Here is a 288,358-nt window from a genome sequence, read left to right on the forward strand (position 1 = left end):
TTCTAGAGTTACACCAAGAAATGGTTTTATTTATGGAGTAACATATTTTGATGCTAACTTTTGAGTCATATAGCTCTTTCCAGAGTTAAGACAAACAATAATCAAAAGTGGTACATTAGAATCCCATCTGAAAAATAATACACTCCAAACTGAAAATAACTGATCCTTTTCCCCCTTTGTAACATGTTTGTAGAACTTAGATAATAGCTATCAGTTCCATTTTTCTAAAACTTTGGCCAGGTGACTAAATATACTTTATTCTTGACACTATATTTGTTTAAAAATGAATTCCAGTTACCTCACAATGAAGGCACAGTTAGTTACAGGTCATGATTTAATTGCGTCAATCTAAGATTATTGCCAAATTATCCTGTTAGCATCCAGAACCTTTAGGCCACTGAGAGTCTAAACAAAACATGCTGTCATAAATCTTTCCTGAGAAAGGGCAGGCAGGGGTATTAAAAACCCATAAAAATTTAAAAAAGGAAAAAAGAAAAGAAAGAAAGAGAAAGGAAGGAAGGAACTACTATGCATTTGACTTTTTCTTCTTAAGAAATGCCCAATATTGGTAGTGGTTGAAAGGCAAGGCATCATATCCTGGCATCATATAAGAATTATAGTGAGACCTTTTTATTCCCCTCCCTTTTCTTAAAAAAATTTTTTATTATGTTCAATTAGCCAACATATAGTACATCACTAGTTTTTGATGTAATGTTTAATGATTTTTTTTTTTAAAGATTATTTTAATTTATTCATTTGAGAGACAGAGAGAGTACAAGCAGGGGGAGAGGCAGAGAGAGAGGGTGAAGCAAACTCCCCCCTGAGCTGGAGCCTGATGTGGGGCTTGATCCCAGGACCTGGAGATCATGACCTGAGCTAAAGTCAGACACTTAACCATCTGAGCCAACCAGGTGCCCCTGTAATGAAACCCTTTTACTTGGGTTCTACCTGACAATGATTAAGTCAGGAGCTCAGGAAGTAGGTCCCAGATGTTGACATATTTAAAACTTTCCCAGTTAATTCTTTTTTCTTTCCTTTTCTTTTCTTTTCCTTTTTTCTTCTCTTTTCTTTTGAGACAGAGAAAGGCAGGTCTGTGAGCAGGGAGGGTGGGGGGTGGGGGTGGACAGAGTGAGAGGGAGAGAGAGAATCTTAGGCAGGCTGCATGCCCAGTCAGAGCCCCACATGGGGCTCAATCTCCTAACCCTTGAGGTCATGACCTGAGCAGAAATCAAGAGTCAGACACTTAACTCATGAGCCACCCAGACCTACCCTTCCCTTGTTAATGCTAATGTGCAGCAAACTTGAGAACACAGATTTAGGCCAAGGGCTGGCAAAGTGTGGCTGCTGGCCTGGCCGGTTTGTAAATACAGTTTTACTGAACACAGCTGCACCCATCCATATACATACTGTCTATGACTGCTTTGGGCTACAAGGGCAGAGATGAGTAGTTGAGACAGACTATAAACCCTTAAAAGCCCAAAATACTTACTATTTGGCTTTTTAAGAAAAATGTTGCCAACCCGTGCTGTATACTAATGAAATAGCACAGTATTTGTGAGATCCATTACAAAATAAAAATGTAAAACCCCTGATTCAAAAGGCAGGGACAATAGTGCCACTAAATTTAATGAAATGTAAAAATTTTTTCCTTTATCCTGTGCACTTTCATCTTGTCAAGATGTGTTTATTTGCTATTTAACTTAAGATTTTATTTTTAAGTAATCTCTACACCCAATGAGAGGCTCAAACGCACAACCCCAAGATCGAGCGTCACATGCTCTGTTGGCTGAGCCAGCCAGGTGCCCCCACTATTTAATGTTCTAAATTAAAAAAAAAAAAAAAAAAGCCTAAATCACAAATTAGTAGAGAAAATTTAGTTGTTCATGTTTCTATACTGCCATATACAGTTTTAAATGTAAAAATAAGAGTGTCAAACTCAAATGGAGAATCATCAAAATTACACAATTTGTATTTTATTGCTTTCTTGCATCTAGAGAAATGCTGCATAGAATCAACTCAACTGTTTGTATTTCCCTTCTTGACTCCTTTACCTCCCTTACCTTCAGTCTTGGCAAGATGTTCATCCAAACTCCATAGAGCACAATCCTCATAGCACCTGTCACACAAGGCTCTGGATGTTAACATGCCTTGTTTCTCCTTGGGGCTACACTGTGAGTTCTTCCAGGTCAATGATCCTGTTCCATACTTTGCCTCACTTGTACCTAGCAAAGAGTAAATATTCAGTTCCTATTTCTTGAGCGAATATGTAAATGACTGAAATTAATGAACAAACTGCATTTCTCAGTGGTAAATTCCCAAATTTGTCAGACAGAATTATCAGTTATGTTTTTTGAAGATTCTCAAGGAGGAACACTCTACAGCCATCTTCTGTAAATCCATTTCCTGTGCTCCACCAACTTGACAGTTTTCTCTTGCTGTCCTATGGTAAGGTATTTTTAAGTTGCCTATGACTCTTCCGCAAGCACTGAGCAGGACTTGTGTTGGCCGTGGTGTAGGGCAAAGATTCAGACAGACTTGGGGTCAAGCTTGTCTCTAGCAGTTACTTTACTAAGAATTTTCTGGTGAGTGACTTATTTGTGGATGAGCTGCCTTCCTCAAAGAGTTATGCCAAGGATTATATCAAACACAAAATAACTAGGACAGTAGACATTCAAAAAATGGTAGTCCACTCCTCTACCCTCTCCATTTAAGTATCTTCTACATATTCAGTATAGCAATTGCCTTGTCTCCGAGAGAAATAACTTTGTCACTATATCTTAACTCAAGAAAAGACCATTAATGGTCCAATTTAATTTGAACTATATCCATGTTCTTTTTTTCACTTTGTGAGTGTTGGTTACATGGTTTAATGTATTCCCCCACAACACCTAAATTATACACTTTAACATGTTGAATTGTATTTAACATAAATTTTACCTCAATGTTCCTGACAATATAAAATAATAAAGATATTCTAAAGTCATGTCTGTTTCACTTCTGATATCTATATTTTTCTTCCTTCAGAGTCCCACACCTCTCTTCCCTCCTGGATTGCTTCACGTCAATCTCTGAAACTCATATTCTCTGTATTAGTGTGCTAGGGTCGCCATCACAAAATACCACAGACTGGTGGTTTAAACCACAGAAATTTGTTTTCTCACAGTTCTGGCATCTGGAAGTGCAAGATAAAGGCTTGGTTCCTCCCAAGGCCCTTCTCTTTGGCTTGCATATGGCCTCCTCGCTGTGTCCTCTACGGCCTTTTCTCTGTTCGGGCATCCCTGGTGGCTCTCCTCTTATAAGAACATCAGTCATATTGGATGAGGGCTGCACCTTCCTGTCTTCTATCTAACTTAATCACCTCTGTGAACATGTTATCCCCAACGACAGTCACATGGATGAGGGTCTACCCATATGACCTTGTTTAAACTTATTACCTCTTTAAAGACAGTATCTCCAAATATCTTCACATTCTGAGATACTGGGGATTGAGACTTCAACATATGCATCTTTGGGGAAAACATAAGACAGCCCATAATATTCTCCTCTTCACCAAGTTGCCTAGTTAAAACCTCCTTGTTTTAACTGGAACCTGACTCACCCCAGCAAAATATTTAGCATATTCTTTTCTTCCAAATGGGAAATATTTTATCATTTTCATAATAATAAATGTTATTTATTTTCCCTAGGGAGGCTACTCCTTAAACTCAGGTTAGGTCCCCTCTTTCACGTTCACAATAGCATCTTATAATTTCTTTTTTTTTTTTTTAAGATTTTATTTATTTATTTGACAGAGAGAGAGATCACAAGTAGGCAGAGAGGCAGGCAGAGAGAGGGGGAATCAGGCTCCCCACTGAGCAGAAAGCCTGATGCGGGACTCAATACCAGGACCCTGAGATCATGACCTGAGCCAAAGGCAGAGGCTTAACCCACTGAGCCACCCAGGCACCCATTAGTTTATTCCTTTTTATTGATGAGTAGAATTCTATTATATGGACATGCCACAATTGGTTTAATTCATTAAAGAGTTGTTGAAGAGTTGGATTGTTTCCAGGTTTGGGCTATTATAAATAGCTACTATGAACATTCTCATACAAGTCTTTATGTTGACATGTTTTCATTTCCTTGGATAATTACAGCTGAGACCAAGCTCATTCTGCTTGTCACATGATGGGCCATTAAATTGAGAGGCAAGATGTTGGGGTAAAGAAAGCCACTTCATTTGGAAAGCCAGCAGACAATTGGAAGACTATTGTCCCAAGGAAACATCTCACCTCAGCATGAAATTCAAGCGTCTTTGATATTAGCAAAAGGGGGAAGTTAGTGGGTGTTGGAATCAGAAGGTGACCAATGTCTATAGACACCCAAGAAAGGTTATGTAACTCTTTTGCTCTCAGTCGGTTGGCCTTTGCATATAGGAAGTGGTCATGTTGTTCCTGTAAACCTCAAACATAGCAGTTATTTCTGCATACGCTTCCTTCTCTCCTTGGGTGAGGCAAGTTTCAGGTAAAGAGCAGTCTTTTGCAAATCTTGGCTATGACACAATACATGCAGGGCTAAGCAAAGGCTTCCAAGGGGGTCACAGCAACAAGGGCAATAGGAGCAATATGGAGTCAGACATGCTAAGTTTCTTTGCCTGTTTCCCCACTGTCAAAGGTTCATCCCACAATCTTGTGAGATCAGGGACAATGGGACATCATCTGTCATCGGACCACTTTCTGCTGGATGGAGTCATTATGGGGCAACTGTGGAATGAAACCATTTGACTTATGAAATATTCCTTAGTGCCTCTTTTTGGCATTGGGGTCTTAGCAGTAACCATAGGCATTTCTATGGAAGCAAAAGAAAAACACAGATTAATGGTTGGAGCAAATTAAAAATCCAGTGTCTGAGTCTCAAGTGCTGTCAATGAGAGGACTTTAAGATGTCAGGCTCAAAGTATCTTCAGAAGGAGTGGGGACCTGCAGTGACAAGCTAACAGATTTCTCTGGTTTGTAGTTCAGGTGTCTCTGGGGATTCTTCTGAGTGGTGCACAGCGCAACAGGCATAGAGACCATCTCTATATGAGCTTTTGGAGCAATTTCTCTAAAGTTTATCTCAAGCTGTCTAGCTTCAGTTTTCAGAGCTTTAGGTAGGAGGGCGGTTGTGGTTCTCAATGTTTTCAATTTAAGAGAATGAGAGAACATTGGAAACCTTAATTTGGAGAGTTATAGCCAGGTATTTGAGGAAACCACAAGAATTTAGGATTCAGCCAGTTTTATGGGTACACAACAAACACTGAAAGACACTTAATCAGAATTAGAATCTAACATCCAGAAGTGTGTGTGATTTTTTTAAGTTACTTGAGAGAGAGAAAAAAAAACACGAGTGGGGGGAGGGGCAGAAAGAGAAGCAGATTCCCCAATAAGCAGGGAGCCTCATGTGGGGCTTGATCTGGAGACTCCAGGATCATGACCTAAGCCAAAGGCAGACACTTAACCAAAGTGAGCCATGCAGACACCCCATGGGTGTGTTTCTGAAACATAATTTTTCTGTCTAAAATCATCCTCATTTTTATAAAACATAGCCAAATTAAGACTAATTATAAAGTAAGTCCCATTTTAACAAACTTGGCCTAATTATTTACATAAGCACAACAAGAATGGTGATTGACAATATAGGTTCTTTAAAATCTGCTTTGCTAGAACTTTTTTTTTTTTTAAGATTTTATTTATTCATTTGACAGAGAGAGAGAGAAAGTTCACAAGTAGGCAGAGCAGCAGGCAGAGAGAGAAGGGGGAATGCAGGTTCCCTGTTGAGCAGAAAGCCCGGTGTAGGGCTTGATCCCAGGACCCTGAGATCATGACCTGAGCTGAAGGCAGAAGCTTAACCCACTGAGTCGCTCAGGTGCCCCTGCTAGAACTTTTTATAAGGAATTTTAGATTGAACGTTTAATAGCCTCTCAAGGCAAAAGCAAAGCCAAATACTTGCTGTCAGATTTGTCTGCAATATTTGTAGATTTGGGTGAATTCCTCCCATCTCAAGGTCCCCAAAATAACCTGAGGTTCCTGCACCTGGCAGAAAGTGACATTCTTGACTGACCTGGTAAGGCTACTGGGAATTCTGTAAGCAAGGTATCAGGGCAGCATTTCCAAGGTGTTCTACTGGCTCCAGCAAGTCAACCTGAGTTCCTTAAAGTTGTCTGGTTATATCTGAGTCTATGCATGTATCTCTCAAATACGACACTCCAGTCAAAGCCTTGATAATATAATCAATGTCTCCAATGGTGTTCTGTTACAAGGAGAACAGATTTTCATTGAACTTATGCAAATAACTATAATTGTCATGAAAGAAAGAATGTTCACGGAAAGCGTCTGAGTTCTGGAGGTTTCATGTAGAGAGAAAAGATCAGTGTTTCAAATTGCTTACAAAGGAATGTTTTACCAAATCTCTGTAGTTCATAAATAAAATCTTAAAAAAAAGATATTTATTTATTTGAGAGCGAGAGAGTGCACAATTATGGGGAGGAGCAGAGGGAGAGAGAGAATCCCAAGCAGACTCTGCACTGAACCTGACATGAAGCTTCATCTCATGACCCCGAGATCGTGACTTGAGCCAAAAATCAAGAGTTGGACCTTTAACTGACTGAGCCACTCAGCTACCCCTGTATGTCACAGATATGCTAAGAAAGAATGTTTCCTTAAACCTGGAAGAGCAAACATAGAGAACCAGCCATGTTTCAAAAAAGTCATAAAAACTATAACCATCTTTCTCAGTTCATTTAGTCCCATGTTACTAATTTTTATCCTGTTTGAATGTACTTTTTCCATTTGTTATGGAAATTCTTAGTTTAGTTTTATGATTTTAAAGATATCAGAAACCTATAATTGTTAAAGCCTATAAATTGTCAAAATTCCTTTTCATGAATCTCCTTGAAGCCAAAACACATTTATTTTTTTAAAAAATACGTTTATTTATATATTTGACAGAGAGCACAAGAGGGAATATAAGCAGGGGGAGTGGGAGAGGGAGAAGCAGGCTTTGAGCAGGGAGCCGGATGTGGGGCTGGATCCCAGGATCTTGAGTTCATGACCTGAGCAGAAGGCAGAGGCTTGCTGCTTAATGACTGAGCCACCCCGATGGCCCACCAAAACACATTTACAGGAGCATCACAATGAAACAAGAAGTGTAAATGACAAAAGACTCAAAAGTGGCCATGGTCAAAATCTGATGAGAGTTCACCATCAGGCAGTTGTCAAGGAAATGTGTTTATTTTTGTGACACACAAAATTCCAATGATTAGAATCACACATGATGACATTCTACCATTGGAAACATGAAAACTTTAGGAATTTTCATGGCTTCTGGAACAATTAAAGCATTTACTCAGACAGTACTACCTAAGAAGGTTTATCATCATCTGTTCGGCAAGGATTCCATGTAACTTAACATACCAAATAAGCCTAATTCATCAAAAAAACTTCATTTAGAATTTGCATTTTGGGGAAGTTTCTAAAAACCTCAGAAGGTTCTAAAGCACATGCCTAACTAGGATTACAATTATTATAAAACTGAATGCGCAATTATCTATTTAACCAAGGTGGCAATAAGGGTTCTACAAAAGGTTTTACAGTTGTTAGCAAAACTTAGCTCCTCTAATATTGAGAAGATTTAACTTTCTTAAGTAATCAAAGACCTAACAAAGACAAAACATAGAAACTTTGTTTATCTGGACAGATAAAGGAAAAAAAACGCTTTGTTTACAACTTCTTATCAAGAGCAAAACAATCCAAGAAAACCTTGTCTTTTTAACAAAAAGAAAATCCAAATTCCAATCTTATACCAGTGTTCTTTTTTTTAAAACTCAGTCATTTCAGTCTTGGTCCTGACCACACATAAAATTCATTTTTAAAGATCCCTCTTCACAAAGCTTCTACAACTTTCTTTTTCACTCATATTTTGTCCTAAGTTTTCCCTCTCTAAACTATCAGTGTCATTTCAGGACAAAAGTATTTCTTTCTCCCCTCAACAAAAATGTATTCTCATTCTTTATACTTTTTTTACACATCTACTTTCCTTATAGAGCCACTTTCCTTATTTCCAGCAGCCTCAACTGTATTTACCAGAACTGTAACTTTTAGAAAACACATCTCTAGTGAAAACTAAGTGAACTATTATGCCAGAATTCTTTAGCTTGACCAATTTGTGAACTATTTCATAATTTCTAGAAACACATTTTTTTCACAGCACACCATGCAATAAATCATAAAACATGTTTACTAGCAGGCTCAAATTTATCTTTAGTTTCTCTATAATTGGAAGCCCAAAGCAGATAAACCTATGTTTAGTAATTTATGTCTCAGTATCTCATCTTACTTGGAAAAGACTTAGATCTCCAACAAATTCAACCCAATTTATCATTTAACCTAGTAAAACTTGAGTTTTACTAAAGATTTTGAAAGCTATGTAAAATTTACCTATAAACTTTTTTATTAAACGACTTGCTCTTAATGGCTATCCATGATAACTTCATGAGACAGACAAAATTAGTTACCATTTTACTCATCTTTGCTGACAAATTGCAATAAAGATAACGTGAGCTTACCTGACCTTCAGCAAACCTTGGTAGTATGAAAGTGTTATATGCAATGCTGACAACTTAATAAGATACGTCTACTTTAATTAAAACAACAACCTTGAATTAGCTTTAATATCGAATATTTTTCAAATCACGTTGGCTTGAAAAACATCTGGCTTAGTTTTTACCTTTCTGAGTTTCAGAATCCCCAGTTTTTACAAGTTCTTGCCTTTAAACCAATTAAATAGATGTGTCTTTCCTTTGAGAACTATTTGCATGCTCAAGGTTAGTTTCAGTGGGACCCTACTGTTCAATTGTCCTGGTGAAAAAGTCACTTGAGCATTTAATTTACAAAGGCGATCTTGGCTCAAAAGAGAAATGAACATTCTGGCATATACAGAAAGCTATGTTTTAGCATGAGGTCCCCCAAGTGACATTCTGAAGGCTGCAGGAATTATTACTGCTTTTCCAGATACCCTGGTGACAGAGGTAGCCTGAGAAGTTTTATTTTTTATTTTATTTTTCTAAACTTTTTTTTTTTTTTTTTTTGAGAGAGAGAGAGAGGGAGAGAGAGAAAGAGAGAGCACATGAACAGAGGCAGGGAGAGAGGGAGAGAGAAAATCCTAGGCAGGCTCCATGCTCAGTATGGAGCCCCATGCACAGCTCGATCTCATGACCTGAGCCGAAGTCAAGGGTCAGACACTTAAGCCCCTGAGCCATCCAGGTGCCTTGCCTGAGGAGTCGATATGCCAGCTCAGCGTTTCCTACCAAATATGCTGTACCTGTGTCCACTAACAAGTCAATCTATCTGTTCCACTCCGTTAATTTTACCTGGGGCTCCTGTGGGAATCCGAAGTGGGCAGTTAACATTCAGTGGAGGCCCTGGGCCCCTTGATAGTGAGGGTAGGAGGAGCAGGAGCCCATGGCCTTGGAGGCACTGAGGATGGAAGGGCCCAGGCCGTGGTGGTGCAGGACCAGGAGCAGGAGGGGCAGGGAGGGGCAGGGAGGGCCAGGGGCAGATGCAAAATCTGGACTGACATTCCTTTCTCGCCTCCAATCTCTCCCTCCTGCAAAACGCGTTTTCCCTGGTTGCCTTTCAGCCTTCTGCACCTTGTGTTCAAATAGGTCCTAACGGACTTTCTTTGGGAACAGAAGGAGTGTTCACCATCTGCGAGGCAACAATTCAGAAAGAACATAGACGAAACGAAACGATAAGGAAATGAAGTCCCGTGTTCCTCCCCAAAAGTCAGAGATTCACCAACTAAACCAAATAGCTTCCTAGACAAGCTGAGAGAACTAAACCCAACCCCCCCATCTGGAGTCAACTGAATGGGAGGCAGAAAGCTGAGTCACTAATATTTGTGGAGACAACGTTAAAGGCTTATGTCCAGTGATCCCTTGTTGTCATAAAACAAATCAAACATGACCAGTTTTGCCCAAAAGTTGACTGAAAGCTGCCGCAACAAACCAAATGCAAACGAACCAGTTCACAAACAAATTGGGGGAAAGTCCAACCCGTATTCCCCTCTCCAACAGGCCAAGGCAGACAAATACAAGCCAAGCGGCTTCCCCTCCACCCCAAGGAAAAGCCCGAAAGGTGGGGAGTGGAAGGGAGTCCCGGCTGCGCATGCCAGAGTGCCTTACCCTACTTCAGAGTCCACAGATGGCAGAAGTTTGTCCACGACTTGTCCCAACAGCCAGGGAAGCCCACGGAACGCAGGTCCCAGCAACTGCCAGGGACTCACCCCCAGAATCCTACGGGCAAGGCGGTGGTGGGCCATGAACCCTTTCTCCCAAGCTCCTCTGCTCCTGGAACAACAGGCCAATGATTCAAGAGGCGGCATGTTAGAGGAAAGCAAGCCACTTTATCTAGAAAGTCAACAAACTGAGGGCATGGTAGGCTATCGTCCCAAAGAAACATCTCCCCTCGCATGAAATTCAAGCTTCTGTGATGTTAGCAGAAGGGGGAAACAGGAGCGGGGGAGGTGAAAAGGTGACTGACCTCTGCAGACTTCTGAGGAAGGTCATTCCACTTCTTTGTCCTCTGTCAGTAGGCCTTTGCGTACAGGAGGGTGGTCATGTCTTGTCTGTAAATCTGAAACAGCATAGACCTTTCTATACATGCTTCCTTATCTCCTCAGGTGAGGGAGGTTTGGGGTAAAGAACACTTTTTGCAAATCTTAGCTGTAACTTGGCTACATGTGGGGCTAAGCTATAGTTTCTAAGCTGTAGGTCACAGCAGCAAAGATTATAGAAGCAATATGGGGTCAGGAGTTCTAAATTTTCTTCCTTGTTACATAATTACCTAAGGATGGCATTCTGGAGCATGCAGAAGGTGTATATCGAATTTCTTAATCAACAGCCGAATGATTTTCCGAAGTGTCCGGTTTCTCAATTCTACCTGAGGTGTTTAAGAGTTAATATTTGTTGCCTATTCTCACCAACATGTAGTGTTTTCAGGTGTTAGCTTTAGCCATTCTTGTGGGTATTTAGTGGCATGCATGTGATTTTTTTTCTTAATGACTAATAATATTGAGTTTAATTCTTCATAATTTGAGTACTTGCAGAGTGTCTCTCGTCCCCCTCTGCTAGACTGTCAGCCCCCTGACAACAGAAATGATATAGATTTTCTTTTGTCTTATTTTCGGAATTTAATGTTCTTTATTCTTTAAAAGGGTTTTAATGGAACATTTAGAAAAAATATAGAAAAACGACGACAACCTCTTGTCAACCTCTTGTGGATTCACCACCCATGTATAAGAACCTTCAAGGCAAGCTGCTTGTGTGTCATCTTTTAACAACACTTGTATCAGGGCGCCTGGGTGGCTTCGTTGGTTAAGCGACTGCCTTTGGCTCAGGTCATGATCCTGGAGTCCCAGGATGGAGTCCTGCATTGGGCTCCCTGCTCAGCAGGGAGGCTATTTCTCCCTCTGACCCTCTCTCCCCTCTCATGCTCTCTCTTTCAAGTAAATAAATAAAATCTTAAGAAAAAAAAAAGCAAAAAACACTTGTATCCCCACATCTCACATAGGCAGATGTATTTTATTTAATTTTTTTAGGATTTTATTTATTTTCTTGACACAGAGGGAGAGCGCGAGAGCAGGAACACAAGCAGGGGAAGCGGGAGAGGGAGAAGCAGGTTTCCTGCGGAACAGAGAATCCGATGTGGAGCTCGATCCTAGGGCCCTGGGATCATGACCTGAGCCAAAGGCAGACGCTTAACGACTGAGCCACCCAGGCGCCCCATGAGGATGTATTTTCCCTTCAGCTATCTTTCTTGTTCACAGATGTATCCCTGGTGTTTAGAACAATGCTCAAACATGGAAGGGGCTCAGTATTTATCAGATCTTATTTTTTATACTTGGCTTATTTTATCTCACGGTCTTACCTCAATGACCGATCTTGCCTTTGAGTCAGCTAATGACTGGAGTTCAGCTTTCTTGGTGAATTTAAACAGAAGCCTCATAAGCCTCTTTTGAAAACCACATCTATTCTCTGACTATTGTCAGAGGCATGGTGGAAGCTCAGAAATATTAACATTTTCTTTAAGCTCATCAACATCACTTGATCACTTGCCAAGATTTTTTTGGGTGGAACTGCAGTGTCTCTGGCTAAATCAGCCATGAAAATGAGCTGCAGCGATGGGAGCTTTCTAGCCGTTTACTGAAGTCTGTGTTTGGTTGAACACTGAATAGTTCATCATACCAATAATGGGGCTAGAAGAGAATTGCTTGACTCTGGTTCAATGCTGCTTTAATACATACATCGTAAAACTGGCTGTCAGGATGGAATAAACAATCAGAATAGCCTGTAGCAGAAAAACATCCCTGGGCTGATGATTGGGCCAAAGTAAAACAGACGTAAGTCAAATTTCTGGAGCCCACCTCTTTCGAAAGCGTAATTCACAAGGCGAAAGTCCTCCAGGAAACCTGGTTAAGAGATAGATAGGACTGCCTGAGAGGTAAGACAGATAAATACATTTCCCATATTCCTCACTGCGTCCGACAATTAATCCTGAACTAAAATGCTTCCAAGTCCTCTAGTAGGTTTTGAGAAAAGCAGATGCCTAAAAGGAAGGATGGACTTTCAAAACCATGAGTTATATGTGATTGCCACAGCTTTGTTTTCCCAGAGAATAGCAATTGGATGACTCAAAAAGCTTAATTAAGAGGCGCTATGGCTTCGTGACTTCAGTTTGTGTCTGCGTTTCCCTCTCTGCGGTGACTCAGACAAGGTATGGCGTGTGCATTCGTTGAAACAATCCTTTTCCACAGTTGGCTTTTCAAGCCACGGGCTGTGGAGTATGTGACACAAAAATATCACATTTTTAAAGCAGCAGTTTAACAATTTCTGTTAATCCTCATGTTGTGGTTAGATGCCAATAGCTCCATGAAGGCTACAGTTGAAAATAGCAATTATTTTAAAGTATGTCTCTTTTGTACACCACTAGTAAATTGGATTATGTTTTCTGAGCCTCCCGAGGGCATTAGCCAAAGCATATCTAAAGCTTTTCCAGTATTATAAATCATCTTTATAGGCTCACAGATATTTTATAATAAAGGTTGGGATTTCCCTAATCTTTTAAATGTGAAATTCATGTTTCCTTCTCTCCATTAATCCTTATCCCATTTCTGTGACTCTACTCACACATTACATTTATCTAGGCTATCAGCCAAAGTGGAGAGCTTGTTTACTTTCTTCTTAAAGCCGATCTTCTCATCCAAATTACCCACGGTAGATTAGAACTCTATTCTGACCTTGCCACAAGAAAGCAGGTAACTCGGCTCTTCCGAATTATGAGTAGGGGACAGGCTTATAAATTACCCACTTGTTTTGTCGGTATTAATGTAAAAGAGGCAGCTTTTCTTTTGAGAAGCACGTTAAAGGTTGTGAGAAGAGTAGAAGACTTCCTTTTGTGTACTCAAAAGGAACTAAGCTATAACATTATGGCACATTTTAAAAACTGCTTATCATTGGCGATTTTTAGTTGGCATTTGGATGTGTGTCTACACAATTACATGATACTTTAATTTAAAAAAGAAATTCCTAGCTGTCAGTCTATTTTAATTCTGAGCTTTACTTGCCTCTGTAGAGGCTATCCTCCAACCCCATCCTGAAGTTAAAAACAGAATCAAAATCAAACAAGAATAAATAAAAGTCACTTGACAAAGAGCTCCAGCCTAATGATCAATAACATATTTAAGGGGTGAAATGCCACTAGAATCTGAAACTATTTAGGTGTGGTTTTTAGTACAAAATCAGACAAGGAATTGTTACTGGAGAGCTTTGCTTTAGCTTCAGGAAGAGGATGTAGTAGATACCTCTTAAATCAATGTGATTCAGAATTTTAGGTAAATATTTCATATAGACATAGCTCTGCACTGCATAATAGAAATAAAATTTCCTATCAGTTAATGTGTGTGTGTGTGTGTGTGTGTGTGTGTGTGTGTGTGTTTGTATTCTTTTGACTTCAAGTAATAGAATATCCACCATGTATTACAAGGCTTAGCAAAAGTAATGTAATTATCTCATCAAAAAAGAAGTCCAAAGGCTAGGGGCTTTCAGGATTGGTTCAACAGCTTAATGACATATGATGGAGTCAGGTCTTTCTGTATTTGGTTTCTCTATCCTCGGAGTTTTATTTTGGAGCTTAGGTGTACTTAAACCTCTTGGATGTAAGAATGTAGCTAAGTTTAGGTATCACATATGGAGATGACAAGATCTTCCCATAAAAAAAAAAAAGTAGTTTCTTTCCACATATCTTTTTGTAAAAGGAAAGAGAACATTTTCCAAAGTTTCTGAGCAAACTTCCTTTTGGATCTATTCTTCTAGGACTGGGTCTCATACCCATGACCTAGCTGCAAGGAAATTTAAGAAAACTACGTGTGACATTTTGAGACTCTGTAGTTAAATGTCATCTGGACCACTGAGGAAGAAATGGGGAGGGGGAAATCTGCCAGTTGTCTACCAACAGTTTATATCACATTTATCACTGTTTTTAGTAAAATAAAGTTACTAAGAATTAAGTGTAATTTATTTAAAATAAATTTTTGTTTGCTTTTGCTAAGGAGTTTGTATCAATACATTACAGGTATTTTTAGAGAGATTCACAGGTTAATTGTAATTAAGCTTCTTGAGTTTCTTTCAAGTAAATTTTAGAAATCCCTCTTAAATATACTCAGAAAAGGAAAAGAAACTTTATTATGATATTTCTGTTTCAAGAAATAAAAAACAATAGGATGTGATTAGCTAAACCAAATCACGCACTTTCAATGGAAAGGGCAAAGACCAACTGACTAGTAAAATAATCAGGAAACAGGCCCTCAACATGGACAAAGGCACAAGGAAAATCAATCAGATTAAATAGACATCAATGCTATAATTATATTCTGCAGCTGATGTAGAACCGAAAACACCAGGACACCTGTTTTGTTCAAAGAAAAGCTAGATTTTGTAGACACAGTGTGAGAGGCAGAGGGCAACATTAAATCATCTCTCTTCATTTGGCTTGATTCACTGGGGCGACATCTAGATTTTCCAGGGGTAGGACAATTCTATTTGGGGGAAAAACAGACAACTAAAAAGAATCAAACAACAAAACAAAGATGTTACCTTCTTCTGAATGTGCCAGAATAGGAATATTTTGAAAGCATATTTCTCTTTTCATAGTTTTCTACTTTAATCTAAAATGAATACAGGTCCTCTCCAGAAAACAAACAAGACTTAATGCAAAATATTGCTCAACAACACTGTGTAAGCAGAGATTTAGAAATTCTCACAATAACTTCCTTTATTGTCTCCTTCTTTTGGTAGACAAGGAAACACCTTTGAGAGTCGCAAAGGGGACTTAAGATGGCTGGTTTAGTAGGTCCTCAACTAAAGGAGCAGAGCCTAAGGCCTGCTATATTTCAGCCAAAGACAAAGAAGACCTTCCAAGTTTCCACAAAGCACCAAAATAAATGCAATACTGGCTGCATTTAATTGAGGATTAATAAAGAATACAGACCTGACAGCACATGATTAAGGAGTCATTCCACCCCCTGAAAGATAAGGTGCTTTTCTGACAAAAACGAAAACAAAAAAATGAAATTTTTTTTAAAAAAAAAAAAAAAAAAAAGGAAGGAATAAAAAAACACTATGAAAAAACCTCATCCTAATGAAAATAGGGAAATACCATTTTATTAATTTATTAATTTTTCAGGAATAAAGACTTCTTATGTTCTTCATTATCCTAAAAGTCAAAATCTCCATTTCAATAGAGTGTTTTTAAGAGGAGGTGGAGGAAAATTCTAATGAATATGTCTAATTCTATCTGGATTTGCTTGGTGACAGGACACAGAACCTTTTCATATGCGTTTAAAAATGTGTATGGAAGCTAACATGAAAAACAAGATCGGCATCACATTCAAATTGTGAGAGTTGGAGTTACTGCAACAGGCCATCGCAAAGGTCTTAACATGATCATTATTTTGCATGGTAACAGAAGGCTTTCCCTCCAAGACACAATACAGCAAAACCAGTAGCCATTTCATTGAAGCCTAATTGAGCTAAACATTAGATTTAAGCCTGTGGAATATTTCAACCAGCAGCAGTCATTAAGAACGAGCATCTGATTATTTCTATTAGTTCATTAAGTCAGTAAATATTTATTGAACACCTAATATTCACTCTGGTGGATTCTGGGGACACGTCAACGAATAAATCATGGGTTCTGCCCTCAACTTGAATCTTCTTTCTCATTATTTGTTTTTTTTTTCCTTCAGGGCCTAAGAAAGAATTCTGAAGCCTGTTTTTGAGAGATTCTATTGGCCCCCGAAACAGACACTCATGTGGATGATACACATACCCTCCAGAAACTAGTTTAAGTATAGCTTTATAAAGAGACTTTTTCCCAACCCTCCTGCCTCCAAATAACACGTATCTTAATCTGTTAAGTTGGACTTTTATCAACACTATTATGTTAAAAAAATTTACTTCCATATTTAGTTGAATTTAAATCAGAGGAGAGACAATGACTGCAAAATTAATATAGTTGGAAATATACCTACAGTTGTGCATGATAAAATCTCTGAATGATCTTAATTAATCAGCATGTTAATGAACATTGGTATAGTGCCCATTGTTCTTACATCCCCACAGCCAAGTGCCTAGATACCACCAGACCCAAGACTCTGTTGGCATTTTTATTTCTTAGAATCTACCTCCTTATCTCAGGACCTTAAGAGAATGGCATAGGTATTGAGAAATATTTATCTGCTCTAAGAGAAACAGCAATGCCGGCATGATGATAAATGTGTTCACGTATCTGACAAATACTTACTGGGTGTCTGAAATCTGTCAGTCAGTGTTCGGGCAACTGAGGATACTGTGTTCTCCGCTAGGTTAAAGCTTCAATTCAAGAGTGAAGATGGGGACACATGGGGCGTCTGGGTGGCTTAGTCGGTTAAATGTCTGCCTTCCGCTCAGGTCATGATCTCAGGGTCTTGGGATGGAGCCCCACATTGGGTTCTCTATTCAGCGGCAAGTCTGCTTCTCCCTCTTCCTCTGCCCTCCCTTCGGACTGTGCTAACACTCTTTTTCAAATGAATAAATAAAATCTTAAAAAAAAAAGATGGAGACACAGATAAGAAAATAGGCAAGTGGGCAAGTAAAATTACAGCTGACCCATGAACAACATGGGTTTGATCTGCGAAGGTCCACTTAGATGAGGATTTTTCCCATAAATACAGTTTTCTCTTCTTTATGATGTCCTTAATAACATTTTTCTCTAGCTTACTTTAAGAATACAGTATATAATACATATGGTACGCAAAATGTGTTAATTGGCTCTTTATATTATCAGTAAGGCTTCAAGTCAATAGTTGGCTATTAGTAGCTAAGTTTTATGGGAAGTCAGAAATTAGGCGCAGATTTTTGATCAGATGGGGTCAGCACCCCTAATCTTCACATTGTTCCAGGGTCAGCTGTGTTTTGGAAAATGGTAAGTATAATCAAAAATAAAAGAGAAAAAGAGGGTAGAGAGTCACCAGGTTTAGTTCTTCAATGGCCAGAAAAGGCTTCTTGAAGGTATGGAACACTAGCCTCAGGGTTAGAAGAGACTCCACTGTGACAACCTGGAGGGATGCTGGTCTCCCCTGAAACTAGCAGCGCCATTAAATTTCTGTAGATGATTTACACTTGGTGATAGGGGTCTGGGGCAGGTAGGGGAGACCATGGTGTGAGACATGGCTTTTCAGCAGAAATTTAGATTTCCAAAGGAAATTGCCTTTTTAACTGTTGGCAAATAATTGGAACTTAAAATACTTTGCCTCCCAACACTATGCCATTGGGAACTAAGTATGTGGGAGGGCTGGGTCAGGGTAGAGGACTGCCAGTGCTCTGAATCTCTACTCTAGGTCTTTCTTCTGTTCTAGATGATCTAGGGCTAATCTAATAAAATAATCTGGCCTAAAATGTTAATGGCAGATGTGTGACTTAATATGTTTATCTCCTAGAGATGATATTTAAAATTTAACAGAACTTTCCAAGAAATGTTAATGATAATGCATTTTTTTTTTAAAGATTTTATTTATTCGACAGACAGAAATCACAAGTGGGCAGAGAGGCAGGCAGAGAGAGAGGAGAAAGCAGGCTCCCCGCTGAGCAGAGAGCCAGATGCAGGGCTCGATCCCAGGACCCTGGGATCATGACCTGAGCCGAAGGCAGAGGCCTAACCACTGAGCCACCCAGGTACCCCAATGATAATGCATCTTGAAAGGAGGGACTGCTCAGCCATAGTAATCTGGCTCACTCTCCCTCAAGTCACAGCTACAGGTTTCCACCTGGTCTCCCCCGACTCGTGGACACAAAAACAATGAGAGCTAAACTGATGGTAATTGGCATAATGATTAAGATCATTCAGAGATTTTATTATGGACCACTGTGGGTATATTTCTAACTGTATGAATTTCCCAGTCATTTCCTCTCACCTGGTAAATTAAAATAAATGGAAGGAAAGAAAATGAAAATTGGACACATAGGTTCTTTCATTTAATAAGGGAATAGCATGCAGATATTGTCAGTAATGCTTTATAAAATTAAAATAAAACATATGCTTTACAGTTCGAAGTGAATCCTATTTCACTATTGCATTTTAAGTTTTGCTTATTTTTAGGTTTACTTGGAATTATTTTCCATTGCCTCTTTATCTAACTCCTTCATCACATCTCAGCAAAAATGTCAAAACTTGGCTATGATTCCTGGAAAAATCATGCCACATACTGTTAATGCTTCACCATTTCTAGGTAGAGCCTTTATTCTTCCCACCTCGAGGCACAGAAAGTATTGTAAGCAATTCTTTATTAGTTTTTTTTTTTTTTTACTTTATCTTTTTAGAGCAAAAAGGCTTTTTAGGCTTACAACAAATAGAGAGGAATGTACAGAGATTTCTTATATACTTACCTTGCCACATGCATAGCCTCCCTTCTTATCAATATCACTCATTACAGTGGTGTATTTTTTTTACCCAGGATGAACCTATACTGACAAATCATAATCACCCAAAGTCCATACTTTACCTTAGGGTTCACTGTTGGTGTTGTATATTCTATGGGTTTAGACAAAAGTATAATGACGTGTCCATCATTATAATATTGTACCACATATTTTCCCTGCCTAAAAATCCTCCGTGCTCTGCCTGTTCATCTCTCCTCCTCCTGACCCCTAACAACCACCGATCTTTGCACCATTTTCATACTTTTACCTTTTCCAGAATGTCGTATAAGCTGGAATCATACAGTATGCAACCGTTTCAGATTAGCTTCTTTCATATAATAATTGTATCTTTTCATGGCTTGATAACTCATTTCATTTTAGTGCTAATATTCCATTGTCTGGCTATACCATGGTTTATTTATCCATTCACCTACAGAAGAACATCTTGGTTAGCTTGTATGTTTTGGCAATTTTGAATAAAATGGCTAGAAATATTCATGTGCTTTTTGTGAGGACATAAGTTTTTGTGTGGCTTTTGTGTGGACATAAGTTTTTGACTCGTTTGGGTAAATACCAGGGAATGTATGAGGGGGGCGCTGGGTGGCTCAATTGGTTAATCGTCAGCCTTCAATTCAGGTCCTGATCCCAGGGTCCTGGGATAGAGTCCCCATCTCATCAGGCTCCCTGCTCAGCGGGAAGCCTGCTTCTCCTTCTGCCTGCCACTCCCCTGCTTGTGCTCTCTCTCTCTGTCAGATAAATAAATAAAATCTTAAAAAAAAAAATACCAAGGAGTATGACTACTGGATCTTATGATAAGAGTATGTTTAGTTTTGTGTTTGTTAGTTCTGTAAAGAAAACAATACCACAGTTCTCCATCTGTTTATAGAATTAAGTGCAGATTTTCTTCCATCAGGCCTATTTCACAGTTAGATGATGATTTCTGAGACACTTGACCAAGTTTTGTTTTTCTTTTAATTCTGAAACATTTCACACCTGCAAAAATGGATGAAAATTGAACCCTAGAATATGTTAAATAATGAAATCTTTCTTTGAAAAGAATTATTAAACGAGTAAAAACTGTCCAGAATAAACTCTTTTGGAAAACAAAGTATTCACATTAGAAATGTATTTTAAAATTGAAACAACTACTCTATTTAGATTTTATCGTGAAGAAGAAGGAGGAGGAGGAGGAGACGGAGGAGGAAGATGAAGAGGAGGAAGAAGAAGGAGAAAATTAAATGAAATACAATATTAAGGTAAACCATTTTTTGAAGAAATCTTTCTTTACTTTTCACCAACGACAGATGGTATCAGGAAGGGGCGGTGAGATCTTCTATCATGCTAATGACAGCAACAATTTTATGAGACTGACGCGCTACCTACTGCGCTAACGAGGCACCTGACAGCAACAATTTTAAAGATAAAGATAAGGATAAAAATCTCCCACATTGTTAGGAAGTTAACATTGGAACCAATTCATTTTGAATTAAAAGCTAGAACCATCTACTGTGAGACAAACACCATCATGAAAATCACACCTGACTCAAAGGCCTTGATTGTTTTTAGGGTTTTTTTCTTTCTTTATAGTTCATTGTTTTCTATTTTTCTGTATTTTCCTGGTCATTCTTATGACTAGGGGAGGAGCACACTGCTTCAGTTAGCAAATTCACACCTGCTGCAACCACTGAGAAATTACCTGCAGTATATTTCTTTGTCTTTTGAAAGTCTTAGTGAATGTTATGTACTTTGAAGAGGATAAAACACATAATATCGATCCAGAGGGAAAGTATCCTCTGCATAGACTTTCTTTTCCAAGAAAATGAAGAAAACTGTTCTTAAAGAATGCCATTTGACCTCTCAGTTATGTTGTCTATTTGGGGATATAATGGGCTACAAGCTGTTCTTTCTGCAAAATGAGCTTGTTTTGAAGCTGGATGGTGGTTCAAAAAGTGATTTTTTTTTTTAACCTACATTAATACAGTGTATTAGTGTAATTACACACAACAAATTATAACATACATACCAAGTTGCATTTTGGTGTCAATTTTAAATTCTACTTTGCTAAGGAACTGGGGAGGGGGGAGGGGGATTCTCAGTTAAGGGCAAATAGGATAAAAGAACCCATTACTTTTTTTGCATAAAAAGGATGCAACACCCCAGGGCTCATATTGATTCATTTGTGGTTGTTCCTCTAATATTAGAAGCAGCATAGAGTCTACCTTCCAGTTTCATTCAAATTTCATCACTAATTTGCCATGTAAATTTTTGCTTTACTCATCTTAAAATTTTGTAATATAATAATAACAGGACTAATTGTACCTTACACCTGAATAATTAAGAATTTACACTTAAAATATCTCATAAGATATCATAAAAGGAGAGTGAGATATTGGTTTAAAATTTATTAATAACTACATCTATTGAACTGTGACCAGAAAATATGGCCTTTAATTATACTCAAAAAGGAATTTAGTGCAGACTCTTCAGCTGGAATCTGGATGGGGAGCTGTGGGTGTGGGACTTGGCTATGAGATGGACTTGCAAGGCAGCTTTGGATCTTGATCTGTTCTCTTCAGTTTGGCTGCTGAGGATGTAGTTTGATTATTGTTAAGTCACTTAAAGAAAGTAAGCGAATAGCTGGGTGAATAGTTTTACTTAACCCCCAGTTCCTATGAGCTTTCAGAACCCTCTGTTTGAATCACCATCTTCAAGCTACTTATCATTCCATCAGCAAAGAACTACTTATTCTATCTCCAAAATACATCCTTCATTGTAAAATAAAACCTGCTCTATAACCACAGCTGATGAGAAGCACTCAATGATTAAAACACCCCATGGAAGGAACTCCTATTTCCTCCTTAATCCATACATTCTAGTGTTAATAATCTTTTTTTCTAAAAGCAAGTTCTTTATTTACAAACCTCAAGCCTCCCACCTTGTCATTATCAAAGGAAGTAAACAATGATGCAACCCTGAGCACAAAACCAACAGTCCTCAGCTACTGGGAAGTATATAATTTCTGAAAATATTTTGTTCAACCAAAATTAAGATGCATTTGATGAATGGTTTTTGACAGAATTAATATTTAAATTATGATATTTTATTGCCCTCTAAATCGTGTAACCATTTTTAAAATGTTTGATATAATTGATTTAATATGTAATATTGTCCTCCCAATAAATGACCGAGCTTATAACAACACTTTTGAGCAGGGAAGGGAGGATTATGGGTATCTAAGTTTGGTCTACAGCTGTAAAGCTAGACTGCTCTCTGTAAACAGGGTTCATGTTCTCCCTACCTCTAATCAAGTTCTCAAGCTAAAGGAGAGTTAAGGTTCTTCAGCCAAGCAGGCAACTTTCTCCCATTTATATTTAGAGTTCATATTTGCAAGCAAATGAAACCATCAATTCCCCTTTCCTGTAAATAGGGAAACCTTGTCCAAATTTTCAACCTCAGTAACTTCTCCAGGGTGCATATAACTATATACTACACCAGTCCTCTACCAAAACTGGGGGACAATGTAGCAAGAATTTCTTGTTCTATTCTCTCAGCCACTCTTTCCACTGTCTGAAAGTAAATCATTACATATTTGTTTTCTGTCCCATGTTCCTCCCCAACCACCATGTAAGCTCCGTGGGGATAAATACTTTGTCTTGTTTATTGCTGTATCTCCACTGCCCAGAACATAGTAGGTGCTCAACAAATGTTTGTCAAACGAATGAATGAATGAATGAATGAAGGTTCATGTCCAGTGAGCATTATTTGGTTAAAAACTAAAATGAAGCTGGCAGGAGGAGGGTAAACTTGGTGGGGAAGTTTTGTAGGGCCTCTTAGGGTAGGTATAGAATGCAATGAACACAGCCAGAGGGAATCCTTACTTCTTGATTGTGGGAGGGGTGGGCATCCTGCTCCACCAAAACCCCTATCTCTAGCCAGTTGCTGTCATTACAAAGTGGAGGGTCCCGTAATGTCAGATCTGGTAATTTTTCAAGACTAGATGCTTGGATTTCAAACCCAAACCTAGAATGTAACATGTTGGCTCTTTCTTCTTTTCCATAACATTGTGTAGAGTTTAAGTAAAATACATCTCTACACAGGATTTGGTTTTTGGATGGCCCATTTGTGACCTCTAGTCCAATCTACTTCGCCATTTGGAAATGAATTATGATGAATCAACTCTTCTTTTTCTAATATAAATAATACTGAGAGTATTAACCATCTCTCTCATTCTCAATTTCAAAACCGTGTTTTTGTTACATCAAGACCTCTGTAGCCATCAGTTTCAGAAAGTGGGAGATTTCACTGTGGGTGATTGGTGCTTGTCTAGCATATTTGACTTTGAGGATGGACTTTTCCTTTTAACAGCTCCCTCCTCTATCTGACAAAATTATTTTTAATAATTATCATGAAATAAAACTAATAGTCACCAGAAAAGTAGAAAAGTAATTAAAACAGTGATGGTTTCTTTTGTTCACATATAGTAATGCCATTAAAAAAAATTTAGGAATAAAATAAATATTATGTTCAAAAAAGGAAAAATATGAGGAATTGATTTTTTAAAAGATTTTATTTATTTATTTGATAGACAGAGGTCACAAGTAGTCAGAGAGGCAGGCAGGTAGAGAGGAAGAAGCAGGCTTCCCGCTGAGCAGAGAGCCCGATGAGGGGCTCCATCCCAGGACCCTGAGACCATGACCTGAGCAGAAGGCAGAGGCCTTAACCCACTGAGCCACCCAGGCACCCCTGAGTTGATATTTTTTAATGATCTTAATTTTTTTTGTTATACAAAGGGGAAAATAACGTATCTACATGGTGATCTGTTGCTAAATGAATAATAATAACATTATGGTTTCTCGTTCAAGCCTCACCTCCTACAAATTTGTCAGTGATTCCAGTAGAATACACTTTTGACTACTTAAGTTCATTAACAAGTGTGGCCAGATTGTTTATTCTATCTGTGGTTATCAATCCAACAATGTCTTTTATTAATTTTAATTTTGAATATTACTCTCAAACCAACATTACACAAATAGGGTAAGTCTTAGAAATAAGGAAAAGCTTGTCAAAAATTTATAAAAATCTCATTTCACAATAAATTCCAGCAATCCCAATACTCACCACATCTTTCTTTCTTTGGAATTGATTCTAGCAGCTTTCAAATGCCTGTGCAGTCAAAAATGTTTGAACATAAATAAAACTCAAAGTGGCTACATAAAAAAGCAGAATGCAAGTAACAAGTGCTGTTTCACCATTTTTACAATCACAGTACTATCATTATTTATTTAAAACCTGTTTACATGCAGGAATACAAAGTTCTAGAGGCCTTGGGGGCGGAAATTATATCCGCACAAGCTCGAAGAATTCTGAATTGTCCTGGACTTATAACCAAGAATTCTCCAAATTTTTCTCCATAAAAAATACAATGGTTACCAAAGTATAAATAATTCCCCCCCCCTTCAAGGATTTTATTTATTTATTTGAGAGTGAGAGAGAGTGCAAGTACAGAGGGAGAGGAAGAAACAGATTTCCTGCTGAGCAGAGAATCCAACTCAGGGCTCAATCCCAGGACCCTGAGATCATGACCTGAGTGAAAGGCAGTTGCTTAACCAACTGAGACACCCAAGTGCCCAGGATAAAATCTGAAGCTTACATATATTTATTATTAAAACTCAGTAGTAACCCCCTCAATTTTTTTTTTTTAAAGATTTTATTTATTTATTTGACAGAGAGAAATCACAAGTAGGCAGAGAGGCAGGCAGAGAGAGAGGAGGAAGCAGGCTCCCTGCTGAGCAGAAAGCCCGATGTGGGGCTCGAACCCAGGACCTGGGATCATGACCTGAGCCAAAGGCAGCGGCTTAACCCACTGAGCCACCCAGGTGCCCCAACCCCCTCAATTTTTAGCATTTATATCAAAAGAAGATGTTTTCGGGTAGGAGTATTTTATTACTGACCTTGTTTGGAATTACGGAAGCTAAATGAAAATACAAAACAGTGCCTTATAGTTGGTTCTATTATTATTTTTAAATTTTCTACACACATCATAGCCCAATTTTGTCTGCACTGGTGTGTACAGATCCCACAGCCATCCTTGAAAGGTTGTAGGAAAACAGTAGTAAATAGATGGAGGCAAAGAAATTAATGAGGAAACCTGTAACAGATGCACGTGACCCTATTCCACTTTCATGAAGATTTTTGCAAACTGTCTTATGTTTACCCTCTGGATCTGATTTTTCTACATATGCTAAGGTAATTCATTGTTCATCTTTGAAGAAGAAGGATTCACTGAGGTTGCTTAAGTAACTGAGCTATAGTATTCCTCAGTTCACCTGGGGTAACATTAGCCCTTTTGCTCCCCAGGAGCGGAATGTGGGGCCATGATGACTGCCTGCTTTTGGCTCTTATTTCAGCTGTTTCTGGTCCATGGGCTGTTTATTGTATTGTTGAGTCCAGTTATGGTTTTATTTTACCTATTACATTTCATCTACAATTATTCTGTTTTTACAGTAAAGATGGGTCCAGCAGAGCTTGGACTTAGAGCCAGCATCTCTATTTTCTATTGGCATGTACATATGCAACCTCATTTATAAGTTTATTTAAAATTCTACTAAGTTCAGGGGTGAAACACAGTGGTGATTATCTCTGGGGAGATAAAGATGGAGCTTAAATTAGGAATAGTGTCAAAAAATAACTTTAATCTTGTCTGTAATATTTTAAGTTTTGGGGGAGACTGTAGAAATACATTAAGTAATTTAAAATTCACATAAACATCTTAATGAAACAAAATAATGAAAACAAGGAAAGAGAGTATTTTACAAATGCCTACTGGTTTTTTTTTTTTTTTAGTTTTTAACTGAGAAGCAACATTTTAGCTCTATTAAATTTTAATCTATTTATGTGATGTTATTTAATGGAACTTAAAAAATATATATTATATTGTTGCACTTCCTGCTTTTATTAAAAGACATTTAAATTTTAAAAATTGACAAATTATTCACAATGTATAAAAAATATAAACTGAAGTATTGTAATGAATTGTAATGAACCCTTTACTTCTCTAGCCTAAAATCTACAGAGATAGAAATATACTTCTGTCACCATTTTTGTGATAGTAATCAATTTACTAAGAAAACTCAATTTTCTGTGGTAGTTCTTACTCACTGATACATAATATAATGCTTAAATACCTTAATTGGATTGTTAGGTAAGATTTAAATGATTCATATATGATACCGAGACAAAGCCTCTCTTTAAGAGCAGCTCAACATGATTCATATCCTGCACTATATTTTAAGAAAATGAGAAAGAATAGAGCAACAATTATAAGAGCAGATGGGACAAATACTTTAGAAGCTGTTTTGGTACCTATAAGGGCTGTAGAACCACCTGGCTAAAAAAGCAAAAGAATGCTCATCATGATAATCTTATATAGCATAGTTGTTGGGAAGAGCTTTTGGGGCAGGGTGAGGAGGCGGAATAATGACCCCAAAGACATTCAGCTGTGTCTTTCTCTTGCATGTGGCAGTTGGCATATATCCATTTTTTAAAAAGCCATATTAGTTTTTAAATATAAGTTTAAGAGAAAAAAGGCTAGGACATAAATTAATTTTCACATTTATTTTCTTTTATTTTTAAAATATTTTTTTAAAAAGATTTTATTTATTTGGGGGGTGTGTGAGCAGGAGGAGGGGCAGAGGGAGAGACAGAGAATCTCTAGCCGACTCTACACTGAGTGCAAAGCCCAATAGGGGCCTGATCCCATGACCCCGACCGAGATCATGACCCGAGCTGAAATCAAGAGTTGGCCGCTCAACCAACCAAGCCACCAGGGCACCCCTTCTCATTTTTATTTTTAGGTGATTTCTACACCCAGCGTGGGACTCAAACTCGTGACCCTGAGATCAAGAGTCTCATGCTCTTCCAACTGAGGCAGCCAGGCACCCCCACATCATTTTAAACCATTATTTGATGTATCAAAAGACTCTTCTTGCCAATTCTGATTTTAATGGCATGACTATAATGCAAGTTTTCAAGGGACATTAGTACCTGGGATTTATATTGAGGCAATACAATGTATAATTCTATCTGTGGAACCAAAGACTAATATACATTTGATAGGATTGTAAGGAGTTATACGTTGTTTTTGAACTTTTTCAGTGAGATATCAATTATCCATAGAAGATAGAACCATTGATCTCAACCATGACTGTACATTAGAAACACTTGGAGACATTTTAAGACTCCCACTAGCCACACCACATCCTGATCAGTTATATCAGATTTTCCAGGGAAAGTGGAACTCTGGAATCAGTGTAATTTTCCCATGTAATTTTGATGGGCAGCTCAAATTGAGCATCACTGAGTTAGAAGTTACCATAATAAAGTATGCCAAAAGTAATTTTCTTTTAAAATATTATATCGTGAAGCTCACTCTTAGATTTTGTTGAGAGAGAAGTTGAAATAGGATTTTTAGGATTTATCACATTTATTCTTTCACTTATCCATCCATGCATCCATTTATTCAAAGGGCACTTACTGAGTTCCAACATGTGCCAAACTGAGCTGAGTTTATCATCTTAAATTAGAGAAATTATCCTTTCTTGTGAAAATTTAACCCAAAAAAATGAAGCAAAGGAATAGTTTCATAACAACTGCAATTCAGACTAACATGGAAATGATTTTGTCAACTAGAGGTCTTCTGTTGTAACTCTTTTCTGCTTGAAAAGATATCTTAAGGGGAATGGGCTTAATGATACTCAGTTAAGGGGATTCCTGGTATCAACAAATTGCATAGAGGTCATTATAAAACTGTTAGGTTTAAGTAAAGGGTCACCACATCATCCATAGAAAATTTTGCTTTTATGACTTTTTCCTTTAGAAGACACACTGTGAACAAAAATTCCTTTAAAGTTGCTTCATTACTGGTCTTGATAGCTGAAAACAAGCCATGGATCCAAGATACTAATGAAAGTTATCATTTATGCAGAACTTACCATAAGGCCTCTTCTAAGCACCTTTGACATCCATGCATTCCTCATAACTATCCTGTGAAGTAGATATTAGCATTATCTCTACTTTTAAAACAAGGAAACGGAGTTCCAGAAGGGTAAAGTAAAATGTCCAAGGTCACCCAGCTATGGAAACTTGAAGTGAACCTCAAAACTGGGTGATGAACTTCAAAACCAGGAGTTGAACCAAGACAATTGGTTCCAATGTCAACTTCCAATCTCAAAGTGTGTCTGAGGAGCAGCACCAGTGGCATCCCTATGATGCAGAATCCTAGGCTTCACACCTGACCTGCTCATCAACACCTGCATTTTAGTAAGATTCCTGGGTAATTCATATGTATACTAAAGTTTAGGAAGTAATCTATAATCCTTGTTTTATGTCGTCTCGTAGATCTGATATGGTCAATTTTATGAGCTGCTTATGAAAGCGTAGATACATATATGTGGTGTTGGTATAGGCTGGCATAATGAGGAGTCCAGTCTAGAACACAGAAATAAGGTACATCATATTGTCTTCTAAAACAATGGTTCTCCAGTTTCCCTGTAGAGAGAAATCACACTGGTGCTTGTTAATAATACAAACTGTTCCCTAATCACTGACCAATTGAATCAGAATCTCCAGGGGAAGGCCTGAAAACACACACACACACATACATGTAAAGATTTTATTTATTTATTTGACAGAGAGAATGTGCACAAGCAGGGGAAGTGGAGGCAGAGGGAGAGGGAGAAGCAGGCTCCCTGCTGAGCAGAGAGCCTGATGAGGGGCTTGATCCCAGACCCTGGGACCATGACCTGAGCCAAAGGCAGATGCTTAACTGACTGAGCCAACAAGGTGCTCCATTGTAAACAAATCGGAAGATAATAAATCAAGAAGGGTCCTAAGTGATTCTAATTATGAGGGAAGTTTGGGCACATTGTTCTGAGTTAAGCCTTAAAATCAATAAATAATGAAGACACAAAATCACTACATTTGAAAAACTGTATCTTGATTGAACGTACTGTATTATCATGTCTAGAGAAGTAAGTGTTCATCAAAAAGGAAGCTTGTTGGCCATAGAAGCATTGAAAAGAGCTTCTCAGAGACAAAAGATGATAGGGCTCAGGGCATACTCAGCTCTGACGAGGGAAGAAATTTTCCAGAATGAAGGATGGATCTTTTGAAGGTGTATCACACTATGGGGATGGATGCTCCAGGCTTGAGGCCTGATGACATTAAATGCTGGAATCATATAATTAACTCAACTTGCCCTGAGTCTATTCTCAGCAAGCAACCTTCTGATGAAAGCTTGACTTCCTAGGCAGTGTGCTTGCAGGGAGAGAAAATGCATTGGCTGAGGGATAGGAATGTTCAGTTCAAGTTCTCATTGTGAATCAATAATCTGGCACTTATGTTTTATCCATCAGTGTTCTGGACTTTAATGTGAGTCCACCCATGGGAGCTATGTCCCCTTTATGCTGTAAAGGTATGATTCTGAGCCTGCAGAGCTGAGGTGTATTGAAAGATAACACAGCCAGTCTGTGTGGGAAGATCTTTCTGGATAGACCTGCTGTAGCCCTTTCGTTCAGAGATTTTTCTCATTTGTCTTTCTGACCATCATGCCAATCCCATGTAGCCCAAGGCATGTACTGCTAGGGGGAGGGAGGATTATAGGGAAGGAAATTAGGGAATGGAAAAGTTCTGGAAAAAAAAATGTGGAGGAAAAAGCCAAGGACTCTTCAGTTTATAACAAACACAACAGGCATGTGCGGCAGGACAGTAACTCTGAAGGACATATTTTAAGAATGGATTTGCTGTTTTCTTTGACTTTTCCTCCCTCTGACCCATTTAAATTAATAAGCTAGCCTGGAAAACTAGAGAATGATTTTAAGATCACAGGGTTTTCTTACGATGAAAAGAAAATATGTTTTCTGTCTTAGGATTTGCTGTTCATTGTAAAAGGGGGATCAGAGGTAGAGAAAGCTGGCGGGCTTTCTGTTTTGGGGAATTAAGTTCAGGCAAAGGAAGAATGAGAAAGTAAGAGAAGAGTGAACATAGTAATTTTCTACTCTCTGGGCCTTGACATGGGAGCGTGTCCTTGGGGGTTAAATATTCATTAAATGAACTTAATGTGGCAAGTGAGCTACTTGTCTATTGCTCCGAGGCGGGCCATGTCAAAGTGAACTAGACTGTGCGATATGGTATGATAAAGGAGCATTGAGTCTCAATGTAGCCACCTTCAGCTGAGCGTGGCATGGTCCCTGCCTTGAGAGCAGCGTCCCTATCACACTGTCCACCCTGGGAGGACCAGGTGACCTCTGAGCTGAGGGTGAACTGCTCTGCCCAGGAGGAGGAAGGAATCAGCCAAGAAGCACCACCAGACTCTGACCAAACCAAGAAAGATCAGAGTACACGTTATGTCAGCCCAGGCTTTACTAATCAGTCCTACAGGGAAAATAGTACCCAAGAAGCAGGGGGCATTGCCCTCTCCAAAGACTTTCAGAGGCAGAGGGCGTTAGCACTGACAAACTTGACCCTTTCCTGCCACAATAAGGACATGTGAGATCCCTCTCTGATATAACTGGTGATTTCCCTCCCACTATCGCCAATTTCTCTGCTTCCCTTTCCTTTACTCTCTTGAAAAAGTTAACTATATACTTCATGTCCACTTTACCTCCTATCTTTTATTGCACTCATTCCTGAGACTTTCTTACCTATCATGGAACAGAAACTTGTTCTGTCAAGGTCACACATGAATATGTCAAATCAAATGGCCAATTTTCAGTTCTTATTTTAATCTATTCAACAGCTGCCTTGACAACGTTAGTCCCTGCCTTTTTTTTTTTTTTTTAAGATTTTGTTTATTTATTTATTTATTTGAGAGAGAGGGAATCTCAAGCAGATTCCATGCTGAGCCCTGAGCCCAAAGCAGGGCTTGATCTCGTGACCCTGAGATCATGACCTGAGCCAAAATCAAGAGTCGGATGCTTAATAGACTGAGCCACCCAGCTGCCCCAGTCACTCCTTACTTTAAGAAACAATTTCTTGGGGCACCTGGGTGGCTCAGTAGGTTAAAGCCTCTGCCTTTGGCTCAGGTCATGATCCCAGGGTCCTGGAATCGAGTCCCACATCAGGCTCTCTGCTCAGTGAGGAGCCTGCTTCCTCCCACCCCATTCTCTCTCTCTCTCTCTGCCTGCCTCTCTGCCTACTTGTGATCTCTGTCTGTCAAATAAAATTAAAAACAAAAAAAGAAACACTTTAACTTGCATATTACAAATTATTTCTGGATGTTCCTTCTCTCCCTCAAAAATAGTGTTATGCCTCAGAATGCTCTCTTCAGATTGTTTTTCTCTTTAGGCACACTCATCTCTCTGAATCATCCCATCCAGAATTATAGCTTGAATTTACATCGATACACCAATGACTTACCCCCTTCTGTCCAGTATGGACTTTTACGTGAGCTGCAGATAGATAGATCTATCAGCTCACTCGACATTTCCTCTAGAATGTTAAGCATATCAAACTTAATGTACCTTAACTCCGTTCTTGATTTTCCCTCCTAAACCTGCATTTGTCTCTCCAGCTTCCCCATTCTCCAACAAATAACAACTCCATTTACACCGTTGTTCAGGTCGAAACCCTTGAATTCAAACTTGACTCTCTTATTTTTTACACATTCCTCACTAACTTTACAGGAAGATATTAACTTTGCCTTCAAGATACATCCAGAATCTGACCATTTCTTACCATCTCTGCAACTACTGCCTAATTTTGCTGCACTAGTTTCCTAGATTGGCCTGACTTCGGCTTCACCTCCCTACAGCATGTCCTCCACGGCTGCCAGAGTCGTCCTTCAGGCTTGGCTGGATTCTGTGGCTAAATAAATGTCACCAGGACTTGGTCCATTATTCCATTTGTCAGTTCTGCTTGTCTCTGCTTGACTTCATTAAGGATGCAAGCTCTTTTTATGTTATGGATAAAATGGGAACTGGGAGCCCTAGACTCATCTTCACCCAATTTAGCAATCCCAGGAAAAGGAAGTTATCTCTCCCTCCAAAATTTAACTATTAATCCGAGAATGATTGACTAACTTCACTGGGTCACATGTTAATCTCTGAACTAATCAAAGCAGTCAAAAGAAATCAGGTACTCTGGATGGTCATGTGTCCACCCCAACTGCTGGGATGGTACGGGGCCACCATCATTGGCAGCCTCATGGAGATAACCTTGAATAAGAGTAAGAAAACCACAGAAATCAGAAAAGAGAGACTGGGAAAAAATTTAAGGCAGACACAAAACAGTACTAGATGCTATAATTTAATACATGTATTTGTTGCTTTAAGTGAGTTATTTAATTGCTTCGATCCTATTTCCTCATCTGAGTTAAAACACTTTGTGGGAATGCTGTGAGTGCAGGTGATTTTATACATATAAGGTTGCATTATAAAAAAATGAAATTATATACCTTGTAATAGAACTGTAACTATTATTAAACTGAGATTAGTCCATCAGTGGCTGATAAAATATGGATGGGTTCAAAGGATGACCTTCTGTAACATGTAACATGGTTTAGGTATGGACAAAAGTTAGGCAAGGAGTTAGTATCTTCAGCAGAGAAACAGGAAGAAAAATCATCCTGAAGACCAGGGTGAATAGGATCATTAATAGCATACTTAATGAGTAGTGAGTAACTTTGGGAAGGATTATTTGAAGGAAGAATGTTATCAACAAGGCTTCAATTCAAGTGCTGGCCAGGGCTGTTTTGGCTGTTTTTCATCTGCATGCTTAATTGGAAAAGAACCGCTCTCCAGGGGCGCCTGGGTGGCTCAGTGGGTTGGGCCGCTGCCTTCGGCTCGGGTCGTGATCTCAGGGTCCTGGGATCGAGCCCCGCATCGGGCTCTCTGCTCGGCGGGGAGCCTGCTTCCTCCTCTCTCTCTGCCTGCCTCTCTGTCTACTTGTGATCTCTCTGTCAAATGAATAAATAGAATCTTTAAAAAAAAAAACAAAAACAAAAAACCGCTCTCCAAACTCAGGTGATTGTTAGCAGCCTTCTCATCCTTGCATCTGGTGGGACTGACAGTCTCATTTTCTTGCTAGCTGGAGTCTGCCTTCAGCTCCTTGTCAGTTGTTGGCCAGAGGCTGCCAGAAATGCCCCAAGATGGCCTCAGTCTGGCCTCTTACTTCATCAAAGCCAGCAAGAGAGAGAGAGGCTCCTGTTATAGTGTCGTGCAACATAATCACCTTTGCCATACTCTGTTGGTCAGAAGCAGGTCACAGGTCCTAGGCACACTCAAGTAAGAACGATGGCTCATGAACATGAGAACAGGTGAGGATAAATGGGGGCCATCTTACAAGGTCCACTATACTATGACAGTCTATTTTCTCTCAGATTTGCAAAAGACTACTAGTATTAATTAAAAAATGCTTAACTCTCTGTACTCAACAGTAATATACTTCATACATGTAGGTCGTATTATAGATCCTCTATTCAAGGAGGAATCTTGATATGCTAGACAAGTCATACTTGTTAAGATCATTTATAAGCTTCCTTTTTAATAAAGATACATTATTTAATAAGATGTGCCATACTTTGGTTTCATTATCAAGGAAGGGTTTTGGGAAGACCTCTGTAATGGGAGAATACTTCTGAAGCTTAACCTAAAAAGGGATCAGATTAGTTCTTAAAGAAGGTTAGTGTAGAAAGGAAAATTTTTAGCTTAGTTAATGTGTGTTTTTAGCTGACTTTAGTGTTCTCACTAAAGAATCTGACAGAAATTTATAGTATTTAAATCTGGAGTTATATCTGAGGTTTTCCTTTGCTAGGACATTCCATTTATCTCATTCTTGAACTGCCATGTGCATTGGTTGGGGTGTCTGGCTTCCAATTTTTTAGTCCAATAATATTTAATTAACTAATATCTTCACTTACTGGCTGAATTGTTTCAGACAAAGGAAAAGAAAACCTCAGTGTACTGAGTATTTCTTTTGGGCTGGTTATTGGAGCTTTTGTCTTTGAGGATTCTGAGTTGTCAAGAGCAGTAGTTTGAGAGGCTTTCTTTTCCTAGAGACTTCTCAATGGGTCCCAGGTAACAAGAATTGAAAATCTGTTTTGCTGTCAAAAGAGCCACTTTGGACATGAATTGTTTAAGGCATATACCATTTCATAGTGCTGGCTACCTTACACTGCGAGATTCTTTTTCCCTTTGAATGGAATAATAAAACATAAAAATGAAAAACAGACATAAGATGGGGAAATAAATCAAATAAATCAAATACCAAAATTATCTGCTATATTGAAAACAACAGCAAAATCCCATTAAGTACCAAGCAAACTCTTAAGTTAAAATAAATGTCAACAATTAGTAAATCTTTGTATGTCTAGTTGACATGGTTGGATTTCTTTGTGAGGAATTTCGGAGGAGGCAGAATTGAAGGCTAGGGTTTTCCTGGAGGGTTCCTGGGGGGAAAAGGATAGTCAGGGACAGAGTCTTTTCATTCATGCTGGAGATCTGTGTTGCAGTAGTCAAAGGAGCTGTAATTACGGCCCCCAGGGCCAGTTCACTTTCCAGGTCAACAAAGACATAAATATAGCATACATAAATGATTGGTGTACTTATGTATCTAAGTCAGCATAGTCAATCTTTTCTTTTTTCTTTTTTCTTTTTCTTTCCCCTTCCTTCCTTCCTTCCTCTCTCCCTCCCTTCCTTCTTTCCTTTTCTTTTTTTCCCTTCCTTTTCTTTTTCTTTTCCTCTTTCTTTCTCTTCCTTTCTTTTCTGTCAGAATATAAATCCCTGGAGTCAAATTTTCTTTGTTGCTGTATCATTCCAGTATAGATAATGACCTTCCTAATCTCCAGTGTCCTTGTCAATGGAAAGGGGACAGTTGAAAGTATGCTGTCAGAATTAAATAATAATAATAAATATGGCACACCTGACCCAGTGTTTCACACATAACAATTGTCCGTAAGTGGTAGCTGCTGTTATTTTAACTATATAACTTAGTTTGGTTTTTCCACTTTGTAATGAGGGTTATTAAAACATCACTCTATCTGGGTAGAATTATTTGATTTTAAAAAGTAGTTTTATTTTAATATCATTGGGCAAATGATGTATTAGGCAATACTGCTAATAAAATAAGAGTATGTCCAATGCTTGGCATTTTATTGAGGTATACTTTATGTGGGATCAACATTTTAAAACATTGGCCATCTGCATATTTTCCCCCAGCAGTTAACTTTAAATTTTCATGGCTACTCTTCTAAAATTAAAAACAAACATAATTACAAAAAAATTAGAACAAAAACTATGAAAATATTTCTAAATTGACATGGACTTTGGTCTTTCAGAGAGTTACTGAGCAACAATATGTGGATACTGTTCTGGATGTGGGTGATACAAGGATGAAGGAAAGGAGTTCACCACTCTAAGGAACTTAGAGTATAGTGGGAAGAGGAAGGCAACCCAGAATAGCTTCCTGCAGAGCCCTGCGCAAAATGCTTTTGTAGCAGAGATAGAACAATTAACTCAGCCTGAGGCTTTCTGGGCAGGTTTCCTTGAAAAGAAAATACAGGAGAAGAGTGGTAACTAAGATGAAGAGAAGTTTCTAGATAAAAGTTAAATGGGGACAGGGCAGAGGTCTTCCAAGAACAAAGTAGTGTGAGCAAAGTGCCATAGTACCGAGAAAGGTTCTAACTTAATAGAAAACAGCAAGAAACGCGTTGAAGTGGGAGCACGGTCTACATGCAGACGTGGAAGCGTTAGGAGCTGGATCATGAAATACTCTGAGGATTGGTTAAAGAGTCTGCATTTCATTTTACAGATGACAGAAAACCAGTCTGGGTTTATAAGCAAGGGAGGAATGGGATTAATTTCCTAGCAAATGATGTCAAAGGAAATAGTATCCTTCACTTTTAGCTTGCCTTATTATATTTAAAAACTTCATGAGAAGCTTACATTAATGAAGCAAGCAGGCTCCCAAAGTCCTGTGGGGGTAAGAGAACACAAACCTGCTGTCACCCCCACCCTCGCCCAGGAAACCTGCTATTGGAGTTCTGGATTATCTCTGAGGTGAATGGATCCATCATTCAGACAGAGAGCATTGTTGGAGAAAGTAGTTGTACATACCATTTTTCTATTCTTTGGATTTTGTACCAACTATTTTAATATTATAAGAATCAGGTTTTATACGTGAATTGAAGGCGGCCACAATCCTCAGAAGTAATTCACATAATGCATATAAAAAAGCAGATTCTGTTCATGTTATCCAGAGTGGAGGAGGTCCTCCGAGAACTGGGAATTCTCAAAATATTTTCTCTACTGCAAAGAAATCCAAAGGAATGTGGATTCAAACACTTTTTCATGTATATACCTTATTTATATGGAAAAATGTCATGAAACTCTTATGCCGTAAAGCATCAGAATTCTGATTCTTAGATCTTCCCATGTCAGTGGATTCACTGTAGTATCTAGTCCGGAATAAAGCATCATATTTCCTTTTTCTTTTCCATGAATAAATTACCCCATGGGAAACTTCATTGCATTTCAGAGATTTATACTGAAAAGGGATGCTTGTTTTTCATACCAATCATGCCAGCTTTGTTTTTTCTCATTCATTTATGCATTTAACCAACAAATATTTGTTGAGTGCCACAAATACTCATTGTGTGTGGGGGTGGGAAAATTAGGAAGCTCAAAATAGATTTTCTGTCCTCACAGAGCTTCATGTCTAGCGAGGGAAACACTAAAGAAACATTCAAATAAAGTGCAATGACTATAGTATAGAGGGTGGTTGAGGCTTTCCTGCCTATGGAGGGTAGATAATATTGACTGGGACCCCCCCACCCCCGCCAGATCCATCACCTGTGGGGTCAGAAGCTCCACTCTGCATATTCAAGCTGTCACCATTTTGCACATTTAAAAAAAAATTTTAATTCCAATATAGTTAACATGCAGTGTTTTATTAGTTTCAGGTGCACAGTTTAGCGATTCAACACTTCCATACATCACCTGGCGCTCATCACAACACGTGTGCTCCTTAATCCCCACCACCTATTTCACCCATCCCTCCACTCGGCTTCTGTCTGGTAACGAGCAGTTTGTTCTCTGTAACTCAAGATTCTATTTCTTGGTTTGTCTTGCTCTTTTCTTTGCCCGTTTGTTTCTTAAATTCCACATATAATTGAAATCATATAGTATTTTTCTTTCTCTGACTTTGTTCACTTAACATTATACTCTCTAGGTCTATCCACGTTGTTGCAAATGTCAAGATTTTATTCTTTTTTATGGCTGAGTAATAGTCCATTGCACATATATACCATAATTCCTTTATCTATTCATCTGTTGATGGACATGGGCTGCTTCCATAATTTGGCCATTCTAAATAATGCTGCTATAAACATAAGGGTATGAGTATCCCTTCAAATTAGTGTTTTAGTATTTTTTTGGTAAATACCCAGTAGTTTGTTTCCTGGATTGTAGGGTAGTTCCATTTTGAATATTTTGAGGAACCTCCATACTGTTTTCCACAGTGGCTGCACCAGTTTGCATTCCCACCAACAGTGTATGAGGGATTCTCCACATCCTCGTCAACATTCATTGTTTCTTGAGCTTTTGACTTTAGACATTGTCAGGTGTGAGGTGATAGTTTATTGTGGTTTTGATTTGCATTTCCCTGATGATCAGTGATGCTGAACATCATTTCATGTGTCTGTTGGCCACCTGGATGTCTTTTTTGGAGAACTGTCTGTTCATGTCTTCAGCCCATTTTTAAATTGGATTTTTAAAATTTTTTTATTTTTTTTTTTTTGGTGTTGAGTTATAGAAGTTCTTTATATATTTTGGATACTAACCTTTTATTTGATACATCATTTGCTAATCCTTTGCCCATTTAGGAGGCTGCCTTTTAATTTTGTTGATTGTTTCCTTTGCTGTGTAGAAGCTTTTTATTTTGATGTAGTCCCAATAATTTATTTTTGCTTTTATTTCCCTTGCCTCAGGAGACGTATTTAGAAAAATATCGCTATGGCAAATGTCTGAGATATTACTGCCTCTGCTCTCTTTTAGGATTTTTATGCTTTCAGGTCTCACATTTAGGTCTTTACTCCATTTTGAGTTTATTTTTGTGTATGGTGTAAGAAAGTGGTCCAGTTTCACTCTTTTGCATATAGCTGTCCAGTTTTCCCAGCAACATTTGTTTAAGAGACTATCTTTTTTCCATTGGATATTCTTTCCTGCTCTGTCAAAGATTAATTGACATGTAATTATGGGTTTATTTCTGGGTTTTCAATTCTATTCTATTGATCTATGTGTTTTTGTGACAGGACATTTTTGTGTCTGTTTTTGTGATTGTTTTGGTTACTACAACTTGGTAGTATAACTTGAAGTCTGAAATTATAATCCCTCCAGCTTCACTTTTTTTTTTTTTTTAGATTTTTATTTATTTGACAGAGAGAGAGATCACAAGGAGGCAGAGAGACAGGCGGGGTGGGGGGGGGAAGCAGGCTCCCTGCTGAGCAGAGGGCCTGATATAGGGCTCGATCCCAGGACCTTGAGATCATGACCTGAGCTGAAGGCAGAGGCTTTAACCCACTGAGCCACCCAGGCGTCCCTTCACTTTTCTTTTTCAAAATTGCTTTAGCTATCTAGAGTCTTTTGTGGTTCCATATAAATTTTAGGATTGTTTGTTCCAGTTCTGTGAAAAATGCTGTTGGCATTTTGATAGGGATTGCACTAAATGTGTAAATTGCTTTAGGTGGTACAGACATTTTAACAGTATTTGTTCTTCTAATCCATGAGCATGGAATGTCTTTCCATTTGTTTGTTTCACCTTCATTTTCTTTCATCAGTGTTTTATAGTTTTTAAAATACATGTCTTTCACCTCTTTTATTCCTAGGTATATATTATTTTTGGTGCAACTGTAAATGGGATTGTTTTCTTAATTTCTCTTTCTGCTGCTTCATTATTAGTGTATAGAAATGCAACAGATTTCTACGCATTGATTTTGTATCCTATGACTTTACTGAATTCATTTATCAGTTCTAGTAGTTTTTTGGTGGAGTCTTCAGGTTTCCTATATATATACTATCATGTCTACAAATAGTGAGAGATTTACTTCTTCCTTATCAATTTGGGTGCCTTTTATTTCTTTTGCTGTCTGATTGCTGAGGCTAGGACTTCCAGTACTATGTTGAATAAAAGAGGTGAGAGTGGACATCCTTGACTTGTTCTTGACCTTCAGGCGAAAGCACTCAGTTTTTCCCCATTGAGTATAATGTTCACTGTGAGTTTTTCATATATGACCTCTATTATGTTGAGATATATTACCTCTAAATCCACCTTGTTGAGGGCTTTTATCATGAAGGGATGTTGTACTTTTTCAAATGCTTTTTCAGAATCTATTGAAATGATCATATGGTTTTTATCCTTTCTCTTACTGATATGATAGATCATGTTAACTGATTTCTGACTATTGAACCACGCTTGCATCCCAGGAATAAATCTCATTTGACTGTGATGAATGATTTTTTTAATATATTGTAGGATTTTATTCTTCACTTCTTTCAAAGAAGATATCCACCCATCCCTTCCTCAAATTTTACTTGACACTCATTTGCAAGTGTGGCTGACTTTAATGAAGATTTAGAAATCATGAGACAGCTCATAGCACAGTTGCATAGTGAATGACTGTGAAAATATATCTGGATATTCAGGGTTTTAAAAGTCCACTCAACCACTCCACCTTCTCACTGGACTTTCATCTCTCTTTAATACTCATCCTTCCCTGTTTTCTCCTTCCTCCACTTCTCTCCTTGCCCTTTCCTTCCCACCATTGCTCAGAAACAAGCAGGCAATCGACCAACCACCCACCCTCACCACAATTAACAACACAACATACAATAAACAAATTCTTTTATTTTTTATGGAGCCTGACCACCTTTTTTGTCATTTGGGCTCCTGAAGACAACCATGCTCTCAGAGTTACAACTTCTACTCCAAAAGCCTTATCTACGTATTATACTCAATACAGGCTTTTTCTATCCTAAGAGAAATTCTGTTGCCATCTGTTAAGACGTGTATTTTTAGTCTGGATATATTATAAATTAGGATGCATGTTTGACAGAAAAGTAGGAGGTACAATAAAGCACAGTATTAAAACAGAGGGACTGGACTGAAACTGAGGAGGTAGAAAAGGAAAGCTTCTGTGAGAGAGAATAACATTTCCAAAGACTGTTAGCATAGATCAGTGACAAACAGGAGGGAAGAACGTTTCAAGTAGTGGGTCTGGAGATGGGAAGTGGTTTGGTGCACTGGAAAAGCTGAAAAGAGGCCAGCATGGCTATACCCTAAAGAGGAAGAAGAGAAAGAGGGATGAAGGTAGAGTGGTGAGCAAGGACCTGATCACGTGGGACCTTGTAGGTCACATGACTGCGATTTTTAGGTTCCTGAATCTTCTTTAACAAATGAAATGACTCCATGAATTATTTTTTTTCTAAACTTTGCGTTTATTTGTTTTTGAAACTGATGCAATCCTGCCACACCTGGCAAATGTGTATACACGTGTATACACACACGCGCACACACACACACACACACACACACACACAAAACACCTTCCCTGAGGGCCATATAATTTGGCATTATTATGAAGTCTATCCTATAGCCATATGCATGATTCTGGGTCAGCCGGGTCATTAGTTGAAATTTACCTCCATATTCATTTTCTCTCCACAGTAATATTTCCTGCAGAGAGACCCACAAGATGAGGGTTTCTGTACAAGATTAAAAAAATGTTGCCTGCCAGCAGCACATGAATTTTCTATCAGTTTTTAGGATTTGGATCTGTTCAGCCAACACATCCATTTCCTGTGAAGAACAAGAAGATTCTTGCTCTGCTCAGTGCCTTACTAGTAGTGTTAAGGCCTGGCAGGAATACATCTAAGTTCTGTTTACCACCAGGGTAAACTGCCTTCCTATGGCATTCTTGTGGAAAGGCACTTTTTTGGGATTCAGCATATTCTCACATATTTATAGACACTGAAAATGATACACCACGTACATTGCAGACATCGTGCCCACTGCTTACTGCCATTGTTACTCTGTGATGATGCTCGTTTTGCTGTTTTCTGGAAATAAATTATTTTGTTTATTCTCCCAATTCTATCTACCCCAAACTATCTTACTTTTCTTCTCCATTCTTACTTTTCAACTACTAATAACCATGCCTTTTAAGCTTTTTATTAAAAGTAATAAATTAAGACATTTATCTTCAAGTGGTTTCACCTTTGCCTTGTAACCACCAACATGTGCATGAGCACTCCCAGAGTACTGAGTTTAGCAAAATTCATTTCAGTAGCAACAACATTCACTGGCTTTAGGGAAAGAACTCTCCACTTACAGTTAGATACTTGTTAGTCTTACACAACTGTACCTTCCATACAGGGTAATACTTTAAAAGTAAGATAGTTTGAGGAAGCAGTATCTTCTGTGGTTCTTCCTTACAATGAAGCCATTGGCCATTTGCTGAGCTTGACTCTGCTGGCTGTACTACGACTCCAGCTGGTCATCCTGTGAGTCAACACTTATGGTGGAACCTTGGCTACTGGTGTCAGCAGTCTCATAGGACTTTTGGTCTTTGGCAAAGTTGATGAAAACCTGAATTTTTCCAAGGAAAATAAAGTCATTAGTGCTTGGTAAGCCAAAGGAAGAAATAAGGTTAATTCTCACACATCACACACCACACACACACACACACACACACACACAGTGAAAGAGAAAAAAAAAAGAAGAAAACTAGATATTATAGGCATATATCCATATAGAAATATATATTCTCACCAGTATTCTTTCAGATATTTAAATTTAACTGGGGTGGGAGGTGCTTCCTGGATGGGTCAGTTGGTTAAATGTCCCACTCTTGATTTCAGCTCAGGTTGTGATCTCAGGGTCTTGGGGTCAAGTCTCATATCGGACTCTGTGCTTGGTGCAGAGTCTGCTTGTCCCTCCCCCTTCTGCCCTTCCCCCTTCTCATGCTTTCTCCCTCTCAAAATTAAATAAATAAAGCCTTAAAAAAATTGGGGCACCTGGCTGGCTCACTGGGTTAACCCTCTGCCTTCAACTCAGGTCATGATCTCAGGGTTCTGGGATCGAGCTCCACATCTGGCTCTCTGCTCAGCAGGGAGCCTACTTCCCTCTCTCTCTGCCTGCCTCTCTGCCTACTTGTGATCTCTCTCTCTGTGTCAAATAAATGAATAAAATCTTTTAAAAAAAATTTAACTGGGTTTTGAAAATAAAACCTATATCTACAATTATAAGCATAATATAAATCTAAAGCTATAATTAAATATCTATAACCACATATCTGTATTTGTAAGATTTATATTAATATCTCTATCAAGTATAATCCAGGAGCCCAAGCCAAGCCATTATCAAATGTTCATATGATAACATTGAGAGAAATTTCACTAGTTTCAAGAGTTAATGCACTAAAATAAAATTTGTATAGAGAGCCCACATTATGCTCAGTAAACCAATTATTTAACAGACAGAACTTTATTACTTGGTTTAAAATCACTAAGTCTATCATAGATTGCTTTAGAAACTGAGAGTCTACTTTTTGTCAGACATGTCCCGGTAGTTGATTATAAGTCAAAGGCTAAATTTTCTGGGTCAGTAAAGCCATAATTGCCCAAAGCCCCCATAAAAAATTGTCCATAAAATGCAGCTCTTAGATGTCCCGGAGGCCTAATGTTTAGACCCGTCATGACGATAGATGCTATTAAATGTTCTATATACCAGGTTGGTTGAGATGTACAAAATTAACACACTGTGAAGATGATGAAAGACGACCTGTAAAGCCTCTAGTTATTGAATACAAAGTAATTAAGACAGAGGATGTGAGTGAAACAAAAAAATTCTGCATTTACCACTTCGGTTGCCTGAATCTAGCAGATCTACAGGTCTGGCACTGAACTCCCTCTAGAAACCCCCATCCTATGCTAACCCAGGAAGCCAATCAATAATATTTAAGAAACCTACCAAGGGGTGGGGGCAGAAAAGAAACTTAACAAGGAGAAAGTGAGGAAAGTGTTCATATCTACTTGTTTTACAGGTTTGTTGCTTTACATGTTCATATAACCTAATCGATATAAATGTCTTGTAGAAGGGAAAAATCTTCTTTTCTCCATTAAAAAATAGTTAATGCTTTTCACACTTTTTTTGAACATCCCAAAATGCAGTTAAAAATAAATTAAGGTAAGTTTTTCAGGTGCAAGTTTAGATACTGTTTCAATTACAAACAAAATGAATGTTATTAAAAAGAAATAACCAGAACGTGTAATAATTAATAAATGACATTATGCGTATGGATCATGGTATCCCACTCACCTCTTCCAGGGTAGTCTGACTTACTAAGAAATTTGTGATATTTAAAGCAGTCTTGTTGGTTTCCAGCAGATCAAAAATGTTCGCTACTCCTCCTGCCGTGACTGGCACATGATACTCTAGCATGCTGAGGTGCTGATCCTGTGGGGACAAAAGGGAAACATTTATTCTGCAATGTCTGATAATACTGAGGTGACCACACATAACTTGACCAAGAGCTAACACTGAAATTCATTCCACTGACAGTGATGAGACAGTGTAAAGGATGGCTATGTTTTGCAACTAACAACCTGCAAAGACGAGATAAAAAGTTTTTACAAATGTCAAGAAGAAAACAAATTAAAAACCTAGTGACAATTTCAAAGTATTCTATATTCCTATGCACTTATAAAGTCCTTATAGTCTTCCCTAGGAAAAATATTGCAAAATGGTATTTTAGATGTCCGATTATGCTCAGCTCACACAAGGTTTTTTTCAGAGATCTCATTTAGAAAAAAATTTTTTTGTTGTTTTAATGTAGAACTTTCTAAAAGGCTAGGGATTAACTGTTCAATTTATACTGGCTAAAAAGCTAGATTTCAAAAGCACTGTGTAGGAAAAGTCTCATTAAAATACGCCACATTGAGGGTGCTTGGGTGGCTCAGTCATTTAACTGTCTGGTTCTGGCTCAGGTCATGATTTCGGGGTGCTGGGATGGAGCCCCACATTGGACTGCCTGCTCAGTGGGGAGTCTGTTCCCCTTTTCCCTCTGCCCCTTCCCCCACCTGCTCATGCCCACTTGTGCCAGCTTTCTCTCTCTCAAATGAATAAAATCTCTAAAAAATATATACCACATTCTTTCTTAACTCACCCTCAAATTCTTCCCAATGTCTTTATTTAGACCATAGTATCACCATCTACTTAGTAACCTATTCTTGCTTCCTTGGAGCATATTTAACATCCTGCTTTTCTACATATTTACTCAGTTACCATATCCTATTTGCTTTTCCTCTAAAACGAGTCTCACATTTAAACCATTCCTCTCTATTTGTACCATCAGTGTTAATCCCATTCTCACCCCTCCGTATCTGAGCAACTGCCACAGCATCCTCCGTGGCCTAGAGCCCGCGTACTGTCACACGTTCTGGCACACAGCAGCTAGGATATCTTTCTGGGGCACTCTTTGATCGAGATATGTTCTTACTCCAGCATCTACCCCTGCAACCTATATGGGTCAGATCAAGACCGTGAATTTCACCTGGTATTCAAGACTTCTGTGGCTGGAAACCTCTCCTTTTCTCATTCCTTTGCTCTCTGCCTAACCCCTCTTATTGACCCGTGGGTGCATCACACCTGTCACCACATTCGGACTTTCTTACTTATTTGATCCCCAACTGCTGCTCTTGCTACTTCTCTTCTAGAGATCTACTAGAAACCTCCACCCACTTGCAGAGCATGGTCTGTCAAGAGAGACATGAGACTTTTATGATCACTGCATTTGCTTTGTGTAGCCCTGGTCCCAGAACACACGGAGGTGAATGGAATCTCATCACTCAGTGAGCAAACAATGGTTTCGACCTGGAAACTAACCAAAAGAAAAAGCACTACTGTGATTTGTGTAAGGCGAAGTATCCTTTAATTTTTAAATTTAATTTTAATTTATATGGTAGAAAATGGACTTTGATAAGAATCATAAAAGCTATTATTTCCTGGAGAAGTTAGACGAGGTTTGGGAGGTCGAGGCAAAGGTATTCCATAGAGGTAAAAGAATGGTTTTAAAATATGCACTCTCTTTTGCTCTCTACAATCATGACACATTAATAAGGTGTCTTGTAGTTTACGAAGTAGCTTTGTGGGCATTTTATCATCCGTTCCTCACACCAATCTTGTGAGGCAGATGTTATTATTCCTATTTCACAAAGGAGAAAGAGGAAGTTCAGAGACTAAATGTCTTGCTGGAAAACACACAGGCAGAGCTGGATCGCTGCCCAAGCCTTTAAATTTCTTTCCACCATTCCTCACCTGATGTCTTTTATTTTTATTTTATTTAATATTTTACTTATTTATTTGAGAAAGAGAGAAAACACAAGTGGGGGGGGCAGAGGAAGAAGCAGGCTCCCTGCTGAACAGGAGCCCAACATGGAGCGGCTAGACCCCAGGACCCTGAGATCATGACCTGAGCCAAAGTCTCACACTTAACCGACTGAGCTCCCAGGTGCCCCCACACCTGATTTCTTTTGAAAATATTCACTTGCTATAATCATCTTGTACAAACTATCTGTACATGAAAGATATTATAAAGACAGCTTTTTTTGTCCCATGCATTTAAGTATGTGCTATGTGAGATATATACACATATCTGTGCCTGTCCATCCTATGAAAATATATATATATATATATATATAATGAAATTAAGTGAACATTTCAGCTAGTGTGGGAATGAAGAACTTGATTTCCAAGCAGTTCTGTTCAAACCATTGTGGGCTTGTCTTCCAAATGAGAGGAACAAGAATATAATATTCTCTAGCTATGACATTCTGGAATTTTACATTTTTTTTAAATAAGAAATGTCCTTGATCATATAATATCTGTCATCCCTCAGTTCCTTAACATGTATAATCCATAAACTAGTTATATATACAACTCTAAAACTAACAATATGGTCATAAAGTCTTTGTGAGGAAGAAATAAAGATATATAAAAGGACTACATTTCATTTATGTATATATGTTATGTAGGTACATATATATGTATATATGTATTTTAATGTAAGCCCTACACCCAACGTGGGGCTTGAACTCACAAACCCTGAGATCAAGAGTCACACATTCTACAGACAGAGCCAGCCAGGTACCCCAGGAGTTCATTATTTTTTAAATAGCTATAAAATTATATAATTAACTTAAAGATTCTATTTGTTCATACTGTGTTTCAGAGTATCTTACATATCTTGAACTAATAAATATGTTACAATTAATAATAAAGCTACACTCAACTTGAAAATAGCCAAGTATCCATATTAGATTATGACTATCAAAACCAATCAAGACCTAAAGGCAGGACAATTTCCTACTTACTTTTAAGTATGTTTTTGGAAAGTGCAGTTGCATAAACCTTGTGAGGGCCTCCGTGCTCACTTTGGTATTCTTCAAGTGAACCTTGACAGTAAATCCTCGTCCAAACCTAGAAAGAAAAAGTGCAAAATGTGGTATGAGTTACATTTTGTTGAAATAACTCCCCTGGAATTCTAGGTAATGAAACAGGACCCAAGCTGACCATTATAGCCCCTTTCTTAAATAAAGACTGCCATTTTGACGTTAAAGTTCAAGGTGTGTTGCAACTGGCAATAGTGCACTGCCGTGATTTTTTATTTAGTTCTACCACTATACAAAGTCACACTCCTTGGACAAAAGCTGCATTAGAAAGAAAACATAAAAACTTGGCTTTCATTGACATCAATGAACTGGCATCTGATGTCAGTATCTGGGGTTAAATACTTTCTAATTTAAAACTAACAAGGTCTTAAAAAGGCAAGTCATTGGAGATTTGGTGTCCAAAGTGAAGATTAAAGTCACTGGGGTTTTAAAAATGAATGATGATTTATTATGTTAGCTAACTGTTTGCCCAAGTAAAGAGTTTGTAAACAAGTCACAGCAGACTCTGTGAGAACAACGTATAATGTCTCTTTCATCCTTTTTTCTTACTTATCTTGGCTAATACTATTTCATAAGAAGCTGAGTTGTACAGATAAAGGTGTAAAGTAACACCCTGAAGTTTGGAAATTAACATAGACACATGTAAGTCCATATGTACTCTGGCAAATATAAAATACTAATTTAATTTTAATTTGGTAATATGATATTTGTATACATTTCCCCAAAGTATTATTGATTAAAAGGTTCTGAATGCAGTAAAAATGTTAAACAGCTTACTAAAAGCCTGTGCACATGGTACATGAACACGCAAGATAAAAATCTATGCCTTTCTGTACTTGTCAAGGTCTAACTTGTTATCAAGTAAATTCTTAGAAAACTACTTTCTGAGAGTGTTTGTGTTGTAGTTTTTTTTTTTTTTAAGACCTTTTAATAAGATAATTTAACTTTCAGGTGAGTTGGAGATCAACCTTTTCTTCCCATTTTGTTTCTCGTCACAGACAAGCTGTGAAGCAATCCTCAAAGGTTAGTACAGTACTGGTAGAGTGACTTCCCAACACTGTATGTTCAACAAACAACACAATAGTTCTTCACTTGCTTTTTTTTTTTTTTTTAAAGACTTAAATTGTTTATTTTAGAGCAAGAGAGAGAGCAAGCACTGTGGGAAGGGGCAGAGGGAGAGGGAGAAAGCCACTCCACCAGACGCCCCGCTGAGTACGGAGCCTGGTGTCGGGCTCCATCTCGGGACCCTGAGATCACAACCAGAGCTGAAACCAAGACTCAGAAGCTTAACAGACCGAGCCGCCCAGGCGCCTCTCACCGGCTCTTTATATGCTGCAAAGACCCAATACACTGGAACCTTCCATTCACCATAATGGCCAACCTGGTGCAGAGAGCTTCACATTCTTCCATGCTGAAAGACAGAACCACATCAGAATGCCGGGTATAGAAAAGTGCTCATAAGCGTAAGTTCAAATGTTTCATTACGGCACCTCAGAAATACTATTTTAGTTCCTTAAAATGTCCTTTCCCTTGAAGGACACAAAAAATACATTTTAAAATATAAATTAAATGTCTTCACCTAGGGTTTATTACTCTTTATTCTCCAGCTTGTAGCCATCTCGCTCACCTGGAATGCCCTCTCATCAAACACGGTATTTCTTTCAACCTCTTTCAAGCTTAGGCTCAAGACCTACATTCCCTGAGAAATGATTCCAAAATAATCCTGAGCTTTTTTTCATGACACTTCATACTCCATATTCAGTTGGCTTTTATGCTTTCTTATTTATAACTAGTTAACCCGTACTTGATTATATAATCCCTCATTTCAAGAACTATGACAACTGGTACAAATCCACTCCACTTCATACAAAAATGAATGGAAATTAAACGATTGGCTTCAGAACATATAGTGTGCTGGGCAAAGCTAGGATATGAATGTGACTCTTAATTATAAAAAAAATCTAGAACTTTTTCTACTATATGATAACTGAAGTGAAAGGATGACTTTAATACAAGGCTAACCTTATAAGAAAGACACATAAAATGCTTCAGTATCTTTTTTACTGAATCGATTGGAAGGATCCACTTCATGGAGGAGGTCTGGGAGATCAGAACTCAGATTTTGTCAAATAACCATTTCAGGAAAAAAACAAACATACAAACAAACAAAAAAAAAAAAAACCAAAAAAACATTTCAGGTAGAAAGCTAGGCAGGGACAGGGTGTGGTGATAGGGAAGGGTAGTAAGTGTCTGTGGAACCACTAAGTCATTTAGATTGACTGAATGGGGGGATGGGATGTCACAGGAAAAAAAAAGATGGGAAATTTAGATGAGGCCAGACAATAAAAGGCCTTCCATACTAAGGCTGAGGATGATGAACTTTATGTAACAGGGAGTAATAGTTTAAGTTCCTCTTAAGAGAAATTTATTTTTACTTTTTATTTTTAAATTTCTTTTTAAAGATTTATTCATTTGTTTTAGAGAGAGCGTGCATGCGTGCCCGCGGGGGCGCACACGTGACGGGAGGAGCAGACGAAGAGAATCCTCAAGCAGACTCTGACTCTGCTAAGGAGGGGCTTGATCTCAAGACCCGTGAGATTGTAACCAGAGCCCAAACCAAGAATGGGATGGTCACCAGACTGAGCCACCAGGCACCCTAAGAGAAACTGTTTGTACACAGATCGCTTAGGCCCTATCCCCCCTACCACAGGAGCTGGATTCTCACCTGAAACCTGCCTGAGTTGCTCCCATGACGACAACATAAATTACTTTAACCCAACTGAGGCTTCGTTACCCATGCACGCTCTACAGGATTATCTCTTCCCATCTCTCCTCCTAGAATCCTGTCACTGGCCCTCGGGTTCCCACCCTCAGTTTACCTGTGAGATGTGAGGATGACGGAACACTTATTCTGCACTTCTTCTGAAATGATCTTCCAGAGATGCCGTTTCGACTTAGGATCCATCCCAGAGCTTGGCTCGTCCTTAATAGAAAGTTACAAGAAAAATTTATCAAATTAATTAATTTTTGATGAGGTTCTTTACATGAATCACTGCATCTCACTTGCCTAGAACAGAAATCACTTTGCGAAGTCCTGTGACAAACTTGTTTTACACTTAATAGGCTTCTTTTTGCTGCTGTCAAAAAGCTCAAAATTAATCATTTAGAATTGTCAATCTGTTTTAAAAAAGTGTCTCGGTGAAGTTGACACCCTGTTACCTTACACTTGTCTCGTATTTCTTTGGGAAAAAAATCTGCATCAATTACTGACAAAGTGGGGTTTCTGCATTTAATACTACATTGTCACAGATATATCTGAAGCTACATCAACAAGATTGCTACCTTGCTCCTGAGAACAGAATTGTGGCTTTGCGTGATAATAGAGCACATGCCGCTCACAGAACACAATTTGATTTTTCAGTTAGTATGTTTGAGGTATATCTTATTTTATTTTATTTCTTTTTGAACTTTAAAAAAAATTTTACTTAATTTTTTATTTTTATCAACATATAATGTATTATTTGGAGGTATATTTTAAATTCTATGTTATTAATTGAAATTGAATCCTCTTCAGAGGAATAAAAATAATATTTGCAGAAATTTCCACGTAGAAAATGCAAATTACATTTTAAGATAAATGATGTTTTGGAAAATTGTTCAGACACAAAATTCAAAATAGATGACAAATGATTGCTAAACAAGCAATAATAGATTATAAGAGATGATTAAATTAACAAATTAGAGGACAAGATTAGGTCATAATTAAGAGGTCTGTTTTCTCAGTGGAGAGTATGTACGTAGGATTATCTGAGGCTTGTCTTTATAGTAAGAGGCTAAAGGAATGAGTGTTGATTTGGGGAAACAGGAAAGGATATCCTGTCACTGCTCCTATTCTTGAAGATGAGAGCATATAGGGTAAATGCGTATGACAGAAAATATGACAGCTTTCTTTCATAGCCTGTATTTCAGTTCAGCTCATTAATACGTAACATTTGCCTAGCAATCTTAAATATTTTAAATACTTTACATCTATTCTTTCACAGAAGTGCCTAAGGATTGTTTTGTTCAAGTTAAGGGACACTTACACAATAAAATTCCACCATAAGCATTGATGGGCAGGGATGTAATGCATTATAAGCTTCTGGTACTACGGAAAGATAGGTTGTGCATTACTTAGCTGGGCGGTTTAAATGATCGGGTCCTCTGTAGGACTTAATCCCTGAAATAATGTGGTGATTTATAATTGAATTTGTATTGCATACAGTCAAAACTCTCCTGAAGTTCAGAGTTCCTTAAATGAAGTGCATCTTCCAAAATAAGCGCAGGTTCTTTTCTCAGAAATAGGCCCCTTCCCAGCGTCTGGACTGAAGAGCAGGACGCCCTATTGATCACCTCTATGGGTAATTTGTATTCCAGGTGATGAATTAAATTTTCCTACTCTTAACCAAAATATAAATGTGGAATGCATTTCTTGCATCAAAGAATTCAAATAAATTACAAAGGCATATTGTCAATCCCAAACTAGGTAACGCATATTTTTAAGTAACAGGGAAATGAAATTTTAGCACAACACATTGCCCTAAACTCTGTCTTTCTGTTTTAGAAGTTGGAAAATATGTTGGTTCACCTGATGAGTTACTAACAACAGATTTCTTCAATAATGGGCAATCAAACTGTTCTGTATTCCATAACAATACTTATTAGAATATCCTGAATTTGTCCTGGCTACTTCCTGTTCCCATAACAAGTGTTTCTTCTGAAATGGACTAGCCATAGCTCTTTGCTGATATAGATTCCCTTAATAAGGGCACCTGGGTGGCTCAGTCGGCTAAGCGTCTGCCTTCACCTCAAGTCATGGTCCCAGGGTCCTGGGATCGAGTCCTGTTTTGGGCTCCCTGCTCAGTGGGGAGCCTGCTTCTCCCTGCCTGCTGCCCCCCGCCCCCGGCTTGTGCACATTCTCTCTCTCTCTGACATAAGAAATAAATAAAATCCTTAAAAACAATAAATTCCCTTAATGAGGTGGTATATGTAAGATGTTTTACAAAATAACCAGCACAAAGGGAGACCTCAATAAAGATTTATGGCAACAATGACAATAAAATGTTACACACACTATTGGGTATGTGGGTCTAATCATGCAGTCCCCTTTTCCACAATGATCCTCTTACCAGCAGGAGAATGGAAGGTTTCCCTATCAAAGCCAGTGCGGTGGATAATTTTCTTTTTGTGCCGTAACTGCACAAAGAGGTAGCTCTGTCCTTGTAGGGCATCAGGTGAAGTCTCCTCAGGAGTTTATGAACAGTCTGTGGGAGGAAAACAGGAGTTAGGTTGTTGACCTTCTTGCTGCCAAAACCCTAACAGCACTACAGGGAAAAAAGATAATTGTGAAAGAAAGTTCTATAATGAAGAAATATATATTGAAAACAATTCAAACATTTAAACCCAACTTATTTTATTTTTACTTTTAAAGGTCCACCTGAAAATTAATAATGTCTTAAAGAGATAAAAACAATTCTGTGGAGGCTCATTTTTAAATGGGATTTCCCCCCCACCCAAATGTGTGTTGTGTATTTACAATTGGACTGGACTTTCTGCAGGATTTCTATATACAACTTAAAAGAGCTGAAACAGAATTCTACCCCTCACAAGCCAGGTTTCTCATGGATTGTCCTCTTTGTTTCATCTTTCTTCTTACAGAGGGGGCAAATTGTCACAAAGACTTTACGTCTATTTAAAACTGACCCAGTATCAAAACTGCAGCACGTTAACTTAGGAGTCATGGGCTCGTGAGGCTATTTCTGTAGCTAAACAGCTCTGGCAAAGAATGGAATCCTAGGAGGACTTCAACAGATCCTCAGGGTGGCAGAAATAGATTAAACTGTCCCAAGAGTCAGCCATTCCAGTAAAAAGGCAAATGACGGCACTGAAGTACAAAATCACATTTAAAAAAATCAAAATGGAAGCTATTCGCTTTTACGTGGGCAGTTTTTGGGGAATCCCGTTTCAGAACTTATCTAAACACAGGAGGGTGTGCAGACATCACCAACCACAGCTCAGCCCTGAGCCTCTGGCAAGGGTGATCCTTTACTGGATAGTTCTGAGCAAATACAGGTCAGGAGCTTCTGCAACTGGGTTCACAGGCTTCTTGTCTGATATTCACAATTAAGGGAAGACTGCCTCAGTGGTCCCTGACAGCAAGAAAATGCCACAGTTTTCCAGGTCTCACTCAGTTGTGAGAGTGGGGGGTGGGGAGCAAAAACAGTAATGGTTTTCAAAGCAACTAGTTTTCAAACTTCTACTCACTTCTTTAATGTCTTTTTCTGGAATTCCGTGTATCCTGGCATAGAAATACAGGTGTTCTTCCACAGATACCAGGTCGTCTAAGGCATCCTCCTGAGGGCAGTATCCAACAAGGGAGCTGTGTGAGTCAACATGACCCAGGGATCTGAGTTGAGAGAAGACAAGACACAGAGAGTTTCAAAAGGCATGTCCCTGCTTGTCCCCAAATATGGGGAAGGCAGTTCTTTTTTGTTCACGGGGATTGGTGATTCTAATAAAAAAAGGTAAAATATCCCACGACCATATCACACTTAAGATTTATAAATTCCCACCTCCTAGAATAGCTATTATTCCCCCTAAGGATTTAATAATGCGACTACAAAAATAACAAAGAGTTCATTTAATTATTTTTTTCATGTCATTATGTTGTGCTCAGTAAGTTGAAGCCATGGTTTTTCATACCCAGTTTTATTTCTTATCAGAATATTTCCACTTGAAGGAATTATGTCTCCTGTCAGCATCTTGAAAATAGTTGTCTTTCCTGCTCCATTCACCCCAAGAAGGCCAAAGCACTAGTTTGGGAGAGCAAAGAAAAAAACATATATAAAACCTAATCCAAACCAAAGACATGTTATTATTATATCCTTTCCTCTTTCTCCCTGGGTGAAATAAATTACAAAGAAAAATACATAATTGGAATTATTCACGGATATTGTAGTGTTCTGCTGGTATTTGATAAAACTTTTTCTCTTTTAAAACAAATGGTTACTTAAATATATTTTTTTCCTTTAACCATCTGAATGTTTGTATATATACTTACGACTTATTTTACACATTATCTTATATTATATTATCTGGGTGACATGACAAAACATCCCACAAGTAAGATATGCTAACTTGACAAAGTAATTATATTTATAGATTTCACATTATTCACACAAAATCACAACTTTACTGAATAAGCCGCTGAAGGAATAATTTTATGCTGTTGAATAGATTTGATGCATTTGGTTTGCAGCTCTGCTCCAAAAACTAAGGGGGATGCTCACATTCTCTTTCTCCTTTCAAAGCTGCCTTAGTATTTCTTTTTTTTTCTTTTTTCTTTTCTTTTTTTTTGGCCTTTAAATATTTAGTTATTTATAAGAGATTGAACAAGACGGGAGGGGCAGAGGGAGAGGGGCTAGAGAGAATCTCAAGCAGACTCCACACTGACGTTGAGTCTCATGTGGGGCTCAATCCTGTGACCCTGAGATCATGATCTGAGCCAAAATCAAGAGTCTGATACTTAACTAACTGAGCCACCCAGGTGCCCCAATATTTTCTCTATTAAAAACAGCAAGAATAGGGCGCCTGGGTGGCTCAGTGGGAAAAGCCTCTGCCTTCAGCTTGGGTCATGATCCCAGGGTCCTGGGATTGAGCCCCACATCGGGCTCTCTGCTCTGCGGGGAGCCTGCTTCCTCCTCTCTCTGACTCCTCTCTGCCTACTTGTGATCTCTGTCAAATAAATAAATAAAATCTTTAAAAAAAAAAACAGCAAGAATAAATATGGACGCAGTTCTAGGACCTTGCTTCTGGACACTGGTCTCTCAATGCTGTTTTTCACAAATGGCTGAAAACTACAAGTTGAAGACAGCACCCCACACAGGCATCGTGACTGGAAACCCACCCCAGGGAGGACAGCAGCTTGGGATGGGGCTTAGGACTTGGGGTGTGGTGACTCCTTTCTGTTAAGAGGGAAGATTTAGAGGGCAAGTAACACATGGATGTGTGTAAATTTTATATACAGAATCCATCAAAATACTCAGGGGGTAACTTCCATATTTCCAGAAAAAATAATTTCCAGAAAAGAAGATTTTTGTCACTTAATGTGCCAATAAAAAGGACCGTTCAGAACGAAGCAGTGCTCCTCACCTCCCCAGCGGGTATCCCGATGCTGATGTTGTTTACAGCTATGATCTTTTTGTGGATAAGCTGGTAGGTCTTTGTGAGACGATGGAGCTGGACCAGGTCAAAGTCACCTGCACCATTCTCTACTCGGAATCTCTCAGCCCGCACATCTTCATCTTCATCTATTGTCTCCATTACGGGTGAAGAACTAAATTTTCTAAAGAAGAGTCTAAAAAATGGACCCAGTGATTCTGCGTCAGTGATTCTAAATGGCATCACTCAATTCTCACGTATTTTAATGGGTTCTCGATTCACTAAAAGTGTGCAATCACACACTAGGTTTGTTTTAAATTTGTTATGCATTATGCTACTTAAATAAGTTAAAATTAGCATGGATGCCATTCACCATATCCAATATGGTATTCGGAAAACAGCTTCTGCTTTCCATGCCTTAAATGCTTTCAGATCCACTGTTACAATTCAGAATCTAATTTTAGTAACAAGGGGATCAGTTTGGGTTTGAAAGTTACCTCTTAAAAGAGAGAACCAGAGTCATTAATAAGACCCAACACTTACAAGTCCATGATCAATTATCACCTTCTTAAAAGAAAATCCTTTTTATTTCTTCTTTTATCATCAGTGACATGAATGTTCCTCTATGTTCTGTTTCCTGTGGAAGTCTTACCTAGGATCTAGTTAAGGTTATCGGCCCTGAAAACTAATTAAGTCTCAAACCCACATCAACATCTTGCCTAATATATACTGAAGCAAACCAAATCAAACAAAAGTTAAAAATCCAACAAATCAATCAGATCTTCCCCGCAATGTACCTGCTTCTTTTAATGATATCCCCAGAGATTCCAACTGTGATGTTTTCTTTGAATCTTCCCCATTCTAAAAGCCACTCATGTCAGTCTCCTAACACTGGAAATGCCTCTAACACCCAGTCATCAATCATGTTCTGTCTATTTCTATTACCATCAGAGGCTTTCACTCTTTCTCACCTAAATTCTTCAGGAATCTCAAACTGCTCCAATATCTCTGACTCTTCCTTTCTAATCTGCAGGACATCCACAGAATCACATCTCCTAAACCACCATTTGATCAGGTTGCTTTCTGGTCAAAACCTTTATTGGACAACTATTTGTTTGTTGAACAAAGTCCAAATCATCTCTTTAGCCGAGTATCTAATAGATTCCATAGTCTTCTGGCCACATGCTTAAGTTCCTACTATTTCATTACATTTATTCTATGTTCTAATCACACTGTATTACTCATTTCTCAAATACAAGCCAAGATTTTTTTGCTTTATCTTTGCTCTTGTCATTCTTTTTATTATTTTTAACTTAAGTTTTATTTTTCCATTTGTGATACATGCATATCAATGCATTAAAAAGGTACTGAAGAATATATAGTGAGAATATATAGTGAGAAGTAAGTTTTCCTGTACAGTTCTCCTCAGCAAGGCACCCATAATTAGAGAGGGTCAGTGCATATGTACGTATAACTTATAGTTCTTTTCTAACCCACGTGGTAATAAACAATTCACAAAGTTCTGAAACTAGGTTTTTCACTTAATAATATCAGCAGTGACCCAAATATTACATACAGAACTGTATCAGTCTGATGACTGCACAGTGTTTCACGTATGAAAAAAACATATAATTTCTCAGACCAGTCCTTACATGGAGGACATTTAGTTTGTTTTCATTCTTTTGCTATTAAGAATGGCTGCTATGATGGATGATTTTATACATACATAATTCTGCATGTGTGTGAGCGTATTTGTAGGAAAAGAATTCTAGAAATGGAGTAGCTGGGTCAATGGTATATATATTTCTTTTTTTTTTAATTTATGATTCTGTTTTTCTCTTTACCCAATCTTCTCTGAAACCCACTGCTAATATGCTACTCAGTACTCTTCTCATTTCTACTTTCTATCCTTCCTTTTAAACAACTCAAACACTACAGCTTTTGTTTACGTATGTATTTTCTTTTCACCACTGAATCTTTTTTTTTTTAATTTTTTTTTTCACCACTGAATCTTAAGGCTAATCTCCTTACGGCTAACAGTTGAGCTTCTTTAATATTATTCTCTCACTCTACAACAATCCTTGCAGACATATAGTAAGGTCTGGTAACCATTTATTAAATGAAATGACTGGTGAATTCCTTGACAGTTTTTTTAAGGTTTTTTTTTTTTTTTTTAACCACATTTCCATTTTACTAATGGAAAGATGACTATGGACCACTTCTGAAATATTCTGAATTGAGTTTTATCTTGGAGGTCAAACACAGTATTTTCATTTTATTTACCTGAGTTTCTTTATTAGCCATTCATTGATTAAGAGCCGCAAGAAAAAGAACATGGTGCCCTGAGAAACCAAAGCCACAAACATTGCACCTAATTTATCCATCTCAAAGGTTTCACTTGGGTATTCCACTCCATATGCTTTTAAGAAGTCTAGGACTGACTGTTGTTGAGAAAGTTCAATCAAACCGTAGCCAAAGCAGAATTGTGGAAAAATCAGGAAAATGCGCTTGAGGGTTTCAGAAATAAGTTCTAAAGTCTGAAATGAGAGGGGAAAAAAAAAATGAAGCTCAGTGTTAGACTTTTAACAAATTGGCAGAAATGCAAAACTAGATGTGGACAAATAGTAAAACTTGAGAAATTCATCTAGACTGGCAAATATTTCACACGTATGCTGAATTTACATGTAAGTATTTACTCTAAACAAACAGTAGAGATTTACAACTAAAATACAAGCAGAAAAGGATTATCTTTTTCTTGAGATGATCAGGCCATCAGGCTATGATCAGGCCAAATCCTGGAGGCTGAATCACTTCTAGCCCTGCCTTCCATCCTAGGAATGCAGAAATACCAAGTTGTTGGGGGTCTGACACAAGGTATTGGTCAAGCCTGAGTAAAGGAGGCATTTGGTAAGGTTAAGTTTTGGAACCTTAGGTAATTTGTGCGTGAAGAGGGACTAAAATGAAGTGAGAAAAAAGGAACAAATGGCTCATTTTCACGTTATTCACACTTGGGCCAACCACTTTCAACTCATGAATTGTCTTCTTCCTTCTGGAGTGTGCTCGTCTCTTCCTTAGTTCATTTCATTTCCTCTCTATTCTTTCCAATTCAATCTCTTAGCACTGCTAGTGCTTCCCTTCTCACTAATTGTAATTGTCCCCTCTGAATAGAAAATGATGCTTACAATGGAGTAGACTTCAATACATGACTGAAAGGGGATGAATTAGGTTTGTTCTCTGTAAATGTTCAAAAAAATCTTAACCCACAATCATAGAACTAAGTCATTGTCCTTGTTACTACCACACCATAGCAATTTGTTAATGAGTAAAAAGTGTAGCTGACCAATTGGCTGCATGATCTTCCCAGTGTCATGTAATATATCTGATTTCACCTCCATCACCCCACTCACACCCTATCAAATGTCAATAGTTTTGACACTGGGCAAATACACTCATAGGTATAAACCTAGACGGAGCCTAAAAAGAATTTTCAAAGGCTGTAGTTTCTCCTCTACTAAATTTAATAGAGTTAAAAGAAATTCCTCTTTTGTATTAGATAATGTGAAATACAGAAAATCTTTTCACCTTGAACATGTTGAAACGTCTCATACTTTATTGAAGTTTAGCAGACTAATAATGTACCTTACCGGATCATTAGGCTTTTCCTTGGAAAGAAAGTATACCACTGACAGGGAAACAATGGAATTGATGCCAAAAAAAAGGTTGATGCAGACGTAAGTGATGAAAGCCATTCCTGTTTCATGGAAGAGCCCAGCCAGCAAGTACATCCAAGAAAATGTGGCATACCTGTATGTTAATAATACTAAGGATTAAAATTATGCCTTCATCACTATCCTTTAACAAAAAACAACAACTTTGATAGGGTTTTGAAAATAAACATTTGGGATAAGTTGCTAGATCTCTTATAGTTAGATCTCTCTTTTATAACATTTTTTGACAAATCTTTTGGATTTCTTAAGTGACAGTAAGAAGCTTCTCTTTTCAGGAAACTTGTGTAGCTGCAGATCATCACAACTACAAATTAATTCCTTCTAGACATGTCGTCATCGTATGCAGGGAAGTTTTTTTGTTTGTTTTCTCAGAAATAAGAGTTTAATCAATATAAATCTTACAATTTAAAGCTGAGAAAAAATAATGACCTTATTTTAAGTTAGCTAACCAGACACGGAATGCCCGGAAGCTGGATGTCCTGCTTGAGCAAATTTGCAGCAACCTTTCCAGTGATGAAGAAGAACTAAAGACAAAGTAATCCTTCATCAGCTACATTGCGAAGTCGATGGATACGACTCATGCATTCAGGGCAGACAGAACCACTATGCTTGCACTGACGATGTTAACCTGTACTACCTGTATTGCCCTAATACAGAAATAATATTGTGCATGTGTTAGACGTCTATAAAAATGTAAACAAAATATACACGAGTACACAACTTACAATGGTATTTACTCATGATTTGTCAATACATAAATCCATACATGTACACACATTTTTCTGATCATTCTAAAGCATCCATTTTTACGTAATTAAATTACATATGTAAATTACATCTGTTCATTCTTCCTTCACTGCAGCTTACCCAAAGAGCAGAAGGAGCAGAGATACGGCTCCTAGGTTATTTCCACTGTAGAAGGCAGGCAACTTGAAAATTGCAATGACACCAATTGAAAATGCTACAGGCACCAAGTAGAAGGCCTATGGGAATATGTAAAACAAGGCTTAATATACAGCAAATATTTTTCCAAAAACATCAATAGCCCATCTAGTTAAAATCGTAACAAGTTGACCTTGAAATCGGTGAAGGAATGAATTTTTATTTATGTTCCTGTTGCTTGCAATGTTCAGCTTATTTTACCATTGATTTCACTTTGGAATTTGTCTCCTGTAATAGAAGGTCAAGCCAGTCTCCATCTTTATAGATGTACACGGAGTCCCTGGTGTTCCTGCCTCCAGGCTTTGAGACTTGGGATCATTTGGTGACAGAGGTTCAGTGAGAAAAATAAGACAGTCTTGGTAGCTTGGTATTAGATTCAGTCCTCAAAATATTGATTTCATTTTGAATGCTGGAACGCTGACCAGTGGTAGATTTATAAGGCTTGGTTATCAGTGTGAGACACTATGTGTAAAATAGCAGGGTGGCGGGTTCCACACATTCTTAGAATTACACGTATATGAACAAAGAATTCAGTGTTTTATTGACAAACAGAAATATTAAATGCTGTGCAGGCTGTAGCAAGATGTACACAGGAGATGGTAATTTAACTGGGGGGGGGGCTCCTAAATTGGAATGAATACCAGATATATGACAACAGAATCTAAGTAGTAAGCAGCCCTTCACAGAATTGTGTACTTTAAGCTTTCTTGGCTTTAAAGCTCCTATTAAGTCCAAAGGAGTCATTACAGTTCTTTTTATATTTGACTTCTTCAACAAACGCATTTCAGACCTCACTGGATATATTAACAAAGTGGATATGCAGTTAATTACTCTCCAGCTCTTCAAGCCAATGATCTATACAGCAACTCAGACAATTTTGCCATAATCACCAGGCAAATGCATACCACCTCCTGGGCTTTTCGCCAGTACTGGCACACTCAGAGTCAAGAAAACCCATCTGAACTTTGGGACCATTTTATGTAAATGAGAGAGCTGTCAATGAAATTCACCCCTTATTGTCCCAACTATTCTTCTCTAATAGTGTCATTCATCAGGGACTGCTGCTTCAAATTTTTTACTATTAGTTGATTAAATTCTTATAAGCATGATTATTTGGTACCATTGGGCAAGGCTATTTTGCTCACTTCTACTTCTCCACAGTAGTGGCTCTCAAACTTTAGTATGCATAAAATAAAGGATCTTTTTTTAAAAATGCACATCCTGGCTCCACTCCCAAGGTGCAGAACTAGTAGGTCTGGGGTGGGGCAGGAATCTGCATTTCAGTAAATGTCCTGGGGAATCTGATATAGATGGTCTCAGACCATAGAGATGAGGAGAGGTGGAGCTTTCCTCTCTCGGATGACTGTAAGACTGATGCAAATGTTTTTTTCTTAACTTACTGACTTGTAATAATCTGAACAAGGTAGGGCCAATAAAGCTAATGCCATCTGTTTTTAAAAGATTTATTTGTTTTTTTAGAGAGAGAGAGAGAGAGAGAGAGAGTACAAGCGAGCATGATTCAGAGGAGGGTAGAGGGAGAGAATCTCAATCAGATTCCACTCTGAGTGTGGAACCTGACATGGGGCTCAATCTCACGACCCTGAGACCATGATGTGAGCTGATACTAAGGGTTGGACACTCAAGAGACTGAGCCACTCAGGTGCCCCTCAAACTGATGTCTTCTCCCAAATCAATCCTGTCTTTCTTGCAATGACACAAGTTACTCACCATGTCATAAATGAAGTTTGTTACCCAGTAGCATGTCACACCGATGCCTGAGATGTGCTGCAGCTGCTTGGCTTTGGTCTGATGCTCCCTGACAACGTAGGTGACAAAGCTGGCGGTAGTGACAGAGTAGCCCATCAGGATGGAGAGTGCCACTAAAATATCGATTAAGCTGCTCATTCTGCAGTGAGCAATAGGAAGAGGAAAGCACACATAAGTTTCTGGAACTCTCTTCCTTTCAGAAAGACTCATGACTAAAACTATCAACAAAACAGTATAAGACTTGGCTCAGACACAGATAAGTCTTCCTGCAAGGCAGCCAGATAATATCTTCTACATGACTCAGCTTTGACCCCGGGTAAATATAGCTCTAGTGCACTGGAACTGACCAGGGTTATTTGATGAATAAATAAGTAAACCCCAGTCTCCAAGAGTTACTGGGTATATGCAAGGAATATACAGTTCTTGAGATTAGAACTAGTACTTAAACGCCATGCAGAGAAATTGAAATCATAAAGCACTTACACATCTGACTTATTAAAGCAGCAGATTCTGACTCTCTAGTCAGCAAGCTCACTCGGCAACCTCACTGTACAGACTTTCAGAAACTTCCTTTTATCCCAGTCAGTGACTTATATGAACAGCTCTTCTAGACTGACATTCATTCACACACAACTGTGATCTCCAATTATAGTACTTTATACAGAAGCTTGACTATATGCCCAGGAGTCGTCATGCTGGATGTTTCTACTTACGTGGCTTGTTCCTGGTCTTGCACTCCTGGATAGGGATGACTATACATGATGATGCCTAAAAGGAGAGACGGGTTTTTCATGAGCACAGATTCAGAAATACCAATGTTTGGATGAATGATATATAATACTTTGTTCCTTATGTTCTCATTTTACTTTGGGGATACTATTTTATTTTCATTTTTTTTTTTAAAGATTTTATTTATTTGACACACACAGAGAGAGATCACAAGTAGGCAGAGAGGCAGGCGGGCGGGGGGGGGGGAAGCGGGCTCCCCTCTGAGCAGAGAGCCTGATGCGGGGTTCGATCCCAGGACCCTGAGATCATGACCTGAGCCGAAGGCAGAGGGCTTAACCCACTGAGCCACCCAGGCACCCCAGGGATACAATTTTAAAGGAAAGTTATTTCCCCCCAGCCAGTCTCATCAATGCCACACAATTAATGGCACTCACATAAAAAGAAAAAAAAAATGCTTTCACATTATTATATGGAATTTTGGGAGAAGGGGCAAGAATTTACATTTCTTTTTTTTTTAAGATTTTATTTATTTATTTGACAGACAGAGATCACAAGTAGGCAGAGAGGCAGGTAGAGAGAGAGGAGGAAGCTGGCTCCCCACTGAGCACAGAGTCCGATGTGGAGCTTGATCCCAGGACCCTGGGATCATGACCTGAGCTGAAGACAGAGGCTTTAACCCACTGAGCCACCCAGGCGCCCCAAGAATTTACATTTATTATATAGCATTTCCCCTCTATTACATTTTTGTTTTCTATTTTATTCTATCTCATCACATGTTTGTATTTCAGTAACACTTATTATATTGGCATTTAGACCAATTGTAAGAGGATCTCCTAAAAAACACTGACCACCCCATTGCTGTTTAGTCTTTTGCTGGGAAAATACCGTAGCCTGAGAAGATCCCTCCTCTTTTACTAATTCCAAGAAAACTACTGTTCGAGAACTCTACCCGGGTAAGGCTTGGCGGTTTCGGCCATCTCTGAGGGATTTTCACTGAGACACATAAAGGTCCAAGAGAATTCAGAAAAATTGGCTGGCTCTGAAAAAGCAGTCACTTAAATCCAATACAATCCTAAATTATTGGGATGTTCCATAGTCAGTTATAGTTTCTGAGTTAGAAGCCAGATTCTTTTCTCCTCTTATCAGAGGATGTTGACAGCCATAGTTAGCCACAGTCAAAATGGGTGGCTGGCAACAGCTTCCTAATGGACCACACTGGAAAGGCGAAGTCTTACAGTCTGAGAAACTTTGGAAAAGAACTGTAAAGGATGGCAGTGAGGCTATCCCTTAAACATTTGTTTTTTACAGAGTCCTAAGCTAAGCAAGAACTTTCTCACTTACTGCTCATATAGTATATGTTTATTATATCGGGATATTAAGACCCTTTCACAGCAGCCAAATAGAAAATATTCTAAAGTTATATTCTCTGCATAACTTAAATTTATAATTTTTACTAAGTAGAATGTAACATATTTTGAGGTTGAATTCTGCAACTGTTACATGTTAAAAAAAAATAAAGCAAAATAAAAAGCCAGCAACAATCAATGTGGCCTATAACTTTAATCACATCATAGGGGAATGCACTTTTCTTATCTTTTGTGTAAATTAATGGTCTCTTTTTTTTACTGAGATTTAGTTTTCCTTGGGGCCCTACTTAAACCTATTGCTGAATCATAATATATATATATATATATATTATATATAATATATAATATATTTCTGCTTGGTATTTCAGAATCAAGAACTTACTCTATTTCACTGGAGGAATCCTTACAAATGCATTTACTCCACTATGAAAAATGATGCTGAACCAATTGTTTCATACATATTTTTAGCAGAAAGCTCAAGTAAATGCATTAGGGTTAAGGATGTATATGGAAATCTCTGTGGATTCTACAGCACCCAGCATAATGTCTTGAGTACAGTGATCAGTCAATGAATACCTATTAATCAAACTGAATCTTAAAATTTCAGTGATTTCCCCCATATAAAATATATGTTCAAAATAATACATGATCTGTTTCGATTATCTCTGTAAGTTGTCAACCTAAAATGAGATGCTCCCCATTGACCATTACTACTAACGCAATAAAGGGTCAGAACGAACATGTGGGTGGAGGGAACAATGTGTCAGTATATCTAGAAAAGAGCATAGCGGTAGAACATTTATTAGAGAAAACAAGCAAACCTATATTGTTTGAGAAGAAAACAGAATTTTCATGTTAAATTAACCACTAGAGGGAACTCCATGAAAATAATAGATATTGACATCACAAAAGAAAACTAATTAAAAGATATTTACTAGCATGTTAGATTTCAAAGAAAATCAGTTTTACAGCTAAAGCAAAATCCCAATTCATGCAGAATTCAACAAACATGCCTTAAAACAGGTAGCATCATTGGCGGAGGGAGATGTCAACTCGGAGTAACTGAGTTGATTTTTAAAGACAGTATTACCATGGCCCCATACAGGCATTACAGAACAACAGAAGTATTTGGGGGGTGACATGATCTCTTCTTTAAAGAAAATCAAACTCCTTCCCAAGAGGGTGAAAAGCTACCACTTTCATGAATCTACACAAGAAAAGTTAAAAAAAAATAGATACACATACACACACACATACACATATGGCACACTACTACTAATTGCTACGTAACTCAAACTAAGCCTTATTTTTAAACCTAAAATATAAATTTCCTTTTAGGGTCAATATATAGTTTATGTCCCAGAATTCTTAGTTCTTCAATGTCTGTAACTTAAAAAATGCAGTGGTAGGGACCACAACAAGCCTGCTAGGGTCCAGAGTGATCCAGATTGCCTTGGTCTTGGCAAAGAATACTACTAATACATGAAACCTGAACACAGCTTTCAAAAGCTGACTCTTCAAAAATGGCATTGGTCTCTTGTTCTCACCTACTTAGCATTTCTACAGCTCTTACACTTTCACTATCTGTCACAGAAACAAATATCTTTTGTTCTGATGAGGACATCTTACCAAAAGTCAAGTGTTCAATCATATTGCAAACCAGGTTATACTAAACCCATCCAGGTTTGGTCAGCATTTAATTTAATTTGCCACTTTTGACTATGCCCTTTATTGATGCTCTAGATCTAAGGACCATCTATCAGTCTTATTTTGTTCACGGTTCCTCTGCTAGGAAAATGCCAAAGCAGTTGGGAAAAAAATACTGTTGTCTCTAAAATAAAGACTGAAAGATTCTCTTGCTAGGATGAGTATCTGACTCTGTAATTTACTTCTCCAATCACCAGAATATCCAGCACACACTATTCTGCCCAACAGGAAGGAGATGAAAGAAAACAGATGTTGGCATTTCTGAAAAGTATGTTGTGTCTATTTTTCTACTTAGTAGGCTATTTGTTGGCCTGTTTATTCATCTAGAAACTCAGTCTTGGCCAGCAAATAGGTTACTCATTTTTCTCCATCTTTACTATTATTAATTTTTAGGATCAGTATGGAAAATAATTTGAGCAGGTTTAACAAGATGAAATGGTTTGATGAACAGTAATTTGAGTTTGAAAAAAGTAAATCAGTCTCTTTCAAATCCCAAACCCTGTTTTGAAAACTATGTGGATGCCTCCTGGGAAATCCAATGGAAGGAGACATGACTGAGTCCAGAGAAGTACTGGAAAAATGAAGAGGCAGGAGTCAGACAGACCTGGCTTCAAATCTCATTTCCAAGCCCTAGAGAAATAATAGCAGAGACCAAGAATATTCATCCTGAAAGGCTGTTTGTAAGGATTAGCAATATTTCATATAAAGCACATATCATATGGTAAGTGCTCAATTAATGGTAACAGTTTGGGTCATGTGTAGAACTTTTTAGTTTGAAAGTTCTGGCTTCGTGTTTAGAATTATTAACATTTAAGTATTTTTGATTTCTTAGCCTATATACAAGTAAATAGTAATAAAATGTTTTTCTATGGGTAATAACTACTAGACATGAGAGCAGCAACAAGGATGACATTAAGCATTATTATCCTGACTCAATAAATGAGGAAGCTAAATTAACCTGAAGTTAAGGAGATTACTCAGAATGTTCCATCTGGTGGTAGTTACTACTTTTAGACTCCTTTTAAAGATCTGTGATTTAGATACCATAAAATACCTGGAGGAAACAGGCTCTACCATGCATTTTTATATGGACAGAGGCAAAAGTTGCAATATAAGAAGCTTCTGCATAAGTAACTTTACCGTGTCGGGCAGCATCGTATTTTGACATGTTAACTCGTAGGAGGAAATTATTCAAGCTGTTGAGGTAAGCTGGAAGGGAGTGATAGCCTTCTGGATCATACCATACCTGTTAAATTCCAAAAGGAGGCAAGATCAGTATTTTGTTCAAAGAGATTAGGCTGCCTTTGCATCTGACAGCCCACAGAATTTTTATTTAAAAGAAGAGCACCAATTTCCCAGTAACTTGTTTTATCTTGGAAGATTAGAACCACTCCCCAGAGTGTTGACCACACACCTCTATGTCTCCAATTTAGAGGTGGGCAGAGAATGGGAAAAACATTTTTCCCCCTGTGTGATGGCAGTAAGTTATTAGTTATTCTGTACCTTCTCTACAGGCAAACTTGAAATAAACTGGAGAAATCATTAATATCTCCATCTCTGTGGCTAGTGTATAGGGATTCTGGGACTAGAGCTAAGATATCATCAGTAATAATAACAACAACAAACAGCATCTAGGCCAGGCTGGACAAAGTTTAAATACATACACACACACTGTGTCCTTAGCAACAAGACTGATAACCTGGAAATTCCCACACTAACTTTCCATTCCTAGTTATAAACCACACAGAAGTGAGTTACTTTACCTTTTCTGTTAAAAAAAAGAGAAGGTTTTAAAATACTGCTGTATTTCAATTCAAGAAACCCAGCTGATAATTTAAAATCACAAGAGAGAAGTTATTTAATATTAGAACTCTTTGTTTATGCAAGAATGTTTACTCTGTGTGTGGAGAGAGGAAGAAAAGGAACAAATGGTGGGAGAAGGGTATTCAAATCTCCAACTCTACCGTCTACTTCCTATATGACCTTACGAAAATCGGTTAAAATAGGCCCCATAATCTCTCACAGGAATGTTGTGAGGATGTAATCAGACAGTTTGTGTAACACGTGACACTAGTGCTTGGCTTATCAGTTACTAAATAAGTGTTAGTCTCTCCACTTCCCCCAAGTCTGGATATGTCACTTACTACCAAATGAGATATATGAGGAAGACAGTTTAAAATTTCCAAGATTCCTATAGATCATATATGTGTGATTCTGTGATGCTAGCTTATTTCAAAGCATAGGTATGAACTAGTTGGAAAAAAAGGAAAGCCAATAGGGGTATTTATCTCCATCAAATTCTGTTAAGTATCCATGCTCTGTAAGAATCAAGGATAACCATATATGACATACACCTAAAGAAATAAGCATAAAACATTAATGTACTATTTAATAAAAAATTATAAAAGGAGTACCCACACTGAACCATCACTCAAGTTGAGAAACAAAAATTGCCAGCATCCAGAACATCTTCTCCAGGATTTTCTGTGTCCCTCAAAATCACAATACTCTCCATAAACAATATAGTTGAGTTTTGCCTACTCTTAAAGTTTATGGTAAATGCAATTACAGTTAAGTGTTTCTTTTGTTTTTTCTTTTGCTTATTAGTAATGTTTGGGATATTCACCTGCTTGTATGGAACTGAGCTCATTGCACTGCTGAAAGTTCTATAGAACGAATACAGAACAATTCATTTATTCTACTGTACATGGACATTTGGGGTTGTGTTTTCAGCTAACATGAGAAACACTACTATGTACATTTTTATATATGTACCCTGGTGCTTGTGTATCCATGTTTCCCTGGGGTAAATACATAGGATTGGAAGTCTAGTGCTACAGGGAAAGCATTATGCCAAACAGCTTCTCAAATTAATTGCACCCATGTTTTGTTTTCGCCTCATGCTCATGCTTGGGCATTTCAAGTTCACATTCTCATTTGTATGACATCCCAGAAGAAAGGTTATAATTTACCTTAGCAAGTGTTCTATTGGCAGGAACTTCTGTTATATCAAAACGAAGGTCTTTAGTCAAAGGCAACCCAAAACTCCAACCTCCATACCTATATAGAATAACAAAATTTATATTTGTTTTAATGGAAAAATATTCATAAATGGACCTAAATTGTTTAACCAAGGGCTCGATGTTTTCTTTCCACTAGGAGCACATTACAAGTATAAAATAAATACTGCCTGGAAAATATTTCACATTTTTATTGATTTCTTTTATCGTATTTTAATCTGAAGTGTACATTATAACTAGAAATAAAAAGTCCTTTTAAACAATTGCAAATGTGGGGTAATCATTCTGAAAATAAGTGATATGTAATCTAACCAATTCCTTCAACTTCACTGGATCACACACCATCTCAAAAATTACAATATTTCAGCCCTTAAAAATCCTTTTTAAAGAAGTGGGGTTTTTTTTTATTTTAAAGAATTTTTTAAGGTTTTATTTATCCATTTAACAGAGAGGGAGAGTACAAGCAGGGAGAGCAGCAGGCAGAGTGGAAGGGAGAAGCAAGCTCTCTGCTGAGCCAGAGCCGGATGTAGGACTCTATCCTAGCACCCTGGGATCACGACCGGAGCCGAAGGCAGCCACTTAGCGAACTGAGCCACCCAGGCGTCCCTAAAGAAATAATTTAACACTAAAGTGATATAAGATCAGTTCTCATCTTTTTTCAAACGGCTCTGTTTCTTCGATTTTCCAGACTTTTCCTCCTAGCTTGTCCCCTGGTGCTATACTTTTTCTCTTCCTGGGCATTTGAAGGTGAATTGTGCCTCTATAATTGGCTGGTACTCATCAGTTCATAGTCTCTTAAAAATAAAAAGTAGATTTAAAAATCCAAACAGTAATTTTAAGAATGGATTAATTAACATGTCCCAAGTTAGGTTTGTTAACTAAACCATGGTGCAGTCACACTAGATTAATCCTCTGGTGACTATCATCCTAAATGTGATGCTATGGAGCTGTATTTCTGAAATGCAAAGAACACTACAGTATACTGTTTATTCTTTTAAAAGCAGGTTTTAGGGGGTGCCTGGCTGGCTCAGTGGGTTAAGCCGCTGCCTTCGGCTCGGGTCATGATCTCAGGGTCCTGGGATCGAGTCCCACATCAGGCTCTCAGCTCAGCAGGGAGCCTGCTTCCCTCTCCCTCTCTCTCTGCCTGCCTCTCTGCCTACTTGTGATCGATCTCTGTCAAATAAATAAATAAAAAGCTAAAAAAAAAACAGGTTTTAGAAATGTTTATAATAAACCTCATTCTGTTGAAAATATTTACATGTATCTGTGTTTAGAAAATTTTTGTAAGGATAAACAATCAATAGTGGTTTTATCTGGACAGAGAGAAATTTCTTTTTATTTCTGCTTATATGCAGTTTCTAATTATTTTACAGTGAACATTAGTCATTTGTGCACACTGAGAAATAAAAGAGGGAAGAGATAGAGGAAAGGAGGAAACAGCAGCTATTTGCAAAATGACTAACTGCCCCTCCTCCAGGTTTATTTGAGGTATAACTGACAAATAAAAATTGTAGATATTCAAATTATACAACTTGATATCTTGATATATGTATATAGTGTGAAATAATCATAATCAAGCTAATTAAAATATCCATCAGCTCACACAGTTACCATTTTCTTTTTGTGTGCACACACAGGCCTTGCATGTGTGTGCATGTGTGGTGAGAGTTCTTAAGATCCATCCTCTTAGAAAACTTCAAGTATACAATAAAGTATTGTTAACTATAGTCACATTGCTATAGATTAGCTCTCCAGAATCTATTCTAATCTTGCATAACTGAGCCTTTGTAGTCCTTGACCAACATTTCCCCATTTCTTGCAACCCCTAGACCCTGACAACCACCATTCTACTCTCTGCCTCTATGAGTTTGGCTATTTCAGATCCCACATGCAAGTGGGATCATGCAGTGTTTGCCTTTCTGTGTCTGGCTTATTTCACTTAGCATACTGAGTGACTTCCAGGTCCATCCACGGTATCCCAAATACAAGCCTACCAACCTCACATCCATGGCAAACCTTTGGGTGGCTTTGGTAGGAGCCTGTGGCCTTGCTATACATAGACACATTTTATCCCTAAACTTGAGATATTTATATTGGAACTAAGGCCAATTGTCACCTAAAGCCATGCCTTAAAACTCTCCAAACTGGGGATGCCTGGGTGGCTCAGTCCGTTAAGTGTCTGCCTTCAGTTCAGGCCATGATCCTAGGGATGTGGAATAGAGAAAACAAAACAAAGCAAAACAAAACAAAAAAAAACCCTCTCCAAATTGGTGTAATCTAGTCAAGAACATTTCTGCCTCAAGAAGAGAAAGATATATACAAGTTTAACAATACATTTTTGCAGCCTAAAACAACCCCAGTGCTTTTTAATTTCTTAAAATGAGTCTTGAGGAGATTATTATTTTTAAAAAGATTTTCATACATAAGACTGTTTTGATAAAACAGAGAATTTAACCACATAAATAATCAATAGAAATTTTCATCTATTTTTTTAAAAAGATGTATTTTAAAGAGAGAGAAAGCATTAACAGGGGCGAGGAGCAGAGGAAGAGGGAGAGGAAGGGAAGCAGACTCCCTGCTGAGTGGGGAGCCTGACACAGGGCTTCATCTCAAGACCCCAAGATCACGACCTGAGCCGAAACCCAGAGTCAGACACTTAACTGACTCAACGACCTAGATGCTCCAGAAATTTTCATCTATTGTCTCAAGTTCAGAAGGCAGTTATCATTAAAATTTGAAATCAAGATATGCTAAATTAATATATTATAGAGTATTTTTACCTTTTTTGCGTAAACTCATTAGCAGTTGATATAAGATAATTTTCCAAGCGGTGCCCAGTGAGGTTGTAAATTATTTGAGAAGAGTAAGTTCTTCTATGAGGTGGAGAATAGTTAAATTTAGGACACTCCTGAAAAGTAAAGTTAAAAATTAAGTTATTTCTGATCAATGCTTTGCAAACCAAATAGACAACATGAAGAAGCTTCAGTCTTGTGATCCGTCTATTGCTGCAACAGGTAGAGTGCAGTAAGACGGTCTTCTTACTCTAAAGAGCTTTGAAAAGGAAGACATCTTCCTACTCCAAAAAATTGGAGAAGTTATTATTTCTATAGAACACACACACGTTTAGGACTTACTTGAAGCCAAAAAGAATACAAGTTAACCAACGTGCAATTTTCTTTTCACTGTACTACCAAGTTTGATATGCAAGGAGAATAACATTAAATTCTAAGATAAATCAAAATTCCCTCAATAATTCACAAGAAAGAAAAAAATGTTTGCCCAGAATTGAAAAGATGACACTAAGGGACACAAGTTCTCAGGTGACAGCAGTGGAGGAGTCTGTGCTGTAACATCAAGTTACGAAAGCTGAGTGTCAGAGCTCCAGTTTACATATATCTAAATCTTTATAACTTTATGTTAAATAAATCTAAATCTAATCTTTACATATGTAAATGCACAGTTATTCCAAAATAAAGTTGGCATATATTGCAAAGTTGCTTACATATTCCTACATGCACATGTATGGATACTGCAAATTTAATACAGAGAGTCCCTGTACACCCTTCACCCAGTTCTCCCCATTGTTAGCATCTTACATTACTGCCATTGTATATTTGTCAAAATTAAATGTATTGGTACATTACTATTAACCAACCCCAGATCTTAGTTTTCACCACTTATTTTTAGGCTCATAAGCTTTCTGCACTTCCTGACCACTTACTTTTCACTGAAGCTTCCCATGCCTCTCTGACATGAACTTTAGTTTGGGAGAAGCCTAGCATTTTTCCAGTTTTTCCTTCCATTCCTTCACATGATGCTCCAGAGCCCGAGGCTAGTACCACATTTTAGCACAACTTTACATGTACTGAGACGTAAAGTTGCAGACTGCTCTAAAAAATGAATGCTGAATTTCACCTTACCTCAAGTTGGGTCAACATTTAGATCACATTTGAAGAAAGTTACTGGTTCCATAATTAGAGACATCCTTACGTATACAATGTAATCATTTAGCTTTAGTCTTCTGTTGAATTGTATGTACAGAAAAGCACATGTAATATAGCCTGATGCATTTTGACAAACCGAACACACCCATGTAACCAGAAACTGGGTAACAGTGCAAGTACCAGAGAAGGCCCCTCCTCAAGCTTACTTGCAGTCACTACCACTCCCAAAGCATCCAGCTCAGAATAGTTTTGCCTGTTTTTGTACTTTATAGAAATAGAATTGTATTATATATACTCTCTTCTATTTGGCTTTTTTCCAGTCATTATTCACTTGTGAGAATCCTCCATATGATGTGTGTAGTTGTAGATCAAACGTTCCCTTTTTGCTGTATACAGATTCCAATGTGAAAATATATCACATTTGATTGATCCACTCTACTGCTGGTGGGAATCTGAGTGGCTATTACAAATAGTATTGCTATGAATATCTAGTATATGCCTCTTGGTGAACATGATCACACTTCCGATGGGAGTATAATACAAATGGAATTGTTGATCCCATAGTTTATGTATATCTTCAGCGTTAGTAGGTACTTTCATATATACGTATTTGGTGATTTATTTATATATAAAGTTTTTATTTTAATTCTGGTTTGTTAGTATGCAATGTTATATTAGTTTCAGGCATACAATATAGTGATTCAACAGTTCCATACATCACCGTCTGCTCATCACAGCAAGTGCAATCAACACCTATTTCACCCATCCCCCACCCCAACCTCTCTGGTGACCATCGGATTGTTCTATAGTTAAAAAGTCTGTTTCTTGCTTTGACTTACTCTCTCTCTCTCTCTCATTTTTTCTTTGATTAATGAAATTTATGTAGGTTCTAACTTAGTACTGTTAGTTGACTCTTACTGTGAACTACAGAAAATACATGAAGAATTCCAGAAATTAGTCAGATTAAATGAGGGATTAGAAAACTCTTTGAGTACTGGGTAATGCTGGTATTGGAATATGCAAGGATCCCAGAAGATGCTTGTGGGATCCCAGTTTTTATTGTTAGTAACTGTCTTGCATAAGAACACAAAAATAGGTTGCATTTACGGAGAACATTTCCATTCCAAAATACTGTACAAAGAGTTCAAGGTTCAATGACACAATGCTATTGAGAAAATATTGCTAGATTCCTCTCCTATGGGGAAGTAAGCTGACCACACAGTCACTCTCAGAAGCTTACAGTCACTTATTCTCTTCAATCTTTCATTTCCCCTGTGAATTTGGTTTTCTTAGAAGTATGTTGAATTGATAGGCCCAGAAAAGTAAGGTGTGTATCTATAAAAGACAGACGGCATAAGGGATGGTTGGATAATCTTTTCTGTTTCTATCAGGATGTCAATTTTTCTTGCATGCTGGAGGTGCTCCTTAGAGACAAATGGAGTTCTGTTCTGGACTTACACATTGCTGACTTCATTGAAGCTGACCATCAAATGGGCAGTCTTACTCTGTTTTCAAATATGACAGTTATGGTGGCTTTGTTGTCTGAAACATAGAGCTTCCTGGTTAGAACTGAACTGAGACCAAAAATTCATTTTTAGTTGGTTTCTACAAAGACTGTCATAGAATTACCTGCCTTAGGAAATTTGTTCTGAGATGGATTTAAAACAGTGACCTGAAGTTCAAAGGCAATATTTTTGAGCTGCCCTGCTCCACATCTCTGAGCTACTAGCTTCCATAAAATGAAATTATACTGACTCTTTGGTAACCCGGATAGATCTTTCAAGTTTCAATATTTATTCCTTTCTTTTTCCTACTTCACTGAAATGGAATTCCATCTTACCTGGATATTTTCTGAGCAGGAGCAAACACCAAAATTAGTGATAGGCTCCCCACTGGTGTTCCATTTTCCCAGACTATCTTCCTTTAAACACCTTCTGCAAGTAAAAATGATATTAAAGTGAGGTATGTGTGTGTTCTAATGGTTATGTATGAGCATATAAGTATTTGGTATTAAATTCAAGTGTACAGTCTTAGGTACAGTTTGCTGGTTTTTCATAACTCAAATATACATTACACTACCATTTCCAAATGATTTGACATTTTACGAGGGATAAGAGAGAGTGCTTATTGATAGAAGAGTGCTGAAACCAAAGCTCACTGAACTGTTATAACGTGGCAGGATGGGGCTTTTTTGACCCCTTTCTTTTCGGCTCTTTCATCCTGTCCTTTGATGGGAAGGGAATATTTTAGCCAAGTAACGCACCAATGTCAGGTTCACAGGCACCATGTACCATCTTGGAAGTTTGAATAGGCAATACTACATAGCACAAAGAGGAATTTGAGTCTGAAGACTTGCGTTTTAGTTTTAGTTGCACAACTTACAGTCTAGATTGTTTTTAGACAAGTATCTCAGTCTGCATGAGTCTCAGTTTCTCCATCTTAAAAATGGGATTAATAATTCACAGGGTTGTTATGATTGTTAAAGGGAAACACGTACATGAGAGAACTCTACAAATTATTAAGTCCCTAATATTTAGTAATACAGCACAGCATAGCCAGGAATGAACTAGAGGGGAGAGAGAAAATCTGTTCAATATAGATCTCTCTCAGGGGCGTCCATGCATGAACATGTATACAGACAAACTGGAGTGTCAAAGAGAAAGGAAAAAAGAAAAAAAAAAAAAACAGAAAAAGAAAAACTCCAAGAACAACTTACGGATCACTGATGTTCAAACACACGTTGTCGATGCCAGGGAAGCTCCACATTGCTGAGACTAGGCCTTGTGTGCTTGGGTGAGAATTCCTGTAATTGTAAAGGACAGGAACAAATTCTTGATCCTCCACAACTCTTTCATATGAAAATCATGCTTATGCATAATTTGGAAAAATAAAATACGCTGTCTATGAGATAGTCTTCTTAAAAACCCGAGAAAGACTCAGTATCAGGAAGAAAAAAAAAATTATCATGGAAAAAAATCAGCACATGTCTCTCTTTGGCTGCCTTGTTATTTTCCTAACCATCACATACATTTCGTGATCATCTACTGTATATACGTTAATACCGTATTTTGTGGAATTCCAACCTTACTATCCAGTATTTCTGAGGCCGATAAAAAGTGATTTGCTATATATTACAACAGATTGAGGAGCCACACCTAGCCTGGCTTTCTTGATTAAAGTCTACTCATTAAAAATAAAGGCCTATGATAAGTTTACTTTCAGACAAACAAAGAAACTCTTAAAGTTATTGTTGGCAACAGTAGTGTCATGTTGCAATAAATCAACACTCTCCATTCCTTTGGCAGAATCGGGTGCACTGCCTCGTAATTCCTTATTCTTCAGCATTGCAAGCAGTCACGGAAGCGCAGCCGCACTTCTGGAGGCACCAGGGAGACATTTCAAAGGACAGAAACTTACGCATAGAAGGCGGTCTGTTCAGAGGTACCGTAGAGAGACGGGGAGATCTGGATCTCTGGATAACTGTTGCTAGAATTTCTCAGTGTGCCAAGGCCCATGGCAGTGGTGACAAAGACGATGGGGAGGATAACCTGAGCAATGAGACCCTTCCAGTTCCTGCGGGTGTGGTGGAACCTCTTAATGAGGATGGCCATGACCTTCTTCAGTAACAGATCAAAACCACCCAACCTCTCTCCCCTTGTCAAGATTTTGTCTGAATTAAAAAAGGGGGTGGGGTGGAGAGAAAGAGAGAAAGAGAGAGAGAAAGAAAGTGAGGTTTGATATTGTTCTGGGAAACACCAATAAATCACGTTAACAAGGTAACTTCAAAAACCATGGCTGGATGGTATAATGTGATGTGGTAGGAATAGCTTGTATTTTAAATGTTCTGATATGAGGTTCAACTCTTTCTTTCTAAACATTGGGCCTGAGCCTCTCCAAGTCATAGAATTGTATGTAAAAGTGCTTTTCAAATTATAAATCACTATATATAAAATATTAGTGTTGCTATATACACAGCTGTTTTACAAGTCAAAGGGAGAGATCTACAATTTGGTAAGTGAATATTGTCCCAGATCTCCAAAGTCTCAATGGCTGCTCAGTATGTATTGCTAATTACTGATAACTCAGGAGATAGATTCTATTAAGAGACTGAATTCAAGTAAGATAAACAGAAACCAATACCTGAAACTAATACGACATAAACTAATACAACCACAACTTCAATTAAAAAAAAAAAGGTAAAGGGCATCCAAAACATCTGTCTAGTCTAAAAACTCATTCTTGCTGTGGGTAACATAGTGATTATAAGTCTAATTGGCTCTCATTCTAATGGGAGGTCCCGTGAATTCAACTTACACTTGGAGAAAAGAAAAGGCTCTCCTCCAAAGTGTGATTCTAATTCAAACACTCATTCATTACATTCTCTTTAAAATTTGGACTGATTATATATGGCATTTCAAAACTCCATTTTTACCAGTAGAGACACAAAAAAGAACTCACTGGAAAAAATGTCTACACTACCCCTACCCCTCTGAAATGTTCTTCAGGTGTGGAGAAAAATTCCCTGACTTTTGAGCATAAGAGGAGCTGTGGAGGCCATAAACTGCTGCTTCCTCAGTGGTGCTCTTAGAACTGATCATTCCATAGCCCTCCCTAAAAATATAACATTCTCTCTGAGGGCCAGCCGCTGAGCACTCCTCTACATGTGATAAGATGACCGCCAACTCTGTGGATATTTTTAATTCTCCGTCACAAATTATGCAGCACAAAAAATCATGATCTTCATTTAGCTGATAAGGAAAAATACAAAGCTGCTTAATTTAAAATGAATTCCAATTAAACAGAGTGAACAAGTTTAAATGCAAACTCATATCTCTGCAAAGGGGAATTGTAGAAGGAGCTGAATATTTTAAGTTAATTAGAATGCTTTTCTGTTTCTTGAGAAATTACATGTGGATGACTTACAGGTGTATCAAATGGAGCAAATGTGCTTTCTAAAAGATAATGTCAATGAGGGAAACATTTTGACTGAAGAATAGTTTCAAATTATAAGACAAATCCAGAGGCAAACACATAACATTTACTTCCTGAAGGAGATGACCACTTTCTAATCAAAGTCCTCAATTCCATGGGCTCGACAATTATATTCCCCAAAAGATGATAAATGAGGAATATGGCAGAGGACAAATGAGACTCCCAAGTTTCAGAACTACGCAAACATCAGAGATGATCTTTTCTAAGTTTCAGAGCCAGGCAAATGTTTAATTAAAAGTTCTGTTCCTAGAGATTTTTTCCAAGTTAAGCAAACTGTTGAAATGACTATTCCATAATTTATGTATCATTTTACTATATGCTTCCTTAAGTAAATAGTGTTTCTAGAGGCATAAATTAACTGTCAGAAAGAGAGTAAGAGAGGATAAAAGTTATTTTCAAAAGAGCCCAATTCCTCAAAGTCATATCAAGAAGCACGATTTTTTAAAATCGTGTGAAGAACTGTGTGTGTGTGTGTGGGGGGGGGGTGACCCATTATTATGGGTTCTTAGCCATGGAGTCTGACTTCTTCAAATCTGAGACCCTCCCCCAAAAGCATTTTCTCAGAGCCTGAATATTCTCAGCACCTAACTGTTCACAGGACAGAAAGATTAGACATGTTTTCCAGTGAGGCCCCAGAAAGAGTGATGACTCTTTTTTTGTAAGTTTTTTTCGATGACTCCTTTGTTGAATATGTTTAACAGCAGTGAGTCAGCTATCTCACGAGGCAACTTTGTCTACTGTTGGACAGCACCAATTATAGGAAGGATTTTAACTTGCTGAACACAAATCTGGAACGGTAGTAAGTAACATCTAGAAAATGACTTCCAGTGGGTGTAAGAAGTACGCACCACTACCATCACAAGCACCTCCTTTCACGTTCTTCAAAATATTTTTGAAATAGAGAATTTGATTTCATTTAAAAAATACTTGGTATATTAAAAAAAAGAAAGTTTGTATTTCTTTATTCTTTTTGTATTTAGAAAGAATATGTGAACCTGAATTGTTGCCCTGTAATTGTCTCATTTATGCCATTTATAGGAATTAAGTAAGTATAATATGCACATTAGATTTATACCATCTCTGTCTGTGAAATTGCTGCTGCTCACAGATAAATCATCAGGAGTTGAGATGCCGTTGGTACTGGAATTTCCAATTTTCTTTTGTGTCAAATGCTCAAGACTCATACTGCTATTTTTTTGTGACTCTTTAGTCAAGTTCAGAAAGACCTAGAAAGACAAGCCAGAACACTTCATTAACATAAAACATGCATGTCCTTTCTACTTTCTAAGCTCAATTCTTATTTTGAATTTTTATCACATTTATTGAGACAAATTAAGTGTGACTTTGAGTATTCTTGACAGTGACTTTGAGTGAACATTCTTTTAACCATACCATTTTGTTACAATATTATTGACTATAGTCCCTATGCTGTACTTTTCATTTCTGTGACTTATTTATTTTATATCTGGAAGTTCGTTTCTCTTAACCCCCTTCCCCTGTTTCAGTCTTCCCTCACACCACCCCCCAAGTAAACATTTTGGTATGTGAAAGAGACATGTCCTCTAACTGGATAAACATGTTTGTTTTCAGAAGTCAATCCTACATAAGAATGGTACTGAGCTAGTTTTAAGATTTTTTGATTTTGTGAAATGTTTGTTTAAAATATTTCTTCTCTCTTTTTAAAGAACTGTGCATATTTATTCTCAGGGAACAGCAAGTTGTATCAGCTCTAAGAAAAGAAGAAACACACCTCTTCCACGGTGGTGTCTGAAATGCCGTAGCACCCGATGTTGAGGTCCCCCATGCCATTGTCCAGCGCCCTCAGGAGTGACAGGTAGGCTCCTGAGACTTTGGTGCTAAATGGAGGAAGCACATACACCAGCTCTCCCCCGATGTCCTCCTTGAGGTAGGCTTCAGGGAGGTGTGACTGGATCATTGCTGTCACGGCCATCGTGTCACATGCTGTATTTGCACTTAGATTTGGGCTCTAGGGACAACACCAGAAGTTACCACCCCTTGTCCTCACACTCTGGTGGCACCAAGGGCCCTCCTCAGAGGGTGGTGAGACTCTTTCAGGCCACTCAGCCCTAAGTCAGATGACATATCCCTCCTCCAATGGCTCCCTGTCCCACGGGGACCCCTAGAGCTTTGTCCACACCCTATGTAAAATGGCACCGCTCCGCAATCCCTGTTCTCCCTCTTCTGCTTTATTTCCACCCACAGCATTTACCACCTGCTGACATACTTAATAATATACTTAACAACATTATTACTGAATTCCCCACACTCTAACAGAATATAAACTCCACGAGGGTAGAGATTTCAATATCATCAGTTCGCTGCTGTATCCCCAGGGTCTAGAACAGTGCCTTGGGCACACACTAAGTCATAATACACACCTAATACATACATTTCTTAATGAATTAGTGAATATAACAATAAACTGCTTTTTATTTCAAAGTCACATCAGGATGTTCAGATGTAAAATAAGTGACTGTAGTCAAAGCCTACCTAATAGCATACACATCTTGCACAGTACTGATAATCATATGATATTTTTAAGTGCTACAGGGGTTCTTAGTCAGCACTGTTGTTCTTCAAAGATGTTAAGGCACCACTGGCCTGAGTTAGTCTTCACATTGCGACTTGAGGGGTACTGATCAGAAGATATATACACAAATGCATATTCTATTTGTTTTAATGCAAAAAAAAAACCCCTAATTTTTAGCCTTATAAACTGAAATGCTATGGAAACTAAAAGGCTGATCCTCCATCAGTAACCTTAGGCTATAGACCTTCTTAAAAAAAAAAAATCTATATCTTTTTTTTTTTTAATTTTATTTATTTATTTGACAGACAGAGATCACAAGTAGGCAGAGAGACAGGCAGAGAGAGAGGAAGGGAAGCAGGCTCCTGGCCAAGCAGAGAGCCCGATGTGGGGCTCGATCCCAGGACCCTGGGATCATGACCTGAGCTGAAGGCAGAGGCTTTAACCCACTGAGCCACCCAGGTGCCCCCCCAAAATCTATATCTTAAGGTAAAAACCTAGTGCTCTAATTCTTGTTGTGAGATCCCAGACCAGGAGCATCAGCATCACCTGGGCCCTTATTAGAAATATACTCCATTCTGGACCTACTCTAAGATCTACTGAATTAGAGACTTCTGGGGTGAGGCCAGAAATCTGGGTTTAACCAGGACCTCCAGGTGTTCTGATGCTCCCTCCAATTTGAGAGACATGAAACTAACATATTAATAATGAATTTTAGCAATTAATAAAGTTGGAGAGATTCTGCCTCCATTTCAAACAAAAAGTAACTCATGACCCTAGAATGAGGTCTATTTTCTCTCTTACAAACCTTTTTCTTGGTGAGCGTGAGGTGATACCCATCACCAAATGCTTCCTTGAGGTAAAACGGTGACCCGCAGCAGCGCAGCCCGCCCTGCTCCAGGAAGGCGATGCGGTCACTCAGCACTTCAGCTTCGTCCAAGTGGTGCGTCGACAGAATGATTGTTCTGGCTTGAAAATACAGAGGAGAACAACCGAGAATGAAAAATGAAGACGCAGTTCCTGAGATCTACAGAGTTAGCACAAGTAAGTCCTGTGATTTATGAGAAGAGGCACGTTTTATGAGCTAACTGAAAAACTGACCAGAAGGAACTTTCAAAATAAACGAAGAGAAATTCAGAAGACATGTTACTGAACATCTAGGGCTGTTTTCTTACACGTCGGCAGCGAATACGCCTTTATGGTGCCGTATGGCTAAATGTCCATCATTTAGGCTGTGTGTGTGTGAGCAACTCCTTCCTTCGTCTGCTCCCGTCTTCATTATCATTTTTCCTCTGTGTCTGTTTCTGTCTCTCTCCCCCACTTTCTGCACTATGAAGAAGCAACAATTTTAAAGACTTTCTGAATATTCCTCTCTGATTAATCCACTCTACTCTGATTGCTTCTTTGCTTCACATCCTGTTAGCACTTGTTTAGTCTGTTTTCAGTTTATTTTCGTTTGTGTATGTTTGGTATCTCTAATTAGATTCTAAGCTCCTGGAGGCAGAATTCGGGTCTTCGATCAGACGTGCGAGCTCTCAGAAAGGCCAGTGAAGTGCTCAACTCACTAGGCTCAACTACATGGATATTCAGTAACGGACCCAGTAATTTAGTGGTGGGAAGAGAAGATTTGGGAAGGGGAAGACCTCATCTGAGACTCTTTAATGGAGCTTCTAAACAGAAAAGGTATAAACTTGGCTACATGCACCCCAACTGTTCACTGTTGGGTGCAGACATTGTAAGAAAGTACTCATACCAGTTTTGTTCTTAGATATCACATCCCATATGCTTCGGCGAGAACATGGGTCAACTCCAGTGGATGGTTCATCCAAAATGACTACCCGTGATCCCCCGATAAGAGCTATAGATATGGATAACTTCCTCTTCATTCCTCCTGACAATGTTCCAACTCTCTTATGACGATGGCTATATAGTCCAGTATCTTTGAGCGTCCTTCAAAAATAATGTATGGTGGTTATTTTGGACAGATAAAATATCTGAATATTGAAAAAAATAAATAAGCACTTTAAGTAATAGGTCTTTACTAAGCAACTATTACATGCTCAGCGAGGTACAATACACTATTGAGGATTTGTGACATAGTTTTCTTATTGTTTATAATCTAGTTGGAGGTGCAAAGTTAATACCCAGAAAACATAAAATATATGGCTCCTATTTTAATTTGTTTCTTTGAAAGATATTTATGGAGGGCCTGCCTGTTTTGTGCCAGACCATGTTTTAGCTGCTGGAGGAAAGCAGTGAAAAGATAATATTCCTACCCATAAGGAGATTAGGCTCTAGCATGTGTATGTATCAGGAGGGATGCAGATAAAATTCAGTCGAGAAACGTATTTCCAAGTAAGTTTATAATTTGCCAGGTGGTGACAAGTGCAATAAAAATACACAAAGCAGGGTACATAAGATAAGGAGCGCCTGGGGTGTGCTATTTTAAGCATCTATTTTATATATGGTTATCCCCTCAGAGAAGGTGACATTTGATCAAAGACCAGGAAAGTAAAGGAGTGAGTCAAATGGCTGTCTGGGGAAGGCTGCTCTAAGTAGAGGAAACGATAAGTGAGAAGCCCTGTGGCCAGATCATAAGCCAGCCTGTGACTTGGTCAGTGTGCCCAGAGCACAGTGAACCGGGTTAGAATAGAAGGAAATGACAAGGGAAGTGAGACGGAGCAGGCATGTAGGACCTCTTGGCCTTGACAAGGACATTACGGAGTTCGACACTGAGTGTGGTGGGAAGTCATAAAGGGCTTTGAACCCTGGAGTTATATGGTCTGATCTGCCATTTAAAAAGGTCACCCTGGCTGCTCTTTGAAGGATAAACTGTATAAGGGAGAGGAGAAGCCGGCCGTCCAGTTAGGAGGCTTGGCCCAGTAGAGTAGCCAGTAGAAACAGAGGATTTAGGGCAATATGGTAGCCTGAGATGGAGAGAGTTCTAAAGTTTGAGTATAACCGGCTGGTGAAGAGACTGACGTAAAATGTATACGATACCGGAAGAGCAGAAAAACTGAAAACCAATTGTTTTGTGACCAAATGTTCCTATTGGCATTATCACCACAGGTCGACCTCTTTTTTTTTTTTTTTTTCCCACATAAATATCTGGATTTTTTATTTTCTTAAAAATCAGTAAAACTGAGAAATCCTGTTCCTGAGTCTAAACATTACAACATTCTGTATTCCTGCATGGCAACGGTTAGATTGGCAGGTCGACCTCTTTTTGCTAGGTGCTACCAACTCACATCCTGGTTGCTGCTGTAACTGACCTTTTTACTTCCTCATGCAGCTGCTTGTTAGTCCAGTGAGGAACTTTGATGGAGCCATATAAGAGCAGGTGCTCCTTGGTAGTGAGGTAACTGAACAAGACGTCGTGCTGCATGCAGACCCCCATGTTCTTCCGCACAGTGTGGAGGTCTGTTTTGAGATCTTTCCCATAAACAAAGATGGTACCCGCTGAGGCCCCAAACAGCCCAGTCAACATGGAGCTGAAAATGAAGAACTGATAATTAGGTGTCAACCAAGCATTTAAGCTAGATCTTAGGGCTAAATGTATCTCAGTCATTAGCAAACAATATTACAGTGTATTTCCTCAGGTAAGATCAAGCTATAAAATAAAATGATATTAAATGGGAACAAACATTAAATTACTTTTAAGCTTTTAATTATTTAGAACCTTACAGAAACACTACCCAGTCACTACCCAGTGACAATGATGCGGATGGGGCCTTGGTAGCAATGATGATCACTGTCGGGCACTTTAATCGCAAGTACACTCTTGAGTAGACTTGAGCAAACTCACGCACTTCCCTGGCATCAGATGGCATCTCTAGGTCACGGAGTCTCAAATTTTTAACTCTAGCCGAGACCTCATCACTAAGTTCCAAGTTTGCACTGAACATCCAACAGACAGTAACATCTCTCCATGAGATGCCTTACAGGATCCTCAAACTCAACGTGTTTAAACTTAATTCAGGATCTTTCCTCTCAAACCCGGGTCTCCACTGATGTTTCTCTTTTACTATATGACAAATCTATACATTGGTTGCACAAGCCTGGGATCCAGAAGCTGTGTTTGTATCCTCCTCCTATCTCTGTTTTCCACCTCAGCCCGTACGTCCCATTTTCCCAGCCACACCACAGCGCAAGCCACACCACCATTTTCTCGTGACCACATGTCTCTTAACTCGCTTTCCCATGTGAACCACGTCACCTTCAGTCCCTTTCGCTACACTTGATTATTCTCTACCTTATCAGACAATTGCTCATCACTTTTCAGATGGTTAGTAAACCAGGCAACTATTTAATATCCCTTTTTTCCAGTAAAATGTAAGCTCCACGAGTCTGGCCAAGGACCCATTTTCTCACCACTCTCTCTCTTAGTACCTAACGAGTACCTTGTACCATGTGCCTAACAGACCTTAAATGACTACCGTGGACTAAATAGGCATGGATACTATATGCAATTCTTCCCATAAAAGCACACTGAACTACAAACAATATACTTCATTCTTTATATTCAGAAGAACAAAATTGAGACTTTTTCAGCTAAAATTACATCCTCTTCAAAAGCCTTTTCCATCGCTTTTCTTCACTGGTTTCTTATTGCCTATTAGAAATCCTGCTTCTAAGCATTGTATGCTCCCTAGAAAGCCAACTTTGAATTTAAACAGTCCATATAAATAAGAGCAGCTTCCCATTCACTCATTTCATGACCTTCCCTTGTCCCCTCTTATTTACAAAAGAAAAATTAATTTAAATATATTTTGGCAGTCACTGAACTTACTTAGGATGCTACTAAATAGGATATCCAGCAACTGACACTTTCTCAAGGAAGGGCCAGGGCAGCCCCAGCATCTTAGCGCTGACTTCCAGTGAAGCCATGTGGAGCACTGGTGGTGAGTCACAAAACAATTCAAAAGTATGTCACTTTAAAAACATTTGAATCTCTTCTCCTTTTGGACAGAGGAAAATGCTAGTTAAATGAAGAGTCAGAAAGAATCCCATATACTGCTCCTAGCCTTTCTGATCTATATCTGAAAGCTGGTGATTCTTTTCTTTCTTCATGAATCAAGGCAAGAAGCAGCTGGGGCTGAGTGTGTTTATAGCAGAGTGTGTAAACTCAAAATTATACATGGGCCAGAATAGAAATGCAAATAAATGGAACAGACTGGGCATATGAGACAGTGCAGATTTGTGGGGAACAGGAATAAATCAGAAAGCAGATGTCTCCTTTAAGAGAACAGTCACCATAAGCCCCAAGCAATTGTTCCTACCTAGGACCGTGGACCCAATGTTGCCAGAACTTATTATCCAAGAATGTCAAGAACATTTCTTTTTATTGGGACATTTGTCCATTTTAAAATATTGGCACTGAGTTAAGCATTTTAAGTAATACTGGGTGGGTCTGATCTAGCCTTTGAGCTCACAGGTTGGGACCTATGATTTAGACTCCATTCTACAGTAAACGATCTGAGCTACCTTAATCCATCTGAGAGATTTAGTAACATTTTTTTTTTATGAAAGAGGTGAGGAAATATTAAGTAATATGCTTCCACAACAATAAGTGTTCAAAAAGTAACATACATTGTAGTAGTTTTCCCGGCTCCATTGGGCCCCAGCAATGAAGTAATGTGTCCTTCATAAAAGTTCAGATTGAGGTTATCAACAGCAATTTTCGAGCCATACATCTTTGTGACCCCATGCAGGGCAACCCCAACTGTGAGATCTTTAGGTTCAGGCTCAATGTTGGAGGGAAAAATGCACTCAGGACCTGGAGGGAAATCAAGAGACGAGTTATAAGCTCACAAAGGAGGAAAATGTAGCTAGAGCTAGACTTTTCCTTAATTAAAAACTGAAGACTAAAACAATACAGTCCTCTAAGTAAAAATAATTCTGGAAACAAATGATCTGTTATCTTTAGCTTCCTTCTCATCTGGTTAAAGAATGAATGAGAGTGAGGAACTGCGTTCTTTAAGGGTGATTTCACCCTCTGTCAGAACAGGTGGTCCTAGAATATAGCGTCATAATAATGAATTCTCCTTTATTCAACAGATCTCAAATATTAAAAAGACAGTCTAAGTCTTATTTCTCTGATCAGAAAAGATAACACCAACTTATGGAAGAAGTGTCTACAAGGTGTGATTTTATAGTGACAAGGCCAGCTCAGATCTGTGGTTTATAGATTCCCCATCATTGATTACTATCTACATGTGCTTCAGGCATCATAAATAGACCACAGATATGGGTCACAATTACTTTGCAAAGATGGCACTACTTACCCTACGTCAGTAAGTCATGAGCTTTCAACTCTTTGTGTCCAGTGTTGGTGATGGGTTATGATAAATTATTTGTACTTGTAACTTGGTTACTCTTTTTGACTAGTGACAGATGGCTGGAGTTAGGGGTGTAGACTGTGGCCAAGGATCAAAATTTTTCTCTGTGTGTGTCTAACTGGACCACAAAGGGATCTACAATCTTGGCCCAATTAGCTCCATATTTTAACCAACTGAGCTAATGAGCCCAGAAAAAGCCACAATTTAATCTCTGTAAGAGTCTAAACACATGTGTGTAGACATATTCATCCATGACTAAAAGGATAATTTTGTCATTTAGAAAAACCTAATTAAAATCACTACTCATGTAAATTTTATATCACTTCTGTCATAATAATGCTTGTTGTCGACCTACTTGTCTTACTAGCAGATGGGTTGGTGTTCTGCATCATGATATTAGTAAACATAAGGCCATTGCTTTTCTCATGCTTCACTTCAGAACATCCAAATCGCTCCTTCCAATAGGAAGGAAGGACTGGAAAATACCATGGAGCTGCCATACCATATGTACCTGTAATGAAAATGTATTAGGAAGAGTAAGTATTAGTTGACTGTTAACGTGAAACATCAGAAACTAAACAACAGAACATTATATATGGTTCAGAAAGTATTTTCATTTTTTTCACCTGTATCAACCTAAAACGTAGTCTGTTTCCAAAGTAAAGCAAAACGATAAGCTCTCTTTTATTCTTTTTTAAAAACAGCTTCATTAAGGTATAATTACATGGCATAAAATTTACTCATCACAGTAAGTGTAGGCACAGATGATTTTTAGTAAATATAAAGTTGTGCAACCATTACTACCATCCATGCATTAGAACCACCATTTATACATTATAGCTTCGAAAAGTTTTCTCATGAGCATTTATAGACAACCCCTGCTTCTACCCCAAGTTTCAGACAATCACTGATTTGCTTTCTATTTTTACATATTTGTCTTTTATAAAAATTTTATATAAATGGAACAATACTCTTTTATTCATTTAGAACATCAGGAAAATGTACAAATATCAATATGGCTGAATGGAAAAGCTCCCAAGCATGTTAAAAGTGATGACTACTTGAGACCTAGGATGGGGGACCCAACTACTGTTTTCCATTAGAATTTAGTAAATTCTCCTTAGAATTAAGAGACCTGGGTTTTGCTTTATCACATCTCAAAAGCCCATTTGAAAAGACTGGATTCCATGCTTCTTAATCCACTCCATCCTTTAAAGAAACATCAGATTATTAACAAGACCCAAACTATAGAGAAAGCCCAATTGTCCATCAACTGATGAATGGATAAAGAAGATGTGGTACACATACATGATGGAATATTACTCAGCCATCAAAAAGAATGAAATCTTGCCATTTGCAATGGTGTGGACAGAGCTTTAGTACATTGTACTAAGTGAAATAAGTTAGAAAAAGCCAAAGACCATATGATATAACTCACATGTGGAATTTAAGAAACAAAACAGATGAACATATGGGAAGGGAGTGAAAAAAAAAAGGAGAGAGGGAAGCAAACTCTAAGAGACTCTTAGCAATAGAGAACAAACAGGGTTGATGGAGGGAGGTAGGCGGGAGATGAACTAGATGGGTGATGGGTATTAAGGAGGGCACTTGTTGGGATGAACACTGGGTGTTGTATGTAAGTGATGAATCACTGAATTTTATACCTAAAACCAATATTGCACTGTATTTTAACTAAAATTTAAATAATAAGATAAAATAAATAAAGGAAACTTAGAGAAAGAATTCACCAGTGCATTATCTCATCCTGGAAAATTATGGTTAGTTCTGGGATTTAAGCTGTTGTTGTTGTTTTCTTCTGAGACTATATATGGCAAATCAAATAATAGAAAATATATATTAATTGATCTATAATTATGAAAACTATAGAAAAATATATCTGTAGGAAGTATGATCATACCTGGGAACACATTCCTGACGTACCAAGCGATAAGGAAATAAATGAAAGAGTCAGCTAGGATTAGACAGCACAGCCAGCCAAATGAGGTGGTGTCATCCTGAACTGGGGAACTATACATATTTTCCCACTGAAGACCTAAAAAGTGAACACATGTATTTATTCTCCTGTGACACATACTGCAATCGTGAATGCTAAAACCCAGTTTTAAAGGAAGCGAGCCTACCAATGCCTTGCTCCTCATATCTTGCAATGTACTGACTTGCATAACTGAACGCTGTTGGGGACAGCAGACTCTGTGAAGAAAATAAACAGCAATAACAGTTCTTATAGATTTTGTACAGGAGGGATCCAAACATACTTAAAACTTTGGACTTTATATAGGTAAAATAAACACTAACTCTCTAAGCATATTTAAAAATACAGAGGTCCCTTACCAAGCCTACTACCACCCTGAAGGAAGAGAAGAGGAATAGCAGAACACAAAAGCAGGGAAATCACAACTTGAAAAATATTTGTCAAAAATCTAAACTATGTATCTACACTTGGTATGTTGCTTCGCAATTTATAAACCAGGTAATTACAGGGTAGTGCAATGTTAAGACTAAAATCAAATAAATAGGAGCCAGAAGATGTTTTTACTTCATAAATTGATTACAGGTAATAGAACTATGAATGAAAATATACTAAACTATGAATTGACTGAATACATATAATGCAACACATTAGAAATTTAATGTTTTAACCCAAAGCAGTCAATGTTAAATGAAAGTTATTTAACATATAACCATAAACATTAAAGTTTCAATATGACTCTCAATGAGATTTATTTTCCTGCTTTCCAATTTTCAAAGTATTTTTAATGATTTCATTAAATTGCTTAAATTAATTCAATAGTTTTGAATTGAAACAGGCAGAAAAATATAATCAATCAAAATTGATTATATACTGTCACTGCATTTGTCTCTATGCCTATAAGTAATATTGTATGTTATGAAAACCATGAAAATTACTCATATAGGAGAATAACTCCAGTAATAAAGGTTTTAAGATATTTAAGGACCTGGATGAGAGAAGTCAGAATTTTTAATGATCGTTAAAAATGTACTCTTTTTTCAGAAATTATTTTGTAACAGACGTGCTGCTAAGAAAAGTCTCTTTTTCATTGTTTTATGCTTGTACGGTATACAATAATATAATGTACAGTATACATTAGGACAGCTAAGATTATTTTGCAATCACAGAACTTTACAGTTAGATAAATGAACTTTAAGAGTCTAAAAACGTAAGAAAAATCAATTCTTATCCCACCCCGGCCACTCAGTTGTTACAACTGACTCACCATGAATACTTTTATTACATAGCTCAACTCATTCTCCACTGTAATCAGAACAATAAATGGAAAAAAGGCAATGATGTAGATGAGGCTTCCAATAAGGGCTGCAATGTTGGTATTATTGAAGAAGACACTGATAAGATAGCTCATGGCAATAACTGAGAAGCTATAGTCCGAAAAATACAGGAACAAAATGAACCCATTTGTTTTAGGAAGAATATCACCAAATTTGAGTATAATGATGAGGATGGCGATGGTCACCAGTAGAAATCCAATGCTCTCTACAAGCCACGCAAAAAAGTGGCTGCAAGAGTTCACACCCATCATCTTCATGTACTGCAAAACGGAAAAAGCGTTAGCCAGCTTTTGAGCTGATATTCTCTCAAATAGCAATTATTTCTGCACCATGACAAAATGCCCATGAGATTCTACATATATATGGAACTAGGCATCTTAAGGATTTTCTTAAGGATTTGTCCATGCTTGCTATGTAAAATTAATATGACGATGTATATCAGCCCATTTTATTTATTTTTTTTAAAGATTTTATTCATTTATTTGACAGACAGACAGAGAGGCAGAGAGAGAAGGAGAAGCAGGCTCGCCGCTGAGCAGAGAGCCCAATGTGGGGCTCGATCCCAGGACCCTGAGATCATGAACTGAGCCGAAGGCAGAGGCTTAACCCACTGAGCCAACCAGGCACCCCCTATCAGCCCATTTTAAATGATATGCTTTCAGAATGCCCCAGTATAATGGATGATTTGGATGGTGAGGTTCTTTTTTTCTCCAGTTTCATTTTATGACTAGTATCTAACTGATGTGTCCAGATTAAATTAGTTTAGAATAGATTATCAAAATTTATGGTGTCTCCTGCAGAGCTTTACAACATGAGTTTGACATTTGTACAGTCATGAATATTTCAAGCTCATAGAAAAACTTGGTTTATTTCAAATTTGGTGTAGGAACGAGATAATAAAACTCCATTTTTTTTTTTAACAAAACATTGATGGACAACACCATCAGTACTCTTGTTCTTGAGAGAAACAGAATAAACCTGACTCCTAAGAATTTAAACATGGAAATTTTGAAGGGAGACTTTCTGCCTTTTGGCAAAGTTTACCCATCCTTAAGATCACTGGGAATTTAGGGCAGTTTGTCATTTTTTTTTCTGAAAAGACATCCATGCACCCAAAATGAACTCATGTATCTGAGATCATCTATACCTCTCTCCCAGTTTATATTCTTTAATAACTCAGTGATATCCCCAGGGGTCAAGGCATTCCACCAAGGTAGAAAAACAGACCAGCATGATGTGTTTGAGCATTAACTCAAAGGGACTCTGAAAGATCTAAATTCCCCCTGGATCTTCATTGTCTTGCATTTGGTGACATGTTGCACTTCAGGGGAACCTGGATATCCTGGTTTCTAGTTTTACAATACATGATTAGTACTAAGCTTACGAATCAGTCTATTTTAAAAAGAAGAAAAGAAATGCTCCACTAACAGCTTTATAATCCAATATCTTGGGTAAAATCAAGGCTTTTCAATGTCTTCCTTCTTTAAAACTAACTTGTCTAGGAAAAAAAAAAAAAAAGGAATGTGCCGAATCTTTTGCTCTACACATAAAATAGTGAATTTTACTTTCTGCCTTTGCAACTTATCACATTTTGATAACTTTGCTGCTCCTCTTGTTACCATGGAAACAGCTACCTGACTGCCAACAGTCTAAGCTGTGGGCCTTAAGCTAATCACCACTAAGAAAAAGCCTGTGACTTTTCCTCTTAACTTTGCCCTCTTCCTCACCCTCCTCCCTCCTTACTGCTTCCCTCCTCCCAGGCCCTCCGCCCTTTGCAGTGAAGAGTCAACTTATGTTTCCATAGGAATGGAAGTGTGGGTCAAAGTAAAAAAAAAAAGAAAGAAAGAAAGAAAGAAAGAAAGAAAGAAAGAAAGAAAGACCAGCATGGAGCGAAGATACACTATGGAAGTTTTCCTCCAGTTGCTACGCATCTATCATTGAAAACAAAATTACATTTTGGAATGAGAAAATTATCTCACAGGTCTTATTTTCGAAATTTTCTCTTTGCTCCTCAGCCCATTTGAGAAAATTACTGTGTCATGTTTGATGACTGCATTTCAGAGACACTTGCCTGTTCAAATATGATCATGATACGTTAACTCTTTTTATTTGCCTTTCCTGTTTGAGATTTAACTGAGTTTATAATTAACTAGGAAGTTAGGAGACCTCCATGACTACTCCAAAGCTAATATTCACCATCTAATTTCATGTGCCTTATGCAAAAAATATCTTCTCTCCAACAGCAGCGTGTGTCAACAGGAGATAATGTCAATATATTTCACAAGGTGGGTATGAAATATCTAGGACACTATCAAGGACATGAAATAAAGCTGACTTGGTGTGTACAAACATGTTCTCCTTTCCAGCAATTGATAGCTGTTATATAAAACACTTACATATCTAGAAAACTCTCCATTCATAGTCTTATTAAAAGATAATCTGGCAAACCTGAAGACCAGACTAAAGGTGTTTATTCTGAAGTTTTAATTCTGAAGTTTTCAAGACTCAAGATCAGATTCCTACTCCCAAGAGTTGGTAAAAGTTGGAGAATGATCATTGCTTCTTACTGAAATGGACTGAGGTGCTCCCAAAAGTGTTCACTATTTAACATTCTAACATGAAACCTGAGTGTGAAACTTCAGGATTTTATGCCATGAGGAGAACAGCTGTTATTCATAAAAAGAAAGAGCAATGAGAGCATGTACGTCAGCCATAAATTATCCAGATTCACTGCCAACTTCGTTATAATAAATAAGACCAAACTTGCTGATGGAAGATGGCCCACAGAGAACGTCTGGCTATGGTTTCTGGATGTCGTTAGATGCTCCTCAGAGTGACATACGTCAAGTGCCAGGTCTGCAATCAAAGAATCACTTGTCTCCAACCTCCCAAACCTGCCTGCAGCAATTCATCAATATCTGATAACCTGTTGCTCAAGGAAAACCCCTCTACACAGTGGCCAGAGTTTGCTCCAGTTTATGGCAGAAAATAATGAGAAGAGATTCTGAGAGATTTGGGATAAATGTGCTGTCACATTCAAGAGAAGCTTATGCACAGGGATTGACATTAATGCTTTCAGGAAAAGAAATCAGATATTCATATATGTCAAGCACTAATTTATAAGGAATAATACCATTTTCTACCTTAGTTAAAAAAATTTTTTCCTAACACTAGATATTTATATTATTGTTTTATAGTAAGATATAAAGGATGGTGTGATCACTGCCTGAAGTCTTCCAAATTGCCACTGGCATGATGGATAGTGTCTATTAAGAAGGCGTGAGCACTGTCTAATGTGGAACACCCGAGGACTAAAATCCCTTACATAATTCTTGGTAACATCTCTCCAGACCACAGATATTTTAGACTATCTATCTGAACTGAGAAAGAACAACTCCAAATTTTGTCTCCAGCTGAATATAAGCACTAAAATCCCCATAAATGATTTATATTAGAAGCTAACTCATAAATCAAGAAAATAAAGTGAAAAGGTATTTTTTGCGTGTGTTGTAAATCAGTTTTTGTATAGTTTTGCTTAATTGTCAAAAGCAAGGAACACAGAACAAAACCCAACTGAAAGCCATTTCAAAATAGTTTTGTTTTTTTTTTAACTACAGGCTTAATTTCATCGACAAACTTATTGGGCATTAATATTTGTGCTAATTCCTTTAACAAGTTAAAGGAATTCACTGGAGTCATACTATAACAAGGTCAAGGATTAATGGCTTCATTGAAAGAGCACTAACTTGGTTTTCTTGCCCAGATTTAAGAACAGTTACAGAAGGGGGGCACCTGGGTGGCTCAGTGGGTTAAAGCCTCTGCCTTTGGCTCAGGTCATGATCCCAGGGTCCTGGGATCGAGCCCCGCATCGGGCTCTCTGCTCAGCGGGGAGCCTACTTCTCCCTCTCTCTCTGCATATCTGTCTCTTTGCCTACTTGTGATCTCTGTCTGTCAAATAAATAAATAAAAAATCTTAAAAAAAAAAAAAAGAACAGTTACAGAGAGAAAAAGGTTTCTTTTTTTTTATTTTTACCTTTTTATTTAATTGGAATGAGAAGGATGTAAGGAATTAAAAGCCTCAGAACTTAGTGAATATAAAAATGATGATATTAAAAAGTGATTTTGAGTATCTGGTAACCTAAGAGATTTTCTGTTATCATCTTCAAAAGTCTTTAAGGGTCTATGCTACCAAAATAAGATTGTGAGAGGGAAAGGAGCTATGCTGTAGAAAAGTATTGATTGAAAGTCAAGACATTTGAGTTCCAGAACCATATCTACCACTAACTAGCTCTGCAGTTTCCAGAAAGTCACCTCTCACTTACTGGGCTTAGCTCTTTCACTTCTAAAAAGGAGGAGGTAAGATGAGAACCATGGGCAGTATGGGAAGGCGGAGCAGGAGGCACTGAGAATATTCCACTCATTCCACCCCCGGTTCCATCATTCATCTCACAAATAGACTGCACTCCTTTGAATTTAGGATGCTGCTGATTTTAAGACAGGCCATTATTTGACATGGGAGCAAGAAAGAAAAATCACCACCAAATAAATGATGACGCCTTATCAAATGCATCCCAATTTCAGATGCTTTAAGAGGCAAGGAAAAAAAAAATCTTGACCTTAGAACTGATAAAATATGGGATGATTGAATGCCTTTCTTGTTGTGGCAGTGAGAGAGCCACCTTCTGGAAATGTATTGCTGAGTTAAGTCTAGATGGTAAGACTTAGAATATTTAACGGACTGAGCCCAAGTGAACTGGGAGACTCAAAGCCTGATTCTCTGATTCCAAGCTCAGTGATCTTCCACTGTACGACTTTGACCCCCAAATCAGGTAGTTAAATTCTGAAAGTAGGTTCATGCAAAATGAAGACACAAAGCTACCAAACAGAAACTGGTTCATCATTAAAAGTACATCTTTCGTGTCTTCAGTTAAGAAAGAACACTTCAGGGGCACCTGGGTGGCTCAGTGGGTTAAAGCCTCTGCCTTCCCCTCAGGTCATGATCTCAGGGTCCTGGGATCGAGCCCCGCATCGGGCTCTCTGCTCGGTGGGGAGCCTGCTTCCTCCTTCTCTCTCTGCCTGCCTCTCTGCCTACTTGTGATTTCTGTCTATCAAATAAATAAATAAATAATCTTAAAAAAAAAAAAAAAAAGAAAGAAAGAACACTTGACTATGCTTTGATTTTTTTTTTTGTAGCATCCACAGATGCACTCAAATAGCATCATCTTCAAACACAAAATACAGAGTGTGTATAATAGATACACAATAGAATACTTATATTTACTGTGTGTTTCTACCACAAATACTATTTTTAAGGTAGATATTTATTTTGAAGTAGAAAAGAGCTCCATTTCTACCACAGTTTTCGACTTTAAAGTTTCCCTTTAATCTCTGAAGGTTTACTTCTGAGTACCAGGAACCTGAAAGAGAACTGTAAGGCAGGTGCTTGTAACCAAAATTCTGGTTTAGGGCTTGGATTCAAGTTTCTAAATTGGAATGAAGAAAGCATTGCACACAGGCTTGAATACAACAGAGCTCAAGCCAGTCGATGAAGGGTTTCCCAAATTGTAACTGAAATGTAAAAATGTAGCTGTGAGGCTCAACCGGAATTCCAATGGAAAAGGGAGGAAGGAGAGGTTTGAACTCTAGGCCACCCTGCTGCTGAGCTCACAGAAACACGAAGCAGTGATTTGTACCTCCTGAGGAGAAAGAATCAATTGCCTGGAAGCATGGGCAAAGTCGGTCTGGAAAGCGCGAGTGGGCTAACAGGTTATTCTAACCTCATTTATGTCAGACTGTCAGCCAAGCCTTGCAATAATTACTGTGCCCCAGTTTTGAAGTGTTTCTGCTTTCTTTTTGCTCCATGAGTGAGTGTAAGAACGGACTCATTACAGGATGGGCAGGTAACATAGTTCTTATTCCAATCCCATCCCCGAATCACCCAATGCTGTCTCATGAATTCTAAAAAGAAGAAGATATTCGGGATTTGGAGATAATGGTGAGGAACATGCTGCAGCAGAGATCACGCGTTTCATCCCAGGTCCTGTCTTTCGTCATTACGTTATTAACCTAGTCAGGAGCATAACATGAAATTCTTAGTCGCTGTAAATCATGAGTCAGTGGAAGGTAGAGGAGAAGATAATCGAAGAAGACAAGGTATACTGGAAAGAGAATTTGCTTCTTGAGAGCTGAAATAAGCCATCTGTCTGTCTATGACTACGTCTGTGTCTACGTCCATACATCTATATCTATTTTAATTTACACTCATTTAGTTACCATGCCAACAGACTTCCTGCCTTACTAGTTATTACTGCTATTATTTAAACTTCCTGCGTTAGATCCTGAGTCCTATAGGAACTTCTTGGACAAAATTACTGTTAGGATCATAAATTGTACTCAGATTTTATTCAGAATTATTTATATTTCGCTATCCAGAGGCACTTACAAAATGACTTCTATGTAACTTTGTGAGAAAACAAAATATTGCCATACCAGCTGCCTTTATGATTCATAAAGTATTTTTCTTTTTAAATTCATGAGGAACGGGTCAGGCTTTCTGAGTTTGTATAGGCATGATGAAAATCATACTGATTATTACACAAACAGATCTTACTCATAATAAGAGGAGACTCTCGACGTACCTCATGAAGCCGGAGATCTTTCTCATAAACAAGCTTTTTTACAAATGCAGCTATAAATACAACCCAGGCAACCATGAGCACAATTGGAAGAGAATAAGAGACACTGGTTAGGAAGCTGTAAAAAAAACAAAAACATACAAACAAAAATTCAGCAACCCAAACGAGTATCATCTATACAGACTGTAATATATAAAGAACACATCCCCTCTTGGAGTGAAATTATACTCATGTTTTGAAATTGAGAATAGTCACTGATATTGCTCCTTTATTTATGAAGTGTGAGGCTGACTTAACAGTACGCCCATGATCTTCTTGCTGTAATGTTGCAAAAGTGAAAAACAGCTCTGGATTGTTAGATAAAATTACCACATTGTTTAGAGTGTATTTGAGTATGTCCTGTCTAGGAAAATAATTATTACATAGATATAATTGCAAAGCTCAAAACCGTTCTGTCTAAACGAAATTCTTATCTAAAAGGCAGATATAAAATTAGATGATGATTGGTTTATCTAGCTAAAAGCTATATCCTCCCAAATTACTGTATTTATCTACTCTTTAGAAGCTCATAGTTATTATTAAACTAAATTTTCCAAAATGAAATAAAATAAAACTCAAAGCATTCAATTTAAAATGCAAACAAAGAACTTGGATTCCTCAAAATAAGGCTCCAGGAGATGTTTCATACACAGTATAGTAATGTCTTTTCTGATAATGTGCTAAACTAGGCAGTCAGTAGAAGGCTTCATCAGTCTCCAAATATATTCCTGAGTGGTCTGCCCATGATACCAGACAGTTCCAATGCAGTGTTTCTCAAAATTAACCATCATCATAATCACATGAAGGGCTTACTAAACCACAAATTTCTGGGCCTCACCCATAAGCTTCTGATTTATTAAATCTGGGGTGGGATATAGAATTTGCATTTTAAATGCCAATTTAAAAAGCAAATTCTATATTCTATAGAATATATAGAATTCTGTATGTTTATGTTGTTGGTCCAGGGACCATAATTTGAGACTCACAGTTCTGACACTAGCCACCTTTCTATGAGGTAAGGCAAAGGAGTAGCTTTCAGTGAGAGGAACTCTAAATTGACCTATTTTCCATAGTAGGCTCCACTGACATTTTCACTTGGAGAATGGTACCAAGGCCATTTCCTTTTTAATCTGTAAGGCTAAGGAACTACCTTCAAGTTTCTCATGAAACATGCAAATATTAATGGAACATGACATCATCATCATTCATTGTAACTTTAGCATCAGAAGTGTATCACCATCAAAGACATGAGGATTATTTGTTTGTTTGTTTGTTTGTTTGGTGGGGGTGGGTGAGGGTTGGGGCCATGTCCAGTTTTTTTGGATCCTGGGAAACTGTCTGGCATGGGGTAGGCACTTAAACAATATTTGTTTAATGAATTTTCTCTTGGTTCAGGTCCAGCCCTAATGGTGTTTCTGGCCCTAGAATTAGGCAACAGCCCTCATTCATTAATAATGTATCCCCTGTAATGTTTCTTCCAAGTGACTGTATATTTTAAGATTGGTTTATCTTAGGTTTCGTTTAATATAAGGAGAAAATGCTGATCTCCTAATTGAAGGACCAGTAAGGTACTGGGCTATACAACTTTGGACACTTCAGTAACCCTTTTGGATTTCAGTTTTTTTCATCAGGAAAGTATGGTTAATGATACCTGCTCCTGGGGCACCTGAGTGGCTCAGCGGGTTAAGCCTCTGCCTTCTGCTCAGGTCATGATTTCAGGGTCCTGGGATAGAGTCCCACATCATGCTGTCTTCTCAGTGGGGAACCTGTTCCCCCGCCCCCTGCCCACCTGCCTCTCTGCCTTCTTGTGATCTCTGTTTGTCAAATAAATAAATAAAATCTTAAAAAAAAAAGATACCTGCTCCGGCTAACCTTACTTAGGTTGTTGGGCAGAACAAAGGAAATAGCGTATGTGGGAGCTATGCATGCAATAAAGAATTTACATGTATATGGGAGATACTATGATCAAACTCTCCCACGAAGAAGGCAGAGTACAGTTACTTTTCTTCTTAAAAAGAAAATCCAAGTACCCACCATCCGAGGTGCCAAAATTTGCAAGGGGAAAACGATGAGCCGGAAAACAGATGAGAATTTTCTTTTAATTGAACCCACAGGTCTTTACTATTCACACAGGCCGTTGCGGTTCACATACAGTTCAGGCTGCAAGGAACTGACTGGCCTGCACAATGAGCAGCTAACCTTGACAACCCACGGATGGAATCCTCATCCGTCTCTCCGTATCACTGCCACACAGAGGGTTACATGACCTCATTTCATCTACAGCTCTTGAAGCACCCAAACGAGATAGATACATCAATAAAAAGAAAAATGGGAAAAAAAAAGTCCAGAACCATCTGAATTGTATATAAACTGCAGTAATTGGGCTGGATAACAAGTGCAATTTCTTTAAAGCAATATATTCAGCCTCCAACTTTTACACAGACTGACTGTGGTCAGAGTGGGGGAGCCAGTCACTGCTATTTGACTGGTAGATCACTTGACTATTCAAATTCAGTTATCTAAAACATGGTCTTTGCATTTTTTGTCCATTTAGCAAACATTTTATTAATTTTTATTTTTATTTATTTAGTAGAGAGAGAGAGAAAAAAAGCAAGAGCAGGGGGAGAGGCTGAGGGCGAAGCAGTTCTCCCTGCTGAACAGGGAGCCTGAGGCGGGGCTCGATCCCAGAACCCTGGGATCATGACCTGGGCCAAAGGCAGACACTTCACTGACAGAGCCACCCAGGTGCCCCAGCAAACTATTTTAGATGAAGATTCCTAGCAAGTGGACTGGTACTGCATAACATAGTTTCAGATAGCATAATATTTATCTTAGAGATCAATGATGTGTTTTATCAGAACTCTTCCTTAAGACTGGCCATGCACTTGTGGATTTTTAATAAAATTTGAGAGTTGGAAGAGATGTTAAGATTGTCTTGTTTAGAGAAAGGGAAGACCAGTAGAGAGTGGGTAGCATCCAAATTATGCAGCCCTACACTGAGGTCTGGAGTCCAATTCTCCTGATTCAAGGACCAGAGTCCATGGAAAGCTAAGGGTTATGATTAAGGAAACCTAAATCATTTGGTAATGGACCTGACCATCATTCTGCTAACAGTGAGCCGCAGTCGTGGAGCTGTGCATGTGGTGTGGATCCTTTCCTGGAAACAAGCATTAGACAAAAATTTCATGGAAGAGATATCTTTCACTTGATCCATGTGAATGAGTATGCAGAAATGAGGTCTCAAAAAACTGGCTGGCTGTTAAAAGGCGCTCCAGCCACCCAGACTTACTTGTCTTTCATGTAGCAGGGGTACGGAATCGCCTGGACCTGGACTGCTACTTCCTGGGAGTTTCTTCCAGTCTGCAATTCAATGATTGCTCTCTCAATACTATCCTGTAAGTAAACAAAAGCCCTGCCATAGATCTGGTTATGTGATGGAGAATTGTGTGGCCCTGGGGCCCAAATCTTGGTCCTTATGCTTCTTGTGGTCTGTGCAGTCTTGAGACTCATGCGGATGGTATATTTTATGACAGGAGGAAGAGAGACATTTTCAGAGTCATAGCTTCTGTGCCGGCTTCTGTTAGAAGGAAGTTTAAAAATAACACCTAAAAATAAAAAGGCAACAACAGCAGAAAGTTATTTTATGGTTGACATTATTCATTGTTTGCAGGGTATACTTAGGGGGCAGCCAAACAGGCAATTGAGTTTGTAATGTGACAGTAAGTTCAGGCTCCTAATTTACAGAAAAGATGGCTAATTGGAAGTGACAACTTCAGAGATTCAAAGCAGGAGTTTGAGAATATAATTACAAACTAAGTGGCCAGATTAAATATATCACTCTAAGCCACTCAGTAAAATTAAAAAAAAAAACACAATAAAATGAATAATCTTGACTGATTATGGACTCAACTTCACCTTGTAACTATGTAATCCATTTCAGTCTTCATTTTAACCATGCCAACAAAATCACACATTTGTGGAAGTCTCGTCAGACAATATAGTGGGTTGACTACATGAAAGTTTTTCATTTCTAAGGACATCAGAGGGGACAGTGACCCTCCCCCCCTTCAGACTACTTTCCTGAGTTCTCGATGAAAGGCGTGAGGGAAGAATTTGGCCAATTTTAGTACAAAGAGAAACTCAAACTCTAGTAGAATAACACTTACTTCCAAAGAGTTCGTTGCTTTTATAAAGCCTTTTGGCCTCTCTCTCCATTTCATCTATGCTTTTTGCTGCCTGAATACGGTCATATAATACACAGGAGGAAATATTTACTGTCAGGGAAGATAGCGTGTTGAGATGATCAATGATGTCGATGCTGTTTTCTAATTTCAGCCTTAGAATATCTAAAAAAGCAAAGCAAAGCAAAACAGAAAAAACATATATTATAATGTTGTACTGTAATGTTTCTAGTAGTAATGAGACAAAATACTGGCTTTCTGGTCAGTACCTGCCATTATACTAGATTATAAGTAATAGGAAGTTGTAGAATTTACTAGAATTTACTCTAAAATATCTGGTAATAAAAATATCTAGTAATACGTGGAAAAATGTGTCCAGGTGTAAAAATATTTACTGAAGAGTACGTTGAGTTGGTACCGATAAAAGTAGACCCAAGTTCCAAGAGTGATACAAGCCGACTTAAAAATATATTCCACTCCAATTTACTTAACCAGTGACTAAAGGTAAATAATTAAAAAAAATACATCTACATTTAGTCAGGAAGAAAACTAGAGATGAAAGTTTCCAATAAACAGACACACTTACTTTGTTCAGGGAACGTGAATGTAATAAACAAAGGAAAATCTATGTAGAGTGTGTAGAACAAATAAACTGTATTATTCAATAAGTTGTGCTACAGAATCATTTCCCAGGAGACTGTGAGAATCTATGCCACATAGTGAACAACTTTCTAAAACTGTTTGATTTAAAACCTCATGTGAGTTATCTCTATTGATATCTGTATTAATCTAGACAAAATGATCAAGATTTTATTTCAGGTAATTACTCTGGAAGGAAGAGGATTTAATTGCTCTTCAATTTCATGATTCCTTATGAGGAAATCAACCGAGACAAAGGGTAAATATGAAATTGCAAGTTAATAAATCACTTGGCCAATTAAATTTTCACTGACTTGATCGTCATGAATACCAAGAATGGTGTATCATAAATCCTTCCTCACAAAACCCAAACATGACTCTTCCACAGTCCAATGTAAGACTTACTTTCTCACAGAGGGCAACTTATTAAATGCATTTCTCAGTGGAATTTAAAGTGAAATGGTTTGTTTGATATAGACATTGGTGGGGGAGGGGTAAAACTGTGGTTGAACAGTGGCCTCCAGCGGCCACTGGAAATCAACACAACACCAAGGATTCCTTAGACATGTGGGCAGAGAAGATCAAAGAAGAGCTATGAGGGTTAGTGCTCCCTCAGTTCAAACTACATAAACTCTTAGATATTAAGTTATATATATAATTATATGAACATCAACTCTCACTGTTACATTCATTTTAGTCTAATTTTAAATTCTAGAACTCCTCTCCTATATTTAAAGTTAGGAAGATAATACTTATATAAGAACTTTGTAGTATATCTCTCATATTTTGATCAAATGGTTTCTTACCCAAATGATACTTTTAGAGAATAAATACACTAAATCTTTCTTTAATCAAAGTCAGTCAACTATCATACAGGGCACACAACTATATACAAGACAAATGTAAGCAAAATGCTTCCCGACTGGTTTACAACCTATGTCACTTATGTCCCAGTAGCACCAGGAAGGAGGAGGGGCACTTGCTCTACTGCAGTGTAATTCAGATGTTTTCAATCCCTTCCTCATACCTGTGGTTGCATAGCAACAGTGAATCAGACACAGACTGAATTAGATGTCTTGCATCCCTTAGGTTGAAGGTGGGGATGTGGCAGAGGGAATGCATAAGTTCAGACAGCTTCCTTTGATCCTCTTTGCCTGTTCCTTTTAAATGACAGTGAGAAGAGGATCCAACCTTGAATACTGATTTATGTTTATTTTCTTTTGAGTCTCTTCATTGCTTTGTTTTGCTTTTGCTAACTGAATAACTTCTTCCAGGTACATTCTGGGTTAGTCAAAGTGATAAGAGGCCAGTGGAGATAAAATGTTAAATACAGCCAGACATAAAACGATTCATCTTCCTTTGTCCTTAAGGACCTGCTTTTCATCAAGTTATCAAAACAAAACAAAACAAAACAAAACAAAAAGTGTCCTCTTATTTCTAGCAATCTGCCAACCTACCAATGATTGTAGGAAAGGCTGCGTTTACATGAAGTATATAATTGTTGAAACTAACTGCAGATACTGGGTATCCAAACAGTTGTTACGACTTGCAATTATACAACTATCTAGGGAAAAGATGGATAGATATATCCAGGATTCTACTTAGAATAACTAGCTAAAAATCAAATACAGAAGAAAACAAAGTTTTCAAATGCAACCATGGCTCTCACATTTCTGACATGACTAGTGAACAAAAGTTTTGTGAATCTGGACTTACCGAGTTCATCTATCTGTTTTAATAGTTCAACAGCATCGAGTCCCACGGAGAATTTCACAAAAACTTGCACAAAGGGGTTCCTTAGAGTATTCTAATGAATAATAACAGGGACTCAGTTTCAATACAAGAAGAAAAGATGTCTCATCATTGTCTCTCTAATAATACCTGCGGTGAGATGAGTAACCACCACTCGGCATTATCAATGCATCACCTTGTGGTGCTCGCCTACAAATCCTTGAGAAAGAAAGAGAAGGTACACGGCTGCTAACGACTAGAAAGGCTGGGTTTTTCTTATCTATAGACACTAATTGGTCAGCACGCTAAAGTAGCCAGATCAGACTTTATTATTTTTTTTTTAAGTTTTAAAAAGTAGAGCTATTTTATTTAAATATTTTGAACATCGTTTCTCAAATACAGGATCCTAAGACTTTCTTTTTAACCAATATGAAGTACCAGATCTGACTTTAATGATCAACAATAAGAAATGATATTCACCGTAACAGTCAGTTTACCCATGGATACTACAACATCTGTTTTTTGATACATGCTGTACACAATTGTAGTAGTTGAATTTCACACTTGAATTTTGCTCAACTGAAACAAACTAAAACAACTTGGAAAAACTGTGATATCTACATGCAATTTCGTATCAGAGCTGACTGGCATCCTGTCTGCTACTTTCCAGGTAGGGGCTCTCAGCAAGCACTCAGCTTTTTCCAGTTTCATGCTATGTTTCTGTAAAGCAGGGATGAATAACTCATCAGAAAAGTCAAATGTAAATTGCTATAATATCATTTTATATTGTAAAAAGCACAATTATGTGAACATAGAAAAATGAATTGATGATAAAACTTTACACTATATCTATGGAAAGACTGAAAAATTTTTAAAAAGCATAAATGCTTTGACATATGAAGACTGTCATAGCTATCTTCCAAATTAGGAGACATAGCTTCTACCACTATAGAAATACAACTAGGTAACACTGAGGTGTTATGGGTACTAGGCACTGTCTAATACAGTTTACCTTAATTTTCTTGCACAGTTTTCCGTAACACCTTGAGGTCTCCTAAGGACACAAAATTAGTAAAGTCCAGGAGAAATTTGGAGGCAGAGAATTCAACTTGATTAAAAAAATGTTTATCTTAAAAAAAAATGTTCATCTTATGTGTTAATTCATGGGCTAGTTTTTGTGTGAGCCACACTTAAGTGGGTTTTGCCTTTAGAGGACAAGTCAATACCTTTTATTATTCTGTCCTTTCTACCAAGACCTTCAGTTTTGTTTTCATGGAGATACATGGTTAAGAACAGTATGTATTAACAGCATATACACAATAGAATTAATCACTAAATCCATAGGTGCTTTGGGGTCTAAGAGTAGTTGGCAGCATGTAGACCAATGACTATGACACAGCTCATATCGCGCTAACCCAAGTTCTTTAAAGTCTTACTATTTACCGGGAAGTAATTTGTGTGCCAAGGGAAAAACTGAATCAGAGCATCAGTAATAAACAAAGCACTGTGTTAGTTCCAATTCAGAGATGATCCACCCAGCCGTACAGCCAAACTCCCACCGCTCCTTTTGCAATCTGTCCTAGGACACATGATACTATTTTTACACACTTCTACACATATGACCCTCACAAATCTGTGCAATGGCTATCAAGACACTCATTTTAGAGATTTCATAAACTGTAGATCGAGTGTCTTACGTCTTTTGCCTAGCGGTTCACAGTGGCAAAACTAGGTGTGATGCTAAAAGCTTTAAATTTCGAGTTCTGTGTATGTTTGTAGAAATAACTTTGTCCTCAATAGCTGAGAATAATGACTGATTTGGGTCTAGAACAGAATAAAGTTGCTTCCAATAGATGACAGCCCTTTAATGGACATGATCACAGAGGTTCTCCACAGCAAATTACTGCACTTTGGAACTATTAGGCATACATCATGTCCTTCGTTCACTCACTGCTTTAGGCAACAAAACCTTCCTTAATAAAATCATGTATGTAGGTTTTGTTTTGTTTTGTTTTTTTCTGTTCCACAGGAAAAAAAGATTAGGGAAAGAGGAGCAATCTTCCATTTAGGAACTATGTATGTCAATAAAGTACTACTTTGTTACTGTCTTCATTATAGATTCATACAAAGAAAAGGCCACTTAAAATGAACATACTTAAAATTAGAGCCAAATTTAACAGTAAATTGTGGGAAAGATGTTTGATGAAAGTTTACTTTTTTATATTAATTATTAAGTATTTTTTTCAGATATGTATTTTTTATTATTCATATATTATATGTAACAAAAGCCAGATTATAATTGTAACTATCCACAAATTGTTAGTCAAAACAAAGACTGACCATAGTATCTTTGGGGCGTAACTTTTCTGACAAAGTTCTGTGCTACAAATCCTTTATTCTATGTTTAGCTTCTTGAATATGATTATAAGAAGGCCTTTGTAGTAAGGGAGGCAAATATATTTTGGCTCTCCATCAATTTTCCTTGGGTCTCTCAATACTTTGATATGCAAGCCATCCTCTCTTGAAGTTCCTGTGTCGCTTGCCTTCCTTCCAGTTTTCTCTAGCTGGTAACTGATCTGACTTTCCTCCTCCATCGTTACTTGTTAACAGCTCTGTTTGTGACTGGACCATTTTTCCACATTATTTTCATCATCTTCAGAAAACTCCACATCTTTTGCAAGAATTGCTAATTATACGTTTAAACCAGTGTACATTGTATTTGGGTTGCACTGTCAAATCTTTAACCTAGAATGTCTTATGTTTCAACCAAAGAACTCCCTGAATTTAATGTTCTTCTCCAGAATATTAATATTTTAGGAACTCTGGTTCTGTCAAGATAACAAAAAATAATTTAAAGTGGAGGAACAAATAAAATAAGGGTATTTTAAGTAGTTTTTACTGCACTTTATTTTTGGAAAACAAGATCTATGTCACTATTTATGCCTCAAGTTCAACCTGTAAAAAGGCTATCTCTGAACTACAGAGAGAGGACGGACCACGGGAGAGGAGGATGATCCTGAATGGGAGCGACAGATCTGTTGCCCTGTCTCAGACTCTTTCTCTGGAGGAAAGGCAATTTAATCTATTGAATATGGATTCTGAGTTATTATCTGCCCATTCCCATGATGAAGGTGATTAAAATCTCAAAGAATTGTAACTCCGACGGAAGAGAAAGAGCCGTTTCCTACCTGGAGCACGGGAATCGTCTGGTTTAACAGGTGGAAAGAATTCATGAAAAGGGGCGAGTTATCCATCCACTCTTGAGACTTTTCCCTTAGTTCTGCCAGTTCCCTCAGAGTCTTATTAGACTAAAAGACAAAGATACAAAAATAGATCTGGGCCATTATTGTTTTTTCTATATAGCAGAAGCTATCTTAAAGTTGTTTTGTTATATAGCTTTAAGAAAAACTTTTAAAAGGTGGAGCTAGTTAAAAAAAAATATAGTGTCAGAAATTTCCCACATGGTCAGAAGTTTTTAAATGGCAGCTTTTCATCAGGTCAAGATCACTTTTAAAAATTCTGGAAAATGTAGGGTTTGCTTCACTGTCCACAATGAATTTACAGTCAAGATGAAGTCATACTTTCTAGAGTTCCCAGAAGTTATTCATTTTTTTTCCAATGATACACTTAACCTTACTACTATAGAAACATCAAGTTCAAGAATATGAGAAGCATGCTTCCATAAACTGCTGGTGGAAATGGGTGTGTTATACCCTCATTTGGAAAGCACTCGGACAACAGTCATTAAATAAAATACATTATTCCTTGATCCCTCAATCCTGAACAATCATCTCACTGCAATAAAATACCACCGTATAAATAATATGCACGAGAGTATTTGTTGTCACATTATTTACATTAGCGCAAAAATAAAAAGGAAACACTGGAAACAAAATGCCCACCAATTGAGGACTGGGTCAGTAAATTCTATGGTATGAAAAAGTCTGCAATTTTCAAAAAGAATGAATTAAACTATACCAATTGAGTTGGAAGAATTCTCACAAGGTATTGTGTGAGTAAAGCAATACATAGAAAAACATTATAATGTAACCTCATTTAATTATGCAAAAATGACAAAAAAACTGCATATGAATGTATGTATAGCATAATAACCTACAAAGAGTGAGAGAAATGTGCATAAATTACAGAAAAACACATCTCTGAGTGCTAAAAGTCATTAGTTACATAAAAGAAAGAGTAAGATCAAGAGGAGAGGAAAAGAGAACTAAACGAAGAGGAAAGACAAAAAATGACTAAACTCAGGAAATAAGCAGGTAAGGACTTCATTTATGCAAAAATTATAAAGACGTGTAGCCGATAAAGTAAGATATTAAAATACAAACAAAAGAAACCAGTGATGAACTCATGTCCATTTTTATATAGACCTAAAATAATGTTATATTCACCTAGATTATGGTCTAATGACCAAGTAATGGTAAAGCAGAGATTTCTCTTTTTTTTTTTTACTTTCACTCTATCATTTTAAAAGTAGGTTTATAATTCAAGTCATTAAAGCTAACTTTAAAAGTTGGAGAGAAATGTAATGATGGTTCAGTTAGGTAGATGGTAAGTAGTTACTATTAATAATCTCTTTTTCAACATCTATCTCTTATGTAAACATAACGAGTTGAATTGTACAACCTGATATGAAGTCAGTAATTTATAATCTAGGGATTGTTTTGTTCAAACTAGTTAAAAATGCTCTAATATTATTTTTACTAGTGCAATTCTTTTTACACACTCTGAAAATCAGACACCAGTTGTAGAAAAATTTTCTGCCATTGGAGATAAGCTGAAAAATCTGAGGTCTTGCTTCAACTAACCTTATTCTCAAGGGTCAGCATGGTTCACGCCTCTTCAAAGGGCTACCAACCAGTCTACACTGTTTATACATATACAGGGCAGAGTTTGAGAATTAAGAGTTTCAGAAAGCTAAGGGTAATAGTAGGTAAGATATAAAGAAAGCTCAGTCAGCTACAGTAAATTTGGAAGTTGATTACTTTAAAAATCATCTTAGTACTCTAAACAGAAACTTTGAGTTAAAATGGTCAAACCTTTTCCATTATTGCCTTTGTTTCAGGGGTATATGGTGCATACAAAATTTTTCCCAACAACATAGGTTTCAAGAAAGCCCAAATCACAGGTCCAGCAGGCATATTAATGATGTCTTTATAAAGGGAGAAGCAAAATGGTGCTAGAAGGAAAAAGTGAATAAAACCATTTAGTATGTGTACCTAAAATCTATTTCCTTATTGTAAATTGACACAGATTATTGTTATCACACCCAAAGATACATGCCTTATACTTCCCTTATCATTAACAGTTGTGAGGCCTCTGGTATCAAAGTAAGAAAGTGTAGTAACAACTATTTTTTTTTTTTAGGTGTGAAAGTTTAACCCAGAAAACAAGCCTACAATAAGGGATGGCATTTGGCCAAGAGGAGTTAAAAAGGTTGAAAATCACATTTCAGAATATCTTCCAACAGATCCACATCACCAGGGCTTAATTTAAGAACATATTCAAAAATCTGCTACTAAGATACTAGTACCAGATATATGAGTTGGTCCATGAATGTTGAATGAGTAAAAAGATGAATAAATGCATCAATCCAATTGCTATATTAAACATTCATACGTGGGCGCCAGGGTGGCTCAGTTGGTTAAGCAACTGCCTTCGGCTCAAGTCATGATCCCGGGGTCCTGGGATCGAGACCCATGTCATCTAGCTCCCTGCTCTGCAGGGAGTTTACTTCTCCCTCTGCCCCTCCTCCCACCTGTTTTCTCAATCACTCTCTCGCGCGCAAAATAAATAAATAAAATCTTTAAAAAAAATAAACATCTGTGTATTATATGGAAGAGCCCAGTTGATGGAATTTTCCATCCCAAGCACTGTGGGGTTGATGTGCCATGAAACCTTTATAGCTCTGCTGCATTCCATGTGTGATACAACTTTGTAATTCTCACAAGTTAAGAAAAATATTGATCTAAGCAGATTTATTTTTTAATTTGTTTTAAAAGATTTTATTTATTTATTTATTTGTCAGAGAGAGAGAGAGAGAGAGAGGGAGGAAGAACACAAGCAGGCAGAGTGGCAGGCAGAGGCAGAGAGAGAAGCAGGCTCCCCGCTGAGCAAGAAGCCCCTTGTGGGACTCGATCCCAGGACCCTACGATCATAACCTGAGCCGAAGGCAGCGGCTTAACCAACTGAGCCACCCAGGCGTCCTTCTAAGCAGATTTAAAGCATGTTTTTGTATTATGTACTGGCAACGATGGTGAAGTTGTGGTTGACAAATTCTGAATGTTAAGAGGCTAGACTTGGCAGCAGACCACCGAGTTCAGCTCGCAGCTCAAATACCTTCAGGTTGGGTGACCGTGGCCAGTTAGTCTGTTTGTGCTTCATCTCCCCTTAGTAAGATGGAGAGGCACACCTTTTACGCTTGCCGAAAAATGTGACTCGGTTAATACGCAAACATGTTTGATGTGTGGGAAGTGTGTAGAAGTGTTGGGGAAACTAATACTTCACTGATCATAAGAGGCTAAGCTACAGCAGACAGTGTTATCAGGAGATGATGTTACTATGCTGATTTTGACGTTTACTCACTGGTATGTATAGGAATTCCATATTTGGAAGCAATCTGTTCTTTGCTTAATTTATAAGTCAAAAAGTCCTTGGTGTGGTTGCCTTTTCCCCTTTGAGAAGAGGGCAGCAAGGCAGTTAAATATTCAGTGGTAATCCCTTGGGAACACAATGCTTGGGAGATGGTGCTAAATGATCCTTGGGGTGTGTTCATCCGCTTGCTTCTATACATTGCCTATGAGATAAAAATCCACAATTTATTAACATCAGAAAGCTATAAATGCTGCTGAGAACAATACAGAAGAAAACCTGGTCATGCTTAGAGTATCCTTACTAGCTTCCATAATTCCTTTAAAACATGTATCCCAAATATAAATGCAGAATGCTGAACTTCCCTGACTTAAGTGGCCAAAATTTTTGCCAGAGTAGAAGAGTTTTCCTGCAGGTGCTTTTCCCCAAGGTACTATATTGGTAGCTGAATGTATTACAACTAATCTCAAATACAAGTTAATGTGACAAGAGGAATTTCCCAATAAGCACATTACTGGGTGACTTTCTTTTTTACCTGTGTTAATGGAACACTTCTGGGCAGATGCATTTGTCTCAGGGATGTCATTTTATCTAGCAGCGGATGTGTGCCAGAAGCCATCTGATTGAGAATCTCTTTAAGCCTCATGAAGAGTTCTATCATCTTTTCTACTGGCTTTTGATCTTCCCTAGGGAAAAACACCTAATAGGAACAGAATAAAAATAAATGATGTATGTGGAGGCACTGGAACCCATACACACTGTTGGTAAGAATCTTAAAAGGTACAGTTATTTTGGGGAAAATTGTGGAAGTTTATTAAATACTTAAACATAAGTTTGGCATGCAACCTAGCAATTACATTCCTAAGTATTAATCCAAGTGAAATGAAAACATATGCCCACATCAGGATTTGTATGTGAAGGCCCATGGTAGCATCATTCACAATAGCCAGAAAAGTGGAAACGATCCAAATGAAAGGACAAATGAAATGTACATCATTTAACTAGAATACTCTTTAGCAATAAAGAGACAGGAAACACTGGCACATGTTGCAAAATGCATGAAATTAAAAAACATTATACTGAGTAAAAAAAGCCAAACAAAGACCACGTATTGTATGATTTAGAGTATATAAAATGTCTAAAAAAGGCAAGTCTCTGGAGACAGAAAATGGATCAGGGACAACATGGGCTAGAGGTGAATAAGAAATAGCTGCATATAGACACAAGTTTTTTTCTGGGGTTGAAGGAAATGTTTGAAAATTAGATTGTGGCAATAGTTGCACAATTCCATACATTTATTTAAAGAATACTGAATTGGTCACTTTGAATAAGTGAATTTTGTGGTATATAAATTATACCTCAATAAAGCTGTCAAAAATAAATGATTCTAAAAGTCAGAAGGGCAAATATCAATTATTAACTCTTCATGGATATACTATTGCTCAGAAATCATATAATATGATCCTTAAAATCAGAAAAGCTCTTTCAAAAAGCTCATGTGACTCATCAAGTTTAGTCATAATCCCACAATGCTTTTCTGCTGCATGAAGATACACTGGAAATATTTTTAAATTTTCAAGTTATTTCATCCTCTCATTCATTTGATCACCAAATGTTAATTGAGCACCTGCTATGTCCCCAACATGGATGAGGGGATGGGTATACGGTGGTACACTAAGAGATACCATCCCTCCAGTCAAGGAGCCTTGGTCTAATAGAAGGTCTAAACACCATTATGAGCACAAGACACAGCTGGAGAGACACCATGGAGATGCAGCTACCTCAGTAGCACAGCTACTAATTTCAGTTGTACTTTTTTCTAAATTACAACAACATTTTGATTTTTCTTCCAGTTCTGCCAAAATTCTGAGCATTTCCACACTGATGTGAAATAAACTGACTTGTAACAAGAAATTTTTCATTATTTTTCTTTGCAATACCTAAAAGAAGTAGCATGGTCATCTGCTTGTCAAATGCACGTATTTAGTTACTAGACTCAACAAAAAATATTTGGTTTGATACCTGCTCTGCAGAGGCATTATAAAATAAGGATTAACATTTTAGGTGAGCAAAATTAATAATTTCACTTCATATGCATTTTAGTTTATCGTTTATGCAAAATAACCATTTGTCTAGTTAATGGATATTTGCTGAGTGCCTCTTTGGACCTAGCACCATTCTTGGCATTTGAAATAATGGGTGGTTCCATGGAGCAGCTGTGCCCAAGGAGTCACCAAGTAGGAGAGAATTTTAGGGATGGGAGGGGTTTTGCAGATCATGGGGTTCCTGTAGGATCTGGGGCATATACTTGAACAGACTGGGGAGCCACTGGAAGGTACTGAGCACAGGGCTGGCATAATGTGACTTAAGCTTTAGGAGGATCACTCTGGCCGCTTAGGGATGGTGGAGCAGGCTGGGGGTGTGGAGGCAGGGAGGCCAATTAAGAGGCCACTGCAGAAATAGAGGTGTGAGAAAATGATGATCCAGAACAGGAGTTTTGATAACTAGTCCTAAAACTTTTGACCCCCTTTGCTGTAACAACAAAAGTCAGCCCTGTTGCTTCTGGTTCTTCTTACTTTAAAGGGGAAACATTTTTTTTTTCCAGTGTTTGCAATAACATGTAAATATTTTTGATCAAGTATAGATATAGGTGAAATAGGTGTTTGATTCTTCTATGTATATATTTTTCATTTGGTTCTGTATTACACAAGTACTTACGAAGCATGACTTATTGCAGGATGAAGTCATTCCTGACTTTTCTAAGCTCTAATAACGACCCATTTATTTCATTGTACTGCATAAGTAACAGTAGCCTCTTTCTAAATTGGTGGAAAACACACACACACAGATTTTTAACACCAAAAAATCTCCCTACTTTCCTTCACAAAAAAAAAAAAACCCAAAAAGCAAACAATAAACTTTGTTCTAATCTTTATTATCCTATCAAATTAATTCTTGTTCACTATAAAAAAAATACACACACACATCTGTATTTCATACTTTAGTATAACATATATTAAATTTAGTATGTGGGCTTGGATACACAAACTGAGAGTTAATAAGGCAATAATATTAATTTCTTCATCTATAAAATGTACGAATTTCCAGTATATGATCACTAAGGTCCTATTTAGCTCTAAAATAAAGCTGTAATTCCAAAAGCTATATAAATGGATCTTATTTGTTATAGTATCAGGGAGCATACTCGTGTAATCAAATGTTTTTATACTAAAATGTGAATATAAAGTACTTCAGCAACAGGAACCTGCCTTGTATGTGAAGTTGTAAATGTCCAAGTAGTGCAGAAGGGTGAGTCCAATGAGGTAAGACTGCCGGGATCTTTCTGGAAGAGGCAGGCTACAGAATTCCGTCATCACATCCTCCATTTTGGGATAGGTCATATTGGCATCGCAAGAATGCAACCAGAACACACGAGAAATAATCTGCAAGTTGGAGGAAGAAAAATATTTTAGTGTGAATCTTTTGAGAGCTCTCTCTCAAGAGAAAAGCTTTGCTTTATTCTTAGACTTCATTTAAAAATATGATAAATTATGCTCTGAGTCAATTTTTCTCCCCGATTTAAAGCACTAATCACAGGGTGCCTGGATGGCTCAGTGAATTAAGTATCTGACTCCTGGCTTCAGCTCAGGTCACAATCTCAGGTTCATGAGATCAAGCCCTACGTTGCACTCTGTGCTCAGTGGGAGTCTGCTTGAGATTCTCTCTCTCTCTCTCTCTCCCCCACCCCCCACTGTGTGATCTCTCTCTCTCTCCAATAAATAAATAAATCTTTAAAGCAAAAATAAAGCACTAATCACTATCAATAAAACTGTAGAGAGCCCAGAGTTCACTGGAAAGCTTAAGAAACAAGATGGAGAAAAAGAGATGAAGAAGTGTCTGTGATAATTCTGAGATTACTTCCAAACAACTGGGTGAGTGATGGTACCAAGAATGAATTGATCTGGAGTTAAGTCTGGGAAAAATATTCATTTAAGACTCATTTTCCCTTTAAAATTTTATTTAGTGTATTTAAATTATTTTGTTTTTAAAATCATTTGAAGTTATAATCTTTTTTTTTTTTTTGAAGTTATAATCTTACACAAGAAACTCTAGGTATCTCTATTGAGAGATAAAGGGCAAAGAACAAAAAGCCAAGGATTATGTAATAGTATCAACCAACCATCCTGGACAGTGATGCTGTGTGAAAAGTGAGGTGTGTATATGAGAAGTTAAGAAGTCTCTATTGCCATTGAGTTGAAATCAAGAGAAATGTTTAGGAAATTCAAGACTATTGAAACTTTTCTCTCTCTTTCCTTTTGAAAACAGTAAGAATGTACACTCCCCATTTATGTATTTTTATTTACTAAAATGAACCTGCTCTTCAGAAGCCAAACAGTTAATTACTGAAATTAGATCTTAGGATAAAATGAGTAAAAGGTGAGATCAAAGGGAAAAGGTCAATGACTACTATTTGCTAGAGCAAGAGTTAAAAAAGAGACGGCAAGGCACTTTTAGTTTTGTATGAGGGAACCAATGAACAGGACACAAGTAAACCTAAATATTTCCCTAAGGCAGTCTTCAAGGCTTTCAAAAAACTTTATCCGATATTGGAGAATAGCTGGGCTATGCTTAGAAATTACACACTCTGTCACACGTAAGTTCTGGATGAGGCCTTAAACTCTGCAGTTCTTCTGAAAAATTTCTATGACATTTTCAGACAATGGACTTGGGAAAGGGATAAAAGAAGAGACATTTCAAGTGGAAAAACCCTATTATCATCCTTAGGAAATAACATTATTAATTTTCACACCCAAACATGTTCACTATATCCACAAACTTGCCCAGAGTTCCCTGGATCCTATCTATTTTACATACTATGTCTTGTCTTGGGACTTTTAAAAAGCAAAACTGACTATTCATTTCAACAAATTGTAAGTGGCCTGTGTTTTTTTTTTTTTCTTTTTCTCCCAATTAGATTACTGAAATCTGACTTTGATGTCATCATAACAGTCTGTGCCAATTTATCTCAGAAAACCTGACTGTGATCATGCATATACAGAATTATTGATGGCACTATTTATTTAAGAAAACCATATAGAGGTTAAGGAAAAGGAGAGCACAAAGGTGGGAAAATGAAGGAGAAGGAAAACTAGAAGGAAAGGAAATGAACAGTGATAACTTGTCTTACTTCAGGATTTTTCTTCTAACCCCACTAGGAATTGAGCCCCTGATTTTATCATTTGCAAGCAAAATGCACCAGATCTGCAAGCAACTTCTCAGTGTTTTACTGGTAGATGCTCAACAAATATTACACATGATTTAAACTTTTAAGATCTGGCTGCTAAGAACAAACGTATTTCACCCCACCTCAGCTCTGTTATCAGGGATAGGAACGGCCAGCAGACTATCGATACTCCTGTTGGACATGCCTGTCGTTCTCCTCAACTCTTCCTTCAGCTCTTCAACATTCTTAAACATTTCTATTAACTGACCTGCAAGAAAATAAAAAAGAAAGAAAACACGTGTTGGTTGCAATGGAATTCTTTTTAAGTTGTTGTACTAACATTAGAGGAACCTTCTAGACTAAAACATACACTCAACATACATGTCTTGGGTCAGGAGCAGAGGTCTCTCAGTTTTGGCGAACTCTCCATCAGATAGAAATAGATTTAGACTAGTTCCAATTATGGTATCATTGGCCCAAGGTAACAAATTGTCCTGGGTTATAAATTTTCCTTAGATGTCTACAACACAACGTTGATTCAAAAAAAAAAAAATATATATGGTTTCCTCCCAGACTTTGATCACATAATGCACTAAATATATATCCCTCCATTTGATTTAAAACATCACACAAATTCAAAATGTTTTCCAACCTCGGATCATAGAATACTGTCAACTTAGGACAAGGTTTGCTAAATCTGCAACATTAATGCTGCACAGCACTTTTCCTTAATTTTGTCCAGCACATTACAGTTTGTAAAGGATTTTTTAACAGTCCTTACCTCACTTTTATATAGAATGTGTTTAACTTCAAACTTTTTTAGGACACTGATTATAATTTTTTCATATCTGGGTCACTCATAACAAATGATATTTTGACTTTACTTAAGCAGATTATAATCTTCATTCTGCAAATATCTTTCGACATCTTCATGAAGTATCCCTTACACAAATATGCCTTCTTTATTTTTGGACTTACTGCCTTTCAAATTTTTGTGGCTGCCTGTTGTCCAAAATTCTGAATGCCTTTCTTTTCAGTATTGAGGTATTATGCAAAGAAGAAATGTATTACATGGGGCCTCATGCTCAGAATACTAATAGGTTCTGAATTGAGATTTCTATAGACAGCAGTGCATCTTTTTTATTTTTTAAATCAGATTATTTTCATGAAGTAAATAAATTCCATCCTAGCTAATGCGCTTTAATATATCAGAGAAATAAAAGGTGAATGGTCTAACTAGTTAAAATTTCGAAGATCTTTTTGCTGTGAAATCAAATTTCCCTATTTCATCCTCTGCTGGCTTTCTGTGTGTATATTTTAGACAAGTAACCATATTTGAAAGCTTCGGACTTCTCATGTGTAAGGGCAAATACAAAGTAGGTTTGGTTGGGAACTTCAGAAAAGCCTTTCTTAAACTGCACCATGAGAATCACATGCATTCTTAAAAGATAGCACTTAAAAATATGAATGGGGAAGCACCTGGTTTTTCAGATGGGTCTGCGCTGTTATTGACATGCAGCATGGCTTCTATGACCGGCATTAACTGTGTGATATTTTCCAAGTAATTCATTTGCAGTGCCTGTTCTAGAAACCTGGAACAAAGCAGAAGAGGAGAAGAAACTGCACTAAGTATATCCATAATGATCTGAGAAGGGGTTTCACCAAGGAACAGGCAATGAAGATACTTACCAATCCATATTTAAATTCATTTTGCTTGGCTCCCCAGTAAGCAAATCCCTCAGTTTTTTAGATATAATATTGTCATGGTACAGTAAGTTGGTTGCTATTTCGGTGCCAAGTTCTGCTGCTTCGAGGAGCTGCACATGAAACGCACTTTCTTCACATAGGTTCCCAAAGTTCACGTCAGAGAGCTGGCACATTCTCTCTATTGGACGGAAAGTTTCAGATTCGCAAAGAAGTTCGGTCAAGTTTCGAAGCTGAGACAGCTTTCCAGAATGGGGAAAGAGCAGGAAATAGATTAGTTACATTATTATAAATATTTGGTAACTGATAATAAGTAACCAAAGTTGATTTACTTTAAGAAAATTGTGCATTTGTGTTTAATTTGTTGGCATTTGGCAAGTTTTACTGCAAAGGATTATATCCTGTCATTTGAGTTTACTGCTTTCTTTACAATTTTGTAAAACTCTTGGAGCTATTAAACCTGTATTTCCCAACTGGACTCAGATCTTGTAGACTCAATGGTTAAAAAAGAGGTGGTTTAGTTTTATCTCATTTAAATCACAAATACTTCAACTAATTTATATTTTTGTTTATGTTTTAAATCATGTGGAAAGGCAGACAGAAAAGCGGGTTTGGCAAAATAAAGTCTTTCTTCCTTGTACACATTAGGATGGCTACTGTTAAGTAAAAAAGAAAGAAAGGAAAAAAACCAACAAATGTTGGGAAGGATGTGGAGGAACTGGAACCCTTGTGCACTGCTGGATGGAAAATGATGTCGCCACTGTGGAAAACAGTATGGAGATTCTTCAGAAATAAAAACAGAATTACTGTATGATTCAGCAATCCCACTTCTGTGTACATACCCCGAAGTACTGAAAGCTGGGTTTCAAATATTTGTGTACCCAGGTCCACAGCAACATTATTCACACTAACCAAGAGGCAGAAGCAACCCAAGTGTCCACTGACAGATGAACTAAACCCAATGTAGTATACAGATACACAATGGGATATTACTCAGCCTTAATATCAGACACATGCTACAACATGGATGAACCTTGAGGACCTTGTGCTGTGAAATAAGTCAGTCACAAAAAGACAAATACACTGGATGATTTCACTTAAATGAGGACTGTAGAGTAGTCAAATTCACAGCGACAGGAAGTAGAACTGTGGCTGCCAGGGGTGAGGGGCAGAGAGGAATGGGCATCATGGTAATGGGTACAGGTATTCAGTTTTGCAAGATTAAGACAGTTCTGGAGATTGGATGTATTTAACAAGCCTGAACTGTACAGTTAAAAATGCTTCAGGCAGTAAATTTTATGTTACGTGTATTTTACCACAATTAAAAAAAATTCATTGGGGCGCCTGGGCGGCTCAGTGGGTTAAGCCTCTGCTTTCGGCTCAGGTCATGGTCTCAGGGTCCTGGGATCGAGCCCCACATGGGGCTCTCTGCTCGGCGGGGAGCCTGCTTCCCCCTCTCTCTGCCTGACTCTCTGCCTACTTGTGATCTCTCTCTCTCTCTGTCAAATAAATAAAATTAAAAAAAAAAAAAAAAAAAGTTCTGCTGTGCTTGGAAGCTACCCTGGAGCTATTCCTTTTAAGAAGTCAAATAATTTGGGGCACCTGAGCTCAGTCAGCTAAGCATTTAACTCTTGATTTCAGCTCACGTCATGATCTCAGGGTCATGAGATGAAGCCCCACACTCGGCTCCATGCTGAGCGTGGAGTCTGCTTAAGATATTTTTTCTCTCTCTGCCCCTCCCCCTCCTTTTCTCTCAAAAAAAAAAAAAAGAGAGAGAGAAAGAGAGAGGAAGGTCAAATAATTTGGAGCAACACTTAAGGAAGCAAATGCATGTGTCATTCATTGCAACTCAATTTCAATCAGAAGTTGCATTTCAATAGAAATGAAATATTTTATGATACAAGCAAATGTTTAGGGATGTTTCTTTCCATATATCAAATGGGAAAGGCACAATTATGTGTCTTAGATGAAAGATTTATAATAACTACATGTAGGCAGAAGCAATTAAACACTGATCATCTTAGATAATAAATATCATTGGTCTATTTTTTACTGTATTTAATATTCTAATTGACTTCTGGCTTTGAACTATCTAAAACAGCCTCATGCATATTAAAATTCTACTCACTAGTCACTGCTGTGAGAAAATTTCCATTACAGGTCCAATTGTTTTATCAGCTGTAACTACGTGTTTGCCATTCCATTCCTTCCTTTGATTTTCAAATACTAGGTATGATTAAATTTTTAATGAATGGAGCCAAGCCTTCCTGCCACATCCTCCAGTGGCTTTTAGTGATTTCATAAATAAAAGGATAAATACTGGTAGCCCAATAAATTTGTTTTAATCCAGCTTTGAGGGTATAGTAAATATGAGACTTTTACTCAGTAGAGACCTAAATACATATGTATGGATATATTTTGACCCAAATATATTTTTTAATTGCAAGTTTGACATACATGTGTTAAGAAACCAGTAAAAGTCCATACAGTATAATCCTTGCTTGATAAGATAAAAATTATTGAAGGAGAAATTGGAAGTGTAGCCATGCTACTGAAGTAGAATTGGTTCTCTGAAATAAGGGTTAATTCAGGGTCCATGTGGAATACATTGTGGGGCATCAAGGAGCAACCCGAGAGTCATTCAGTATTTGTCATTATTTATTACTTTCCTCTACAAGCAATGCAGGCATTAAATTTTTAGAAGCTTCATGGATCATTAATAATCATAAATTCAAAGAATTAAAATTCTCTCTTCAAAAGTATGTGTCAAATCCAGATTGTGGCTCTGTCAGAACCTCATGTAGAGTCCTTCTCTCCTTTATCATGACCCTGGTCCACATAGTGAAGAAAGGCTCAGGTCAAACTTGAACAACAACCCATAACTAACTCCATGTCCAGCTGTGACTGAATTCCCCAGTGCCCCTGGTCCCTGAATGCATCTGAAACAGAAACGTAAGTTACATTTAAATAAGAACTCAAAATATCAGTGCACCTGGGTGGCTCAGTTGGCTGGGTGTCCAACTCTTGATTTCAGCTCTGGTCATGATCTCAGGGTTGTGAGATTGAGCCCTGCATTGGGTTCACGCTGGGAATGGAGCCTGTTTAAAGTTCTCTCTCTACCTCTCCCTCTGCACCCACCTCACCTCAAAAAAACAAAAAAACAAAAAAACAAAAAAACCTCAAAATATCGTAGGTATAAAACTGATAAAATAGCAATGCTCTTGGGCTCTTGGCAAGTAAATGCAGGGGAAAGGAACTTATTTAAAAATTTAACGGTGTTATAATAAAGATATTGTGTTACCCATATTTCTGCCCAATACAGGGAATATCCACTTTATGTGTAGTTCCCCAATCAGGAAACTACCCTTCTTACAATGAACAAAGGAGAAAACATAAAAGCTCAGGAAAAGTTCAATGTTAGGACTAGAAAAGAGGGGTAGGAACAGGAGAAGTCACTTTTGAATGACAAGCATTTGACATCTTGGAGGATCTAAACCTTCTTAGAAATGCCACAAGTAAAGTTTTAGAACAGGTAGGCCCTAACTGTCACAATTAAGATACTAATCTTAAGGCAAAGCAAGAAAGTTAAAATCATCTCCTGCTATAAAACTGTAAGAATTTATCTTCATTCTTTCAGTGATACGCACTGGACATTTTCCGTGTGTCCACACACCTGCTGTTGAGAATACAACAAAGAGGAACAGACTTAATGTCCTCAGGGAGTTTACAGTTCTGGAATGTAGGGGTTCTGTCAACTGAAAATAGCAGCCATGCTTGTAAATGACAACAGATTTTCTACCCAAGGGACAGGATTGTGTTTATTTCCACTTCTGTGGCTTCTAGAACTTTTTTCATAATGTAACCCCCAAGTGGAGCAGTATCTTCAAAACGTGGATGCTGTTTTAAATTATTCTCACATCTATCTCCCATTCCACGAGTGTAAATGATTGAGAATGGATTGTTCCAATTTCCCTGGTGTATATTTTGTGCTGCCTAGTTACGTCACAAGTTGAGAACCACAGTGAATAATTGTCCAGGTGACACAACTACACCACCAGACTCTCTTTTATCACCCTTATTTGTTCACACATCCATGAGTTGTCTTAAGCTCCTACTATGTGTCAAATATGGGGGCTTCAGAGATACAAAAGGCAACATTTTATCTGAATTTACCCTCTAGGGAGGGAAACAGACCTTACTTACACATCAAGCTATAAAGCTAAGTAGTAAGTTTCAATAGCCAGAAATCTCACTGCTATTAGACTCCTCTCCCTTATGCCCACTGGCTGCTGTGTTGTGTCACCTAACCTCCTACACCCCATTCTTCAAACTGTCTCTTCCTTCTTTTTTTGCCACTGACAAAGTGCAGGGCTCACTTTTTGCTTAGGTTACTGCAAAAATCACCTATTTGGCTCTTCTCCATTCTGTCCCCATAGTTCTACAAGAGCAACCTCTTTCTAAAATGAAAAATTTACTTCCTTCAAATGCACAACTTTCCAGACAAGATTCAAACTTTGTGACTAAGCAGAAAGAGGACTTTCGGATCTGGGCCCTGTCTCTCTGCAGTCCCCTTTCCTGTCTCTCCCATAGGCACCTTATACTCCAGATGGGAACATGTCTGTCCTTCAGGTTCACACCTCTGTCTTAACAAATGTAGGTCTCTGTATGTGAAATGCAGGACTGCAACCTAATCCCACTCTGCCCATTAAGAGCAGGCATTATCTCCTCCATGAGAGTTCTTCTCTCCACCCTCATCCCCTACTATCAAAGTTAAATCTCACACTTCCATACACAGAATCCTGTCCATCCACATACCACAAGACTTATTTCACTGTGTTATAATTATTGGTCTGCTTTCCCATCTGCTACAGTGCATTGGTGTAAGGACTTTGGGGTTACAGATTATATCTTTTGAATAAATAGATTAGTGTTATGGGACCATAGATGGTGGATTGAATGAATGAATGGATAAATATTATGTGCACACAAAGCCATTATCCTGGCTAGGAAGCAGCGAGAAAGGCAATACTCTAATATTATAGAAGTGACATTTAAACTTGTCCTTGAAGGATGAGTAGGAATTTTCCAGATGAATGCATAACTTCCTTTTCATTTGCACAAACAAATTAAGATACTGCTAAATTAGATGCATTAGAAATTTTGATTTGTGTAGAAGACCAGGACAAAATGTAGGTAATCTCACTAGCATTACTTACTTATACTACACATGGACATATGTTTTGGATGCCTACTTAATTAGACCATGTTGACTACACAGAAAGTCATCTTGCTTGCCCTGAATAAACCAGTTATAATTTTGCTTTATCCCTGCCTACATAAATTCAATTAAACTGCTGTTCTTACTAGGAAAGCTGCTTTCAAATTTTAATAGGGTTATTTAAGAAATGACGTGAATTATCATGATAACCTATATACTATATGCATGAGCTAAACAAAGAATAATAGATAAATTTGAACCAATTCAAATTTCAAGAGTTTAAAATTTTTTTCTGCTGCTTTCCCTCCTTTGTTGAATATCATACATCTTAACATGATTTATTAGTTTCTGCTGCTGATGACAATAAAAATAGGTTAGTCAACTTCCGAGATTTCTGCATACTGAAGCCTAAACACCAGCTTTTAAGAGCAACTTTTATACTTTTAAAAACTGAGGCAAACTTAAATTGGAAATCATATTATGAATACTATTCTGAAATTACGAAGCTTAATGAGATAACTATATTATTAGCCATTCCTTTATGTATGTGAATACTGTAATTAGGCCTTTATGGGTCACTTCATATAGAGATATCCACCAATTAAGAACAAAATGCCATTTTATAGCATAAGAACACTTTTGTCCCCCCCCTTTTCTGGCATTAATATAGTCAAAATAGGACCGATATTTATAAAGACATAGATTTAGAACTTAAACTGAAAATATATCTTGCCAGAGTATTACAGAAAATGTCAAGGTTTATTTATTTATTTTTTCTTTCATGACTTACTGTTGATTTCAGGACTTCAGGAACTGAAGAAAAGTAATCCTCATAAAAACCATCTTGAAGAAAAGATTTTTTAAATGAAATCATGGACTGCAGGCGTCTTAAATTTTCTGTAAAGGAAGAGTAAAGAGTTACCTTATGTGAACTGCAAGGTCACTTAGGAAGCCCATTTGAAAAACACCTTTATCCTAATTTACTGCTAAGTTTTTCCTAAGATAATGGCCTAGTTCAATCTAAATATAAGACAAGTGAAAATTTAACCTTTCCTTGAACCATGGAGACTACAGAGTTCATTATTTTTAAAATATTCATAGATATTCTGCTTAGAGACAAAAATATTTCTAGCAAAGGTACTATGCACTTTTAGCTCTTCGTGAACTGAATCTGCTTTTATTTCTGACTTTTGAATATACTGTTAAGTTGAAGTGTTTGGGGGAGACTAGATTGCATAATCACTGTGACACATACATGCCCTTCCAAGCTTGATTAATTCATGCCTAGTAAACAGACACCATGCTTAAATATTTGCTATGCCATTTCTTGCCATTAAGTCTCAAGAAATTATTTTGGTGTGGGCAACGTGAATGTAGACCCTTTGGAAAAGGTGAGAAAATCAAGATTTTCTCTTGAAAAAGGAAAAGAGACGTCTGATTAAATGCCATCTTAATGACTGTCCATGAAGGCAGAAAATTGAAAATAAGGTGTATAAGGATGGAAGTAAAAACAGTCTGCCACACAAAAATCCTTTGTTTATAAATAATTTACACCTGCTCATTCTTCATTATTTCTTGATATATAAGATTATTAGGGACACAGAAAATGCCATGAAGGGTTATATGAACTACTAATAATTCCAGGAACTTGGCAAGTTTGTCTGGGTGGTCATTATCATATTTTCTGTTACATGGTCATTGCACACTGAAGTTTCTCCAGGTGACCAGAAGTACCAGCAGCAGGAACAGAAGTAACAATATAATATCACAATTAATATTACCTTCATATACCAAACTACCAAACTGAAACTCATACATATGGAAACTAAAATCTTTTAAAAACCCTTCTCTTTATTTTTTAAGCAAATGTCTTAAAACAGAATTAGAACCCTAAGCAGCATTTTGAGTAGTAAGAAGAGTATTACCTTGTGATCCCTTGGCCAAATTGTCAGTGACATTTCTCACACATGCCAAGTAAGGAATGTAAGGACTATCTGCTGATATATTTAAGACAGCATCTTCAAAGCTTTCCAGTAGTAGGAGCCTACAGAATTAGAAAAGAATATATAAACTGAGTCATATAAAAAGAGGATAAAGCTATTTTGTTGAGATCATTTAAGTCCCTGGTTATTTGGACTGGTTGATGTGGACATTAAAACTGTGAAGTAGAACATCTTCCTCATCTGGCCTAAAGGGCACACTCGCTCTGCATCCTCTGAGTGCTTACTTCTCCATGGGAATTATCTTTAGGTTTAGTTATTTTAATATCCAGTCATAAATGATCATAATATTATTTTTAGGCACATTCATATGAAAGAAAAAAAAGTATGGGGCTAAGGTAGCCGGATGAAATACAGGACTCCCAGTTAAATCTGCCTGGATGGCTCAGTTGGTTCAGTGGCTGCCTTCAGCTCGGGTCATGATCCCAGGGTCCTGGGATCAAATCCCACGTTGGGCTCCCTGCCCAGCGGGCAGCCTGCTTCTCCCTCTCCCTCTGCCTGCCGCTCTGCCTACTTGTGCTCTCTATCTCTCTGTCAAATAAATAAAATCTCTAAAAAATGAATTTCAGATAAACAATGAATAATTTTTCTTTTTTAATGATGAATAATTTTTCAATATAAATATAACCTACGAGTCTTGTATGTTTTTCTTTTCTTTTTCTTTTGTCTCCTCTAAATCTGAAAACCCATCTGGGCCTCAGTTCCTTCCCCTGTAAAATGAGATGTAGGGGGCTGAACAACCTGCTAATCCCTTCCACCTATAACATTCTTTTTTTTTTTTTTTTTAAAGATTTTATTTATCTGACAGAGGCAGATCACAAGTAGTTAGAAAGGCAGGCAGAGGGAGAGGGAGAAGCAGGTTCCTCTGAGCAGAGAGCCTGATGCAGGACTCAATCCCAGGACCCTGAGATCATGACCTGAGCCAAAGGCAGTGGCTTAACCCACTGAGCCACCCAGGCACCCCCACATATAACATTCTTCAAATAAATTTAAATTTATTTAATTGTGACTTTAAAAACTAGTGGAATGTAATTGAACAATGAAAAGTTCCTTCCTTTTCTTTAAGCAACCAATTTAGTGTTTCCAAATTAACCACTTTCAGGTCTCCCTTCAGCCTGACTGCATATGAGATACAGTCTAGGATTTCTGAGGCATCATTATGAGTGAGTAAATACGTGTGTGTTGTGTGTGCCCTGTCACTTCAACTATGAAGCTGCATCTCTTTATTTTCTAACACCTTCCCTTAGTGTCTGTGACTGAATTTCATGGACAGGAGAGATAACATAAATGTCAATAACTGATTTGGGGATCATCTACTTTGAATCAAACTGCACAATATATAAATTAGCTAGTTCTGTCAGATTTTTAACTTAGATTTTATTCAAATACTAAGGAAAGAGCCTTACCCTGGTATAGCTAAGTAAACATGTAGGAAAATGTTCGCATTAATGTCAAAGCGTTTTAAATACCCTAAGGTGTATTTGAAATATGGGTCAATACCACGGGATCCTTGAAGAACTTTAAAGAGAAAAAACAATCTACAGCAAGAGAAGTCTCTAACATGGCAGTCAGAGCACAGTTAATTGGCCAGAGAGCTGACCTTCATTTAAAGACAATTGCTAGGGCCGCCTGGGTGGCTCAGTAGGTTAAGCGTCCACCTTCGGCTCAGGTCATGAACTTAGGGTCCTGAGATTGAGCCTCGAGTGGGACTCCCTACTCATCAGGGCGTCTGCTTCTCCCTCTGCCCCACCATACCCGACTTGTGCTCTCTCTCACTCTGCTCTTTCTCTCTCTCATGAATAAATAAAATCTTTAAAAAAATAAAAATAAATACAACTGACAGCTTCCACACTAAAAAAACAAACAAACAAGTAACCGTTTCCATGTGTTGTAGTTACTATAGCACAGACCATTTGCATCCGGGTACAGTGCACAATACGGAAACACAGATCTAACCTATGTGGAATAACACAAGGGATTCTCATGGCGAATTTTCAAGCTTAAAACAGAAGCAGAAGAATGTTGCACTAAAAGTGACCCTGAAATATTATCTAAGCCATTCTCTTAGCTTCAGGAAGAACATCTGATTGTCAAGATTTTGGTGATTACATATTTAATATACTCTGAAAACTAAGAATCCGTATGTATGTGCCACTGCTTTAGCACAAACATCTAATTATTCTTTTAAACTATTTATGTATCTTTTGTATACAATCCTATTATTTTCCAAGAATGTCTGCAATGAAGGATGAGCTTATGTGTGTCTGTCCATGTGTGAATGTGCACACATATACCATCAGAATAATACAAATAATAACCTTAGGACAAAAATAAGAAGAAGAGAGAAGAGCAATGAGGGAAAAATATTTTTAAGCAGCCTTCTTTAGAAAATTCTAGACCAAAAAATTCCTTTACTTTATGCCAAACATTGCCATTCTGTGACTATTTTAAAATGGGAACGGAAAGGATCTCCAAAGATAAAAAAAATCCTTTAATTTCACCAATCTCAACAAGAACCATCTTAAAAGTATTGAATTCTTTCTAATAAACTGTCAGTTAGCTGCCAGCAAGTACATTGTGGAATTTGTGGTCTGAAGTGCTAGTGTTATTAATGCTATGGATGTCTCAAGGCTCTGATAAAAAGGTACCTGGTTTCAACAATAAGCATACAGTTGTTTCAATACAAAGGTTTTGTTTTTTGCTTTTTGGGTTTTTTTTTTTTTTTAAGTATTTTTGACAGCTCTATAAGGAATGTGGATAAAAGCCCCAACTTTCTGGAACACTGCATCCTAGCTAGGGAGAAATTGTACAAGGTTGCTTGATTGCTCTGGAAAGGACACCTGGTTTAGCCACCTTAGGGGAGGAGAAATGTGGGAGCAGACATACTAGGCTGCTGTTTACGGAATTTGCCCAGAATTTATCCAGAGTTGGAACTTCTCATCAAATCATAGAAAGTTTATAAACAACTGCACAGATCCTATTTCAGAAAAAAAATAAATAAATGGCTAAAAATAAGTCCTACTATTTGCTTCTATTTGTATAAATTTCCATTAGCACAGAAATTTATCCTTTGGGACTGAAATTAAAAAAATGTCAATAGTATACTTTATCGGGCCAAAACAATGTTTACATAACAGGCCATCTAGTCTCTAAATTTGCCTTGAGTTATAGGAAATTTCCTTCAGTCAGCTTCCACAGGCGCCTGCATTCATTCTGCACGTTGATTAGTACAGTTACTTCAGAGCACTGCTCACATTAATGGTCTTCAGAAGCCAACGCTGCTGCTGTCATTTCCACTGCCTATTTCTAGGACAACATATTTACGTGCCCCAATAAGAGTCCAAAATTAAATTACCTATAAACACTTTTACCTACACAAATGCTACAGAAGCAAACAAATTTTGTATTATCTTGACTGGCATAAAAAATACTGTCATTTTTAAAAAATAAAATAAGTCCTAATGTGAAAAATGGATGCTTATACAAGTTTCATAATGAAAGACCTTAAAAAAGTTGGAAATTCGACCTCCACCTAGATTTTCCTCAGAGACATAAAATAACCATCCAGACAGGACACAATGGATCTAGTTATATACAATATTACAACTGAAAAAGAGAAGCTCATGTTGCAGTCTCCAGAAATGTCCCTGGATAATATGAAAAAATTAAGTTTCAACTTTACTACTTTTGAGCTATGTGCCTTTCTTGGTTAGTCAATAGTGGATTTTTCTATTTCAAAGTCTTACAAACTGATAAATGAATTATATAAATTTATAAATTGTGTTGATTGCTTATTCAGACAAGTTACCTATTAGTGTAGAAACAAACAACAAAGACAGACTTACTGTGCAGCCAAGCTGCTTGGGGACAGTAACTGCCCATCTTCCTCAAGCCACACATGCGTCACATTATCAGAGCCACCTACAGAAATGACATTTATGGAAGTAAGCGCTTAACATATTTGCTTCAAGGATTTATTTTTTGTAGCAAAAATCATCACAGGTAAATAAGTGGGAAGGAAATGCAGAATAATCTGCAGAATTTTTCTGCCAAAGATGTTACAAAAGATATCTATCCTCTTTTTGTTGTAAACATTCAGGATATTTAAAGGTAATAGGTGCCTGCTAATCAGAATAACCTCAATGGTCAAGCACATACATTTCTAAGAAATTCTCTGTCAAATATTACATTATTTTATCCTAAGACCTGTATGCACAGATGACTCTTGAATACTATAATACAGATTGTCTACCACATGATTTGTTAAACAAATGAGGCCCAATTTTCAGTCTTCCAGGTCACTGGATTTTTTTGCCTTCAGTTGTCAAGAATGTAGCCTTAGGAAACATCTGCTATCACAAATCTATATTTTCCATCTTTCAAAAAGCAGTCACTGATTTCAATTGAATGCAGCTGTGAATGCAAATTGCCTCGTATTAACAGAACCGTTCTTACTGGTCTCAAATAATATGAAGTTTCGAAGTGTGGAAGGCAATCGCTAACTAATGGAAACCATATGGGAAGGTCTAATTCAACACTATGAATTGCCCCTAGAAGTTAAATAGGTTGCTGATTCAGCTTGCCACATAACACTGTATCATAAAAAAATAAGTGTGCAACAGTATTCACATGAAAAATTGAACATGAGAGTACTTTAATGGCTACTGCATAAATAAAAACCATAAATCCAAAGTTTTCATTCAGCCCTTTAGGGAAATGGGATCAATTCTTGCAGGCTCCTCTTGAGACACTACTTATTCCTTATAATCCAGTATATTTCAGTGTTGGTATTTTTAACACTGATCTAATTTCTTTCAATAGGACATTTTATTACTGGCATTAAGAGTTCTCCCATTGTCCCTAGTTAGTGTGTTTTAAAGGCTTGCCATAAAGGTCCTATTGCAAAACTATGCAATCATCCATACTTTTCTGGTGCTGATCAATGAGTTTATTTAAATTAGTATGTGTGTAAAAGAGACTATCACTAAATGAAAGACCTCCTCGTCCACCTCTGTATCAGTGGTGTGTGAGTCATGTTTGCACCTTTCCTAGTACCTGGCACAGGGGCTTTTTCAGTTTTCCTGTTCAGCAGAGCAGAGTTTTCCTGTGCTCTGCTCAAGATGCAGCTGAATTTTATTACTCTAGAGATAGCAATGCATCAGTGAGTTAAAGAACCAAGAATGAAGATACCCAGAAAAAATAAACCTAATTAATAATGGTAATACCTATTGTTTGTTGGCATGCTTATTTAGAAGAATCAAGGATAGAGTTCTGTTGAGATTCATACATTTCCAATGTAAAAGTATATAAATCATTTTTCCAAGATCAAATCTTACTCAGTTTGAATTCTTATGTAATGCTGAGAAAGTTTATTGGCCTTTGTATACTAAATGGTTATGGAGTTTTTCTTCCTAATCAAGCAATTAAAATGAGTAACTAACAGAAATTAACTTTGTAACCTGACAATGAGTAGGGACCTGGTCACTTTTCCCTCTGGACTATAAAATACCTTGGAAGAAATAATGTACTAAGTAGGTTTTATTAAGTGGAAAGCTTTACGGATTGTTAAAAAATAAGATATTACTCCTTTTTTATTTGTAGGATTAGGTATATTTAAAACAGAAAGAAATCTAGTGCACAGATAACCTCTTCATCAGTAAGGATGGCTTTCCATTTAAAGAAGTAATTTCATATAATTTACTACTTTGCAAAAGAGCAAACTTCAATGAGTCACAAAGATAATCTCTGTTCTCAAAACTCAGTGTTTACAAATAGAAATACTAAAGCATATTTTTTAAAGATATTACTTTTTTTTAAAATTTTTTATTTTTTCAGTGTAACAGTATTCATTATTTTTGCACCACACCCAGTGCTCCATGCAATCCATGCCCTCTCCAATACCCACCACCTGGATCCCCCAACCTCCCACCCCCGGCCCCTTCAACACCCTCAGATTGTTTTTCAGAGTCCATAGTCTTTCATGGTTCACCTCCCCTTCCAATTTCCCTCAACTCCCTTCTCCTCTCCATCTTCCCTTGTCCTCCATGCTATTTGTTATGCTCCACAAATAAGTGAAACCATATGATAATTGACTTTTCTCTGCTTGACTTATTTCACTCAGCATAATCTCTTCCAGTCCTGTCCATGTTGATACAAAAGTTGGGTATTCATCCTTTCTGATGGAGGCATAATACTCCATAGTGTATATGGACCACATCTTCCTTATCCATCTGTCCATTGAAGAGCATCTTGCTTCTTTCCACAGTTTGTCTATACTGCCTAGAGCAATCTATACTTTTAATGCCATTCCGATCAAAATTCCACTGGTATTTTTCAAAGAGCTGGAGCAAATAATCCAGAAATTTGTATGGAACCAGAAGAGACCCTGAATCGCTAAGGAAATGTTGAAAAACAAAAATAAAACTGGGGGCATCACATTACCTGATTTCAAGCTTTACTACAAAGCCGTGATCACCAAGACAGCATGGTACTGGCATAAAAACAGATACATAGACCAGTGGAACAGAGTAGAGAGCCCAGATATGGACCCTCAACTCTATGGTCAATTAATCTTCGACAAAACAGGAAAAAATATACAGTGGAAAAAAGACAGTCTCTTCAATAAATGGTGCTGGGAAAACTGGACAGCTATATGCAGAAGAATGAAACTCGACCATTCTCTTAAACCATACACAAAGATAAACTCAAAATGGATAAAAGATCTCAACGTGAGACAGGAATCCATCAGAATCCTAGAGGAGAACATAGGCAGTAACCTCTTCGATATCAGCCACAGCAACTTCTTTCAAGATATGTCTCCAAAGGCAAAGGAAACAAAAGTGAAGATGAACTTTTGGGACTTCATCAAGATCAAAAGCTTCTGCACAGCAAAGGAAACAGTCAACAAAACAAAGAGGCAACCCACGGAATGGGAGAAGATATTTGCAAATGACAGTACAGCCAAAAGGTTGATATCCAGGATCTATAAAGAACTCCTTAAACTCAACACACACAAAACAGACAATCATATCAAAAAATGGGCAGAAGATATGAACAGACACTTCTCCAATGAAGACATACAAATAGCTATCAGACACATGAAAAAACGTTCATCATCACTAGCCATCAGGGAGATTCAAATTAAAACCACATTGAGATACCACCTTACACCAGTTAGAGTGGCCAAAATTAGCAAGACAGGAAAAAACGTGTGTTGGAGAGGATGTGGAGAAAGGGGAACCCTGTTACACTGTTGGTGGGAATGTAGGTGGTGCAGCCACTTTAGAGAACACTGTGGAGATTCCTCAAGAAATTAAAAATAGAGCTTCCCTATGACCCTGCCATTGCACTACTGGGTATTTACCCCAAAGATACAGATGTAGTGAAAAGAAGGGCCATCTATACCCCAATGTTTATAGCAGCAATGGCCACGGTCGCCAAACTGTGGAAATACTAAAGCTTATTAACTGAGGCAGGGATTCTGACTGGGGCAGAGCTGAGTTTTCGATCCCTAACACAGGATATTAGGAGACAATCTCCTTCCTCCTATTAGAGTTCCTATATTGTCATGGTTGCTGAGGAGTCACCTAAAGAAATCTTCAAGTGTCTTCAATCTCAGATAGAGAGGACAGGAAAGGTCTGCAGGAATCAGAGTGTAGAAAGGAATGGGGGATGGGTGAGGAAAAACTTATGTGGGAAGGAATCTGTCATGATGAGTCAAACTATAGAGAGGCTGAAAGTGGGAGCTGTTCTGAAGTCTGAGGATGGCGGGTACTTGCATGACCACATGAAGTATCTTGGAATCAGGTATGTAGGTGTCCCAGGAAGTACATGTGAGTAAGGTCATCTGGCAAAGAGTTCAAGGCAACTGGCTTTGGGGACAGACAGATCCAGGTTCTAATCTTAGTTTGGTCACCTACTGGGTGGCTAACGTAGGTGAAGTGCCCAGTCTCCCTATGCCTCAGTTTCTTTGTCTGTAAAACAGAATAATATTTCTATCTCATAGACTTATTTTCATGAAGAAAGTGATTTAAGATAGTAAAGCACTTAGCATTGACACAAAAAGTACTACTTCTTACTTTCCTTCTTTGAAAGAGTGGTATGAGACTTTCAAAGCTATTTGAACCCTGTCATACATTAGAGAGAGCCCAGGCAACTATACTGTGAAACACCACCACACTCCTGCTTAACTTAGCACAAAGCCGAAGGAGAGGTGTGCTGTTTTCACAATACTGCTAAAAAGCCCTGAAGACTAAGCACCAGCTGGCCTTGGAAACATGGCGGGTATCTGCTCCTGGGGCTAGAGACCCCTGCATTGTTGAACTAAGGTCACTGGTTCAGCCTTCAGTAAGTTTTAGTTCGCTAAAGAATTCCCAGAAATACCTAGAAGAATTTTTCAAAGACCAAAAAATTTCCACCAAAGCAAGTAGGGATTTTGGGTTAATGACTTTCAGGAACTGACTTTGATGCTATTGTATTAATCTTCAGATGGATGAAGTCACAAGTGTAGGAAATTTTTAAAAATGACTGTAAGGGGCGCCTGGGTGGCTCAGTTCATTGAGCGGCTGCCTTCAGCTCAGGTCATGATTCCAGGGTCCTGGGATCAAGCCCCACATCAGGTTCCCTGCTCATCAGAGAGCTTGCTTCTCTCTTTCCCTCTGCCTGCCACTCTGCTTACTTGTGCTCTCTATCTCTCTGTCAATTAAAAAAAAAAACAATGACTGTAAGCCCCTCAAATTTTATAAACAGCAACACGTCTTTGAATGTCTTTCCTGGTCAACTTGACCATCCAAAGACATGTTTTGATACATGCCAAAATCATTACCATACACACAGACATGAGACGGCCATTCTTAAATATTGAAAACTGAGCTGTACTGTTTGCCAGGGAAAGTGTTTTGAAGCCTCAGTTAATTAGAAGTGCTGCTTACTTCTCTGGCTTCTAAGCAGACCATTGATGGGCTTTTGTCCTTTGTAAGAATTTTTTTAACTTTATCCCTTTATTTTATATAATTATAAGGTGTGAGTCTGAAGATGAAAAGAAAAAGAGTGGTAGGAAGAAACTCGAAGTTCTCAAGTCTTCAAAATGCAAATTAAAAAAATACAGAGGATATAATTAGTGTTTGTTAGTACAGTCTGGTTTCCTGGCCTGGACGACTTTTTTTTTTTTAAGAGCAAGCATTTTTTCCCAATGTTTGTCAGGACCATTAAATTTAACAACAATCAATCTTGCAACCTAGTCATTAATTCTGTAATTGTAGATATAAAAAATGCTCTAGCCTTACAGAAATTGGTTTGCAACGATATGTCAGACCATCCAATGAGAATTCTTCAAAGCCTATCCAAACTTGTATCCACATGAAAACTAAGAGTTTAATGAGCAAGAGTATAATGAACAATCAGCTTGTGACCTGATGCTCTCAGAATTCTTATTGTAATCTAAAGATAAAATCCGCATATTTGAAAGCTGACAAACTCAACTGAGAAAACATAATTTTAAACTCATTCGGAAGAGGAAATGCTAACCACACATTTTACCTGGTACTTGAAAGTAGAGACTTATTCTTAATGGCCCTAAATTTATGTCTGTATGTGTCTGTGTGTATAGATCTGTGTATGTCCATGCAGGCGGTATGTAATGCTATTGCATCCATGCAAAGGTGACATGATATGACTCACTAGCAACATGAAATAGCTTATCTTACTGGGAATGACAGCAGATTTATACCAATATATTCAAACACTAATGTGCATCATATATTTTCAAGATGGCTGGTTGAGGGATACTTTTTTTTTTAAGATTTTATTTATTTATTTGACAGAGATCACAAGCAGGCAGAGAGGCAGACAGAGAGAGAGGGGAAGGGAAGCAGGCTCCCTGCTGAGCAGAGAGCCCAATGTGGGGGGCTCAATCCCAGGACCCTGGGATCACGACCTGAGCCGAAGGCAGAGGTTTTAACCCACTGAGCCACCCAGGCACCCCGAAGGATACATTTTTACCAATGAAAAATTAATCCTGATTAAAAAGCCAAAATTTGGAAATGAGGGTAAAAATCCTGCAATTCAGTGTAGGCTTTTGTTCCAAAAAGTGGTAGGAATCTATTTGTTGAGGCTTGGTCCCGGTATTTATTTTACATACCAAGTATAAACATAGTTTTACAAGCTAAGAGAAATCATTTTCACCTAAATATAAACATTCTAGAAACTCACAGCCTCTTTTTCAGCCATTTCTTCCTTTCTTTGATTAGCTAGAGATCCAGATTTAGTCCAGGCATATTTGCCTACCCAAGAATGGTATCATCTATAAATGATTGCTTCGGTGGCACTCCGCTTTATATTCCTAACAGGCTTCGTGTCTCATAATTGAATACAGTAAGATGGAAGTACAATACCTTGAGCTGGGGAGTCCAGAGTGTACAGCAGATGTTTCACAGATTTATGGAGAGTTTTGAAACCTTCATTAGTTGTGACACGTGGATAAACCTTCTGCAAGCCCAGCAGCGCACTAACGAGTCAAAAAATAATTAAACCAGATCACATTTCAGGGTTTGCAGACAAAAACAAAAGGTAAATTCAAGGAGAAAATGGCTACAGTATAGAAAATTATTCTTATAGCGTAAGAGACAAGATGCTGCTTTTGTCATTTAATTACTTGTTTGTCTGTTCATGCACAAAATCACCCCAAAATGTTCTTGAACCAGACAGAGTGCTTTAAAACGTTTTCCAGATTCTAAAGACTCGGGAACTCAAGAGCTTAAAAGTAAGGGAGTAAAGTTCACATCAGTTGTTTCTGTTAAGACTTAAAAATAAATGGTTAGGAATAGAAACATCCAATGGAAAGGTGACTTTTTTTTTCTTTTTAAGGGAAAAATTAAATATTCGAAATTATTTTTGTTAAAAATCAAGCCCAGAGAGAAAGGAAGCTATTCCAGGAATAAAAATTATTTAAGCATTTGATTAAAATTTATTTTTGCTAAACAAATGGTAATGTCTTTGAAAAAGAAATGGAGCTTGCCCTAATTAAAGACGTCATTCTATCTTCTAACTGTCCCATAGGCACTACTCTAAGGGTGGCTCAAAAGTAGTATCGAGACTAACTGGCATTATCTTCCTAGAATTTTTATGTTACAAGTAAGATGGGCAGTCTGCACTGGGGAAGGCCAATCAGCAAATTCACTTATATCTGAGTTCATTCCATATTTTCAAAAAAAAATTTTTCTTAAGAAATGTCTTTTTTAGCCATTAAAAAAAAAAGTTGTCATTGTACATCTGAATTCCCCAAATACTTGATTTATATCAATAATCAAGGGCAATGCTTTAATTTACACGAGTAGTAACTAGAACAACAGGCTTTGTTAACAATCTGACATTGCAGGCTTAAATGTACCAATTTGCTAACAGTTTTCCCCATGTATCCTTGTCAACTAACGGCTCACTCCAGCAAGAGATACAGTATGTGCACATTCTACATCTTGCCTCTGGCACAGAAATTTTGCCCCAACATTGCTGGGCAGGAGGAGGGCAGAACATTTCTGCACAGAACCCCTGGGCATTGTTAGCTCATTATTGTATCTGGCCATAGAGGCTAAGCTGTATTTTTTTCATCTCTGCTCTATATACATAACAGTGGATACCTCAGGCATTTTTATATTTGCCCTAAGAATCTCCTGGTTCTCAGACTTTGGGGTGCTTCTAAACCTGGTGACCATGGAGACCAGTTAGACGGCCTCAGGTTACAGATTTCTGCCAGCCCTGTCCCAAGTTGGCCCTCTGTCTCAGTCACCTGATCTGCTGTCTCACAGTAACACCTTCAAAGACTGAACAACTGGCAATCTCATTAAAGCTGTCAACATTATTGTTAAGAATATCATTAATAAAATGTCAGTAGACCTAAATCATCTTTTTTCTAACAGAAAGTTTGACTTAAAAATAATGACATCTGGCCCTCATATTCTCTGAAATCCTTTGAACCATTTACTGACCAAAATATTTTTATTTTATTTCATAGATTTTTCCCCCTGCTCTTTACCATATAAAAATGGAAGTTATCTAAAAAAAGTCTCTTAAAAATTAAAGATAATTTTATAGAAGAGTTTTCATGATCTGCATTTCAGCATAGCTTTCTCATAAATGATGACAATCACATATGGTTTTTCCATATATACTTCTTGAATTTTTTGAGATTGCTCATTTTTGCTAATTTCTGTCACAAAAGTAACATTATATATCTGGTTTGGGTGATGGGTTAATAATGTACAATCAAAAATATAAAAAGATGTTGAAGGAAATGACTAAAGTTTTTGTGGGGTTTATTTATCTCTTATTACTTGAGCAACAAGAGTAAGATAAACCAATGAGACCCTAATTTGCTATACAGTAATTTATGTGAGGAAATTATGACTCTTAATGACACTATCAGTTTAATAACAATAATAATGGTTTATATGGTGAGTGCTGTGAAGTGTGTAATCCTGGCCATTCACAGATCTGTATACCTGGGGCTAATAATATATTATATGTTAATAAAAAACACAAAAAATTTTTAAAAATGGTTTAAATAGGGCTCTCCAACAGAAATATAATGCAAGCCACATATTTCAATTTTACAGGATCATGTTAAAGAAGTTAAAAGAAACATGAAATTAATTTTAATAGAATATTCTATTAATAAAATATTCTATGTATCCAATACATCCAAAATATTATCACTTCAATAGCTAATCAATATAAAAATCATTAATGAAATATTTTAAGTTTTTTATTGTTCTAAGTTTTCAAAATTCATTATGAATTTTGTATTTATGGAGCATCTCAATTTAAATCCATATTTTCATTGAAAATATTTAATCTTGGGGAGTATGGGTAGTTCAGTTGATTAAGCAGCTGACTCTTGATTTTGGTTCAGGTCATGATCTCAGCGTCCTAGGACTCAGCCCCCCGTCAGGCTCTGAGCTCAGTGGGGAGTATGCTTGAGGATTTCTCTCCCTCTTCCCTTACCCCTGCTCGTTCTCTCTAAAAAAAAAAAAAAAAAAAACCTTAAAAAAAATTAATCTGTATTTAGATTTCATTATAGTGACAGATGAAAAAGTAGGTTCATATACTAACACTGTTCCAAACATATGAGAAGGTTTACCATTAACTGAATCAAATATCAGTGTTTACAATTTAAATAAAGTTAAAAATTCAGCATTTTATTCAAAATTCACATGCAGTTATCATATTAGAAGGCCATATTAGATAGCCAAGGGCTACCATATTAAAAAGAAAACATGTATAAATTAGCAATAAAAACCTAAATTAAATATTGACCACTTAAAAAAAGAGTTGTTTAAAGTTAAATGTCATTTACCACTTTTTTTTTTTCTCCAGGGACGGGAAGGGGCAGGGGAGAGAGAATCCCAAGCAGGCTCCAGCCTGGGGCCCTACACAGGGTTTGATCTCACAATCCTGAGATCATGATCTGAGCCACCCACGTGCCCCAAATGTCATTTACTTCAAAATAATTTGAAGTTATTTCTTTCAGGTATTTCTGTCTTCTTTTTCATTATTATGTAGACCGGTTTACAACATTTGTAATCATTACCAGACAGATGCTCTATTGCATAATGCGATGATGTGCAACAATTTTATTTTAAATTCTAAGATAATTAAAATAACCAAAGTAAAATGCCCACCCTAAATAATTTACTTCACTAAAACAATGCCTAAAGTATTTTATTTATGTATTTATTTTTAACCCTAAAGTATTTTTTGGATCTTCTACCTTCTTGAAATATTATTTAGTGGGATTTTTGTTTTTTATTTTTTTGATTCTTAAATTTCATTGACGTATAATTCACACACAATAATATGCACCTATTTTAGGTGATAATTCAGTGAGTTTTAATAAATGTATACAATCATGTAGCCACCATGCTAATAAGATACAAAGCACTTCAAAAATCCCCAAAATATTTCCTTATGCTCCCACCAGTTGTCTTGGGATCCACTGATTTAATTTGTAACAGTATAAATTAATTCTAACAATTTGAGAACTTCATATAAAATGGAATAATATCTATACATCCAGTAGGTATTCTTTTTTGGGGGGCTGGGGGGCGGTGTCTGGATTCTTTTGCCAGCATAGTAGTCATAATATTTATTCACATTACTATATGACTTGGTAATCTGTTTGTTTTTCTTGTTGAGCAGAATTCCAATGTATAAATAAACTATAATTCTTTTGCATTTCTATTTATGGCTATTTGTTCTTTCCCCCTGATCTTTAGCTATTATAGATAAATCTGCTGTGAACATAGCATACCAATCTTCATGTGGGCATATGGTTCCATTTTCTTAGGTATATATCCAGGAGTAGAATGCTACATCATATGGGCCTACCGTTAACTTCATTAGAAGCTATCATACCGTTTTCCAAAGAGTTCTATTTGTTCTACATTTTTGCGAACAGTTCGGGTTGCCCATCTTTTAAAATTGTACCCATTTTAGTGAGTGTGTAGTGATGTCTTACTGTGGTCAGATTATTACTCTGACTCTTTTTTATTGCTATGCTACAGGATTCAAATGATTCTCCTTCTCCTTTAATTGATTTACCTGTTTGCTTATATAGACAGAATATAAATAAGAGCAAGAGGATGAAGTGCCAAAATTCTGGGTGAAAATTACCCTAAGTGCTAAAATGAGGACCAGTACAGAGAGCCAACTTCCTAACATCTTCCTCCTTCTGTAATTTAGTTATGATGGGCTATTGTGGAAAGAGCACAGGACTTGTCATCCTTCAGGTCCTTCCTGCCTTTGCCACTTACTAGTTCTCAAATCTTGGGACAGTAATTTGAAAGGGTTTGTTTCCTCTTCTACAAAATGGGGATATCTGTTGTCTCAATTTCAAAGCATTGTTGTGGGATCGAATGAGATTAATGTACCAACATAAGGTCTTATTATAAGGTCTTTGAACAAACATAAGCTCTTGGACGCTTTCCAAAGAATGTGAGAACACTCTCTTCTGGTACCTCAGACATTAGAGAGGGAATACACTGTGTTCCTACTGACATAGTAAAGAGGCAGCCTGGATTCTGGAGTTAGAAAACCCAGATTTTAAGCCCCCCTTGCTGTATAATCATCAAATATATAATTTCCATGACCCTCTGTCACCTCGTTTACAAAATGAGTAATAGTTTAGTTGTAGGATTTAATGTGGTCTATCTATAAAGGGCTCAGTTAAGTGTCTGGTATGTAGCAGACATGCAATAATCAACAGCTGTTGATCTAGTGTCGCTGTTGTTGTTTTGTGTTTTGCACATTTCCAAATCAGCCAGACAGACGTCAAAGTCAAAACCTAAGTACGAGTCCATTAAATTCTAAACACTGGCTGTAGTCTGAACTCTTTTATAAGGCAAACAGCCTCTAAAAGGGTTTCTCCTGCAAAGATAATTTCAAATCTTCGGTCATATATGTCAAATAAACCCAACCCAATATGCAGGTTTAGAAAGAGGATTTCTAGATTGGCTGCACATGAGGGGAACCAACCCCACTGAGGTGGCTCAGTTGAAAATTCCAACCAACAGGTTGTTGGATATTGGATGGTATCAACTAAAACCCAATGGGACAGTTTATTCTTGGGCAATTGAAATGCTGAAGGCAGAGTTCTGCTCGTCCCTGAGTGAGCCTGAGCCAATGTTCTAATCTACTCCTGCTCCTGCTATACACCTTTTTTCTGAAAGTCTGCAATAACAACCGACGATAGATTTGTTAAGACTAGTGTGCCTTCTCACTTCCTCAGTGTTCTTGGGTAACCCTGGTGACTGCAGTGTGTGTTTTTTCTTTGCTTAACTAATACCTTCATCTTCATTGTTAAAATCTGCATTAAGGTACTCAACGATTATTGGCTCCATGTTTAAATTACTTACCTACCAGTGATCCTCACAGGTAACATTAAAAAAAAAAAAAGACTTATCTGTCCCACTCGATTCTTATATTTTCTTACCTGTTTGCATTTCTAAGAACACCAAGTAGACTGCTTAGTGTTGTGCCATTCTGGAACACATTTGGAAAACTAGAAAGAAGCTGCCAGACAGTGGGCTGCTCTTGGACTTGTGAGAAGAAGGATAGCACTTTGACCATTTCCTGAAATACTGTCTTCTGGTTGTTGGGATCACTTGGTATCTTGCAAAATGACAAACGGGGCAAAATGGGAGTTCAGCATTTGTAATCACATGGCTCACCGTTTTTAAAGGCATTAAAAATTTAGACTTTCACAAAATTCTGATTGTCATATAGTTTGAAGTCATTCTTTACTTGGAAAAGTTATAACCATTTCCAATATCCTTAAACATAACTGGGTTTTTTCTTATACCTCCAGAAATTGGCATAGTTCAATTTTGGTTAACAAAGCTGTATTTATACAAAATATATTTAATTACATTTTGGAAATTAAAATTAATTTCTTAAAATGAAATTAGCTTCTGGGTCATGTTTTTGTTTTTCCCTAGGATCTGGTTTAGGATTTACAGACAAATCTTCTCTGTATCTATTAGTAGACTTTATATTATTTATTATTTGGTTTCAGAACCCTTAAATCTATATATATTTGCTACTATAATTACACATACACACATACTTAATGAAAGAAAATACTTTCAAAGTTCTGTTGCCATACCAGGAACTTTAGTTACAATAAATGATTTATAGTGAGTGAACCTATGTAATAATCACATCTTGTATTATAAGCAAACAAATAAAAACTGTGACTTCTGCTCCTGCTCTGTATCACAGGATCCAGTGAACAAGTAAAGTATTTCTTCATTATATTCCCACCCAAAGTAATTTTCTTAATAAAGTCATTCATATTGGTAAAGTCAGGCTTTTGTTCAGTTGTAATTCAAGTTCTTTCATGCCAAGAATATGATTTTGAACAATGTATTCTTAAGCAAACATTCTACCTACATGACTGAATTTGTTTAGAAAGAATTTTAAGTGCTCTATGTTTAACAGGGGTTATTATAACAGTGTCTCTAATCAGGTTCATTTAGAAAACTCAGATTACTAAAGGTAATTCAAGCATTCTGTACTGAATGAAAATTACAGTAAAATTCAGAGAATCAGGAGTAAAGTATCAGAAGTGGGTATCTTTCATTTAGTCCTGTTTATAAAATTTGAAGAAAATTCGGAGTATTTTTGTGATCGTTCATTGTATGTGGGATTTCATTAAATGAAGACTATGGATATCTTCTTTGCATATCATAGTTTAAGAACAGCATACAGAAGTGGTCATTACTACTTTATGGTATAAAGTCCTTGTCCCTAACATACAATGTTTTGAGGAGAGGGATATATTGTTTCATCAAAAATCAGCTTTTCAAAGTAGGTATGATGTTAGTGAGAAAAATTAAGAAGATAACCCATTATTCTCATTTCTGAGAGTTAATGGCTCCAATAGTTAAATTATTAAACTTATATTATAGCCTGAGTAATCTTACTTAAATATGACAGAGGAAACAATCTTCATTCATCATAGAGCAAAACCATCTACAAAAAATGTGCCTACAATAATCATAATGCAATATTTTTGTTTCAACATTGTTATCATTTCAATCCTGCACCTTTAAATGGAAAGCAGACATGACTTAGAATTAGATATTGTGTATGAATCTCTGTAAGGAGTGCATGCCAAGGGTGAGCACACATTCCAGTCAGTATTACCCACCCCATTTGGGCTATGGACTTACTCTTTGACTCAAGTTGAATCACTTTGTGGATACAAGAATGAAAGCAATACATTTTCTTTCATTGCTTAAGAGGTCTTGATCAAATTAAAATATTTACACTTACCTGAGAGAATTGGTTTGTTAGTTCATGGAGAGAAGACTCTAGAAAGGTCATATTGGATAGGCAAAATTTGTTAAAAACGTTTTTCCCTAGAGTTGTCCAAGAGAAGACGTAATGAGCAGTATAATCTGGATAGCTCTCACACAGTTCTTTTCGTATGTCTTCTGAAGTTGAATTTTGCTCTAACAGCTAAAAATATGTGTGAGAAGAGTGAAATAATAACGTTAATAAATATAGATATAAAATAGTCTTCTCTTCAAGGAAACTGACTTGCCTTCACAATAGCCATTTTAAGGTCCCGCATTATAGCTACTATTAAAGTAACACTAAAATACATTTGGTTTATTTATGAAAAGTTACAAGAAAATGTATGATGGTGATAATTCTTGTCATTGTTATGTTTTAAATGATTCATACATGATTTGTTTAATTGAACTAATTTCCTGTCTCCAACCAGAGAAACTAAATGCACCAGATCTTTTCTGACAAAAATCTTCAGACTTAAAAACTGTAGTTTTTCCTGGGCATTTAGCAGCAAACCTGGGTGTCCTAACTGTGACCCTTCATCGGGAAACTGGCTGCAATCTTTGGACTTCCAGAAAGGAGGAGCTTTGACATCCAAGACACACAGTGTTTTTTTAGAGAAACGGACCAACATGGCTTATGTTTCATTTATAAAGCAAATAGTTTATTTAGAAATTATGCATATGAAGAAAAAAAGAAAATGTGTATATGAAAACACATAAAAGTATATAATTAACGACAGCAATAATTGAAAAGCATTTTAATAATGCAATCCTAAATCCTCCATATACTTCTCAGGACAGACCAGTCACAGACACAGCACTAATTTCAGGTGTAATAGGGATCACATTCACCATTTTAAGTTGTTTAGGTATTTACAGAGCCAATATAGTTAGTTATAACATTTAATGGGTCCTTTCTAACAATTAATTCTTATAACCCTGTGAGGTGAGGGCCAATTAACTTTATCTTCCCCTTTAATATTATGTCACAAAAGCTACACTCCGCCATCCCGTGATGCAACTTCTCAGTGAATGGAACAAGACAGGATCCACTTATTCTAGGATATACTATAAGTGCCAGTCTTCCAGTCATTCATCCATATCTCTTTCTTAATATTACACATAAACTCACTCCAAAATGATTTCTCCACTCATTTTTGCAAGGGTTGCAAAAAGCAGTAAAGAGAAAGAAAGAGGAATCAGAGAGATTGCTGACACAGGCATCAATATGTCATCCTGATTTTTACAACCCTTCCCTGCTCCAACTACTCTAAAAATATGTATCTATACATAGAAAATTCATTTCTGACTTATCTCCACTGGATATATGACTCTGTGCTGCTTCACAAAATTCTGAAATTTTATTCCATATGAGAAAGAGAACTTGGGAGTTTCAATACAATGAAGCAGTATTTTTGAGAATAGTGTTGTTACTCTAGATATTAAAGTATTTAACTGATTCAATGAAGACTTTGTGCTTCTAGGAACTAATATGGAAGAAAGAGAATGGAATAAAGTAACTTCCTCCCATTTACATACTGATGAGATTTAGGGAGCCTTTAAATTGGAATTAACTGAGCATATTGGGGCCTTCCTATGCCAAATAGGGAGCTTTAGGTATCTCAAATATTATTCTTGTTAGAACCAGACTTTCAACATCTAGACTAAATTGAATGGGAAAGTCTTATATTTCAGCCAGTGCTGGCAGAATGGCCTTGATGGGTAATAATGCCTTTCTTGGAATCACTTTTTGCATTATTCTTTGGCTTATTTACATAAACGAGTTTACTGAGATGCCTCACTTATACAGAATGTTAATTCAAAGGTAACTAACAGAGTCATACTAAGCTGCAGAGGTTATGATCACTGAAATATGAATAGAAGTCAAATCTATGTCCTATAGCCTATGTTCCATCCAGATGGAAGAAATGTCTACCATACAAAACATGAATGCATTATTTAAAATGCCTGTGTGTGCATGTGTGCATGACAGATAACAAGAGACAGTGAGTGAAGGAGAGAGAAGTCTATTAGCAAATGTTGAAAAATAATCTCTCTTAATTTCTGAAGAGCACATAAAGCAAAGGCCAGCCAAATAAATGTAGGAATCTGGCTGAATGAAAGACAATAAGGAAAAGTAGGGACTATGTTCAACTGAAGGGAAACCATTCTGCCCAAAGGCATTCAAACTTAATTTCCTAATATCCCTACACACACACACACACACACACACACACACACACACACACACACAGCTCACAGGCTGCCAGTTTATGCCTCTGATAGAAATTGTTATCTTTTTTTTTTTTTTTTTTTTTTGGTAATCTGGAATCTGAAAATAAGAAGGATCTATAAGTAAGCTCTCCAAACCATGCTAAAGAAGGATTTTACTACTTTGGGGAGATACTTTCCATAGCTCAAATTTTCCAAAGGCATTATCAGTACGGATGAGGCAGCCAAGTGTAGTATTAGAGCTTCGTCTGCTGTCATACGTCTTTTTTACTTCTGTTTCAGAAAATTAGAAGATTATGTATAATGCTACCTTATTTCTTACTAGAGGAAAATCTTAAGTTTGATTAAGGCACTTAATAGGGAAATAAATAAAAGTCCAAGACCTTATTGAATTCAGAACGTCTGAGGATTAAGCTTTTTGATGGAAGAGCTCCTGACAAAAGAATCCTCCTGCGATATTACTCCAAATGGGGGGGGGGGGTGTCCAAATCTCTTCCTGTTTGGGAGATGCTTGTATTAACCTCAGAGGCAGTTGTTCAACTGCTAGTTATTATCAGTCCATTACAAAACTGAGTGAAATTACCTTTTCCAAACTAAGGATCCGGGCAAGGACTTGACTACCATTGAAAGTATCTATTCCAGTACTTTCCAAAACAGAGCTCAGACTGGGAAATACTGGGGCTGTAACAGAAGAAAGAACAGATTAGCATTCTAAACAGATACACAAAAATGGGCAGATTCATGTAAGAATCCATAAATATCACTTGTGCCCTGACATCCCCCACAGCAAGAATGTACTCAAATATGCAACTTCTATGAAAGTTTTGTGCTGGCAAAATGGCAAATTCCATCATTATTTCTCTTCACATAAAACTGCGATGGTTTTGGTCTGCTCTTGGGTTTTTTCCAATCACTTTAGATGTCATTTGCTTTCATTCCAGTTTATGTCATTAAACTTCATCACCAATATTACTGCCTAATAAAGTGAATCATTTCTGTGCAGGCCTAGAGGATTCGAGGTGCTTCTACCAGCTCTACAGATCCATCATATCTAACATCTGTTCAAAGGATCTGCCAATGCACATCTGGTGATAATGGTTTTCTTTTTAATTATTCAATTGGGAGGCTGAAATCTGCTTAAGATCATAAATTCTTTCCTCCCCAAAGTGTATTCTGAAAGATATTTCAGATCAAATAAATGGGATGAGGCAATTAGTCCAAACTGCAGTATACTCTAATTAAGTAATTCTCAAAGTAGCCTCATCTAGCACTATTTATGACGTGGCAGGGTGTTCTGGGTTAGGAGCATTAGCTAGAAGATTATGTTCATACCTATATCATGGATGGTCACTAAGCCAGTATGTTACCTTTCATGAATTTTGGCCAGAGATACTTTGTTACATTCACAGCAAAGAATCTTAGTATTCAAAGATACGGTGATCTATCATCAGGAGGGCCTAGGTTATGTTACAGTGCCTGTGGGGCTGAGAATTTACCAACCGATTCCTCTGGATCAGGCAATGCATGTGTGAGATGAGTGGCCAGGGTAGAAATCTAATCTGTGGCTACTGAGCAAAGCAAAGCTTACTGGACCACAACACTATGATCTTATTTCTACTGTGCTTTAAGCTTCTCAGCTAAATACCCTCAGATCATTCACAACAGAACATTAGTTCCTCAGAACCACTCACTACTGTATTTCTATTACATTAACACAGGACCTTTGTTATCTAGTCCATCAACTTGTACTGGAATGTTATTTGATGTCATAGTTCTTGTTTGTTTTTAGTTGCCTACAGTTCACAAACAATGCTCCACTAGCTTTAGGTGTACAACATAGTGATTCAACTTTTCAACTTCTCTCTCTGCTACGCTATGCTCACCACAAGTGTAGCTATCATTTGTCACCATAAAACCCTGTTACAATATCATTGATTTTATTCCCTATTCCCTATTCTGTGACCTTTATTGCTATGACTTATTTATTTCATAAATGGAAGCTTGTATCTTCCACATCCCTTCATCTATGTTGCCTGTCCCCCACCTCCTTCCCTCTGGCAACCATCAGTTTGTTTTCTGTATTTATACTCCTAATTCTTGTTTATTTATTTATTTATTTATTTATTTACTTATTTATTTATTTTTAAGATTCCACTTATGAATAAAATCATATGGTATTTGTCTCTCTCAATCTGGCTTATTTCACTTAGCATAATACCCTCTAGGTCCATCCCCGTTGTTGCAAAGGGCAAGAGCTCATTCTTTTTTTAAAGTGGCACAGTATTCCAGTGTGTGTACATCTGTGTGTGTGTACCACATTTTTATCCATTTATCTATCAGTGAACACTTACACTTAGGCTGCTCCCATGTCTTGACTATTGTAAATAATGCTGCAGTAAACACAGGAGTGCATATATCTTTTCAAATTAGTATTTCATTTTATTTGAGTAAATATGCAGTAGCAGAAATACTGGATCATGCAGTATTCCTATTTTTAATTTCTTGAGGAAACGCCATACTGTTTTCCACAGTGGCTACACGAACTTACAAATATTACAGAATCTTATATATCCCATGGCATTTTTTAACAGTACTTCTTTTTCTCCACAGCACCAATCACATTCCAAACACAGAGAAATTTTTGTTTCGTTCCCTAATATCCCCAGGACATAGGTCTAAGCTTACACGATAGCAGGCATCCAGTAAGTATTTGTCAAATGAATGTAAAACTGTCCTGCTGTTTTAAGAGTTTATTCCCAATTTATGGCTTCTAATGAGTGTCTCATGATCATCTGCAACAGAATTATTTGGTATAAGGCTCAGGCAGCTCAGCCAGAAGGTTTTCTGCACACTAAAGTGTGAAGGCTCCTGACCTAGCTGTAAAGGAAGCACACAGTCCCACTGAGAGACTGGGATACTGAGCATTGAGGGGGAGGAACAGTGGAAAGAATCCCAGCTTGGCTGTTGCTCTAGAATCAGGTCTGATGGATAAGCCTAGACAGGGCATGTAACTTTGCCGGGCCTCAGATTCCTCATTTGTAAAATGAAAAGTTTGGGCAAATCTCTGAGATTTCATCCAGTAACTTTTTTTCTCTTTTTAAAATTGAAGTACAATTAACATACAGTGCTATATTAGTTTCAGGTATGCAACATGGCCATTCGACAATTCTATACATGACTCAGTGCTCATCAAGATGAGTGACCCCCTTCATCTATTTCACCCCTCCCACCCCACTCACCTCCCCTCTGGCAACAACCAGTTGTATTCAAGAGCCTGTTTTTTAGTTTCACTTTCTCCTTTGTTTGTTCATTTGTTTTTTTTTCTTCAATTCCAAATAAGAGTGGAATCATACAGTATGTGTCTTTCTCTGACTTACTTCACTTAATGTTATACCCCTTAGGTCCATCTGTAGTGTTGCAAATGGTAATTTCCTTTTATTGCTGGGCTTTCTAACCATCCCAGCATCATCTAATCGCAGACGGCCAGAGTCCCTAGCCAATTCTGGCAAAGTGTGCAATTCTCAACATCATATTTAGTACCATCTAAGCTTTTGCTCCTAGAAAGTATTTTAGTAAGAACTTCATTTCCAATTATCCTCAAGAACTTGCGTAATTGCACCGCCACACTCAGGCAACCTTAAGAAACATTTAGATCTCTTGGGAATATTCTAGGCATTCCATCTCTGTTTGAAAAGTTAAAAGCATAACCCTTTCAAAGATTAGACCTTGCTGGCTGTTCCAAGAGGCCCCCTCTAAACTCAACAGAAGAGAATAGCTTACCCGGTGATGTGTGCCTTCTTTCTGGAACTTTGGTGCTCTGGAGTGATAAATTGCTGTCCTTCTCCAGGTTGGATGACTTTCTCAGAATTTCACTAGTGAAGAAAAAGCAAGAACTCTACAACTTCACCCACATTAATTTCAGTTAGTTACAGCAGTGTATCATTTGGCAGATTCCAGGGCTCTCCAAGGACTTTCAAATTTTTAATCTACTTTCTAGGATTATAATGGAAGAACTCACCTATCCATACACCAATGAATATGTAGGATCTCCTACAAGGTAAATTTTTATTCAGAGAAAATGGCCTAGATGAGGTTTAAAATAGTTATTTTTACTTTAATCTTATAAAAAGGAAATTATTTTTAAAAGACATTAGAGCTAAATATTGAAAGTAATCATGAGATTATAGATACATGTGCATACATATGTACATATATATGTGCATATATATATATATATATACATAAATATATATATATATATATCTTTTTTTTTTCCTTTTAAAAAGAGGATGGATCACAAACAGATAAGAGTCCAAAGATGCTTCAAGGACTGAAACAAAGGTATGCTTATTTGTCAACCTTGAAAGAAAAATAAGTTTTATATATTAAATTATAGATGGCATTTTGAAGACTATCAAAACTGAATACTTGTAAGATATATTCAAGGAAAAAAGGAAAGAACACACATTTTTTGAGTATCTAGTCCTTGCCAAGTTCTGTGGCTGTTGTCATGACAGGTGGTACCAGGTGTTAAAGGCATGTATAACAAAGTTAGGTAGATCCTTTATTGTACTGAATGTATCACTGTGGTAATAACAGCCCTGTGGTGCCAGAAATCCCCACACATTGTGATCACACCAGCTTTTGCAAGAAAACATTATAGGACCTTTAGTAACCTACTTTATAAAAATTCACTGCCTGTTTAGTTGATTATCAAAATGGAGATAATCATACTTTCTTGAAAACCTGATATACCTAAAGTGCGTGCCTAAAATAAATGTATGTATTTCAAGAATGCAATCAGTTCAGATGCCTGGATGTGAGTACTTTTTGGAATTGGAATTACTAAAAATTGGTGAATTTGCTGTAGTTGTTTATAAAAAAGTTACTTAAGATATGTAAGGATGGATATAAAAATATACTAGTGAAAAAGCAAGAAGTTCTATTTACTGCTGTGGTTCAATTTAACCTCCTTTTTAGAAGTAAGATCTGAATCATGGTTCCAGGGTACTTTGTGATTTATAATTGGGATTTTTTTTTTTTTTAAGTTTGTCCTCTTAGTAAAAATGATAAGAAGAGGTGATATTTGTTTCCATTCCCTAGTGTTTTTCCAATATTCTCTATAAAATGCACTGGTTGCTCCAAAAGTTCTGCATTCTTAATGTGTATTTGAATTATTCATGACCATGACTGTACTCTCCTAAATCTTTTTACATTCCTTACGCTGACTATTTGGATGGGAAAACCGTTCAGATAAAAATAAGAACTGACCTGTACATTTTTCCTTTTCCAACAAAAGTTTTAGAAAGTTTGAGAAAGTCTCGGGTTCACTTTTCTTTTTCTCAACATTTTTTTTTTTTAGTTAGGCTTGAAATACTGTAAGAAAGTCTACTGAATATCAACACATTTTGAAAATAAAGGGGAAAAGTGCCTTCATAAAAATTTTAAGGAATATGGACAGCACCAAAAACCAAAGGGAGAATGACAAAGATCAACATGAGTAAAGAAGGAGCAAGAGAAAATAGAGACTGAATAATAAATGGGAGTGGGAGAGAAAAATAGAAGAAGTGATAGGAAACTAAGAAAATGTTAAGTTTAGAGAAGCAAAAGCTGCATCTACTAGACAGAGACATCTTGCCCATCTTCCCACATTCAGAGAAGCACCCTAAAACTACTCCTTCAAAAATTCTTTAAAGACCAAAGAAAGACAAAGTCCTCCCTTTCCCAGCAAGCCACTGGCTCAGCAGGTTTCAATCTGCTCAACAGTAAAATGGCTGCTTCCAGACAAGCCACTATAGAGGCCTCTCTTCTAACAGGACCTGTCCTTGACCAGCAAGTACCCATGGTGACATGATCACCCACGCATACATGTAACAGGAGTGGGGAGGTCATCCCTCTCCTTGGATGTGGCCTGGCTGTGCCTTTTTGTTGGGGTGAGAAATCAGGATATCAAGTGGGCTTTGCTGTTCAACTGCCTACAAGTTCCCCAGTTTTCTTTTGCATTTACAAAATGTGGTGTGACGGCATGTGTCCACTGCCACTGCACAGCAAAAACCACTGTCTTTAAGCTCTTAAAATGGAAACCACAAAATAAATGTACAAGACAGCACTGTGGGTAAAAAGATGAATTAAGGTTATATATTGAAACAGTTTACCCCCACCCCAAGCAAAGTTAATTAATTCTTTTAAGTCCCTATGAAATTACTAAGGCAGGGCAGGAAGATGGCCAGTACTACTGAGTTAATGGTAATCTCTGAACTTTCTCATTAGCACAACACTTATAGACAGAGAACTATATACTTCTTGGAATGATAGGTGAGAAACAGTACTTTTTCCGTGATTTCAGACAATTTAAGCACTCAGTACCTACTTATTTCATAACGATTTTTTAGTGCATTATGTTTGTGTACCTATTCCTACCACTTCCCCACTTCAGGAAGTGACATCTATGGAAGTAGGCACCATGTGTCATTCATCTTCTTATTCCAAACACCTATGGTGTTAGACCATAAGATCAGATGGCTGATTAAATAAAAAGAGACAGTAATCCTGGGGTGTGGCAGAAAGTGCCTTCCAGTTAGAAAACACCTCTGGAATCCCCACACTGCCACTTCCTAAAACACCTCAGTCATTGTCTTCCTCATCCGAAAATTCGGAATGATCTACCTTGCCAGAGTTGTGAGTACTATACAGGATGTGCTTATCCAGTGTCTGTCTGGGCCTTGTCACTACAGGCACTTACCAATGTTAACTATCAAAAAATGATAGCACACAGACAGCCTTCAGGATGGAGCCAAAGTCCCATTCTTATGCATCTATGCTCCAGATATAATCTCTCTGGAATACTAGAAACCTCGAGATCTCTGGACACCAAGGGAATGTACCCTTATTATTCACAGACCTGGAGCTGTTAAGTGTTGGCTAGTGAGGTAGGACAAGGCAAAGCATCTTACCCAGGGTTCTGTAATCCCTTCTTCATTTTATTATTTATTTATAAATTTACTTATAAAAGGAGTTTTTCATTTGTAGTGGTGATCAGTTTTCCCCTTTTTAAGCTGTAAAATTCTTTAGAAAAGACTGTAGTGTACTGCACTGACAGAAGGGAGGATGCCTAGCACGAGGCAAGCATTGAATACTAGATAATAAGGAGTATCATTTGGAAGAACAGATAGCTAAGGAAGCATATTTTTAAATAGCTTAGCTTGCCCTCCATTGTTGCATATCTGTTTCTCCAAAGGTCCTTTAAGAGTAAATACCCAGGAATGGCATGGCAGATTATACATTATATAATGTGTAATCATGCACTGTACCTACCATATTCATTGATTAACTAGCCAACATTTATTAAATTCCCACTATATATAACATAATGGAATAATCAAATATGGAGTTGAGATTATAATACACTAAAAATAACAGCTAAGTAAGGACATGCAGAGGGGACAATGAGAACACATGACAGGAGCTCCTAAATCACAGATCTAATTTGTGCTTATAGAGCAAGAGTCTAGAATTACAACCCTAATTCAAAGCTCTTGCTACCTTGAACATTTTCCTAACCTTTTCACTAGACGAGTGGTTCTCAACTGGTGGCAATTTTGGCCCCTGTCCCAGCAGACATTTGGCAATGACTGGAGACATATTTTTGAACAGGGATGCTGCTGACTATCCTACAATGCACAGCACAACAAAGAATTATCCGGCCCCAAGTAGCAACAGTGCTGACACTGAGAAACCCTGCAAAAGGCTATTACAGATAAGTGAATTTATTCTGTGATGACTCATTCCCCATTCCCACTCCCTAGGACAGACTCAGGAAGCTTAAAAATCCTATTCAAGGAGGGCATATGATGTAATGAGCACTGGGTGTTATATAAGACCAATGAATCACAGACCAGTATCTCTGAAACCAGTAATATATGTTAGTTAACTCAATTAATATAAAAAATGTTTTCAAAAAAATCCTTCTAATTTCCTAGAGGTTGCTTGGATGAGAAATAATTGAAAAAAAAAAAAAAAATCCTAAACCCTATTCGAGAACTTCAAAAGCTCTGAGAAGTCTCAGAGAATCTATCTAATACTGGATATTTCTGGGAAGAATATTAAAGCAAATGTAAATACTTAGAAGCCCCGCTGAATTCAGCACACAACCTCACATGAGTCCAGAAAATCCAACCCTCTAGGTGGGACAAGAAAGCTTGAATTAAATTTCCAAGTGGCCCATGGCCCATGGGATTAGTTGACTACCTTTTATGGGACCCAGTCATTTGTACAGTACCATGGAGATGTCTAAGGGATTCTCCTGTATGATGCTGAAGAAGTAGATTCTGCCTCAGTGGCATTTATAGGTCCCTCTTTTGGAATGGAATTCAATAAAAGAAATAGCTCAGATTCAAATGTTACATTTAAGATACTGGAAGGGAAACTAGGCCCAGAGTAGATTTTACGTCTTCTCAGACATGTCTACCAACAGTAACATTTGTGAAATGTCACATTTATAGATATCATTATAATGGTAGAATTTATGCACTCATACTGTATGTCTCTCTATTTCCTGTGAGTGGGAAAGATTACCTGTGTAGGTGGTATCCATGTGTGCCATGGTAAATTTTGTCTATAAAAAGAATTGCTTTTAGGGAAGACACATATGGCAAGTCCTAGAAAGAAAATTCTGACATTCTTTTTTGCCTCTAAGGGTTAGTTAAACATTTTATATTTTTTCCCCTTTTTCCCCAGAATAATCACACAGTGACACCTGGAAAGAAGATGTGAATGTGCTCTAGGCCACTTCTGATCCCAGCTTCAGACGACATTCACCACGGACTTTTAGCTACAAATAAGGGCAATGAATGCCACTGAGGCTCCCCTAACTGATTTGATGCAGCTGTCCTTCCTGGCTACCCTCAAGCAGATGTCATTCACAGGAAAATTTTAATTTTTTTTTCGTTGTTTTCTTCTATTTCATCCTAATGTTCATTCTCCCAGGGTCATCAATGCTTCAGAGATAATCCCTGCCTGCCCATGTTCAAAATACGCGTCTTTTCTAGGTGGCCCACTAGCCAATCCAAAAATCTTTATCAGTTAAGATGCTGAGATTTAAAAATGTCTTAATATGTTCCTCCATCCCAGGATATCTTTAATATTCTTAGGAGGGACTTTGGAGATGTATATCTGAACTAATACATTTCTAAACATTTTTAAAGTTACTATGATGGACAGATGAGGCAATGTCTAGGGGACCAGATGTGTATCAGAAACAAACAGAATATGGGGGAGATGCTATCACAGTATCTTTCAGGTGATACTACACAAAGGATGTTCTACTAGTGCTGAAACAGGCTGATTAATCTGGCAACACTACTAACATAACACTTATAATTTTTTCTATTACTATTTGCCTATTCCTTCAAGCTACCCAAGAGCCTCTCTTTATTTCTCTTTCATTAAACTCTGGGATTCTTTCTCTGTGGCCTATCTCAAACACAGCTTCATCTAGTCTGGGATCCACCACCCTCTCTGTCCTTAATGATCACATCCTTAAAGGCCTCTGGAGAACTCTCCTGACATCGCCCCACCCAAACCCCTCTCCTTTCCAATAACATATTCGCCCCCTTTGTTGTCTTATGTTCTGGGCAGAGTGAGACCTAAACAAACACTCATCACATTTACCATGTTATATGGTAACTCACCTGCTTACCTGTCTGTCTCTTTCTCCCACTTGACTGTAGGTTTGTATAGAGCATAGGACACGCCTTTTTCATCTTCGTACCTGCCCTGACTCGCAGTCTCCAGCACACAGTACACATTCAATACATTCTTACACAGTGAATTAACAATTTTGCCTACATGGCAGTTAACATTTCCTCCCACTTTGCTTTTTGATAGATTAAACTTTAACCCTTTATTTTTGCATGACTAAATGATTCTAAAATGGTTACTAAATGGTTATAAATTACTCTGAAGTTAATACAGTATGTGACTTATACATCCCCTGTCATCCATACAGTCAAACAAGGACACACATCTACTCTACTTCCATTTACCTTATATTCCCAGTGCTATCTTTAGGTCAGTTTCTCCAGTACTAAACAAAAGCCTTGGCATTTTAAAATTATCCCTGGGGGTACCTGGGTGGCTCAGTCAGTTAAGCATCCAACTCTTGATTTTAGGTTGGGTCATGATCTCAGGGTTGGGAGATCGAGGCCCACATCAGGCTCCATGTTCAGTGCCAAGTCTCCTTGTCCCTCTCCCCGTGCTCCTCCCTGCACTTGCACTTTTTCTCTCTCAAAAAATTAAATAATCTTAAAAAAAAAACCAATAAATTATTTTTGAATAATTTTACTCAATTATTGAATAACGTAAGGTTAACTCTATTAGAAGCTCCATCTAAGCCAATAGGAGCAGAGCTATGAGTTTGGAAACTGCAGGTCATGATGTGTGTCGGCATGACAGACAGAGCAAATCCACGGAGGCAATTCTCCCACGGGATTCTCAGGAATGCTGAAGCACTTCTCCAAATAATGACCCTGTGTGCTCTGGAGGATGATGTTCACTGTTCACCAGCTGTGTGAACGATGGCACAGCCAGGGGCTCCCACTGTTCCTATAGATTCTTCGAGGCAGTGCAGAGGGAGGAAGGACCTCAGGGTAAGTCCTGTGATGTTGGACCATCAGTTGTACAAATGAGCAAGAAAACCCATCAATGTAATGTTTCTTTTTCCAGACAGCTAGTTAGAGTTGATGCTGAGTATTTCAAGCACCTCATCCTGAAGCTAATGCCTAAAGAAGTATGCATTTAATAACAGAAGGCTGGTGCCGATGCAAAAACATCAAAACCCTGGGCGACTAGCCAGCATGTAGAGGCAGCGGCGTGATCACGTCTTTAAGAAGAGCAGTCTATTAAGATAAACATGGCGGGCCTCTTTTGATGAGGCCAAAGATGGCATTTTCTTCCCTGCACTTACAAAGCAGAAAAAGAAGACAGTTTTGTTTCTTAATGAAGCTACGCTGGTGAATCTTCCTTTACCAAAGGGAAGCAATTTAGTGGAACCGCTTACCCAGTAGCCATGCCCCAGTTTCACCGCATGGCCGTATAAACCATAAAAGTTAATAGCATGGTGGGAAATATCATTAATGCAATTTTATTATTGTACATAATTTTCTAAATTAAGTTCCAATTCCTTGGTAGTTCAGAGAAAATACTGAATATACAGCAGTATACAGTTTGGGCTAGACAAACTACCTAGGGGTTAGAATAAAACAAAAAAAGGGCACATGGTCATCTGCCTAGAGAATCATCAACAGAGGATAATATAAAGCTGGACTTTAATTCTAGTCCCAAAACTAACTCAGTGACTCATCTTAGGGAGTGTGATTCTCTATGATGTCACACAGAAAAGTACTCCTTTTTGGGAAGGCACATTTATAGTCTTAGATATTGGTAACAATTTCCCTCATAGTAACTTGGTTCTTCATGCAAAAAAAAAAAAGAAAGAAAGAAAGAAAGAAAAAGAAAAAGGAAAGAAAGTTGACAGCCCCAGGTAGAGCTGCAACCCAATTTGTTAATAAGGGACATTAATATTTCCTATGTCTGTCCAACCCCTTCATGAAGATCTACCTGATTACTCCACCTGAGAGCTGTCTCTGCTTTAAATATGGACGGTGTCTTCCTTTAGCACCTTCTGAACCTCTTCGTGCTCTCTTTCCCATTACGGTGACTGCTTTAATATCTTCGCTTCCTTTTTAGAACATAGGCAGAGATGACACCTAATTCACCATTCACATGGGGACACACAGACTGTCTATGAATTAACTGAACAACCAAGATGTCACGCTTCCATCTCAGCTCTACTCTGATTACACAAGAGGGCATAGGCTCTCGTTAGCTTTTGGTTCCCTTGCAGAGGTAATGCAGGTATTGGTTGAGGTAATGCTTGCATACACTTACAACATGCTGGTTTCATACATAATATATTCATGTCATCTCCCTGCTTAACACCTTCCAATGGCTTCTCATTATACTAAAAATAAAATGCAAATCCCTTCCCTTTTCCTGCTTGCTCTGTCTCCTGTGTTTCTGTTCGACATATTCCCCACCCCTCATATCATCTCTCACTATGTTTCAGCAACCTTAGACAACTTTCTGTTCCCCTAAATGGTCAGGTTTATCACCCACCATCTGAGGATTATTTGTTGCTGCTCTGCCTGAACACTGTCTTCATATGCTGTTGCTGGTCTCTTCCCAGCCTTTCTGGTCTCTACCCAAATACCACCTGCTAGCAGAGGCCATCCCTTGCCACCCTACTGACTTCCTACCTTTCAATGTCTAGCCCATAATCTGCTTTCTTCTTTTTCTAGCACAACTGTTATTATCAGTAATTAGGCTCTTTATTTCATTGCTCATTTTTTTGCTTGCTTTCCATTAGAATGCAAGTAACGAAGGAGTAGAGGATTTGTCCGATTCACATCTGTGTCATGGTACCTAGAATGGTACCTGGTACATAGAAACGTCTCAGTCATTATTTCTTAAATAAATTAATAAATGAGTGAAGGAACATCAGAATGTTTTAAGGATTCAGACTCACTAACTTATTGAAACAATAAAACCAAGGTGAATTAGCAACTCCACAATTGTTTTCTGAGCCACTGCCCATGACAATTTTCGATATGTTTATATTTTATGCTAAACAGCTTGCAGATGCTCTCTCTCAAAGTATCACCCACATTATTTGATGACCAAAATCATGATGATATTAATAGAGAAATGGTGTTAAATGTCAAGGAACTTAAATTACAATTTTGGAAGCAAGTATCTCTGATTAGAGATTAATGTAATCTTTCCTTGAGAAACACTTAAAAAAAAAAAAATCTCTAACCAGAATTATCTCATGGTCGACTCAGATAAGAATACTGTTTTCGGTTCTACAGATAGGCAGGTTCCTGGGAGTCTCTTAGGTAATGGTCTAGATTATCTTTATTCTTCAGCTGCCTCTCACACCAAGAAATAGGACACATTAACCTAATTTAAAGGTTGTTATTTATTAAGTATAATTTCAATTTTATTACTTTGAATTCCAGAACTTTATTTATTCCTTTATTTTTTGAAGATTTTATTTACTCATTTGAGAGAGAGAGACAGTGTGAGTGGGCAAGGAGCAGAGAGCGAAGGAAAGGGACAGGCTGACTCCCCACTGAGTGTAGAGCCAGATAGGGGGTTTGATCCCAGGACCCCGAGATCACAACCCAAGCAGAAGTCAGACCCTTAACTAAGCCACCCTGGCACCCCAATTTCTAAAACTTAAATTTCCTTATTTATATCTCCTGGATTTCCATTACATCGGGAAGTACCACATAGAGTAATATAAATAAGTCATGCTTCCAGAAGATAACGCCCCTAATATTGCCCTACATCTGAAGCTTGTGATCAAGTTTAGGACAATGTGTCACTGACAATTTGAGGTGGAATAGAGAATCTCTGAGGGAGGTTACAGAGGAATGCCTTGGCCACCCAACTTAAAAGCAAAGTTTGGTCGGGGTGCCTGGGTGGCTCAGTGGGTTAAAGCCTCTGCCTTTAGCTCAGGTCATGATCCCGGGGTCCTGGGATCGAGCCCTGCATCAGGCTCTCTGCTCAGCAGGGAGCCTGCTTCCTCCTCTCTCTCTGCCTGCCTCTCTGCCTACTTGCGATCTCTGTCAAATAAATAAACAAAATCTTTAAAAAAAAAAAAAAAAAAAGCAAAGTTTGGGTAATCCATCCAAAATAGATTATGTTAAATCCCACATACACATGGTAATTTCAGTGTGCACCCAACTTGTTTGTTCATTCGAACAAACAACTCGTTCGTTCATTTAGATCACCACATTTGCAGATATAGAAAATAAAGTCATATATCTAACCCAGGAGGGCTTCCTGAATCTCTCATAAGTAAACAAATTCTGATCTCTCAAAACAACTGAACACACTTGGGAAGAGCCCTTACCTGTCCTTCAATAGCGCATCATCAATTCCTTTCCTACGAAGCAGATCTTTTGGCCCATAGGGCGTGTCTTTGCATTTAGAGTCTGTGTCACAGAGTAGGGTTTGCAGGAACGGGAAGAAGCCTGTACTAGGAAGGTTTCGAGGTGCAAGGTAACCTGAAATTAAAAAACAAAACACAAAAATTACATCGCTATGGCATTTGCCTTGGATGGGAAGGAAGTGTAGTAACTCTGTTTTGTGAAATTACCTTCTGGATTAGGACTGTCTGGGTCCACTAATATATCAAAAGATGTAAAAATGACTGCTGCCTTACTAATTTCTTTTCCTGAAATTAGCTGCAAGAATGTCTGCTAGAGTGTTTTAAAAATAAGTCACTGTATAACCATATGATAAAACACAATGCAGCTATTAAAAATGTTGTCAAGTAATACAGAAAATATTTATAATATCTTGCCAATTAAAATGAGATCAGAAAACAGCATGACCAGAAAAGTTATAATCTTTTAAAAATATGTAAATATATGTGTATTTAAAAGCCTGGAACAGGGGTGCTAGGGTGGTTCAGTCAGTTAAGTGTCTGCCTTTGGCTTTGTTCATGATCTCAGGGTCCTGGGATGGAGCCCTACATCAGGCTCCTTGCTCAGTGGGGAGCCTGGTTCCTCCTCTCTTCCCTGCTCATGTTCTCTCTTGCCATCTCTCTCTCTCTCAGAATAAAACAAAACAAACCAAAAAACCTGGAGGGATTTCCTTGGAGATATATTTCTTTTCTTTTTTTCCCACCCTTGGAGATATATTTCACTTTATTTTTGTTTAACTATATAGTAACTACTTTTCCCCACAATGTACATGTCTTCTTTTGTTATCAAAGTCATTATAAATGCAGCTAGTCTTCCAGATACCAGGAAATATTTTTGGTCTCCTCAAAATTCAACATAACATTAATAGGATTAATTATCCCAGTCACACAATATTTTTTCCTACTTAAAAACCAGTAATAATGGAATAAATAAATTCTCCAAATTAAGATCACAGAAAACAAAAACTTCAAGAGTAAAAGGTTTTGTAAGCCTCACTGCAACATTTGCTTTGTAAAATATGATGGCATATACGTGTCAAGAAACAGGCAAACTGTAAAGCACAAACCTTTTTGCAATTAGGTCTAATAATAAAATATTAGGTTCCTCTTTGTGGGAGAATATGGAGACAATGAACTTTTTTAAAAAGGCAGGTTTAGACACTGTAAGAGTAATTCCACACGGAAAACTAAAAAGCAAAACCTTAACTTCCTCATGAGTCTGTCAAAAAAGATGTCCATACAAGTCTGTTTTCATTGTAACAAGAAAGAGGAAAGGTTAAACAACAAGAAAATACGAAGAGCAACAAGGTTACATATGCATTAATATATAAGCAGAGAGAGTAACAGGTAGAAATTTGATCTAAGTAACTTAAATACAGCTCTACCTACAGAAAATTGGAAATAAAGGAGAAAGGGTAATAAGAAAGTTGGCCAGAAGTAAAGAGGGAAAAAAAGGAGAGAGGTTGGAAGATGTCTACTGTTGACTCTGAAGGTGGAGGAAGGAACCAAAAAAGACCAGGAAAGCAGGCAACCTCTAGATGCTAGAAAAGGTAAGGACACAAATCCTCCTAGAGCCTCCGGAAGAAATGTAGCCCTGCTGATACCCTAACTTTTAACCCATTAAGACTAAATCTTGGACTCCTCATCTCCAGAACTATAAAATAATAAGTTGATGGGTTTTTTAAATTGAAGGATAGCTGACACATAGTACTAAATTAGATTCGGGTATACAACATAGCGATTAGACATTTATATACATTATGAAATGATCGCCACAATAAGTCCAGTCACCATCAGTCACCATACAAAGTTGTTGCAATATTGTTGACTATATTCCCTACATTGTACTTTACATCCCATGACAGACATTTTATAACTGGAAGTTTGTACCTCTTAATCCCCTTCACCGATTTTATCCATCCCCCAACCCCACTTCCAGCTAAATGGTGGTGTTTGTAAGCTACTAAGTTTGTGGTAATTTGTTAGAGCAGCCATAGGAAACTAATACATGAAATAAGACTGGTATGAATTAAAATTTTTGAAATTCAGAAGAAATTGGAAAAACCTTAAATCCACCAAACTATCCACAACTACCTTCTAAGCTGCACCCCTTTCTGACACCAGAAAGACCAGCGTCTCTCCTAACATTTAACCCAGTGAAAACTTCACTGGGAAGTGGACCTTCACTGTTTTCACTGTAGTACAACTCCCTGAATGAGCTGGAAAGAGCAGTCAAATTGCCCGTTAACCTTTCACATCACCCCTCTATCAAAATTCTGCCACAGTAGACTGTATACAGCAAGACCTTTACAATTCTGCAGGGAAATCTCACCACTAATGGTGATCTACCCTACCACACATCCCAACTGTAGCCGCTCTCCCAGAGTGTGGGTCTGCAAATGCTCTCATTCCTGTCTGACCTCAAACACACGCAGGGGGTCCTTTGAATGAAAAGCAGATAGCAGGAGAACGGAAGTGGATGACCCCTTTGTGTAGGCCCTTTATTGCGGTGATAGAACGGCTGAGCCAGGCAGTGCTGATAACAACAACAGTTCATGGGAAGTCGGAACACAACAGGAAGAAAAGGCGAAAAAAGGGAAAAGACATCATGGGAAGAAAATCTGAAAGGACGTGGCACATGACATCCGATTTTAGTTTCTCTGGCATTGATTACAAATCAGTTATTAGAGAGGCATTTGGAAGCGTTTAAATCCACAGGATTCCTCACTGTTATTACTACAGCTATGCCTACTTTATAAGAAAATTCATCGCAGAGTTGCTTTAAAAACTTTTTTAAAGTCCCGACAATGTTCAAAGTACAGACAGTTCATGCTTCACACGGATTTTCTGACAAGTGATATTTAACCTGTTACAATGGGGTTCATGCAAACGAGGAATTGGCTTGGGTGTGTGCATTTATAGTAAACACAGTGCCAGGCACAGCATGGACTGCCTGTGTGATTTATTTTACCATCACCTTTTAACAAGGACCATGCACTCATTAAGATAAGGAAGACGGTTGCAATAACAATCACTGATTTACTAAGCGTCCACCTACTCACTGTAACATGGAAGGCATGTGACATACATTTATGTCACATCCTTCTTTGATATCCGTAATACAGTTTCTCATACATAGCAACTTTCTACATCATCTGGAGATTCTCTAAAACTAACAAGTCAGAATTAAATATAATTCAACTTTATTTAGTGGTTTTCTTTTGCGGAAAAATGGATTTCTCCCCCCTGTCTTCTGCCTGTCTCAGTTACGTGTGTGCCAGGAAGTAACCACTCAGAGCAATGGTGGAATCAAACCATCACAGATTTTAAAGAGCTGCTGATTATAAGTTGAACTCATTCTATTCTGAAGGTGTCTCTGGCACTTTCAGGTTCCAAAATCATGTTTCTCTTTATATCCATAAATGCTAGGATGCAGGAAAAAAGAGAAACATTTCTCTATCCCTCACAGGACTTCCGTGCAGCAAGCACTGAGCATGCAAATTAGAGCTAAAAACTGGTTCCCACATTCACAGCCAGAGCATAGATTTAAGGACGAAGGTAGAGGAAGATCATAACTATGCAAACCCACAGCACTGCATGTAAGTAGAAAGAAAAACTGATCTTGGGGGCTTGGGATGGAGGCTAATGCAAGATAAATTCCTTGGTATCATGATTCCCAAAGGTCTTATACTCAGGACAACATTTATGACTATCTCCAGGAGAAAGAGAATCGAAGAACTTGCAATTCCACGGGGAAAGTGGCACCAGAAGACTCTGGCATATCCTGAAAGTGAGGAGGGTGAGTAATAAGCAAGATCCCAATTCACCTGTGGTTTAGTTTCTGAGGGGCTCCATGCAGAGGCACTGAAGTAGTCTGAGCAACCTCCCATGGGTGGGGAGAGGTTATTCTCATAAAAGGGACACAGTCAACATGACCTACATAATGTAACACTGACAGATTCCAACATTATTTCAGGGAGTTGAATCAAACCAAACTATAAAGCATTTTTAGGAATAACCCACCAATTAGCTAAGCTTTTAACTAAATCAGATTCGGTTTTCATTGTTTTAAGAATGAAACTGGTGTTATAAAAAGATTCAGTTTAAGAATTAAAAAAATACTCTGTAAAGAATTGTGATATCAACCTACACATCTATGTTAACCTAAAAGGGGGATCAGGTTTGGTTTTCCTTTCCCTTTCTTCACAAAATTCCTTATTCAGACAGTATTTGTGTGACATAATACAAAGGTTAGAGTACTTGTCCTCAAAGCACAGGTCCTAGACCAACAGCATCAGCACCACCTGGGAACTTACTAGAAATAAAAATTTGAGATCCCACCCCAGATCTACTTAATCAGAAACTCTGGGGAAGGGGATTAGAAATCTTTATTTTAACATGCCCTCCAGGTAATTCTGATGCAAGTTTGCCAACAACAGGATTAGACCACAAACTTTTGCAGGGGAGTCAGTAAATCTTTATTAGCTGTGAGACTCAACTGTACCCATCACATTACTAAACTCCGTCAATGTAGTATGAAAGCAGCCGTAGATAGTGTGCCTATTAATGGGACTGACTATATTCCAATAAAACTTGATTTACAAAAAAGGCAACAGGCTAGCTTTGGCCTACAGGCTCTAGTTTGCTGACCCCTGGGGGGAATGACCTCTTGTATTTGTCCCTCTCCCTCTCCTATCTTGCTCACTTCTTATTTTCATATCTTCCCATCCTTCTTTTTCTCTTCCTTCATCTATTTTACTTAATATCCCTTAATACCCCCTTTCCTCTATTTTCCAATCTTCTGTTCTCTCCTTTCCACTGACCACCCCCCTCTTTTGGCTCAATTTCCAATTCTTTTTTCTCTTTCTTCTGCTATTCCCTTCACCAACTCCCATACCTCTTTACTCACTGGTACAGTCAAGAATGCACATTTCCCCCAAATCTTCCTTTACTTCTTTCCCTTTTTCACCTCCACAGGAGGATTTTTCCCCCTTCCATAATAAATTCAGGAGCATGCTGCTCATTGGCACGATCCAAATGTTTTCTATTTACTGTATTATTAAAGAAAGAAATGCCACAGACTTTTTAATCACGAAGTTGCTTCCATTTGACATCATTAGGCTGAGGAAGCATTCTGTAGGCTACCTTGGTGACCTCTGTAGATATTATAATAACGACAGATATTGGAGAACTTCCACTGTGTTTCTTTGTGTTTTCCTCAAAGCTGGTCAGAACCCAACCTAGATGATATTTTGTGTTTCCAGGTAAAAGGAATTTGGTCTTTGCCCCAGTAAAGAAATAAATGATGTGTCTTGGAAGGAAATTCTGACTTTTTAAAAATATGAAGTTATTCATTTGGGATGTTATATTTTTAACTTTTTAGATAAAGGGTCACATTAGCAGAATATGTTATCAGGCCTTGTGATCGATTAAATGGTAAGTCTCCTCATGAAACACCACGAGAATTTCTCATCATGACAAGAGTACAAAATGAGACAAGTGTATCTAGAAAATCACCTATAAACAAATAACCAGAGAAGAGTAAAGAAAATATGAGAAAGGAAATGAATCTCAGAAGGATATTTGTAATAATCTATTAAAGTAAGTCTTTTTATTCTTCTTACAGTTTTTCAGCAAATTTCATTCTCAGTAACATCTTTAAAGATATAATTAAGAATATAAATGACATAAACCTAGCCTGTTAAATTATTACATGAAGTTGTATCAGGAACCCATAGGACTGTCCTTGTTCTTCACAGGCCCTTTCCATTTGGAGGAGAGAACTGACCCCTGAAGGGAGGTGTCCTGTTTCTTCACTCATCACTAGGTAAACTCAAATACATTAGCGCTTCCTGATTCCAATCCCTCTGAACGTGGGCTTGCTTTTCTTTCTTTCTTCCTTTCTTTCTTTCTTCTTTTTTTTTAAATCTTTGCAGCCCAGAGAGACTTTAGCCTAGGATTTAATACTGATATGACTTTGAATCTTCAGGTAAAGTCATGAGCTCAATAAAATTGCACTTCTTGAGAGACTAGATAAAGAATAAGCTACTCGAAAGAATGAAAAACCCTTACATAGTACCGAACACAATGCTTGGCACAGTGCCAGCAATTATTAACTATATGAATGAATGAATGAACAAACCCGTGAAGGTCACAGGAAGACTGCATGATTTAGGATTTTAACATAATATCCACCTTTATCTTTATGATTTATAGCAAATTTTATCCCATATTACCATAAGTTCAATAGCTAACAATGGATACAGTAAGTTCAATTGATAGTAAGTACAATGGGTAATACTGCATTATATTTATGTGCCTTGTAAGAATGGGTAAATCAATACTGATAAAACCAGTAATACTTATTATAGGCCATTTAGGTCTCAGTTTCTTTGAAAATATAGTGAGTACACACTGACATCGATAATATCAACCACAGAAATTACTGTCCACAGAGAGAATCCCTCAATCCCCTATTTGTTCAGTGAATATTTACCAAACAGACACTGTGTATCTGGTCCTGAGGAAGGTGCTAAGTAAGGGTCATCCTTCTATTTTTTTAAAATAAGAAATATTTCATTTAAACATTAAAAAATTTATTCCTAGGTTATGCGTGTGTGTGTGAGAGAGAAAGACACAGAGACCACCTATTTTCAAAGCTCATCACACTTTCATTATATAAGATGCATATAGAAGACATTTGTTTTCCTAAATTGTCAGAAATATTATGTACACAAGTAGTGTATGTTTGAAAATAAATGGCAAAACATTGGTAAGAAAAAAAAGTCCTGTTTTTTTTGAAGAATTAAACAATGACCATTTCATACAAGCCCTAAGACCATCCTATAGGATAGGCAAGGCAATGGTGCTGCCCATTTTGTAGACAACCTCAGAGAGATCAAGCAACTTGCTCAAAGTCACATGAAAAGGTAAGTGTCACAGATGGATCCAGAACTACGTGATACACGACAATAATGCAAACAACATTCTGTTCAGCTACATTTTCATATATCGTGGAGTGAACAGACTGAGAATTTGAAAAACAGCTACCATTCTGGTTTTGATGCTGATTCACTAAATCATCAGGGGTCAATTAACCTCCTCATGTCTCTATTTCCACATCTACCAAATGGAGGATAATGGGCCTTGCCACCTCACAGAGCACAAGGAAGATGAATCAGGTAACTTGTGTAAGGCACTGGGAAGACTGGAGAGGGAAGGCCGCATGGAATCCGGAGTTCCCACTGCTCATCAGACTGCTGTTGCATCATGTATGTCATTTACCACGCAGTGAGCAGGGCTATGCTGCTCCACCTGGGCTCCCATCCCTGTGCCTTGAACCAATGACTGGTTAGGAGTATTGTTAGGAGTGTTTCTCTCCCTAGTAATTCATAATATGTACCTGTACCACCCGCTACAGTGCTTCAATTACTGCGTGCATGGGTGTGGCACCATGATACATTCTTCCTAATTCTCCCCAGGCAAGTCTTGCTCCATCATCAGGTGCTTTTCCCAGGTCAAGTCCTTTGGCAAAAAAGTAGACTGTTCCTGGCAGTGAGCGCTGCGGCAAGATGCTTAGTCCTATAAGCAGTGCGTAAGAAGGCCCTATACTGGTGTAAAGGCTGGTGTCTCTCTGTGCTGCAGAGACCCAAAACAGACCCTGGGTCATCTAAGATGGTGTCTCACATACTGGGATCTTCCCCACATTCCTCAGACTTGGCTCCAAGTATAGTAACCAACAGGTTTTGGTGTTTTGTTTGTTTGTTTGTTTGTTTTTTTAGATTTTATTTATTTATTTGACAGACAGAGTTCACAAGTAGGCAGAGAAGCAGGCAGAGAGAGAGGAGGAAGCAGGCTCCCTGCTGAGCAGACAGCCCGATGTGGGGCTCAATCCCAGGACCCTGGGATCATGACCTGAGCCAAAGGGAGAGGCTTTAACCCACTGAGCCACCCAGGCACCCCACCAACAGGTTTTTAAATGGAAGTTTCCTGGGGAAGATAATTTGGGGACTCTGGCTACAAAATTGCAGGTGTTGGGGCGCCTGGGTGGCGCCTTTGGCTCAGGTCATGATCCCAGGGTCTTGGGATGGAGCCCGGCATCGGGCTCTCTGCTCAATGGGGAGCCTGTATTCCTCCTTCTCTCTGCCTGCCTCTCTGCCTGCTTGTGATCTCTGTCAAATAAATAAATAAAATCTTTTTTTTTTTTAATTCAAAATTGCAGGTGCTACAGGAGGTGCGAAAAGATTCTTGCCCTTCTGATACATTTGGTGTATTACTATCATTATTTTTTAGGATAAAGGGATGAGGCAGTTTAGACTCAGGACCTTGCTATCTCTTCAGATGTTGCCTCTTTGATCCTGAAGTGCACACTTGAGCTGATGGTCAACCCAAAGGGCTCCATAACCCATCTTCCTTAGTTTCCAGAAGAAATGTGCCTCCTTCCTTTCTGCAGATTAAGGGGACCCTGTTGGGCAATGGGTTCCAAAGATCATGGCTTGATTTATTTAAATTGTAAACAAAATGATGTGATTCAGGGCTAGGAGACATAATTATAAAACACACATGCCAGATAATAAACTCCCACATGGAGTGAATCTGGAGTTTAAAAAGACTCACTAATACCATTAAGGACATTTGCCCTTGGCGAGGAATCTTGAGTTCTATGGCTCTTCTTAGGCAAGTGGGGTCCAACTGTTTTCTCAGGACTAGCAGTAACCAACTGAAGGTTGTCTTTCAGTAACAAAGATTCACAATTGCATTTTTAAAAATCTTCCTTGCTATGGCCATCTGCAAACAGAATCTTGGCAACTGTTTTATTTCCTTCCAAATCCGACGTTCAAAGAAAAATGAACCCTAGATTCTTCTTCCATTGTAGAACATTCCTCCTATAAAACTTAGTCTCTTAATTCTTCCTAGATAGGGCTAACCAGGAAAGTGCTCCACAGCCGTTGGGCAGGGCTGACCCAAAGCTGGATCCACACTGGTGTCTGGCTGGGCTGACTGCTAACACTGAGAGCCACTGCGCTGCACCCCATCAGCCACAGACTCCCCTGAAAACTGCCCCATTCCACAGGTCCAGGGACATCTGTTAGCACTGAGTAAAGGGTGGAGGTACTTGCCCCCATGCTACCACATTCCTCCGGAGTTGTCAAGGAAGTGCTGCGCTAATTATTACCCACAGGAATAGTGCTCAGCTGTCGGGGAGTGAACTCACAAAACCTGCAGGGGTAGGGGTGGACAAACTGAAGGACTGATTCTTCTCCCCCCAGGGCGGTGGTCTCCAGTGTGATGCTGCAGTTGGGGGAGTAGGGGGTGGGGCAGCATAAGCATTTCCATAAACCAGGCTCTGGAGCCAAATGAGTTTAGGAAACTAAGCTCTATCTTCTGTTCTGGGAAAGCCAGAATACATTTGCATATTAAAGATTCTGAGAAGTTTTTCAGTAAAAAACCTGAATACCTTTAGTTAATTCCACATTTCCACAAATGTGAGTACAGAATATTAATTCTGTTTCTTTTTTTTTCTTTTTCTTCCTGTTTTTATTTAAGATTTCTGGGAATGAATATTCCATGGGGTGCACTTTGGAAAACAGGGCCTTTACCTATGATCTCACATATTCCCAACTGAAAAGGAATCTGGAACTGGACATTTTTTTTTGCCCCCAGGAAGGAACTTTTAACATAAGGAAATATCTTGGCTTTCAGTCCTGATGTACTAGAACTTACTTGTAAACTGCCACCTCCCAACTCACTAACTTGGCTTAGATACAGTAGTTCAAGAAGCACCTTACTGTTTACTTGTGAAAATCTGTTAAAACCAGGCATCACTATTTGTGGAAGTCCTTCAGCAAAACTTGTCTAAGACATTGCTTGGGGAAGGGAATTTCATTCCAGAAGGATTTGGGAAAGCTTATAAAAGTACACACTCTATAATGGGAAAAAATAAGGTAATGAAGAAATCAAAATGAGAGCAAACAAGTATAGGAAAGAATAAAGCCAATACAATAATAAGTGCCAAAGGTATGTGCGTTATTAAAAGTTGGCTGCAAATCTGAATCTGGGTGTCCTAAGGAACTACAGAAACAATCATCTAGCGTGGTCCCAGATAAAACAGAATTAAATAAATGTATCAGGGGAGGTACAGCTTCTCTCTCATACTGAGAGAAATCATACCTTTTAGGCACCAAAAACTTCAATGGGTCTTAGTGTATTTGCTTCCACCCAGAAAAGGAGCACCATTGAAAGTGACTCACCCTCCTAGTGACCCACTGCTAATGGGTCCTGTCCCGAAGTTGTTTGAGAGTTTGCCAGAAAAGTGTCTCCTTCAACTTGTTTCCCAAGTATTTGTCTTTCTGGTGTTTGGACTAAGTTATGAGTCATTGTCAGGAGCTACATATTGGCAGAAATTTTAGGAATTACTCTAGTGAGTGAAGCAGGAGGCAGGAGCAAGAGTTAAAAAAGCATTCTTATAATCCTAGCTTTGCAAATGATTTATGATGCAACCACGACCCTCTACCTTGAGTCATTTCCTCACTTATGCAGGAAACATAAATCTGGACTACCCATCCATCACAACTATTACAAGTGGAAGAATCTCCTGTAAAAGGAGATTAGCCATGCTGAAGTATTAAACACTTAACATAAGATGAAAATTATGTTTGGAAATTAAAATATGATCTCAGTAACCCATTAAGAGTAATGATATGGAGAAAAGAATTTCAGTAATTACCCCTATAAAGGTATGTTACTAACAATGATTTTTATCATTCAGAAATCTGACTCAGTTATCACAGAGAATTATACGTGTTATAGTGTAAAAATAAAAGCCAGTGAAGTACATTCCCAGGATCACTGCGCAGAAAAAAGGAAAGTCCCATAAACACAGAAGCTGAGTAATGTCTCTAATTCAACAGATGGTCTATTCACTTGGGAAGAAAAGGGTCTGGTTTGGGATCCTATCACTTCTCAACAGCTTGTGTAATATTTATGTCTTTGGTATTCATATTCCGTCTATTTGTAAATGATACGTGTGACAACCTGCCAGTGGAAAATGTAAGTCACAACCTTTTCTTTCAAGCAGCACTACTGACAGGTAGCAACCTCATCTCTCCTCAGCCTTGACTTTCTCTGAAACCAAAGATTCTCTTACCAAGACCTCTGCCAAACATAAAGAGAAATACTGGCCTGTTCTCTCCTTCTATGTAGAATCACTTTCCATCAAGTCATTGTTCATCATTAGGAAAAAAGAAAAAAAGCAGAGAAAAATCCCCATGGGACATTTTCCTAGGTTGCAGAGAAAAAAAAATTCTAACATGGCAATTGGTATTTTCTTTTTTTTTTTCCTAAGAAAAAAGTTTCCTTTTTTCAAAAACGGAAGTAATGCAGAAAAATACAAATAGAAAGGCTCAAGATTCCATTTGTCTATCAGATTGGCAAAAGTTTAAAAAGTCTGACAACACCAAGTGTTGGTGAGGATATACAGCAGTGGGGAATTCTCATCTCATGGTGGGGGAAAAAAAATTAGTAAAGTCACCATGGAATGCATTTGACCACACTGAACAAACTCTCAATGTGCAGAGCTGTAGGTATATACCCCAGACACATGTGCACACATGCACCAAGAGACGTATTTAAAACATCCATCACGAAACTACTGGAAATAATTGAGAAAGTAACCTAGGTGCTCATCAAAAGACCACAGATAAATAAATTGCGGTATTATCTATGTATGGAATACATGGTCAAAATGAATTCACTAAAGTTGCACAAATCAATGGAGATAAACATACAAAATGCCATCCTGAGCAATAACACAGTGTTCAATCTAAAAAGCATGGTGCAAAAGGATGCTAGGTTGGGGTGCCGTTGCTATAAAGTTTAAAAAACCTGTGGTCAAAAGGTACAAACTTCCAGTTATAAGATAAGTAAGTCCCGGGCACTTATACATATGGTGACGATAGTTAACAACACTGTGTTATATATTTGAAAGTTGCTAATTGAGTGGATCTTAAAAGTTCTCAACTCAGTGATAGGCAATAAGGAGGGCATGTGATGTGATGAGCACTGGGTGTTATACACAACTAATGAATCACTGAACATTACATCAAAAACTAATGATGTACTACTATATGCTGGCTAATTGAATTTAAGTAAAAAAAAAGTTCTCAGCATGAGAAAAAATTGGCAAGCAGGTGAGGTAACGGATGTTAACTAAATTACTGTGATCATTTCACAATATATACACATATCAAATCATTATGTTGTACATCTGAAACTAATACACTATGTGTCCACTATATTTCAGTAAAGTTGGGAAAATACTTTACAGTTATACTAGGAGACATATAAAATAAGAGGAGAAGAAGAGGAAAAACCGCTTGATATACTACATAGCAACGAAATTATCAAAGACACCCTTCGGCAAAGAATCATAGAATTATCCCCAGTTCTTCAAAGCACCCATTTCAGAACAAAGATCTGCTTCCTAGGACCCTCCCTAGTTGTCACCCAGAGTCCAACTCTAATAGGTTCCTTCTGGCATTCTGTAGCTGAGACACTCTACCGTTCCCTCATGGTGAGCACTTCTCCCTAGCTGCCAAGGAGAAATAAACACAACTCATCCAACAACAACAACAAAGCTAAATTAAAACCCAGAAATCACAGAATTCTTTATAAAACCTGCAAAGGAGTATTATGTAATGTAATCAGGTATATAGATATATAGTAAAAAATATTAAACAAGCATGGAAATGCTATACACCAAATAAAATGATAATGACATCCTTCAGAAAGGGAGGGAGGGATGCAGGCAGACAGGAGAGAAATTAATCTGAGTGGTTTACACAGGGGCTTCAATGGTATCTTCATGTTTCATTTCTTTTAAACAAATGATTCGGAAAGAAACACGGCTAAAAATGTTAGGGTTTGGTAAAGTTAGGTAGTGGATATATGAATGTTTGTGCTGCTTTTATGACTGCCAATGTATTTGAAATAGCACACACTTTTCTTTTTAAAGGTGATACAGATCTTCCTCTACTTATGATGGCATTACATCCTGATAAGCCCATCCTAAGCTGCGAGTGCAGGGGCGCCTGGGTGGCTCAGTCAGTTAAGCATCTGCCTCTGCTCATGTCATGATCCCAGGGTCCTGGGATTGAGGCCCACACCAGGCTCCCTGCTCAGTGTAAAGTCTGCTTCTCACTCTCCCTCTATGCTGTCTCTCTCTCTCAAATAAACAAAACCTTAAAAAAAAAAAAAAAAAAAAAAGCAAATGCCATAATAAACAGCTAGCCTACTGAATGTCTAGCCTAGGATAGCCCACATTTAACGTGCTCAGAGCACTTACATTTAGCCTAGAGTTGGACAAAATCATCGAACACACACCTTTTGTAATAAAGTATCGACTATCTTGTGTAATTTATTGAATACTGTGCTGAAGAATGGTTGTATGGATACAGAACGGTTGTTAAGTGCATCGGTCATTTATCCTCATGATGCGTGGCTAACTGGGAGCTGCAGCTGGTTGCTGGTGCCCAGCATCATGAGAGAGGTTCCGAAGGCATATTGCTAGCCCAGGAAAAAGACCAAAATTTAAAATTCCAAGTGTGGTTTCTACGGAATGCATACTGCTTTCACACCACAGTAAAAGTAAAAAATTGCAAGTTGAATGATCATTAAGTCGGGAACCATCTGTATACTGGAATTACATTAAAATTTAGGAAGTTTTTATTACTGAAGTATCAGGGGTGCCTGGGTGACTCAGTCATTAAGCATCTGCCTTCAGCTCAGGTCACGATCCCAGGGTCCTGGGATGGAGCCCTGCATCGAGCTCCCTGCTCTGAGAGAGGCCTGGTTCTCCCTCTCCCATTCCCCCTGCTTATGTTCCCTCTCTCGCTGTGTTCTCTCTCTGTTAAATAAATAAAATCTTCTTAAAAAGAATTATTTAAAAAGTTACTGAAATGTCAGAGAATGTTCATTATAATGCAATCGAACCTACAAGCCAGTTCAAGAATAGCTTTATAACAAAGCTCTCTGGGTTGATAAGTTCCATCCACTTTTTGCATATGTTGGGAGTAATTCATTCTTTTTTTTTTTTTTAATCCACTGTCCTCCTTGCCCTGTTTATTACGATACTAGCTGGGAGTCTCTCTTCCTGAGAGGCCTAGCTAATTCAGAACTCATTACATGCACGACTCCAAACTGTTCATTATATATTACCTCCATCCTCTCTCCACTGAGCATCTCTGCTATTGTGTTTACCCCATTACTGAGTTTAATTAAGTCCTTCAAGAGTTTCTCGTAATCCTCCAGACTTGTTGTTGGCAAGTATGTACCACTTATTTGCATTGCTTCTGAATCGTTAATCAATATGTTTTAAAATTATTTCTAGGCTTCTAAAAGTCATCACACTGTTCAAACTGTCATGCTCTCACTTTACATATTTGCATACCTCAACTGGTTTTCGGAATTATTTGGGATCTAACCTTTTATCTACTAAGAACTTGTTCCCCAACTTATTTAAAGGGGCCTTCATTCAGAGCCCTGTGGAAAGATCACAACAAAATGCCAACCACTGGCGTATCTAACTGCAAATACTCAGTTAATTATTTCAAGGTGTTTTAGCAGGTTAAAAAGACATAAGTGAATTTATTAAAACTACACTGAATGAACTGCCTAGGCAGGGTTGTGTGTGTGTGTGTGTGTGTGTGTGTGTGTGTGTGTGTGTGTGTTTTCTGCTAAAGGAAAAATTTGCCCACACCTAATGTGAATTCCCAGGATCTCCTTTCTCACATTAAAAAAACAAAAAACAAAAAACAAAAAACAGGTTAGCCATTAGCCAGCTGGCAGCCCTTTAAAGATATTCTCACAATTAATGGTAAATGATACAGCTTTTCTAGTGGGTCAGTTTCATTATGCAGTTTCTTCAGATTTTCAAAAATGATAACGAAGGGAAGCAGTGTCATTTCATTCCCCCAGGCCTCTACAGCTTTCTTTGCCACACTCAGGTCAGTGGTCTCCATCCTTGTATGGATGAGAGTAACACAAGATCATGGGGCACTGTGTTTAGCCCCTCTCCCTTCTTGATTATCTGTTTGAAAGAATCTTGATCTTAATAGACCGCTCTGACTTTACCACATGCATGCTATCAGAGAATTCTCATTATTCGTTTGAGTTGTGAGCAATGTTGCCTTCAGATCCCCTCTTAATTTTAAAAGTCTTAGTTTATGCAGCCCTGCTGATACATTTGCTCTTTGCTATCCTTTCTTGGGTAGATATTATCCTACTATGTGTATCTACATGAGTAACACAGCATCATTACTCATTCAATTCGATGCACGAATGGCCACTGAATACCTTTTACCGACATAACGTGGAAATGCTGTTGGTGGACAAGAGAACTGTAACTATCTTCACTCTTAGACTGATGAGGGACAGGAGAAAACCTGAGTTCACCATGTTAGCAGAACAAACCCCAGCCACCTTGATTTTAGGGTAATTAATACCTGAGAATTATATGTAACTGACACCCCAGGCACCCCCACCCCCTCTTCCTATTTAGGAACTGCCCTTCCAGGATTAGACTTCTCTGGGCTAACAATGAAATTAAATCCTTCCCATATATCTAATAATTAAAATAAACTGGAGCATGAATCAGCACATGAACTAGGTGAATAGCTTAGTATACATGTATTTTTTTCTTCCTTCTTGTCCCTTTTTATGCTTATTTAGTGGACTTTGTAGCAGCCTCTTTTGTATCTGAGGCAAGCAGATGCTTTTACTCTCTCAGCTTAATGATGTGGAGAAAAACAGAAGGATGCAAAAAGTCTCCAAGTGCTTCATCTTCAGAGATAATAGATACTGAAATTGCATTCCTCACACCATCCCTTTCTTCCTAGTTCAATACCTAGAAATGGTGAAGGAAGTATAAAGCTGTGCTGTAAGACACAAGAAAACCCTTCTGTAGAACTGGTGGTTTCTTTTTAGAAAAACATGAGCAACTACATGAAGCTAAAGGATTCAAACTTAGAAGTCACAACCCTTTCTTCCTGGCTTTGACACAATACACTGTAAATGAGGGGTCTTACCGGCTATTCAATATCAAGCCATCGGCGCCAATCCTGGAGGATATCCAGTAAATAATAGAAATGAAACACAGAAGTATCTGAAAGTTCAAGCCAATTTCCAATTTTAAAATATCAACATTGACATGACTTCACTATGAGCTTACTATGCTCAAAGGGACAGTGGAGTCAGGGTAAATTCCATTAATCTCTTCCAATCAATTTTATCTTTTCCTGATCGCTGTCCCTCTTGTTTTGTATCATTCAAGTCAACAAAATGAATTGCCCGCTTTTGCTCACTTGCTACTAGACATGCACCGATTTCCCCCAAAGCACCTTTTAATTATTCCTTTTGGCAACACTGAACAGCTCTTATTCTGAGTTACTTAATAAAATGTTTAGAAAATAGTTAACAGAAACTTTAAATCCCAGGCCAGTAACTCTCAATATTTAAAGAGGCTGATGAAATCAGATGCAATCTACCCAGTTGGAAAGAAATTAAAGTTAGACATAACAATGGGACTGATGTCAAAACACTGGTTGGGGCTGGATGCCCCAAAGGATAAATGGGTAACTAGATGACTGTAATTTATGGTATTCCTAATAATTATTCCTTTATGTGACATATATATATCATTTGTAATTCTTACAACAACTCTGCAAAGTGATTTTCTTTTCTGTTACATATAGTAATTCAGAATAACCTGCCTGTATTTGGAAGGCCTGTTTTGCATCTTCAGTCCCACATCATTTTTCTTGCTTGTTGATAGGGAAATGAGGTCTATTATTAATGCTAGTGTAGTTTCCTAAAATTCTTTAAAAAATATAAAGTGGATACTCTCTCCTCAAGATGCAGCTAAAAGAGTCAGAAATTTACAATGATTTATCACAGAAGGAAAACATTCCTGATTAAGTTTCAAAATGCTTTAAAAATAGGTATCTAAAAATCTAAGAAACAAGTGCACAGGAGATTTAAAAAAGAAAACCTACTTTAAAAAAAAAAGATCTTATTTATTTACTTGAGAGAGAGAGAGAGCATGAACAGGGAAGAAAGGGAGAAGCAGGCTTCCCATGAACAGGGAGCCTTACTGCAGGCTTGATCCTAGAACCTGGGGATCAGGATCTGAGCAGAAGGCAGATGCTTAACCAACTGAGCCACCCAGGTACCCTAAGAAAAGTTACTTATTTACACCTTATCCATTAGAAAAGAAAGACAGGGCAAGAATGAATGATACACTGGAAGCAGCCCAGTCAGTGGCCATAAGTAACAATCATTCCTTCTCAAGTCCAATGGGATTCTTTGTTGGGAAGTTCAGATCGTATCTTAAGTGCCAAAATTCACTCAATGCTCCATTTTCCTGCTTACTGTAGTAACTGGGATTTCATACTGACAGTACTAGAATCACAAAGTAACTCTTCAAAGGAGGTGTAAGTTAAGCCTCTCTTTCCTTTCCTTTCAGAACTGTATTATTTTCAATCTTTTCTTGACTAATACTAGGATGTTCTCCCATTAATTGGTTGAAAATTAAGAATTAGTTGATCAAAGTTGAGAATCATTTGGTTTATTATTAATTTGGCTTTATGGTGCCAAGTTCTGGCCAAGAAAAGGAAGATACCAATTACCTTGTCAAATCTGATGTTGTGCATATTTATATTTAAAACCTCCAGTTAAATTCATCTCGGCTGGCTCTTCAGTATATCTACCTTCACCTCTTGACAAAACAAACTAGCAAAAATGAGAGGATTTACATTTAGTTTCCCCCTAAATAATGGTGAATTACTTTTAAACACTGGGATGCTCTGATACACACTACTTATTTTATAATGCATCAGAGATAATAATTAACATTGTATATTTGTACAATGTACATTGTACATTTAAGTATATTAGATATGTTTTGTATAGTATATATTTTATATATATTTGTGTACTTATACGCACACACACTCACACACATTACACATCTTTAGGAGAGCCCAAGAGAATGCAAGAGGGGAAATTGAGGCAGGGAAAAAGGGGTGTTCAGGAAGAAGAGATTCAGAATGGAGTTCTGTTCCACCATGAGATAAATAGAGGATCTTACAATATTTCTAACGCAAATTCAATCTTAACGAGGCGCTGGATATTTTTTGTTTCTAAGCAATTGGAACTGTCCTCACTGAGAGTGTTACACAGTTAGGTAGACCTCAGATGAGAGGACAGAGACGTGGAATACCACCATAATGTGCTAATGCCCTCTTTCCTAAGCAGACTTCCCATCTTCAGGATGAAGTCCAAACCTTAGCGCTGGGTAGGACTCCTCCCAGCCCCCATGCTCACTTACTTCCAACAACAGGATGTCTCCCCAACCCACTAAAATGAATCATTTTGCTTATATTTTGCAGTAAGTCTTCAATAATTGTGCTACAGAGGTCACAGGAGGATAGGCCTGGGGCAGTCAATCTCCTTACTCAAGCACTTGCCTTCTTTCACCACAGTACTTCCAGCCCGATGGTCTTCAGGCTGAGCTGAGGGGCAAGAAGGATCAAGAGCCTGTGAAGAGTCTGTTGCAAGATGAGGCTGAGGCACAGACTCTGGAGACTGAGGCACAGACTCCTGAGCCTGCGACCCACCATTCCAAAACGAGCCCCTTGCTAACTGCCAGTCCTCTTGCAGCTCTCGGAATACATGTTAACTTGCTTGATCTTGAAGAGCTGGCTCAAGCAAGTGTCTTTTTCAATTACTGTAATAATAACATATGTAACTCTATGTAACTCTGGCGTGTCTTAATGCTTTCCAGCTTTAAAAGGACTTTCACAAATAACATCACATTTGAGCCTCATTCACATAACCATGGGAGGTAAGCATCATTTCCTCTTTTACGGATTAGGTAATAAAAGCTCAGTGACATCTGTAGGTAAACAAAATTGGAACTTGAAACGAGGAGCTGTGGTTTCAACTCCTATACTCTTTCCTCCTATCAATCTGCTTATATTGTGTGATCTGAAAGCTGGTGGAAGTCCAGGAGCCCCCCCTTCCCTGCCTCTAAATACTCTTTCCTAATTTGGCAATACGATATATATGTATTTCCACATATCTGGATATGTGTGCTTTTTTTATTTATATTTTTTAAAGACTTTATTTTTAAATAATCTCCACACCCGAAGTGGGGCTCAAACTCAAAACCTGAAGATCAAGAGTCACACACTCCACTGACTAAGCCAGCCAGGAACACCTGGATATGTATGCTTTTTAACCAGATTAGTAGATTATGTTACTTGAAATATGTAAGGCATCGGATGGATCCCTGATTTATCCATAGGGATTAGTGTTTATTAGTCACTGACATGTACATTCACGTAGAAGAGAATGGGGCAATGAATAGTGGAATGTAAAAGTCTGATTGAGAAGGAAGGCTGGAAACTGTCCTGAGCATGAAGCTATCCCTGAGTAAGACATCAGAGAGATCTAGACATTAGCATTTAGTACAAAAGTTATCAGAGAGGGATGGATGTAACTTTGGAAACAAAGAGAAAGGCTGGGAATATTCTGTGATCTAAGAACACTAATTAACTCTAGGCACCTTAAGAGATTATCTGGTAAAGTTCGTTTACACTGAAAAACCAGGAAGAATTTGCAAGAAGGGAAAAAATTAACCACATTCAGTTGTCTTTTGGATTAGCATAACACTGCTTTTCTTTTTTTTTTTTTCCTATATTAATACTAACTAGAAGTCCTAAACACTACCATCATGGTGCTCTCTTGGGGACAATGAGTTTGAAACCCATAGTTCAGGTGGATGTGTTGAGGCAGAGAAGCTCATGTGGTACGTCAAGTGGCTTATAATGGGTATTCAGGGGCACCTGGCTGGTTCAGTCAGTTGGGCTTCTGACTCTTGATTTTGGCTTGGGTTGTGATCTTGGAGTCTTGAGATTGGGCCTGGGTCAGGCTCTGCACACCACATGAAGTCTGCTTGTCCCCACCCTCTGCTCTCCCCACCATCCCCACCATGCATGATCTCTCTCTCTCAAATAGATAAGTAAATAAAATCTTAAAACAAAATAATAATGGGTATTCAGTCCAATGACAATGGTATGTGGTATGCCATGCTGAATGACTCAGCTTTAACTGTGCATCTTTTTCCCTTAAGCCATCATTTCAAAATGGAATCTTTTTTTAAAGATTTTATTTACTTATTTGACAGAGAAAGACAGAGAGAGAGAGACAGGGAGAGAGGGAACACAAGCAGGGGGAGTGGGAGAGGGAGAAGCAGGCTTCTTGCTGAGCAGGGAGCCGGATGCGGGGCTCCGGCTGAGCCGGAGGCAGATGCTTAACAACTGAGCCACCCAGGCGCCTCTCAAAATGGCAGTATTTTTATATGAATCTTATCATTATGAGGTTTCTCTTTCCACCTTTTCTTAGAAAGAGTATTTTCAATCTGTACCCAACATATCAATATGTAATTTACATGTGAATCACAACTTATGCTTACAGACAGCATTATTTCAAGGAGCAAAAAAGTGTAGTGACCTTTTACTTAGTAAATGTTAATGTGAGTAATAATAGTTGATTGTCTTATTACTCAAACAAAATGTTTGCTTTTGTCTTTCCGTAGTTCTTTAAAACCTAAGATTTAAATTTGGAGAAGGAAGTAAGATCAACAACCATCTTCTACGGACATAAAATGGCTGTTAAGATTAAAGCTGAAAGATGCAGTGACGAAGGCTGAGTTAAAATCCTTACCCCTCCAAAGAGGGAGTTTGGCCAGAAGCTTCTCATAACTTTTATCCCAACTGCACAGAGATCAATGGGCTCATTTGAACTCAGGAACCTATTAGTTACAACACTCCATGAAGGTCAATTGGACTTGCCAGCAAGGGCTTATAATGCATATTGTGCCATATATATAGATCTGTCAAAATATGGTTGGAGCGGGAGCTCAAAAAATATTACTGAATGAACAAATGAGCCAGTGAGCTTATGATACAGTGTCTGGTGCTTATGCAGGGAGCTAACGCTATGGCGCCTAAATCTGAATCACAATGAGCTCCTTGTACTTTAGCTGCACTGGACTTTCACTGTTGTAAGTATTAATTGAAATTAAGTGAACCAGATCAAGATTTTTAGGCTATGACAGGAAAGTTATGGGCTCAGTTAACCAATCCTTCTGGCCAAAACTCACTGCTGTCAGAGGCATGGATTGTGCGCCATCTTTAGGAGGGGCTGGCAAAAATCAGTGTGATTATCCGTAAGATCCAAGAGTTAACTGATATTACATAGTTGATACTTTATTTTAAAATACACTTGGATTCAGTGGGTGAAGTGTGTTTCTTAATTTTAACCTAGCAACTATCCATTAAATTTTAAATTAATTCTAACCTAAAATCCAGAGACTGACAGTTAATGTTTGAAGTTCCCAAATCAGGGATACACAGTCCAGGAAGAGTTAAATCTGAATGGAAAAACTCAAGGAGGACCCGAGCTAGGATGACATTCTGCAAAGGCAATCCTTCTCCTTTCAGAAATAAGTTTTCATTGCTGAAATGAATGGTGTTGAAGTTAATGTGGCTTGGTGAGAAAATATTATAAATGTACCTCCACCTTTGCATGAACAAGGTCTGAAGATCAGCAAACCAAGGGTCCCAAGACTCTCTGGAGTGTATGCGTGGTCTAGGAGTCTTGGCTTTTAGTACAAAAGTTATCAGAGAGGGATGGATGTAACAGGCAACAAAGAGTTTCCTAAGTAAGTCCTAAGTAAGTAAGTCTGGGCTAAAGCCCACTGGACATAAGGTTGCACGTGTCTCCAATGCATCTTTTCAGCAAGGCCTTTGTTAGAGTGCCTGCAAGGACAAGGAACTGGGACGCAATGGAACTTCATGAACTGGTTCGTGTGACCTCTTTTGTGCATGCTTGCCAATAAATGTTTTTATTGATGGCAAACTGCAAGACTTGTCATTGCAAATGTTGCCAAAAAGATCATGATGGAAGAAACCCGTAGGCTCACTTATCTCAAGTTATCAGACAATCATTAATATTGTCCATGAAGAACAAAGTAATGAGATCATGAATGGTCAACTTGGCTTAGGATTTTTTTTTTTTTTTAAGAGAGGGAGAGGGCCAAGTCTCTCTCTTTTTTTAAGATTTATTAATTTATTTATTTAGAGAGAGAGCACAAGCAATGGGAGGGGCAGACAGAAAGGGGAGGGAAAGCAGACTCCCCGCTGAATGCAGAGCCCCAGTCGGGTTTTGACCTTACAACTCTGAGATCATGACCTGAGCCAAAACCAAGAGCCAGACCCTCAACTGAGTGAGCCACCCAGGGGCCCCAGCTTTGGATATTCCTAACAGATTAGACAGCACAAAGCAGCAGATATTTATTCAAACAGTTTACTGCAAATGCAGATCTTTATCTTCCATTTAGGTTGTCAGTTTATTATTTGTGCTTGCTAGCGGAGTGTATTTTTAGAGCAAATATAGATATGAAAAATAAAATTCTTACCCTAAATGGTGTGTGTGCATGCATGGTTTGTGTGTGTGTAAGATGAGGGGTTTGTGAAGATAAAGGAAAAGAGACAAGCATGTATCTAAACAATTATCATTGGCATGATACTTGCTATGGTGATAGGGTCATGCACTGTGTTTGGTACTAAAGTATGAAATCTGGACTAATATAATTTGTGGCAGAAGGTAAAGTGGGCAGGTAGGGGTAGAGAAAGCTGTACCTGCTATGAGTTTTGAAGGACAAGTTGGAGCTAGTGGAGAGAATGACAGGGAAGAGAGAAAATAATATATGCAAAGGCATAAATGTTAAGAAAGCCCTTGAGAAGGCTGAAGTACAATAAAACTCCACGATAATGCAATAACTTGAATTCAGATATAAAGCAATCGACTCACCAGGTCATTTCATTATCCTTGCAAAACAGGCTCAGGCATTTTACATGATTGGATGTTCTGGACCCCACTTATAACATAATGGCAGCAATTCCTGTAGTCTGTTGAAAGTGGTTGGGGTGTGAAGTATGTGGCTGTGACTTCAGCCACATACTCCACATACTTCAGGGAGGGGATTATGGCCAAAGAGGGTAAGGAAGAGTTAGGCGTGAACATGAAAGGTTTTAGGTGCCATGTAGTAGAGTCTAGATTTTATCCCAAAAGTAATGTTGAGTCAGAATGATATTAAGCATGAAACTGGCATGGAAATATGTGTTTAGAAAAATAACTGGCATCAGGGGTGCCTGGCTGGCTCAGTCGGTGGAGCAGGCAACTTTGGATCTCAGGGTTTTCAGTTTAAGCCCTGCAATGGGTGTAGAGATTACTTAAAAATTTTAAAAAAAAATCTGAAAAAAAAAAAAAAAAAAAAGAACTGTCATCAGTATAAATGACAGATCAAAGGGAGCTAGATCAAGGATGCAGAAACTAGACAGAAAGGTGCTATAGTCCTAGCAAAGAGATAGGAGGAAGATCTAAACTAAGGCAGTGGCGGGGGGGATGGGAACAGAAGAGGTTTATTAGGAAGGAAGAACGGCCTGGATTTGGTAACTGAAGGATGTGAAAGTGAAGGGAAAAGGATGGTACCATTTTATTACTATGGATGACTCAGAGGATGGGGGATCCCTTCCCCATTATGAAATGGCCAGTTTGGGAGACAGGGAAGAAAAGGGAGTTACTAACAGATTTGGTGAACACTTCTAACAAACCCACATTCCCTTAATTATTTTTCTGGAGGTATTGCAATTGGGTTAGTCTACCATAATGAAAAGCCATTAGATTTCAATAGCTTGAGCTGAGCTGGAATAGATACATTCATCATGAGTTGACTGGGAGATTTGGAAACAAAGCTGTCAGAGGCTTAGTTTGGGGTTATTTGTCATCAGTGCAAACCCGGATTTTAATAAATGGGAGGAGGTGAAATTTAAGAAAGGGAAATGAGAATGGAGAAACCTATTCTTGGACAAAAGCTCGTTGATTCCTAGTTATGATCATGCATTGCTTATTAGCAACACTGAATGGTGCTGGTGACATAACACAGTGGCTCCTCAAATGAGTTTTAGTAGTAAACTGGGAGGGAGTTGGTATTTTGGGAGAAACCTCCGTGATGCATTGATTTAGTCAATCCATAAAACACTCCTACATCCATCCATCTAGCAAAAACGGAGCATCTGTACACTGAAAGAGCTGGGAACATTGGAACAAATTTAAAAAGAAAAAAATAAACGTTGGTCAGAACTCATTCAGAGAAGGTTTCTGTACTTCAGACCTCTACTGTATAAATAAGTGTCCAGAGATATGATAGGAATAACTAAAGTGAATGAAGACCTACTCTGGATTGATTGGATTCTTTTTAGCTATAATTCAAATTGTTCTTTTTCCTAAACCTTACTTATACTTAAATAGGTTCCTTATAAACGGTATAATCTTTTCTTGCTTATTGTTTTGTGATATCCATTTGCCTTCTCCTAAGAATGGGACAAGAACATCTCAAAACGAAAGGAATGATTATTGATACTCTGTAACTATTAGGAACCCCCTTACGCAAGGAAATCGAGACAAATATTAGCAAGTATATGATAGTAAAACAAGGGCTATCTTTTACAAATGAATGTGCAGACCAAAAAGCCTCAGTATTTCTGCTCTCATCAATTTCCCTTTCTTGTATGATTACTGTGTGGGGCCTATTGAAGGGAGTAGAATTCTTTCAAACATTGGTTCTATTAAAATGTACTTGACTTCTCAACTATAAACAGTTGATGTAACATCTTTATTGCCTTCAGTCTTACAGTGAAGCCTCACGAAGACAAACAAGTTCTATTAACAGTGGTTGTTGCTGAAGATTATAGAACTAATTTAGCATTAAGAGGATTTTTATCCAGTGTGTCTCTTGGCACAATTTCACATATATGATCTAGCACATAAGCACAGAAACCAAAGAGCAATTTACATCCCTTCCCAAATTTTAGATTAATTTAGATTGGCAGAACTAAGGTGAGAACCATGGCTTTCTTTTTCTCTTCAAACATTGGATGAGTACTTCTTTGACTGCAATAACAAGGATTGTCCTTCAGCTAGTAAGCAACTAACATTTTCACCTCTCTATCCTCGTGCCTAATTTTTCCCCCTAATGACAGATATGTATAACAAACACATCAAAAGGCCAGAGTTCAAATCACAAGTTTTTCTACTTACTAGCTGTTTAATCTTGGAGAAGCCATCTAATCAAAATCTTTTATTGAGCACTTACTGTATACATTAGTAGACTACAGGTATGCTCTTCTTTGACATCACAGATTAACTTATTACATGCTATATTATTAGATATGTTGTCTTATTTAACTCTCTCCAAAATGCTATGAGATAGGTAGTTTGCTTATCCTCATTTTACAGATGAAGAAACCGAGGCTCAGAGAAGTCAAGTGACTTCTCAAGGTCACAAAGGTTGAACTGGGACTTGAACTGAACACCCAGACCAAAGGACCAAGGGTTTGATCCATAGGCTCAGTTTGCCTAAGAGTTTTGAGTTTCTCATGTGTAAAATGGAAATCAGAATAATGAATCTCTCAAGATTCTTATAATAATTAAAAGACAATATTGCATAAAGGGGTCATTACTATTGTTATTATTGCTGTTCTATTTTCTCACTATCTCAGATTAAAAACTAGGAGCTCTTTTAATTCCAGATTTATTTCCCAGATTAAAAACTTGGAGAGCTCTTTTATTTACAACTATTCCTTTGTCTCCCAAACCCAATCTCCACCATCCCCTACTGACTCTTCCCACGATCATTCAATCCTTCCCATTTGTTTCATCAGTTACATGACAGTGCCCATCACTTTTTGTAATTTCAATAAATGTGTAATTCTTTTTCTTGCTCCAGGCTTCTATTCACACTGATAGAACCTTCCCATGCTATCTGATTAATATACACAAAACACAATATTCCTATTACCATGTGTCATTCTTTATTGATTACAGGGTAAGGGCATCCTAATGGCAACACCCTGGTATTTGAGACTCTGGGTCTCTTGGTTCTGTATCACCCATTCAAACTCATTTCTCAGTAGCATCTAATGGAATTGGAGGAAAAACGTGGGAGGCACTGATGGTATTTGGTGAAAAAGACAAGCTTAGGCAGGGGCCTCAGGAAGTAGAGACCAGAGACACAGACATCAAATAAATATATCCACAGTAAATCACAATTATATAAAGGAGGGGTGAGTGGGGATGAAAACTATGCTAGTATAGAGGTTCAGGCAAGGTTGCCTGAGGCAAAATAAGACCATTCACTTTATATTCCCAATACCCTGAACTTGGTTTATTCCCTTCCTTCCCTTGAAAATGCCCATTTTGGGATGCCTGGGTGGCTCCGTTGGTTAAGCAGCTGCCTTTGGCTCAGGTCACAATCCCAGGGTCCTGGGATCAAGTCCCGTATCGGGATCCTTGCTCAGCAGGGAGCCTGCTGCTCCCTCTGCCTGCCACTTACCCTGTTTATGCTCTTCTCGTCTCCCTCTCAAATAAATAAATAAAATTTTTTTAAAAAAAGAAAAATGTCTCATTCTTCTCCATACAAATCCAGTTATACTATTAGTCTTCCTCAGGATGCAGTTTAAGTCCTACTCACAATATTAAGCTTTGCTAACTTTCTAGACTCTAAGGATTGTATTTTTAAAAAACAAATTAGCGCATTTTCTGTTCTCTGTTCCTTATCAACATTGACTATGTAATAGATTATGGGTTTTAGGGTCAGGTATGGTAAGTCTTGCCGTCACAACCTGATTATTGATGTTTTTAATCTAAAAAGGCTGTGTTCTTCACCTTTAGATTCCACACAGTGTAATGAAAAATGAGTATTTGTGTAACGAATAGCTGAGTGTTCAGTGGGTATGTATATCCAGATGTGTAGAAATCTATGCAACAAAACGTAGGGATCAGAAACATGGCCCTAATACCTTAAGCAACCTTCCTAATGCTTAAGATTAACCTAATCCCACTCCTGCTCATTTGCTTTAGGTTTTATTTGAGCTAAAATTTGATACTCTTTGCATTAACGTTACAGAAAAACTGACTGCTTATTGTTCTGGAGGTTTGTCTACATTACCTAATGTTGACACAGGATTCATAATAACCCAAAAACTGAACTCGCCTGTGAGATTCACTCATCCCTGTCATTTGCCTTCCAGATTATCTATTTAATGCCAAATTTCCACATAAAACTAAATATAAATCAACAAAATAAAGACCTTAAGTCTCAGCTCTTGGCATGCCTCCGAAAGAAATGTGATCTCCAACAAAGTTCTGTTGCTTTGTTGTTGTGTTTTTCTAGTTTTCAGAATTCTGCTTAGCATGAAACTTTAAAACAGCTAATTAGAACTAACAGGATTCAATGCAGGCAAGTGAAGTTTTCAAAGCAGATTAGGTTCAACTTTGGCACAAAATTCTGCCAGAGTAAATAGAATTAGTAGTTGTGTAGAGAGGTGTGTGAGAGCTATGTATGTCACGCTCTACTCTAATGCACTTGTTTCCTTTCGTCTATGGGTTAAAAGTTGAAGCACACTACTACTCACATGAGAGAAATTCTAGCTGGTGCACAGTTATTTCTACTCTATTCCACTCCCACTCTCAGAGAGACTATATTCAAAATAATGATGCAATGATAGAAAGTTCATTGTCCACAGAATCCTCACAGGTGGTCATGAGATCATCAGCTGCTCAAAACACAGAAACTCCGCATTTTCTAAATTTTTAGTATCTCGCTTCTACACTTTACGCGCAGTATCCTTTCAATGACTATGACAAAATAATAACCTGCACAAGAGGCAAGCATTCTGGCCTGTATTGCACAGTCTTCCATTGACTTGTAAGTAAATTTGAACAGATTTCTTCCTATCTCTAGCCTTCATATATTATTGTACCAAATTTGTTCATTTGTTCAACAAATATTTGTTGGGTGACGACTAAGTACCAGGCGATATTCCAGAGAGTGGTTCTGTTAGCTATGCCAACAGCAAGGTGAGTGTTTCTAATAGAGATGAATGATCCTGCCTGGCAGACAGCATGGGGGGTAGAAAGAGGATTTGAGTAGTAAGACCAAATTAAATCTTGGCTTCAACAGTTACTTAGTGAGATCTGTTACTACCACCTCTGAAAATAAATATTTTCATCTATAAAATAGTAAGAGTTCAGAAAGTACTTAATGATGCCCCCACATGCAGGCACTGCGCTCGGTGCCAGAAATGTAGTGTAGTCTCAAGCAGATAATGACTCTGCTGTGTTGGGGCTGAGTATGTCAAGCATGTTAAGCACACACCATTACTGCACCACTGACTCTTGTTAGTCTGTGTGGTGGTTTTAAAATGTGTCCATAGAATCTCTGACACTTTTTCCTTCCAAAGGTAGAGCCTAATTCTCTTGTCCTTGAATATGTGCACAGGCTTAGTGACTTGTTCTAATGAAGAGAATGTGGTGGAGGTGATGCCTGGAGGCTTCTAAGGGTAGGTCATAAAAAGGCTAGCATCTGCCTGACTGTCTTCTGGATTGCATGTTCTGGGGAAGCTTGCTGCCATGTCATGAAAACACTAAAACAGCCTGTGGAGAGAAGCCACCAACTTGGCACCTACTTGGTACCACCTTGCTAAGCATGTCAACAATCCACCTCTAAAACAGATCTCCCAGCCCTAGTCAAGCTATCACAGGAAGCCAACTCCAGTAAAAATTCTGCTGCACTCTCATGAGAGACCGAAGGCAAAACTGCACAGTTAAGCCACTCCTAAATTTTGGGCCCATGGGAACTGGAGGACAATATATGTTCACTGTTGTTGCCACTGAGTTTGGGGAGGCAATTTCTTATAGACCAATAGATAACTAATTAAGCCTATGATTAAAAAAAAAAAAACAGATCTGGATGAAGATAAACAATTAGGGTTGAAGACCTTTTCAAGTTTCCCTTAGTTTATCTCCCATGTTGGGAAAAGAAAAATCAAGTAATTCTTTGCAGATTTCTAGTGTTTCTTTTCCTACAGGAGAAAATTCAAACTCTTTGGTCTAATGTTGAAAGCTCACACGATCAGAAGCAATTTGGTCTCTCCTACTCTCCAGCACTGACACTCTCCATTGCCCAATCGAGTCTACCTATCCTCAGCTAATTTTTGATCACGACCTTCCTCAGTCTTGAAGGGCATAGCTCTTCTTGTTGCACATTCACTTGTTTTCCTTTCAAGGTTACTTTAAGTCCTGGGGTAATTCTTGATGACACTAATGCACAGCCATCTCTTCCTTTTTTAAAACTTCTAGTAGGTTTTATTGCCAGTATGACTTATTGATACTTTTCTCCAAAGTATTTGTACTGTTATTACATGTCACTATCAATCACTAAATATTTGAGTTACCACTATGTGTAAAGCACTGTGCTCAGAGCTATGTTTAACACTTTTACTTCAATTACATTTAACTTTTTTATTTTTTTAAACCTATTATGGCATGTAACTTGTGTGTGTGTGTGTGTGTGTGTGTGTGAGAGAGAGAGAGAGAGAGAGAGAGAGAGAGAGAGTTTCACTCAAGAATTAGACAATAAGCAACTTGAGGACAGAACATAGACCTATTCTTCACAGCCTAGGTACATCTTGTAGAGTATGAACCTCTACAAGCATCTTTGTACCATTTTAATACAAGGCAGTAATTTTCAAAATAACGAAACAAACTTTGACATTTTCTCATTCTCCTGATATTTATGAAGCTAGAAGCAAGTGATTCTATGTTAGTGTGTGAAGTACTTGTTGAAGTGGAACTAGATTCCCCTGGCCATGCAACTACATTCATGAAATCATCTTTGATAAACCCACGGACATACAAGCTCAGGAAATTATGAACATTCTCTTCCTTAGTAACAATCTGATGGAACTCTCAGAGCAGAGGCATTCTCCTCAACTGTCCCAAATATGTGATCTCCAACATAAGACATGAAAATGGTATGAGACTTCCAGCATACTGAGGATTACAGTGAGAGATCCAGTGCTAAAATGAAGCAGGCAATGCTGGCAAAGTTTTCCCTGAAACTATTCAAAGAATTAAATCCACTCCCTGGTTGACTTTTACAGTGGGGAAAAAAAAAAAAAAAGGAACTGATTTAGAAGATAACTGAAAAGAAAGGAAAAGGTAGCTCTCAAACTTGAAGTTGCATCAGGATCACCTGGGAGTTCTGTAGACTGGTCCTCACGACCCCACTCCAGGCAACACCTCAACCATTCACCATCCAGCTCATCGTCTCTGCCTCCCCTCCACCACCACGATGCCTGTTTAGAAAGCCCAGGGTAATTCACCTCTTTCAACATGTGTGTCTCTATGATTTGGATTAAGGTAGAGTGGTTGAGTGTATCTGTTTATAGATAGGAAACAGCCTGAGAAAAGGTACACTGAAATGTCCACAATAGTTATTTTTAGAAGGCAAGATTATGCAGGACTTCTGTTTTTTACCATATGCATACGTATATTATTTAATTTTTAAATAATAACCATGTATATCTATGACCAGAAAAAATATAAATATCGTATACTTACATACTTAAAGCTAATTTGCTAAAAAGTTCCAATGGCTTCTCATCCTCTCCAAAATAAAGTTCAATGCTTTTAGAATTGATCAAATAACCTCAGCTTCCCACTTGCAACAAAAATCCTCCTTTTCCAGACAAAACAAACTCCAAATTCCTGGCACATCTAACTCTGTCATGTCCTGCGTCCCCACTCATGTTGGTCGCTGTCTGTGAGGAAGGCAAAGACACTAGTTGTCTAGCTGACAAACACCTCCTCATTATTTAAAACTCACGCTAAGATGTAGGACTCCCCTGTGAAGGAGGCTTTCCTGGTATCACAGCCAGTGCTATGGAAGCCGCACAGGAGCCCAAGGCAAAAGAAAAGTCGGTAATACTGAGCCTCACTTTATCTAAAATTTTAATAACATTTTGTTCATCACTGAATTTTAAAATTAATTTTTATATTTTAGAATATTGTACTGAAATATGATTGATCTTGATTACTGAGATTTTGTTAACCCCTCGAAGTCTGCCTTGAACTAGCACCAGCCCTGATGCCAGGTAAGGTTGTTGGACTCTTATCTCCTCTGCTGATTTCCTTTTGAGACTACATCCACTGTGGAATTTATCACATTGCATATTTATTTATCACAGATTCTGACACACTTATTAACCTCCTATGGATCTGACTGTTCTGAGAGCTCGTGGCTTTCTTGATCAGTGCAGACATTATAGGTACTCTTTAAATATGTGATGGAGGCAAGAATAAATGTGAAACTATAATCAAGTCTTAATTTTTCTAAGCCTCAGTTTTCTTATCTGTCAAATAATATGATACTAGATTAGCTCAATGATCTCGATGATTGATGTTATACCCTGTACTGATATATTATCAATAATACAAATCTAAAACATAATATCCAACGCCAATACAGCTCTTACTATGTGTCAGACATTTACCTAGGTATTTAACAAGTATTAACTCATTCAATTTTTACAGTAACTCTGTGAAGTGAGTGCTATTGATCAGCTTCGATATATAAATGTGGACACTAAAGCTCGGGGCATCCAAGACTTATTCAAGGCTTGGTTTGAATCCAGGCAGTTTGAATCTGAAGTCTGTGCTCTAAACCCTTATACTGCCTCTCACAATAATAATTTTACATGTAAGTATAAATATGTAAATATATGACCCAAACCAAAAGATTTTATTTTTAAATAACCAGACTTTATTTTTCTTAATGTGAACGTATTATAAGTCATTCTAATTTGAATCCACCATGAAATTTTAACCAAGTCAAGACTAGCGAATATTGTATGCTGTGGTGTTTCTTCCATGAGGGCTGCTCTACTCTAAAAATACACACTGGTTCATTTACCAAAGCAAAAGACACAATGTGACCTACTCAAAGAGAATGAGAAAAGCTGAACAATGAGAGCAACATAAAATCACTAAGGTTTCCTAGGCTAGGTTTCCTGGGTGATACTCAGAAGAATGCTTAACTGTCCCTTGGGAAAACATACAGTCAACCAACCACAGAGCCAGACCCTCACCTGCGAGCCTGTGTCTGGGCTCTGGGCTCTCAGATAAGTGAAGGAGAATATGCTGAATTTTGTTAAATCTGGCTCTTGGCTTCAGGGGTATATTGGAAACAACCATTACTGGGGATATTGGGGACCTGAGCAAGTAAGATAACTGTACTTGAGAAAATTGTATAAATAATCAATTATTTATCTTTATCATATAGACTTGAGTATTAGAAGTCCCCACCTGAGAGTAACAGAAGTGCCTCTGCACTTTATGAAGGGAAGAAGAGAGAGGGGGAGTGAAACAGAGAAGACATGTGACCTCCAGAGATGATGTCAGTGGGGTGGTCACCTCTGGAAGCTAGTAAATCATCAGAAGTAGGGATGACGCAGAAAGGACAGGGGGAATAAAACCCAAAAGACAAGAAATTTTCCATTGCGCAATTAGTAGCTATTCTTTACTCTTTTTCTTTCTTTCTTTTTTTTTTTTTTTTAAATATTTTTTACTTCTTTGAGAGAGAAAGAATGCAGAGGGGACTGGGTGGACAGAGGGAGACGGGGAGAGAATCTCAAGCAGATTCCCAGCTTACCAGGGAGCCCAGTGTGAGGCTTGATCCCACAATCCTGAGATCAGGACCTGAGCCAAAGCCAAGAGCCCTATGTTTACCCAACTGAGCCACCCAGGTGCCCCTATTCTTCTACTTGTTAAATTAAGTTTTATTGTACTTCAAGGTATTTCCGGCTTTCTGTTGCAACTCTGTGTACTAAGCCTAAGAAGGCATTAGTTGAGAAATCCTTTTGTCATGTTATCTGGCATCAGGGTGTGCCCACTGGCATTGCCTGAGAGCATGGCAGAATTTCAGATTAGGAGCAGGGAGAGATGGGCAGCTACCAGCAGGAGCTGAGCTGCCCCTCTGTAGGAGTGTGCCCAGGCCATGTTCATGCTGCGTCCCTCCTGCTGGTTTCCTCCAGCGTGGTGCAGAATGCTAGGGGACACAGTCAGTCTCCTCCATTTCTCTGAGTTTCACAGAGTCTACCTTCATGGTGCCATCCAAAACATCAGTCATGTTTCCAAAAACAGTTGTTAACTACTGATCTGCTGATGAAAGGTGTAAATGATAGGGCTTTGGCTGGGAAATTCAAAAGTTGCTCTAACATTTTCTGAAACTAAGGCAAGAAGCAGACTATAAATCTCACCCACACAAAAATCTTCTGTATATATTCACATGAGCTCTTAGGTATTTGTGAGGGAAATTCCCAGGTGGTTCTACCTACCTGGGGAGGAAAGGGGGAGCTTTATACCCCTTTTCTTGTCCCAATATTAACATTAGAGATATTGTTGATTGCACAGTCAGATTTACCTGGATGTGAGAAATAAACACCAAACCAAAAGGAAGCTAACTCCTTGTCCTTCACCTGTCACAGACTCCCATTGAGCTTTATTACGATGCATCTCTGGGTGAATTTGATAATCCAATCACCCCAATCTTTCAAACTGCACTAAATTCTGAATGATATATTACATTCTTATTTTGTTCTCTCTGGTAGGAATCATGCTGTATCTGATATTAGTATGATGCTGTGACATGATTTCTGCTGTTAATGTGCTGTCTAATGAGTGAGTCAAGATGAAAACAAAGCATTCAAAAACCACCATTAGCCTGTCCATCCACAAGAGAGATATAAAGGAGAAATAATTGGAGTTTTGAGTGATCAGGGAAGGCAAAAGGGTAAGCCTTAGATGTGAGCTTGTCTTTTGATAGACAAGGAAGACAAGACATGAGCATGTATATCCAAATGGGAACAAGCACAGGATATGTGGAAGACATTCAGACACTGACTCTTTAGGCAAAGGCCTCATACTGCAGAGCACATTGAGCAGAAAGTTGAATGAATCTGATTATGAAGGTCTTGAAAGTAAGATAAAGGGGAGTTGAAACTTTATAGACCCAAAGAATATTTTAAGGGATTATTTGATCTGACACTATGGGAAGAATTAGAGACTGGGCTTTCAGAGTGTCCCCCACCCCCAAAATAAAAAGCTGTTGAAGAAACACAGGTGTAATACAATGAGATCTTGAACCAAGGGACTACAGGAAGGACGGAAAGGAAGGGGTAACTCCAGGACACATTTCACAAGATAGATTCTGTCTTGAAGGCTCATGGTTATGGGAGGTGAAGAAGGAAGAGGAGGAGTTCAGGATGATTCAGACGTTTCTAACCTGAGACTGCCTGGTGTTGCTGGCACATGTGAGAATGGAGAAATCGGATGGGGCAACACCTGGCAGGAGATGAATGATGATGAGTTCTGAGCCTCCCAGAACAAAACCTGCATTAATTTTGAGCCAATCAAAATAGAAAAGGAAATTATTTATTATGGGTGCCTCAGCTACTACTGTTAAATCATGAGCACCCTGGGCAGCGCGGTGTACCCCACAGCAGAACCCTGTCCTCACACATTTGCTGTCCCTTCCCTGAAATCACGCCACAGGGAGTCAGAAGCAAGAGCAGGGCCAGAAAAAGCCTGGCTCCTCTAACTTTCACAACCCTCAAGTAAGATGCCTCATTGGCTTTTTCAACATAAAACCGCACAACAGCTTCCTCCTAACAATTCAGGGACCACAGGCAGAGCCCCACGCAGGAATCCCACGAGCCACCAATTAATCAATAACTTCAATCTTCCTTCTCCCATTTTTTTCCTAGAGTTGCTGACAAGTAGAAAAGCTGACTGAGTTCACTTTTACAGCCGTGCTCCATCTATGGTAATGCGAACAAGTGGTATGAGGGAGGAAAAGGAGGGGCTCTAAACTGAAATGAGCTGGACCTTGGGATTGCCACTGCTGGCGCTCACAACCTGAACACAACTACTGTATCTGCTGGTAAAACTGGATTTAAAATTCAGGCTTGGGCACACAGTACCCATGTGAATATGGGTGAATTACTTAACATCTCTGTGCCTCTGTTTTGTCATCTCTAAAATTGGGACAATCATACTACATAGTTCATAGAGATGATGCATCCACTAAGGAAATATATGTGACATACTCAGCATAGTGTCTGACATGTACTAAGGTGTTCAAGAAATTGTCACCCCTATTATTACTTTTATCACATCCCTGGAGACAAAAGACATGGAGGTCAGAAGACATGCTGGTCATGGCAACTGTGCATTTACCGAAGCTATGGAGTCCCACCCAGATGGGTAGTGTTCGGGATAAACCTGTGCTAGCACACATTTCGATATAATTCAATTGGCAGTTGGCTCATGCCTTCCAACAGCTCATTTTCAGATGTGACATGGGCTGGCTTTCTTCTCTTTGGAGGAGGTGAGGTATTAGGAAGTGATGGCCTCAAGATGATCAGAATGTAATCCAGGCTATGGCCATACTTACACAGTATCACTTCCATTGTGCTTTTAAGTATTTTCAACCACTTGAAAAATACAGTTTTTCATTAACTTCATAAAAAAAAAAAGTGACTCCTTATTTGGCAAGACAACAAGTTTTGGAGTCTACTTATCTCATTATGGCAGGGTTTTTTCTGTTCTTGAAAAGTAGTGAGCTCCGCAGTAATTAGGAACTGCTTGCCTGCACTTGGTGGGTATGCGCGTGTTGAAAGGAGACAAAGATAACACTACATTATGGCTGGGCTTAGTCTAAATGAGTTTTGGAGGGTTTGTTTTGTTTTGTTTGTCTTTGCTCCTAAGCATGATGTTTTGGCTTTAAACTCTGCCTCCTGACAAGTTACTGCATGTACAGATTATAAGAGGTTGGAACTATTTCAAATGTGGAGGCTTACCCCATTTCTTTTCTATGTGAACAAGAAGCATCCTGGCCCGTCTGCCAGGCTTGGGAAGCTTTCCTTACCTGAGACTTACTGTTTACAGAAGCTAGTTACCGAAGCTGTCTGTGGCAACACAGAAGGGCATGAGTGAAGGCAGAGGATGCCGAAAGTCAGTCTTATGCTCAGACGGGGCTCACCATAGCCAAGACTGCAGCAGCTTCCATCCTCAACCAAAGACTTCTCCAGACACCCATCAGTCAAGAAAACTATGGAGGGAGCCTTCTGAGTCACTCATCATATCTGTTCCGTATGATATACCAGCGTACACACCTGCCCAGCTATTCTGGGAGCAGGATGTGCCCACGGGATGACAACTCCTTTCTCATCATAGCTGAGTTTCAGCTGGGGTGTAGCCTGGAGTTTCTTCTTCATTTCTCTGTTGCCCAACTAGCACTGAAGCAGTCACTGTAGCCCAGAAAGGGTTGTAACTCTGTTAAACAGGACCTGATTTCCATGATACTACAACCACAGTGACTCTTGCAGAATTAGTCAGAGGGAGGCAGCATTCTCCACTGAATACTAATATTTAGGATAACTTTGATTCATACACCAGCCTGCACCTTTCCCCCCAGTATTTCCTCATTTCATGATAGAGACAGAGATGGGGTGTTCATATTCCTAATCTCTAACTTTTAGTCTGGCTTTTGTGAAACATGAATAATTCAACACAAGAAATAAGTACTGACTCCTAGATGTAAAAAATGTGACTCCATAAGCTTAAAACTAGAGGCTAGAATGACTGCCTAGGTTCAAATCCTGACATCACCACTTATTAACTGAACTCTTGGTCAAGTTACTTACTCTCTCTGTGCACTGGTTTTCTCCACGATGAACCGAGTAACACTGCCATTACCTCCCAAAGCATCTGGCACATGTGAGATCAAGAAATACTGTTTCCATTTATTATTATGAACTCACTTTAATCTTTCACTATAATAGATATGAGAAACAAAGAAAAACAACAATAATTTTAAAAATCCCTGAATCCAAACTTTCATTTTGGACTTACTCCTTCTCTACCACAAGACAGGGTGGAAAAAAGTAACCATATCCATACTAGTTTTAGATTCTCTAATTTGCTGTACAGACAGCTCCTTTAATTATAAAATACTTTATACTCGACTGATTATACAATGAGTTGATATTTTGGACACAATTTGTATTTTGGCTGTCTGGTAAAATATGAGACAAATCTCATATTTTCCTCTCTTTTTTTCTCCCAAATCTCTCTTTACCTCTTTCCAAAGGTAAAGGTAGTTTCCAAAACCCTTCTCTCCTATCCCACATGATTGAGTTTTGGCAAATTACATTCTCTCTGGGTCCCAATGTTCTCCTCTGTGAACTGTAAATAAAAAACTATTTTTTAACTGAGTCTTATAAGGTCTGAGAGACTAGCAAAAACACTTCCAATGTCTGAACTTCCCTATAATTCTGTTCTCTCTTACCCACAAACATAAAGACAATCACCTCATAACTATTATGAGCATATGATCATACGTCCATCGTAAAAGGTTGTTATTCATCTCCTTCTGGACATTGTGATTTTGCAGAACTTTTAAAGATAAAGTCTCTGAGGCAATCATCACATGGTTTTTCCAATTTTTTTCTTCATAACTTAGTGGGACTGTAATAGCTCTCCATGATTTTCTCCCGAATCTCTAAATCCCATCAGGTAGCACCAGTTAATTCTATTCTCCCACACAACTTATATCTCTGTCTTATAAGAGGAACTTACTGCATAACTGAAAAATCTTTATAAATAAGAAATTGGTAGAAATAAGTTGTTGAAAGAAGCTAACAGATTCCTTTTGTCACTGTCGTTAGTGAATTGATAATTAGCATCTTAAACCACAGTAGTTCAAAGAGTGTTTGTCCGTATGGGCTGAATGCTTTATATCTGAAGTCCATGCTACTTCAGATAGGCAAGAGCACATAATTTCAACAATACACAATGGACGTAATCTGTTATAAAGAACTAATATGCACACAATATGAAGAGAACAAAATTATGCTGCTTTTATAAACAACCTAATAAAATCTCATCAACAACAACTGCATAAGAACTTGAGCAAAAGTCCTTTAGACATGGTTAGGTATTTTCAAATGTAAGGAATTATGTACTCTCATACCAAGAGTTTAAATACTTTACACTAATTGAACTGATGTTCTCTTCCAAATTATTCTATTGTGTGTGAATCACGATTCCGCCATGGCTGTCATCTTACTTCTTAGGACTCGGTGACTGAAAAACACTTATTTTTAAAAGTCACTAGAGCTCATTATTCTCTTTACAAATAATTCAGTATAGTCTTCTTTTATATGGCAAATTACCATAATTTATCTGAAATACAATCTGATTTGCAGAAATTTGGTCTACAAGAAGCTTTTCAGAAAATGACTGCTTTGTGAAACTCAAGCATCTCACCTAACCCTCACTCGTCTACCAAGACAACTGGCTCCAAGGTTTAGGAACAAAAGCAGAAACACCACCGTCAGATCATGGGGTTAAAAGGCTCACCCCCCTCAGTTCTGAGGCCTTCTCTGAGTCTTTCCTGCATCTCCATTCTGGATCCAAAGGAAAACAATGGCCTGAATTGGCACTGTGCCTACTTTTCAACTGCGTGATGACAAAATAATGCAGCTAAAATAGCACTGACTGGAAAACAATGTTCTTTCAAATGAAATGTGTTGATACATTTGCACCACTCATACCAGCCCTGAACAGAGATAAGAGATTTGTATAGTGCTCTGCATTTCATGTGTTCAGGTGACCAAATACCAGCCTGTGGTTTCTGCCACAGTACAAAAGTAAAGGATGTTCTAGCTTGAGATTGCTGCTTGTTTGTGTTGTACATACCATAACGAGCTTTATAAGGTGAATAATAAATGAGTCAAATTTTTACAAAGATTAAAATGTATTGTGGCTCCTACATGTTTCATAATTTTTTTAGATAAATATTACAGGCTCACCTTTCTAACTGATTCAAAAAGCTGGAGGAAAAAAACAGGCTAAGTATTTATACAAATACTTCCAAGTGGAAACACTACTAAAATTTTAGAAAAAAACATTAAGGAGGTATCGAAATAAATTTTACCTAGAATCCCAAAATTAGGGGTGCCTGGGTGACACAGTCAGTTAAGTGTCCAACTCTTGATTTTGGCTAAGATCATGATCTCAGGGTCACGATATTGAGCACCGTGTCAGGTTCCACACCCAGTGAGGAATTTGCTTGGGATTCTCTCTCCTTCTCCCTCTGCGCACCCCCCACTGTGCACACACAAGCTCTCTCCCTTTCTTACTCTCTCTCAAATAAGTAAGTCTTTAAAAGAAAAAAAAATAATAATAATCCCAAAATTAGGGAAACAAATCTCATTTACTTACAAGTTGGTTTTGCTGTTGGAGGAAATTTGGTCCGGGTAATAGCCAAAATTATGAAAATAATGACTGGCCATAAAATCAAGACAAGGGTCCAAAGCTGCAAAATAATGACAGGAAAAAAAAAAAAAGTTAATTATATTGCTGAACTAAATGGCAAGAAGTACAATATATAAAAGTCCAACACAAACCAGGTATTTGCTTGTAAATACTATTAATTAGAAGGGAATGAGAGATTTTTAAGACTACAGGAGAACCTGAAGTGAACACAAGAATGCTTTTTTCCTTAAAATGAGCTTTTGAAGCCCCCTTTAGAGTCACCTCTCATGACTGTCCCAAGAATGATGATCTTAAAATTCAAATCTCATCAGTAATTTCCCTGCTTCAAAATCTTTAGTTGCTTGTTGGATAAGGTTCAACATTCTAAACAGGGCATACAAAACCCCAAAATAATCCCAACCTAGACCTATCTTACCTACCACTTCCAATGTCAGGATTCTAGAGTTAGCCATAGAGATTTGTGTATGATACACATGTGTAAAGGAATGAATGAATAAATGGGTCAATAAGTAGATGAGTAAATGGGAACTTAATGGTCTATGTACTATAAGTAGTGCCGCTATAAATAGTATCTCGTGTCTGCTTTTATCATAGAACTTATACTCTTATCATCTATATACCTACTTTTTTTTTCTTGGCTTTAATAAATTGGCAATTCTTTTATGGCAGGAAGTGTCTTCTTTATTTCTGAATTTCAACTGGTACAAAACAGATGCTCAACAAATGTACACTGCATCAAAATTTCTATTAGAGGATTTCACCATAAGACACTTCAGGAATGGCTTCTCTCCCCACATAGACATGATTCAGTTCATAAGATGTATACTTAATATTTTACATATGTATTAAAACTGGTTCCAAAGCAGTGAAAAACACGTATTCTCAAGATCAACTGTGCTACACAAACAGTTACAGTGCTCAAACCAAACCCTACAGAACAAACACCGCCAATGAGTAAGGGACCAGCGGGGTTAGGAAGGGGGGATAGGTAGGGGACTTCATGACTAAGCTCACAAAAGTCCCTGAAATCCTGAGACTTAAGGAAACCAGAGATAAGGGACTAAACCAGATCACCCTGCCCTAAACATCAGAGGTGGGTTCTCGGTTCTTTTTATGGCAGTCACATCTTGACCACAAAGAATGACCAGACCCCAAAGGAGAAGTAAGCCATTAAAGATGTTATCACCAGTCGCTACTCGAGCCAAGACCTCCCAAGAATGGTAAGACCATAAGCTCCCTGGTCAGTTCTGAATAAAAGACTGTCAGTGGAGGCCCATGTTGGAAACCTGGTCAGGATGCCTCTCACTCTTGAGATCTTTTTCTGTCTCCTTCATGAATAAAGTCCTATCGCTTTGCTCATTCTCCTCTGTTGGCCAGATTCATTCTCGGACTCCATGAGACAAGAACCTCCCTCTCCTGCTTCCCCTGTACTTAATAAAGTTCAGCTTGGAACTATGTTTCTGCCTGGTTATGCAGACTTGTTACCACTTCTCCTTCACTCCCCACCACTTCAGAGACGATAGGCTTCTGACAAATCTCAAACTACTGCCTGAGGCTCCTTAAATCTCCAAAACAATCTAGATCTGTTCAATTATTGATCCTTAAGTTGACTATGAAAATCTCCATTGAGTGTCTACAGTACTGCTGTTCTTGCTGAAAGGCCTGTAACCAACTTCTTGGACTGCAGATTTAAGGGTATATTTTTAGCAAGTGGGAGAAACCCGAGGATACTTGGTCTGATCACAGCTGAAAAGGTCCCAGAGAGGCTGAACAGCTACATCTGTAGCAGTGCTTCTCAAGCATTAATGTGTATACCAGATCACCAAGGGATCTTGGAAACATGCCAATTCAGACTCAGAAGATCTGAGGTTGGGCAGAGAGATTCTGCATTTCTCACAAGCTGCAGGTGGGTGCTGCTGCTGCTGCTGTCCGTGAACCACACTTGGAGTACAGCAGTTCTAAATGTATGCCACCTTACCTAACTAGCAGGACTGTAGATAAAGTCCTAGAATATTTCTGAAATATTCTGAAAAGTTCCTTCAAATGAATGGATAGAATTCAGGGCATTTAAAAACTTGGACAGGAAAAAAAATATATTTTTATTTTCTCCACTATTTGATTGAAATTTAGCGTTTCCATTAATGACGAATGTAGGCAACAACCCATAATGCTCTTGGAAGTGCCTGTGACTTTGTCACAAATATCAAATCATATTAGTATTGTCGCAGATACCTCAAAGGTCTGCTTCTAGTCAGAGCAACAAAAATTATAGTAGTTACAGGTTTACCATATTTACTTATTTATTTAGTGTTATAATTAAGAAGCACATGCTACCATATCATACATTTGTTTTTTAGTACCTTAATGACTGAATTTCAGTAGAATCGGTTTTATTTGCAATTCTATTTATTTTATTGATTTCAAAGCACTATTCTTAGAAGGACCCTAGACTTTTACTAGGCTACCAAAGACATCCATGGCACAAAGAGGCTAAGATGACTGACCTGATCCATCTTTTTTTTTAAAGAATTTTTATTTATTTATTTGACAGAGACAATGATAGAGCCCAAGCAGGGGGAGCAGCAGAGGGAGAGGGAAAGACATGCTCTCTGCTGAGCAGAGAGCCCGATGCAGGACTCGATCCTAGGACCTGAGATCATGACTGGAGCTGAAGGCAGACACTTAACCATCTGAGCCACCCAGGTGCCCTCCAACTTTCTTTCTTATTCTCTGTGGTGCATATGATTAGCACAGCCTTATCCATTAACTTACCCACAGTCACATACTCAGTTGGAAAGCAGAGCAGGGAACAAGGATCTGAATATCAAGATATTTAGGCTAGATTTTTTTGTTTTAATTATCATCCTACTCTGAGGAAAAAATAATGCCTTACAGAAAGTATATCAGAAAAATATGAGAGGGGTGTCCAGGTGGCTCAGTTGTTAAGCATCTGCCTTTGGCTCAGGTCATGATCCTAGAGTCCTGGGATTGAGTCCCGCATCTGGCTCTCTGCTCAGCAGGAAGCGTGCCTCTCCCTCTCCCACTCTCCCTGCTTGTGTTCCCTCTATTGCTGTGTCTCTCTCTGTCCAATAAGTAAAAATCTTTAAAAAAAAAAAAAAAAAACAAAGGAAAGGAAAGAAAAAGAAAAATATGAGTGTTGTAGAAATGTAAGATGTGTTATTCTAGCCTAGTCTCTGATACATTCAAAAATTAGAGTCTGGGGGCGCCTGGGTGGCTCAGTGGGTTAAGCCTCTGCCTTCAGCTCAGGTCATGATCTCAGGGTCCTGGGATCGAGCCCCGCATTGGGCTCTCTGCTCAGCAGGGAGCCTGCTTCCCCCACTTTCTCTCTCTGCCTGCCTCTCTGGCTACTTGTGATCTCTGGCTATCAAATAAATAAATAAAATCTTTAAAAAAAAAAATTAGAGTCTGCTCTTCAAAGACCTAGATGCAGGTACCATTTTTATTCTGTATGACTCATTTGAAATGTAGACTATGAAGAACGAGGGTTTAAAAATTTAATGTTTGTGGATTTCTTGGCTTTATATTTGAAGTCATAATTATTCTTAAAATATATATATATATATTCCAAATAAGTTTAGTGCCCCACAGTTACTTTCAGGAGCACCTATTCATTTTCTAGAGCAACCTCATGAGAATTCAGTGAGCAACTGGGACCAACTGGACCAACACAAATGTACATTCACATTCAAATAAAGGGCATATGTCATGGGATATCTTTGAATTATCTCTCAATTGATCTAATTTGATGGTTCCATGAGGATGTTTTGATAATGAAATTAATTTTAGACATGATTTAAATCCAGACAAAAATCCAAATTGTATCAGAACAGTTTAAGAAATCTGGACTCTATTATAGGTAAAAAACTACAGCAAGCCTATAAGCACTCTATTATTGAAAGATTTCCCCTGGGATTTTTAGGTCAGAGAGGTTTGGAGAACATTTCTGCATACTGCATTTTAGAAGAATAAACACAAAGCCCTCCACACTGTGATCTTGGGAATGTTAAGGTTGACAAGTTAATCACAAAAGCAAGAAATAAACAAAATTTAAATTTTCATAGCAGCAGGATTGCTCCCAACACCATTCTAAATATTATCATAAACCACCTAGAAGCAAATGCAGTGTCAAGTATCCAAATACTAAATCAATGAGCCATGACTCCTTTTTGTTTGTTCAGAAAAGGGCTGATTATTGATTGTACACATATAGATATTGGGGCTATTTGAAAACTAAGGGAAAAGCAGTTTTCAGAAGTTTCATATTTTTGCTAATATTTTAATTATCTCACATTTGTCTCTACCTCATTTTTGTGTTCCACCCCTTCCCCCCATTCTTGACATCTAAAGGCATATGCACACTAAGTAGTTTGTCTCTTATTTCTCCAGGGATTATTTCCATTGAGATGTCCCATTCTGTTCTCTTTCTCCTCCCTTTCCCTTACGGAAAAATTGGGTGCCTGAAAATCCTTTTCTGAGGCCCAGAGAAAGGCTAGTCCACACTAGGACTGAAGGCACCACAGTAACACAGGGAAGAACGTGGGTCCCTAACAAGGTGAAGAGAAAACACTCAGTTCAGAAGTCAGACTTGGGAGGTCAAAACCCAGATAGAGTAAGGAGGGTATCTATTTAGGGTGAGAAACAGGTAACTGGTTTCAACACAGGGAGGTAGACCAAAAAAGTAAATACATTATCCATTAGAGGAGCCAGGTTTCTCACTATCCATCAAGGGAATTATTAACAAGAAAAACAGGAAAACAAGAGTTTTTTAGTGTTGGGTTAGAATTAAAGATATGGGGCGCCTGGGTGGCTCAGTGGGTTAAGCCGCTGCCTTCGGCTCAGGTCATGATCTCAGGGTCCTGGGATCGAGTCCCGCGTCGGGTTCTCTGCTCGGCAGAGATCCTGCTTCCCTCTCTCTCTCTCTGCCTGCCTCTCCATCTACTTGTGATCTCTCTCTGTCAAATAAATAAATAAAATCTTTAAAAAAAAAAAAAAAAAGAATTAAAGATATGGGTAGGAACGCCTGGTTTCCAAAATGCATTAAGAGACATAAAACATAGCTATAATAAATGGGTGGGTAAAATTCGTTTATTTGCTTTTTTTTCTGGTTTCAGAAAAGTTGTTTCTGCCTCATCATGTATTTTCTCTGTCCCAACCTGGAAATACCTATGTTTCCAAGAAACCTTAGCTTCTTTTGTGAAAGCTAGGTGTTCTCGTTGCTATTGGAGTGTCAACTGTTTTCAAGCCCAGCCAGAGCTATAGAATAGATACAGATACAGAGATTAGACAGATGGATAGACAGATAAGAGATCCTGCTTCCCTCTCTCTCTCTCTGCCTGCCTCTCCATCTACTTGTGATCTCTCTCTGTCAAATAAATAAATAAAATCTTTAAAAAAAAAAAAAAAAAGAATTAAAGATATGGGTAGGAACGCCTGGTTTCCAAAATGCATTAAGAGACATAAAACATAGCTATAATAAATGGGTGGGTAAAATTCGTTTATTTGCTTTTTTTTCTGGTTTCAGAAAAGTTGTTTCTGCCTCATCATGTATTTTCTCTGTCCCAACCTGGAAATACCTATGTTTCCAAGAAACCTTAGCTTCTTTTGTGAAAGCTAGGTGTTCTCGTTGCTATTGGAGTGTCAACTGTTTTCAAGCCCAGCCAGAGCTATAGAATAGATACAGATACAGAGATTAGACAGATGGATAGACAGATAAAAGAAAGAAAGAAAGAAAGAAAGAAAGAAAGAAAGAAAGAAAGAAAGAAAGAAGAAAGAAAGGTGATAGATACACTGCTTAGAGAATGTCAGAAAATGATGGGGAGTGGTGCCTAGGTGGCTCAGCTGGTTAAGCATCTGCCTTTGGCTCAGATCATAATCTTGGGGTCCTGGGACTGAGGACCTCAGGCTCCCTGCACATCAGGGAGTCTATTTCTCCCTCTCCCTCGCCCCTCACTATTGCTCATGTTCTCTGTCTCAAATAAAAAAATATAATCTTAAAAAAAAAAAGAAAATGAAAATGAGGTATGTCAATAGGACACAGATATAAGCCTCTCACAAACTTGAGCATCAAATTTGACCCACTGGCCAAATTTAAACAGTAAGAAAATGTAATATTATGAAAATAAAAAATTACATCTAACTGAATAAACTAAGAATCCGGAAATCTATGTAGGTATAAGTACATAAACAAACAGATAAATTGGAAGTTTAATGATGAATGGGATACGCACGGAGTCTCAAAATAGATGCCCCCCAAAATGGGACAGAGGGACATTATGTACCTCCTGATGTGAGGCAAAGGTGCAAGAACATGGCATCATTTTTGAAGTATTCCTGCCAAAGATAAATAGCCAGAGTCTAAAAATAAGGAAACAACAGTCTTAAATGTTCAAAATGTGTGAGGGTCATGAAAGTCAAGGAAAGACTAACCAACTGTTATAGACTGAAGGAGACCAGAGACATGAAAACTGGATGCAGAACGTGATTCTGAACTGGAATCTTTTGTTATAAAAGATATGGTTGGGACAACTGATGAGCCTGAATTGTGCCTAAAGATCTGATTGTCATGTTGACAGTAGGTTAATGTCCTTGTTTGTAAAATAGGGACACTAAAGTATCCAAAGTAATGGGGCATCAATCTCAACTGGCTCTAGAAAGAAAGTTATTTGTACAGTTCTTGCAACTTTTAACATTTGAAATTGTTTCACAATTTAAAATTTAGAAGTTATCTTTAAAATAATTATTTTTAAAAATTCAGAGCCAAGTTTTAAAAAACAGCGAAAGAGAAAAGATGAAGAGCCAAGGAAAAAGATAAAAAACAGACATGTTTCATATTCAGGAACCATATCCCATTGCACACAGGGGACAAGATTTGGGAAATTAATGATGATGGCAGGACACATTTCAATGACCCTGAAGTCAGCAAAGCCATCCACTCAAAAAATCTCAAGTTTAAATCTTAAGAAATTCCTTGAATGAACCAAATATAAATTCACTCCAAAATTCCCATTTAGAGCTAATCTGTAGTACCTATTAACTAATTTTAATTACCTAGTAACATTTGCCTCTGCATTTGCTAAGAACTATTCTCTCAAATTTTTGAAAACCTCTCAAATCCGATTTTCTGAAAAATCTGAGCAAAGCACATAATTTCGGCTTTAGAGATTCATACACCATTACTTTTTCAGAATCTTTTATTCTAATTATTGCTGGCCCATCTGATTCTATTTGTGTCCAACATTTTTATTACTCTTAAAAATCATTTTCACTGAAAGTAAATAAGAAAATAAAATACAGGTGAACTTTAAATTAGTAAGTGTTACCATATATTTAAAACTTTGAGGAAACTACTACTATTTGAATTCTTTTAAATAGGGGATCCACGATCTAGTCTTCCTCATAAATGTCACCATTCCTTACCGTCTTATGCTTGGCCCACCTCACACAGTGATATTATTCCTTTTTCCTGTACAGACATTTGAGTTTGTGTCCCTTGCACTAGGGTAGTCTGAAGTTGCTTGTGTCTGAAATGAATGATACTGAATATTGGTACAATTTTCAAGATGCAATGGGATTCTTCTGCCTAATTCTGAAAATCAATAAAAATAAAATGTTTCAGATGAAGATTTTCCATTCTCTTGCATGGAATCATGGTCTTAGACTTACATTCATAATACAATAAAAAATTATTTAGCATCTACTGTGTACCAGGTACTGAGGATAGAGTAATTAAAAAATTCAGCCTTTTAGGGAAGGAAAACATTAAAAAAATTATAATCAAATGTAACAGATGATGCTAAGAGACAGGACATTGAGTGCAAAAGGAAGATAAAGGAAGGGGACTGAGTCTGAAACCTAGAAGATGAGAAAGGGCCAGGTAGAAGAAAGGATATGTGTGTTGGATGGGATGTGAGAAAGAAGTGGGAGTCTTTCAAGCAGAGGAACCATATGTGTGAAGACCCACAGATGGGAAAGAGGGTGTAATATTTCAGGAAAAGAAGTCCGTCCAGAATGACTGTTGTATCAAAAGTTAGGGAAAACAGCTTTGCCATACGGCTTATTCAGCTTCTACTTGAATGGTACTAGTGACTAGAAGGTTCATTAATCCAAGAGACTTCATTATTGGACAACTCACATTGTCTGATTTTTCCCCCTCATATCAAGGTGATATATTCCTTCCTGAAACTAACACTCATTCATTATAGTTTGGCCCCTTTTTTCACATGAGAATTCTGCAAGTATTTGAATAGACAGAAATCCCTCTCCTCTGGGGTAGTTCCTTCAACAATTCTCTGATAATATGATTTCAAAATATCTTTCCCAGGATGAATTCTTGTCAAGTGGTCTTATAATTCGTATCAATTCAATATCATCATCCAAATGATAAACGCTCATATTTACTGACTGCTTCGATTATGTAAGATGCTATGTTAAATACTTAACATGCATTATCTCATTTAATATAATCACCTCATTTCTTCCTGCAGATGGGAAATCAGAATCTTAAAGAGATTAAATAAGCCTTCATTCCATAAGCCATTAAATGGCAGAGCTGGTATTTGAACCCAGGGAGCCTGGCTTCAGCACCTGCACAGTTAATCACTCAGCTGTGTAGTCAAATCACTGCAGGATATAGCACTAACTCTCTTTGATCAAGATCACTATACTTTCATTAGTTCAGTGTAAATGATTTTCATTGAAAATCATTTAAAGATTGTCCTGTAACCTACAATCGTAACTTTAAAAAAAAAAAAAGATTTATTTATTTATTAGAAAGAGAGAGCATGAGTGGGAGGGGCAGAGAGAGAGAAGCCCAAGCAGACTCCAAGCTCAGTGTGGAGCCCAAGGTGGGGCTCATCCCAAGACCCTGAGACTGTCATGACCTGAGATGAAATCAAGAGCTGGACATTCAAAGGACTATGCCACCAAGGTGACCCTAGAATCGTAACTTTTTATTACAAGCTTCAAAGTAAAAATTGCCCAGCTTTCCACATATAAAGTACATTGTTTCTTCATTCCTCTCCCTGTTCCTTTCCTTTTGCACTGTCTCATAAATCAAGAATGACTGTTACTTGGTGGTAACAGGAATATTCCAAGGTTCACATTCTGAAGTAAGAGGCTGGTATTTTAGTCTGGAATAAACCTTAGTTCCACCCCCAAAACAAGCAAACAGAAGTGGCAGAGCTCTCAGTTAATTGGGCTTTCTGCTACTGAACACTGCTATCCATAGAAATGACTCTTCTAAAAACTGGGATAGGGGACACTTTCTGAAATCTATACTTACAGATTATAATACATTTTGGAAATTGATAAATTTTCTTTCTTTTCTTTTTTTTAAAGATTTATTTATCTCTTTGTGAGAGAGAAAGAGGTAGTGACAGAGATAGTGACGAAGACTGTGAGACAGAGCAAGAGCGGGTAGGAGAGAGAGAAGCAGAATCCCAGGATCCTGGGATCATGACTTAAGCAGAAAGCAGACACTTATCTGACTGAGCCACCAAGCACCCCTTGAGATTAGTAAATTTTCTATGATGCATAGTAAAACAACACCTTTTTATAGGACTTTAAGCTAATTTATTTTTCTATCGCTCTCATTTCTAAAACATCTTCATCTCATTTGCTTTTTCTTTTTTTGAGAGAGAGAGTGTGCCAGTGGGAGGTGGGGGTAGAGGGATAGGGAGAGAGAATCTTAAGCAGATTCAAAGCTCAGCTGGCCAGAGCCCAGCACAGGGTTTGATGTCACAACCGTAAGATCATGACCTGAACCAAAATCAAGAGTTGGATGCTTAAGCGACTAAGCCACCTAGGTGTCCCTCATTTGCTTTTTATTGTTTGACTAAACTAAATGTGCATGTCTGCTATGTGGCCAGCACCAGTATCAACAGGTAGATCCAAATTTTTTTGGACAATTAAAAGGGATTAAGGGAATAAATGGTATAGATCTGGAAGAGGTGAATGGGCCTGGAACATTTGATCAGGTATTTGCCCTGAACTGCTCAGAACCTAGTTTATTTTAATCCAATTTAGAAATTTGAGATTACAGTTTAATCCTAAATTGCTTCAATCAAAACATTTTTTTCATGCATAGACCAACTTCTCCAAAATTTTAAAGCTAGCACTTCCTCTTTTTCTAGACACTGTGAGGGGATGTTGTATGAGCAAGGTGGGGACTGGGGAGGAAGTATCTAACTTTAGCCAAAGGGTTAGAAATCAGGGGCACCTGGGTAGCTCAGCTGGTTAAATGCAGACTTTTGATTTTTGCTCAGGTCATGATCTTAGGGTCATGAGCTTGATCCCCAAACAGGGCTCTGCACTCAGCGTCAAGTCTGCTTCTGTGTCTCTCTCCCTCTGCCCCTCTCCCCACTCACGTGCATGCTTGCTTTCTCTTTCTTTCAAATACATAAATAAATAAAATCTTTTAAAAAAAAAAAACCCAAAGTATTAGAAATCAGTCACATTGTGGGAATGTCTGTGATAGAAAACCTGGTTCTATTGCCAACTGAGCTAAAGTGTGACCCCCTAGCCAAACAGTTAGATTAAAATAAACAGCGCAAGGTAATTTTCCTTCTTCTGTTGGTAAGTCTGGAATTAGATTCCACTTCTATAGAGATCTGAAGTCAATCCTTGATATGCTGATTTAGAATTCATCATCTTTCAATGAAAGATAAACTCCGATCTTGCACTATCTAGTCTTTGATTCTGCAGTCTCTGCTGTGCCAGGACTCAGTTTCCTATCATTAACTAGCATCTCATTAGGTGAGCCTCCCTGTTGCTAACCATCTCCAGTGGAATGTATCTTCATTTTTTTATTATTTCTAGAATTAAATTACAAGCCCAGCAGGATAGCAATTGCATCTAATTGATTTTTTGTATTACCTAACATTTCTGTTGGTGCTTAATGTATTTTTTTCACACTCCTTTAGCATTCTTTTTTTTTTTTTTGCCATCTAATTGAGAGTTGATGTAACCATTAATACTAAAAAACAGCAATATCTAAGGCCTCTTTAGCAAATATGATCTTCACTGGCAAGCTGAACTCTGAGTGGGGATCCAAGAATGTTGGAAAAGGAATTTCAACTCAGTGGCAGGAGGGAGGCAGCAGGAGGTTGTGAAAAGAATAAATCTCTTTCGGGGGAAATCTGACTTTGAGTCTTTAAACTCACTGTGTCACCTTGGACAAGTTCCTTGAGCTCACTTGGGCCCTGTAAAATTAAGGCCGTTAGATAATCCCAAATAGTTCAGAATTCTGATGTTTGATTTTATTAAAAAATTAAAGAGAAACATTTACCCTCAGAACAATTTTGAGGGAAGTCGCCTCCAAAACCGAGGATCCTGACTTTTTTTTTTTTTTTTTGTAGCCAAACTCAACATTTTGCTTATCCTGGTATCTTTCTATTTCTTAAATTACATAGGTGTTTGAAATTCTTTTTCTCACTTTCTATCCTAGTATATATTTTTATAATGTATTTCCTCAGTAATCCCCACTCTATTATTTTTACTATATATTTGTTTTTCTTGGTTTTTTTTTCCTTGTACGTCATTTGTTTCTCCATTAGTAGATTCCTAACTTCTTCCTATACAGACTATCCTTCCCACCATCTTGCTCTGTGATAAATCTCTTAAAAATACAATGGAGGAGGATGTCTTGGTGGTGATCATTCTTTAACATTCATTAAAGACTATAAATTTCCAGTGTCACACAACTTCATTTCTATTTTCTTAGGTATAAAAGTACACTTTTTAAAGTATCATTCAGAAAGATTATGAGAGAAATAAGAACACTTGCATTTTAAATAATTGCTTGGTGATGACAAAGCCCAGTTGCTACACACAGACTATGTCCCCTCCTCAAATTTATATACCTCTTCTTTTCACATTCTCTTTTAATTTGTTTATATTTTCTCTTTTCACAATTTTTTTTCATTGCACATCTTTTATGTCTTTAATCCTAACTTTCCAACCTCTTCATTGTCTCATCCTTCCCTGTTAACCCTACCACATGTACATCCTTTCCACTGTGTCCCCAAGTCTTCTTTCTAAGGGCAGAAAATAGGGCTGGCCCAAGCTAAGCTATGAAGAATGGATGTACCTTTTTTTGCCCTCTTGCCCTCCACCTAGGATTGTTTTTCCTTCTCCTCTGGGCACCACCATGTTCTAAAATGGGCACCACCATTTTCTAAAGGTCTCTTGTGTCTCTCTAGTTGGTCATAATGGATTCAAGTGGGCCCTCTGTATTTCCACAAATTCAGAACTATTTCTGATTTCATTTCCTGCAACCAAAACTTAACCTGTCCTGGGTCTCAAGGTAGTCTTAAGATCTGAATCCTCTGATGTCTCCAAATGAGCTAAAAGATGATGTATTTTCTTTCCTTAGGCAAAAGTATAATTACCAGGGACTTTTTAGGGATTTTGACTACATAAGAATAATACAAGGTATCATGGTGAAAATGTATTAGCATGCCTGAATTCCATCTCCTTTAATATGCCATATCCAGCAGAAATTGACTAAAATGGAGAAAAACTCTAAAGTAGAAAATTGATATCCCAGCTACTTTACAGATAAGGAAAGAACTTATTAAAGTTTCTAAAGATAAAATTTCTCAATGAAAAAAAATGTATTCACCCGAGGTGTTTTTTTTTTTTTTAATTTTTAGGTAAAATGGAGTTGTAAGGAAAATATATAACCTCAGCATTCAGTTTATCAGTAACGACAGATATGTTTTCAGTTCCTCTCTGCTTTCATTTTTAACTAGTGAGTTTTCATCACTTAAGAACTGTACTGTATATTTCTTCCTCTCTCCCACAATCCCTTCTCCTGGATTTCCTTTTACCCTTACTTTGAATAAAATATGACACACCCATCACTCCAAATCTCTCCATAATCTATGTGCCAAGTGTCCACCATTTGCAAAGCACTTTGAAATACACTGGCACATTTGGTTCTTACCACTCTATGAGACAAATATGGTAGACCCTGGGCCCATTTTGCAAAGAGAAAAACCAGTGCTCAGAGAAACGAGTATGCTACTCAGGTCATGCAGTTTTGAGAGGCAGTTTTGAGAGGCAGAACCAAGAATCCAACTCTCATCTCTTGATCACATCCACCTATCCAGATTCTTTTCCTGCTGAATTTCACACAGAACCTACCATGGAATAATTACGGCAGGTTTTATTTTGTGTTGTTTCTAACTGAAAAGGAACGCTCATGATTTAACTAAAAAATATTAATGATTTAAAAGTTTATGTCCAAACCCTACACTTACGCAATCACATATCAATGTATGATTTTTAAATCCTACCCACCACATTCACAAAGGTGGGTGGGTGAACATTCCTTCTCTTTTTCAATGTATACATCAGAACACTCAAGTAAGACGTCAGACACTGTCGTCAGACTCAGAGTGAGGTAAGGTACACAGATGAAACGTTGGTTTCTAGGACACCCATTATCTGCATGATATTTATATTACTCATTTGAACCTGGGAATTACCACTCTAAAATGAAGTATCTGAAGTGCCTTCTTGAATTTCTCTGGTTTTCAAACATTCTCCTGAATATGTGACAACCCAAAGAAGCCAATTCCTTTCTCAATCTCCACACCCTATCTGATGAGGCTCTAACAGCTGGCTTTGTAATTTCAAAAGCAAACATGAATGTAAGAGCACAAAAAAGATGTTCCAATAAATGGAGTAGACAGACTGTAGCTGTAAAGTTAAGTGATTCAATAACACTCCTGAAGCATGGCACATATATTGACTCTTGTTTGTCATTTCTAATAAATAATTTTTAGGTACTGAAATTTTGTAGAAGCTTTTCTATGCCAACAGCCTTCAAACTATTTCCTTTCTATATCTTTTCAAACAAGCTTTCCATCACTTTCAGTTTCAAATGCATTTCTGCCCATTTATTATTCCTTTCATCTGATATTTTCCTTCATCTCATTTTTAACTAAATTTATTAAGAAAAGTTCTGAAAGCATTTTGGCCTAAAACCTAGAATTCGACACTAGTTCCAACGCAGCCAGCAACAAAGTATAGCCTTTTCTTTGCTCAGGGCATGTCCTGGTTTACCCTTTTAATTTACTGAAACCAAAAAGCAGTTTTGGGGGTATGTTTAGACTTGTCCCATTAGCTGTAAGACAGATATAGGGATGTTTTCTAAATATCTCATATCTGCTCTAGAAAATGGCCTGAAATTCTTCTCTTTTTACCTCTACTAACATCACATTTTAGGATTGCCTGGAGTCTTGCCCCTGGGGACCTCCCCTTCCCTTTTTCTACTCACCGGCTGCCTTTTGACACCTAGCCAATTTTTCCAGACGAGGACCCGAAGCTGATGAAACTGGGAAGCCATCCTTCAAACACCACAAACAAGAGAATTCCTTTCTTTTCCTCCACTCCACAGAAGAACTGGTACCTTGTCCAACTTGCAGTGTCAGTGAGTCAAAGCCTTTTCACGGCATAGCTTTCCTGAGGGCTGGGGTAAGAAACCCACAGTTCTTCTGCTGCTCAGTTATTCCTTTGGCTTAATCCTTGACCAAGGAGCACTTCTCAACCAACTCTTCCTCTGAAACAAGAACACAGACCAGACCTGTCAGTGGCTTTGCTTATTTTAAAATAACATCCAGTTATTGCTTATTGCATGAAGTCCAGCCTCAAGAGAGAATGAGTATCATTCAGATAATGCCCTACTGTAAAAAAAAAAAAAAAAAAAAAAAAAAAAAAAAAAGCTGAACCACACCTCCTACTCTCCATGAAATTAATTGCCTATCCACACCTTCCAGAAGGTGTCACCTGCATTGGACACGTCATAAGGAATTAGGTGGGACTCCTGCCAGGCCAGTAGGACTTGTCCTACATTCTCTTGCCTTCTTTTCTATGTAGTGTCTGCTGTAGCAGAGGCAGGACACAGCATTTTACAGGCTCTTGGCTCAGTGACTCATAATATTTAAATTGTCGTTAAGATGTTTTAACTCAGTAAGGCCAAAGCTCAGCTAAAACACTCTGAACATCAACCTATGGAGAAAGTTTCAATGCCTAGACTTAAGCTGAACGCTTTGATTTGGAGGGAAATAACTGTTGGCTAGGTTTCACCTTCTGTTATAATTTATTAGGGTAAACAAATTGCAGAAAATAAAAGGTAGGCTGTAGATAGCATAAATGACATACAATGGATTCCCTCATTTGGGGGATGGGGGTTCATGTATCCCTTATAGGAAAGCCATGTTGTTTTAGGCTTTTATAATTAAAGAAGACACAAGCATAATTGCAGGACATAATTGAATTTATGACATAGCAGAGTTCTAATGCACTTGACTATCCAAATCAGTAAAAGAAATCTATCATAAATAGGGAGAAAATAAAAGGGCTCTATGCTTAAATTATTCAAGGTACTTTCTAATTAAGTACTTTTAATTGTGATTTCAGGATACATGTGAAGGAGAACTCTGGCATAAAGGTTTCCAGGAGTAACCTTGCTTAAATACCTTAATGACAACCTATTCTCTCTAATACCAATGCCTCCACAATCTGGCTTGAGCCAATTTTTCAATAGTCTACTATAAATATTTGACTGCTTGCCAAAGTCATATATATTACAATGTGCAAACATACCTCTGCTTTCTGGTCCTGGACTTGCTTATGCCATCTCTTCTACCTGGGATAAATTCCCCCCTCTCTAAGCTCCTGCCGCAAATCCTCAGGCTGACATCTTCCATGATGTCTTTTGATAAATATCCTTAGGATATCCTCTCACTTGCCTTTGAATCCAACATAGTTCTTTATGTTTCTCTCAAGGACCCTGAATTTCTTATTTTTTTCCCACTAGATTGTCAAATGTTTAAGATCATAAACTATTTTATATCAAAATGCTTTAGAATGATGAATGATCAATAACTGCTGCTGAATTTAATTAAATATTGAAGAGACTATTTGAGCCAAGGCTAGTGAAACTCTCCTTTGTTCCTCACACCTTTCCATGACTGATTCAGGTTCTATGCATGAAATCAGTAAAAGCAATGTGTGAGTTCTCCTTTCAATGTTTGAGTTCAAAACCTGGTTCAGCTTCCTGGTCCCCATGCCCACTCTGCAATGCTGATGGCAACCAGCCTGGGGCTGACTGGAGCCATGCTGGCACATGCCTATTACCTCAACTTTGGCTCTGTCCCAACTGTGATGAGACTTTCCAAGTCTAATCCCCATTAGGCAGTCAGTCCTGAATATCTAGAATTTGGCTCTTGGATTTTTTTTCTGAACAAGGTTTAAGAAAAGGTGCTTCAGACACTGAGCACCTCTGGAGGTAATACTTTCCTTCACCACTCCCAGGATTCAGTGTCCAAGATTCTTCTGGTTTTCTCAAGCTTTGAAGAAGACTTGCACTCCTGCTCCCTGCCTTCTTTCTCTACCATCTGTTATAGTCTACAACTCACTGATGGTTTGGTTCACAAATAAATACTATTCACTTGGGAAGTCAAGGCGGGATTTGGGGATGTGATTCTACAAGTCAAGGGATGTTACAGGTGCACAGAGTCACTTTTTCAGTCCAGTCACTTCACTTAAAAGTACTGACTCACCATGTGACCGATGCAGGTGAGAGGTCAGCTCAGAAAGTATCAAATCGTTTCTCTTGGTAGCTGCTTGTCATCTTTCCAGTGTAATCATGGAGTTGTTCTGTTGTTGGTTTAACTTTGGTTATAGTCTCTCTCAGGCTCTTCTCTTGGCTGGACACCTTCATCTACTACATCTGATTTCCTGATGATGATTATGTATTTTATTACAACCCATGACTTCCCAGGAAATTTATCTCTTCAAAGTAATTTCAAAACTATGCATTAAGAGTTTAATATATATAAGATTTTCCTTTATACTGGAAGGCACACAGTGTCATAACTCCAAATGTCACACACACCTACTTGGGGACTGTGGTATTCTTTCACAAAACATAATTCAAAGTAGTTTAAGGTGGGGTACATAGACAATGAGACCTCCAAATTTTGCCCCACTCTAAGTATCTATATTCTGGCATCTGTATTGACCATATCTGTTTCTACTATCTCCTTTAAGGTTTTCAAATTTCTTTTAAAATTTACTTTTGAAAGCATCGTTTATGATTTCATTTCAGAAAAGGCCTTAGCTGACATTAATCTTGGAAGCTATAGCTTATGTAAATCAGGAATCATAATCTCTGATCAGAATAGAACTTAAGGCAATTATTAGACCAACCAAAAGGAAACGGAAGAGAATGTGGAAGGACATTAAAGATAGTGAGTTCTTTTTTATTTTGTTTTGCACAGAGAAAGATACAGCTTTGTGCCCTATTCCTGACTACAGATTGAGGGGTTTTGGCAGATATTTTAGGAGTTCCCCTTGAGGGAAGAAAGAACAATTTAGCAATCAGAAATAAGCCATACCCAGGACATACAGTTGCTAAAAACTGTTTTTTAAAAATGAAAAAGCTAAAAAAAAAAAAAAAGGCGAATAAACAGATGCAAATTAAAACAATACACAATACATGAATGAATACCTTTACCAGTAAACTGTTGACATATTTTATTCCTATAGTTGTACTGAGAAGTTAAATTACTCTATTTGGCCGGATCATGGTGATCTGCCTCACTCCTCAGTGTTCCAAGTGCTTCTGTCAGAGGCCAGCAGACCCAGGTTGTCTTTAGGATGACTTCCAAGTCTCAGACCATAATATCTGCCTCTACTTCCTTTCTTTGATGTTGGTGATTCTACTCCTTGTCAATCAGCAGATGTGTCCCTTTATCAAACAAGGAGTCTACCAGAACTTAGGTAGTATTTGTTTTTGTGTGCTCACTTCACTAACAGTGAAACCAAAAATATATAGCTTTATCAAGAAATAGCTTCCACAAAAATTAGCTAATCCTAGGATTCCAGCGTTCTGCTTTCCTAAATTCCAGTAATGGCAAGTTTTGAAGAACAGTTCAAATAGCCCAAATTTAACTGAGCCATGCACAGAATTAGTTTTGGACATGCACAATTAACCTCCTGAGGTTGATCTTATTTAGGATCACCTCCAAAGTCACTTCGCCTAATGAACCTAGTTAGAACGGTGGCTCAGCCAGGGCTGCACAACTGTGCATAACCATAAGCACCGGAATAGCAATTCTTGGCAGGCAATCATCATGTAGTACACTCCAGGACCAGGACAAGAGGGAATAGGCCCAACCATGAATAGGATATTGACATAGCTGAAACACATTAATTTGCTTTAATATTATCAACTGAAGATCTACATTAATAATAATAAACAGCTAGACTATAAAGCCTATGTTTGTTTAACTCATCACTGTGTAATAGGAATTTAACATAGATCTTGCCTTATAGTAGGTGGTCAATTAATGCTTACTGAATAACTGAGTAGCAAACAGTTGTTAAGCACTTATTGAATCATCACAGGAGGGCTATCACATAGAAAATGGTATTATCCCCATTTTCAGAGGAAGAAAGTGACATTCAGAGAGGATATAACTTGCCTAAGTTCACTCGGTTAGAAGTGGGGATGGTGAGAACAGCAGCGGGGATCTCAACCCCTATTATCAATAATTTCATCTCTGTGTCATGCTGCCTCCAATCCTGTATACCGCACTGTGTGTAAAGAACTGAGAAGAAAAAAAAAGAACTTCAGGGCTTTCCCTGGCTTCCTAGGGACCCATAAATCACCTGTAGAGATTTACTGAAAATGAAAACTTATTGCCAAAATAAGTGCACAAAGAATTACTGCACCAGGAAGTGAGGAAAAAGAAGGCTGCTCTTTTTGGGTTTCTTGATAGAACAGCAAAGAAGTGGCCCCTGCCAGCTCCATTAGGTGTGTCTCTGCACTCTCAATCATCCTTGCTGCCATCTGCTGTAAAGCCTTGGATGAAGACTATTCATTTTCAGGCTCTGTCATGCTGCTCCCTCGGCCCAAAATGAAATTGTGCTCATTCTTAAATAACTGACTCAAGTGTTGCTACCTCTCTGAAGCCTTTCCCAGCCCTTCCACCCACCACACCCCCACTCTAGGACAAATTAATCACCTCTTCACCTGTTTAACTATAGACATCTGTTCACAAAGATACACAACTCCTTATTAGCCTCTGTAATAGTCAGTCTTTCTTCTCACCTACACTCGGAGCCCCTCGAGGACAGAAACATTGGGTTGGAGATTAAGTTTATATTCTTAGAGAATGGTGAGAACTCTGACCCCTATATCTAGGAGCTGGTTTGAAGTTGTAGCAGATAAAATCTGAAGAGTGAGGGACCTGAATGCTAAAGAACTCAGGATGCCATTGTGAGGATTCAGAATGGGAAGTTCCTGGCAACTCTTCTAAAGAGAAAAAGTGAAATAAAACTGATGCTGTGGGAAGATGAAAATGTTAGTCGGGGGGAGGGGGCAGGGCACTTGGGAGGCTCAGTCAGTTAAGCGTCCAACTCTTGATTTCATCTCAGGTCATGATCAGAGGGTCATGAGACTGAGCTCCATGTTGGGTTCTGCACTCAGCAGGCAATCTATACTAGAGATTCTCTTCCTCTTCCTCTCCCTTTGGCCCTCACCCAACTCTCTCTCAAATAAACAAATAAATCTTTAAAAAAAAAAAAAAAACGAAAGAAAAAGAAAATGTTAGTGGTTGAGATCCAAAATCTCTATTTTGCATGCAAAACAAATGTGGGATTGAGTCAATGATGAAGCAAAAGAGCTTAGGAATTTTAATGGTAACCAGAGCCATTATTTTACTCCTTCACCTCCACCCTGGTTTTTATCCATAGCATCAGAGACAACTTCTTTTTTCCCTCCCACCATTAATTGACTTTTACATTAAGATGCTATGGGATGGGAGGTGGCTGGCTAGCTCAGTCAGGAGAGCATGTGACTCTTGATCTCAGGATCATGAGTTCAAGCACCACACTGGGCACAAAGCTTACTTTATTTTTTTTTTATTTGTTTGTTCTATTTTTTTTTAACTTTTTATTATTTTTTAATTTTTTTATTTCTTTTCATCCTAACAGTATTGTTTTTGCACCACACCCAGTGCTCCATGCAATCCGTGCCCTCCCAAATACCCATCACCTGGTTCCCCCAACCTCCCATCCCCCACCCCTTCAAAACCCTCAGATTGTTTTTCAGAGTCCATAGTCTCTCATGGTTCATCTCCCCTTCCAATTAAAAAAAAAAAAAAAAAAAAAAAAAAAAAGATGCTATAGGATGCTCATCACATACAGGATCTAATCTTTATAATAAACCAGTGAGGACAATTTTAGAATCGCTGCTCTATAGATGAGGAAACATAGGGTAAGTAGCTTTCCTAGGTCACACTGCTAATGAGTGTCAGAATAGTGACTTGAATCCAGGCCTCTGTGTCTGCAAAGCCTGTTCTCCAACAGACCCTCCTAAAGCAAACATAAATAAGAAAACACGGCAAGTGTGTACATTTGATGCAGGTGGAAATGTGCAATACATTGAGAAACTGAAGTTAACTCCTGGCTAAAATAACAGCATCCTTCTTTTAAGAGGAGGGTGGGGCTCCATGAGAGGCTTAAGATAATGAGGCACCAATTGCTAATACCTCATTACCTAAGATCTACCTTACCTGTGATGGAAGGTGGTGATAGCCAGTGCTATGAAGCAGGTAGGTGTGAGGAAGGTGTCAGATTCAGGATTTTCAAGTGCTTTATCAGCACTGAGGCCCTCTAATGATGAAGTGGATAGAGTAACTATGTCAGGAAGCAACTGGTAAAAATCTGATCCACAAAACCAGGAAATAAGGCATATTTTAAGGGGGCTTAAAACAAGACTCACTCTCTCCAAACTAAGTTATAAGGCAGCTTCTCTCTCCAAGATGGTACAATGATATAGAATGCCCCATCACAAATAACATGGTCTTGTCAGTAAAGCCAATTTTGATAAACTAACTGATTATCTTGCTTACGACTGAGCCATGTGACTCTGGGAATTTCAGGGTGATTTACAGTCTTGCAAAGAATTACTCACCTACTCATCTAGGATGAGTAATAATTTGCTTGGTTAGACTGGTAAAGTATGTTGAATTAAGTAATTTTACTACATGTGTTGCTATAATCTTGTAGGGTAAGAAATAAGGAATAATTGGTCCTTTTTGGGCCAACCTACTAAAACTTAAGGAAAAATCTGAGGTAGAGTATTAAGAAATATCAGTCCTGGAGTGGCTAGATGGCTCAGTTGGTTAACTGGCTGCTTTTGTCTCAGGTCATGATCTCAGGGTCCTGGGAGCCAGCCCTGCATAGGGCTCCCTGCTCAGTGGGGAATACGCTTCTCCCTCTCCCCCTGACTTCATGTGTGTGTTCTCTCTCTCTCTCAAATGAATAAATAAAAATCTTCAAAATAAAAAAAAAAAAAGAAAGAAAGATCAAACCTCTTTTTGCAGTGAAAGTTTTAATCAATTCTCCACTTAGGAGAAAAGAGTGAAAATGAAAAATACTATTGTTTCCTTCTTTGTATCTTATGTCTTTCTCCGCTCATAAACCTAAAGTGGCTTATAAGACAAATATATGTTTTTATGTAGTTATCACTTATTCCTTTGTCACAAAAAAATATGTGTTTTAGTCTTTGGTGATTTGCCTATTCCCAGAGAAATTTAAAAGAGAATATCACAAATATTAAAGGTTTCTATATTCAAGTGGGAGCATGCATCCTTTTGAATAGAACAGAAACTATCTTAAAAAATAGATTTTTTATTGAATAAGCTAGAAATTTTTCATTCCTAGAATTTTAAAACTCCAAACCTTCAGTATAGGAAGAATAAGTCACTCAGTTATCTGTCCTTTAAATCGTGAGCAACACACAAGTCTCCTATGTATTTCCTATGTGGGCCATTACTAAACTCGTTTGAAAAAAAAAATGGGGGAAAAGGGACTGGTCAATGACTTCAATTCAAATCAGTAATAAATATTTTAGGTGAAAAGTCTGATGATTCAAACACTAACTGGCCAGAGTACCGAGAATTAAGTCTTTGTTTTTGATGAGGTATCAAAGATGGCGGAGTAGTAGCAGACTTTAATTTCATCTTGTCCCAGGAATTCAGCTAGGTAGCTATCAAATCATTCTGATCACCTGTGAATGCAACCAGTGATCTCAGAAAAGAATAGCTGCAAATCTAGAAATAGAAAAGCAACCACTTTCTGCAAGGTAGGAGGTGCAGAGAAGTGAATCTGAGGTGATATATGTGAAGAAAGACCATGGAGACTGGCATGATATATTTCAGAGTGCTAAATGAGAAAAATAGGCAGCCAAAAATACTTTATCCAATTAGGATGTCATTCAAAAGAGAAGGAGTGATAAAAAGCTTCCAGGACAAACCGAAACAAAAAGAATTTGTGATCACCAAACCTGCCCTACAAGAAATATTAAAAGGATCCTCTAAGCAAAGAGAGGGCCCAAAACTAACATAGAACAGAAAGGAACAAAGACAGTGTACACTAACAGTCACTTTACCAGTAATACAATGGCACTACATTCATATCTTTCAATAGTTACTCTGAATGCAAATGGGCTAAATGCCTCAATTACAAGACTCAAAGTATCAGAATGGACAAAAAAACAAGACCCATTCTGTCTGCAAGAAACTCATTTTAGACCCAAAGACACCTCCAGATTTAAAGTGAGGGGGTGGAAAATAACTTACCATGGTAATGGACATCAAAAGAAAGCTAGGGTGGCAATCCTTATATCAGATAAATTAGATTTTAAGCCAAAGATTATAATAAGAGATGAGGAAGCACACTATATCATACTTAAATGGTCTGTCCACCAAGAAGATCTAACAATTTTAAATATCTATGCCCCTAACATGGGAGCAGTCAATTATATAAACCAATTAGTAACAAAATCAAAGAAACACATTGACAATAATACAATAATAGTAGGGAACATTAACATCCTCCTTACTGAAATGGACAGGTCATTCAAGCAAAAGATCAAGGAAATAAAGGCTTTAAATGACACACTGGGCCAGATGGACATCACAGATATATTCAGAACATTCCATCCCAAAGCAACAGAATACACACTCTTCTCTAGTGCACATGGAACATTCTCCAGAATAGATCACATCCTGGGTCACAAATCAGGTCTCAACTGATACCAAAAGATTGGGATCATCCTTGCATATTTTCAGACCACAACGCTCTAATGCTAGAACTCAACCACAAGAGGAAAGCTGGAAAGAACTCAAATACATGAGAGCTGAAGAGCACCCTACTAAAGAATTTATGGGTCAACCAGGAAATTAAAGAAGAATAAAAAAAAATACATGGAAGCAAATGAAAATGAAAACACAACTGTTCAAAATCTTTGGAACACAGCAAAGGTGGTCAAGAGAGAAAAGTATATAGCAATACGAGCCTTTCTCAAGAAACAAAAAAGGTCTCAAGTACACAACCTAACCCTACACCTAAAGGAGCTGGAGAAAGAACAGCAAAGAAAGCCTAAACCCAGCAGGAGAAGAGAAATCGTAAAGATCAGAGCAGAAATCAATGAAATAGAAACCAAAAGAACAATAGAACAAATCAACGAAACTAGGAGCTGGTTCTTTGAAAGAATTAATAAGATTGATAAACCCCTAGCCAGAATTATCAAAAAGAAAAGAGAAAGGACCCAAATAAATAAAAAAATCATGAATTAAAGAGGAAAGATCACAACCAACCCCGAAGAAATACAAACAACACATTATGAGCAACTATATGCCAACAATTATGCAATCTGGAAGAAATGGATGCACTCCTAGAGACCTATAAACTACCAAAACTGAACCAGTAAGAAATGGAAAACCTGAACAGACTCATAACCAGTAAGGAATTGAAGCAGTAATCAAAAATCTCCCAAAAAATAAGAGCCCAGGGCCAGATGGCTTCCCAGGAGAATTCCACCAAACATTTAAAGAATTAATACCTATTTTTCTGAAGCTGTTTCAAAAAATAGAAATGGAAGGACATCTTCCAAACTCTTTCTATGAGGCCAGCATTACCTTGATCCCAAAACTAGACAAAGACCCCACCAAAATGGAGAATTACAGACTAATATCCCTAATGAACATGGAAGTAAAAATTCTCACCAAGATACTAGATAACAGGATTCAACAATACATTAAAAGGATTATTCACCATCACCAAGTAGGATTTATACTGGCTGCAAGGTGGTTCAACATCCCTAATCAATCAGTGTGATATACTACATAAATAAAAGAAAGGACTAGAACCATATAATCCTGTCAAGAGATGCAGAAAAAGCATTTGACAAAGTACACCATCCTTTCTTGATTAAAACTCTTCACACTATAGGGATAGAGGAAAAAGCCATATATGAAAAGCCCACAGCAAGTATCATTCTCAACGGGAAAACTGAGAGCTTTTCCTGTAAGGTCAGAAACAGGGGAGAGATGTCCACTCTCATCACTGCTGTTCAACATAGTACTAGAAGTCCTAGTCTCAGCAATCAGACAACAAAAAGAAATAAAAAGCATCCAAATCAGCAAAGAAGTCGAACTCTCACTCTTTGTAGATGACAGGATACTCTATGTGGAAAATCCAAAGACTCCACCCCAAAATCGCCAGAACTCATACAGGAATTCAGCAAAGCAGCAGGATATAAAATCAATGCTCAGAAATCAGTTGCAAACCTACACACTAACAATGAGACAGAAGAAAGAGAAATTAAGGAGTTGATCCCATTTACAAGTGGACACAAAACTGTAAGATACCCAGGAATAAACCTAATCAAAGAGGCAAAGGATCTATATTCAGAAAACTATAGAACAGTCATGAAAGAAATTGAGGAAGACACAAAGAAATGGAAAAACATTCCATGTTCATGAATTGGAAGAACAAATATTGTTAAAATATCTGTGCTACCTAGAGCATCTATACATTCAATACAATTCCTATCAAAATACCACCAACTATTTTCACAGAGCTGGAGTAAATAATCCTAAAATTTCTATGGAACCAGAAAAGATCCCGAATAGCCAAAGGTATGTTGAAAAGAAAACCAACATAATAATTGTTGGCATCACAATTCTGGACTTCAAGCTCTATTACAAAGCTGTAATCAAGATAGTATGGTACTGGCACAAAAACAGAAATATAGATCAGTGGAACAGAATAGAGAACCCAGAAATGGACCCTCAACTCTATGCTCAACTAATCTTTGACAAAGCAGGAAAGAATATTCAATGGAAAAAAGACAGGCTCTTCAACAAACAGCGTTGGGAAAATTGGACAGCCACATGCAGAAGAATGAAAACTGGACCACTGCCTTACACCATACACAAAAACAGACTGAAAATGGATGAAAGACCTAAATGTGAGACAGGAATCCATCAAAATCCTAGAGGAGAATGCAGGCAGCAACGTCTTCAACTTTGGTTGCAGCAACTTCTTTCTAGACACTCCAAAAGCAGGGGAAACAAAGGCAAAAATGACTATTTTAAAATGACTATTGGACTTCACCAAGATAAAAAGCTTTTGCAAAGCAAAGAAATAGTCAAGAAAACCCACAGAATGGGAGAAGATATTTGCAAATGTCTTATCAGAGAAAGTGCTATTATCCAAAATCTATAAAGAACCTATGAAACTCAACACCCAAAGAACAAACAATCCAATCTAGAAGTGGGCAGAAAACATGAACGGATATTTCGGCAAAAAAGACATCCAGATGGCCAGCAGACACATGAAAAAATGTTCAGTATCATTCAGCATCAGGGAAATACAAATCAAAACCACAATGCAATACTACCTCACACCTTTGGAATGGCTAAAATGAACAACTCAGGAAACAAAAGACATTGGTGAGGATGGGGAGAAAGGGGAACCTTCTTATACTACTGGTGGGAATGCCAGCTAGTGCAGCCACTCTGGAGAACAGTATGGATGTTCCTCAAAAAGTTGAAAATAGAGCTACCCCATGACATAGCAATTGCACTACAGGGATTTAACCCAAAGATACAAATGTAGTGATCCTAAGGGGCACCTGCACCCCAATGTTTATAGAAGCAATGTTCACAACAGCCAAACTATGGAAAGAACCCAGATATCTATCAACAGATGAATGGATAAAGATGATGTGGTACATATATACAATGGAATATTACACAACCATCAAAAAAATGACATCTTGCCATTCGCAATGATGGGATGGAACTAGAGGGTATTATACTAAGGGAAATAAGTCAATCAAAGAAAGACAATTATCATATGATCTCACTCATATGTGGAATTTAAAAACAAAACAGAGGATCATAGGAGAAGAGAGGAAAATATAAAACAAGACAAAACAAGAGAGGGAGACAAACCATAAGAGACTCTTATTTTTTTAAATTTATTGAGTTCAATTAGCCAACATACAGTACATCATTACTTTTTGATATAATGTTAATGATTCATTATTTGTGTGTAAGAGCCAGTGCTCATCACATCATGTGCCCTCCTCAATACCCATCACCAGGTTATCCCATTCCCCCACCCCCCTCCTCTCTTCTCTAACCTTCAGTTTGTCTCCCAGAGTCCAGAGTCTCTCATGATTTATCTCCCTCTCTGAATTCTTCCCATTCACTTTTCCCCCCCGCTTCCCTTATGGTCCTCTGCACTATTCTTTATATTCCACATACAAGTGAAACCATATGATAATTGTCTTTCTCTGCTTGACTTATTTCACTTAGCCTAATCCCCTCCAGTTTCAACCATGTCGCTGGAAATGGTAGGTATTCAACCTTTCTAATGGCTGAGTAATAATCCATTCCATAAGAGGCTCTTAATCATAGGAAACAAACTAAGGGTTGCTGGATGTGGGGAATGGAGGGAAGGGGTAATTGGGTGATGGACATTAAGGAGAACATGTGAGGTAATGAGCACTGGGTGTTATATAAGACTAATGACTCAACAGAATTGTACCTGTGAAACCAATAATACATTGTATGTTAATGAATAATACTTAAACATAATTAAACTTACATTTTAAAAATGTTTAAAAAGAAAAAAAAATTCTTTGTTTTCTGCCCCTTTACATACCATCTTTTAATAACATTTTCCTTTCATCAGAACTTTGAAAGCAATGTTTTGGAACAAAGAAAGAGGAAAAATATCAGGAAGAAATGGAAGGGAGTAACCAGTTATCATGTATATTGGTATCTGTAGTTTGACTTTTGAACAAAAGAATGTATTTTTTTTCTTCTTTTTTTTTTCATTAAATTTTTTTATTTTTTTATAAACATATAATGTATTTTTATCCCCAGGGGTACAGGTCTGTGAATCTGTTTACACATTTCACAGGTTTACACACTTCACAGCACTCACCATAGCATATACCCTCCCCAATGTCCATAACCCCACCCCCTCTCCCGGCCCCCCTCCCCCCAGCAATGGCATCGTGAGGGAGACAAACCATAAGTGACTCTCAATCTCACAAAAGAATGTATTTTTTAAATAGGGTGGAATAAATTCAAAAGTCTATACTCAAAAATATCCATTTTTATGTATGTTTATATATATGTATATATATACATATATATTTTTTAAATGGCATGTGTGTGTATATATATATATATACACCCATACATGCTTCTTTACGAACCAGAGATACAAAGCATATGCATAAGTATGTAAAGAACCATTCACAAAAATTTAGCCTTTATATAAGCATACATGGATTGTAAATGTGAAGAAAATGGTATATAATAAAAATGAAACATCTGGCCCTCCAGATATGCATTTTAGTGAGTGCTTTAATGATAGCATGTGACAAATGGAGCATATGGCCATGATATCAGTAAAGTCTTGCTACAGAGAACTGGACAGATCTTTTGAACCAAATTTTGTAGTATATAGATACAACTACAGTATTTTTCTAAACACACAAATTTTAAATCATTTTAAATTAAATAACTGCACAATCATTAATTGATTTACTAAGTTCATAGATTAATCTTCATCCTAGGAGGAAACACGCACATGAAACACAAAACAGATACATCTTAATCTAAAATAACAATCTGAATGACTGCAATGCTCATCCTGGCCATTCTGCACCTACTTGGGCTTTCTCTCTGGATCATGGAATTATTTTGAAAGCTGGTTGTGATCTAGATATAGACTATAACAGAGAAGAAACTTGTTCAAAACTCTCTAAGAGGCTTGCACAAACCTTCCCACCACTAAAGCTCTTGTTCTCACCTACAGCTTAACCCTCAAATCTTCAACCCTCTTTCAATAAAGAAAGTTCATTGCTTAGAGCAAACAACAAGCATTTTGTGTAGCACAAGGAACCTATGAAATGGAGTTCTGTTGATGTACTGGCAAGATGCCATTTGATATAGCAACGTCATTCCCTAAACCAGGGACGGCAATAGAAATGTCAAATCGCAAGTGGAAGAGAACACTACAAGAGCTTATTTAAAGGCTTGTTTTGACTAACATGGAAGCAGAGTGTTTTGGGGGAAAGAGCAGAGAAAATCTAGTGATGAGATAAATGTAGAGGCCATTCTGTCACTTTCCAGCAAGGTCAATTTCTGAGGTTCAAATGCTCTATTTAGAACGTGGGATAATAGTCTACAGATTTGTTGGGGAATTAAAGGATCAGACAAATGTAAACAACCTAGATGTTAGCTAAGGCCTCTCTGCTCCCAAATTCCTATGTCTATGCATGTGGCTTGAGTTAACACCCTACACAATCCAGAGAGAAACTCAACCCATGATGGTGTATAAAGGAAAACAAAAACAAAAATGCACGTTAAGTATTTGGTGATCTTAGTGCTGTTACTGGTACCCTAAGTGGGGCCACAAGTTGGTAGAGTGTGTCAACTCTCAATGTCACCGGCTTTCCCTCTTTTCTCTACCCTTCCCATCTCCTTCTTCTCTTCACTATTCCTTCTTCCAGAAATCCCTCTCCTTTTCTTTTCCTGAGTAACTTTGCCTCCTTCTCTGAAGCTTGGGTACGTCCTCACCTTCAGACTCCAGAGGGATACATTTACACCAAAGCTTAAATGTAAGTCACTAAAATCAGGGCTATACTCTTCTCCATAAGAAACTCTGGTAACAGCTGCTCAAGGATTAAAATTTTGCTAACTTCTCACAGTTAATTACTATTACTACTGGCTAAAATAAAGCTTGATCACTTGGAACCTCCAGAACAATGACAATCAGGGAAGATAATGAGATTAATTCCACAGCAATTATTTCACACTCAAGGCAATATTCAATTATATATCAGAGCCTATGAAATATTATCACTTTCTATTTTTCCAATACCCAAGGCAGTTTTAGTAGAAGTGTAGACCCCTCTGTGATCTGTGACATAACTCTCAGGGCATGGGCATTCTTTCTGAAGATTTAACATTTGTGGGCTTTCACATTTGTGATACTCTGAAAAATTAAAGTAAGTCTCTTCCGCTTCATCTGGATGAAAACTTTATGAACAATTATGTGTCAAGTGATCATCTGTGGTAGAAATGTTCAGTCTTTTAGTGAACTCATAAACTTATCTATGTTCCCTCATAGTATAAAAATGGTAATAGTTGTTACCTATCTGCTTCTGGGACTCAAACTCAAAAGAACTGTTAAATTTGTTTACAAGTGGCAATTCTCTGTAGCAATGGTTTTTCATAGCTGAAATTCTTCTCGTTCTTTTACTTATATTAAGGCTTTGATTTGACATCATTAACACGATATAGTGAAGCAAAGTAAATACTATAATTGTAGTGGGTCAGTGGGAAAAAAAAGGAGGTAGACTTAATACAGAAATTATACATTCCCAGTAGTATCAAACAAATGCATACGCATGTTTTAGAAAAACTTGTGGTTTCAGCAGAAGGAAATCAGCTGTAAATGACTTGTTCATGGCATTTTAAAAAACTATTTGAGCATAAATCAAGATTTCTTGGTTATACTTTAAATTCAGAGGAGACTGGTCTTTGGAAGCTTCTGGGTAAATATAAAGCCTGAACTAGCAAAGATTTAAAGTAATTAATGCCATTATGTATTACTTATACAAATACACATTTTCTATATTTAGAATATACTGACTAAACTGACTCTTCTTTGTAGTTTAGAATCAATCCATTTAAATATCCAAAAATATCAAGTAACCATGCACACTGAACCTCTATGATTAAGAAGATGGACCAAAATTAGATCATGAGCAACACTGAGAAATTCTGCAAACAATCAGTTTGGGTCCTGAGATTGTCTAGACGTGTTACTTGGCTAGGCTAAGTCCCTAGTTATTCAACCAAAAACTAATCTAGGTGTTGCTGTGAAGGTATTTCCTAAATGTGATTAAAGTCCACAATCAGTTCACTTCAAATAAGAGAGATTACCCTAGATAATCTGGGTGAGCCTCATTCAATGGTTGAAAGGCTTTATGAGTGACACCGAGGCTTCTGTGATTAAGAAGAAATTCAGCCCATGGATAGCATTTTACTGCCGAGCTCCAGCCTGCCCTTCCTAATATCCTGGGCCACGGATTCTGGACTTGCCTGACCACCCCTCATAATTGCATAAGCAACTCCTTGCCATACATCTCTTAATGTACATCTCCTGATGGTTCTGCTTCTCTGGTGGAACCAACTAGATACAGGACCCTAGTAACTTGAAGGCATGCAGGTATTCAGCAATTATATGGAACGGATACCAAATAAAATTTTAAATGCAGCAGAACTTTGTAGGTATTTGAAAACTAACCTCTCAAATTTTTTAACTCTTAATTTTTAAAAATTTGCTGAAACTGTTAAATCTATATATAAATACTTGAAGGGGAAAAAGCGCATTTGTTTCAGTAATTTTTTTAAGTGTTCTCTACTTCTTATGAAGGAACATTATGAATCATAAAACTGGGAAAGTTTCAAACAATTGTTATAAATGTCATTAAGTAAACAGGAAAGATATTGCAGTGTAGGGAAATAGTCTTGCCAAATGGCCACTGGTGGTGAGAACCAGAATGATGCTCCAAACCATCATAGAGAACCATCTCAGGGGTAACACGTACAGAGAACAAGCAAGATCTGCTACTCTAGTAGAGACCATGAGGGTCCAGAATGAATGTGGATTTGGGAGCCTCCCATTTCACAAACCTCATTGTCAACCTGGCTCCTGATATGTCCAGACCATGCAACCAGCCCTCAATAAATCCTGCCATCATTCTGAAGAGGATCACAGAGAGTGAGAAGAAATACAAAAGCCAGAGGCTTTATCCCCAACATACTGAGCCACCATAAACAGGCTATGTAGACTAGAAGAGACTTTCAAACTCTGTATTGATTACCAAACTTGGAGAATTGTTTTTTAACCTTGTGGTCATACGTAAAAGTGTTCTGGGTTCTTTTATTGAAAGAACTGAAAGCAAAGTACTAGTGGTGTCAAATGATTCCCCAAAACCTGTACCTCAGATAGTGTGCAGGAACATACCTAGAGGTGTTGTTTGCTTGTCTTACAACGATGAGAAGAGGGGGGGAATTTTATTTAAGGATGAGTTAGAATAGAAAGATAATGGAAGGGAATGTGTGGCATCTGTTCTTTTCCAAATATGGACTAAATTTTAATCATTGAGGCTTTTAGGGTTGAGAGCCAAAAACCGATGGAAATATTCACAAAAGATCTTGTGAAACTGACTACAAGCAGAATTTCTTTGGTACCCAAGTGATAAAATGTAGCATAACATTAAAAAAAAGAGTCTTCATGCTAAAGGTTAAGAGCCATTTATAATCAGGAATTAAGGCTCTGAATTCTCTTCAGACCTCGAACGTTCTGGCATACAGCAAACCTGGAGGGAGGAAAAGGCAAAGAGGATCTCAACCAATCCAGACTGACGCCCTAAGACCAACTGTAGTCCTGTAAGAGTTAGCACCAGGCTCTTTAGAGAGGAGGAATGGAGCTTCATATCAGAATTCTCAAGCCTTTTGTGGTAGAACTGTCCTGAACTTTGGCTTTAGCCTCATTACTTGACCAAAATCTGCCCTATGGCCTCAGCCATTGGAAGATGAAGAGTCAAATACTTGAGTGTTTGCCATTTCAGACATCCCTGATCCTGTTGTGACTGATAATTATGTCATCATGTATGCTACCATTATACCCAGTCAGAATTTGAGTCATTAATATGAATAAGACATGTTTGGATTTATTATTATCTTAATTGTTCTTTTCAAACACTGGTAAAATATCTACAAATAATTTGGAATTAAAATTTGTTTACATGTTTGCCATATTGAAATTCTATGTCAAATGACGTATAAATGTACATTTATTATTGCAAGATTAAAAACACTGCTACAATGGTGTGCTTTCACAGCCTTAATTCAATGTACAAAAAAATTATTAAGAACCTTGAAATTGTTAAGTAATTAGGAAAACAGATTGACCGTTAATATGAATGCTAAGAGAGACTGCACAAGCTTGCTACTTTTACAGAGACTAGTGCAGTAACAAGATGGCAAGCAGTAATCCTCACCTCCTCATGTCCTGGTATTAATGCTCTCTTGTAGTACTTCCCCTACTGAATAAAACTGACCACTGTAAATAATAATCACATGGTGTGTTTTCTAGGGCTATGTCCAAATAGACGTTGAGGCTGCTACCTCGCTCTCTCTTGAGTAACCTCTTTTGAAGAAACCATGTTGTGAGGACACATAAACAGCATGTGAAGAAGCACATATAGGGAGAAATGGGCTTCAAGCCAATAACCAGCACCAGCCAGTAAGTCATTTGTGTCAGCCAACTTGGAAGTAGGTCCTCCAGCCCTGGCTAAGGTTTCAGATGACGGCATCCCTGACCAGTACCTGGACTGCAACCTCAAGACCCTGACCCAGAATGTCCAAGAGAAGATAGTAAGTCTCTTACCCACAGAAACTGGGGATAGTAAATGCTTACTGTTTTAAATCACTAAGCTGTGGGGTAACTTCTGATACAGCAATATATTACTATTACAGATAAAATACTTCTTAGCCTAATAATTATTTCTAATTAATAATAAAAAACAGACTAATAGAGATTAGATTTTAATATATTTCTAATCTTTGTAGAATTGTTTCATGTACTAGTATTTACCACAATAAATAATATAGCTTTTAAGAATGATGCTTTTCTATTAGTTATTTAATTATATTTAGGCTTCAGATATTTCAAGAAAAGGACTTAGTCTGCAATCTTCATGTTCTAAAAGGAGGAACCACAAACAAAATGGTAACTCTGCATCTTCAGAATTTCTACAGAAGAAAAACTTCCAAAATTGTGTATAAAAACATGCATGATAAATTTTTTTGATTCGTTCATAATGAAAATCATGAATGAAAAAACATATTAAGGAAAAGTGAAGTACCCCAAACACATTCTGTTCCCATTAATCACACCAGGCATACTGCACAAAACAAGGCTTCACTAAGATTTAATAAAAAACAAAAACAAATTTTTTTATAGTTCTGAGTCTAAAAAAGTTAAAAATGCCAACAAAAAGCTCTCAACTGCCAAACATTTTCCATGGTTGAAAATAAAGAATTTTTGAGATTTTTCAAGGTATGAATCCTAGATCCAAACTTCTTTCTAGGAAACACGTTGCTGAACATCTTTCTTCTAAATCATATCATATTATATCATATCATATCTTATCCACTATGTTATATTATAATTATGTTTATTTTATGAATATATGAATTAAACTGTTAAGGGTATTATTGAATACGCTATGTGTATGTGTATACTCAGAAATACACAAATATTCTAGGTATATTTGTATGTAATCATAGGACAGAACAGTACAGCAAAATTACTAGCCGTAAGAGAAATACAACGACCACTCTTATCATTCTTCTACCTCAAATACTCTATATGACATTCAAGAAATTTGAGAACTGTTTTATAATTTTTTATATAAGATATTCTAGCAAAAAGTACAGTGTTCTTATATTGTAAGTCAGCCTGAACAACAAGAGCCTTAATATTGTACTTTGCAGATAATAATACCCACACAAGAAGACTTATTAACAAACTTGTTTGCAAAGAAAGTACTTTGAGGACACCAGAACTTACTGAAAAAGTAAGCACCCAGGTGGATGTTGAGACCACAAGTATTTCTCACATGATGTCTGCTTTAAAGATACTCTCATCATTCTTCTCCAGGGAAAATGCTGAATGATTTGTATGCATGGAAAACTGAGCTATAGATGGAAATCAAGAGAATATTCTGTTGTATTTAAAGACTTCTTTAGTATAAAGTTACTCCTTTGGAAGAGATAATGGTGAGACTATTCTGTTCCTCCTTAAACTTGCACCCACTAATTATAGCATCCACTGCTGGGTCTTGCCTGTAGCAATTATTGTTGTGGTATTGTAATAGTGATTTTCTATTTCCTACCTTCCTTCAGCACTTATTAAATGAACTTCTATAAAGAAGTATTGTCCCTTCTATACCATTTATATAGTTTTTCAAGTATTTATTTATATCAGCATGGACTCATGGATATTTATTTTATTCTTTGGGTTAACTTCAATTATGCTTAACTAACTTCTGTGGGTTTTTTTAAAGTTTAGTGTTAAAGGCACCTGGACTGGGAAGACCCAATACATTTGCTTAAGTCAAAATTCTGAAGCCAGTGTAGGCCCGACCATGTAATAGACTTCATTACAGAATTCTGCCTTAACATGCATGTCTCTTTGTGTGTGTTCTATACTAGATTTGCTTGTAGATGCTCAATAAATGTCAAATAAATTAGTAGTTGCTTAAAACCGAGTATTTATTAAGCCCTAAAGGTGTAACAGATAACTATGTTGAATAAAGGTCATGTCCCTGCCTTATAAACATTAGAGAATTTACATTTTCACAGTCTTTTATTCCATGGTGGTACATATGATCAAAGGGCATGGAGTTTCTTTCCAGAGTGCAGTTTAACACCATGGTTGTATCATACATCAAGATATTAATCTTAAGCCCTTGGTTAAAATGGAGTCTGCTAAGCTTCTGAACTGTAAATTTATGAACAAATTTGGGATTGATACTTTAAGATCTATTACTATTGTGCCCCTCCTTAACATTTTATTAATTTTACCCACTATATTTACTCTTCCAGACTGCTACTTAGCTCATTATGGGATCTAAAGAACTCAAAATACTTTGACTAAATAATGGTAAAATTATAAATCTCTTCAGGAAAATGTACTAGCCTAACACAGTATAGAGATTTAGGTTAAAAAAAAAAAAAATCTCAAAAAGAATAAGTCCAAGGCGGGGGGTGCCTGGGTGGCTCAGTGGGTTAAAGACTCTGCCTTTGGCTCAGGTCATGATCCCAGGGTCCTGGGATCGAGCCCTGCATCTGGCTCTCTGCTCAGCAGGGAGCCTGCTTCCTCCTCTCTCTGCCTGCCTCTCTGCCTACTTGTGATCTCTGTCTGTCAAATAAATAAATAAAATCTTTAAAAAAAAAATAAGTCCAAGGCTTTTCTGTTACTTGGGTGTTTTAGTTAAAAACACATAAGTGGTTTTGCCTACATTATCCAGGAAAGGACAGTTGAATGACCTGGATATAGCATCATATGCTTTGCCAACATTTCAAAGGTGAATTTCAGCATTAGGATATATTTTATGATATGAACACTTTCTTCTCTGATAATGCCACACTATGATGAATATTCAAAGTATTTAAACTACTTTCTCGAATGCCATTTAAAAAGAGCTAATGAAAAGTACTGAGTTCAGATTCTAAACCAGAATTATGCCTAAATTGGGAGGAGAGAGAAAGAAGGAATGTTTTCCCACTGATGTTGTCCAAGAATTGTTTTATAACATAAAATACATTTAAAGCTTCTCGGAAATGCTGGAACATGGGAAGTCAATATTACAAATCTAGGTCAAACAAGGGACACTAATTAAAATCAAAACTTATATGGAAAGATATTAGTTATACTTTCATGTTTAAAATAATTTATTGAGGGCGCCTGGGTGGCTCAGTGGGTTAAGCCGCTGCCTTCGGCTCAGGTCATGATCCCAGGTCCTGGGTTCAAGCCCCACATCAGGCTTTCTGCTCAACAGGGAGCCTGCTTCCTCCTCTCTCTCTGCCTGCCTCTCTGCCTACTTGTGATTTCTCTCTGTCAAATAAATAAATAAAATCTTTAAAAAAAAAAAATAAAAAATAAAAAATAATAATAAAATAATTTATTGAGGGTGCCTGGGTGGCTCAGTGGGTTAAGCCTCTGCCTTTGGCTCAGGTCATAATCCCAGGGTCCTGGGATCGAGTCCCACATCAGGCTCTCTGCTTGGCAGGCATCCTGCTTCCTCCTCTCTCTCTCTGCCTACTTGTGATTTCTGTCAAATAAATAAATAAAATCTTTTAAAATAATTTATCGATTTCATGTTTTATCACCTAAGGAGAAATGGACAAAATTTGCATTAAAAGGCCAAAGTTTATGTACATCATTTTCCATGAGGTTAATAACATACATCAACCCTTTGAAAACGTTACTATTTGCACTGCACTGGACACACAGCTTTTGTTGAGTCCATATGGAGAAGGGGAGACTTAACAAAATGTGTATGAGTTCATAAAACTATTGTTTATAAACCTACTTTTAAAGGTTAATAAGTAACAAGGAGAGATTGGTGAAATCAAGTTTTAAAAAAAAGCCCATAATGTAAATGTAAAACGTAAAAACTGAGGTAGCATGAAGGGAGTAACCTCATGCTTAGAATAATTTTAGGGAGATGTCCCCAAAGTGAAAACATTATATTAGACATCCGTCCAACTTTAATTTACCTGGAACATTTCTGGCTCAGTCATCTAAACAACTCCAAGAACCAGAGGGTTGGGAAGAAAGTGATCAATTAGCACTGATACAAAATTTTTTTCATGACCCAAGATACGACACTACTCACTGTGCCTAAATTCTTAAACTCCATATTGGTAAACTGAAATTATGATACCAACTTGCTTTTCAGTATTATTGTGAAGGTTATCCAGTAAGACACACAGCATTTTAAAACACTGAAATGAGCTCCCCTGCAATAAAGTCAACTGTCAGTATCTGTTCCCAAGAGCTATGGTGGATTTTCTCTTCTGGGAGACTTTATGAAGTCATTTGTCCTGAAAGTTTGCAACATCTGTTGGTCTGAAAGGAGAGTATTGGATTAAATTTCTCGACATCCTTTTCAGCTTTATTCTTTTATAAATTACATGTTGCTTTCATGTAACAGTTCTCAGTAAGGTCTGATCAGTGATAACATGCTCTATCATCCACTCTTGCCTCTCCATATCATTTCTCAGATTGCAGCCGTAATGATCTTTTCAAAACACAGGTGTAAAGACATCATACACACCCCCTTTAAAAGCCCTTAAATGCCTTTCCTTTGGGTGTAGGACAAGACAGAACACCTTAATGAACCACAAAACCACAGTGAAGAGCTGTATGGTCTGAATCCTATGTTCATACCACCCTCTTCCCAAATTCTCTCCACCGCCTTTTGTCAGTGCCCCTCACCCCCTCCCTCCCACCCCAGAGCCAGGGCTCAACATATACTTCCCTCCTATCCTCTCCAAGTTCATACCTACTCACTCCTTTTTACTTGTCACTTCCTTAAAAATGTCTCATCTAAAATCCAGAGCACTGTGCTTACTACTTGACAGCACTTATGACTGTTGCAAATTAGATTTTTGCACGTGCTTATTTCACCACTGGCGGTCTCATCCACAGGACTGTGCATCTATCAAAATCCATGACGTACTGGAATCACATTGTGTCCCAGGGCCTACACAATGCCTAATCCAAGGAAGGCTCTCAGTACATTTTTCTGAATAAATAGTATTTGCTTAAGTCATTCCTATATTCCCTTGTAACTGAAAGTAGTCAAGTGCCACTACCTGGAGAAGTTGTTCTCTTTCTGCATGACCTCTGTACACATCACAAATAAGCAAAGCAATATAATGGTAATGATGCCAATAGCTATTCCAGATCTTCCTTTCAATAAGCTAGTTTTTACAAAATCAACTTCTTCTCGAGTCTGGCATCTTTATTGAGAACATAAGCCACCCTTGATCTCAGCAAGGAATGGAAATGCAGGGATGATCAGCAGCCACGGTAGAAACACATTAGTAGGTCTCAGAGTTGCCCCTCAAAGGACAACAGTCCAGCCTGCTGAAAGGACTAACCTAGTTTCCCGTCATTCTATATTATGTGCTAATGTTTTCCTCTACCCTATTTAATCCTCTTGTGGGATAATGCTATTCATTTTAGCTTCCTATTGCTAATGTCCTCTGGGCACCTTGTTTCTTTAAGGGTAAGAGAAAACACCTAAAATTCTTATCAAAGGTATTCTGAGCGGAGTATGCTTCCTGCTTCTATGAAAATAAAACCCATCCTTAAATGTTAGCACATCTTTAAATATATAATCTATCAAGGAGGAAACAAACATCCGAGTGAGCCACCTCTCAAAGGAAATATTTGGGCTACATGGATTAAATGACCTCAGAGCACCTCTCTGAAGTAGAATAAAAACCAAAGCAAATGTGTATTGGTTGCAGCCCCAGAAACGTGGCAGGAAGGAGTCCTTGATTCTCTTTCGGTGAAGAAAGGATTCATTCTACCCTTGAGCAAGGTGACTTTTTTGGGTCGCTGTTATTCTCTTGAATAACACAGATATTCATTCTCTCATTCTCTGTTTTTCATCCTGTGCTGTTATCCCTAATTATTTTTATTTTTCCTAGATCTGAGATATTATTAACATGTAATATATGTTAATTTAAGTTTAAAGCATACAATTCAATGACTTAATACACATGTATATTGTGAAAGGAATACCACAATTAGGTTAATTAATACCTCCGAGAAAGAAGATTTCTCCTTATCAACTTTCAAATATATAACACAATATTGTTAATTATAGTCATCATGTTGCACATTAAATTCCCAAAATTTACTTATTTTATAGCTAGAAGTTCGTGCCCTGTGATGAACCACTTCCTGTTTCTCCCTCTTCTCAGGTTCACACCACCCTCTATGGTATGGCAACCACCATTCTACTATTTCTTTGAGTTCAACTTTTTTATATTCCACATGTAAGTGAGAACATAACAGTATTTGTCTTCCTCTGTCTGTCTTATGTCACTTACTGCCCTCAAGGTCCATCCAAGTTACCACATATGTCAAGATTTCCTTCCTTTTTATGATAGAAGACTATTCCAATGTGTGTGTATCACAGTTTCTTTGCCCATATATTTGTTGATGGGACAACTTAGGTTGTTTCCAGGTCATGGCTATTACAAATAATGCTGCAGTAAACTAGGGGTGCACATCTCTCTTAGAGGTAGTGGTTCCATTTTCTTCAGATATATAACCAGAAGAGGGACTGCTGGATCATGTGATAGTTCTATTTTTAATTTTTTGAGGAACCTCCATATTGTTTTCCATAATGGTTGTACCAACTTACATTCAATAGTGCACAATAGTGCACCAGAGGTCTCCCTTCTCCACAACCTTGTCAACACTTGTTATATCTTGTCTCCTTGATAACAACCCTTCTAACAGGCAAGAGGCGATGTCTCCTTGTGGTTCTGATTTGCATTTCCTGGATGATCAGTGATGTTGAGCATCTTTTATTTGTGGGCCATTTTGTAGGTCTTTTTTGGAAAGATGTCTATTCAGTTCCTCTGCCCGTATTTTAATGGATTGATTGTTTTTCTGTTCTTGAGTTATACAAGCTCCTTATATATGTTGGACATTAACTCTTTATCAGATAAATGGTCTGCAAATATTTGCTTCTATTCTGTAAGCTGCCTTTTTATTTTGCTGATCACTTTTTTGTTATTGTGCTGAAGCTTTTAGTTTAAGGTGGTCCCACTATTTTTTAATTTCTGCTTTTGTTGCTTACACATTTGATGTCATATCCAAAAAATTTTTGCAAAGGCCAATGTCCAGGCACTTTTTTTCCCCATGTTTTCTTCTAGTTTTACAGTTTGGGGTCATGCATTTAAGACTTTAATACATTTTAAGTTATTTTTTGTGACTGGCTTAGGAGTCCAATTTCTTTCTATCTATCTATCTATTTATTTATTTATAGAAAGGCAGATGGCAGAGGGGCAGAGAGAAGGGAGAGAATCTTAAGCAGGCTCCCTGTCCAGCACAGAGCCCCACATAGGGCGGGCTTGATCTTCCAACCCTGAGACCATGAGCTGAGCTGAAATCAAGAGTAGGACACTTAGTTGACTGAGCCACCCATGCACCCCCAATTTCATTTTTTTCCATGCAGTTATCCAGTTTTCCCTGTACCATTTATTGAAGAGAGTATCCTTTTTCTATTGAGTCTTTTTTTTTTTTTTTTTTTTTTTAATTTGAGACAGAGAGAGACAAAGAGCATGAGCGGGTGGGGGGGGAGGCAGAGGGAGATAGAGAAACAGACTCTGTGTTGAGTAGGGAACCCAACTTGGGGCTCAATCCCAGGATCCTGAGATCATAACCTGAGCTGAAGGCAAAGGCTTAACCAACTGAGCCACCCACATGTGCCTCTATTGAGTCTTCTTGAGTCTCTTCTCAAATATTAGTTAACTATATGTATGTATGTTTATTTCTGGGCTCTCAGTTCCGTTCTATTGGTCTATGTGTCTGTTTTTTATGCTGGTACCATAATGTTTTGTTTACTACAGCTTTATAACAAAGTTTCAAACAGGAAGTGTGATGCCTTTAGCTTTGTTCTTCTTTCTCAAGATTACTTTGCCTCTGTAGGGTCTTTTGTGATCCCACATAAATTTTAGGATTTCTTTTTCCCTATTTCTATTACAAACGTTATTGGAATTCATAGGGATTGCACTGAATCTACAGATTTCTTTGAGTAGTATGGACATTTTAATAATATTTAATAATATTTATATATATATAAATATATATTATATATATAATATATAATAATATTTAATAATATTAATTCATTAACATGGGGTGTCTTTCCATTTATTTATGTATTCGATTTCTTTCATCAGAGTCTTGTAATTTTTAGCCTTTTACCTTCTTGGCTAAATTTATTCCTAAGTATTTTATTGGTTTTGATACTATTATAAATAGATACTATTATAAATTGATACTATTATAAATCTAATTATTTATCAATTTTTCATGTGTCTCTCCTAGACTGTAAGATACTTGTGGGAAGTGTATTATTCAAATTTGTATATGTAGGCTCAAAAGACATTTATTTAATTAATGAATTGGTCTAAAATCATTGATAGCTATGGGATGCCTGGGTAGTTCCATCAGTTAAGCACCTGCTTTCAGCTCAGATCATAATCTCCTGGGATCTACCCCACATCAGGCTCCTTGCTCAGCAGGAAGCCTGCTTCTTCCTCTGCCTGCCACTCCCCTGCTGTGCTCTCTCCCTCTCTCTCTCTCTCTCTGACAAATAAATAAGATCTTAAAAAAAAATAAAAGAAGATCATTGATAGTTATGAATCTAATAATAGTTATTATGCCAGGAACTAATTTAAGTACTTATACATGTTAACTACTTTATCTTCTATCTTGTAGCAACTCAGCAATGTTTTCACTATGATCAAAGAGCAGGCTTTCTCTATTGGTGAAGGCCACTCATGCTCTTTCAGTTTTTAAAGGGCTGTACATGGATATTCAAGCATACACTCAAATAAAACCAAATAAATAAGATGTGACAAATACCCCAACCAAACTGCCCATGCACCCCCATGTCACAATATGTAAGGTATCTAGCTCAGTGCCCCAAAGAATACTAAAATGAGTAAGATCTGTCTCATTCTCCAAAAAGCTCTTAACTTTTAGAGGGCTGATAAAAATCTGATATTCCCCCTCTTTTTTACTCCCTCCACCAGCACCTTTTTCCTACTGGACTCCTAAAATGCTCTCATTCAATTTTATATAATTAGGTAAGAAATTAGAGTCTTTCTTTCTGGGGAAACTGACTTACCCAACAGAAAAGACTTAAGAAATTATTTTGGGAGTGTCCTGGTAGGAGAGCCTGACCCCACATCCAATCACCTTGTGGCAAGGTCCACAAACTGGTAAATGTGTTCCCAGAAACAGAGTTCCTAGTAACATTTTCTTTAAAATTAAGCAGCCAGAAACCACCAGACAGGAAAGGGAAGTTTTAACATGGAAGGCAGAAACCGAACAAACAGAAAAAAAGAAACACAGAGAAAACAAAGATAAGGGAGGAAACAAAGGGAAACTCTAAAACACTTAAATTCATTTTGTTAAAAAGGTAAGAAGAGACGCTACAGCATACACAAAACAAGCAAAGGATGTTCTGCTACCAATAAAAGAAAATTAAAAGTAGGATAAAAAAAATAAACCTTTTAACATGTAAAAGAAGCATAACTTTTCCTCCACCCTCTTAACGTCTATCACTGGGCCTGAGAATTAAGTTTGTATTAGAGAGATTAATAGGAAAAAAGCATACAAATTGTATTTTTCCAAGTACATGAAAGCCTCAAGGCCCACAGAGTGGTTAGGCCTACATGCTTATATGCTAGGATGAACAATGAACAGTGAAATAGTGAAAAGAGTAACTAAAATACCCAGGAAGGCTAAAGGAAGGTAAGAGTTATTTTAACAGAATTTATTTGTCCAGATTCTTTTCAGCCTCAACTCCTGTCTCTGGTGACAAGAATGCTCAGGGAGAATATCTTTCACATAGGAGTTTTATCTTCTCTTTTTAGGGGGAAAAAGGGGAGGGGTCATAGTGCTTTTCTTATATTTGTCGTTTCTTAAGTGCCTTTGCCTTTAACTCAAAAGTGTCAATATACCAAATTGGTATATTCTGGGGTAGGGGATTCTGAACCCTTTCAAATGGGAGCATTGAAAACTGAAGTATAAAGTAGAAATAAAATACAGAGATAGTGAAAATACAAAGACACTGAAATTTTATTAATTGAAATAATCCAGGGTATCCAGCATCTTAACAGTTCCAGGGGCACCTGGATGGCTCACTCCATTAAGTGTCTGCTCAGGTCATGAAATCAGGGTCCTGGGATAGAGCCCCACATGGGGCTCCCTGCTCAGCAGGGAGTTTGCTTCTCTCTCTTCCTCTGTCCATCCCACCAATTCATATTCTCTCTCTCTCTCTCTCTCTCAAATAAATAAATAAATAAATAACATCTTTAAAAATAAAAATAGTTCCAGAAATTGAAACAGAAGATAGCAGATTACCAAAAGATAAACTAAGAGTATTTTCCAGAACTGAAAGTCATATATTTCTAGGTTTAAGGGACCCACAGACAAGTCCTACATCAAACCACATCATATAAAATTCATGAATAATAGGTATAAAGGATAGATTTTAAATATCATCAGAGAATAAAAAAAGAAATCCTCATCTTTTATAAAGGATCAAGAATCAGTTTAAAATGATCCTTGAATAAAGCTGTTAATAAAAATAATGAAAAGATAATCATTATAACATCAGACTTCCCAACTTTATCACTGGAAGCTGAAAATAACAGAACAATGCATTCAAAATTTGAAAAAAAAAAAAGGAATTTCTACACTAATGTTTGAACCCAGTCAAACTAGCAAGTGTGAAAATAGGACAAACTAGCAAATGTGAAAATAATTTTAGGTCATAATAAAAGTAAGTAAAAGTGTGTACTATGGGTGCCTGGGTGGCTCACTGGGTTGAACCGCTGCCTTTGGCTCAGGTCATGATCTCAGGGTCCTGGGATGGAGTCCCGCATCGGGCTCTCTGCTCAGCAGGGAGCCTGCCTCCCCCTCTCTCTCTGCCTGCCTCTCTGCCTACTTGTGATCTCTCTCTGTCAAATAAATAAATAAAATCTTAAAAAAAAAAAAAAGTGCGTACTATGAGTCCTTTCCCAGGAATCTACTAAAGGATGCACTGCCTCAAACAAAGGAGTAAAGATAAAGATATGCACTGCAGGAAAACAGAGCCTCAAGGAGGAGAGAGGCGGACCGCCATCTTTGTGGTGGGGAGGGGGAGGGAATTCTTAGCAGGACAGCTGTGCCACCAGCGTTGGCCCAGCCAGTCCTCATTACAGCAGGACCAAGGCCTCAAGAGACCTATCTCCAAGAAGAAACAAATGTGACAAAATCCTAGTATGTCTGAAATTATTCAAAGGAGTTTGTGAAAAACAACAAAACCAGAACAGCAGTAACTGTTGAAGAAATGAAGACCCAAACTCAAAATTTAGAAGTAAGTCTTGTCATTAAGAAGAACAGCATTCAAGAAGAGAAAAGAGATGCTTACAAGCCAGAGGCTGAAACCATCCCATCCCAGATTCTCAGCACAGCAGAGTGTGATTTGCTTTGTTTTGTTTTAGTGTACTCGAATAAAACCTAAGGTCTCTTCAGGAATTGCCTTGGAACTGGCAGGATCTCCAGATCAAGAGATTTCAGAGCACAGGGCTTGTAGGTGTAAGTAAACAATTTCAAAATGGGCATTTGAAGGTGGTGTGGACAAAAACATTCTCAAAGGACCCTAGAGTCTGTTCCAGCAGAATGTTTAGAGTATGCTGAGACTGGGGCACTCATTAACCAGGTCATACAGCATGATCTTATAGCGTGGCCCTTCCTCAATGGTAATTAGAAAAAAGCAAAAGTTAATGCAAGAAAAGATGTACAATTACAATACTCAATGTCTCAATTATGAATATTTACATAACCATTATAATGATTCAACTGTTCTCAACAAAAATTGTAATACAAGCATATGGGGGAGGGTGTGTGTGTGTGTGTGTGTGTGTGTGTGTGTGTGTGTGTGTTAGCAGTAGGGATATGGATTAGTTGGTGCATAGGGTAGCAAAATCCTCTTCTTTAGCATGAAATAAACAGAAAATACCTAAAACTTTAAAAACCAACAAATCAATATAATAAGCATGTAATTCAGAAATATGGAGGCAAACACCAGAAGGAATAGCTGAAGGAGTTGAATGTGTTTGCCTCTGAGCAGCAGGAGTTAGTAGCTTTTCATTATAGGTCAAGTATTACTTTTTATTTTTAAAATTACTCACTCACTACTTTAATCATGATTAAATTTAAATTTTAATGGGAATGCAGAAGTAGAGTAGTCAGGGAAAGTTTATCCATTCTATCCAGAAGATCTCCTTGGGTTACTAAATGTATAACCTTCAGCTTCTAGTCCTCAGCTTTGTAGGCTCAAAAAATTTAATTTCATCTGCACCTAAAAAAACATCTCTTAGAGAAGCAGTGAAAGTCAATCACACTCATGAGATAAGTGTAATAATTGAGGATGAGGCCCCACTGTCCTGGTAACCGACATGCCTGTGTCTGTAAAAATGGTGCATTCTTTTTCTTTGGTAAGGCAACATGGTTAGGTAAATGAAGTCATTGGAGAAAAAAAGACTGAGAAAAAAAGACTGAGAAGGTCCAGAAGCCCATGTGCTTACTGCAAAATCTCCCTCTAGAGAGATACCTAGGAAATTACATGGGTAGAAGGTTGCTTGGAACCAAAACTACACACATGCAATGAACTGAATATTTAATGACCTCATCCTAAACTATCAGAATGATTCTGCAAGGCCGTGCTATTATCCACTGCCTTGAATATTCAAATTATTTTCTTATTCTAAGAATAAGAAACCAATCCTCAGAAAATTAAATAGTTTACCTAAGGCCACACGGCTAGCTGGGATTTGAATCTAGATTGGTCTGATTAATAAGACTTCTGCTGTAACACATTTCTGTCCCAAAATTAACAATGAAATGCGTGATCCAAGGACTAACTCTCCTTACTTAAGCACTTTTTTTCCTTTTTGTTATGAACCGGTCTTTAACAAACCCATTTTCTAAATACATTGGGTTAAAAATGCAAGAAAACAGGGAGATTAATATTTAACGAATGCCTATTACATAAGGCTTTGTGCTAGCCATTTTTAAATTCTTATCCACCTATTTTTAAAATAGTGTCTTTATTAAGTGCATTTATGAGTCTTTACCTATTTCTCCATACTTTATTTATTACATGTAAACGGCAGTTATTTTGTGTTATTAAACTAGACCCGGAAATTTGCATCGCTGTATTTCGGAAATTTTGTTGGCATTTTTACTTCCGTGAAGTTAATTGCATAAAAACATGTCCAAAAGGTCTAATGTATCTCCAATGAGTAATGCCACAGTCATTTCAAAAAATGAAAATGGAAGTAGTAACACATCATATTCTGTTACCACCATTGCTCTAAAGCCAGATTTTAATGAGCCCAACTCTATAATCTGCCTGAGCATTTATAGACCTCAGGAGGAGAACTCTGTGGCTTCAGGCGAGAAGCAGCATCAGAGAATGTCTCTCACTAGTGCAAGAACTCTGCTGGGTATGGCTGCTCTGCGGGCAAGCTCATCAAATATGCCACTTGCAGGGGCCACTGCCTGGGGCAGGAGCAGGGCTGGCCAAGGTTGCCATTAGATATCCAGAGGTATGTAAAACCTATCATCAACTTTTCCCCATTTCATTGTGAAGAGATGGAAAAGAACACAGTAGCCAGGGACTACACTGCCAGTACAGAAGCATTACAAACATTTATAACGTTTTTTTTTTCTTGTGGAAATCCAGCTATATACCTCGAGAAGGTACGCAAAAGGTAGCAGGAAAGAAAGAAAAAATAACAACTAAGATGGCGCCAGAAAATCCACCTGCTATCTCTCAATATGCTGAAAAAATGCCCCAAATGAGTAAAGGTAGGAGACATGAATCTGAGCTTCTCATAGTGTGAGAATCAGATGCACTAAATAGAATTCTGGTACTCAGACACGGAAGATAGTTTTCTTTCAACATGGCCCCTAACCTGAAGCCAACTCCTTCATCTGGTGCTTAACGGAAGGAAAAGTACCTTGTTCCAAAGCAGAAGGAAAAATCGGCTGAGTTGAGTTCAGCTGTGAGATGCTGCAGTGGCCTCCAATCTGGCATCATCCCAAAGGGATCTGGGTAGTAACCGGGACTATAGGCAGTTTCTCCTTTCTCACTGACATGGGAACGTAACTCCAATTTAAGATGTAACCCAGCTACACAAGGTTCTAAGCAGTCTCAAGATGGAGGAAGCCATGAGTACTAGACCAACCTAGTACATGAGGAAGTCAATAAGATTTTCAGATGCTATCAGGACAAAAGTCATGGTAAGGATATGAGCTATTCTAATGTGCACCCACAACACCATAAATATGAGACTTACTTGTTTCAAAGACCAGGAGTTCCATGCAGTCAGCAAATAGCAGGAAAGAAGTCAATTCCAAGAAAGGATTCAGATGTAATTCCTATTAAAAATGCGACTAAAGGTGTTTTGTGTCTGACATTAAACTTGGCAGTTCTATATTTTAAGTTACGCTATAAAGCAAATGTCTCTTTCTCATTATTTTAAATATTCTCTAGTTGTGTAGAAGTGTGATCTGATGAGTCTTTAGTTGTTTTTAAACACTTCATAGTGGGCGAAAGGGGCAAGAGGGCTAGTCTAAAACTACACATTTGCTCCCTATATAACTCTGGATGTGTAGTTCATCAGATGGGAACCTGTCTTTGCTTGGGGATGCATCTCTTTCATCCATCCTCTTGACCAAGTGGATGTAATTCAAATGTCTACTCAAGGTCCTTGGGATTTCTCCAGATGCTGGTGATTTAATACAGGTGAAAATACATTAAACTGGAATGATAAGTACTCTGTTTTACAATTAAAAAGACATTCCTGTGTTTAAAGAAGGCACATTTCAGTATTCACCTATAAAACAAAAACCTTGACTATACTAAGTATTATCAGAGGAGTTTCCACAACTCTCATACATTGCTGGTGGATATGTGAAAACAGTTGGCAGTTTCTAATAAAATTAAACACATACTTACCATATAACTCAATAATTCCAGCAGGTATTTATCCAAGAGAAATTAAAACTTACATTCACACAGGAATTTGTATGTGAATTTAGAGCAGCATTATTCGTAACTGCCAAAAACTGGAAAACTCAAAATGTCCCTTCAGTGGATTAAAAAACTGTGGTATATCCATGTGGTGGAAAACTACTCAGCAATCAGAAGGAATGAACTACTAGTATGTGCACCAAAGAAATAAATCTCAAAGACATTATGCTAAGTGAAAGAAATCAGACTCAAAAGTTCAATACTGTATTATTCCGATTAGAAGATATTCTGGAAAACGTGAAACTTTAAGGTCAGGAACAAATCAGTAATTGACAAGGGTCAGGGCAGGGGAAGGTCTGACTACATACACAGGGGCAGCTCAACAAAATTGTGGTGTAGGGTATTGTTCTGTATCTCACTTGTGGTGCTGGCTATGTGACTATGCAGTTGGTCAGAACTTACATAACTACACACTGAAAAAAACTGAATTAAAATAAAAATCTTACACATATATGTAATATATATATTATCAGAATATATATGTAATATATATGTTATCAGAATGAAAAAATATATATATACACACATGTGTGTGTATATATATATTATCAGAATATATATGTAATATATATATTATCAGAATGAAAATTTAACTGAAAAGGTGGAAGTGGTTATGAGCAGAGGACTAGCAGACCCTAAGAAATATGGTAACAGATAGGACCCAAGGAAAGGACTGTCAGAAGGGAATTGTCTGTGACACAGTCTAGGCACGAGTACAGTCATGAAAACTAGAATCATTTCTTTACTTGAGAATCAGCTCCAGTTTATTAAAAAAACATCATTTCTGAATTATACATTGATTTCTGTCTCTGGAATAGAGGCATGGAAAGAATCTCCCATGTAATAAATGTGTGGAGACAGTGAGCAAAATAAAATGTGCTTGGAACTGATTTTAAGTGAACTTTTCACTTTCCACAGCATTTCCAAACAGTTGTTCCATATGAAAATAATTTTTAATAAAAATGTTATACAAACACAATATATTGACAGAAAGAGGCCAATAATTAATTTTTAAAAATATGTTCTTCCCTTTTTCACCATAAGAGTAGTTCTATAATTCACGGAAGGGCACCTGGCAGAGCTAATAAGAAGGGACAAGAAAGAAGTTGATTTCAGATGGGGACACAACCTGGGAGTCCAGTATGATTACAGTTGGCTGATTATTTAAAGTAGATGAATGATTAAGCTTGAAAGACAGCTTAGAGATCATCTAAGGATTCCTATTGTTTTATAGATAAAAAAGACTGGCCCAGAAATACGAAGCAACTTGCCAAAGTCTCAGAATTCTTTAACTGTATAATCTAGTCTCCTGCCTCCAAGTCTAGTGCTTTTTATTTTTTTTCCTTTTTTCTACAAAACAACAATTTGCTGTTCTTTCCAAAGATGAGAGGATATAGACCCAAATGTACAACTGAAACATTCTGTGACACAGTGGGGGAAAATATGTATATTTGGAAATTTTATTAAAGTGGCAAAATACAATCCTTTCTAAACAGTGTCCTTTTACTAATAACTACAATTTTGTAATTTTCAGAACTCAGCCAAATGAAAAAAATCCATTATTAGTTCTCAGACAGGCTCTCTCTCTCTCCCACCTCTTATAGATGGAAAGTTGTATCAAGACAGAAACCAGACCAGAGGCATGGGCTCTGTGTCACATTTCACACGGATATACAGAAATATATAGCAGGTTCTTCATTTAAATGGGTTACTGCTTGGTTTGTTCCTAAGAAGGCTGCCCTTTGACCTTAATCTCTTTAATCAATTGGGTAACCAAATCTCAATTCTCTGTATGCAGTGATTCATTCATTTACCAAAAGAAAAAAAAAAAAAGTGTACTGTCCCTGAAAAAAAGGCAGACAAGGTTCCAAGAAATGGGGTAAGGGATTAAAGTCAGAGATGGCCCTGCCCTGTGGATGCTGGCCACCTGCTTTCAATTTGTTGTTCCTGAGAGACTGTCGAGCTATTGAGGGTGAAAGAGAGGGGGGAGAGAGAGAGAGAGAAAGAGAGAGAAAGGAAAGAGGGAGACTCAGTCTAACTAAAAGATAATGGATTTTTTTCACATGGTTGAGTACTGAAAACTACAGTTATTAGTTAGAGAACATTGTTCAGAGCGGTTTGCAATATATAATTTTGGTTCATCGACCAAATGAATGCATTGTTGATCAATACAATTTTTTTTGTTGTTTATGTGCTTTTATACATGTTCCTCACAGTCCTTAGAAATTTGCAATGAACGAGAGAATCATGAAAGGACCAGTGGCATTATAGTAAAATAACAGCATTATCTTTCCAGAATCATCCATTAACCATCCTTGATCGAACACCAAAAAGTCAACCTGTTAGGTACTTAAAAAAGATTGACATCAGAAAAAATCAGACATTCTTTGTTATTCCCTCCTTCCTAATTCCGCAAACACATTACAAAATCACTGTCTAAACTCTATGAAATAAACCAGTAATAATTTAAAGTGATGGATGATGTTGTTTTTTGAAATTAATCATCAATGGTAGATTTAATGGTGGAAGGGGAAACTGAAGCTCAAGTTCTGAGATGTTCTTACATATCTGTTTGATTTATATTGTCTGTTTTGCCACAGCCAGATTTAAACTCTACACAAACAGCATCCTTGACCATCTAGTTCACTGCCATTTCTCTAGAGTCTAACAATAACCGACCTTTATTTATAGAAGGAACCAATTAATCAATTAATAGGGCAGAAATCTTTGATCAAGGGAAACTTCAGGTATTGAGCAGGTCTGCATAAAACATAATAAAAGTAAAAAAAGTTGGGAAGGTTAACTAATATACAGATGAAAAATATTTTTATTATTGTCATGTCTAGTTAAGCATATTCACTTTGGGATACATTGCACTCCATTTGCTTTAAGATACTAGTGACAGTTGGCTTGGCCAATAATTTTAATACTCATTACATCACTCCAAGTATTAATAATTCTAAATATGAAATCTCATGACATTTTGACAGAAGGCCACCTACGAATGTATCTGAATTATACATGCAAACAAACCTGAATTAATATCAAAGACAAAGAAGATCTTTTTTCTCAGAGGGCAAGAAGAGAATTCATACCAGTTTATCATTTAATACGCTGGCAAAGGTTTTCGCTGGAAGATTTTTAATGTTCTTTTCAGTATTCAATCAAACAACTGTCTGAAGAGGATGTTGTGATTTGGGTAATAATTTTCTCAAACACATTTACATCCCTAATTTCTTTTTGAACCGAGTCAATCAACATGCCATTTGGGATGCACCTGGAGGCAACTTGTTTTGAGTTGGGTTTTTTTTTTTTCTGGTTTTGTGTTTTTTTTTTTTTTTTTTTCTGGAAAGTGAGAACTACTCAACATCCATTTGCACTTGAACTGCCTGTAAATACCTCCCAAAGTCCCTTAGCTGAATGCAGGAGAACAAAGGAAACAGCCATTTTCAGTCAGTGCTTTGTGATTTCCGTATTTCACAGCCTGGAGAATAGAATAGAGGATGCACTCCACTCTCTTTGGGGTCACTCTCTGCAATGGAGAGGAAGAGGCGGCTTTTTACATTTGCAAATGCCTTTCCTCACAGTCTGCTGCACTCGGCCTGACAGCCCAGTCTGCATGTGGTGCCGCCTTCTCAGAGTTTCTCCTGGTTTTCCACTCAAGTGGTAAGTGAAAAGTGGGGTGTATATCATACTCTTCAGGACTTATTAATGTTTAGCCCAAATCCTCCTTTTCAATTTTATTACCCCTCTCCCCCTTGAGAGCCAGTGTTCCTCCACCTTCAGCCGGGCACTCATAGCAACAGGCTGCATTCAAAGACTCTGAGCTCAGACAGGGGTCAGGGCGGCAGGGCCTTCTTTAAGGAGAAGAGAAGGAGTCTAGGTGGCAGGGAGAGGTGGAAATGAAAATAAATACAATGCCTAAGCTGCTGTGTTCATACACGAGCTCCTCATGGACTAGGGAAAGAATGGGACTTTAGGTAGGCAAAGATTAGAGGCCCCAAATGGCCTTTAAGGGTGTTTCAGGTATACATACCCTGAGACAGAACAAAAACAAAGATCAGGAAGAAAAATCAGACCACCGTGCCCCAATCGCTAGGGTTGAAATGTTGGATGATAATTACATTGTGACCACAGAAAGAGAAAATGACAACAAAGAAAAATGATCAGGCCTCAAAGAAGAAGTTAACCATTAAAGATGTTACCATATATCCCTGCTCAACAAAACATGTCATGGGAATTTTGAGGTTGCAAGTTTCCTGGTCAGTTTTAAATAAAAGGCTGCCAGTAAAAGCCCTCACTGGCAACCCATCTGTGAGTCCTCTCACTCTAGAGAGCTTTTTTGTTTTTCTGTTCTCACCTTTACCTAATAAACTATCACTTGACTCCTCTGTGTCCTCCAGATTCATTCTTCGACTCCATGAGACAAGAATCCTGTAACATCACCACTCATCATTTCATTCAAGAATCTTTGCAGTGGGCACTGATGAGGGAACAGAAGGCTGGCCTGAGGACACAGCAAAAGCTGATACCCTCCAACCTTCCCCCACCCCCATTCCTGGGTGGTATATCTGTGACATTCTTTAGGAATCTCCCACCCATCTTAATGTTAATTCCTTGTTAGAGGGAAAAACCACCTTGGTAATGGCCAGGCCTCTGGTATCCAGTATCCGGTACTTGTATGCCCTCTTTAGCATATGAAAGTTCTATGGAAACCTCCCTTTCCCTTACCTCCCCCCAACTCCATGGTACATAAACTGCCATCCCTGACAAGCCTGGGACAGCAGCTCTTTCTGTCCACAGGTCCTCTCCCCATGCTTTAATAAACCACCATTTTGCACCAAAGACGTCTCAAGAATTCTTTCTTGGTCATCGGCTCCGGACTTCACCCCACCAAACCTCATATATATTCTAGAACTTCATCAGGCACCATGCCCACCTTTCCATGCCCAACTTCCTCAACCCACAGACACTATTTTCATGTTCAGCCAGCTCAGAACAACTTCTCTCCCTTGAGTATGCTCTGCACCTATCTCACACCTGTGCTTTTTGTTCACACTTACTTGTCCCTCCCCCTAGTCACACCCTTCAATCCTATTCATTCTGCAAAAGCCATCTCAACTCTACCCAAACCTTTATTTCTGATCCCCCACCCAGATAAAACAAGAATGCCATCTAGATTATTTTTTATAGCTATGTGAGAAAATACTTGACTAAACTTCTTGAGACATGGGGCATAATCCCAAGAAACAAAATGATGGTTATCCTATTCTTTCAAAGAAAGGAAAGAGAAAGATCTCTAGTAAGAGGTAAGATAAAGACCTTGCAAGGAAACTGCCAGTGGACATACAGTGGTTGCAGAGCCACAGATATTTTAAGAATGGAGAAACCAACTGCCGATTAAAATTGTCTACATGGTTTGAGAACTGTTTTTATGGCAACTTGACCAAGCTCCAGTACCCCAGTTATTAATAACACTAGTCTAGGTGTTGCTATGAAGGTATCTTATAAATGGGATGACATCTATAATCAGCTGACTTTAAATAAAGGTGGTTACTTTTTTTAGTGTGGCTGGGCTTTATCCAATCAGTTGAAGGCTTTAAGAACAAAAACAGGTTTCCTGGAAAAGAAATTCTGCCTCAAGACAGCAACATTAACTCCCGCCTGGGTTCCAGCTTATGTGTGTGTGTGTCTATTTATTACACATTATATATACACACTTTAGGTATACATTATATATGTTATACATACATGCATTATATATACATTATATACACACACACGTTATATATACATTATATATACACACACATTATATATATATAATGTAGGGAACCTGAAAGGACTCCATTTTAGAAAGCCTCCATCTCTGCTGTTTTTCTGCTAGGCCCCATTTATTCATGTTCTGTATTTTCCTCTGAATAAGCCAAAGAAGCTATGTTCCCACTTCGAGGGGGGAAACAAGGAAGTTAATCATTCTCTGAGTTTTGTCCTAGGCCCCAAACACTCAGTAACATGTAAGAATGTTGGATGTCCCCAAACACATGCCAGGACATTGGCTTTGAATAAACCTCAGGGGCATCAATACCCTCCACCTTCAATGACTTATGGAATAACACTTACTGTTCACCTGACACTCACCTTTGATCAGACCCTACCCTGGATTCCCAAAGGAACACAAACCAGGGGCCCCTTTCCAATTCCTAAGCAATGACAAGACTCACTTGCCTTTCCTTTCCAAGTCTCCCAGACTCTCCATCTGTTATTCTCTACCTGTCACCCACGCTATTCAATAAACTCTGCTTTCACATGTTCCGGCTCGTGTTTTGATTTTTATCCTGCATGAAGCCAAGGACTCTCTTGGCTGGTCCTGTAGGACCCTCCTCCAGGTCCTGGGACCCAGCCTGCCTGCATCATATATAATGGATGTACATTTATATGTATAATTGCACACATGCATCTATAACATTTATACACATGCATGTTTAACATACATATGTAAAACACATACATATACATGTATACAACATATACACATATGCAGTCAATCTTTATTATTGGTGGATTCTGTATTTACTAATTTGCCCACTAAAATTCATTAGTAACCCCAAAACCAATACTTAAGATGGTTTTGCAATCGCTCATGGGCATCGTGCACAGAGTAGTGAAAAGTCTAAGCTGCCCAATGTGCATGTTTTCATCTGAGGTCAAACAGGCAAATCTCTGCCTTCTTTCAGCTCTCACAACTGTAAACAAGTATTCTTTTCATTGTCCAGTTAGTGCCATATTTTTGCATTTTTGTGCTTTTTGTTGATTTTGGGGTTTAAAATGGCTCCCCAGCTGGGCACCTGGGTGGCTCAGTGGGTTAAAACCTCTGCCTTCAGCTCGGGTCACGATCCCAGGGTCCTGGGATCGAGCCCCACATCAGGCTCTCTGCTCGGCAGGGAGCCTGTTTCCCCTCCTCTGTCTGCCTGCCTCTCTGCCTACTTGTGATCTCTGTCTGTCAAATAAACAAGTAAAATCTTAAAAAAAAATAAAAATAAAAATAAAAAATAAATAAAATGGCTCCCCAGCATAATGTTAAAGTGCTGTCATGTGTTTCTAAGTGCAGGGAGGTTTGTGGAGAAAGATATGTATTAGGTAGGAGTTGAGTTCAGGGTTAATGAAGTATACATACATACATACATATTAAATAAGGTATCTTTAGAATAGAAACACACATGGCACAAGGTTATGGGTTGATCGGCTGAGGAAAATGTTGCCAGTGGTGGCCCCAGGAACCCAATCCTATATTCCCTTTAGAACCAATGGTTCAGTATTTGCTAATTCAGTATTTGCAGCAACTAACAGAACGTAAGTACTGTGCACTGTGAACTGCATGTACATATGCATAAATATATGTATGTATCTATCTATCTCTTACTGGTTCTACTTCTCTGAAGAACTCTAGTTGATACACAGGGCTACCCATCATCCATTGTCCCCACTGCTCCCAGGAAAAACTGGTAGGGAATGAATAAAGCAAGAGAGAGAATGGGAAGCCAGGCACAGAAGCAGTTTCAGAGAAGTCCCCACCCTCTGTCACTGGCTATAGTCTCATAAATGCCATGTACTTTCCACCCTGGTGGAATTCAGGGCCAAGTCTGCTGGAGTGAAGTAGCCTCAAGCTAGAGGACGAAGAAGGAAGCCACTAACAGATATCGAGGTGACACGGGAAAGAAGGGAATCACCCTCTGTCTTTGTAAACCTCATCCCAGCACCTAGACAAGTGCCTGGTGTAGAGTAAATGCTAAGTAAATGTTGAACACATAAATGATCCATCCTGCTACATTTCCCTAAGATTCACATGTACAAACACGGCAGGAAATCCACCGCTCTCAGGAGTACCTCTTCATGCGTCTCTAGATCACAGCTGTTGAAAATATTCATGAAAAGGAAGAGCTTTGGAAATGTCTTCATGGCTACTTGACAGAAAATTTCTTTTATAGAATTCTAAGATAAAATTAAAGTTGTTAGTCTTTTGCCAGAAAATTTTGACAGCTTATCCTAACAAGACAAGGAGAAACCATACATGATCGATACAACTTAGAAAAATACAAAATGTACATTGCCAAATCAGAAAACCCTTCCAGTCTCTCACTTTCTCTTTGTCCTTTTGCACAGGTGCACATCCATGTGTGTGAAGAGTTACTGTTTTTATGAAAAATTTTCTGCACTTACCATAATATTCAAATGTAAGTAAAGTAAATAAATATCAAGATATCAGGTTAATTTGACATTAAGTGCTATTAAGTGTAGTTTTCTACAAGGTATCTACAAAGCAGGGGAAGATATTTGTATGTAAAATGTGGTATCTGTAGGGATAATGTCTAGAACGATACCTGACTTTTGGAAGGGTCACACTAATGTTATGTAACTTCCAGAGCACAGAAGTCTTGCTTATTCTTCAAATGCTATGAATACATTTTGAGGCAGACAAGAAGGGCTGGATTACTCCATCAGGGAGTTGAATTGCTCAACTGTCAGGTATAGGTTCCTATCACCGATAGAATCAGGTCCCAACTCCTTAGCATACCATGTGATCTTTCACCAGTGGTCCCCAACCTGTCTCTCCAGGCATATTTCCTGCCCCTCCCCCACTCAACAGGGCCACCCAAATTATTCATACTTCCTCTAGTAGAATGTGCCATGCTGTGGCATGCCTCCGTATCTTCCTCCTTCCTGTTTCTTCTGCCAGGCATATCCTTATTTTTATGGTAAACTCTTACTCACTCTTCAGAAACCACCTCAAATAAGCTGTGAAGCAACCCCTGATACTCTTACTTCAAAGTAAGTCAAGCCTACTTCTGTGCTCCCAGATTTCCTTACATATCCCACCTGGTGGAACTTTTATCCATACTGTATTTTAACTGTATGATGTCTGAGTGAGCTAAGGACAAGGACTCTACCTTATTTATCTTTTTTTCCTACATACACTGGCACATGACAAATTTTCAATAAATTAATTATGGATAACTCTTCTAATTTAGTAACAGCAATGATATGAAATTTTGGGACAACTGTAGATAGCAGGTGAATTTGTTATCTTAAGGATACTTAAGAGCACTATGGAGCAAATAAATAAAAATCAATCAATCAAAAAGTTTCTCCTAGAAGGAAATAAATTTTAACAGGTAAACTCCAAAAAGAGTGGAGAACGGTACAATAAAAATGTTAATTTAGGTACTTAAATATTTTAAAGGGTTCATCAAAATGGGAATTTGGAATGAAGGCTTGACCTGGGACTTGCAGAAATTACTTCCCAGAACTGAACAGATGCTAGAGGGTGAGGCCAGTATCTAGAAATGGAAAGAAGCATAACGTGACCTGGATACTATCTGGAGAAAACTGTGTGGGGATGAGGGAGGATTCTAGGCATGTGGTCTATGCCTGGGAAGTTCAATATGAGAGAAAGGATAGGCATTCCAGTAGATAGGAGAAGCCTGGAAATGGGTGGTGGAGAGCAGGTAATACTCAGGTAGAACTCTGTCAGGTGGCAGACAGACATGAGAAATTTCTGGAAACAGGGCCCCAGACCTGAGGCTACATACAAGTCAAGTGTGGGACTCTAGGCCCTAATAAAGGCCGGCAATGCAATCTTAGTAAGACAGGAGTGCCAAGTGTGCTATTGAAACAAAAACTGAAGCAACAAGTAAGAAGACAAGAATACAAACTCTGGAATTAGGACTTATCAAAGCACAAGCCTCAATATGATTATCATCTCAGGGCACATTGGCAACTTAGAAATGGCAGCAGGGTTAGTAAGATGCTTAGTCATTGGAGCTCCACACCAAGGGCTCCTAGAGTTCCCCCAACCAAGAACAGGATTAGCCCCAGCCACTGCAAGACTAATATATGCTTTGGGGAATCAGGAATATAGGTGAGGGGAAAGAGAAAAGGCAGGGAGCTAGAAAGGGCAGCACAGATTTCAAAGAAAGGTGATAAGGGGACTTACAGGGAAGGGTGGTTGCTTTCTTCAAAAGGCTAATGAATCTTTAAAATATGCAAATGCCCACAAAGATGATGTGCGATAAAAGGAAGGAGGTTCAATATGCCAGATGAAGTCAAGGGCTTGAGGAGCAAAGAAGCTTTGAGTTGTTGAGAAATGGGAGGTAGAAAGAAGTGCTTCTAAGAAAAAATGAGCTGATTCATAGCTAAGCAGCTCTGCAAATGATACATCAAAGACTAGAAAAGAGGAGATGAGAAAAAAATCAAGGCCAGAACATGTAGAAAAGGACCCTAGGAAAAGCTAGTACAGCTTATTTTGATGCCACTTTACGCCCCAGTAGATAACTTGATCCCATATAAGATATGTTAAACAGGATCATACAAACATGACCAATGTTCATCATGAAAATATTTTCTGGAGGTTCTTTCATTAAGCCAAGTTGGTTCTTTGATCAATTTTCTACACATGGCGGTTAATTCTTTTTTCCACTTTTATCTTCAATGTAACTGAAATTATTTTTATTGAAATTGATTTTTTCCAACTTAAATATTACTCTCAAGCTATGATTATTCTACTGGATTTCTTGAAAACATTATATTTTCCTAATTATAGCTTCTGTTATTGTGATTTTTCTCCAGAAGCTCTTCTAACAAACTCAATTTCCCCAGGTCAAATCTGACATGTCCAAATTTTGTTAAGAAGATTCTGGTATCAGATTTTATTCTGGTATCAGATTTTAGTGATTCATAAACCTTATCATGTGAAGTTTTAGCTTTTTTTAAAGTTTTATTTTATGATGACTACTTACGCTAACTCTAATTTTGGGTAATCTTTCCCAATATGCTTCTTCCATAGATTTTTAATCTTTTAACAAGTTTTATAATGTATAGTTTTCATTATTTGAAGTCTTACTTTGGGATATTTTGACCAAAAATACTTATTATGCTATTTACATAACAGAGGACTCTGTAGAAACTAACAAAAAGAACAAGGTCTCCATGAAGAGTTATTACAGTGAGACAGCAAAAGAATGTATATACTATGCTATCTTTTCCATAAGGAAAAAGGAATACCCATAATATACAGAAACATACATACTTACTAATTTTTGGAAAAAGAAACACAGGGTAAATAAACCAGAAACTAATGGCAAAAGTTATCTATATGAATGGATAAATGGGAGTGAGATTTCTCTGAGTATGCATTTTTTTATATATTTTTCTGTTTTGAACCATATACACATATTGCCTCTTCAAAAACTAAAATAAAAAGAGACCGAAAAAAAAATTCATAATGAATCCAAACAGTAACAAATGAATCTAACAAATGAACACCCATAAAAATATTCATTAGTTTGTATTTAATTACAAGGTTATTTGTAGAAAATTGGGAGTCTTTTTTTTTTCAGATAGCTTACTAATATCTGGTGAATTCAGTTCTCTTGAACATGTCTATTCCCTTTGTGCGGCTATGTGCTAATTGTTCGAGGTACTGGTAGAAAAGCAGAAGAGAGAGTGTAAAAGTCCTTCAGCGATGGACCGATTATTCAGCTCAGCAAATGTGTCCAAAAAGAATCTATGTTCTCATAATGCGGAGAACGACTAACCCAATATTTCCCCCAAAGAGAATAAAATGGCAAGGTGGTTGAATTGGTGGGGAATTGACCTGGTACCCAGCCAGGAGCAATCTCTGAGGTTTGAAAGCAAATATCAGCTTTGATCTTAGGCAGAGCCAATGCAATCTATTAGCAACAAAAAGGAGCAATGTTATGAAACTTTATAATAAAAACAAAAAAGTAAAGTTATTTTCGTTTCAGGAATAAGAAGGGAAAACAACACTCTGAACTAAACAGCAAAGACCTTTCAAAGGGGTCTCCTGAAGCCTCAGAGGAAGGAGTCGCAGTGGCTAGAAGGTATTTCCTGGGGCTTTATGTCTAGTAGAGGCTGTACAATCTACTTATGACTGAAGATAAGTACACTTGCTCTCATAAAATGTCAAAGGCCTTGGTGGGGAGGGAAATCACAGTGAAGGAACACAGTGGGACTGCTCATCTCTGGTCTCTGAGAGAGAAATCTCCGCCTTCTCACTAAGATGTATCCAACCAACAGCAAAGATCGGCTCACCCTGTGTAAATGGGTTACCAGGTGAGGAGCAGGTAAGAGGAAAGGTAGATTCTCTTGCGAGAAGACCCCCAAATTTTGTTCAAGATCTAGGTTTCAGGAATCCTCTCTACAGCCCCATTTTTTTATATGTTAGCTTTTATTTTAGCTTTCTCTCTAAATGCAAGGTTTAGTGCAAAACTTCCGTGTTTTAGGCATTTATTGCAGGACTTTTTACTTTTACCCACATTTTCAGGCAATGACCCTCTCTTGAACTTCACAAGTATTGATCTTAAATTTATTCCATAGTAAAGCTTCTAACTGTAGAGGATCAACTACGATATTATTTCAGTTTTAATCAAAGGATTGTGTAAATAGTGCCCAGCCTGCAATGAAACATGGATTTCTGCTTCCTTCTAAAGTTTCAAACCACAAAACAGCCACACTCTCTGGATCCTTTCTAATGGCTTCATCCGTCCTGGCCACTTCTCGCTACAGCCTTTCACATTCATAAGCTGGTTTTTGTCTTTGTTTTAACACAATACTGGTGATTGGCTGTCTCGCTGGCAAAGTTATGTTCATGCTATAAATGTTAATTTGGAAGCTCCGACAGGGCCTGTATATACCAAATTGCTGGAATAAAAAAAGTACTGGGCAGTGTAAAATGTCTCAGTATTTTTAATTAGCCTGCAGACATATTTCACTGCAGAGTTTATTATATATAACCGGATGCTCAATTCTTGTTCAAATTATTGCCTTTAATATCAGATACTTGAGGAATGGTTAACAAATTACATATTGAAGAAAATGACCTTGTGTGCCAGTCATTTCACTTCTACTTCAAGTGAAGAATTAAAACAATTATATTTAACCCTTGGGCAAACAATAAAATGCATTAGAGATCGTTGGAATGATATGTGCAATCAAGCTCAACTATTATATTTTACATATAATTAGTGTACCACTTCAAAAATGTGAAGGTCCAAAATTGGTAAAAAAAAAAAATCAGAAAGAAAGAGATATGGAGAGAGAATTTGGTTCTGGAAGATTTCGCAATCACAACAGTTTGGTTGATCCAAAAGGAAATATTCTTTATATCTTAACTTTTTTTTTTAAGTTTTACCTATTTATTTATTTGACAGAGAGAGCGAGAGAGAGAGACAGCAAGCAAGAGAGGAATGGAAGCAGGGGGAGCAGGAGAGGGAGAAGCAGGCTTCTGCTGAGCAGGGAGCCCGATGTGGGGCTCAATCCCAGGACCCTGAAATCATGTCGTGAGCTGAACGCAGACACTTAATGACTAAGCCACCCAGGTTCCCCTATCTTAACTTCTAACTCTATTCTTACCATCTTTTAAAAAAGTGATTAACAACAGCATAATTAACACTTGATCAGGGTTATCCAGACTTCTTGGGTTTTTCTTTTTTTAGCCTACTGCCAGTCTTTTATCGATATAGGACTATTTGCTAACTTCCACTGAAAGTCATTTAAAATCCCTATCATGGAGAAGAACCAGAAAGAACAAGATTAATGTGAGCTGGGACCTTCCCCATGCAGATGCTCCCCACCTCCTAGGAAGTCAAGAAGTGTGGAGATGTGTGGGTGACCTAGAGCCAGCAAAGAGGTTCAGGAAAGCACAGGACTAGAGAAAGAAGCAGGTGGCCATCCAGGAATGAGCAAGGAATGTTGCATGCTGGGCAGTATGAGGAAAAGCACTTTAAGTGCAAACTGTAGGACCATTTACACACTATTTCACGTGAAAAACTATGCAGCGATCTTAACCCCCAGGTATGGATGGTATATTGGAAGTACTGCCAAAAAGAAAAAGTACTTGAAAATGTATTTCATCTTCTCATCAATGTTCTAAACATGGGAATTTTATTTTTGATGGTAAGGGTAAACTAACCTGAACAGGTTTACAAATTCTTTGATGCTTTAGTTCTGTAGCAGTCCCCAAAGCAATAGGACATTATTACTCTTACCCCCAATTTTTTAAAAATGCAAACACTTCACCAAATGCTCTATGACAATGTCTTCTTGTCCACTGGGTAGATAATTCCTTTGAAATGAGACCAGTAACTAGCATGAGCGTAAGGGATCCATCATAGTGCTTTATGGGGGTCTGTTTCTTTTTACATTGAGAATCTATTTTTAAGAAAGTAACCAGCAAATAACACTTTGAGTATAAATGGCCAGTCTGGTCTATGCTTTTTAACTCTTCTGAACCTTTTTCTACCCTACAGTCTTGCCTCCAGATACCACATAGGGAATGTGTCTGTGCTCTAGACAGAGGGAGAGCTGGTCTGTCAGCAAACCTGTCAACATTCCATCCCAGTAAGAGAGCACGCCCAGCGTAAAGACAGATAAACCTCCATGGGAATCCTACATTTTGTTTTACCACAAATTTATAATGATGTCTTATACAAGGAAAACAACAAACAGCCTTGTTTCAAAGTCTGGAATTCCAGGATGTGCATGTCACTGTCTAATCTCACCTATGACTTATCTTTGACTAGTTCATTTAGAAGAAACCAGTCCACCTTTCTATCATAATAATGAATTTTTTTAAGATTTATTTATTTATTTGACAGAATGGGGGGGGAGCACAAACATGGGGAGTGGGAGAGGGAGAAGCAGACTCCCCACTGAGCAGGGAGCCCAACTGGGGGCTCAATCCCAGGCCCTGGAGATCATGATCTGAGCCAAAGGCAGACGCTTAACAGACTGAGCCGCCCAGGCGCCCCTGTAATCATGAATTTTTACTTGATGTTTCAGCTGACTTGTTTCCCTTACCTTATTTTGGGGGGTTCTGTTGTCTCTTCACCTTGACCAAGTGTTGGCCTAAAGCAGAGTCTAGAGGATGGAACATCTCAGACAAATCAATAAACAGGTCAAAGGCCATCTCCAGCTTTGAAGTTTACCTAGTAAAAGAATGGCATCCTTTTTTGTTTCTGCTTCCCTGAAAACCAAAATACTTGAAGATGAAGAGGGAAAAAATGCAGTGAAAGAGAAGCAAAGGGCCAGAGTACACAAAGTAACTACTGGAACTTGGGGTTTGAGTCAGCCTTAGATTAACAATTAATTAGTCTTGGTACTCTTTGTCAGAGTATATGAACATAATAAAATGTTTTCTTAGATCACTAAGTTTTGGGGTGGTTTGCTATGCAATAACAGTAACCATAACACCTTCCAAACCACGCCAGGTATTATTCGAGATATGTTCAAGTTCACAGCAAAATCAGAAGAGCATAACTGAGAGCAAGCAACCTGTGGGAGCTATGAGGGTGCATATGGGCTGAAAACAGCCCAGCCCACCACACTTTCTTTCTAACTTTCATTATCCTGGAGGTTTTGATAATCATTTCCTGCCTTTTTTTTTTTTTTAAGTGGTCTTACAAACCTCGAAGGCAACCTTTAACAGTATAGCTTACTTTGTCTGTTTAAACTTCATGTAACTGGAATCATACTGTCCACATGCTCTTGTGCCTTACTTCTTTTGCTCAACATTGGCTTTATTTATGTGGCTTACTTCTGAAAAAGTCAGGTAAGCTTCACCAAAGCAGAACAGTATAAGAAAACTGGTCCAACTCAGTCCCTCATAGCATATCAGATGGGGAAAAGCTTCACAGTCTGTGCCTTCTCAAGGTTCTTTCACGGCTTCCTTCATTCCAGCCTTCCTTCATTTGTTCAATACATATTTTACTTGTGCTTAACTTGAGCCAGGCTCTGTTCAAGACTTTGAGGAGACAACTTTGATTATATTATAAAGTTTTGTGCCTTCATGGGCTTACATTTTAGTAGAGGGAGATAGATAGTAATCAGACAAACTGATTTATAGATGATGATGGAATATAAGTGCTAAAAACAGGAAGGGGGAAGAAAACGTAAGAGAATGGCAAAGGAAAAGGAAGGGAAAGGAAAAATCAGAATAAGAGTTTATGCTTATAGAGAGCGATGGAGAGGGAGGTTGTCCCTCTCATTCCCAGCCCTGATTTATCTCTTAGAGCCCCCTGACCATCATCTCACAATCCCTTTTCAATCTCAATTCTCCACACATGGAATCCCAAACTCTTTCATCCCCAAGAAAGCTACTTTCCTTCTTGAATTTTGCCAGCATGGGAGTCTTGATCTACAACCAAATACTAAGGCAGTCTTTCCTTAAGAAGGGTAAGTGGGTTTTGCTCCCTTGAGGTAGGGAAGACACTGAACTATCAACGTCACACCTGGGCTCCTCCCTGGTTTACTCTAAGGCAAACACATCTCACTAGAGCAAACATTAATTTTCTTCTAAACACAACACAGTTTAGTTTCCCATGAGGAAATCATGTTTCTCTTTGTAACATGGCCTTGACTGCCCTGCCCTCATTATGATAAGAAGCATGTGACTACTTCCTGGGGCTGTTTGCATTTCATCCTTACTTGAGAATGGTTGGCAAAATCTCCCAAGTATTTTCTGATAGCCCCTGGGAAAAGAGGTCTCAAATTATCTCCTCATAAGGTAGGTGAGAAATTTAGGCATAATTCTAAATGCAAAAGAGATGAAAGGATTGTTTTTAAAAAATCAGGGGACAGGAATCATCACAGCTTAACTTTGGGAGGAATCTTAGAACAATGATAAGACATGATAACAATAATAGTACTAACAAGAACAACAATAATAATAAAGGAGTAGAGAAAAACAGTCAGAAGATGGCTTCAGATTTCTTGATGGGAAGAACTGAAGTAGTGGGAATTAGGGAATTTCTTGATGGTCTGAACTGAAGTAGTGGGAATTAGGAGGGAAAGGTCAGAGACAAATTCAAGGCACATTGCAGGAAGAAGTTACAGAGCTTGTCAACAAATTAAATAATAGGGCACTGAGAGATGCCAATTTTTCACATTTGAGGACCATATGAAAAGGAATAAGGGACAAAGAAGAGAAGGATGATCAGGGCCAGGGTGGTGGGACAGTAGAGGAAAATCAGATGTGAACACGTGAAGTGTTAGATGTTCACAGACATCCTACTGTGTCAAAGTTCCTCAATCCTTGAGTCAAGGAAGACTTCTTAGAAGCAGTTTGGAAAGAAGTTAAGAATGTGAGCCCAAGGATGCCTGGGTGGCTCAGTGGGTTGGGCCTCTGCCTTTGGCTCTGGTCATGGTCTCAGGGTCCTGGAATCGGGCTCCACATCAGGCTCTCTGTTTGATGGGGAGCTTCCTTCCCCCTCTCTCTCTGCCTGCCTCTCTGCCTAGTTGCACTCTCTCTGTCAAATAAACAAACAAACAAACAAAAAAGAATGTGGGCCCAGGAATTAGGCAGATATTTGTTTGAATCCTGCCTCCACTTCTTGCTGCTTGTGTGCCTCCTGGCAATACTTTCTCTACTCAGCATCTTCATCTGTAAAATGAAGTTAATACTGCCTCCCTCACAGGTTGAAGTGGGAGGATTAAATGAGAAAATTTAAGTAGACCACTTTTACTATTTCTTGGCATATAGTAAATGGTATATACAAGTTATAAACCTTACTCTTTCTTTGTTCACTGCTTTATTCAACCCTCCTTAAGATAAGGACCCATATAAAAATTCTAGATTACCTTTATGGAATACACGATCACTTCTTCTTTGTTCTCAAGATTGGATTTAACCTTGGTGGTCAGTGATGGTTTGCCAGCTCTTCCCTATAGTGATGAGACACTTACAGTGTTTGGCAAAACTCTTTACCTGTAGAGGTCAGGAGAATTTTGTAACATTTTACACTTTGTAATCCTGATGAGAATTATGTGTCGATTCATCATACCTAAACCTTAGTCAAGAGGACTTCAGTTGAACATGTGCTTATCAAAGTGATCTAAAAAGAAGGCATCTTGCATGTGTGAATAAGGAGTCCCCTCCCTGGTAGGTGTACAATAGCAAATCAATGTATTGTGTAGAGTTGTGACCAAAGAAGGTCTATCAGAACCACTGAAACACTCCCAAACATTATGACTGAATGTAATACCTGAATGTTTGCTTTTGTGCTATTAGAAATAAAATGTCTACTTTAGAACACAGTATTAATTAATTAATTAATTAATTAACAGTATTAATTAATTCCTTAAGGTTTAAATGTCCCATTAGATCCTTAAAATTACATGCATACAGGGCAACTGTTACATAGTGTATAAAGATTTTATAGAAGAGCATTCATTCATTCAGTATCTGTTGAGTTCAGACCCCATGGAAGACAGGAAACAGACTTAGGGGAATATGGCAAATCTCACCTCGAAATCTGGCTCTGCCGCTTCCTAGTTAGATTCCTGATTTCTCTGATTCTAGTTCTCCCCTTTACAATGGAGATAATAAATCCACCTTGTAAAGCTGGTGTAAGCATCAAATACTGTAAATGTGTTTTAAGTGCCTACAGCCATGCCTACGTTAAACAGAATTTATTAAGTTAACTGATATTTTGATATTATTACATTAATAATAATTGCTGACCATTAAATATTCAATAAACAGAAATTTCAATGGCCATTATTACACATGTTAACTACTACAGTGTGTAAGAGACAAGTACACTGTCTCTGCCCTTCAGTGGCTCAAATCTTATAGAGAAATGCATCACCCTCTCCATGGTAAAGTGTTTGGTTGGTCCCAAACACTGAAAATTAAGAAATTCAAGTAGAGTACATTTCATAGACTTGGCTCTAAAACATAAGAACTTCCTGAGCCTGAGCTTGTCCTAGAATTCAAATTATGTTTAAGAAATGCAGGTTTATCAAAGAATGATTGATTTATAAATACCAAATTGCAAATAGTTTCAACCTTCAACAAATAGTATACACAAAGGACTTCCTAGCTAAGATATTACTGAATAAGACATCTGCCTATTGTTTAGACAAGGAGAGGGTCTGCTTGAATTACAACGTCCACTGGTGGGATCATGATAACTCCATCTCTCTTCCAAAAGAAACTCCTCTGTGTTTTGGCCATTTCACTTTTTTCTTCCTGCATGTTTGACCCTGCAGTAGTGTAAACATAACTATACAAGTCCTATGTATATGTAACAAAGCTATAAAAGTTTGAGGCATTGCTTTTTTATATATTACAAGACCAACATTTAATTAGATGTGCAATACAGTACTACGTAAATACTAAATACTAACTCTTATCTTTATCATGAAGCCCCTTTTTAATGGAAAAAAGGGAAAATATTCACACACAACAACTGTAATATAGCGTATGTTCCATTCTCACTATATATAAGGAAGCAAAGTAATAAGTCATGGTGTTATTTCTAATGTCATATTATCTTCATGCTTTATCATTCCTCTTTGAAACCATCTGTTTATAGTTCCAAAGTAAATACACTGAACCTATTTTCTGAAAGTATTATCTTGCAAATAACTAGTAAGTAATAGCTATCTGCTCCATTTCAAAAGAACTGGGAAGTATTTTGTCATTACCAACCACCTTTATTATGGCCAGTAGAAGCCTTAATTCTACAGTGCACTATACTCATCTATTAATTGCCAAATATGTGTCAAGGACTGCTCTAGGCACTAGAGGTTAAAACAGATGAATGATATTTGATTATTCAAGGACTTCTGCAGCATATGAGGAGACAGACATGCTCATGGGTAATTCTAATATAAGGCTGACTGTGTCCTACGTGTCCATATGGGTGAGTGTTCACTTGAGATAAATCCACTCATTTTGGACAACACCTTTTGTAGCTGTTATTGGTCTATAAGATAATGAAACAGATTTCTACCCATTTTTACATAGGCTGAGACATTTCAGAAATAAATATTCATTTACATTTTTAGTGATTCAAACTGAAGTATCTATTCTCTCTTTAGATTTTCTGATCTTGTCTATAGCATTATATTATCAAGTATCCCACCATTCATCCCACTACTATAAGAAGGAAAAAATGAAATCATCATCACGTGACTTAACATTAGGTTTCCTGAAAAAGTCTCAAGACTCTTTATAGCATCATTGGGGTGGATGCTAAACTTTTTGTCATTATACTTTGAATACCTGAGGAAAATATGTAGACTGAGAAACAAAGAGTGGAAAAGATTGGGGGGGGATTGAAGACTCCCCCACAGAGTTAGAAAATCTTGTTGCATTCCTGTTTCAGACACCAATCTGCTGTGTGATGTTGAATCCTTTGGCTTCTGTGCCTCTGTTGTAAAATAAGAAGGAGGGTGGCTCTTTAGCTTCTGAAATTCTGTGATTCCAAGGATCTTAATGGGAAAAAAGTAGGGCCCCTCCCATCACCCCAAGGCTATCTTCAATTTCTATGAGGAATGTTGTGCCCCAAGTGGATGATGGAAGGTGACAGACTCTTATGCCAGCAACAACTGATTTCTTGATAATTTTCTTAAAGTACTTCTCAAGTGGGAAAAATAGAGGAAAAATAACTTCTGGATATTGGTAGCTCGATATTGTTAACAAATAACTATTCAACTGTATCTCTCAGAATCGAAACAAAAGATGCCAGCAGAGTAGGAGTAGTAGTGCCCAGATGAAAGTCTCCCTTCTAATCCTTTATTGAAAAGCCTAGACATTAGGGTGTCCAATCTGGAATTGAAAGCCTCTAATGATGGTTGGTTTTAGACCACAGTAACCACTTCTTCAATCAAACACTTATCTAGTTGTTCTGCAGATGTGGTTAACATCTACACTCAGCTGATTTTCTTTTCAAGACTTTATTTGTTTATTTGACAGAGAGAGCACACAAGCAGGGGGAACCGTAGAGGGAGAGGGAAAAGCAGGCTCTCCGCTGAGTAGGAGCCCAATGCCAGGCAAAATCCCAGAACCCTGGGATCATGACCTGAGCCTAAGACAGATGCTTAACTGACTGAGCCACCAAGGTGCCCTCCACTTAGTTGATGTTAAGGAGATTCCCCTCAATAATATGGGTGGGCCTCATCTAATCAGTTGAAGGGATTTAAGAGCAAAACTGAGGTTTCTCTGAGAAAGGAGAAATTTTGCCTGTGCTCTGCAGCATTAGCTGCTAACCAAGAGGTTCCAGCTTGTTGAGACCGCCTTATGGATACCAGACTTGTCTAGCCAGACTCCACAACTATGGAAGCCAATTCCTTGAAATCACTCTCTCTCCCCTCTCTCTCTCTGTGTATATACACATATATACACAATATATAAAATATGTGCTACATAAATTATCTTCTCTCTTTATGTGTATATACATATGTGTGTATATACATATGTATGTGTATTTGAACATATCTGGAAGTATATTACTCATGGAAACATTTTTCAGCCTTGATCTTATGAGATAAAACTGCCAATGTAGAACAAAAGCTAGTATGTTTCAAGCTTATTTTACACAAACTGACTTATTTAATGCTCATTTCAACTCTAAAAATGGTATGTCTGTCATCCTGTTTTACAATTAGGGAACCTAAGCCAGAAAGAAGTTACATGACTCACCAGGGCTAAATGACTGGTAAGAGGTAGAATCATGGTTCAAACTCAAGGAGTATGGCTACAGAACCAGACAGAACTCTTGACCATACTGCTATGTTGCTTCTTGGAACCAGTCCTGTAATTCTCCCAAAGATTAAAATGGCACTGTAGCATTAAGAAATCTAGAATAGCCAGCTTCAGATTTTGATTTGGTTGTTGGAACCAAATCCAGCTAGATCTCTTATCTCTCTAGTTAACACCAAACTTATCAAGCAGTGATCTGCAATCTCAGATAGACACAAAGCAGAGGAGAAGAATCCTCAGCCACTATGAGTGGGTACACTTCAAAAGCCATTGCTGATAAAAGCACATCTCTGTTTATCTACTCATGGTTTTTGTTAATATTAGCTACCAAGTCAGGAACAGCTGTGGTCTTTAGGGATGTGGATGTATTAGACTGGCCTGTGGAAAACAATGTAATCACTGCTATGTTTGAGGATGTTACCATTACTTAATAGGTTTTGGAATTTTTTATTTTCCAAAACTTCCCCACAGAAGTTGAAGGAAGTTAACTCTCACAATTGAATTTAATTTTATAAAAAGTACAGCCAAAATGTCAGCTGTGATTGGGTTTCCTTGTCAATTAAAATCTAGATAAGATTGGTTGGCCCCAGTTTATATCTCATAAGCAGTCCAATGTCCTCCTCTAAGACTTCCCAGATAGTTTTCTGTTCTTAGGATCACAGAAGTGTTGGAGCTCCAGTTTCTACTCAATTAGATTAGTGCACAGACTCTCACATCATTCTCCCAGGCTATTTTGTTTCCTTAACACATCAACTCAAGTAAGTATTTCAATCCTCTACCATAATTTTCATACAACCTCGGTGCTACATGTCCTCTCCCCCAAGAAAAACTGCCTATGACTTCAAAATGCAACAGATAAGACTGAGATTACTGTGTGTCCTTTCAGTGAAGGCCTAGGCAGTCTACAGGACCCCATAGGGATTAAGTGATTTTATCTAGGTGTGCACCTCTGATTATCTTTCTATCAACTAGGCTGTTTTACAACTCCCTGGGGTTGTAAAAAACTGATAGTAATGCAAATGATTCTTGTCCAAAGCAGTGGGAGTGGACTGTGCCCACTGAAGATACAATTCATTTCTGCTTTATAGAAAACATCAATCCCAAACATAAGATGTTACTGCTCTGTAAGAAATTAACCAGTTTTGCATCTATTAGCAAATTCATTTTGGCATTCCTGATTTCGTATTTATCACCATTCTTCACATTCTCATTTGAACTGGTCTTAATATCATAGTTCCTGCATTAATTAATGAGTTGAATAAAATCCTTGACATATTGTTCATTGTATATTTGCTTGAGAGCCATATTATTAACTTCTTGAAAATTACGCTAGACCATTCTGACCATTTGGGAATTTACACTGAAGAAACATAAAAGATTTTTAAATTGAATATTAAACATCCTCCTTAAAAACTCCTTTGGCTGTTTTCATCAATTCAGGTTCCACTTCCAACCATGCTGTTAGGCTCCAGGTCTTTTGTTTTTTTCTGCTTCCCTCCATCTCTATGCAAGTCACTTTCCTATAGGTACCCTGTTCCCCATTAGCAAAGAAACTTCAGGAATTATTCTCCAAAACAAAGATCTTTCCTTGATAAGAAGAATACTGGTACCAACTTTATCTTGGAAGATATACTGGTAAGCAAGCCTGGAGAAGATCAAAAAGGAAAATAAACCAGAACACCAATTTGTTTTTTATAGATAAAAAATCTGAGGCCCAGAAATAATTTGTTCACATATATTAATTAATTCATTATTAAGGGAAAGGTGTTTTTTCGAGAATCCTGGGACCATGACCTGAGCCAAAGGCAGACACTTAACGACTGAGCCACCCAGACGCCCACTTCTGACCCTTTCCCTGCTTTATTTTTCCCCTTACCTTTTTATCATTATTGAATATACTATATGTTCCACTTTTTAATTTTAATGTTGAATTAATTTTTAACTTAATTCCTCCCCCTAGATATGCTCTCCAAAAAAGCAGGAATTTTTGTCCCTTTGTTTACTGCTGTTTATCTATATCAACTAAAACAATGCTTGGCACATAGGAGACCCTCAATAAATTTTTGGTGACAGGATGAATATTGCATTCAGCAACAGCAAAATATAATTTTTAAAACAGACATAAAAATGATACAAAAATTGACTGTGGGCTAAGCCATAAAGCTTACCAAGAAATTTCAAAGATACCAAACACATCACACTTTCTGACTACAGAGGAATTAGGTTAGAATTATCCACTAAAAATTGACTAGAGATGGCCTACATCAATGTGTCATCAGGGAAATGCAAATTACAACAATTAAATACCACTAACCCTTTTCAAATGGCCACTACCCAGAACACTGACCACACCAAATGCTGCGAGGGTGTGAAGCAACAGGAACGCTCATTTATTGGTAGTGGAAGTGCAAAATAGTGGAGCCATTTTGGAAGCCGGTTTGGCAGTTCCTTACAAAACTAAATATATTCTTAGTGTATGATCCAGCAATCATATTTCTTGGTATCTAGTCAAAAGAGGTAAAAACTTATATCCACACAAACACCTACACGTAATGTTTCTAGCAGCTTTCCACATAACTGCCAAAACTTAGAAGCAGCCTCTTAAGACGTCCTTCACTACGCAAATGGGTAAATAAAACTGTGGTACATCCAGACAATGGACTATTATTTCAAGCTAAAAAGAAATGAGCTATCAAGTTATAAAAAGACATGTATGGGCCATAAGTGCATATTATACATGAAAAAGTCAGTCTGAAAATGCTCCATACTCTATGATTCCAATTTTATGACATTCCAAAAAAGGCAAAACCATGGAAAAAAGTAAAAAGATCAGTAGTTGCCAGGAGTGGGAGGAAAGGGATAAATAGGGGGAGCACAGAGGATTTTTAGGGCACTGAAAATACTCCGAATGACACTATAATGATGGCTACATGTTGTTATCATTTGTCTAAACCTACAGAAAATACAACACTAAGAGTAAACCCTAATGTAAACTAAGGACTTGGGTGATTATGGCATGTCGGTGTAGGGCTATCAGTTTTAACAAATGCACCACTTTGGTGAGTGATATATGGCCTCCTCCATATATATGGAAGGGCAGAGGGTATAATAAAAATCTCTGTACTTCCCCTCAATTTTGCTATGAACCTAAAATCATTCTTTAAAAAAAACTTTTTTACATTAATGTTTTTTACATTCAAGAAAAACAACAACAACACAGAAACAGGAAGAACCTGGACCTTCCTCTTAGTGTTGCAGCCGGCCCACCAAAGAATCCACAGTGAAAGAATCAGGTGAACTCTGACACCTCGTCTTTCTCCCTCCGCGCTTCTTCCTCCACTGCCAGCAATCTCCAGTGACTGAGCCCAAGAAGAAGCCAGTGGAAGCCAAGAAAAGCCACTGAACTGGCCCATACAGGTCAGCTACCAGGGTTCCCAGCTGGTGGGGAAAGTAGAAAGAAATCTAGAGGGATAATGGAAGACATACAGTACAAAGTGGTGTCTACAAACAACAAAACTAAGTACACACAGCACTTAGTGATAAATAGTTGTGAAGATTCTCTTAAGATCAGGAACAAAACAAAAATGCCTGCTGTCATCACTTTCTTTCAAAGTATTCTTGAGACCTTCTCCAAGATACTACAATAAGGAAATGAAAAAATATATATATAAAAATCAGAAAGGAAGAAAAACAATGTCATCATTTATAAATCATATCACAGTTTCAATATAAAACTCAAATGATTTATAGGTAGACTATTAGACTGAAAACAGAAGTTGTACTTATAAGATAAATATTTTAAAATACACTGCATTTTTACATAACAAATGTAAAATAACAAACATATAACGTACTAATAAATAAATTCAATAAGTGGAAAGATCTCTCTGGAGAAAATTATAAAACATATTAAGACCTAAATAAAATGGAAAGTTAGACCATTTTCCTGGTTAGCAAAACTTTCTGTCCTAGAAAGGTCACTTCTTCCCGTATTGATCTAGAGATTCAAAGCAATTCTGATCAAAATCTCCAAAAGTTATTTTGGGGAAATCATCAAAGTCATTCTAAAAATTTATACAGGAAACCTTAGGACCAAGGTCAAGAAAACTGAAGAAAAACAGCAAGCTGTAGAAACTGACCCTATCAGATATCAAGTCTTCTTACAAAGCTATGTAATTAAGACAGTACAGTACTGGTACAGAGACAGATAGACCAATGGAATAGAACAGAGTCTAGAAACAGACCCACACAGAATAATTCAGTGGGCACGGCTAAAGTAAAGAAAAGGCACTGCAGGAAAGAGTTCTGAAACAACTTAGTGTATCCACTGGGAAAAAAATGAAACTTGTCTCCTACTTTACACCATATACAAAATCAATTTCAGATTGGTTAAAGATTTATAAGGCAAAGTATAAAACTTTCACAAGATTAAGAGAGTATCTTCATGACCTCAGGGTAAAAAGGGATTTCTGAAGCAAGGCCTAAAAATCAACAACCTTAGGGAGGATTTAAAAATTAAGAACTTCTGTTCATCAAATGACACCATTTAAAAGAGTGGAAAAATGAGCCACAAACTGATCAAGATATTTGCAATGTATCTAACTGATGATGAATTTGTATCCAAACTATATAAAGTATACCTTATGAATCAATAAGAAAAACAGAAGCAGACCAACTGATAGTCAAAGGACTGAAAGAATGAATGAAGAAATGAAGAAGGAACCACAAAAGGTCACTGGGAAAGAGTGTGGCATCATCTCATACAATTGGATGTGTGGATACGTGGTGACACAACACTTCAACTCCTACGCATGTACTCAAAGGCGGTGCGTTTCAAACTGGATGTTATGACACACTCAATAAAAATGAAGTAGAATCAAACAGTAATACCAGAATGTTCTGCAATTAGTAAGGGTAAGTATTGTTCTGTGAAATTGTTTTCTTTATACCTCACGTATGTGTGTTAACTGAATTGCGAAGAAAAGTACATTTTTTTTCCTGCATGTCTCAGGTCAAAGTTGGAAGGCCACTGTCTACAGAAAGTCTTACATTACGTGTGCTAGAAGTAGAAAAATGTTTATGACAGCACTACTGTGTTCGGTTAATACTCATGACCACTAAAATGGATAAATAAAATATGGTATGTTCATTTCATGCGCACATTGGTAAAAACGAACAGTCTACCACAAACATAAACATGGATGACTCTCAAAAACAATGATGATCAAAACAGCAAGTCCCAGAAACCTACAGACCATATGATCCCACTTGTATGTGATTCAAATAAGGCAAGAGTAAATATATTGCTTAAGAGCACATACCTAGGGACTCCTGTAGCAAAATCAGGTGGCTAAACTATTAAGAAAATGACAGGAATTACAAAGACAAAATTCAATACAGTGGTTAGCGGGGGTGGGGTGGAGAAGGAGGAGATGCGATCAGGGATAAGCACTAGGCCTTCTAAAGTGCTAATCAAGTTCTGTTTCCTAACCTGAGTGGTGAGGATGTAAGTATTTTTACCATGATTCTTCACTTAGTACACATATGGTATATCCAGCTTTACACACCAGCAATTGTACCTGCCACACACTGCAGTAACATATTTGTCACAATTAAAATCTGAAAATTTATAATAAATGTCAATTAGTTATTTAATTCTATACCTCACTCTAATAAAAGTTTAATATTAGAAGAAAGCACAGAACTATGGCTGATGCATAGAAGGTTTACATGAATATATGATTTATTTTCAAAATCTTTCAAAACTTAACACAAAGAGATAATTGGTACCGCTAAAACAGTCAAATCTTTGCTACCTCTATCAGGCAACTAGGGTCTCTAAAGGCTCAGTAATGAGCCCATGCCAAGCTTACCTCAGTATTTAATTAATGCCAAGCCACTGGAATCCAGGCTCACCACGCCTCTCAAATTTGTTGTAAAATTTGATACCGGGGATCCTGCTTCTCCCTCTCCCTCTGCAGCTCCCCCAGATTGTGCGTGCTCTCTCTCTGTCAAATAAATAAAATCTTTTTTTTTTTTTTTTAGATTTTATTTATTTATTTGGCAGATAGAGATCACAAGTAGGCAGAGAGGCAGGCAGAGAGAGAGAGAGGAGGAAGCAGGCTCCCTGCTGAGGTGAGAGCCAGATGTGGGGCCTGATCCCAGGACCCTGGGATCATGACCTGAGCCGAAGGCAGAGGCTTTAACCCACTGAGCCACCCAGGCGCCCCCAAATAAATAAAATCTTAAAAAAAAATTAAATTTGAGGGGCGCCTGGGTGGCTCAGTGGGTTGAGCCTCTGCCTTCGGCTCTGGTCATGATCCCAGGGTCCTGGGATCGAGCCCCGCATCGGGCTCTCTGCTCAGCGGGGAGCCTGCTTCCCTCCTCTCTCTCTGCCTGCCTCTCTGTCTACTTGTGATCTCTGTCTGTTAAATAAATAAATAGAATATTTTTAAAAAATTAAATTTGATACTTGGAGACTAAAAAAAAAAAAATCAGTTGAATGAATAATCAGCGGGAAAAAAAATGGAGGTGAGGAACAACCTCAATACAGGATTGCCTTCATAAATAGTTACATGCAGAATTCGCAGTATTGGGCAACCAGGTAGTATGGCCTGGCATGAAAGGATGTTAAGTAAGATAAGTTGCAGAGCAGCTTTTATGTTCTAATACCATTTGTATACAGATATATCAACTGTTAAATAAAGAAAACGATAAGAATTAATCCATTTCCTAAATATGAGATGACACAAAAATCAAATGGTGACAGAAGACCAGTAATAATCATGACCAACTTGCAAGGTACTTTCTGATCATTAAGGAGCTGGTACTAGTCTGTGAAGAAACAGTTGTTTGTTTTGCCAAGCTTGCAAATGCTGACCCACATATTTTTCAAAAATAGCAATAGAGACACTGCCTACCACCTTGGCATTCCTTATTGGTGGATAATGTATTGTCCCTCCCTCTTGCCTTCACACACAGTGGATGCCCTTTCCACATTATTATGTTGACACCTGAATGAACTCTGATTTGATTGGTTTGCCCCAAAGTACCCCTGGCGAGGTTATAGTCCTGAGAATATCAATGAAAAAAGTTTTAACTGCCCCCTCACCACGTGTGCTTTCAATTTAGCTCACACTGGTTATAGTAATTTATTTGAAAATAAAATGTAACATGATAAAATTATTAAAGCCTTTTTTCTCTCCTTCCTTATGCATTCAGCTTTAGGAATCAAAAGCTAACTTATCAGATAGAATCAAGTCTATGGATAGGCAATAAAGTTGCAGCGTAAGAAAAAAATGAAAAAAAAAAATCCTGTAAGTAAAGTATTTGACTTTAGTCTGATACTAGTCTGATGTAGTCTGAAAAGCCATAGGAGTCAAGATTATGTTTGAGATTAGGTTGTCTATTCCTAAATCTCAGATTGCTCCCCCGTAAATAAACACAGGAGGACAGAAAGTTTAAACAATAATTCTAAATCCCATTGGCTTGTTTCTGAATCTAAAATACCACATTCTAAGGACTTCTGAAAAAAGTCACCCTGCAAAGGCATTCCGTTCTAACTTCAGGGCAGAGGAAAACAGGAAACATGGCTGTGAACTGCAGTCGCCATAAAGAGCTCCACTGAGCCACTTCCTATTATTTTTCCTTGCTCTCTCCCCCTTATCCGATATTGTTTCTTCCCAGCTATTTCTTCTCTAAGGTGGATAAATAAGCACAGCTCAGAAAATACCTGAGTAATGGAGCTAATCTATTCAAATCTATTTCTTGTGCTATGGGGCTTTCCACCGAAGCTTTGAATAATAAGCAGACTTACGGGCATTCTCCCAGAGTCACCAAACCTCCAATTTCCCTGCATTCTATTCACGCCTTGCAGTCTCCATGAGTTACTTCTCTAGATAGGCAAACCATTAGGGAGGTACTAATTTCATGTGCATAATGTCTACAGTGCTATTAGCTCACGCCCTATGGGGGGGAGGGGGCAAAATTATTCCAGTGGGGATAAAGAAACTGAAGCGGAATAGAGTACTGATGACTTATCCAGACTGCAAGGCAGGGGGTGGTTCATTTGGCTGAGCATTAGACTCTTGGTTTCAGCCCAGGTCATGATCTCAGGGTTGTGAGATCAACCCCTCGTTGGGTTCTGGGCTCCGGGCTCAGCATGGAGTCAGCTTGAGATTCTCTCTTCCTCTCCCTGTGCCCCTCCCCCTGCTCACATGCACTTTCTCTCTCTCTAAAATAAAATAAATAAAATCTAAAAAAAAAAAAAAAAAAGACTGCAAGGCTGGATAACAACATGGAGTCATCACTCATAGCCTCTTTTCTTCTGCAAGGGGCTGGAGCACAGTTAATACCCAGATCTTGGTGACAATGGCTGGCATCTGTAGTAACAGGTGCATTAAAGACTGAGGGGATAAGATCAGCAAACAGTTCTCTCTTACTCAATACCACAGGCTGGACTAAACATGTGATGCAAAGTCAAAATGTTTTGAGAATATTAAGAAATATCTACCTCGGTCTATGAATCCACTAATAAGATATATTTCTGATCGTAATGACATCATGATCAAACTGCATTTCACTGATCTGTGATGAAAGTATCACAAGGAGATCTCAAATTTTTCTAGTTTTGTATTCCCGTTTATTTTGTCAGTTGCATTCATCTTTATCTGCAATTTTCTGATAATAAAAAGAACAGGAGAGCTGGTTTGATTGACAGCTATCTGTGGTGCAGGATTTCCTCTTGACTGTTAAGTATGCACCTCACTCTTTATAATGCATCTCTAGGACACAGCAGTCAGAAAGCCAGAAAATAATGTTCATCATCAGTGAACTTGCTGGAAGCTTTAGCAGGACAATACACAGTAAAAGAGTCATAAATAGTGAACCTAACTTTTTAAGTGGGAAAATTTGAAATGTAATGTAGTTTATTTACTACACAGCTTACATTCAGGTACTTGGTAGAAAATAATCTAAGGGTACAAAGCAAAGTGGATGCATGTTTAATATCTGCAAGTTTGTTTTAACCTTGCATAAATCAATTGCTTTCAAATGTGTTATTTATGGGGGTGCCTGGGTGGCTCAGTCATTAAGCGTCTGTCTTCGGCTCGTGTCACGATCCCAGCATCCTGGGATTGGCCATACAGGGCACCTGCTCCATCGGAAGCTTGCTTCTCCCTCTCCCACCCCCCTAGCTTATGTTTCCTCTCTCTCGCTGTCTCTCTCTCTACTAAATAACTAAAACAAACCAAACAAAAAAACAACCCACATGTTATTTATACTTTGTTTTCTGTTTTTCCACAAACTCACTTTGCTATCATGTAACTGCCCCCTTTTAATTATGTGGTGAGTTCACTGAATTGTCCAAAAGAGTAAGCTTCATTGTTGTATTGAGTTGAAAAGTCTGATTTTAAATATGCCCACTGGAAACACCTTTTAGTAGTTCAAAGTATTATAGAATATTGATAATTATGTCTTTTAATCTTTGCTTCTCATATTGAACAGGTATTATATGCACTTTTTTTGGTTAAAACTAGGGAAATTTGGACAGATTAAGTCAGTAGTGGTATCCATAAAGTAAATCAGTATTTCTCTTAATCAATTTAAACCATTATTTTCAAATTTTTTAGAAGGAATACGTATATGTATGTCTATATATATAGATACGCACACATTTATACTTTTTTTTTTTAAAGATTTTTTTTTTTAATTTATTTGACAGACAGATCACAAGTAGGCAGAGAGGCAGGCAGAGAGAGAGAGGAGGAGGAGGCAGGCTCCCTGCTGAGCAGAGAGCCCGATGCAGGACTCGATCCCAGGACCCTGAGATCATGACCTGAGCCAAAGGCAGAGGCTTTAACCACTGAGCCACCCAGGCGCCCTATACTTTTTTTCTTCTTAAATAAGCAACTTTTCTCACATTATCATAAATGTCTTTGCAATTAGGTTCAACTCTCAAGACTTCAAGACTCTATTTAAAGTTTCTTTTTTTTTTTTAAAGATTTTATTTATTTATTTGACAGACAGAGATCACAAGTAGGCAGAGAGGCAGGCAGAGAGAGAAGGAAGCAGGCTCCCTGCTGAGCAGAGAGCCCGATGTGGGGCTCGATCCCAAGACCCTGGGATCATGACCTGAGCCGAAGGCAGAGGCTTTAACCCACTGAGCCACCCAGGGCCCCTCAAGACTCTATTTAATTACTTCGTTCAATATTTACTACATCTACCCCAATATGCATCTGTAGTTCACTGAATGCCCATGATGTGCTACAGGAAATAACACAGGACTTTTGCCTATGTGCATGTTTCCTACATGTGAATTACTCAAAGCCTATTTCTATTATCTGCAACAAGTACTGCTGCTTAAGGACACAAGCGCATCTTATTTCCTTTCAATATTAAAAAACTGTTTTGACTTTCTCAGAACTCCTTAATTTCTTTGGCTGGCACCAGTCACTGAGCTTTCATTATCGTCTTTTTTCTTTCAATAAAATAAAATTCATTTAATTTTAAGAACTTTTCTTTACTTTGGTATTGTCCTTTATTGTTTTTAGTAGTAATATGACCTCTCCACATAAAATGATCATGAAAGTGGCTTTCTCGTAACCTTGTACGTAAATTTCCCCAACATTTTTGCTAGTGGTGACACTTTACCACTCTGGCCAATCCAGAGTCTGAGTATTTCTCAGAAATACTGCTCTGTAGCCTTCTTCTTCCTCTGAAGTTCATTTATTGTGTTTTCACAAATTTTTCTGGTAGTGTGATCTTGTCTGAGCACCAATATTGGACCACATGCTTCTTAAAAGCCCTGATGGCCGGGCGCCTGGGTGGCTCAGTCAGTTAAGAGTTTGCCTTCAGCTCAGGTCCAAATCCCAGGGTTCTGGGATGGAGCCACACATTGGGCTCCTTGCTCAGCAGGGCATCTGCCTCTCCCTCTCCTTCTACCCCTCCCCCTGCCCATGCTCACTCTCTCACATGCTCTCTGTCAAATAAATAAATAAAATCTTAAAAAAAAAAAAAAAGAAAAGAAAGTCCTGATGGTCACATTCATCTCCATGTTCCCTATGGTACCTAGAATCCAGATTTACACTTAGAATAAGCTCTGTGGATCCTAGATGAATCTAGCGAAGTTCTCATACAGAATCACTGTGATTTTTGAGAGGAAAAAAAATAGAAAACTCATGGGGGTAATCTGTCCTGGTTCCTCTGTTAACCACTGAAATTAGGTTTCAAATTATACTGATGGCCACAGATGAATGCTGTTACTAATACTCGCAATATCCAAAATTGTTCTATGGATGATACATTTTTTTGAATAAACTTGAAAATAAACTTGAAAAAGTATCAGCAGATGGTGTGGAGCTCTGGTAGTTGCTAAATTCTTAATTTTTTTACTGTGAAAAAATCCAAATTTACAGAAAAACTGTATAAATAACACAATGTACTTTTCTATAAATTTTAAAGTTATAGAAATCTTGCAAGAATAGAGTCAGCCATTTCTAACATTTTGTCACATTTGCTTTGTCTGTGTCTGTGTGTGCCCATTATACACACAGACATATATTACTTTTGCTGAATCATTTGAAAGTAAACTGTAGGGGCACCTGGGTGGCTCAGTGGGTTAAGCCTCTGCCTTCGGCTCAGGTCAGGATCCCAGGGTCCTGGGATCGAGCCCCGCATCGGGCTCTCTGCTCTGCAGGGAGCCTGCTTCCTCCCCTCTCTCTCTCTGCCTGCCTCTCTGCCTACTTGTGATCTCTGTCTGTCAAATAAATAAATAAAATCTAAAAAAAAAAAATTAAAAAAAAAAAAAAAAAGTAAGTAAACTGTAGCTTTGAGATCCTTTACTCCTGAATAGTTTGACCTGTATCTCCTAAGAACAGAGATGTTTTCTTACATAATCGTGGAGAAAAATCTAATTCAGGAAACTTAACATTACTGTAAGACTATTAGTGATGAATATATAATACATATTCAAATTTCATCAATTGTCCCAATAACCTATAGAGGTATAGGGTTTTTTTTTTCCTTTTAGATTCAGGATCCAATACCACACATTGCATTTATTATGTGTTGGTTTAGTCGCCTTTGGTTTGAAGTAGTGCCTCTGCCTTTCTTTTTCTTTCACAACATGGATTTTTAAGAGCATAGGGCCAATTCAATTTGGAACTGTCTGATCGTTTACTCCTGACTGAATTCAGATCACGCATGTTGGCCGAACAGTCTACCTAAGTTCCACTGGATCCTTCTGAGATAATCCCATTAGGAGGCACAGGGTGTCAGTTTATCCTATTACTGAAGATGCTAACTTGAATCACTTGGGTAAGATGGTGTCTGCCACTTCCTGGTACTGGTTTTTATTTACACTTTGGAATCGGTTAGCAGAACTTCAGACTAAGCCTCCTCCATGCTTAAACAGAGATTAGTCTGTTTGATCCAATTTGCCATTTTCTAGAACATACTCTTCAATTCACTTCAGTCTATCATCTGCCCCTATATACCCCCAAAACTTCTCTATCCTATGCCAGCATAGGACTGTTGTTTTTTCCCCCAATCCTTCTCACCAGCTCTCAACAGCATTCCACACGGCTGACCATTCCACTCTTCTAGAAACACCTCCTCCTTTGATGGCTCCTGCTTTTCTTATCTGTCTCCTCTGAAGGCTCTGTTCCCTCTATGCAGTCATTAAGCATTGAAATTCCCCAGGACTCATCATAAAGCCTGTATGCCTCTCACTCTATAATCTCTATACAAACTCATACATGCACATGGCTTCCAGTACCAACTAAATATAGGTAACTTCCGAATTTATATCTCCAACTTCAAACCATTCCTTGAGCTTAAATCCCAAGTAACAACTGCCTCCTTCATAAGCTCTACTTGGAAAAAACCACAAAGCTACCTCAAACTCAAAACACTTAAAGCCAAACTCCAAAACCTCCCACTTCCTCTGCTCTTCTTTACATCAATGAAGGACATAAAAAAGGAAAACCCATGATTCTTAATACTGCTTTTTTTTTTTAAATCTCCTCTCTCCCAAATCCAATTCACTAACAAATTATTTTGATTTAACAGGCAAATCTATCTACTTCTCCCTAAAGCCACAGCTACCACTTTAATCCTTACTGTAAGACATCAGGAATGTCTTAGACTCCCTACATTCACTCTTGCCCCTGTACCCCATATCCCATTGTCTAAAATGGGACCAGAATTCTCTTTTCAATTAGTACCTCTCTCTCTCTCTCTTTCTGTCTCTGTCCTTTTATACTCATTCTTGCATGCAGATATACACATACTCACAAAGACATACTCATTCTGTACTTAAAACCTCTGATGTCCTTCATTGACTTGAGATAAAGATCTACATCCTTTCCTTAACATTGTTTAAAAGATTTGCCAAAAGTAACACCTACCTACCTTCCAACTTTACTATAAGCACCGAAGGCCTCATTCTTTTTATTAGTCAAATAAACCTGCTCTCATTTTCAGAAAGGTGACATTTTTGTTCCTTACCCAGAAAATTAAAACATGCTCTTTCCTTGGCGTAGTTAATTTCTTTCCATGACTCAGAACTTAGTTCAAATATCACTTCCTCCCTAAAACCTTGACTCATCAGACTACATCCTATGTACTCACTGTACCAGATATCTTTTTATTACAATTAAATACATCTTTATTTATGTGATGATCTGAGTGTCTAACTTTTAGACTCTAAGTTCCATGGAGACAAGGGTCTTTTCCTTTTGGCTCATCATTTAACCCCAGCACTTTGCTCAGTGCCTGCCATACGGTGGGTGTTCATAGGAGACATATGTACATATATTTATATGTTCATATGTACATATATTTATTTTATTCATTTCCTTATCAAACACTTCTGTTGTGTTTACTACATGCCAGGTGCCATTCTAAGTATTTTTTAAATGTTAAATTATGTAATATATATGTTTTATTAACTCCCTTTTCAAGTGCTCCCAGCTGCTGGTTTTAGACTGCACTGAAACTGACACTACTTCAAATTTATGATATGAAGCACACATTTTAAATGCACAGAGTATTTTTCTGGGCCTTATAAAGGTGTACTTTCAAGAGGCTTTCTTGTGAACTCCACATGCTATCCTAAAATATATCCCCCAAAACCCAAATCATAGTGTGGACAGAGATGACATAGCTCTGTGAAATTAATCTTGATGGGAACTTGTTTGTGAAATGTTCCTGTTTAGGTAACATCTGATAATGCTGGGAGAAGTATGCTTTCAATTATTTCACATATTCATTAAATGAATAATTATTAGATAATAGAGGAGTAAATGGAAAGACCTTCAGTACTTCTTATGAATTTAGAAACCGATGTGGTAAATCATAGAGCAGAGTTGGGTTCAACAAAGCATCATCCAGCCACCAGAAGGAACTTGGAAGATTTCTAAAATTATTAACTTGAGTTTCTTGAAGAATTATAAAGTTAATCCAATATCCTCATCTCCCCCTCTTAAAAAAAAAAAAAGTCTGAAGACTCAACTTTCTGAAGATTTTTACTCCTCAAACATTATCACATATTCATTATTCCCTCCTCTCAACTCTGCCATGTCATCTTGCTTCCTGGGATATGCACCATGCTGGACACTGTAAAGTGTCTCAACTCTCATTGTCTGCTTTTTTTTCGTTTTTAAGAATCGTATGTCTTTTCCACACTTCTCCTACTTTCCAATTATTTTAATGGTGGAATGAGGAGAAATTTGGATACTCACATGGTAATGTTTTTATACTTATGGGGCATCTCACAGTATTGCATTCACAAGAATCATCTGGTGAGCTTGTTAGAACAAACGCCTGAGTTCCACCAACAGAGGTTATCATTCAGTAGGTGCGGAGTCAGGTCTATAAAACTGCATTTCTTTTACAGTTCATGTGTTCTTGAAGAAATCTTTGCTTAACCCAATGTCACAATGATAATTCTATAGTTATTTGTATTTTCTTCGAAAAGTCTGATACTTTTGACCCTCACTTCAAGATCCATTTCAAGCTGATTTGGTGTATGGTATTAAGTGAGAATATGAGTTCATTTTTTCCCCCATATGCATATCCAATTGTTTCAGCACCATTAAATTACTATAGCATACCTTGTGAAAAACCAACTGATCATGTATGTGTGGATATATCTCTGGATTCTCCATTTGCTCCATATAGGGTTGAATATGGTAGGTTTAAAGTAAGCCTTCAAAAATCAGGTACTTAGTCCTCTAAATTTGTTTGGTTTGGTTTGGTTTGGTTTGGTTTTAATTGGTTTGGCTATTTTGGGTTCCTGGAATTTCCATATAGATTTTAGAATAAACTTGCCAGGATTTTGACTGGTATTGCATTGATCCAATATGAGGAGAACTGCAGTACTGAAACTTTCAATTTACACATGGTAAATATCTCCCTTTGTTTAGGTCTTCTTTAATTCCCTTCAGTAAAGTTTTGTAGCTTTTAGTATCTAGTTTTTACACATTTATTCTCTATAGTTATACAGCCACTCAAGTTTTCTATTTCTTCTTAGGTTCATTTGGAAACTGCTGTCTTTTTAAGGAATTTTTCCATTTCAAAGAGACTTTGCCTTTATAAAAAGCTCCTAGATCTTGATATGGTACTATACAAGGATAGCACTTTGATACCATTGTACTATATCACTACAAACTGTCAGGGGCATAACAGATTTCTGTTAGGTACTTACTCTTTTATTTGCTATAATTTACAAGAGAAAACCTCTCAGGATATAAATCTCAGGAAACAGAGTGACATCAAATTCTTAAATATTATCCCAAACAGACATTTAAGTCACAATACGTTCAAGTTTTGGAATGGAAGTCATATTACTGTCCAACTGTCAGTAATAATTGTGAGTGACTTTTAGCATCTATTCTTGTCCAGCTTAAACAATATATAAACAGGATCACATTCTTATTCTCAGAGGATCTTGTCTCAGGGTAGAAATAAAATGATAGGCCATAAAAGAAACTATTTTTGTGGATTTGAGTAAATGTTGCTCTGTTTTTGTATCCCAGAAAAATGCAGCAAGTAGTTTCTAACAAATACCAAATTACCACAGGCTGACATATATATGACTGAAGAATATAACAAATTAAGTCAAAGGTTAATGGGTGATTAATGGCTATATATTAGCCTAGTGGGAATTCCCCTGCATGAGAGATCTGTTTTGAATCCTTGGTAGGTTGTATTTCATATAACTCTGATTCTGCTACTATTTTACCTAATTTCCTGAAAGAAAATGTATGGATTTCTATTATCATACCACAAAGGTATTAGGTTTGTGGCTTGAACCAAGTAGCTGGATTGGTACCACTTTAAGAACCATGGCTTGCTCAATGTAAACTTGAAATGATTTTCTTGATCAGTGACAACTTAACAAGTACAGGCAAGATCCCAGGTCAACTAATCACATGCTGGTAACAGATCTTCTCTCATATTTCTCTACATTCCTCTCTCTCCTGATGCTTCCTGAGTCTTTGTCAAAAAGGAGTAAGGACTGGCAAAAGAAATGCAGGACAGTGTTAGAGTGATGTTTATGTGGCAGGAAGTGAAGCACAATTATTGAGGGAGAAAATACTGACCTTGATTAGTTTCAGAAATAAGGAATTCCTACAGAATTTAGGGATTGACAGTGAGGCAATATGGCAGACCCTAGGCATCATGACAGGCCATAAACAGGTGTGTGGTAATTAAAATTAGCTTGAGAGGTTTGTATCACTTTATTTTGGTCAAATAGACCTCAGAAAATTCAACTCTGCTGTAATGGCCAATGAATAATAAAAGACAAGTATAAGGGGCTACAGGGGCAACTTACAAATTATCTCTGAATGACCAAACACCAGTGACCACCAGTATATTCAGAAGCAAATACTAAGAAGAAAAATACTAGAGATCCAAGGTAAGGTGAATGAAGAAAGCATTTTGTGCATCCCTCTCTCAGGATACTTATTACTTTGTTTTAGAGTCACTTGTTGACAGGTTAGTTTCCTAAGTAGACTACAAACTTCTTGAGATCTAGAAACTTACTCTAAACATCTTTGTTTCTGTAGCATTTCATGCAAAGTCTGGGGCTTTAACAGGCACCCCACGGATGGTTAAAAATGAATGAGTGAACAAGCATATGAAAAGATGTTCAGTATCAGTAATCATTCAGGAAAGGCAAACTCAAGCCACATTAAGATATCACTTTATACCCATTAGGATGGTTACTAACACAAAAATAGAAAACTAGTGTTGGGAAGAATGTGGAGAAATTGGAACCCTTGTTCACTGTTGGTAGGAATGGAAAAAGGTACAGCTACAATGGAGAACAGTACGGTGGTTCCTCAAAAAACTAAAAATATAATTACCATATGATTCAGCAATTCCACTTCTCAGGTATATACCCAAAAGAACTGAAAGCATAAGCTCAGGGAAGTATTTGCATAACCATGTTCAAAGCAGCATTATCTACAATAGCCAAGAGATGGAAGCAACCCAAGCTCTCCTGGAGATGAACAGATAAACAAAATGTAGTATATACATATAATGGTATATTTTTCAGCCTTAAAAAGTAAGGAAATTCTGACATGTGTTACAACCTGGATGAACCTTGAGGACACTATGCTCTGTGAAATAAACCAATCACAAAGAGGCAAATATTGTTAAGTTTCCACCCACACAAAGTATCTAGAGTAGTCAAATTCATAGAAACATAAAGTAAAAAGGCTGTTGCCAGAAGTGTGGGGAGGGGGACATGGAGAGTCATTGTTCATTCAGTATACAGTTTCAGTTCTGCAAGACAAAAATGTCCTGGAGATAGTTGCTCAAGAATGTGACTATGCTTAAATGTACTGTCTGTACATTTAAAAATTATTAAGATGGTAAATTTGATGTTATATAGCTTTCATTACAGTAAAAAAAATTTTAATGAATGAATGAGTAAATGAATGCAGGCTAAATGAATGAATTAATGAATAAATAATAAACACTGATAAGAATAAAGAGAAAATCTAGTTATAGATGATATAAATGATTTATGATATATTTAGGATATATCATATTTTAATTGTTGGTTAAAAAAATAGTTAAGTCTACAGTGCTATCCTGTATAACATTTGCAGATATGGGATTGGATACTTGGTATTTGGTAACTGTTAGACTTATCAGAATATAGTATTGTGTTTGAATATAGTATCTGTTGTTTCAAGAACTGTAAAAAAAGCAAAAAATTTTCAAAACAAGAACAAAACACTCAACAATAGGAAGACAGAAAAAAAAAAACCAGAAAACATGTAAAGAATTAGTTATTTCAAGGAAGAGGAAGCCAAGAGTTTTCTGAGTCTTCACACTGAGGCTGGATTAGTATAGCAGACTTCACAGGTCAAACTGGCTTAAACTGTAGTAAGAGAGATCTAGGAGGATCCACAAAAGAAACCAATGATCATTTTAGATTCTTCTAATGAAATTAAAGAGTAGAACTCAGAAGGTCTGACTTGGAATTTTAAGAGAAATGTAACTTCGAGGTAGTAAGGAAAATTATCTAAAATTTGGATATAAAGCAAAGGATAGTGCCTGTTCTTGCAATGTAACAGGAAGTACAGTGTAACAGACCTTCCCAAGGATTACTTCAATTTCTAAGAGAAATGTACCTCTGTTTGTTTTGCATCAGTGCCTAGTCTCTGTGAAATTAGATGTTAATTTTCAGATTTCTGCCATAGAAGAGATAATAAAAATGGTTACAGTTTGACTGTTAAATAGCATATTAACTAGTTTAGTATTTAACTGTGCAATCTTATTTCAGCATTCTGTGTTTCACTGGCTGTAAGTACTCAGACCCTCAAATGCCCCCTCTAATCAAATTTACCATCCTATTGGTCCCTTTGTTACTGCTATATATGAGTCATGTTTTCAACTTTTTGGATATTATACTTTTACCTAATGCTACTATTTGATTTCATTAAGATGGCACCTTTGTTATTCAGATAACAAATGAATATAAGCAAAGAAAACTCTTACAGTTCCACTTATCACCAAATGAAAGAGAGAATTTAAAGACAAGTTCAAAGGAGCTCTCACTGGAGAGCCTGGGTGGCTCAGCCAGTTAAAAGTCTGCCTTTGGCTGGGGTCATGATCCCAGGGTCCTGGATGGAGCCCCATGTTGGGCTCCCTGCTCAGCGGGGAGCCTGCTCCTCCCTCTCCCCACTCAGGTGCTCTCTATCTTTGTCTCTCTTGCAAGTAAGTTTAAAAACCTTAAAAAAAAAAAAAAAGGGACTCACTGACCAAATCTTGGATGACTTGTATCTCAATTTAAATAATGAAAGTAGGGGCACCTGGGTGGCTCAGTGGGTTAAGCCACTGCCTTCGGCTCAGGGTCCTGGGATCGAGTCCCGCATCGGGCTCTCTGCTTAGCGGGGAGCCTGCTTCCCTCTCTCTCTCTCTCTCTCTCTGCCTGCCTCTCCGTCTACTTGTGATCTCTCTCTGTCAAATAAATAAATAAAATCTTTAAAAATAATAATAATAATAAATAAATAAATAATGAAAGTAAGAGCATGTAATCCAAATCATTAAAGAACCTGAGAATATAGGCTGATATAAGTAAATGAATGAATGAATGAAGGAAGGAGAAAGAAAGCTCTTCTTCACACCACAATTTAAAAGGAATAAATTACACAGAAAATTACCTTTTAAACAACTGATTATTAATTAATCAATAACTGACTCAGGCAAGAATCATCAATGGATGCTAAAACTAATGGATGAAGTTTTCATGAATAACAGGATATTTACATAATCTCAAACTATCTTCCCACAAATTAGTTATAAATTACAAAGTGATATATATTACAAAGATATGAGAAGGTATGTGCCCTGAGAAGAACACAATTTTCCTTCATTGCTATTCCTCCTCCAAAATGCATAACCTAAATCATGAGGAAATCTCAAACTACGGATAAGCCTACAACATTCTGTAAAAAAACTAACCAGTTGTTCTTCAAAAATATTAATGCCATTTTATGGGGAAAAAAGGCAACCTTCTGTACTGTTTGTAGGAAATTGGTGCAGCTACTTTGAAAAAAATAGACAGGTCACTATACTATTCTTGTAAATTTTTAGTGAGACTGCAATAATTTCAAAATGGATTTCTTTTAAAATTTTATTTATTTGAAAGAGAATGAAAGAGAGAAGCACGAGTGGGGAGAAGGAGAGGCAAAAGCAGACTCCCCACTGAGCAGGGAGCCCGATGCAGGGCTCAATTCCAAGACCCTGGAATGATGACCTGAGCCAAAGGCACTTAACCAACTGAGCCACCCACGCACCTCTTCAAAATAAAATGTTAAAAAACCACGTTTGGTAATAGTGACTAAGACATCTAAAGAAAAAGAAAGCAAATAATAATTTCCCATGATACATAATAAAACGTAGAAATATATTTTTAGGGTTGCCTGGGTGGCTCAGTCGGTTAAGCAACCCCCTCTTGATTTTGGCTCAGATCATGATCTCAGGATGGTGGGATTGAGCCCCACATCAGGCTCCACAGGGAGTCTTCCTCTCTCCTTCTTCCTCTCCCTCTGCTTCTCCTCCTCCTCGCACATCTCTCTCTCTCTCTATTAAATAAATAAATCTTTTTAAAAATACATATATATATATTTTTTCAATCTAATGGTAAATATTAGGGCACTTGTATTCATGGGTATAGACAAAAGCTTAACATTCAAATGATTAATTTTTCCATTGTATCCTGAAAATATAAGCACTTAATGGTTAATAAGTAATTATGTAAGAAATCTAATTTCTGGGAAAACTGAAAGGATAGATGACCCAGTAGGATTTTTGTGTATCAATTATTCTCACAAAGTAAGAATTATCCCCACTGACAATTAAAGAACATCAGAAAACTGATGTCAGTTCAAAACTGTATAGGGAAATAACTGAACTTTTCAGATATTACATTCCCTTTAAAACACTGCAAACCTGGGGCACCTGGGTGGCTCAGTGGGTTAAGCCTCTGCCTTTGGCTCAGGTCATGATCCCAGGGTCCTGGGATCGAGCCCCACATCGGGCTCTCTGCTCAGCGGGGAGCCTGCTTCCCCCTCTCTCTGCCTGCCTCTCTGCCTACTTGTGATCTCTCTCTCTCTCTCTCAAATAAAGAAATACATAAAAAAAAACTAAAAAAAAAAGAAAAAAACACTGCAAACCTATTGATACCTGAAAAGTTTTCATTTAAAAAATATAACAATGGACAATTTCAAAGCAAAATAAGAATTATTAAAAGAATAGGAGGTGTTATTTGTTTTTTTATAAGCAGGTTAGGGAAGATGCTCATTTCTAATATGCTCTGCATACACTGGCAGGTCTGACAAGAACCCGAAAGTACAAAGGGAATTTGTTAATGAATTCACCACAGCCTGAATTATTTTTGTGAGGTCTTGAAGAACTGTGAAGTTGCTAGGGAACTAAAAGAAAACAAATGTAATTATAACTTTTAAATAAGTGATTGAAGCAATTTACATCAAATAAGTCACAAAAAATAGCTTGTAATGTGGTAGAAAACAGTGGAAGAAAACTGTATACAAATGGATAATAGATAACACCTCTCTATCAATGGAAGTTCATGAGTCATAAAATAGGTTAGATTTTCAAATAGGTTAGATTTTCATCAGCTGCCCCACAATTGGGAGCTCCTTGGAAACAAAGGGATATCTACTCAACTCTGAATAAAAAACTGTAGATTTTTAGCAAATATATGGGCGTAAAGAAAAAAGGAAATAAAGGAAAGGAGGGACAGAAGAAATTAGTGGGAGAAACGGAATATATTAGCTGAACATTAATGCATTGCAGGTTGACTTATATAATAAACTCAATTTAATGCCTCACGAATGTCTACAGATTTAACCTAAAAATATAAAAAAAGCATAATGGTGACTAACAATGACTAAAGTATATCGAATAATGTAATGTTCAACAAACCAGGGAAATTCAGAGAAAAAAAGATGCTGTTTTGTTTCATTGTTCTGTTTCAAACAGAAAATTCAAACTACTAGAAAACATAACTCAATTAGTGGAAATGCAGTGGTTTTTAAGGTGATGACAGAATGGCTTATTTACCCTCTCTGATCAATTATAAAAGGTATGTATTTTTATTCAGTACAAGTAGAGGCTCCTTGTCAAGAATTCTACAAAAGCAGTTGCTAATGATCTCCATGACATCTTTGGGAATGAGGAATACAGACAGGTATTCACAAGAAGTGCAAGTCAGGAGAGTTTAATATTCAAGTGGACTTCC

General features: G+C 37.8%; 1 protein-coding gene across 2 annotated transcripts; it reads right to left on the reverse strand.

The window, feature by feature from the left end:
- Positions 1-40,600: 40,600 nt before the first annotated feature.
- On the reverse strand, positions 40,601-211,296 carry LOC111141847 (ATP binding cassette subfamily A member 12). 2 transcript variants are annotated; one of them, XM_022494689.1, is made up of 53 exons: positions 210,906-211,296; positions 196,550-196,643; positions 157,166-157,319; positions 146,971-147,062; positions 143,774-143,871; positions 140,936-141,121; positions 139,092-139,270; positions 133,501-133,613; positions 126,955-127,030; positions 123,035-123,153; positions 121,900-122,006; positions 115,877-116,133; positions 115,667-115,779; positions 114,331-114,455; positions 112,233-112,406; positions 109,499-109,663; positions 108,958-109,168; positions 107,412-107,551; positions 105,546-105,665; positions 102,343-102,433; positions 99,973-100,152; positions 99,096-99,411; positions 95,771-95,885; positions 89,063-89,392; positions 87,947-88,016; positions 87,724-87,858; positions 86,161-86,316; positions 85,057-85,243; positions 82,740-82,958; positions 81,221-81,417; positions 80,276-80,436; positions 78,670-78,906; positions 77,995-78,145; positions 75,345-75,597; positions 74,644-74,730; positions 73,768-73,861; positions 70,764-70,891; positions 67,936-68,023; positions 66,104-66,209; positions 61,874-61,928; positions 61,122-61,299; positions 59,319-59,434; positions 58,368-58,527; positions 57,007-57,260; positions 54,715-54,919; positions 53,266-53,375; positions 52,828-52,969; positions 51,693-51,827; positions 49,404-49,507; positions 47,843-47,935; positions 46,447-46,552; positions 43,394-43,531; positions 40,601-41,662 (listed from the first exon to the last, which is right to left on the reverse strand). In XM_022494689.1, exons 1-53 carry the CDS (start codon positions 210,972-210,974, stop codon positions 41,555-41,557), a joined length of 7,797 nt encoding a protein of 2,598 aa, XP_022350397.1. In that variant the 5' UTR covers positions 210,975-211,296; the 3' UTR covers positions 40,601-41,554. The 2 variants fall into 2 exon arrangements, with proteins under 2 accessions (XP_022350397.1, XP_022350406.1); XM_022494698.1 differs by having other exon boundaries at positions 41,555-41,662; positions 86,170-86,316; positions 210,906-210,974.
- Positions 211,297-288,358: the final 77,062 nt, after the last annotated feature.

Source organism: Enhydra lutris, unplaced genomic scaffold (genome assembly GCF_002288905.1).
Source record: "Enhydra lutris kenyoni isolate GAN:26980312 unplaced genomic scaffold, ASM228890v2 scaffoldscaffold1, whole genome shotgun sequence".
Lineage (NCBI taxonomy): Eukaryota > Metazoa > Chordata > Mammalia > Carnivora > Mustelidae > Enhydra > Enhydra lutris.

What these genes read in the sequence shown, in the direction of transcription:
- LOC111141847 (XM_022494689.1), bottom strand. Translation starts at nt 210,974, where the DNA reads ATGGCTTCCCAGTTTCATCAGCTTCGGGTCCTCGTCTGGAAAAATTGG. An exon ending in AAGAAGGCACACATCACCGG is followed by an intron (nt 143,872 to 146,970) that starts GTAAGCTATTCT and finishes CTTCTGTTACAG; the next exon opens with CCCCAGTATTTCCCAGTCTG. An exon ending in CTGCATGAGGAAGTAAAAAG is followed by an intron (nt 81,418 to 82,739) that starts GTCAGTTACAGC and finishes TTATTTTTGAAG; the next exon opens with GACGCTCAAAGATACTGGAC.